The sequence below is a fragment of the Gordionus sp. m RMFG-2023 genome, chromosome 2 (assembly GCF_954871325.1).
Source record: "Gordionus sp. m RMFG-2023 chromosome 2, tfGorSpeb1-WG-v2, whole genome shotgun sequence".
NCBI lineage: Eukaryota > Metazoa > Nematomorpha > Gordioida > Chordodea > Parachordodidae > Gordionus > Gordionus sp. m RMFG-2023.
In genome coordinates, this window is record NC_088776.1 from 60,252,322 (window position 1) to 60,513,607 (window position 261,286).

Genomic DNA, 261,286 nt, shown 5'->3' on the forward strand with positions numbered 1-261,286 from the left:
GAAATAACATATGATTATAAAACTCACTTTTTAAAAAATTTTATGGGTAAGATCCAGAAGAAAAAAAATTTAGAAAAAATTATAATTATAATAAGTAATTATTGGTTATTAATTTCCTTTTTTTTAAACTAAATTTTAATGTATTTCCTCTTGTCCCCCAATTACTCTATCTTATTTAAATTTTATTAGTTTTTTTTTTGGAAGAAAGGTACTTTTTATATTCTTACATTCTATTACTCTTTCATTGCTATACACATTACTAAACATTCCACACTCATATACTTCATAATCTGGGACAAGGTTTGTTGGAATCCCTTGAGAAAAAAATGCACAATTATATGGAGGATGGGGCCTTCACCTTTGGGCTGGTCTATAACAAATGTGCTAATAAAGATAAAGGATAAACAATCATTTTCAATTTTATCATCTTTTTTTTGTTAAAGTAGATTTCTTTACATAAAATAAAACAGGTCAAAAACTATATGTAGTGAAAATATTTTTATTTGTTCAAAAAAAATCATTTATTATATCATAATATATTATATTACAATATATATTATATATATACGCATTCAATTTATTATTATTATATCCCTATTGCACGATTTTGTAGTTGATAAAGATGATGGCTAAAAATTTAATTTTACAATTCTGTTATAGGTTTTTTGATAATACGGGCACAACTGCTGGGAGGCCCTATGAAGACGCATAATTTTTCCCAAAATAAATGATCGTCATACATCACCACGGGTTGTGTCATAAAGCTTAGAGCGACATCGGAGTAGCTATACACTTGATGAGAAGTATTGTTGCGACGATTAGTAAGGTTCGAAGCCTTACCCGCCATATACTGAAAAGTGTGATCGGGCACAATAATAGTTATAACCGCGTTGTTATCGCGACGGGTCGACCCGAGACATAACTCATGATACAGATGTACTACTTCCCTCGACTCTGTTTTAACAATGATGTTCGTATTAATCGGTGTCTCATGTTGGTTAGCAGACATTCGCCTGATCCCCTCGTAAGTATCGTGCGTCAGGATGAAGGCTATCTTGCGGCTATCTTGGGCGCAGGCGTTGACTACTTCGGTGAGAAAGGTTTCGCGAGAAAATTCTAAGCAGAGCTTGTACTTGCGAGCTCGTTCCAACCCCGGTACGAGGACTGATCTGACAAAAGAGGTTTCCTTGTGGGCGTAGGATACGAAAACGTCATAATCGTATATGGATATTCGAGGCTCGCGTCGGAATCGGTTTAAAAGAGTGGAAACTTTCGACGAATAGCAGTTCGGTATATGGTCCGATTTATTTCCGATCATCGATTTGGTGTGGTTGTTGGAAGGTGCTACCATCTTTTGGTATTCCGACCAATAATATTTCGTGGACACATCGGATTCCATTTTGAGTCCGCTTTGGGCAGATTGATCATCGGATCCGCGAAGAAGAGGGTCAAAACAAGGAGGCGGTGGCCTGCTGATTCGTTGAACTATCTTATCCTTCAAAGAAAGTTCGCTGTTATTGCGAATAAAAGAGACGAACCCGAAAATACCGGTTAAAGCCAGTATGGCAACTAGTCCGATCAGGAGAACCCTAAAGATGGTCGTAGATGTCCAAGTTTTAAAATTATTCTCGACTGGGATTCCCTTTCCAGTTTTATTGATGACTCCTTCGATCACGTGCTTACTATCATAATTAGTGGCGTTAATTTTTTCCGATTGATAAATCGATTTTAGCCATCCCGAGGTGCCGTTAAACGTTAATAATGTTTCGTATTCTTCGGTGCTGTATTGTACCGAAGACGGTGTAGCTGATTCCGTGGAATACGGAGATAATTGAACCCTATGATGCACTATGTCAGATCGAGAAAGCTTGACCCGAACAATTGCTTTCAGTACCGTGTCCCCGAATTCGTAGTTAGGACAAACTGGCCATATTTCCCTCACATTAAGGTCTAAATAGGAATCGTTTAAATGTGCCGTAGAATAATTTCCGTCCGTGGCATAAGAGGTTACAGGGGCACCGTTGGTAAAAAATTTGATCAACAACTCGGATTCCATTTCAACCGGAAGAGTCAATTTGCAACTCAAATCATCCAAATCGGCTACGATGGATCGAGTCGTATTCGCGATGATTTGGAACAATTGACAGTCCTGGCAGCTCAAAGGGTTGTGAGAAAGATATATCGAACGATTATCAAGTGATTTCTGGTTATGATTCATTTCATCGTTCGACAAGATGCCGGCCACTAAAGAAGGCGATAAAGAATAGCCGGATAAAAATTTAGAATCTAAGCTGTGAAGTAAATTGTAACTCAGGTCTAACGTTTTAAGGTTTGACGAATAAATCGCGGCAAATTGTTTGTAATCTAAGACTGTCAAACGATTCCGACTCAAATTAAGAAACTTGATGGAGAACGTGCCTTCAAACATATCGGGAGCCAAATGAGTCAACAAATTATTGCTGAGATCCAGGAACTCCAGGCGGGTCAATCTCGCGAATGCCTTATTCTCCAGCTCCATTATTTTGCTAGAATTCAGGTAAAGTTCCTTTAGTTCAAAGAGGGCGAAAAATGTGGCTTTCCTAATTATAGTAAGGTTGTTTCCACCCATCTTAATCACTGTAGCGAACTTGGGGACTTGCTCGGGGACATGCGTCAACGCCAGTGAATCGCAAACAACGGCGTTAAAGTTCCAGGTTGCATCGCTGTAACAAGAACATCCCTTAGGACAGATCAACTTGCAATCGCAGTAAAAGAATTGGCAGCATCGGCACATCGGGAAACAATGGTCGGTGTACGGGCATACAAAGGGCAATTTCAGGTAAATGGCATCAACCACTAAAATTTGAAATTTTCGATATGGATCAAAACATCGTAATTCCCGGAGATCGTCCAATATTAGAACTCCACTAGGAATATTAGAAGTGTTAACGAGAAAGTATATGTCAGCAATCCAATCAAAGTGACAATCACAAAGTAGTTGGTTACCCTTTAAGGCGACTCGCACGTTAGGAGCTTCGTGGGATAAAAAAGGGTTCAAAAACAATTTGGAAGATAAATTGGAAATAAGGTTGAATTCTAAATTGAGCATTTTTAGGTTGGGTAAATTCGCGAAGAACAGCTGATGATTGTCTCCTAATTGAGTGATCCTATTTCCTACTAGAATAAGTTTGGATAAACTTCGAGGAAACGAATTTACGGTTAACCTGTCGATCCCGTTGTATGACAGGTCCAAAACGGTAATAGATGATCCATGATCCTCTGCGCAAATAGAATAGGTAACTATGGATATACTGTTTTGAGTGGCATTTAATAATTCAACGGAGGAAGATATATCGCAAAGGTTGAGGTTTTTAATATCGTTATTGCCTATATCCAGATCTTTCAAATTCCCCGTATACGTAAATAACCCCTTTAAATCGGAAAATATATTAAAACTCAAATTTAAATGTGTCAGGTAAGGGATATCCCTAAAATATTGAGGGGCATCTATCAAATCTAACGCATTATGCGACAGGTCTAATCGAGCTAATTCTCGCATCCCGCTAAAGGCTTCAACCGAGAGCGTCTCCATAAAGTTGTAGGAAACGTTTAAAATTTGAATGGAATTGACGTAGGTGGAGGGAATTGAATTCGTTTTCAGGAAAGATATTTGGTTGTGAGACAAGTCCAATTTTGTTATATTCGTTGCATTTAAAGTCAGAATAAGCTGAGCCGGAAAAGATGTCAATCTATTTCCCCCCAACATCAAATGCTTTAGGCTAGGAGAGGTATCGCATTTGATGGATGACTTTTTATAAAACGATGTTGGAGATTGGTTCTTACAATTGTTAGATAAATCTAGAGATTCGAGCTTAGGCGGCAAGCATTTGCTTAGTTCATTGTTCACTGGGTGCGTATGATTTACAGTTACAATGAGTCCTTCTTGGAATAGAGATGTTAGGTTATTAAAACCTAGGAATAACGCCCGCAATCCGAAGAAGTTAGGAATAACGCTCCATATTGCTTCCGTTACCTGGCATCCCTCTAGCCTCAGTTCTTCTATATTTTCATAGTAGTTGTTGTTTATAGATACGTTATACTTATCATCAATCAAAAAGTCTTTCACCCAGCCTTCGTATCCTACGTGCCCATCGACACTAAGTAAACGACTTCCAGATAGATCCACACTTCTAAGGCGATCTCCAATAACGGTAATCAATCTTTTTAGGATAGGTATCCGATGATGAGTATCCAATAAAAATTCATCGTCGATAAACCGTATACTGTTCAGCTTCTTCAAGGGGTCTCTCATAGATGAAAAATCGGGGTCGCTGTTGACGTCATTGGTATCGCTAAAGTCCTTCTCGAAAAACGATATAGCTGAATTCCTGACGGTAAACTTGTTGGGTATTATAATACGCGTATTCTGAACGGAACCTTGGGTTACTTCGAATGCAAATATCGCGATTAACGAGTTTCTCGAGGTGTTACTAAAGCGCGGATTGATATTTAAGTGACAACCTCGTATCTCCAGCTGATAAATTTTTTCCGGATCATCGTAAGAATCAATATTTTTAGTCGGTAATATTTTGAACCGCGTAGTTGAGCGGGTTATATTGGATTGTCGGCGAAATAATGTTTTGTCTTGATAACAATTTATCGAAATGGTTGGGTTCTCAAGATGAAGTGAGGCCGGGGTTATTTGGACCTTGTAGCGGGGGAGTGCCTCCCCAAAAAATATGAATTCGGCATTCGTAGTTACGAGAAAAATTTTGATTACGTGATCGTCTCCTTCGTGGGAATGAACGAGCGAATTTTTATTAACGATTAATTGGGCAGGTGTAGTAGAGGATGTTAGGTTACCGTTAGTTAGCCTCGCGATGGATTTATATGCCCCGGATAAAGGGATCGAACAAATGAATATTGGAATTAACCATATGTTCATGTGATTTGGTTGGATCATCCTTCATTTATTTCGTTTTCCCTATATATATTTTTTAAAAAAATGTTTAAGAAATAATATTATATATATAAAATAGCATAGCCTAGAACCCTAAGATTTGTTTAAAAAAAACTTCTAATAAAGTGGTTTTTTCTAAAAAAAAAATGTCCGTAATATTTGTACTTAACGTTAACAGTAATACATCTTATTCTAATCACATATTATCCCGTTTTCAAATATATAGCAGTCTTTTGCAATTTGATAATATCCTTTTTCAATATTAATTTATTTCTTTCATTTATTCTTTCTATCTGGTCAGGACAGTACATACTAATATCATTTTTTTTAAAAAAATGTTATAATATTCTTATATTGATCGAGGTGGTTTGCTAATTGATTAAACTAAGCAATTATGACTTTCATTTTTTTTAAAGGTTTTCGCGAGAGATTCATATAATAACATATTCACGTAAAATTTCGTACCTTTTTGTTTAAACACCATTATTTGAATAAAAAAATAAAACCATATTTTTTTTGCCTAAAATAAAAAATTCGTAACATTAATAATATACCAAGATTATTTATAATTCTAAATTTAAAGGCGAACTTTCACATATTTTATATTATCTCATCTCGCAATTTTAAAAATAAATTACCATATGTTTATGTTAAATTTACTATATAATATACTGATAGCTGCTCTCTTAAAACTTGTTACAAAATATTTCCATAGGTTTTTTAACAAATTTTTTTAAATATTGTATTCCATCAAATTTGTTAATTTTTATTTCATTTTCAATTGCACACACACGCACCACGCATCTTTTTCCATTTCTCTCGATGTTTAAATCTGAATGGCAGACAAAAATACCCCCTTTAAAAAAAATAAACATAAATAAATTATCAATTTTTAGGATCTAAGCCATATTATATTATCAAAAAACCTTAGTCCACAATGGGAACAAAGTCCCTTCCGCCCAACTAAAATCTTAAATATAAAAATCGCTTCCAAGCAAAAACAATCATTCAAAAAATATTATTTAGTAGGGATGTACCGATATTTAATGGCGGATCGGGCCGATATTTCGCCTTTTGTTGAATATCGGTTTGAAAATCCGGGCCGGGCCGTATATTATAAAACCATATATTTGAAACCCGAAAAATAAATATTATTTATTTTAAAAAAAATCCGGGTTGGGTCCTGATATTTTTTTTTAAAAAAAAAGCCGGATCGGGTAAAATATAAAACCCGGGCCGGGCCGGGTCGTAAAAAATTCGGGCCGGACCGACCCCTGCAAATGGTACCATTGCAGGTCTCTGCTATATAGATGTATTGTACACTATTAAACGCCTACGCCTCGAGATTTCACTAGTAGTGCTAAAATTTTGTGTCATCTAAAAGCAAAATCTCCAGGTTTGTGTAAGTGTCAGGAATAGCCGTTTTTAAAAATTGGATCGAATATAGCCATTTTGCAACACTAGAGATGCATGCGCGTTAAAAATTTAAAAGCGATTAATATGTTTACCAGAGTTATTAAAAGATACTTTTTAAATGTATCTAGATACAGGTACATCGTCTAAAATAATATTCTAGATACCGATATTTTAATCAAAAATCTATCTAGATACAGATACCACATTTTTATATCTAGATACTTGTATCTAGATCCTTTAACAACTCTGATGTTTGCAGAATACAAATTACGATAATGATATCGGATATGTAATCGGCCGATTTTAATATAATATCGGATCAGACCGGTCTCTAACCAGCGGTATTGTTACTCCCATATCTCGGTCCATAACGGGAACAAAGTCCCCTCCCCCCAACTAAAATCGATCAGATATTATTTATGACTAACTTCGAAATCATTAGTGGGGAACTTTACCTTTTAATTTATTAAATCTAGTGTTGTTAATCGGCTCGATTTTTGCCCAATACATTAGCCACAAAAATATAGCGCGGACCTCGATATTTCGTTAACAGATGTCCAAACCTTTCTGCCATCCATGAGGGGATTCTCCGAGCTTTGCGCTATATATTTTTTGACTAAACACACTTGGGTTAGTCGTTTTTAAAAATGTGGGGCCGTTTAAGGACACTACCAATAGGTACAGTTAGTATTGTTAAATAGCGCTAGGCGAGTGGCGAGTTTTTAAAGACAGCTAACTTAAATATTTTAGCCCATAAAAATATTGTACAAGTCTTTTAATTTCGATAAAATAGATGTCCACGTTTTGGTCATCTATGACCAAATTCATTCTGATTGAGTAATATTATTTTGACTAAACACACTTGGGTTAGTCGTTTTTAAAAATCTGGGGCGCCGTTTAACGACACTACCAATAGGTACAGTTAGTATTGTTAAATAGCGCTATTTGAATGGCGAGTTTTTAAAGACAGCTAACTTAAATATTTTAGCCCAAAAAAATATTGTACAAGTTTTTAAATTTCGATAAAATAGATGTCCACGTTTTGGTCATCTATGACCTAATTCATCCTGATTGAGTAATATTTTTCTTCGTTTTTTATAAAAAAAATCAACTAACATCAAGACTCATCTATTTAAATGATAATATTTTATAAATTATTATTCCTTTTTTTTTCTTCTAAATATTTTAAATAATATAAACTTTAAAAAAAAAAATAATTGGGTTCCTAAAATAGAACAATGGTTAAATTTGGGAATAGGAATTCTCTTGGTTCAGATCTTAGCGATTTGATTTTGTTAGCTAAATTTTTTTTTTTTAAAAAAGCTAAAAGTCAAAGAAGCGAGACTGCCCGTTGGTAGACGTAGCTATTGGTGTGAATTATAAAATTGCTAATGCTTTTGCATTTGTTAATTTTTGTTTTATTCTCTGCTTGAGTAAGCAGGTTGCTATTAATATTAGTGGCATTTTTTTAAAAACGGCACGATTAAGATTTTAGCCAAAAATAGTGATATGTAAGTTCAAACATTTTTAAATAGAAATCCAGACCTTTCTGCCGTCTATCAGCAAAATCTCCGGGTTTTACATATTATTATGTTTCCTAAAATCTTACACGGGTCTACGTGAGACACATGAGTTGTTAATCCTGTTTTTAGATATAAAAATGTGGTATCTGTATCTGTATCTAGATAGATTTTTGATTAAAATATCGGTATCTAGATATTATTTTAGACGATTATCTAGATCCATTTACAAAGTATCTTTTAACAACTCTGTGAGTCAGATGTATAATCCCAAATAAGGGATTTGCTCATGGCCCAGGGGATAGCGGTCAGATCGTCGGGTTTTGAACCGTCATCTGTTGAGAGGTTTCAGGGTTCTCTGGATGTTAAACATGCTTAAAATTAAGCACCCATCTATTTATATATATATTTATAAATTTTATCAAAACATTCTAAGGCCGTGTCCTAGGTCAGCTTAATCTGGATACTTAATTTGAATTTTAGTATAGGCTAAAAAATTATCTGATCGAGGTTACCCTGTTTATTTTAATTATTTGGCGGCATTTTCGTATTTTATTCACGTTTTATTTGTTTTCTTTCTTTTTAATTTGTTTTTTATTAAACCGATACTTAAAAGACGGCTAAATAGCCCGTTATTATAAACATTAAGCTGAGCTAGCAGAGTTGTTATAAGATACTTTTAAAATGTATCTAGATACAGGTACATCGTCTAAAATAATATTCTAGATACCGATATTTTAATCAAAAATCTATCTAGATACAGATATCACATTTTTATATCTAGATACTTGTATCTAGATCCTTTAACAACTCAGTGAGCTAGGATAGAGCCTAAATACTTATTTCAATCCTTTCACATTTTGACCAATTTTGAGAGAAATAATATGGTTAAATAAAAAGTTAAAGAGTGTTGACCTAGCCAATCAGCAAACATGGCCGTTTATTCCACCTATCCCTGACATAATTTTTATTCTATCTATTACTCTTTTGAATTTTGGACTGACCCTATCCAGAGAACTTTATGGGCCGGGCCGGCCTAAAGAAGAATTTGAAGGAAAACTTTGTAAAAGTTAATAACTTTTTAAAACAATGCACCAATTCAAAAATTTTCAGGAAAAAAAAGGCATTTTATTTAATAAAAAAAAATTATAAAAATATATTATAGCCAAAGGACCTTCAATAAGTGGACAAGATCTCCAATAAAATTTATGGGTGAAAACCGAAATAATAGTGCGATTCCCAGCTCCCACCCCCCTTAGTAAAAATCCTGGATGCCATGAATTCAATATTGAAAATATTAAATTGGATCGGCCTCCAACAGGTCTGCAATGGGCGCGATTTGAGAAAACGCCCGTAAATTTTCCTGGTGGAACTAAAATATTTTAAATATCGTGCGGGTGGCGGACTTGGGCTGATGAATTTTAATTATTTTTGGAGCGAAATGAACTGAAACAGACTTACTCCTATTTAGTAAAAAAAAATCATTTTATAAGAAAATCTTTAAAATAAATAAAAAGGACCCAAAGCCAGCATTAAAATAATTTTTAAACACCATTGGGCAATGTGGTGGGGTTAAACGCCTTGATTTGAGTCGATTTTTATAAACGGATAAATCAATATTTTAGCCATAAATATATTGCATAAGCTTAGAGATTTCCCTAATAGATGTCCAAATTTGAAACCTTTGTGTACCATCTTTGACCTATCGGTAAAAACCTCTTCAAATAAAAATGGGACTTTTATATTAATTACTAAAAACTGGTGTTGATAAACGGCTCGTGATTTGGACCGATTTTCAAAAAAGGGCAATATTTTAGCCGGAAAATTATTGCCTGAATCACAAGATTTCGCTAATAGATATCTAAACCTTTGAAGCCTTCTACGAGCAAAATCTTCAGGCTCGCATATGTTTTTTTTCAGGATAAAACATTTGAGTTAGCCATTTTTGGGCAAATTCGGCTCGAGCAGTTCAACAACACTAGGGTGGGCGTGTTAAATAAGAATTTTAAATAAATGAGCGGGCAAGGGGCGGATAAATTTTTAAAGAAAACCTAGGATCGGCGGTTGGGTTAAAAAAAAAATTTAAAACAAAGTGGACGGACATCTTGGCTTAAACCAGCCCCTATTTTTTTTATGAAAATAAAACTATATCCTTACCCTCCCCTCCCATAGATAAAAACGTAGTATCGGGGGAATATGGAATCCATGGGAGCCTCTAAGAACGATTTTTAAAAATTTACCAGATAGGTTAGTTTCGTCCAATATTTTAGAAATCAAAAAATATTAAGCAAGCCTAAAGATTTTGCTCGTATATGGTAAGAAGGTTTGGTCATCTATCAAGGAAATCTTGAGTAGTTTTGTTATACGGGCCATTTTGCCGATTCTTAAAAACAGCGAACTCGATATTTTAGGCAGAAAAAATATCATGCAACCCTTAAGATTTTATTTATAAGGTGGTACAGAAGTTTGAACATCTATTAACGATATCTCGAGTAGACAATATTTTTCTGCCTAAAATATTGAGTTAGCCGTTGAGCCCTATATATTACAGATAGATATTCCAGCCATGTGTAGAGTGCCTATCTTAATAAATTTTCAGAGATTTCACGGTTAAATCTTCTTCTTTTTTAAAAAATTATATTTAAAAATTAACATCTGTAAGTGGTTATAAAAGTTTCCAGGGGAAAAAAAATAAATTTTTGTTTGAAATTCAGTGTGGGTATTCTACACGTGGTTGGTAATCACTTCCTGTATAATCCTATTAATTTTTTTTTTTAGAGATATTTAAAAATCGAAGGATTCCGAATTATTCTTAATCACTTATAAACAATAATTTTGAACAGAAACCTGCAGAGATACGGCCCGGTTTTTTTCTAAAAAAATTATTCGGCCTTTCCCGAATTTTGTATTTTCAAGCCCGGTCAGGCTCCAGGCCCGGCTCGGATTTTTATTAACTGGGCGGGACTTCCGGGTATGCAGGTTTCCCAATTTGAAAAAGAAAATAAGTACTTAATGGAAATTTTTCAGAAGTAGAAAAAAAGGAAGAACAAAACGTATGAAATAAAAAGTTGAAAAAAAAAAACCCCGCGAAATTATTATCATTTTAAACAAAAAAAAACTTGCAATAAACGAGCCGCCCCCTCCCCTTAATGGTGCACACAAATTGAGCGTTTACGTTTGGCGGTAATTTTTTAATAATAAAAAAAACGTAACGCGCCCTTTGTTTGAATTGAGGTTTGTCTTTTATTTTATTAATATCCGTCGATTCAAAATTTTAAATAAGTTCTAAAAAGATTTTGAAAATTATATTATCGTCTGCCTTTCTTATTTCTTTTTAATTTCTAAAATATTCCTTTTTTTTTAGGATTATAAGTAAGTTATTTATATTACATTTTTATATAATATTACAGAGCGAAGAATTTTAAAAAAAAAGTAACTAAAGAGCAAACCTATTTATGTTTTTTTAAATGGTTGCTAACATCAAACAGTAATTTTACCAATTTGTACGTGGCCATTTTGAAATTCATTATTTGTGCACATGCGCATTGTAATGTCCTTCAATTAAAATTTATGATCAAAAAAAAAAGCAACATAAATAAGCTTTTCCCTTCATCCGGATATCCTGGCTAGACCCGATTCGGGACGATTAAGAATATTTTTAAATAACATTATGCAAGAAAGATTTCTGCCCATGGCTGGGCAGAAATGCTTGGACATTCTATTTGCCAAATCAATCTCGATGCTTAGATAATATTATTTTAAACTAAAAATTTTGATAGGGTAGTTTTGAAAAATCGACCCAACTCGGGCTTTTTAAACCGCTACTGGCTACTTACGCCTATTTTACTCACTTAAACGACTAAATTTTCGTAGAGGGAATGGGGGAAGAGTTGGGTATTTTTTTTAAAAATATAGGTGCGACCTTACTGATCGATATCGGGCGGTTACTCGCGATATCGGTTAAAATAATCCGGTGACATTTTTAGTCAACATTTTGCTATCGGTAATCAAGACACTTGTCTGATGACTCGGATAATTTTCTAGAGAAAAAAGGGCATCCATTGATAAAAATTTCCAAACATTAAAACTTTGTTTATAAAATTACAATCACGGGGGGGGGGGGGTTCAAAAATTATTTTTTAGCTGATATTTTTCAAAATGTTTTTTATGTTAATATTTCCAAATTGACCTCTTTCTAAGTTCTTTTTAAATAAATTCAAAACTTTCTGAGGCACCTGAAAATTTCCAGTGATTTCGAGCCCCCTTCCAATGACGCTAATGGATGGATATAATACACCCCTGCCATTCTCGGCATCTATTGAAGGAGTGTTTGGGTGCAGGAAAGACGTTGTTGAAGAAAAAGACACTTAAAAATAACCATTAAAATTGGTTTTTTTTAATTAAAATAAAATTTAGTTATTTAGATTTATAATAGCATTTAAATTCTGTTCTACTCATTTCATTAGTTTAGAATTTTTGGGATTCATAATAAATAATATTATTAGATTGATCAATATCTTTTTTTTCCCTAGTAACGCTACGATACTTTTTTTAAAAAAAAAGTAAAGTAACGTAAGTGTAGCGAAGTCAATTATGTATTTATTTTTTGGAAGTATAACGTTGATAGCATAGCACTATTTAATAAAAGAGTAAGAATCTGTTTATCTCTGGCTTATATCAAATTTTATTCATTTTTAAATCATATTTATGAAAACTAAAATGTTGTGAAGGGGGAAGGGGGGAGCTCGCCCCCCCCCCCTCATCCCCTATTTAATCAGGCTCTTTTTCAAATTATTTGTAATAATTCTTGCCTACATTTATCCGGCTAAAAATGTCGAGTTAACCGTTTTAAAAAATTGGCTCAAAACGAATCGTTTGAAACACTAATAATTACCAAGTTATAAGGAAATATGAAAAATTCTATAACGAACACAAAAAGGACAAATGGCCTAAACAAAAAAAGAAGTAAAGAATAATATTTATTTTTTTCGTGGAAAATTTTTTTAGTTTTTAAAAAACAGAGTTGATAAAGGATACTTTTTAAATGAATCTAGATACAGATACAACGTCTAAAATAATATCTAGATACAGATTATTTAATCAAAAATCTATCTAGATACAGATACCACATTTTTATATCTAGATACAGGATCTAGATACTTGTATCTAGATCATTTAACAACTCTGTTAAAAAATGATAGAACCAGCAGTGGTACCATTTGCAGAAGCCCGGCCCGACTCGGATTTTTTTAAAATATATTATATTTATTTTTAATTTTTTTAACTAATAATGGCGATTTCAATAATAATTTTCAGGCCAGGCCCGGGTATATTTAAAAAAATTAAAATACGGGCCCGGCCCTGGAATAAAATTATATTAAATTAATTTTACTTCTTTTTAAAAAAAAAATAACCTTTTTTAAGAATGCGTTTTTCTGTAAAATGCCCTTAGAATTATATCCAGAAAATAGTATAATTCGTGTCTCTACCAAATGATCGAATTTTAAAAAATGATTTTTGAATTAATTTTTATATTTCGAATACTACTTTCCGATAAAAATCAAAAATCAAATACTTTTTTTTTCTTCAAAAATATTTCAAATATTTTATAAAATTTTACAACTTTAAATATATTTTTTTTTTATTTATTTAAACTTTTATAAAATATTTTTATAAATTTTTTTCCCAAATTTTAATCAAAATTCTATTTTTTTTCTTATAAAAATATTCAATAAATTTTATAAAACAAAAATTACACTTTAAAAAGGTTTTAAAAATGTACAATAATTAAAACATTAGGGGAGAATGGGGGAAAAAATATTTTAAAAATGATGGTAAAATAAACACACATATATTAAATTATATTATATATACGATATCAAATGAAGAATTATAAAAATAAAATTTTATATTTTTTTATTTCCTTAATATAACTCGCTGACTTTGCGATATTCTTATGGGATATCTAAGAAATGTGTAATAAAGTAAACAAAAATACATATCAAAATTTTAAATTACATTGGCTATAACAAAAAATAAATACATTTAAAATTTAAGATTACATTGGCTAGACCTATCCAAAGCATTGGCAAATGGAAAAAACATATAAATAAATAAATTAATATAGCTGGAAAAACGGTGGAATAGAGAAATCATCTTGAAACCACTACGAATGGGTGATTTTGATTTCTGACAAAAAGGAAGTTTTAAAAAAAACAAAAATGCACCATAAATTCTAGTATTTATATTTTTTTATTAAATAAAATATAATTTATATAAGAAGAAAAAAATATAGTAATAAACAAGAGAGATACTATGTGTGAATTATCAATTGATATGTTATATATAACTTAAAACTTTAAAAAAAAACAAACCTTAACTTCGAAGAAAACACATTTTTTTTTCCCCTTTTTTTAAAAAAAATGTAAGAAAAACAAACCATAAAAATATAAAAGAGAAAAAGATTTTTAAAAGGCCATAATAATCAAATTGAAAATGATAAAAAAACAATAAAATATACACAGATGTGAATTTTTTTGCCGTAATTTTTCTTATTCTGCTTGTGTTATTTTATTTTAATTGTGAAATAGGAATCGAGAATTTATAATATTTATACACAAATTTAAATTTAAAAAATGATAATATAAGGAGTTTCTTGGATATTTTTATTTAATAAACATATCTTTCTAATATAATTACAATATAAGCCGTTTTAAAAATTTTCGAGGGCAATCTATTTTTCATTATTTTCATCATTTTTTAAAAAACTAAAAATAAGGTTTTGGAGAATTTTACTGATCTACAGCGGAAATAGAAATTCCAAAAATGTTTGTGCTTAATTGGTCCTCTTAAAATGGTTAGTAAAATCAGTTTTACTCTCAACTAAGAATCCTTGCTCATTAAAAATAAATGTAAATATTTTATAATAACAATGCTCCCTTCTTTCCTCCAGTGCCCTCACTTCGGAAGGTTTAAAGAAAGAAAGGGGTGGTGGGTAGCCCCACAAATTTTTTTTACAACTTCCGTTTCCTCCTAGAGCTTTGGTTAGGGTCAAAGTTTTTATACAACTTATGAGGAATACTCCTAATTTTACTAGGGTTCCCGCTAATAATTATGGATCCTGATGTCGACGCTTCTACATGGGCCTTAGGTAGGCAGAGATGAGAAATATAAACAGGAAGTTATACTTAGGAAGGCTAAGATACTAAGGATTATTGTCCCTGAACTTCTTTGAAAAAAAACATTTTAAATGGCTCCCCATATTTCCAAAATGATTTAGTGCAAATAAAATATCTTTAAACCAATGTTCTGTTTAAAAAATAAAATTTAGTCGACGTATGCGGAATATTCTTCCGCTTTACTTTATCGAACCATTTTTTTTTCCCATACCAATAAATTGCTAGAAGGTCAACTTCTTTTGTCGCTTACGCCCTTGATTTTCTTCGAGGATCTAGGGATCGATGAAAAACAGCTGGAGACGCCATTTTAGTTACCCATATCATTATTAAAAAAATTTTAAACGAGAGAACCAATTTATTCCTATGTCTGGCGCCATGTTTATTATAGAATTGCCTTATCATCGAAATGATATGGAAGCGAGTTATCAATTTAATAGAAGTTTTTTAACATGATAATGATTACTATATGGGTTACCAAAATGGCGGGTCCAGCTGATTTGCATTAAACGACGCTTTCAGATGCATTATTTATGAATGCATTGTCAGTCTAGTATTATTATATGTCATTGCTATTACCTTACATATAGAATAGCAATTAGTATAATTAGATTTAATTAACTTAATTACGTTTTAAATTCTATATGTGTCGTATTTGGATATGGAATTCATGGTGATTCCAACCCTCAATTTTATATCATTTATTGAAGGGATATTTTTAAATTGAAAAAAATGTTTGATTTGACCGGGAAAAGGTATTCCAGCTGATGTAGAGTATAACTACCTTATAACAAATTTTGGTGTTATATTTAGTCAATTTTTTATGAAAAATCTATAGTTAAAATAAAATAAATGAGAGTTAGGGTGCGGTTTCGAAAGTTTACGTCAAAAATTGTTTCAAATATTCGCAGTGGAGGCAGGGGAGGAGGGTGGGGACTCTATAACACTCTCAAATTTATTTACCGCGTAATTGGATTTCAAAAAATTGCAATTTTGTACATCTTATTAGCAAAATGTCGGGATTCGGCTAAAAGATTGAGTTATCCGATTTTAAAAATCCACTCAAATTCGAGTACCTTTGACGACACTAGTAAAAACTATTATAATATCTATAAAATAAAAATAAGATATTTTAAAATGTAAAAATATATATATTTAGATAAGGTTAAATTTGGAAGCAACATAAAAGAAAAATCGTATACCGGGTGAATCAAACTCCTTTCATATAAGATTTTGGGATTAATACATTCATATCAGAGCCAATTTTTAAGGCACTGTATTTTTTATATGATAAAAATATAAGCTAAACCATTTTAACATCCATTACGAATACGGTTTGTCAATTCAATTCGATTCGACTTTATCAGAATGAATAAAAATATATAATAATAAATTATGGCTACCTTTTTTAACTTATTGTTTCCTCCTTTCACTTCTTCATAAAAAAAATAAATTTCAAATTTTTTTAACTTAATTAAGATATTCATAAAAAATTCTCTATAGTGCGCAGCAAATTTTCAAAAAATGAAAGTTACGAAAGGGCCTAACAGAACAATGCTAAATGATATTTTTTTTTACCCACTGGTCGTTGAGATTTTAAGTCCATTGAATAAGAAAAATGAAGAAAATATACTAGGTATAGAATAATAGGCCTCTTCTTCTACTAACTAAAAAACTTATTCGCATATTAATTTGTATAGTAGTGGTGGCTAAGCTAAACCATTAATATCAATCTTATTATTATAACATGCATATTTGTGAAACTAGTAAAATAGGGCTGGCGTCAAAACTTGATCTAATTCTGACTACGAGAGACGACATATTGTAAAATGGCGATAGATCCCTCGACAAATACTGCCATGAAATCATCCCTATTTCCCAACCTCATAAGATTTTCCATCCTATGCAGCTTCATTCTATTTTTTAAATAGAAAGACAAGTATTCTAAATATTGGTAAAATTAAGATACCTATTGACCATAATGCATGTATATGGTATATTTTTATGTTAACATTTTTTTTTGTTTCTTTTTCACACACATTAATTTAAAAACTATTAAAAATACTACAAAAAAAATGATAAAATATTTAGCAAAGATTTTTTTTTTCCGATTCCTTAAAGAAATTTTTTTTTCAAATATAACTAAGACGCCAATTTATAGGATGATTATTTTTAAATTTCTTATTTGGTAAGGATATTATCACATATGAACAGAACACTTTACCTACGGTCACAACATACAAGAGGGGGAATGTTGGAAAAGATATAATCAACGCAGAAAAAATTTTTTTTTGACTAACATATTGAGGGCCAGTTAGAAAGAGAACAATACCCATCGTAACGGTACGAAGATTATATCTTGAACACATTCACGATAATTAATAACGACAAATTTATTTTTACAGAAGATAAATATCTAAAAATGGCATTAAGAGGCATCTTTAAAAAAAAGAAGAGATTGCCTTTTTGTATTGGGCAGCTCAATTTCATTTCTCATATTTCTATTAGATTCATTAATAATAGTGAATTCGCTACCAACTACTTTTTTGACTACCTAAATTATTGTTTTATCAAATTCTCCCAAAACCTTAGAAAATCAAATTATAATTATTAACTATTATTTTAATATACATTTTATATTGTCGTGTTGGGAATCTGATTATTTATAATAAATTCTATATCGTCTTCAATGCCAATAATATTGTTGAATCTTTTTAGCCTCTAATGCTTACCCTAAAAAAAATTAGCATAAATTACCTGAGAGCCGAGATATAATACTTGCATGAGGCACGACTAGAATTGTTAAAAACCCAGATTCGGGTATAACCTTAAACACGACCGGATTAGATTAATAATTTAGCCAAGATAATATTATTTCCCAAATCGAGGTCTAACCTTTTTTTGTCATCTATGAGCAAAATTTTCAGGCTTAAATAATATTACTTTAACTAAAATTTTAATCGGATTGAACTTAGACCGGGCTTTTTAACATCCCTAGACACGAACTACAATTTTTAAGAAAAAAATGATAATGGGAAATATCCATTAGGACAATGTCATTATAATGTAAGAGAAGAAGAAAAAAATTGGTTTAAGAGTTTTTATGACAGCTCAGCTCACCAATCAAAGGTAGTCGTGTATAGCGTTGAACGTAATTGATATCTTATCTGATTTTCTTAAAATAGGCATAGTAATTTTATTCTTTATATATATATATATATAACATTGTGCTTCCGAAGTAACGTAGTTCAGTTGCTTATAAACGTGGATTGAGGAATCATTTCATAAACTTCGAACACGGGTTCGAATCCAGCAAGGACCCAGTTTTTTTTTACCTACAAGCCAATTAGATGGTTTCGTGCTACGGGGTATGATATGTATGATATCAGAAACTACTACCAGATCCTGTTAATATATTAGAATAATAGTGGACCTTATTGTATTTAATAAAAAAATTTGATCGTTATTACAGGAATTTTAGATAGAGAGTTGTAAATTTTAAAATCAAGAAATAAAATAGATTAAGTATACGAATAGTTCAAATTGAATACATTAAAAATTAATTATGTGAATGTATGAAATAAAATTTAGCTGATAATATACTATTTAATGACCAAATATATAATTAAACAATATTTTAATTTTTTTTAAAAATATTTCTAGTATATAACCGTTGTTTAGCGAATTACTATACTAAGACCCCGATTCTATATATCATTAACGCCGTGGATTAAGGATTCTCCTATACTATCGTATCAGTTGCTGGACTCTTTAAGTTATACTTATCCTGATTGAATAGTGTAAACTAGAGATCCGGGCCGGGCCTTAAAAATTATACATCTAAATTTATCAATTTTATGTTCAATTTTTTATGTAAAATAAAAATATGTGATTTTATTTTATAGAAAGTAGATGTCTTATATAACATATATCGTATATTTTAAGTAATTATAAAAATTAATTTCTTATATTTAAATAAATTAGGGCCGGGCCGGCATAATTTTTTTAAAAATATTTCGGTTTCGGGCCGGGTTTAAAAATCCGGCCCGATGCAGATCGCTAGTGTAAACCCATTTTTTTTGTATTATTCTTCAAGTTTCCTATTTTCAAATTCATAAATTATTGATAAAGGCACGCAGATTGTTCATCGTCAATAATGACAGGCGAATCGAAATTTTCTTCTTTGTTTGATGATGATGGATGAATCAGAATAAAAAAAAAATTGTGTATCTCATATGTTTCCCAAAAACTGAGATAGAAGAAGATTTTTGAGAATTAGCTGTGGCATATGAGCCCCTATGAATTTCCTATTACCCGAATCAAATAGTTGTAGAACTTGAATTTATTTTATTGTTATGAAAGAGTGTACGTCGGGAATATTTATTGTATATCTATCCTATATTACATTATATTTATTACATCACTCTTACTCTACGCACGCCTTATAGTTTCCTCGTACGAAAAAATGGGACTATGACATGGCTTATATTATATAAGAGATTACAAAGAAAAATCATCATTTTCTGTCAGATACGGCTCTCAGAGAGTTTAGAGATGTGGATGATAGCGAAACGCAACAAATCTGTGATGGTTCTAATTTTATTTTTCTAAAGAGTTTAGTTACCGTTAACAGGATAGTCAATGATGTACTAGGGTTATAGTTTAGAAAAAGGTCTAATAAAATTTTAATAATAAGTATCTTATACCCTTTTATGCTACTCCAGATTTATATATATTAGTTCTGCGTCTATTTCTAAAATAAATCTTTGCTAAATGGTTAATATTTGATAAATATTATTTGACCTTTTAACGTTATACTTCATATTTTTTTATCGCAAAATAAATTAATCCTATACTCAATCAATATTATAACTCTTGAAAATGCCAATTCTCCAATTTTGATGTGTATAAATGTATATATATTCTTTATTTTTTCAAAGGATACAAAAATGTGATATAAATTAATTTTAGAGTAAGAATAAATATAAAAACAAACTCGGATATTTAGGCTTACTACTGCGAATGCATGTTGGCTCTTCATGATATATATATATATATATTAAATATTAAATGACTCAAATGTTAGCGAAATAATTGTTCTACGATACATAGTGTAGCTGTAGATATTAACATGTTGGAACACATGTAAAAGATCAGATTCTTGAATTTGAAAAAAAAAACGTGCTCAAAAAAGGATTTAAAGATTATATATTAATTTACATTAGAAAATAAAAATTACAAATGAGAAATTAAAATTAATCATTAGATTTAAACATTTCTTAGTTAGTAAAATTGGGTTATCTTGGTTTATAAATTCTGATTTAATCAACAGAGGCCCACTAACTACATAAATTAAAGGTTTTATTAAAAATTTATAATTTTTAAATTTTCTCATATAGTTTTTTTTTCACAGAGATTTAAACACATATCGCATCGAAAATACACATTTTTTTAAAAATCATTTTAAAATATATGAGAATATATTATATAATAATTGATAAAAATACAAAAAATCAGATGTGCGAAAAAATGAAAGTTTTCCGTTGCAACACTAGAAAACAATCCATTGACTGTATCTTTAAAGATCTAGAATTTTAAAATTTGGATTTATCCTTATAAATGAATGAAATTTATTATATAGGTTTTTTAATCATTTCGATTTTCCTCATATTTAGTTTTATATGATGTAAGTTCTGTTGCAATTCTATATTCATATCTGTTAATTTTATTCGAAAAAATAAATAAATTGATTACTATTATATTTAATGTAATTTACTAGGGGAAATGTGTCTTTTTAAGATAAAACATCATATATATTCAAGATTTAGATATATCCTAAATGAATAATATTTGCTATATATTAATTAACCTTTTCAAGTTTCCTGATATTTAGTAATAAGATATATGTTGCAATTCTCTATTCATATCTTTACGTTATAATTATATTTGAAATTTAATAAAGCAATGTATATATATATTTATTACTTCTTAATCGGGGCTATGTATCAGATTTTGATATATTCTAAATGAATAATATTTACTATATATTATTTAACCTTTTCAAGTTTTATCATATTTTGTTATAAGATATACTGGTGCAATTCTCTATTAATATCTATTCGCTTAATTTTATTTAAAAATTAATAAACTGATGTATGTATATTTATTACATCTTAATCGGGTTTTAAACAGAAAATATCATGTCCATTCAAGATTTTGATATATTCTAAATAAATAATATTTACTATATATTATTTAACCTTTTCAAGTTTTATCATATTTTGCTATAAGATATCTGGTGCAATTCTCTATTAAAATCTATTCGCTTAATTTTATTTGAAAATTAATAAACTGATGTATATATATTTATTACATCTTAATCGGGTTTTAAACAGAAAATATCATGTCCATTCAAGATTTTGATATATTCTAAATAAATAATATTTAGCTATATATTATTCAACCTTTTCAAGTTTTATCATATTGTGTTATAAGATGTCTGGTGCCAATTCTCTATTCATATCGATTCGGTTAAATTCATTTGAAAATTATGTTTTCCTTTAAAAACTAATTAACTGATGTATATATATTTATTAGCATCTTAATCGTAGCAATGCATCTTTTAAACAGAAAATATCATGTCCATTCATGATTTTGATATATTCTAAATAAATAATATTTACTATATATTATTTAACCTTTTCAAGTTTTATCATATTTTGCCATAAGAAATCTGGTGCAATTCTCTATTAAAATCTATTCGCTTAATTTTATTTGAAAATTAATAAACTGATGTATATATATTTATTACCTCTTAATCGGGTTTTAAACAGAAAATATCATGTCCATTCAAGATTTTGATATATTCTAAATAAATAATATTTACTATATATTATTTAACCTTTTCAAGTTTTATCATATTTTGTTATAAGATGTCTGGTGCAATTTTATATTCATATCTATTCGTTTAAATTCATTTGAAAATTATATTTTCATTTGAAAATTAATTAACTGATGTATATATATTTATTACATCTTAATCGGGTTTTAAACAGAAAATATCATGTCCATTCAAGATTTTGATATATTCTAAATAAATAATATTTACTATATATTATTTAACCTTTTCAAGTTTTATCATATTTTGCTATAAGATATCTGGTGCAATTCTCTATTAAAATCTATTCGCTTAATTTTATTTGAAAATTAATAAACTGATGTATATATATTTATTACATCTTAATCAGGTTTTAAACAGAAAATATCATGTCCATTCAAGATTTAGATATATCCTAAATGAATAATATTTGCTATATATTAATTAACCTTTTCAAGTTTCCTGATATTTAGTAATAAGATATCTGTTGCAATTCTCTATTCATATCTATTCGTTATAATTTTATTTGAAAATTAATAAACTGATGTATATATATATTTATTACTATCGTTTATACAGAAAATATCATGTCCATTCAAGATTTTGATATATTCTAAATAAATAATATTTACTATATATTATTTAACCTTTTCAAGTTTTATCATATTTTGCTATAAGATATCTGGTGCAATTCTCTATTAATATCTATTCGTTTAAATTCATTTAAAAATTATATTTTTATTTGAAAATTAATAAACTGATGTATATATATTTATTACATCTTAATCAGGTTTTAAACAGAAAATATCATGTCCATTCAAGATTTTGATATATTCTAAATAAATAATATTTACTATATATTATTTAACCTTTTCAAGTTTTATCATATTTTGCTATAAGATATCTGGTGCAATTCTCTATTAAAATCTATTCGCTTAATTTTATTTGAAAATTAATAAACTGATGTATATATATTTATTACCTCTTAATCGGGTTTTAAACAGAAAATATCATGTCCATTCAAGATTTTGATATATTCTAAATAAATAATATTTAGCTATATATTATTTAACCTTTTCAAGTTTTATCATATTGTGTTATAAGATGTCTGGTGCCAATTCTCTATTCATATCTATTCGGTTAAATTTTATATGAAAACTAATTAACTGATGTATATATTTATTAGCTCTTAATCGTAGCAATGCATCTTTTAAACAGAAAATATCATGTCCATTCAAGATTTTGATATATTCTAAATAAATGATATTTACTATATATTATTTAACCTTTTTAAGTTTTATCATATTTTGTCATAAGAAATCTGGTGCAATTCTCTATTAAAATCTATTCGCTTAATTTTATTTGAAAATTAATAAACTGATGTATATATATTTATTACCTCTTAATCGGGTTTTAAACAGAAAATATCATGTCCATTCAAGATTTTGATATATTCTAAATAAATAATATTTACTATTTATTAATATCTGGTGCAATTCTCTATTAAAATCTATTCGCTTAATTTTATTTGAAAATTAATAAACTGATGTATATATATTTATTACCTCTTAATCGGGTTTTAAACAGAAAATATCATGTCCATTCAAGATTTTGATATATTCTAAATAAATAATATTTACTATTTATTATTTAACCTTTTCAAGTTTTATCATATTTTGCTATAAGATATCTGGTGCAATTTTATATTCATATCTATTCGTTTAAATTCATTTGAAAATTATATTTTTATTTGAAAATTAATTAACTGATGTATATATATTTATTACATCTTAATCAGGTTTTAAACAGAAAATATCATCTCCATTCAAGATTTTGATATATTCTAAATAAATAATATTTACTATATATTATTTAACCTTTAGAAATTTTATCATTATAAGATGTCTGTTGCAATTCTCTATTCATATATATTCGCTTAATTTTATATGAAAATTAATAAACTGATGTATATATATTTATTACCTCTTAATCCAAGCAATTTATTTATTAAACAGTAAATATCATGTCCATTTAAGATTTTGTAATTACCTAAAAGAATAATATTTAATATATATTATTTAACTTTTACAAATTTTATCATATTTTATTATAAGATGTCTGGCGCATTTCTCTATTCATATCTAATAATTTTATTTGAAAATCAATAAACTGAAGTTTATATATTTATTACCTCTTAATCGGGGCAAAGTATCTTTTAAACAGAAAATATCATGTTCATTCAAGATTTTTATGTATCTTATATGAATATTATTTTCTATATAGAATTTAACCCTTACAAGTTTTATCATATTGTGTTATAAGATGTTTGGTGCAATTCTATATTAATATCTATTCGCTTAATTTTATTTGAAAATTAATAAACTAATGTATATATATATATATATATATATTACTTTTTATCGTAGCTATGTATCTTTTAAACATAAAATATCATGTCCATTCAAGATTTTGTAATTATGTAAAAGAAATATATTTACTATATATTATTCAACCTTTTCAAGTTTTATAATATTTTGTTATAAGATGTCTGGAGCAATTCTCTATTCATATCTTTTCGTTTAAATTTATTTGAAAATTAATAAACTGATGTATATATATTTATTACCTCTTAATCCAAGCAATTTATTTTTTAAACAGAATATTACATGTCCATACAAGATTTGATATATTCTAAATGAATAATATTTACTATATATTATTTAACCCTTACATATTTTATCATATTGTATTATAAGATATTTTGTGCAATTCTCTATTCATATCTATTCGTTTAATTTGAAAATTAATAAACTGATCTATATATATTTATTACCTCTTAATCGGGGCAAAGTATCTTTTAAACAGAAAATATCATGTCCATTCAAAATTTTTATGTATCCTAAATGAATAATATTTATTATATAAAATATATATTATTTAACTTTTATAAATTTTATCATATTTTGTTATAAGATGTCTTGTGCAATTCTCTATTTATATTTATTCGTTTAAATTCATTTGAAAATTAATAAACTGATGTATATATATTTATATCTATTCGTTTAAATTCATTTGAAAATTAATAAACTGATGTATATATATTTATTACCTATTAATCCAAGTTTGATATATCCTAAATGAATAACATTTACTATATATTATTTAACCCATAGTTTTATCATATTCTGTTATAAGATGTCTGATGCAATTCTCTATTCATATCTATTAGCTTTTGAAAATTAATAAACTGATGTATAAATATATTAATACTACCTATTAATCCAAGTTTAACTATTATAAATTTTATCATATTGTGTTATAAGATGTCTGGTGCAATCCTCTATTCATATATATTCGTTTAAATTCATTTGAAAATTAATAAACTGATGTATATATATAATTTTCTTTTAATACAAGCTTGATATATCCTAAATAAATAATATTTACTATATATTATTCAATTTTTACAAATTTAATCATATTTTGTTATTGGATGTCTGGGGCATTTCTCTATTTATATCTATTCGCTTAATTTTATTTGAAAATTAATAAACTAATATATATATATTTATTACCTATTAATCCAAGCAATGTATTTTTTAAACAGAAATAATCAGGTCCATACAAGATTTCGATATATCCTAAATGAAATTATATATTATTTAACCTTTTCAAGTTTCCTCATATTTAGTTATAAGAAGACTGTGCACCCCTTTCATATCTTTGCGCTTAATTTTATTTGAAAATTATTAATAAACTCATGTATATATATTTTTTACCTCTTAATAGGGGCAATGTATCGTTTAAACAGAAAATATCATGTCCTTTCAAGAATTTATAATATCCTAAATGAATTATTTATATTATTTAACCTTTAGAAGTTTTATCATTATAAGATGACTGGTGCAATTCCCCATTCATAACTATTCGCTTAATATTTGAAAATTATTAATAAACTCATGTATATATATTTTTTACTTCCTAATGGGCACAATGTATCTTTTAAACAGAAAATATCACATCCACTCAAGATTTTGATATATCCTAAATGAATAATAATTACTATATATTATTTAATCTTTACAAGTTTCCTCATATATAGCTCTAAGATGACTTGTGCAATTCTCCATTCATATCTATTCGCTTAATTATATTTTTAAAATTTATTAATTGATTATATATTTATTACCTATTAATATGAGCTAATTAATTTAAAAATTAAGACTCATTATTTTTAATTTATCTATTATATCTCAACATTAATTATTTATTATTATAAGATGTTAGTTCTTTTGCAAATCTACTCATATCTCTTAGTTTTACTTTCTTATTAAATAGGTATTATGATTAAACATACAGTGCCTATTAATATGAGCCAGATATCTTTAATTCAGAAACATCATGTCCAATTAAATTTGATTTTATTATTTTAATCGTTTCAAGTGTTTTCTCTTCGGTTATAATAGGATGTTAGTATTTTCTTCTCAAATCTCATTTATGCATATCTCCCTATTATCTTATTCGATAATTAATAAAGGAATTATGATTATAAATATATCACCTATTAATATGAGCCCTGTTTCTTTTCTGATGGTTTAGAAAACATTATGCCCATTCTTTCGATTTAACCTATATGAATAAATTTAAATATGTAATATTTAACCTTTTTTTAAAGTTTCAGGATGTTAATTCTACTCCAAATTGATAAATTCTCTATTTTTTTCTAAGAAAAATTACTAAAAAAATATGGATCACACATTAATCTAAACTTATGTTAGATATCCTATATATATAGGGGAGACCGGGGTAAAACGATAGGCATTTTGCATATTTACCATAAAAATTTTAAACAAGAGTCAAACACAACAAATTATAGATCAATGTGTAGCCCCATCTCTCTTCTACAAGATAAAAAAAAGTGTAGCCCTCTACCTATAATATTTTAGGAGCTATGATTAGTTATGTAAAACTACTCATTTTCGCCATTTTACCCTGGGTACAGGGTAAAATGGATAAGCACTAGGGAAAAGTGGTTAAAATAATATTTGACACATATTTATTGTTTTATTTAACAAATATTACAAATTTAAGATTTATTTATGATTTTTATTTAAAAACTAATCGATACAATAAGGACATGTAAAATAATTATCATAATTAGCACATTTAGAATGTGCCCATTCAAGGCACATTGTACATTTTAGCCATTCATCGTCCTCCCGACTATTTTTATAGTTTTTATTACAAATAACACATAAACAATTATTTTTTGATATCTTTTTTTTTCTCTGAATTAATAATTTTTTTTTATAAGGTGTAGATGTTAATATTTCTGAATTCTTTTTTTTAGATATTTTATCCGATGAAATATTGAATAATTTTGGAATAGGTATTATAGATGAAGGATTGAATACTTTATTATAATTTTTTGAGCATGATGGTAACATATCATGATAAGGTTCATCAATATCATCTGGAACATTTTCGTTCAATAATATAGATAAATCACTATCATTATTTTGAGTCACTGTAAGATTTTGAGTCACTGTAATATTTTCATCATTATTTTCAAATTCAATATTTGAGTTAGCATTTGAATTATTACAGCAGATATAATCTTGTTCTGTAAATATATTTGGGTTTAAAGGAAATATGCCACATGCTAAGAATCCATTTAATATATTATTTGATGTCACTGCCCTTGGTATTTCATTTTTTAACACTCCTGGAATATCATAAATCTGAAATTGTTGCCCCACATGATTTTTAGATTGAGCATTATTAAAATTATGAAATACAATATAATTTCAATTGAGCATTTTTATTAAAGTTACCAAATTAATAATATTTAGATTGAGCATTATTAAAATTATGAAATACAATATAATTTCAATTGAGCATTTTTATTAAAGTTACCAAATTAATATTGATATTTAGATTGAGCATTATTAAAATTATGAAATACAATATAATTTCAATTGAGCATTTTTATTAAAGTTACCAAATTAATATTGATATTTAAATTGAGTTATTAAAATTATGAAATACAATATAATACAAACAATATAATTTAATTACTTGTTTAGGCGTTAATCCCATAAATGACCTACTTGCTTCTAATATGTAGTCACACAATCTAGATTCTTCTTCATTTGTAAATATTTGTTTATGATGATCTGAACTTTTAATACCAATTTTACATCTCCTTCTCAACGTTGTATAAGGTATGTTAAATTTTTTAGCAGACAAATTTAATGAAGTATTATTTGTTATTTTATATTTTATGGCTTCATTTATTATATTTACATCTCTGTATATGGTTTTTCTTTTATAATTTCTCATTATTTGATTGATACAATAAAAATTATAATAAATGAATTAATGAAAAATTAATGTGAATAATTTTATATTTTAACCGTTTTACCCATAACAGCTTTACCCCTAGGTGACATATATTATAAATATCGTTATTGCGTGACTTCTAATATAGCTAAAGATGTCAGATAAATTTTATTTTATAGCTAATACATTAAGGAACATGTGTGCCAAATTTTGAATCCTGAGGATATGTAAATTTTACTAAAAGCAAAATATACTAGAGAATGATTTTTATATTTTTTGGGTAAAAAACAGTTTTTTTGACAAAATATATAAAACCAGGTAAGTTTTTAAAAGATGAACATAGGTAAGAAATTAGATATAAAAATACATCTTCACACCAAATTTAAGGTCTTTATACTCAATGGTTAAAAAGTTATTTGCGTTAACATTGTTACCCCGTCAATCGCTTTACCCCGGTCTCCCCTACCTTTAAAGATTTACAATCTATATATTATTTAATAGTTAACATTCTTTTGTATTTTCTATGTTAGTTCTTCTCCATATCAATCGCTGTCTTTTTGCATTAGGGTGAAAATTTATAAAGTATTTTAGATTATACATCTCATCCCATTCAAAATATCCATTACCTGAATATCCTTAAATGAATATAAAAAAATTTATATCATTGTGTAACTTTCTCTAGTTTCTTCATTTTGCCTCCCTCTAAAATCAATCTTTTCTTCATCCTTTTTCATAATCTTTTTCGTTTTTTCTTCTTCTCGAATTATCCTAAATGAATAATATTGTAAAATTAATATTCTCTAACCTGTTCTCGATATATGATAGCTTTCTGCCAAATTAATTCTGTATACATCAATTTTTATAAACATTTTCATCTTCTTTCGAAAAATATATTTATCAAAATTTTGTATAAATGATCGTGATTTTATCATGATGCGTATATTATAATATGCTATGATTGTTGGAGTTTGTTTTTATTAATCTTTTAGCGTTTTAAGTTTTTCTCCTCATCAACAATCGCGACAATTTAGCTCGGAAAGTTTTCACTATTTTACATAATCATTTATTCATACAACGTAGCTATATGAAGGGAGATATGAAAAAATTTGCCTATGCAAATTCCCTTCCCCCATCCCCCTTCACTTCTCAAAAAATATATACAATGTATATTACTATAAACAATTATTTAAAATAAGTTAAAAATTTTAATTAATGACTATCTAATTCAAAATTTTTTCTGAAAATACCATTTTATATATTAGAAAAAAAGGTGAGAACCGCGAAATCACTTTTATAGCAACATTGAACCTAAAAACCCACCTAAAGGATCTTCCCTCCATCCCTATAACAAAGTCTTGGCTCTGTCTCATGTATTTTATTAAACGTTATTCAATTTTTTCAAAAATTTGAGATTAGATTCGTGAACTTTAAGTAAGAAGAATAATGATTTGATGCCTGAATCCTATTTTAATCCCATTTGTGGCTTAACAATTCAACTAATCTTATTAATAAATTAATTATCCCTATACGTAAACGTTTCGATAAAATATACCAAACAATTTTTAAAATCTACAATATAACATGATTTTGTATTTAAGATGGTTAAAAAAAATATATTATATAGTTCTACAATAAGCATGAATTACAATTATCATGATTCGAATTTATGGCTTATGTTTCATAATATTTCTATACAGTAAAAATTTATACAATTTCAATTAAGCAACTTTTTCTATAATAAATTAGTAGTAATAAGTGGTTACAAATCCTGACCAAAAAGTTATGATTGTTAAATCCTTTATGAATATTTTTTTAAACTTTCTAACAGATATATATATATATATAATTTTATAGTTTAAAAAGAAAATAGTTTATATACTTACAATAATAATCCAATGTAATTTCTCATGTTGTGCCGATCGTTTTTAACACAATTTCAATATCTAAGGAAGTTGCTGGAAAAACTTATAATATATATATATCTTATTTCAGCAACACGTATTGCAAAAAAATTAGAGAATTATTATAGTAATACCTTATTTATATTTCTTGAAAATGAAAGATGCAATCATTTATCATATTTATATTTAATTTTATAAAAAAAAAATGTTTCGGCATCGGTATAACGTAATTTTACGTCAAGAATATCTCTCCATTTACTTGAAAAATATGGAAATTATAACGTCAAAAGCGGAATGATCTCAAATTTCCGAATATGAGAATGATATTTTTCGAAAGCTAATAAACGCGATACTTATGATATTACATTACGTATAATATATACTAAATACTTACATGACATCAAAAAAAAATTATCATTTTAAAATTATATATTTTTATAGCAAGATTTTAACAAAAATAATAAGCATTTTAATCGCCCAAAATTTTGAGCAAACATTTGTTGAAGATCAACATAATTAAAGTATTTTATTTTAGGAAAAATAAATCAAGACATTTTTTTTTCAAAAAAATTTGTGATTTTATCATCAAAAAAATGTTTATGAATAAATATCACAAAAGATTTACTTATAGAAGATTTATGTATTAAAAAAAAATTCTTTTGAACACAGTATAAAACCCTGATTTAAAGAATTTTAAAATTTACAATTATGGCCAATTATTGCCGAGAATATGAGATTGATAAGGAATAAAGCGTACCTCAAGTAGGTTTAATCATTAGAACTCTCAAGATACCAACGAGGGTTACTACCTAAGTCAGAGGATGACCCTAAGCATAGTAAAAAGTATTGATTTCTACGTTATCTAAACCAGACTCCTACAATGGAATATCCTATACACTTTGAATACGTTTTGAACTACTCAGCTCGGCAATAAATACATTCAAGAAGCCACCTTTATTCCTAATCGAATGAAAGGAAAACAACTATTTCTGCTTACTTCACATAACTGGAATAAAAAATTATTTATTTTTTCGATATTATATATATCTCAATATCTTGTAGTGCTTTTTTTGTAATATTGTGCTAATTCTTGTTTAGTGATTAATAAAAAAATATATAATTAATTTAGACATTTTTTTACACTAATATCGATATAAAAAATTTAAAAACATCAGGGGATAAAAGGTCATAATTTTGAATTTAAGTTTATGAGAAGTAGGCAGAAATATAGATCGGTTTCCTTTCATTCGATTTAGAATCAAGGAGGCTTCGTCGCTGTATCCATTACCGAGCTGAGTAGTTCAAAGAGTATCCCAAGTATAGGATTGGGTCTCGTTAATTGAAATATAAAGCTGAGATAGTTACCTTTTGCTTTAAAGGGTAACACTATTTAATTTTTACTTTAAAAGGAGCTTATCTTCGTAAATCAATAAATTTATTTATATTTTTTGATATTATAAGGACAGAGGCTAACCTAAATAATAATTAAAATAAACCGAATTATTTCTTCATTCCTATATAGTGTGTGCTTACAAATCGAAGCATTTGTAATTTATATGGCGATTCGAAAGAAAATATAAAAAAAACGCACAAAAGATCTAGCTTTAATTTGAGTTTATTCTCTTCACTTCTCTTCTCTTCTAAAAAAATGAACCGCAAATTATAAGAGATTTTTTTTAGAATATATTCGATGTTCCATAGATAAATTAGGATGAATTTTGAAAGATATCACTTGAAATTTGTTATTTGCGATTCGATATGCGTCCAAAATGGCTCAATTTTAAACGTAACTATTATAATTTCAATGATATATATGTTAGCGTCAATATTTTGAAATTATCGACAAATACGGCAGATAGAAATCCTGAAATCCCATTTCCCAAACCTCATAGAATTTTCCATCCTGTGCTTAACATTCTTTTCTGTGTTATTATTTTTTAAAATCTGATTTTATCGGAAATTTATTCAATCATGTTTTGGAATTACCTATCTTATGCATGGTAGACAATTTTGCCTATTAACCTTTGAGTCATTTAAAATTTAAAAATGAAAAATATGAGAAAATTTAATATAAATTATATAAAGTTTAAAAGTTCATATCAACAAGAAATAAAATCGCGAATCAAAATCTTCAATTAGTGATACCGATATTGTTAATATAATTATTTTTTTTAACTCGGATATTTAATAAAATTCAAAATTATGATATAACAATATTTTGCAGAAATAAACCTTTAACAAATGCTCTATAGATTTCTAAAAAATGCAACAGTTAATATGTATAAAACACTGGAAAAATAGTAAATTCTACAATAAAACCCATGTCCAAGTAGGTTTAAATTGATGGAATGAGGCATTTTATAGCCAAAATGTTATGTAGTAAAATGAAATATTGAAAGGATAGTAATCCTTTTCTTCAGAGGCTGAAATTCTACAATAAAACCCATGTCTAAGTAGGTTTAAATTGATGGAATGCGGCATTTTATAGCCAAAATTTTATGTAGTAAAATGAAATAGTAAAAGGATAGTAATCCTTTTCTTCAGAGGCTGTAATTTTTTTAAGCATCAAGATTTGGCTAATAGATCCGAACCTTTGTTCCATCTACCAGCAAAATCTTCAGGCGTGAGTAAATATTTTTTCTGGATAAAATTTTTAGCCGTTTTTGAAAATCGACTCAAACTGTGCCGTTTAGCTACCTATTTCAAAAAAAAAAGCTATGAATAATTTTTTTTTTACCCTAAATGTATCTATTAAGTTATTTCTTTTTTTTACAAAGGATGAGATAATTGGATGTTCTATCTATTTTGTAAGGACCATATAATTTCATTTTTTAATTTTCCTTCATTTTCGCGTTTTAATGTCCCTCTTCCCTCTAAACGTTATTTATCTCTAATAATTTCCCTCATAATTTTTATTATTTAAATAAACACAATGCATTATTGGAAGGTAAAAATCGTTAATAAAAGCTAAATAATATAAGCGCATTTTTAATCTATTTGTTCCGCTTTATAAATTATACTTATGTATTGTCCTTAATATGAAAGTTAAAAAAAAAAAATTTTTAAATCCAAATATAAAAAAAACTTTATAAAAATACACTAGGAAAACATAGAAATAAAAACAATAAGATAATGCTAGAAGGTGCCCAATGCTTATGGCACCACCGTAGATTGATACGGTGTATGATCTGCATAATTCCATCAATATCCTTTTAGGTGAAGGCAAAATTATGGGAATTGTAGATTCAAGTAAAAAAACGATGGTTTTTTCTTTTCGCAAAATTAAGTACAAAATTCTAGTGTTGTTAAATGGCTCGTTTTGAGTCGATTTTTAAAAACGGCTAACTCAATATTTTATCCAGAAAAATATTACGCAAACCCTGAAAATTTTGTTCCTAGAAGGTAACAAAGGTTCTAGACATATATTATCGAAATCTCGAGGCCTTAGGCAATATTTTTCTGGATAAAATATTGAGTTAGCCGTTTTAAAAATCGGCTCAAAACGAGCCGTTTAACAACACAATAAAATTCGTTCATTTCATTTCTCTTTCTTAGGGTGGATGGATGTGATATGTGATATTAATAAGGAGAAGGACAACGTAAAAAGCGTCAAAGTTAGAATTCTTTACTGTTGCTTACCATAGAGTAGATCTCTATGATAATCAAAATAAGTTGTTTTGAACGAGAATACCAGATTATAAATAAATAAGAAACTAGAATTTGTTTATAGAAGACTTTCACATAAAATTTTGAATTTTCGCTGGTAAATGGTGCTTTAGAATAATAAAATTTATTATAATAAAAATTAAAATAATTTATAATATATTTGATATATTAAAATTACAAAAACATATCCGGAAATAAATAACACTTGTTATCGAAATAATAATTGAAATATTTTTTTTTACAAATCGACAAAAACCAGGAATAATACTTTCCGTTGGAGTTTTTGTTTTTTTTAAGGTAAAAAGATTATTTGCGCTGATAAAAAATGGGGTACGGTTTTTTGGAGACATCGTTAAGATATCGCTTGAATCGCAAGATAGCGTGAATGGTCTCGTGTTTTGGTGGGAAACGTTTGGCGCCCTTTTTGCTAGTTTTAATGGGCATAGCTAATGCCTCCGGAAGGGAACCGGAAGTAATTCGAACGATCACTTTGCCACTTTGACCGAATGCCGACTCAATTTTTCCGACGCAAATGGGCATTAGCGAAGTATTGTTAGGATCGTTAGAGCCGGGCTGAATCTTGGTCATGATGCTGCCGGAATTGTCTTCGTGGTCAACATATGTAGCGGGATTTTCGCTGACGGATTCAATTTTAAGAGTCTCGATGGCATTTTCCAAGTTTTCCCGTTGTTCCTGAGTTTGGGGACTAGTTTCGCGTTTATCATTCGAAATATCGCCAATCGGGTGACTCGAACCCATATTGAAATTTTTCTTACAGAGATCTCTACCGCTTCTAAAAATGCAAAGTTATATTTTTTTTATTTAAGTCGATTTAGAAATTGCAGCGTGTAATATGAATCATTCTAAAGTAATTTATTTTTCATGAACACCTAGAGGAATGTTTAATAGCTACCCAGTGTATTTATTCCAACTTAATTACTTTTTATTTTGAATATTCTAAAGAAATAGTAGTTAAAAAAAAGTTATTGCCTAGATGCGTTGTTCCATATAACAATTTCTATCGAAAACTTTAAAAAAACGTCTATTACAAACGCGTTGAGACAACCCCTTCAATTAGAAAATCCGCAAATTAACGCCTACTCCCAAGAATTTTGGGTATTATAGAACGATACGATGATTCTAAAAAAAAATTGAAATTCCGGTGGTCGGAACATGGGGGATTTGCCATTTCCGCTTTCTTAATCAAACTGAAATTAATTCTGTTTTTTTTAGAATAAATCTCATGAAGATACGCAATTTTTTTTTATTACCGGGTAACAACTGTTTGGATGTATTATTGCGCTTTAAAAAAAAGGATAATATAAAAAACGGTATTTCCCTTTCCGGTGTAAGAAGATTAAACTTGAAACTAAGCAATTCGGTCTTATAAAATATTTTTACGTGCAAGCCTCCCGTTCCAACACCTTTTTCAGGATGTCATCTAATTTGAGATTGTGACCATTTTCAATGGCGGAGGAATAAAATTCGACGTCGAACCCGGCGAAGTGATCCCTAATTAAGCGTGCCGATTCTCGCCTAAACATGGCTGACACGATTAGTCGAGTTTCGTCTAACATTCGTTCCGCTAGACCTACGCGAGTAGCGAGTTTGAAGGTCCTACGGATCAGTTTTTCAGGTTCCAGGCTGTCCAAAGAAGAAATAAATTTCGTAAAATTATATTTAAAATTTCAATTTATTTGTTCTCACTTCAATATTCGTCCACAGAAGGCTATCCGGCAGTTTTTCTTGCCCTTCAAAATGGAGTCGTCAGAATCGAGTCGAGAAGCGATGTACAGAAAACCGGGAGCCGAAAGAACCGGGCCTTCGCTGAAGCTTAAAATCGCTATGACCTGTGTTAAATATATTCGCGCATTATAACTTACCTTTCAGCTATAACCCCTTTAAATTGGGTGACAATGGCAAAAATGTTCGCGCGTAATTTAAATAAAATCAATTATAAATATTTTTTTTTAAAAATAGGTCTTTACGAAACTTTTAATTTGCCGTTTTACCGATTTTTTGCCGACAACCCGATACTAGAGAATATCAGGCATTGTCGTCAAAAGGGAAGAGGATTATTATACATAAGGTTAAATATTTTATATTAATGTGATTTCCTTAAATCAGAGACGCGTAGGCCCGACCCGAATTTAAAAAATTATTTTCAAATCCGGCCGGGTCAGGCCGAGCCGTGCAAATGGTAACTCTGCAAGGTCTCCGCTTTATATATTTGATCACTATTATATATGTCAGATGATGTTGATAAAGATAAAGATAAAAGACGAGGCCTAGAATTTAAAAAAAAATAAAATTAATACAAAATAATCCATTACAATCTTAAAATAAAAATTATAACTGATTTTTAACGCAGTTTATCCCAATAATCTTTAAATTTGGTCAATAAATTATAGCAAGAATATCGATTTTTTAAAACTTAAAAAACTCCATTATCTCAGGTTCGAACAAAAGTATATTGTTTTCAATTAAAAATAAAATAAGATATGGATAATTAATCCCATAATATTTTTAACGCGAATATCTAATCTTGGGGTCAGCGGAAATTTTGCCTGCCGGACTGATTTACCGCAAAAATTTTGTCAGATGTGTACCCTTAATTAATGTTCTTTCCGTATGATTTAACTCAACCCTACCATCCGAAAAATCATAAACCATTTCTTTCTAAAATATAAATTATATGCAAGTTCATTTATTTTTTTTACATAATTTAGGAATTACTTACTAACCTAAAATATATATTTAACGATTTATGAAATGAAGGTTGGGGGAAGGGAGACAAAATTTCGAAAGATGATTTATAATTTACGACATATTTTGAAACCTGTCAAATCAAATGAAAATTCTGCCGTAAAGATTTTATGCACGTGTGCCTTAAAACATTGAAAAGCCATTTGAAAAAAAAGGATATTTAAATAACTTCGACGTTATCTCCATTTTCGTTATTCTCCAAGCCATCCAATCTCATATATTCGATCTCATCGTCATAATCGCTTTTATCGCAGCGCGGCCCAGCTATTTCGAGAAATCGCGCCTTAGCCAATCGTGTCACGTGCCCAATCGACACGTGATAAAGAGTATCGGAGTTGCATACACCCCGAAAGTGCCTTATACGTCTTGCGCTAACGCAAATGGTGGCTGAAGAGTTGAGATGGCGTAAAGGAATCTTTAATTATTTATTTTTAAAAAGATACATCAATAGCATATAGAAATTAAACTTAAAGGTAAGCAAAATTATAGCAAAATATTTTCGAGGAAAAACTTTTTATCCTTCCATTTTCTATCTTTCTTTCTCTCTTTCTTTCTTTCTTTCTTTCTTTCTTTCTTTCTTTCTTTCTTTCTTTCTTTCTCTCTTTCTTCTTTCTTTCTTCTTTCTTTCTTTCTTTCTTTCTTTCTTTCTTTCTTTCTTTCTTTCTTTCTTTCTTTCTTTTCTTTCCGAGTGCGTTATTAAGATTAAGTTTAACAAAACTCATATGGCACATCTCCAAAGTTTAATGGATATATATGGTTACAAAGCTAAGGCAATCTACCTCTGATCCAATATTAGCAACTGTTCCCAAAAATGATCCGGCAATAATAGCAGTTACTGGATCGCGTTTAAGCGAATAGGAGTATATCGAACTGGTAAAACATTTGCGATTATGTAAATCGTCCTACATAATAAATAAAAGACGAGGAAAAGGAGGGGGAGGGGATCAAATTTTATAAATTACTTGCGAATGTGATTTATGAGGGCGGAGCGGAGAACAAGCATAACCGCGTTCGAATGTAATGTCCAATCGGGGTAAACATACGCCTATTCGATCACCCTATATTTACATGTCAATATATATATATATAATGGTCGTAGTAAATTTATAGAGATTTTAATTTTAGTCGATTTACGTTATCATATTCTCACTCACTATATTTAAAAAAAATATATAATTCTTATAATCTCGTAATATTTTTTCAGATATCTTATATTTTGGTACAGAATAAGATACAAAATAAACTAGAATAAGATACAATACAAACTAGAATAAGATACAATAAAATTTCTAAAATCCTGCCTAAATTTTCTCCAAATATTTCTGCCAGCAGTCGATCACTAAACTATCTCTTTTTTTTGTAACTTTGTATGACTCATCCTTTTTCTTATTTTTTTATCTCTACTTAAATTGTTTCAACATTCGAATATTACAACACGGATTATCAGTTCTTTATTATCTTTACGATTTAAGCCATTGATTATTTCATTGTTTCTAAGGCCCCGTTTACCTTGAATTCGTAATGGCGCGATTGCGGTTTAACAGCTGACATTTTTTTAAATATGATCATGAGATCAATTTTTCTTTATCAAAATAATTATTTCTTAGATTATTAATTGTGAATTGAATTGATATTAATATTAATAAATAAAAATTGATCCCATAAACAGATTTTAAAAATCGATCAGCTGTTAAATCGCGATCGCGCCACTATGAATTCAGGGTGACCAAATGTAGCATGAAATTGAAATTGCACTAGCATAAAATTTAAAAAATTTTTTTTAAAAAAATGCGTTTAGTTAAATCATAAGGCTATGATAGACTGACGACGCCCTCGTAAATAATGCATTGGAAAGCGTCATCGAATGCGAATCAGCTGGATCCGCCATTTTGGTATTCCATAATATAGCAATTATTTTCATGTTAAAAACTACTATGTATTATCCTAATTTTTTTTTAAATTAAAATGACAAATATACATTATCCTAATTTTATGATCCCAGATTGATGTTATATTAAAAAAGAATGGACAACAAAAATGGCGTCCCCAGCTGTTTTTCGTTGATGTACACTTGAATGCATCGTCAGTCTATGTATTATTACATGTCATTGGGCTATTCTATAGTTTGGCCATGAACATTACATAGCTCCATCATGGTAGTTACTACAATGACATATATAATACCTAGACTGACGATTCATTCATTAAAATGCATTTTTAAGCGTCGTTAAAAGCAAATCAGCTGGGCCCGCCATTTTGGTAACACATATAGCAATTTTTCTCATGTTAAAAACTACTATTAAATTGATAACTTGCTTCCTTATTATCTTGATGAGCCGGTAATTTTTTAATAAAGTTTTCATCAGATATAGGAATAAATTAGGCGATAAATATACAACATCTAGATCATTTTAGAGCTCGTTTAAAATTTTAATAATGATTAGTGTAACCAAGATGGCGTCTCCAGCTGATTTGCATGTACACTTTTAATGAATGAATCGTCAGTCTAGGTATTATATATGATGTCATTGAGTTACTACGAAAAAAGACACCTAATAATTAAATGTTTTTTTTTTAAAAAAAAAGAAATTATTTGTCACTTTAAACAGCTTCACTTGGCTAAGACTATTTTAATGATTTGACAACCTGGATGGCATTTTTGACAGGTCTTTTGTACATCTGAATGGATTTTATCTTGCGGGTGATACTTAGGTCTGGTATTTCCAATTCCTATTTTAATTAAGTTTTTTTTTAATATAATTTCTAAAAATTAATAAAAAATTTTTTATAACTAATCAAATGCATTTAAAGTTATTTAATAATTCATCCAATTTTTAAGCCTGAGGTTAGGCACAAACCGAACTAAATTAATTTTTTAAAAAATGTGTGAAAATCATTTTTGAATTTGTGAATTCTAAATCAAACAATTTAACCAATAGGCCTTTTCCTATGAGAATATTTTTGAGTAGCATTCTCCCCTCTCCCATAAATTTTATCAGAGGTTTTTAGTCTTACTTTTTATGTCTTAGGTCAGGTTTACATTTATTTTTTAAAAATAATTTTGTTGGTCTTACACCATTTTCTTTTGTGAAATTAATTATAGCCATCATTTATTAAAAAAAACTATTAAATTATATATATTTCTTTTTTAAAATTATTTATGAGATCCTATATTAATTTTATGAATGAGGGGGGAGGGGAGTTTATTGGCTAAATGATTATAAATAAAATTTTACAATGCCATCCCTCCAACTATGCTTATGGGTCTATATATTACAGTGTTATAAATTACTAATTTTATATTCAAAAAAATCAAATATTATATATATGAGTGATAAGATAAATTAAATAATAAATGGGAAGAAATTATATGGAAAGTTTTTAAATCGCTATTTTTTTAAAAAAATATGATTTCGGTTATAAATTTATGTTCAGATTTTTTTAAATAAATGCTCAATTTTACAATTATTTCCAGTTTTTTTTAAATAAATGCTCAATTTTACAATTATTCCAGTTTTTTTTAAAATTGTTTTGCATTTTAAACAAATTCAAAGTTTTAAAATCGAGTTTGCAATTTTAATCTAAATTACAAATTAAATTACTTTATATTTATTATTTACTTATAAATTTATCAAATAGTTAAGATATCTATTATATTTTATATAGTTCAGGGTTATATAACAAAGATAAGGGTTAGTGTGATTAAGAGGAATACTAATTTTATTAGACACCTAACCCACTATATTTAAGAGTTATTACCAAATTATGCAGTTCAGGCTAAGCCATAATACCAAGCCCATGGACCAGGTTAACAGTTAGCTTAGCTATGCAACAAATATAAGGGTTAGTGTTTATATATGAAAAGAAATACTAATTTTATTCCAAACCAAATAAATTTGGTAAATTCTAACAGATACTTAAGTTTGCTGATGCAGCAAGGCAGCTAGTAAGTTTCTGTTAATTTATACCTAAGTGGACCAGGGTAAGTTGATGATAAAACTTTAATTAAAATTTAAATTTTTCATTTAAAAACTATGCTAATATTTAAAAAAAAACTAAAAAATAATTTTATTTAAAATGGTAAAAGCACAAATTAACTAGACAAATTATTTAAAAACCATGAAATTAATTATTTAATACTGTGAATTACAATTATTCTACTGTACAATCAAATGATACCCATTTTAAATAATCATTTAAATAATTTTTAACTTCATTCACAGCAATATGACCAGCTAACATAGTACCAGTTAAAATTGTTCCTTGACCTTTAATGTTGAAACAATGATCTACATTCATTATGAAAGGCCCTTCAGGATCTCTATAAGGAATAAATGATTCCATTTTTAATGTTTCAATTAAGTTATTGATACCATATTCACAGTTCTATAAAATAAAGATATTGATATAAAAATTAGTTGGATAAAAACTTTATCCTGAAGAGATTCAGTTATGGATAATGAAACTATAGGTGAATCTTTAAATTTTGTATTTTGAAATGTTTTTTGCAATTTTTTTACCATCTATATAAGATATAGATTATAAAATGAGAAATATTTATAAATAAAATGTATTTTAAAGGTATGATAAATTTTATCTATTAAATTAAGAAACAAATTTTTGAAAAGTTGTTATACATATATATGATAAACTTTTTGAATCAATATTTTACGCTGTTCAATAGGGTAGAGGTCTACTTTGTTTAAAATGACAATACCCTTTTGACAAGTTATTTCTCCTATCACAATACACTCAGCTGTTTGGGTTTGAATACCCTTTTGACAATCAATTACCAAAAGCATCATATCAATAATTTGAGATCCTTAATTATACTAAATTATATGAAGAAAATAAAAATTAAAACCTCCTATTATAGTTTTTATCAAAGATGCGTGCCCTGGACAATCTACAAATGTGAATTGAAGTTTATCATTAGTAGTATACGATTTTAAGTGAGATGGCATATCAACTTGAAGCGAAGAAAATCCTAAATCGATAGTAATACCTCTTTCCTGACTTTGTGTATTCTTATCAAAACACGCAGTGCTAGGTGTAGAGCTAATAATTTTAGCTAAGGAAGTTTTTCCAGAGTCTACATGCCCTAATATTCCTATATTTAAATTAGTAATCTTCGAGGAGTCAGAGTTTAGAAATTCGACCATATGGTTTTTTAGATGCAAATTAATAGTGCAAAGGGTAAAGTGTAGGATTGACAGGTAATTTTTGATTGGACAATTTTATTTTTAAAATGTAGAATGTCATTATCCGATATTTATGATTCGCTTAGTAATCTTTCTGTTTATTGACTGGAAAAATTAATATATGCAATACTCGGGTATTATAATTCTGCCAATTTTATTTGTTTTACCAATAATTTTATTATCTTTAAATTAGCTACGAAACGGGTGAAAGCAGGAAAATTTACCTAATAAGCTCTACTTATAGCTATAGTTTCAAATAAATACTTTCAATATTTATCCGACATGAGGATAAACGTACGGTATCAAATCATTATTTAGCATATAGTTAGCTTACTTTTTTGTTGTTGGCGAAGGTGAGTGTAGAATTATTAAGTAAGGCACATATTAGCGCAATTTAGATTAAAACCTCTAATTTCTCATCCTGGCTCCATGCAAATTGAGATTAATATTTTTTATTTTACAAATAATTTTTTTCCTTTAGATTTACCAAATAGATTTGAGAAATGATTTAGTAATTAATTATTACTCAAAGGTTTGCCTAGGTTTGATAATTTCAAAGATTTGGCTTACTTTACTCTTAAGGCGTGATGTCGTACGGTTTATTCTTTGTGGATCTTAATAAAATATAATTAGTTTTACATTATTAGTTTATTTTATTTTTTTTTAAATATAATATTTGTATTTATATTATTTATATTATTCAAAAGATATTCAAAACATTTTATTTTTATTATATAAAACTTACACGAAATATTTTATCATCTTAGAAAAATATATATTTTATTTTACTTAAAAACTTAAATTTTGTTTATGACAATAATAATATTTATATTATATTTAGGTTTTATATTTTTATATATTATATCTTAAAATGTAAATATACTTGGTTATATAAGGAGATAAATTTATTATATTTGATGAGAATAAATTGTTTTTATCCGCAGAAATTCTTACTTTAAAATTAGTCAGGCACTAAATATAAGCGCTATGATGCTAATTTTGAGAAATTTATTATTTTTTTTATAACATTTTTTCATTACTATGTCTACTAAAAATTAAATCATAAGCATTGATAAAATTGTTGTGCCTTACATTATTTATTTTGCCTTGTATTTGTAAAATATATTATTTATTACTTTTTTTTAATACAACAATTATCATTCGTAAACGCCAGATCCAAGATAGAATGAATAAAAGAATGTTTACGACTAAAGATATATATTTATACCTGGATAAAATTATATACATGATCTTTTTTATTTTGTATTCCATTTTTAATGTAGTCGAGGTATTGATTAAAAAATATTTGATATAAAAGTTTGAATGAATAATCCAAGCGCGTTTGAGTAAAGATAAGAAAATTAAAGATTAAAAATGGCTTATATAGATCGCATAAGAGGGGAAAATAAAGAAAATTAAAAATTTAAGATAAATTTGTTATTTCAATATTTTAAAAAATAACGATTTTTCTTTTTTGAATAGGAATTTTCCTTTTTTTTTGATCGATTCATTTACCTTTTTGATTTAATTGAACTTTATCCTTTTTTGTTTGACATTTTTACTTTTTTGATCAGACTTTTTCTTAAACCCTTGGTACTTTTACTTTTTTGATTAACATTTTTCCTTTCTTTGAACAGTCTTTCTTTTATGATTGGCGCTTTACTTTTTTTCTAATAGAATTTTTCCATATTTGAATGGAAAAATTTGTATATATATAATTACGAAAAAAGAAGATTTTTCTATCAGAGACGGTATCTAGTTACTTTAAATTGGTATTGTCAAAACCTATAATTTGGTCATTTTTTGAAAAAAGTTAGTCATAATTTTAGCCAAATAAATATTAAATAAGTATCGAGATTTCGCTAAGACAGCAAACATGTTTGACCTTTTAGCAAAATATCGAAAAATTTTTTGGGTAAAATTTGGGAAAATTTTTCATATAATAGTATAAAATAATAATATATTCCATTTAAATAGAAAATCCATCAATATTTATCATTTTTTTTTAAAAAAAGAATATAATTATCATTAAAAAATAAAAGTAAAAAAAATCAAAGAATCTTTATTTCTTATAGATGTGGAAATTCGTGAATGTAATTTTGTTTAAAAATAAATAATAACTAATAGTTTAACTGTAAGCTTAAAAAAAATTTAATTTATGAAGTTTAATTATTAATTTTTCTTTTTCTATTTTGTATCGGTTAGAATTCATTAAAAGTATTGATCGATACAGCGAGTAACGGCCTGATGTGTATTAAGGTCTTTCTGCGCGTATTTAATAAATTTATAATTTTAAATTTTCCAAAAATTTTTATTAAATTTTTAAAATAAATAAATAGTATTATTAATATATTAAATTAGTGTTGTTAATACGGCTCGCGGCTAATGCGTTATTTTATCCATTAAAATATTACGCTAGCTTAAACACTTTGCTCAGAGATGGCACAAGGGTTTAGACATCTGTTAGTGAAATCACGAAGATTAGGCAATATTTTTCTGGCTAAAATATTGAGTTAGCAATTTTAAAAAAATCGACTTCAAATCGACCCTTTTTAACAACACTATATAAAAGAATATTAAAAAATAACATATAAAAAAAGAAAAATCATGAATAGATATTTTTAATATTAAATAATAATAAAGTGTGAATATTGATCACATCTCACAATAAATAAACCTAATAAATGTGTTTGTTTGTTTATCATTTTTGCATTGATTTGAGCTTATATAATATTTATAATAAATAAATGTAATACTACAATGATAATAATTTCTGCATAAGATGATTGATAATGATTAGTTTAAGTTAGGGAATATAGAAAGATAAATCATGGTAATTCCAATTATAATTTTTTTTTTGTAACTTAAAAATTAAATATAGATATTAACTCACATCCTACATTAAGATAACTTATTAATCGAAAGAAATATATTAAAGTTGTTGATAATATTCTGATAATTAGTGATAATAACTAGTTTTAAAATTCGATCAATATTATGGATACAGATAGGTTACGTTATGTTCAAATTCTTCATATAACTCACTCAATGTAAGATGAGGTAAAGGTTTATAGAAAAAAAAAATATATATATATTAAAAAAATCACCAACGAAAATATGATGAATTTAGTCAGGTTAATTATAATATATTACGATATAAAAAAAAAATATTAATAAGATCCATTTTTTTAGGGTTGGGTGTTCATTTTAGAGTATCGAATAAAAAATTTTTCTAAAGTAGCGAATAGCAATAGCGACACATTTAAATAACCTCTTCACCAAAAATGACACCTTTCAATAACTATTTATTCGTATAATTTTAAATATATATAATTATCTATCAAAGTGTGCGTTTGGTTATACAGTATATATATAAATATATCATTGTGTTAGTTATTAGGAAAAAAAAAAATAAATTATTAATTATATTTCCAGCATGTTTGGGGAAGCCGAAATGATTTTTAGCAATAAACTTCCAATATATTCCTTTAATTCCTGAATTTTTAAATCCTTTTCCCTCAATTTTGAATCCAGATCCCGTATAACGTGAATTAATTTCTTGAAATAATATTTTGAAGAATGAAAAAAAAGGCAAAAGTGTTAAGAAATGAGGAAAAAAATTTATAATGAAGAAAAGGGTAGAGAAATCAATGGTGGGAGGTGGGGAGGGGGAGGTTGGTCTAATTTTATATGCCAATGATTCCTACATTCAACTCTTATGTTCAATTTCCTTTTTAATTTTAGGGGAGATCAATCTATGGAATCAATATGCTTTAAGAAAATTCTGTCTGTCGGGTTGTACTTACTTTCTTTCTTTCTTTCTTTCTTTCTTATTTAGCAAATTAAAAAAAATGGGAAGAAGCCAATTTCTTTAATAGATAAGAAGTTGATCTTAAAGTCGGTTATAACATTGTTATAGAGCCTAACTCCTTCCATAATATTTGGACCGGTAGTGGGGATGACTTGCAATAAATATATTCTAAAATAATCGGAGCGTAGAAATGATAATGAACCCCCCCCCCCCCCAAAAAAATAAAATAAATTACTCACTTCTTTGGGTAAGATCGTGAGGTATTCTTCTTCCTTGTAAAAAGGATTGTTGCCAGAGTCTGGTTTGATTATATGGCAGTTAGTTTTAGCGAATGGATTCTTGAAAACTGTCATTATTTTTTTTCAAATTATTTTTAATGTTCATGAGATCAAAGGATCAAAGAAATATTTCATTTTTTACTATTCTACCCGATAAACATTAATATCTAACATATTAGTGATGATTCATTCTTTTGTATCTTCATTTATTTTTATATTACTATTACCATCCTCGTGGAAAATATAATCTACCAATATTTTTTTTATCATGATAAGCATTTGTTTTACTAATGCTACAGCTGACTTCAATGTTAGTACACACTTTTAATTAGTGAATCATCAATAATAGCCGTTAGTTACTAAAATAACGTTGATTCTACCTCATTGGCTTGTCATTTCGCTATTTAATTATCATAAAAATGTAAGGTATTTGTGTCTAATACGAGGAATGACATTTGGCTACAACAGCTGACTTTAATGTCCGTACAATTTTAATAAATGAATCATCAGGGATAGACGCTACTACTAAAATGTAGTTGCCATTTATTTTAAAAATAATATTGTTTTTTCCCGTTATTCCTTTCTTATTTTCGTTCGTTCATTCTTATTTTCGTTCGTTCATTCTTTTTGATTTAAAATAAATATATATATATAAATGTTTTTTAAAAAAAATATAAACCATCATAATCTAAATCTAGTCCGACATCGCCGTTTGATAGGGTCTTGATGGGTTGCGTTATCTCTTCGTCACTAATCAAACTGTGAATCTGGAATATATAATGTGAAATTCGACGCAATATATATTTTTTTAAAAAACGTTTGCAAATTGTATTTTGTACCTTATCATTCATTTATTCATTCATTTATTCATTCATTTATTCATTCATACTTTCTTTCTCTTTTCTAAGTTTTATTTCTTTTTTTTTTAAACTTTTTTTCATTTAATTTATTTTACTCGGGGGGTTTCCAAATGTTTGTCGCTATCAGAAGAGGAAGGGAAAGTAAAACTCAAATTTTTCGCATTGCCATTCGACTTAACGCCGCCATCGTCGTTCGAATAACTCGTCAATGAGGTATCGCTCAAATGTTGACCAAAATATTTGGGTTTGAAGCTGATTGAGAAAGATGGAACCAAAATTTTTTCAGATGGCGTTTGAGGTGGCGATGGTGGGCTGAGAGGTACGCGGGGTGAGCTCAAGGGAGGAGTCGAAACCTTTGGGGGTGACGGACCTAAAATACGAGAAGGATTAAACGAATTGACCGACCCCTCAACATAAAAACCAAAACCTTCACAGGGGAGTTTAATGGATTAGGCTACTAAAATATAATAGAGGATCATTTCGTTCAGATTGTAAGTAGATTTTGGATCGGTTTATTTAACTGTCGTGTGCCCATCCGGAAATCAACCTCCCTGTAGGTGCTTTTACAACCTGTTTAGGAAAATGGTGATCATATTCTCTCACAGATTAGTGTTGTTAATTGCTTGGTCTTAAAATTTACGACCCGATTATGTGCTCAAGGATGCTCTGAGCACGAACCCAGGGTACAGACACGGGGTGACACGGGGTTCAGATAAATAAAATGAAAAGTAAGAAAAAACAAATCTCATTCATTAATCTTAAATTAAATCTTACTAATTAATAATTAATAATTAAAGCTTTGTTTATTATTTTATTATACACTAATTTAATCTCATTTTCTTACTTACCAATCAAACATTTTTTAAAATTGGGGTTTTGATTGGAAGTCAGAATAGGCAGGAGAAAAAGACGACGCTTTTTTATAATTTTTTTTAAAAATACTAGGCCCAAATCAGCCTGAATCCCAGGTCTCGGGGTTGGTTTGGTCGGTTTTTTTAGACCCAAACCCCAGGTCTATGTTTTACACAACCAATCGATTAACAACACTCCCCCAGACCACAGGGATCCTAGGCCAATTAGCCACTCCCGGGAGACGTTGCCACTCCCCCCCCCCCAGGTTAAGACAGAAGTTAGGATCCTGACCAAAATATTCTTCTTTGTCCAGAGACGATAAAGGTGAACAATTTTGTCAAATATTTTATTAAAAATTTTCTATTTTTTTTTCACATTTTATAGTAGGGATTAAAATATCTGGGGGAAGATGTGGAGACATAGGCATAATATTGATGTCCGATATGTAAGAGTCCTCAATGGGTATGACACACGGATCGGTAGGGGCTTTATCGAGCGAATTCTCGTAACGGCTATCGCTCGTCTCTTGAGGTTCTATCGTTTCCTGAAACAATTTATAAATAAATTTTTTAAAAAAATACTCATTCTTTTCAAGAACAAAACAAATCTTTAAATCAGACAATAATTTTTTTTTTTTTAAATTTCGGATAATTTTATTTTCAAATAAGAATAAGATACAATATAAAACTATCCCCCCCCCAAATCCTATCTTCAGCCTCATCGTGGCGGGGGAGTGGCAACGTCTTTTGGCAGATTCCCTGTGGTCTGGGGGTCGGGATTCCCGTCTCCTAGACGGGACGTAAAAACCACCTAAAAGGGGTTGATGTCAGGAAGGGCATCCGATTGTAAAAACCTTGCCACAAGACTTCCTGATGATTGAATCAGAGGGGAAACCTGGTCAGCCTGGGGTAAACCTAGAATTCGCCATTAAACGGCGAAGAAGAAGAAGATACAATATAAACTTTCTTTCTTTCTTTCTTTCTTTATTTATTTCTTTCTTTCTTTATATCAAAATGAAATATATATAAGAAAAAAAACAAATATGAATATATTTAAAAAATCATTGTGAAAAAAAAGTACATAAAATTTGATATGAAAAACATTGGAAAGATAACTTTTTTAAAAAAAAGGGAACATGTCACCTCAAGAGAAAAGCGAATGCTTAGGAAATCGGATAGGTCAGATTTCGAGAAATCAGCTGGCGAAGAATTGAATAGAAAAATGGGAAATTCTTTCCTCTTATTCGGGAAGAGTGTACTTATTATTTGATTGGGAAAAAAATCAGGGATGCAAACCGAACCAGAACCGTTAAATAATTTTCTAACCTAACACGCTAAAATGGCAGTGAGAGGTTCGAACCTCATGATTTTATGCTTATAAAAAAAATGTGAAATAGCTATAACTAGTATATTGATAAAAATATTAATTTATATCCGAATTGTTTTTTAAATATTTTTATCGACCATTGATTGATAGATAAGTGCCAGTCGCAATTTTATTATTAGGATTTATACAACATTTTTTTTTGAAACTATTTTTAAGCTTATGATGCATAGAGAAAAATTTGAATTTATTATTTATATATATATTATTTACATTTAGTATTATAAATGGCATATGAAAAATGTTAATATTAGTGATGGCGACACAACTATGAAGGGGCACCGTGGAGCAAACCTTGAGCGTCACATAAAAAGAAAACGCTGATCTAAGAACTCATCACAACAAATAAATAAAATATATAATTAGAATGTAGGTTTGTATACAAAAGTGTACAAACCGGTTTTTATAGGTTTGAACCCGCTATTTTTATTTTTCACTAACCGAGCCCGAAACTATAAATTTTATTGGAAACTAACCTGAACCGATATTCGTTTCGGTTCAGATCCCCGGAAAAAATTAATAATTAAAAATACAATCCGTCAATATTTATCGTATTTTTTAAAAGAATTTATTATATCATTAAAAATAATGAAAGTAAGAATTATAAATTTATTTTCCTTTATATAAAATCTTTCTTTCTTATCCGTATGGAAATTGGCAAATATAATTATTATTTTTTTTATGAAGTTTAATGATTCATTTTAGCCACTTGTATCGGTTAGAATTAAAAGTATCGATAGGCGAGTAAATAGCCTGAAATGTATCTGCTTATTTTGAACTTTAAGAAAAGTTTTCATTATTTTTTTTTATTTTAAGGTCTTAATCAGGCCACGTAATTCGATAATTTATTATTTTAAATTTCCAAATTATAATAAATAATAATATATACATATTATTTATAAGTAAAAAAAAATTAATTTAACGCCTTCCATAATAAAAAATAAACTGAAATAATTTCGTTTGTGATATTTTGTGTGTTTGAGCTCATGTATAAATATTTATAATAAATAAAATATAATATACGATAAATAATTTCTGCATAAGATGTGTTCGATAGATTAGGGAAACATAGATCTAGTTTTATAAGAAGAATATATTTGGGTAAATCCCAATTTTATAGATGATATTAAGTAACTGATTAAAATTGTGACTTATTAATCGAGCGAAATATTTTTTAAATGTCGATGATATGATATGATATATATATTCGTAATAATAACTAGTTATCGAAATTTGACACATTCCACTCTCGCATTCAAAAAAAAAATACAATCAATATCATGGAATTAGAGATCTCCGTTCCTGTCCTACTTGCAAAACTCAAGGGAAGATTTGGGGTTGAATCCACAATTATTCGAGGAAAGATTAGGTTTAAGAGGCTCACATAGAAATAAGAAGAAGAAAAAAAATTATATTTAAAAATTAACCAACGAAAATGAATGACGAAATTTCGTTAGGCTTAAAATATAATTTAATTATATTAATGCAAATTTATACACCTTTTTAATTTATTTTTAAATGTGATGAATGGTTATTACTTTGCTACTTTTTAATAAAAATAATTTCTTTGGTTTATATATTTATCATGTATTGTTAAGCGGCAATATGGCTATTTTTTTCCAACTCTAAAACCAGTTTAAATTTACATTTATCACCGGAAATGGATTCTGGTATGTTTAACAATACCTTTTTATACCTATGAATTGTTGAGAAAATTTTGCCGTTTTATAATTTATATTTAAAAAACAAATTGTGGAAAAAAAATGCGTATAAATTATATTTAAACTCAAAAGTTCACGACAAAATTGTCCGCAGGATTCATAGGTTTAGGTATATTCCGAACATGACGAAATTCCATTTCCGGTGAAATCAGATCCTTTAAAATTTAAAAAAAAAATAACATTGCCGCTAACATATAACCAGTGTATCCATAATGACTTGTTTGTTAAAACATTTCCATATATATCTGTAAAAACAATCTTTCTTATAAAAAATTGTTTAACTTTATTTAAAAATGTTATCAAATATAGTTATTTTTTAACAATAATTATTACCATAGTCAAACAATTTAATAAGAAAGTTATTACAACAAATAAATATAAGGAAATGTTTTACGACAAATTAATCATATACACACGGCCGGGTAATATAATATATTTAAAATAAATAAATATTTTTTTTAAAAAAAATTATTAAAGATCAAAGTTTTTTACATGGGTAAGTTCATTTTTAGAGTATCAAATATAAAACAAAAAATATGACGTTTCACTATAATTAACTCTTCTTAAATTATCTAAATCAAAGTGTGTGTGTGTGTGTTCCCTTACATATATATATATATTATTATGAAATGATAAGTAGAATCGAAAAAAATGTTGCGGGGTTTTAAGAGGAAGATAGAAGAAAAATAAAAATGATATTTAATTCATTTCCAATATATTTGGGGAAGCCGAAATGATTTTAAGCAGTAAATTTCCGATGTATTCCTTCAATTCGTAAATTTTCAAATCCTTCTCCTTCAATTTGGTATCCTGTTCCAATATAACGTGCGTTAATTCCTTGTTTTAAAAATTTTTTTTTTAAAAAAAAACAAATATTTTTTTGAAAGGAAAAAAATAGGTTAAAGATATAAGTGTAAGTAGGAAAAAGATTACAAAAAAACAAACAATGGAAGGTGAGAAGGATTTAATTTTATGTGTCATGGATTTGTAAATCGAATTTCTTATGTTCCGCCTTCCGGTTTTCGTAATTTTTTGGGGCGTAAATAATATGCCACAACCAATGGCATGTAATAATACCTAGACTTGGGGACGCCATTTTTAAAACCCGTATCATTATTAAAAATTTTAAAGGAAAAACCAATTTATTCCTAGGTCTGACGCAAACTATATTAAAGAATTGCCTGGTCATCGAGATAATAAGGAAGCAAAGTTATTAATTTAAATAGTAGTTTTTATACATGAGAATAATTACTTTTATAGGTTACCAAAATGGCGGGTCCAGCTGATTTGCATTCAACGAATCTAATGCATTATTCTACTAGGTATTATTATGTGTCATTGGCCACAACTCACAAATAAAACTACTTTATAGTGTATTATCACCGTATCAAAAATTCTGAGAAACACCGTGAAATGAATATATCGCGAAACGCGATACATTTATCGCGAACCCTTTATAGCGAATGTTTTTGCGCGAGCGGCATTACCGCAAAACTATAAATAGTATATTCATTTATTAAAGTTAAAAAAATACATTATAAAAATTTTACCCACATAAGTTCCTTAAAACATAAACGCAAGTGTTTTTAAGGATCTTTTGGTTAATCATTGTCTATCAAGTAATTATGGGACTTTTATCTGATGTGACAAGAAAAACAAAATCAATCAGCAATTTCTTTCGGGTCTCTCTCCCCCATGGTTGCAAGTATAGAGGGGGCATTTGGGTCCGTATCTTTTTACCCCAATAAATCTTCCTTCCTTCCAAACAAAAATTTTTTTTAAAAAAATGAACTCTAAGCAATTAAAAGTAAAAATTTTAAAAAAAATATTCACGAAATGCTAAGAGTTATCTTCATACTCAATCAAGATTTAAAATTATTTGAAGGGTAAAAAAATTTTTAAACCGATTTGCCCCGTTATTTTAAACCCTCGTTAGATTTAATAACACCTAGTCTGATGATGTATTCATTAATAATACATTTGAAGGCGTCGTTGAATGCAAATAAGCTGGACCCGCCATTTTGGTAACCTATATTTCATACTAAAAACTACCATTTAAATTGATAACTTGCCTCCATATTATCTCGATGATCGGGCAATAGCTTTTATAAAGTTTGCGTCAAGGACATAGGAATAAATTGGCATTTAGTTTAAATTTTTTTTTTATATAAAGATTTTGGCCAAAATGGCGTCCCCAGCTGTATTTTCATTGATGTATGACATTATTTAACGAATGCATCGTCAGATGTCATTGAGCAAACCTAAGACCAATTATTCGATTGAATTTATATTTTACGAATACGAAAAACAAGATTATTTGATTAGAGCAAATCGAATACAAGTAATGCAAATATTCGCTTCGTAATTTAGACATAACATTGCAGCTGGTATTGTTAAACGGCTGCCGGTTTTTAAAAACGGCTAACTCAATATTTTATCCATAATAATATTACGCAACCCTGAAGATTTTACTCGTAAAAATGGCATAAGTTCTATACATCAGTCAGCGAAATCTCGATGTTTAGGCAATATTTTTTAGGCTAAAATATTGAGTTATCCGTTTTTAAAAACCGGCTCAAAACTAACCGTTTAACAACACTAAGTCCAGCAAAGAACAAAAAAAAATAAAATAAATAATATATATTTTATAAATATTTTCTAAATCAAAATTTATCTTTTAATTTTAATATATATATATTTTTATAAAATAATAGATAAAAAAAAATAATCTTTGATTAAATATTTAGAGTTAATTTTTAGTAAATATTATTTTTTAAAAAAATGAAAAAATAGGTGTTCCCTTTCCGGAACACAGAGAACCCAAACATGTATAATCGTTTTCTGAAGGAAGAGAAGAATCGAGAAAATTATGGAAAATGTATCATTTTTAATTTCCAATTTATAATTGTCTTAATTTTTATATTTTTTTAAAATAATAACATCTTTTTAAGAAAAACGCATCACTTAAAAGCTTCCGCTAAATTTATGAGCATTTTTTATTTCTCCAACGCAATGGAGATAAATACAAATCCGATTTTTTTTTTTTGAAAATAAATATTTAAATCATGGACCTGGCAGATGTACAACCATTTACACGGCCGACACTGATAAATAAATTTAGGGCCCCGCCCGTAAAAAAATACGACCCGACCTGCGTAACCCAAGCGTGCACGCCTCTGATATAAATATGACGAGACATGACCAGCTAATAAATATGTCTAATAAAAAGGAGGAGTCAACCAAGAGAACAACTAAATTTAAATACCTTATGCAGTGTTTGCAAGCGGCAATAATGCATTTCAAAATGGCCTAGGGTAAAATTATCGTTTGGCGTTAGCAACCATTTTTAAAAAAACGCAAATAGGTTTGCCTTTTTATTACTTTTAATTTATTCTTCGCTTTGTAATATCATAATACAAAATGTAATATAAATAACTTACTTATAATCCTAAAAAAAAAAGGAATATTTTAGAAATTATAAAGAAATAAGAAAGGCAGACGATAATATAATTTTCAAAATCTTTTAGTACTTATTTAAAATTTTGTATCGACGGATATTAATAAAAAAAAGACAACCTCAATTTAAACAAGGGACGCGTTACGCAAACGCTCAATTTGTGCGCACTATTAAGAAATGTTCCTATTTTCAAAACTCGTAAGGAAGGAAGGAAGGAAGGAAGGAAGGAAGGAAGGAAGGAAGGAAGGAATGAAGGAATGAAGGAAAGGAAGGAAGGAAAGAATAAAAAGAATGAGAATGAAAAGAAAGAAAGACAAAAAATTCATTTTATTATTATGCAGCGATCATTCTTTTAATATATTATTACCGTAATTTAAAAAAGATTAAGAAAAATTGTTATATTTAGATTTATTTATATTATTAGTCAATTTATATTTATTTTGTAGTAGATATATAAAAGATTTTTTATATTAATAGTTGTATTCCTGCCAATTTTGTTTTTTTTAGAAAATTATATTTTTTAGGTCGCTAATATTTAGGAAGGAAAAATTAAAAAGAGAAATAAGGTTAAAAAAAAAATATGTAAAAAGGAAATAAAAATAAAGTGAACCCAATGCGATATAAAACAACAGATTCCCCTTAGTTATCTGCATCGGGCCTAATTTTTAAAGCCCGACTCTAACCCGAAATATTTTAAAGAAATTAATTTTTATAATTACTCAAAATAAATGATATATATTATATTATATGGCCTCTAGTTTCTATAAATGCAATCAAATATTTTTATTTTACATTAAATATTTGAGCATAAAATCGATAAATCTAAGATACATTTTTAAAATTCCAAAGTCCGACCCGATCCGGCCGAAATTTTTTTATAAATATTAACAGAACCCGATTGCCGGGCCGGGTTCGGGCCAGGCCTGCTTTTGCAGATCTCTAATTCTCCCTTTCTCTCTTTTATTTAATGACTACCAATATCCCTTAAAGCTTTTTGGTCAAGCAGATAAATATTGAATGAAGGCTATTTAAAAAAAAATTGAGAGCTAAATTATCATCTCTAGGCCCTCTCGGAAGGTTATAAGGAAACAGATGACATGGGTAGTATAAAAAGTTATATTCAAAATTTTATATAAACCAGTTCTAAGCTCAATTAGCATTATATAAATTTATTATGATTAAAAGAAAAATTAAAAACTCCATTGTGTAAATATAGATTATTTCAAACTAATTTATATATTTATTTTTTTTGGAATATAGGTTAATTTAATTTACATGGTCTTTAAAACTAAATGTTTCAAAATAGCGATATTTTTTGGGCGCGAAATAGTATTGTTGGCTATACTGTCTTTCGCGATAAGGGGTTTCGCTATAAATAATTATTCGCGATATAGTTTTTTAGCGGAATAAATTATTTGTTAATGTGAATTCGCAATAAAAGTTAGAATCCATCAGCCATAATAAACATCATTCGCGATAAATAGTTTCACCGAAATTGACATTGGAACCCATTATTATAATTATACATTTGGATAACCCGGTGAATACGTGAAAGATTAATTTTTGGCAGATAGAACATTCTGTTTGCCAGTCTGCGCTGTCCCTCTTTCTTTCTTTACTTACTCATCTTACTTACTTACTTACCTTCCATATTTTCTAAGAAAGGAGGAAAAAAAACTTCTTTTTTTTATATAAAAGAAGTCGATCTAAAAATCCCCCACCCCCAATCCTACCTCCAGCCTCATGGTGGCGGGGGAATGGCAAAGTCTTTTGGCGGCTAATGGAAATCTAAAAGGTTCCCTGTGGTCTGGGTCTAGAATGGGATTACCGTCTCCTCGATGGGGTATAAAAACCACTTAATGGGGTTGATGTCAGAAAGGGCATCCAATTATAAAAATCTTGCTACAAATTTTACTAACGATAAAATCAGAGGGAAAACTGGCCAACCTGGGTAAAACTGAAGATCGCCATTAAACAGAGAAGAAGAAGCCGATCTTAAAATCGGCTATAAGATTTTATCGAGCCTAATTCTTTCCACAATATTAGGACACCGGAAGTAGGGATAAAGTGCGATCCCTAAAATATATAAAATAAAAAAAAATACTCACCTCTTTGGGTAAGGTCGTGAGGTATTCCTTGTAAAATGGATTGTTACCAGTGTCCGATTTAGTCTTATGGCCATTGGTTTTCACGAATGGATTCTTGAAATCTGTTTTTATTTTTAGAAAAAGGTATTTTTATCCAATAAAATTAATAAAAATATAGGCCTGATGATTCATTCATTCATATGCACCCAAAAGGTATTATTATTAAAAAAAATTTAAACCATCATAATCAAAATCTCGTCTGATATCGCCGTTTGTTAGAGTATTGATAGGTTGCGTTATCTCTTCACTGATCAAGCTTTGAATCTGGAGTATATATTGTGAAAGACATTTTTTTTAAAGTTAATTAATTGTAAGTTGTATTTTAGATCTTTTCATTAATTGATTCATTCATTCTTTTTGTTCTATCTATCTATCTATCTATCTATCTATCTATCTATCTATCTATCTATCTATCTATCTATCAATCTATCTATCTATCTATCTATCTATCTATCTATCTATCTATCTATCTATCTATCTATCTATCTCTCTATCGATCAATCAATCTTTCTAAAATTTATTCCTTTCTCCAATCTTTTTTTTAATTTTAATTTTTACTCGAGGGGTTTTTAAATGCTTGTCCCGATCGGAAGAGGAACGGATATTAAAATTCGAATTTTTCGCGTTGCCATTCAATTTAACGCCGCCATCGTTTGGGTATCTAGTCAATGCGGAATCGCTCAAATTAGGAGGGAGAGAATGCTTTTTTTGCGAAGAATGTTCGCTATAATTTTTGGGCTTGAGCCCAAGCGAGAACGAAGGAATCGAATATTTTTTAGATGGCATTTGAGGTGGTGATTGTCGGGTGAGCGATAGCCGGGGTGAACTCAAGGGCGGAGTGGAAACCTTTGGGGGTGACGGACCTAAAAGAAGAGAAGGATTAAACGAATTGGCCGGCCTCATAACATGAAAATCTAAACATCCACACATAAGGGGATTTTGGAGGGGTTTTTTCGTCAAACCCCCTTAAGGTGACCATTACACCGTGTCGGGGAAAGCGGTGATCATATTTTATCCCAGATCGAAGGGAACCATATGAACCTTCATTAGCCTGTCGGAGACGACGTTATTACTCCCCACCACGTCGAAGCAGAAGTTAGTATTCTGACCAAAATGTTCCCCTAGAAGAACATTTTTTTTTCAGAAATTCTCATTCAAAATTTGTTTTTTTTAACCTTTAATGGTAGGGATTATAATATCTTGGGGAAGATGAGGAGGCATATGCATAATATTGATGCCCGATTTGTCAGCGTCTCTAACGGGGGAGACGTACGAATTGGTAGCGACTTTGTCGAACGAATTATCGTAACGGCGATTGTTTGGCTCTTGATGTTCTTCCGTTTCCTGGAACTATTTTTTATTGGGAGGAGAGGGGGTCAAAAAATGCAAACAATTCGAAACGAAAAAAAGGATTACAAAAGTGGTTACGTCGTTGATCTCCGGAACAGGGGGAAGGTCGGAAAAGCCGATAGAAACGGAGGAGAGGGAACCGAAGTCGGAAGAGTTTATCGACACGATCTCCGAGTTCGCTTCTTGCGTGGTATTCGAGGATTTGACGTGGCTGCCACGTTTGTGGGACGAGGAAAAGAAGGGTTGTTTGTTATTGAGGGAAATCTCGCTAGCGGAAAGTTCGTTCTTCAGTTTCGCGCCTATATAATATTTATATCATATGATAATTTCCAATTTTTTTTTTCGGTTTCCTATCTATATAAATATGCTGGTCGCCCTAACTTCAGCTACGATCTTTCCGGGCCGATATTCGTGAATTAATGTTATTTCTAAGGTTTAGCAACAGCCATTTTTATTTATTGGATAATATATCCTGAATTTGGCAGTGCGGCTAAACTAGGGGAGGAATAAATTATTATTTATCATCTTTCTCTACACTATTTACATTTGTTTTTTGCTTAACCCAAACTCAACTAACCCCCCCCCCCCACTTCTCTCCATCTCTCATTTTTTTTATTGCGATTTGTTAATTTTTACCCATCGATTTGGCCAAATTTTTTATGGAGGAACCTTTGTGCATCACCTTGGACATCGTCAAATCCATCATGCTCTGAGACGTGGCAGTTTTGTGGATGAAGCATATCTGAACTTGCAATTCTCCCCTGAGTCCGTCTATCTCTTGCTTCCCGGACTTGGATTTCAGATGAAACCATCTTTGTCATGTTTATTTTTATTTTTCATATTTAAATTTATTATTTATTAACGAGCCGTTTAACAACACTTAATTTCGAGTTATTGAATCTAATAATAAAGACCAAGCCAATAATTGATAATAATAAGGGGAAAACATCAATTATTAAATAATTATCTTTGGAAAATATTGGTCAACTTATATCTATTTCAAAATTTAGAATTAATATTTCGAATATATACCATGAGACTTTTATTGCCTATTATTCGATTTACTATTTTTTTTTTCTAATAATATCTCAATAACATAAATATTAAAAAATATAAAAATGTATATTTAAAAAAAGATTTGCGTTGGAGATATACAAGAGTAGGTCCGGCCCGTTAACCTACCCAAGGGGGCTTCGGTCGGGCCCGTTTAAAAATGATTCGGACCAGGAATGGTGGGGATTTAAATTTTGATATAAAATTGATATTTTAAAATATTTTAGCGAGAAACAAACCAATATTTTGTTTTATTTGTTCGTAAGAATGGATTAAAAACTCGATTATGTTTCATATATAAATTTGGGCTGGCCCAATCGAACAATTTTGGGACAGATCGGGCTGGACTGGTTTGAAAAATTAAGCCTGGCGCATATCACTAATTCGTATTGTTATATGGAGGCCCCATGGATATATATATATATATATCTAAGTAAATTGCTTTGGTAAATGTCCATCGTAATAGCTTGTTTTAGGTAGGAGGCTTCGTTTCGATTATCACTTTATATTACTTAATTTTCTACCAAATAATGTGATAAATTTTAAGAATTTCAGACCAAAAACACCGGGAGTATTGGTGGCAAATTGGAGAAATTATTACATTCGCAATGTCCATGTATTTACTGTGCTGAATCAATGCATGTAGAATCCCAAGCAACTGGAAAACCAGGAGACCAAGGTATTAAGCTGATACCATCGATCTTTAGATTTTTGCCTGATAATAAGTGATTTGGCTCAAGGGTATTTATTTGGGATATATTAGCCCTTTTTCATTCAAAATTGATTTTATTCCTATTGCCAGGATAAGTTTGGTCTAAAAAAGGTCCTTATTGCAGTGCCATCATCAATTGGAAAATTAAGAGAAGTTGGTCCTCAATGGGAGTACATTAGAATAGGATGGACATAAGATTATTAATGATGTCTGTACTGGTTGATTGAAGTCTCACCAACAATGAAAATACTATCAAAATACCAAATATTTATTTAATAAACAGTTTAAATCTTGAATAGAATCTATTACTTGAACATTTAAGCAAATTATGGTGGACTTAATTGGTCATCTTGTTACTATCACAAAGAAAGTAAAATTTTATCAAAGAAATATCAAATAAATTGGCTCAAAGTAACTATAATAATAAAATTAATATCTGGATAATTATTGTGTATATCTATATTCTAACTTGAAAAGACATTGATTTGAGTCTACTTAGACCCACCCCCATGGGCAAAATTCGGTTTCTTCTGGTGAAGGCTATATTTGGTGCCTTCTCATAAATGATTAAAGGGCCACTTAATCATCTCATTTAAAATATGGATAACAGTAATGTTTGATTTTGACTGTTATATATTTTAAAATCTTTTAAACCCATTTTTTTAAGCTACTATTTCTTTTAAAACAATTTAATTTTTTTACATTACAATAACAAATAAATTGAATTTTGATTTCTTTTATTCATTTTAAATAATTTTGTATAATATATAAAATATTATATATATAATGTGTATATAATCATAAAATAACCAATAACAATGAAAATATCAAATTGGATACTTTTTATTTTTGAAAATATCAGCCTGATCTTATTTTATTTTTTTTAAACAGCAAATTGACTTCAATTTAATCTGTTAGTTAATACCAAAATAGCCCTAAAATCATATTCTAAATATCATCATTGTACATTAATTCATTAATATTATAGCTTTTTTGAAATCCTTTAAAAATTAATAAGTATTTACCCAGTTTTTGTCTCTTCAAAATTTTCAAAATCACTCAAAGGAATCAAAACTTGACCAATAAAATCATCTGTTCCAAATTTTTGATGATGATACAAATTGAATACAATATTTGATCTCTTAGTAGGAATTTTACTTAAAATATTCATATAAGATATAGATAATATAATTTTTACAAATCACAGGATTCATTCCATTCAGGGACATTAGTATTTTCTATAACTGATGTTTTGTATTTTTCGGTCCCTAGACCGATAGTAACGTAAGGATCATTTATACCTATAATTAATTTGAATAGTTTTATTCAACTTTATAGATACCATTTTTCCCTTTAATTTTCTTAATATTTGCAGCAAGAACTAACAGAATTTTTTAATATTTATCAAATAAAAAATAAAATAATACCAACGACTTGAACGTAGTTTGGGGTTAACATCCTAGTTTTACATCTTTTTCTCAAACATCTGGATTTAAAGAAATTTTAATGAAGGGATGATTTGATAATACAATGCGTAAATTTTATTAACATAAGTGGTAAGTCCTAAACATTGCACAATTTCCAGTGAATAATGAGAGTGAGGCGTTATAAGAATTATCTTGGAGAGAATTTTTTTATAATTTCAATTTTCATGTATTAGTTTAGATAATTACTATCTGTATCAATTGATTTAAGCATGTATCATAAATGTAAAGGGAAAATCCCCTTTCCACATAAATGCTAAACATTTATATAAGAATAGTTTTTTAACAAATATTTTTTTATTGCAACGGTTTAAAAAAGTTACACCTTCAGTAAAGTTTTAGGAGGAAATATACTCAATAGCCTCCCCCTTCCCCCATTAAGAAAATTCTGCCTACAACACTCATAGGAAGTATTTAAAATAATAAAAAGATTTTTATATCTCTCTCACTTTATAAAATATATTGTTTACTAATAACCCAAAATTATATCTTGTTATTATTTAATAAAGATATGGATATACACTTATAAAATATTAGGATTATACATCACATGAATACAAGGAATCTTATGAAAATGATTTTAATCTATCTCCAACCCTAGAGATTATATAATTTTTGATTCAAAAGTGTCAAAGCGTTTGCGCCTACAATAGTTTTAAATCTTTTACGAATTATGATAATAAAATTATAGATAATTAATATATGATTTAAGTTGAAGCCTTTTATATGCTAAGTGTTGGCAGAAAACTCATTTTTTTGCATTTATGCAATATTTTTAATTTGTTGATGATTTTTTATATTTTCTTAAATTCGATTTGTAATATATATTCATACAAATCCTTTACCTATCATAAACTTCTATACTTTATATTTTATTCTTTCTTTATTAATTTGTAAATAATTGGGCTATAATAATTAAAAAGTAATAAATAAATCTCTCGATTTTCAATTAATCTATATTATTTGACTATATAAGAATATGAAAGGGGCTTAAAACCTCCGCTTTAATCAGATCATCACATTTGATAATGTTTAACATTTTTAAGCAATATTTTAAAATGACGTTTTTTTTTAATTTATGAATGTTGCACATCACCGATTTGCTTTTAATATAGAAATTTACTAAAATTTCAAAAAAGCAATCTAAAATAAATTCTCAATCTAATTCGACAAGTTGCTTAGCATTTTTTTTTATTTAAAACATAGAGAGACAATTTGTAAAATTGTCTATTTTTATGTTTCTTAATGTATAATTAATGATTAATAATTAACAATAAAATACATATTTGGGATTTGGGAAGCAAATTTATAACTTATTTTTAACAAAACAAGGGGAAACAGAGAAAAAATGATTACATAGATATACCCAGAGTTTTACTATGGGGGTGGTGGGGGCACTATCAGTGGGGTTTTCCACCTTAATTTTTATTGGAGGTCTTTTGGCCCACCTATTTATGTTATATTTTTGTGCTCTTTTTCTTATTTTTTATAAAAATGCAATTTTCTTAAAATTTTAAACTATGGTCGTTATTTTAAAAAATTAATCATTTTACTCAATTTTCAAACATATTTATATTAATAATGATATATTGTATACAACTTTGGAGATAGGGTAGTAGGAGGGTGTGTGGGGGAGGGGTTAGCCTAATATGATATTTACAAAAACGGGCAAATATTTGAATGGAGGGATTTCTTATTCCCTTCCCTTTCCTAGGATACATTTATGAGTGATTTGGATTATAAAATATATTTGGTGCAATTTATGTTTTAAAAAAAATTAACAATAGAGACGGAAATATAAAATTGCCTGTTAAACTTGTTTAATGCAAATAAAATAGTTCTGAAAGTTTTGGAGACATTTATATTTTATCCAAATTAAATTTTGATTTTTAAAAAAGAATTATAACTAAAATTGATGGTCAAATACGAAAGATTTATTTTTAAAATTAGCCATAAATAATCGGCAAAAATTTTAGCTAGAATATTACTTAAACCTCGAGATCTCGCTAATAGATGTTCAAAATTTTGGGCCAGAATAAAATATTCAGGCTTGCGTAATAATTTTCTGGATAGTAGTTAGCAGTTTAAATCGACTCAAAATATTATGAATAGTTTTGTTTTTTTTAAATATTATGAATAGCATCTAAATGTTACTAATAAATTTTTAAATACTATTTTTAATTTATTTTGAATAAATTTCGGATAATTTATAAATAATTATTTTAAAATTTTAAAATTAAATTTCGAATTTTTTCAAATACAAAAAATTTTGAATAATTTTATAGGATTATAAAAAAAAAGTTCTATATTCGACGAATAATTTTTCATTTCATAAGAATGTTAAATTTTTTTATTTTAATTTAATTTTTTTTTTAATGGAAAACATTTTCCTCTTTGTAAGGATTTAAAATATATTATAAATTTTCATAATTTAATTATGGGTTTTATCAAAATTATCAAATTTATATGTATATCTTATTTTCGCATTTTGGTATTTTATAATGATAAAGGGGGTAAACATAATAAAAAATTTTGTTGAGCCCTGCATAAAATTTTATAATCATATGTTAGCCCCTCTAAGAATTTCTCTTTTTTCTATTTTTTTTAAGATATATTGCGTATCCCTTTATGTCATATTATTTATTTAAAATTATTTCGTTTAATATTTATCATATTTATAAATAGTCGCCTGATTTTATATATCACGTGTAGAACTCATGATTTCTTTGTCCCAAAAAAGTATAAAAGGAACGAGATTTTAATTCTGACTCTTTTTTTTTGAAGTTATATATTTAGTTGGCGAATAAAATTTGGAGTAGAAAGAAAGAAAGAAAGAAACAAAGAAACAAAGAAAGAAAGAAAGAAAGAAAGAAAGAAAGAAAGAAAGAAAGAAAGAAAGAAAGAAAGAAAGAAAGAAAGAAAGAAAGAAAGAAAGAAAGAAAGAAAGAAAGAAAGAAAGAAAGAAAGAAAGAAAGAAAGAAAGAAAGAAAGAAAGAAATTGTAGTTTTAGAGTTGGGTTGGTGTGCTACTGGTAATTTTATAGTATATAATTTTCACACCTTTTTATAAAATTCTTTTGCAAATAAGAAAATAACTGCCCACGGCTGAAAAATAGGATTTACAAGTTAAGTAAAGAATATCTCATTATCTCACAATTAGGGCGTTAAAAAAACCAAATAAATATGGTAATTATTTGAGACTTTGATGATAATATCAAAAATAGGAAGGATGTTATAATTAAGACATATTAATCTAAATCGTAATGCAATCATTGATATAGCAATAAATCGAAAAATTGTTTTTAATTACCAAGAACATTCATTATATCCATTTAAATGAGATGATAATCTTTTTTATTATCATCAAAATTATATATAATATTTTTTAAGATTAATCTTTATAAAAAAAAAATAAGGTTTTATTTTATAACAGCATTTTAAAAATTTTTTTTAGGAGAAGTGCGTAATTAGAATTATAAAATATACACAATAAACATTATGAAGTACATTATAATGATAACTTTAAAATAAATTTTAGTATACAATATTTACAAAGAAATGAGAGTCTTTAATATTATTCGTTCGAAAATATTTTGAAAACATTTATAAAAATTCTTTTAAAAAAAAATAAATAATAAGAATAAGAAAAATATTCCATTAAAGACTAAATCATTGATTTTTAGAAAAATCTTGGCCGCGCGAACGACACCTTGAGAGTATACTTGTCGGCTAATATAGCATTATGTAATAGAGAAAGAGCTTCTACGCCGGCTTCTCTTGATTCCAGCTCTACTAGAGCCATTTTCTTGCTTCCCGGATCTTCGGAATTGCATGGTAAGAACCAAAATCGATGCATAGGATAACCAGCTTTTTCAAAAATCGGCCTAACGTCACATTCCCCGGCCCAATCAGGTATGTTGGAAACGTGGAGTGTAGCGGAAGGCGGATAAATATTTCTACAATTTTTGGAGCCCGCATTTCTGAATCGATGATAAGGACTATCAGTAAAGTCTTCCGTCAAACGAATCGTTTTACTTTTGGCTTTCGAGTCCGTAATTAAGTCGGTGGAGTTGGGAATGTTGTTGGATTTTAGGTTAGAAAGATTAGAATTGTATTTATTATGGTGATGGTTGGGTATGACAGAGTTTGGGTTTAGAGCAGTAGTTAAGCATCGTCGCAGAACCTCTATACTCTCTTCTTCCTCCATATCTATATCTTCAGCACTTTCATAAGCTTGTGACATGACTTGTGATAAGTTTTTAAAATGAATGAATTATATTATAATAAATTTTTTTTTAAAATGAATTTATATTTAGAGATAACTAATATAGGCATTTTTTTTAAAAAAAACAAACATATTTAAGCTCTTTCGAGAGTGTGTATAATTTTGTAATACGGAGTAAAATTACAATCTTACAAAAAGGAAGATCTAATGAAAATCGGACAGAACAGAAAAGATTTAATGATTGCATATCCACTTCCTAATTTCGTAATAAAAATTGATTTGGACATTTAGTCTTAAGTCATTTTTGATTATATAAAAAGTCATAAAGTGGCAAAAAGGAATCAGAGGAGAAAGTAGCTTACCCGGGTAAACCTGGAAAACTACCAATATACAAATAAACGATAAAGATTATATATAAACAAGATGATCATTTAATTGGTGTATAAGAGGGTCATATACATGAACCGATAACCAAGGACTAGGGTTTAATACGAGGTTTGTTTTGGTAAGATTGAAAAAGGCTGGAAATATATGGGCATAATAATTAATAATAATAATACTTTTAATATTAATACTTAATTTTCCAATATAATTCCGAGTTTTGTATAATCATATGGGAAAGTATAGCTACTATGAAATGGTGTGTTAAGTGTCATTAACCAACAAATATGTTTTAGGTTAAAAAAAACAATGATAGAAGAACAAAATATTAACGTTCAGAGTATTATAAACATATATTCCTTTCTATTATAATTCTGACAAAATTTAAACATATGAATATTTTTAAATCGGAATTGTATTTTCAAATTATATTTTATCAATTAATATGATTATTTTTAAAACAGAATCTATCTAGTGTTTATTAGCCGGGACAAGTTAATTGACCCTACTCGTTTGCGGGAGAAAATTTTTACTATTTGTTGTAATTGTTAAACCAAATTACAAAGCCGAAGGATATTCAAATCTACTCAAGAAAAAAGAATTTCGAATGCAAATGATTTAAAGAAAGAGGAATAAAAAAGAATGATTATTCAAATTAAAGAAAGTTCAAGATTTTTTCAGTTTGTTTGTAAAACATTATGTAAATGAAATATAGAAAAGTATATATATATTCGAGGATATTTGTATAAACACAGATCATGATTTTACGAACTTAATTATAATTTTTAATTTTAATTTTTTATTATTTTAATTTTTTTTTTAATTAATTTAGTTTGATTATATTTTTAACTTATTATTTAATAAAGAGTTAGTATCATTTTAGTTCTAACTTTTCTGATTTGACGAATATTATAGAAAAATATATATAATCGAGGATATTAGTCTGATTTAGTATCATTTTAGTTCTAACGAGGATATTAGTCTGATTTAGTATCATGTTATTTTAACCTTTCTTATTTGACAGCGATTTTAATCTCTCAATCCTTTCAAAACTTTCAAAATGTTACACTATTATCCACTAAATAATTCGGGCCGTTTAATTCGCCCTGGCTAATTTATAACACTAAATCCGTTCTGAATTTAAACTTACGGCTTTTGAGAATTAAATTGATGAATTTATATTATACAAATCACACTTTTAACTTACTTTCTTGTCTCCAAAATATTCTAAAACCTTCATGCTTTGACTTACTCGAGAACGATTTGTTTTTTAGTAATATTATATGGTTCCATCTTAGATACAGTTTTAAAATTCAATTAACTTTTATCTCTCGTTAGGATTCCACCGGTATATGTATCCGTTCCACGTGAAAGACTACGAGATAACTCAGCAGCTGTAGAAGGCCCTTCCACTTGAACAAATATAGATGGGGTTATACGCATGACCCTGCCAAAAGCAGTCACTTTATCGAGATGTCTTAGAGCCGTTTGAGCAGCTGCCCCTGACCTCATCTGGACTAGTGCTGCATCACGTTTGTTGAAGAGTACCTTGACCCTTTGGACATCGCCGAAGGCTCCAAAAAGGTTAAATAATCTTCTTGGAATGGTCAGTTCAGGTCCAAGATTACTTACTAGTAAAACGGGACTGCCTGTTTCGTATTCCTCGTTATTATGGGGCGAGCTTGTATGATACCGAGGTTCAGAAGCAAGCATTGGCTTTAAGCAGCTATCATCAAGTTTTGGAGTATAGGAACTATGCTGTTGGTGATAAAGATTTTCATCTTGGTAATATTCATCTACATAAGGTGGAAATGATGGATAATAGTTGCTAAGAGTATCGAGATAATGGACGGTATCATTGACTTTTACTGTAGTAACTGGCCTAATAGTAGTACCCCCACATCGCAAGTTCTTATTCACTGTGCCAGGGTTTACATAATCGTCATGATTATAACGTTTCCCATTGTCCCCGGAAGATTGATCAGCAGCCATTTTGGTGTCAAATTTAGGCCTATTTGAAAATTCGGACATTTCCGGCTGTCGGAAAGGATTGAATCGAGAAACATTTTCAAATTTAGTTGATCTATAATGACATTGCTTGCTATTTTCTCCTATATTAAAATCGGCATAATCTTCCTCGGCTTCTTCATTAGCCAATGCCCTATCAATATTTTCTCCCATTTCAAAGTTGTACACTTCCCTTACACGATGATTCCCAGTATATTTTTTATTCATATTTTGATTTATAGGTTTTTTCGCTTTCCTATCGAGACTTCCGGTCACTATAACCTTGGCTTGAGATTTGTCAATCATTATATTTGCTGTTCTTCCATCTTTATCCATTTCATTTAAAGTTATTTCAGGTTTGGTAGTTATGTCATCTATTTCCTCAAATTCTTCGCCTGCAGAACTCCCTCCTACCGATTTAGAATAAGTAGTTATGAAAGAGGAATCAGAGTCAGATTGAGAGTTATATGGATCTATCTTTAGTTGTCAATTATAAAAACATTAAACAAAATTAAAAGTATTCATTAGTAGTGTCAATATTTTAGAAACATAACTAAAAATAATTTTAATAAATATTTTATATCTTGAATTGAATAATATTCTCTGGATTTTAAAAATTTAGCAAATTAGAGATATTTATTTTATTAAATTTTTTTAAAATGGAATATAAGGTAGATCAGTGATATCGAAATCGTTTGCTATTAGATATTTTAATACCATTAATGTAAAAAATATCTAAAATATCTAAAATATCTAAAACATTTAAAAATAAATATATATTATCGATACATAATGTAAAAATATAAAGCTGTATTTAATTCTTTTAATTTTATACATTTTACCTGCTGATTTTTTTTTTGAGAAGCATAAAAAAATTCAAGCCTTTTTTAATAATTTTGCAACAATATTTAATAAAAATTTTAATTTAAAATAATATTAAATTTTGATCTAGCTCAGGCGAAATCAAACTTTTTAACTTATATTTTCTATTTTGCGCCAATATGGGTTATCGAGAGTTGGTTAATGAGAATTCAGCCTAATATTTATAATATTTTAAAAACTTTACTTTTTTTATGAAATACCGTATATTATTAGTGTGGGAGATGCGTGTGTTAGATAAAGTAACATTTTATAAAAGTTACTTCCAGGCAAAATTAATAGGTACATTTAAGAGGATTTGTTATTTAATTTTAAGGTTGGATTATAGGCGAGCCAGGCTTGCTAAGGGATAATTCTTACCCCCCCCCCCCCTTATAATTTTTGCTAAAGGTTTTTAGATCTACTCATTGTAGAGGCCTTAGCTATGTATATTTTTATAAAAATAATTTAGGGGTTTTTCTATAAACATATATTTGAAAGGAGGGGAGTGTGGTTTATTAGCATAAAGTGCCATTTAAGGAAAAGGCAAATTTCTAAAGGGGGGGATCCACCCTTATCTACTCATGGAAATTTATATATTGCAGTACCTTTAAAACTGCATAACCATTATAAACAGGGCATCCATCCAGTGAACCTCTAGCAGATCTAGCCCAATCGCATACTGTGCTAGTTTTGTCCGCATCTTCCAAAGCGCCATAATGAACGGTGGCAAACCGGAAACGTTTCTCGCTACTAGAAACTCCAGCACTGGTGTCATAATGAGTCACTATACGGCTCACACGACCGAATTCACCGAATACGCGTTTCAATGTATCGGGGCTGACTGGGTAGTAATAACCCCCATCTGTTAATCCTTTATCGTGACATATGCCACCACGTTTACACATGGTGACTTTTAAAACGGCTTCAGTCCATCGCCTTCTCCTTTTATCGTTGTCATAATAATGAATGTTGGTGTCATCTATCGTCATTATGGCTTCTTTCCTCATTTCATTCATTAAGATTGTATTTTCCATGGATTGCATTCCATTTCTTTCGAATCTTTTGTTTAGAATGTTCTCCGTCTTATATCTTCTATTGTATATCATATCATTACTGGTATGGCCCCCGCAATAATTAGTAGATAGTTGTTGACCAGGAATAGCGTTCATATAGTCAGACATAGTTCTGGGCTTATCCTCTAAAATAACATGACTCGCCGGATGCTTTGGATACGTTAGTTCATCGGGATTGGCTAGACTTGGTCTAATTTGGCGGTGAGTGGAATATTGGGCAGCCAATTTTCTACCTCGCATATTTACGTCAAAACGTGATAGATGATTGATTAAGGTCTTAGATGCCTCTATGCTCTCCATTTCAATAAGGGCTTGTTTTTTGCCTGATAATTATATTTATTTTGGGACTAAACTATATGGATAAGACAATGGCATAATAATACCTACGTAATACTCTGCTCACGATTCATTTATTTATTAAAATAAATCAGCTGACCAAAAAAGCCTTTTACGCTTTCGCACGAATATCTTTATTTATATCGGAAAGCAAAATGACGCATCGCGTGCTTATTTGTAATTATTTGCATTCAAATAGATGAATCGTCAATCTTGGTAGTATTACCTTGAATTCATAGTGGCGCGATTGCGATCGCGATTTAACAGCTGATTGATTTTTAAAATCTGTTTATGAGATCAAATATTCTTTATTAAAATCATTATTTCTTAGATTATTATTAAAATTTGAATTAAAGATAAAATTAATATTAATAAATAAAAATTGATCTCATAAACAGATTTTAAAAATCAATCAGCTGTTAAATCGCGATCGCAATCGCGCCACTATGAATTCAAGGTTATATGTAATTGGAGGTAATGTTGTTAAAACGGTTCGATTTGAGCTAATTTTCTTAAACAGCCCGATCAAGATTTTAGCTAAAATAACATGATGCAAGCCAGGAGATTTCGATCATAGAATGTTAAAAATTTTGGATTTCTATTTAACAAATTTTGAGGCTTATACAATATTATTTCGAATAAATTCTTAACGAGCCGTTCATAACAACACTAATCTGAGGAAACACGAATAGCATTGTTTAACAATAAAATTCTCGCATAGTAGTATTGAATGTTAGTTATTACAATCTAATCGAATATAAAAATATTAAATATTTAAAGTTTATGTCTTAGATTTATACATTAACCACGTAAATATTATTTATAAATTGCTAGTAGTTTTTTTATTCCCTCCACCAAAACATGAGGTAAACATAAAAACTTTACTTAAAATATATAAACTTTCTAAATTTAGAGTAGCTTTAATTATAAATATAAAATAAGATATTTTTTATTCTATGTATTTTGTTTTTATTTGAAATAATCACGTGACAAAAAGTGGAAGCCATTTTGATTATAAAAAAAATGTATAGGGACATTTAGAAAGAAATATTTATTATATTACTTTAATATGAAATTTTAATAACCTTTCAAAATCAAAACATTGCTAACGCGTCCAAAGGGTAGGGCTAAAAAAATGAGATCCGAATCGCAAGTAGAATCAGCCACATTCCTTAAATGAATAACTCTCGAGGGTTCGGCAATATGCCTATTTCCTCTCTTACCTTGATCAGCTTCTTCTAGAATTTTAGAATTACAAGAGGGCTCCATATCTAATTCAGCCCTATCGTTGACTATGTGACGATCGTCAATACTGCTTACAACATCTTGATGGGTAGGAAGGAAGTACACATTTTCGCTGTCATTTTTAAAAATAGGATATTCGTCCTTATTTATTAGACTAATTTCATTATGGCTGTTATTTTCATTAACCATCACAATACTCGAATCTTTTAAAACGAGACTGTCGGCTCTGCTGTATACTCCATCTAGTAGGTCCGTTTCTGGAACAGGAATCTCAGCTTTATTATTTTGTTGGCATTGACTTAATTTAAATATCGTGGCTTGCTTTTTAGCCGAAAACGGGCACTTGTACCATTTGATATCTTCCTCATCCTCGTTTAAATGTTTATTTTCTATGTTTACGTAATCGTATCTTTCATCATTAATTTTGGCGGCGCCTAATTTATCGGGGATCGCATTTTGATCTACTTCGCCATTCGATATCTTATCACTTCCAACAGAAATTTTCCCGCTAGGTTGCTCTTCCTTGGATGGTATAGGTAATGTTTTTTCCGAAATATCTTTTACTTCCAAATCCAACATCTTTTGATAAAAATTGAAGCGAATTCCTTTATATATTATATAGTTTACTTAGGAATCATTAATTATTTTGTTCCATTAAAGTGATATAGTGAAAGTATGTATAAATTTATCCTATGTTCGAAATATATGAAACAAGGAAAAAATGAACTATGAAACTCTCAAAGAAAATTTATTTTTTGTTTGGAAAGATGAATTATTTAAGAATGCGTTTATTGCATTTCAATACATTTTATTCATATTGTTCGTAACGACAATATTGCTGACGTATAATCCAAAAAAAAACAGCTTCTTAGATTTGCAATTCTGCGCCATCAAAATTATTAATATTTATATTACAATATATATAAGTGATTATAAGCTATAGTTTTTAGAATTCCAAGGGGAAATTTGATAGTTAAGCGGTAGTATATTTTTTGCTTTTCTAATATAATAATTCACTTCAGTCAGTGTAAGAGTGGACTCATGTATTTTCTTTCTTTAAAATAAACAATAGAATGTTACTTTATGTCGCTAATGACAAATATATTGTGTATTTTGCCTTTAGTTTTCTTTAAGATATAAGTTGTATCTAAAATTATGATGGTCCTAGTTACTTAAAAAAATATTTTTTAATTTTATTATGAACATCCATTTTAATTTTTAAACTCAGACGCGTCAATTATTATAGTCTTTCTTTTTAGGTTGAGCCAATTTTATTATTTTTTATAGTCAGTTAAAAATTTGTCTTGAATTTTTTGTCTCAGTCTAGTGTTTTTTTTTTATAAATTCAATTTTTAAGGAGGTATAAATATATTAATTTAGCTCCTCAATGTCATAGCAAATAATTTTTTATCGGTATGAGTCTGCAGATTAAGCCCAAAGGAAGTGGAATTTTAGTAACTGACCAACAATGGTCATATGAGATATAATAAAAATACAGCTCATCTTTTGAGCCTTTAATAAGACTAATCATAAGAAAACTATTATAGAATACTCTAATTTAGTCTCCAAATTTTATTTTTTGCCGATTTTTTAGCAATAGGCCAACAATGGTCATATGAGAAATTATAAAAATATCCCATTGAGCCTTAAATCTGATTAAATATATGAAAACTATTATAAAAACTCTCATTTCCCAAAAATTAATTTCTCGAGTTAGCCTATTCGTTGTGAGATTAAATATTTTGGTTATTTCAATCAAAACAAAATCACTTAAATGGTTGTTTATATTTATTGAATATATAAGTTGAATTATTAGGATAAATGAGAAAAAAAAGGATTATTAATTCTTAATTTTACACTAATATTATAAAGTAATAGAGAGATAAATAATTATACAAAATGACCTTTCTTAAATGCCATAATATAACTATTAAAATATAACTAAAAAAATTATGATTTTTTAATAGTTAATAAATTATTTTAATATAAAATGTAGGTTTTGAAAGGACAGAAGTAAAACCTGTTATTCAAATTTCCCCAAGTTTTCGCAATTGAAATTGAATTGTTATATTTTCAAGAGTTACGCCTTATTTATAGTAAAGCCCTATACACTCAAGCGTTGCGAAATTTTTTGCTGCGTAATTTGCAAAGGCAAGCAAATAATAGATATAATTTATATAGACGGAACAAGATGATGAACTCGCGACAGCTGTTGACGTATATATCAAAAAGTTATATAGCTGTGAATAATCAGCTGTGATTTCATAGGGCTTCTTACTACAAATACAGTCTGCATTTTTATTTCTATAAAACGCTTCTTAGTTTAAATTCGTGTGGCATAAAATATAACAAAATAGATTATCAATTTATTTTTACATCAAGGATAAATAAATTTCCTCTTTTTTTTATCATTTAAAGTGAACAATTATGTTATAATGAACTAATTCTCTGAGGTTCAATTTTCCAATAGTACGGGGGTGACAACTCTTTTCTAGCTGATAGCTGTAGGTTTTAAGTGTCACTCATTCATAAGTGAGGTAATAGATTGCTAAAATGAAAATTTTTAGTACACATTTCTTTGAAACTAATTAAATATATAATTTGTTACAAAGATTATTATTTAATAGCAATATGCGCGTAAGGAAAAAAAAATAAATAATTTATCAACCCCAGCGTTTCGATTAACATAGTTTATTATTCAAGGGAAATAAAAAAATTAAATTTAAAGGAAAAAAAAAATAACAAAAAATGAGCAAAAACAATAATTTCCGGTATAGGATAATACGCTTTTCAATTCGCTAGGTAAGAATTAAATATTATTACCTAATAAAAATCGAACACGTACAACATTTTGACAAAAATAGTGCGCATTCGCGTTTAAGGTTCACCTTTGAACGCGTTCACGTTTATTCTAAACTTTATGAATAATATTTTTTTATTTAGCCATATTAAAAAAATTATATTATCTTATTTTGATACATATATAAATGCAATAATATAATGTAGTAAAGAAAAATTTATTTTTAAAAAAAATTTAATAATATAAAAACTTTTATATATCATATATAAAATTTAATTATTTACAAAATATAACAAATTTATTGCACTTTAATGTGTTTTCAACAATTAAATTATAAAACTATTGATAAAAACTTAAAATTAAATAATTTTAAAAGATATTATGATTTTTTTACTTAACGTATCTATTAAAATAATCGTAATAATTTAATAATAAGTCTATTAAATACAACAATCTAAAATAAATTAATAACGGACTACTTAAAGTTATATTATTATTTTTCTTTTTAGCTTTCCTTTTCTGGTGGTAAGCTCCTTCAATATCTCTCTCTCCACTTTATGTTATTATCTAATTTATACTTCTTCATATTGGCTCTTAATTTATGGCCCCATTGAAGTTTTGGCCTTCCTTTTTTTACGTTTACCCATCACTTCCAAACTCTCAACCTTATTTCCTATATAGTTCATAGGCCTTTTCATTGTGTGCCCATACCACCTAGTTCTGTTTACCATTATGGGTCTTAATGGGCTACCTTTAAACTTCTCAGTATTCTTATACTTCGCACCTTATCCTTTCTTGTTACCCCAGCAATCATCCTCAGCTTTCTCATCTCCATAGTTTGCAGACTTCTCTCGTCTGATTCTTTGATTGGCAATGTTTCCCAACTATATAGAATAGCTGGTTGTACTATGGAACTGTAAATTTTCCCCTTCAATTTGTATGCGATTTTTTTGTCAAAGAGCACTCCAGATAAAGATCTCCACTATAAGCACCCTTGAATAATTTTACTCTTTATCTCTTTCTCTATTGTGCCGTTCGTTTGTATAGTGGAACCCAAATATTTGCAGCCTTCAATTGCCGATATCTGCCATTCATTTATATCAGTGCTCTCTGTTTCATCTCCTCCTATCACCATATATTCCTTCTTTTCCCTATTTTCTGTGTACGCTTTTCTAGGATATTTGTCCAACTCACTAACTTCTCTCTCATTTTATCCTTGAATTCGTCAAGTACACAATATCATTTGCAAATATCATATTCCCTGTGGGGTATAGACTGTGATAATACATATTACTGTTATATAGAGAAGTGGGATGAGAGTCGACCCTGGATAAACTCCCTTGGTTATTGTGAAGCCTGTTGAAGTAGCAGTGTATGACCAATATAAATATCCTTATTCTTATTTATTTTTCGGGAACCTTTTTCTGGCGTAGCGCCCACCAGATAAGTTTTCTTGAGATTCTATCGAAGGCTCTTTTTAGATCGAGAATGACCATGTGTAGCTTTTTGTTCTTTTCCCTGTATTTTTCGCTCATTTGCCTAATTGCGTGGATGGTATCAGTCGTTGATCTTCCAGGCATAAAGCCAAACTGAGTGTCTCCTATTTCGATTATGCCTCTTAACCTTTTTTATATTATTTTTTAGTAGAGTTTAAGACAGTGTGACGTTAGTTTTATACCCCTGTAATTTTGACAATTGTGTGAATTAGAGATTTGCATCGGGCCGTATTTTTCAAACCCGGCTAGGCCCAAAATTATTTTTAAAAAATTTTGCTCGCCCAGCCTGAACCCAATTTTTTTTAAAAGTTTTGTCGGTCTGGCCCGAACCTGAATTTTTTTTTGAGAAATTTACCGCCCCAGTCCGGCCCGAATTTATTTAAATATAGAAATTAATTTTTACAATTACTCAAAATAAAAGTTATATGTTATATGGCATATTTCTATAAATAAAATCAAATATTTTTATTTTACATAAAAAATTTAATATAAAATTGTAAAATTTAAAAATATTTTAAAAAATTTAAAAAAATTTCTAAAGCCCGGACCGACCCGGCTCAAATTTTTTTTAAAAATTTCGGTTTCCAGATTTCTAGTGTGGATTCACATTATTTTTAAAGATAGGAACTAGATAGCTCTGCCTCCATTTTTGAGGAATCTCTTCTTTTCCCAGTATTTTATTGTACAGATTTGGTAGGAAATGTATTCCGTCTTCTCCTAGAGCTTTAAGGCTTTCTATTGGAATATTATCTGGACCCCTAGCTTTGTTTATTTTTGTATGCTTGAGGCATGTGATAAGTTATATTATATAATAATAAATATCACGAACAAGCCTCTCTTTAAATTAGAAACTTGAAGATTTTGAAACTGTTGCACTCTGTCTTTGGTAGACATATCGTACATTTGATAAGGAAAAGAATTGGTCTTTTGATTTCCTGAATTTTGGCTGTGGTTTAATTCACCTCTGAATCAGATGATGAGGAATTAACAATGTCCATCCATGCTAATCTTATAAAATATAATTAATATTTAAATTAATAAACAATACTATAGGACAGTAATAGTGACAGGTTAAAGAAATCCAAACGTGATAACGAAAAACAATGATTGAAGAATAACCTTTATTTATTAAAAATTGTATAAACTCAAATGATATCTTTTATATTTAATGAAAATAAAAAATAAAAATATTAATACTCTCGAAGTCCAGGGGTTTAAAAATCATTTAAAAAGGTGAAATTAATCTTCTTGGTTCACCTTTAAGCAGTTTTTCCAACTGTGAGGTGTTCGTGGAAAAATTTTTCGAAGACTTATTATAATATTTTAAAAGAAATTCTTTCACACCATAGCTTTTTTCTTTTAAAAATTTTTTTATTTTTACCTAAGATTTTACATATTTTTAGATCTTCTTCCTTTTTTTTAATAATAAAATTATTAATCGTGTTCATAAATTTTTCAGAAGCATATTAGAAAATTTTTTAAATATCAAATTGGAAATTGGAGTTTCTCACAATTACTCTCGGAAATGGGTGGTTTAGATTTATATCCATTAAATCTTATATCTCTTTTATCATTTTGGGCATCGCGTTTGATGAATAACGCCATGATATCTTCTTTTATCACTCCTAAAGATAATTTATTAATTCGGCCTTGACAGCTTAGGTATCTTTAGCTCAACCTGAAGCTGCTTTACCCACAATCTTAACATACCAATTAATTTTCGTACCTTTAATTAAAAACATTTTTAAAATAATCTCATCAAACCCCCTTTTGGAGTATACTCAACTATTACAAAATACTGTCTGTACTAGTGGTTATGAATGGTTGGAAGTAGTGTTGTTAAATGGCTCAATTTTTAAAAACGGCTAACTCAATATTTTAGCCAGAAAAATATTGTCTAAGCCTCGAAATTTAATCAGTAGATGATGAAACCTTTGTGCCACCTATGAGCAAAATCTTAAGACTTGCACAATATTTTTCCTAATAAGATATCATGTTAGCCGTTTTTAAAAATCGGCTCAAAATGAGCTGTTTAACAACACTAGTTGGAAGCATTATCAAGTCGTAACCTAGGTAACCTCTTATCAGATGAACAATTAAGAGTTGCCATAGGCCATCGAATTGAATGTAACATAGTTCAACCACATACATGCATCAAATGTAAAATATTAGTTGACTCCAAAGGGAGACATGGTCTAAATTGTATATATAGTCAAGGCCGATATGCAAGGCATGCAGCAATTAATTTATCTATTAGCCGTTCTCTTAACAGGGCCCGAATACCCAACATCCTAGAGCCTACTAATTTATCATTAGATGATGGCCTAAGACCAGATGGCTTCACTTCCGTGCCTTGGTCTTTAGGGAAATCCTTAATTTAGGATTTCACATGCGTTTTTTTAAATTATTTGATTAGTTGGTTTGATTTTTTTTTATTTATTCTATTTTAATATATTTTTTTTTACCTAAGCTAATAAAATATTCAATATTATAAAATTTAAAAAAAAAAGATTTTTAATAAATATAAGCCAAATGTTTATTTTGCCCCAAAGTAATATTTCAAATTCCCTAGCCAGCCCAACGTTTAAAACTTTATAACCCGCCCTTCCACATCCACCCAAAGTTTGCATACTAAAATTCCGCCCATTGAGTACCTCCAGTTTGAGCATTTGGTTTTGAAGTATCATGAAAGGTGATCATGATCACTCAAAGCACTATCAAAACATATGAATTTGAGATATTGAAATCTATCGTATTTAAATCGTTATCCGTCAAGTGATGACTTTGGGACGTTCAAATCCAATCAGCGCATCCGCGGTCTATAGGATGTCATTAACATAAGATTCAATAGTACAGCTTGAAAGTTTTTATGCTCCTTACCAGGATTAAACCTGCGTCCTTCTTTGTCCTTCTGTTTTTAAGCATACATCTAACCCATTAGGCCACCCCGGTGATATAAAAATGATATACTTAAAAAAATTTGTTTAACACCTCTAGAGTGCTTACTCGCGTGACATATTGCAGCCTGTTTTCCAAATTTTAAAAAAGCTTATTGGGAAGATTTCTACAACTCGAAATATTTATTTTATTCTGCATTATTCCACTGTTACACATTGTATTTAAATAGATAGAATAAACTTTATAATTTAATTTCTCAATTACATTTTTAAATTCTTCTTACAATTGTGATATATAATTACATTACAAAAATTAAGAATATGAAAGTGATATAACTATATTTATCGGACCCTACCTCTCGTATTGTTGATAATATTTAGGCATCGGAGGACTTTAATGCTGATATCATTTTGATAATTGCTTCAGGTTATGAGGCAAAAAATAATTAGAAATAAGAAAGTAATAGACAAATTAGAAAAAGTATTTATAACTTAATCCGTGGACTCCCTACCGCTACCGCTACCTCTATACCCCTCCCCCAATGTAAAAAAAACCAAAATTCATAATTAGCAAAAAGAGTAAATCCATATAAAAATTAGCAAAGCATAAAAAGAAAAAGGAAATCAGAATTAAAATTAAAATTTACAAAGAAATTCAAAATATCCCTTTACTTTACTTCTTATCTCTTTTCCCTGAATATTTTTTTCTTTAGAACCTATAATCTTCTTACTACAAATCACTTTTATTCTAATGTATTGTTGTCATATTCACATACCCTAATATATTCATAACAGCCTTGTTATATTACCCCACATTCCCACCCTCTCCGTGGTAGCTGATAAAATCTTGTTCTTATTTTCCGGTGGAGGGAATTAGCGGGAAAGGAGCAAAAGAATAGATGAGAGTTGTGTTTAGAGGTAAGTCTAATTTTGCCTCCAAAATCTGTGAGTTTACAAATTATTATGTTATAAAGTTGAATTTGATAGAATATTAAATTGAATTATAATTCTCTACCATATTATGTAAAGTAGACTTCACTTAATATTGATAAAATATGAAATTTGAAAGACGATCTATCCCTTGCCCTCACCCCCACCCTCTCTTTAAAAATTTTATGGTTAAGGCTTTAATATCAATTGTGATTAAGGAGTATAATGTAAATTATAATAATCATTTCAAATACTGTATTATTTATTTTATACATGTTTTTTTTTGAAATACTGTCTCTTTAATAATTCATTTTTCTATCTTATATCTACAATATTTAACTTAACTTAATTTAATTTAATTTACATTTTGTTATTTTATTTATAATTATATTGAAAAAAAACTGCTATTTAAATATTCATATTTAAATATTACATAGCTTTCTAGTGTAATGAAACTAACAACAGCTTATTCATTAAATAATAAATAATAAAAAAAATAATAACGAAAAATTAATAACAAGTTGAATCAAATATAAATTAGAAACTTGGACGTTATCGATCATATCTCAAAAGTAAAAATAAATATATTTTGGTTAATTTTTTATATCTAATATTAAGAATAATGTCCTTGGTGACATCAAAGTCAGCTGATAATAAGCTGGAAGAAGAAACTTCTAAGAGTCAATGCCAGGGGATTGATCCTTTTATAGAACTTTACCCAGTTGTTGATGAAAATGAGACTCCTATACCTAGATGCTGGAGCTCTAAAGATAAATATAATTTTATTGGATTGTCACAAAATAAGTTACTAGTCCATTATAAAGGTTATGATCCCAAAAAAATTCATGTTTATAATGTTGATTTATAAAATAAGTTTATTTTGATACCTTAAGATGTTAATTTCCTGAATTTGTCTATTAGCAAAATGAAAATATTTATATTTTTAAATGTTTTAAAATCATTTATACCTTTTATTACTCGTAATAGTGATGGTTGACTTATAAATTTTTATTAACACAGGTATTGGTAAAACCCACAAAGATGCTGCGAGCATAAGGACAGCTCACCCCATTCCAGCCTCATGTGGAATTTATTATTTTGAAGTTAAAATTGTCAGTAAAGGGAGAGATGGGTAATTTTTAATTATAAAAATATATTTTGCATTCATTTATTTATAAAAAACACAATTAAAATAACTCCAACTAGTATGGTTGGGTAAAAGCTGAAGAATGTTGTCTCTGCAGGGGAAAATCGTTAACATTATGGCATTTTAATTTATCATAGTTTCTTCCAAATTTGAATTGCTATCATTTTAAGAAAAACCCTAAGGCCAATGATGTTTTTGGCTAAAAACATATTACCCAACTTTACAAACTAGTTATAACTCCTTTATACTTTATTTTTTTTTAAGTCTTGATTATTCATTTGTGCCAAAATTTAACAATTTTTAAAAAATATTTCCCCTTACAATTAACTATGCAATTTCAGGTTGCAGGGTTACCAGGCCTACTACATTAACTTATAATCTGCCACAATTTTATTTTAAAAGACAAAATCTACCATACTCAACTCATTTGAAATTTCTGAAAATATACCAACCAAGATTTATTTGCCGGAAAATCTCCAACCATTTTAAAATTTTATTTCAAAATAAAATTTGTTATTATTGGATTCTTAATTTAGAGGGCTAGAACTAATTTTATAAGTGGCTTAAAAAGATCCAATCTATGAGTTAGTTTTATAATATATAGTGTTTATAATTCTCCATCTATTTGATCGATGTTAATAGGATCTTTTAAGCTAAAATATTTTTTGATATTCACAAAATTCCTTAGCAATTTTTTTTGGGAGGGGGGAGGAAAGGGGTGTAATATAATTAAAAGTGTAGTTTGAAAGAAAAAAAAATCTTTGAAGATCATAAAATTGAAGTTTTTTTTTAAAATAACGCTGTAAAACCATTTTAATAAAATTCATAAAGTTTCAAAACTCTGGCCAATTTATAAAATTTATTTATAATGTTTTGGATATGTTTTTTATTTTTATATTCTCTCATTTATTTATTTTCATTCAAGTTTCCAAAGTTTGCAAATTTTTTTTGTATTTTTTGGATGTCTTGGACATAGAGCCTAAAGAAGATTCATCATAAAAATGCATAAAAAATCACGAAAATAAATTTATGAACGATTTTTTTTAAATAAGGCCGCATTCATAGTGGGATCGGATCCGACAAACTTTAACAGCTGATCGATTTTAAAATCGGTTTATGAGAATCAATTTTTCTTTATTAAAACCAATATTTCTTAGGTTATTATCATGTATAAAATTAAAGATAAAATTAATATTATTTTTAAAAAAATTGATTCTCATAAACCGATTTAAAAATCAATCAGCTGTTAAATTTTGTCGGATCCGATCTCACTATGAATTCGGCCTAAGAAAGATTTTATATAGGTGTTGCTGGATTCTCACTATTTCGCTTAGACACAAAATATTGTCCATGCTTTTAGGTTTCTCTAATAGATGACCAAACCTTTGTGCCAGCTTATCAGCAAAATCTTCAGGCTCTAGTAATATTTTTCTGGATAAACTCGTAAGATTTAGGCCGCATTCATAGTGGATCCGATCCGACACGATTTAACAGCTGATCGATTTTTAAAACCGGTTTATGAGTACCAATTTTTCTTTATTAAAACCAATATTCCATAAGTTTTTATCATGTATACTCATAAACAGATTTTAAAAATCGATCAGCTGTTAAATCGTGTCGGATCGGGTCCAGTATGAATGCGGCCCTAACCGTTTTTTAAAGATCGGCTCAAATCGAACCGTTTAACATCACTAGAAATATCTATAAAATAAATATAAAAAAAATTTTGATCGATTTTTTGGCGCGTAGTTAAACAACGCCTAATTTTTATCAAAAATGCGATAAAATATTCGAGAGGCGGAATCACGCTTTACGCTTCCGATATTTTTGACCTCGATTTCTCGCCTATTTTAAATATATAACTCTTGTCCCGTTTAAAAAAAAATATTTTGACCAATCGGGAGCCACTTTGAGACCCCATATCTTCCGGTCCAAGTAGAGTTATGGGGGCTAATATTTTGGATTCGTCAAATCGCAACACTTCTTCAATAACACTTATATACCAAATTTTAGCAAATTGTCCTGATGTAAAGGGTGATTGATACAATTTGATTTAAAAAAAAACTTTCGATGCAGCGGCCATCGCTACGTCCTGATATCCCTTCTAACTAGTACCGCTTAATCGCCCAACTTTGACCATCAACTATTATTAAATTGTAGTTTATAAACGAGCTTTTACGGGAAATTGGCTTAAAAAGGTCTAAGTTTGGTCTAGATTTGAGTACTGAGACCAATTTTTATTTTTTGTGTGTGTGTGATATAAAACTTTGCTAATATATATATTTTTTGGGGAGTTGTCTGAAGTTAGGTGATTTAACCACCACTACTTACTAGTGTTCTCAACCCGAACTCCATTTTTTGAGCCATAAAAGTATAACCTATAATACTCGAGATTTCGCTAATATATTTCCAAACCTTGATGCCATCTATGAGAAGAAAAAAAATCTTCAGACTCGCCTAATTTCTTTCTGGATAAAAATATTAAGTTAGCCGCTTTTAAAAATCGGCTCAAAACGAGCCGTTTAACAACACCACTACTTACCGCGCAAAATTCACGTGATAAATATATAGGAGCGAAAAGAAGGAAAAAGGCCCGGCAAATAAAAACAAACAATTAGTCCCAGTTTTCAGGAAAGAATATGCATGAAATGTCTTTCCAAGATTCTAATCCACGATAAACAATTTTGTTGACCTTCCTCTCCTTCCTTCCTTCCTTCCTTCCTTCCTTCCTTCCTTCCTTCCTTCCTTCCTTCCTTCCTTCCAACGCGCTGTTAGATTATGGGTCTCCAATGATCGGTTATTATAAAAAATAATGGTGTCAAAATCATGATCTTTATTAGGATCGGCACCGATATTTATCGTTTTCCAAAAATATCGGATAGGGCCGATATCTGTAAAAACCCGATACAATCTTTTTACTTTACTTTTTTTTGTTTGTTTTTTTATTTTACCTTATTACAATTTTTTCTAAATATTATATATTTTTTTAAAAAATAATGTAGATGCACAACACCCTCTAAATTTTATTTCTTTTTTAAAAAAAAATAGATTTATAGTATTTTTAGTAAGTTTTTTTGTAAAAATAGTTAGGAACACCCGAAGTTTTATTTATTTTAAATCTTTTTAAATAATAACGCCAATTTTATTAATTTATACTTTAAATAAAAGATTTTTTTTAATGGTATATCTGAATTTTGGAAATATTTTACAAAAGACAAAGATAATTTTTAAAAAATGCGTTATTTGCGGAATCATCTGAGTCTGTCTTCAGCACGTCAGGGGATATAGATAATCCAAATCCATATCGTAGAAGCATATTACCAGAAAATCTAGAGGCTCTCATATTTATTTAAAAAAAAATATAACATATTATAATTTTATATATGAAATATTACAATTTTATAATTCATACCAACATAAAATAGACATATTATTACTTATATATATTTTTTTAAAATTATAGTCTTGATTGTAGAAATAAAAAAAATTAAATTAAATGCATAAAAAATATTGATTTCTTAATTACAATTGGTTCAAAGGGGAGGTGGTGGTGAAAAATCAGTATAAATAATCCGATCGATATCGGATCGGTTTTGAAGCAATATCAGAAAATGTCGGATAGGATTGGATCGGCGAAAAATATGTGGATCGGCACAGTCCTAATCTTTATCATTGTCAAACTTAATCTCGATATTTCATATACACTTGTTGAAATTATATTTATTTATATAACCAATATCAAAGAATTCAAAAATAAAAACAAAGGAAAATCGTCTGATCTCGAATGATAATTAATTTCAATATCGATTCTTCTCGAAAGTATTAACAAAACGTTCATAAATGTCAATTACAAATTGAAATCAAAAACAAAGGAAAATCGTCTGATCTCGAATGATAATTAATTTCAATATCGATTCTTCTCGAAAGTATTGGCAAAACGTTCATAAATGTCAATTACAAATTGACAGATACAACAAATATAATATTCGAATTTGGGAGCGCCGAATTGTCTAGGTCGAAACATGTCATGGCGACCCCACTTTTTATCATTCTTTCATTCGATCGATATTTCGTTTGTTGCCTTGAAGAATTTTTTTTTAAAAATATTTTCTTCACGTTTTTTAAAAAAAAAAATATTTGATTTGTAAAAGTAATTATCGTTTGTTTAATAATATATTCCTCACGGATATCGCACATTCCTTCTCGGGATGATTTAAATCCTAAACAAATTGCAATCGTGCGATAAAAACATATTTTTCTTGATTTATACTTAATACTTGTTGAACTTTAAATACATTTCACGAGTAATCTTTAAATTCGAGTTCTGCCGTAAAAATCATCTTTATAGATGTCTGTCACTCTCTTCTATATCGTGATCAACGACATTATAAGAATAACTAGACTGATGATGATGCATTCATAATAATGTATTTCGATTCGAAAGCGTCGTTGAATGTAAATCAGCTGGATCCGCCATTTTGGTAACCCATATAGTGATTATTCTCACGTTAAAAACTGAATTGATAACCTGCTTCCTTATTATCTCGATGATCAGGCAATTCTTTAATAAAGTTGGCGTTAGATACAGGAATAACTCTCGTTTAAAATTTTTTAAATAATGATATGGGTAATCAAAATGGCGTCCCCAGCTGTTTTCATTGACGTACACTTTTAAATGAATGGATCGTCAGTCTAGGTATAATTATATGTCATTGATTTGATGTGAGCTCTAACCTTTTTTTTTTCCTCATTAATTCACTAAATATTTGCCATTTTTATTACAGGAGTATTTGAAAGATTATATATTCTTTTTAGAAGAAATCTGAAGTGAAATATTTAAAACTGACAGATATAATACATAGTAGTTATCTTTAAGCTTTCGTTAATACAGCTGATTCAGTTTTAAAATTTATCATATTCGCTATTATATCGTATCTCCTATTTTTTTTAATATCAACGCATGCGCAACATACGCTTTTCAAATTTTATCATAGCGTTATCATCGTAACGTTCCATATTTATAAATTACCTATTTATATTGGCTTTAAATTTTGTAGTAACGCCACGCTCGAACAAAACGCGTTTAAACGCGGCCTTACTCCTACTTCTTCTTTCTAGTAAAAATGACAAAAGTTAATCAAATCTTCGGATTTTACCAAAAAATTTTTTGCCTTTTTACGAGGCGCCATAAAAATTATCTATTTAAAAAAGATAACAATATAATGATCAAATAATATTTTTTTAAAATTTATTTAGATTGACAAATTGATCCACCTAAAATGTAAAAACTATCTTCTTCTTTTTTTTGGAAGAATAAATTGATAAATATTTTATTTGTTTTAACAATGCCGTGATGACTGGCCACATTTTTTTTTAAATGCTTGTTTTTTTAGTATTGTACGTACTTTAAAACGGCCATATTTGGGGCGATTTTTTAAAAACTGTCCGATTAAAATTTTTAGCCAAAATATTATTATTTAAACCTGGAGAATTTGCTCATGAGTGGCGGAAGGGTATTCGAAAAATATAGATTCGTAATTGGTGTATTTGGAATGGGGGGGGGGGGTGGCGAAATGTTTTGATTGGATGAAATGTACTAAAAATTTTTAAAAAAATGATAACTGAGAGTAAAATTAAAGGAAAGAGATAAGAGGGGGTCTGGTTAGTTGAAGGTGTTAATGTTTATGGGTTAGCATTAATTATTATATATTAAAAATATTCATTTTTTTTAAATATTAATACCCTGTTTTCTCAAATCAGCTGTTAAAACGGGATTTTTCCTAGAATTAGACCAAATTTATTATTTTGGCACCCTGCCGTCAGATTTATTGGCCGAATTTTTTGGAGTGACATTATTTTAAATATTTTTTTTCACAAAATTTAAAAGGTACATGGGAATTGGTTTATCATCTCAAGGAGTCAGCATGAACAGATTACCTGGTAACGTATTATGATTTATGATATTGTAATTAAAAACAAAGAAAAAAAACTTAAAAAGAAATTAAACGATAAAGAAAAAAAAGTAAGAAGGAAATGGAAAAAGAAAAGAAATAAAACGAAAAATTAAAGGTTGGATAATTTTTTTTTAAAAAAAAATAGGGTGGGACAAGCACTCCTATGGGTATCACGGAGACGACGGGCGTTCTTTTTGCTCGTCGGGCACGGGTCAGCCTTACGGACCCACCTTCACTACCAACGACATCATAGGCTGCGGCTTAGATTATGTTAAAAACACCTGTTTTTACACCAAGAATGGCGTTGATCTAGGTATTATATACTTATACATGTACATATTTACATGCAGTAAAACTTGTCTAATCTGAGCTCTCGATAATTCGGACGACTCCCTAATTTGTCCAAAATTTTGAGTGCCAATCAAATTCCCATTAACCTATACAATGTAGGTTAGAAAATACTTTGATAAATTGGGCCTAAGTTTGGCCAAAATTGGACAGGTTTAGCTATCTACCCGAGGAATGGGTGTGGAGAGGAGGAAGGATAGGGAATATTGATGGGTATTATAAACGGGAATTACTTCTTACCCTACATATTGAACCGTATAATTTGAGCATAGGGTTTTCTTATATAGCTGATTTATCATCAAGTATTTTATCTCCATCTATTATTTTTTCCCCATCTATTATTTTTTCCCCTTCTATTTCTATTGATAACTTTTCCCAGATCACGATTGGGGCTCGGTCAAAAAAAAACATATTTTTTAAAAAAAACAAATTTTCAAAAAAAAAAACAAAATATTTTTTCCAAAAAAACAAATTTTCGAAAATATTTTTTTTGATCCCATCTCTAATCATGATCTGCAATTATTTATAATAATTATCTCCCTATTTTTTTTTATATATGAAGGTACCGCCTTTCAGGATGTACCGGTGAGTCCGCATATTCATTCATTCATTCATTTTTTTTTACCTAAAAAATATGTCTTCGATTTGATTATTCGGGAAACGAGTTATGGGCGCCATTTTTTTTAAATGCCGAAAATTTTGAGTCATCTTATATGCATTTATCCCTGCTTTAGGTTTGTTGGAGATTTGAATTTTTAAATAAATATTTTTTTAAAAAAAAATAAAAAAAAATGGCGGAACGCGAGCGAGATAAAGGAAGGAAATGAATCATTATAATAATGAATGAATGTAAACTAAATTCTATAATAATTATACGCTATTTTCTCCTTAGCCTAATTTATATCCGACTGTTGGTCTTCAAACTCTCGGGGAAACCGTCGAAACTAATTTCGGCCAAAAACCATTCGTTTTCGATATTCGCGATAAACTGAGGGTACGAACGTTTAAAAAAAATGCGTAAAGTCTCGCCTCTTAATTTTTTTAGTTCTTAATTTCTGAATGGAAGCTTTTATTTTGTAGCAATTTGACCTAAAATGGATGATCCTTTTTTTCTAAAAAGTCGCATCCTATTTAGACCTATTTAGACAGCTATTTAGAATTCTAAATAGGAAAACAAATGATCTAGGGTGCGGTCTTTATTATTTATTTATTTTGGCTAAGGTTCTTAATTTATTTGAGATTCCATGATATTCTACTTAAACGCTACCAATTTTTTTTCCGCTTATCACGTTTTATATATTAGATTTATTTTTTATAGATTTCTTGATAGTTAAAATATTGTTTCGAAATAGTATACAGCAGAGACCTGCCGGCTCGGGTATTTGAGTCGAGCCTTATTATTTTAATATACCCAAGCTGGGCCGGAAAATATAAAACTCAGGCCGGGCCGGGCCGGGCCGAAAAAATCTGGGCCTGTCTGTGCGAATGATCTTTCCGCAGGTCTCTGGTATATAGATCATTTAGCGATATTAAGAATTGTCTTAGATGCTCTTGAATTGTCTAGTTAGCTATTCAGATATTTCCAATTTATTCTTTTTAACGAAGCAATACCGACTTCAAATTAAAAACGAAATCGCAAATTTTCCCGTAAAAAACGAAAAATTTGAGTGGGGCCAAACTATGCAAAAGTTAATTTTTAAATTTCATTTTTCAAAATTAAAATAAAAAAAAATCATGTGTTAATTATGCTTACTTATTCCTTATTAATTTTTATTTTTTTTTAAAAAAAAAATACATTAATACCCACTTCCGCTACGAAATGAATGAATGAACAGAATAATATTCGATTATCTGGTTCATCAGGGTTATTCGGAAACTGCCAAATGCTTTGCCAAGGAACGCAAAATCGAGACTACCCACATCGATTGGAAAAACGTGGAAAATAGACAAAGTTTCGTTTTATATATATATTATATATAATATCTGGGTATTTTTAAACCTTAAAAGAATCGCAAGTTTTTTTTAAGTCTCCTTTTATTTAGTTGTTTATTATTAGAGAGGCACGGATACCCTAACTTATAACGCGATACTCTTAACCAACTCTAAACCCGTTTAAACTGAGAAATTCAAAAATACACTTAGAAAACTTTGATAAATACTCCACTTATTCTCTTATAATCGGGCTTGTTAGATGATTCCTTTAGCCCTTCAATACTCAGGTGGGCTCTATGGGATCTCAAGTGTGCTATAATTGAATGGTTATTATTTTTATGATCTGGAATCTTTAGTAGCTTCTTTAAAAATATTTTAGAATATACATTCTAAATTTCATTTATTTTGGTGGATTAATCTTTATGATATAAGCATTTAGCGAGTGATTATGGTCTATGAGATCCCTACTAGAATAAATTCGTAATTTTAAAAAATAATTTTCATCTAAAATTATTATAATTGTAAATTTTTAAATTCAATTGTTTTTTATTATATTTTCAATTTCAAATATTTCATAACGTTTAAAAAAAATATATTAAAACTTTTTTAAATTATAAAAATTTATTAAATGGGGTGGACTTATTTTATCTTACTTCCTTCCCATTAACTGACTCTTTTTTTTAACTTCATCATTTTATTATGATTTTTTTGAGATTCTGAAAGTAATTATAAATTTATTTAAAAATTTAATATCATTTACCGTATATTTGAGATGAATATAATAATAAATTCAATATATGTATGATAGTGATCATGATGCACATTCTTAATTAAATGATGAAAAAGATAGGGAGGGGGGGGGGGGGTGGAAGGGTATAAATTCTCAAATTTTCATAAAAATCCCTACTATTTACACCTCCCCCCTCCAAAATTTTGTATACAATATATGGTTATAAGAAAGAATTTGATAGAAAGATTAGTAAAAATTAATAACTTTTTAAAATAACGACTTAATTTTTTATGAAAATCTAATATTGCCAAAGGCCTTACAATAAAGATCTCTGATAAAATTTATGGTGAGAAAAAAAATTCACCTATTTTATAGCATAATCATGGATAAATTGTATCAACCATGTGTCAAATATAAATCACTATTTCATACATGGTATTGCATTCGCGATAATAACTTTGTGTTAATACATTCGCGATAATGCATTCGCGGTAATGTCTTTGCTCTAATACATTCACTATCATTCGCGATAATGCATTTGCTGCAATACATTCACTGTAATGCATTCGCATGTAATAATCAATTCAATTTAGTGCCTAGCAACATTTTATCGCGCAGCACTTTATTATGCGACTCTTTATCATGCGACAGTTGAACACACGACACTTTATCATGATATACTTAAAACCAGGGATTCGAACCGAACCCGAACCCGGAGAAGTGAACCCGGGTTTTTAGAAAAAAACTCTGAACCCGAACCGAACCTGAACCCCATTTATAAAATTTTCAAAACCCCGAACCGAACCCAAGAATTTTATTTGAACCCGGGTTCAATCGGGTTCAGTGTATTATTTAAAATCATATATTAATATATGTAAATACAAATATTATTTTTTCAAATTTCCAATTAAATGAAGTCTTAATAAATTTTAAACAACTTAATTCATTTATGCCATTTTTAAATTTATTCTCGATAATTATTGGAGTGTTAAAAAATTTTAAACAATTGAATTAATTTACGCCATTTATTTTTAAATTTTTATCTTATTATTCTTAAAGATTATTAATTAGAAGAAAATGGTTAACAAATCAAAGTAAAAATTATTATATTGTTAATTTAAAAAATTCTAAACATCTAACTTAAAAATTGTTAAATGTAGGGCAGTTTTTGTGAACTTATTAAAATGATTTTAAAATTTATATATGCTAATCATTTATTTTTGGTTCAGTTTAATTTTTACAAGATATTAATGAAGTGCATATTATAAATGAAATTAAATTTATAAATATCTCTTTTTTAATTCTGAAATCATTGCTATTTAAAAAAATTGTTCTCTTTTTATAGATTTAAGATTAAAGATAAAGTCATATTTGATAAGCATTTTACCCTTAATACAATAGAAAAAAAATCAATATGTTCATATTAAAGTAAAAATGTCTGGTAATCACTTGTCAAATTTAGAAAGACACCTGGAAAAAAATCACAACAATGAATATTTAAATTATTTAAATGAAAAAACCAAATATCAGGAATTGTTATTGGCAAAAAAACCTAAAATTAATATAGAAACCTTTTTTCCAAAAAAGCATATAAGTATAAATATATCATCTAATGATTTGATGAGTTCTATACTAGAACTTGTTACTGTAAATGGCCGGCCTTTATCAATTATTGAAGATTCGGGATTTCAAAGAATTATAAATCCACTCCTATCTGGGCTCAATTTAGTTATAAACAAAGAAAATTTATCCAGAACTATTAATAAAACAGCCCAATCAATTAGAGACAAAATATCGAGAGAGGTAGAAGGAAAATTAATAAGTTTAAAAGTTGATGCAGTTCAACGACTAGATAGGTCAATTCTTGGTGTAAATATTCAATTAATATCAAAGTCCATTATAAATTTGAGGACTCTTGGAATTGTAGAGCTGAAAGAGAGATGTACAGGAGAATATATAAAAGAGAATATATTAAAAACTTTACTAAAATTTAAAATTAATATTCAACAAATATACACAATTACTTCTGATAATGGTTGTAATTTTTTAAGAGCTATAAAGCTCCTGCAACCTGAAACTGATTATGATATAAGGAGTGAATCAGCAGATGAGGAAAATATGGATGTAAATGTATATAAATATGATATTGATGATATACAAAATACTTTTTTATCAACTATTTATCCTATCCGATTTATAGTGTACGGTGTGCAGCTCACACACTTCAGCTGGCACTTCAAGATGCTATAAAATTATCACCTATTGTGGAAACCATTGCAAAAGCTAGGAGCCTAAATTGAAAATTAAGACATCCCACTTACCAAAAGTTATTAAAAAATATGAAACTCCCTAAGCCTGTGTTAGATTGCCACAGATGGCATTCAACCCATGATATGTTAGAAAGGCTGATTTTACTAAAACTCAATATCGAAGATTTTTTTACAGAGCAATCTGATTTGAAATTTTAAAACCGCTAAAAATCGCAACCAAACAATTCCAATCTGAACAGTTAACACTGACAGATTTTTATGCAGCATGGTTAAGATGCTGCATCGAACTGGAAAAAAATCCAAACCATTTTGCTCAATTACTATATTCTTGTCTTAAGAACAGAGAAGAAAGGTTTATAAAGAACGAAATTCTCTTAGCTGCCATATACCTGGACCCAAGATACAAGGTTAATTAAAAGCTTAGTAAATTAATTATTTTAGATTTATATTAAAATTGTTATTTTATGAAATATTTAAATATAAACAATATAAATCCTTAAATATTACAGGTATTACTTAGTGATGATGATAAGATTTGTGCGAAAAAACATCTTGTCAATTTATGGAGACGAATTAAAAGCTTAACAACGCCGATTTTATCTGATGATATTAGTTCCGATGAAGTTATTGAACAAGAAGATGATTTAGAGAAATTGATACAACTTAAAGAAAGGCAGGAGAAAATACTTAAAAGAGGGCCAACGATTGCTGAGAAAAGTATTGGAACAATAATTACTGGATTTAGCGATTATAAAAGATTAGATAAGAAGGAAAATATTTTGCATTTTTGGGAGTCTGCTAAGCTGGAACACCCTGAATTATATATTTTATCTAAAATCTTATTTGCTGTTCCTGCAACCCAAGTTAATTTTTCATATTTTCACATATAAATACATTTAACATAGGTTAGCGTTGAAAGATCTTTTTCACATTTGAAATTCATTCTTTCACCACATAGATCGAGGATGAGTGAACAACTCTTGGAAGATATTATGCTAATACGTCTAAATAAAATTTTTAAAATTGATACATGACTATATGCTTTGTATTTTTAACTATATTTGCCTATAAATAAAATAAAAAATTTATTTTTTATATCAAATTTATGTCTAGTTTTTTATTATGATTTAAATATAGAATTTTTTTTATCAACTCAAAAATTCTTGAACCCGAACCGAACCCGAACCAAACCCGGGTTCAAAAATATTTCCCTAAACCGAACCCGAACCGAACCCACCTTTTTTTTTATACCCCGAACCCGAACCGAACCCGGCAAAAATTTTGTCGGGTTCGCATCCCTGCTTAAAACTTAATTTAATATATTTGAAAAGTTAAATTTTAATAATATCTGATTTTTTTGGCTTTTCCGTTTAAATTTCGATATTTAAAAAATTTTATTTAATTTTTATAAGTATAATTTTTTTAACTTAATTATTATCTTATAGGTAACGGGAGACATAAGGAATAAGAATGATTTCAATTTATACTTTCAGTTGTCCCTTCGCAATAAATACAACACCTTTTCCTTATATTAAAAAATTTAATATACATGACTTTGTTATTTTGAATCTTTTATCTTCTATTTTAAAATTTAATTGGAAGATAAATTATATAATATAATATATAAAAAAATTATCGAGAACTAATTTCAAAGTCCTATATTTTTGTTTTTATGTTTGAATGTATTGAATGTTTTTTATTTTAATATGACTATTAATTAAGTAGCGATTCGTTTATTTGTGGTGTAAACCTGTAATTACTATTAAATTACTATATATAAATCTATATTCAATTATTGAGCATTATAAATTAAATAATTTCAGTTAATTTTATTAATACGTGGGTTAAATCTTATTATAATTAATATATTTGTTTAAAAAAAAGTAAAATATAAAAATATATAATTCAATAAAATTTAATCCGCAAGGTGGCGTTTATTGTTTTTAAATATCATTTGGAAATATAATAATAATAATATTTATTTATATTTCATTTGTATATTATATAAATATCAAAAATTATAATTTACTTAAAAAAATTAAATAAGTTTAGCCTACTAAGCGAGTATGATTTTATATATAAATACTTTTTCTAAAAAATTTAAAATTAATATAAATTTTTGTAAACCAGTTATAAAAATTAAATTATTAGATATAAATCTATATTCATTATCGTTGCAACTAATGATATGAGAATTAGAGGAAACAGTAAATTATTGTGACCACTGATATGAGGCCCAGATGAAACAGTTAACTAAACACAAATAATTACGCAAAACATTTTTTTAAATTCTTTTATTTTAAAATTTTCTTACAAATATAATAATAATCAAATCTTTTTATATATAAAAATATATGTAAAAAAAATATATATCTTTTTTTAAAAAATAATATAAAATAATAATATTTTCGACAACATTACATAAAAAATCAATAATCCCAAAAATAAACATAAAAAATATATAATGTAACAACAAGCCCCCTTTTTAAAATGAACAAAAACCCGGGGCAAAATTGATACATTTTCGAGCAATTATTTAAAAAAACAATCAGTGTATAAAAATTTAATGAATAACGCACATATATAAGAATCTTTCTATGTTTATTCTTTTTGCATGGTTTCATATACCCTTTTCTGGTCTTCAATGATAGCCGTCGCAGTATTGTTACAGTTGAATCAAAGAGTCGATTATAACGTTTCTGTCCTCTTTTTTTTCCACGCTCTTTGTAGTAACAGTCATAAATTAGTTGTTATCTCAATATTGCGTCGTTCATCTTTTACGTTTCGGACAGACGGTATTTGGTTTATGAGTCCTAGCTTGATTGATTCATTGCATCATTGGTCAGTTATGATCATATCATTCTATCTTAAGTTAGGTATCATCAATCTGGCATCATTGTTCAGAATCATTTTAGTTGATTGGAAGAAATATTACAAAGAGTCATTCGAGTATTTTTTTAAAAATTTTTTAATAAAAAATAATCACTTTCACTAAAAAATAAATTTTAATACATTATTTTCTTTCATATTTATTTTTCTTGTTTTTAATTCATGTAACATTCACTTCACATATTCCAGTTGCTTTCTAAAAAGCAATTTTATATTCTTTAATTTTCCAATTATTTTGATTACTTTAACCTACTATATAGTGTTTGCAACGTCGGTCCGGTCTTATCAGACTTTTCGGTCCTAGGGACGGTCCCGTCCAACAATACGGTCCCACGGTCCGGTCCGACCGAAGACCGATTTAAGAATATAAAAGTTTACTATAAATTGCTTTATAGTTAATGTGTATGTACATGAAGATGAACATATAAAATATGATTATTTAATGCCTAACACTTTATAATATCTAATTCATCGTTTACTTTTTATATTCTTCCGTTTCATTAAATTCAATATTCATAGTTTACTTTTTATATTCTCCCGTTTCATTCAATTAAATTCAATCGCCTTCAAGTATTTTAATTTAGTAGGGTAGGTAGTATTATATTTTATTTTTAGAAATGGATATTGAAATCATAGAAGTTGATATTGAAATGCCACACTCTTCAAGGGGTGAAAGAATGACTTTTATTGATGAAAATCAAAAAAATTCATCAAATTCTTTAAAAGATGTTAAAGAATTATACAATTATTTTAAAAAAGAGACTGGTCATAAGATTTGTAAAATCTGTTTACAATCATTTTCAAATACATCAAGCACAAGTAAATTAAGCATATATACTATTAGCTGGGAACCAATATTAAAATATACCAGTTATAAAAATTAAATTATTAGATATAAATCTATATTCAATTAATTATTTCATTTAATCTAATTAATACGTGGGTTAAATCTTATTATAATAAATAGTATATTTCAAAAAAAAGTTAATATTAAAAAATATAATTTTATAAAATTTAATCCGTAAGATGGCGTTTATTGATATTTTTTTTATCATTCTTATAAATCTAAACGATTCAATAAAGTAATATCTACCATATAAAATAATTAAATCCGTTGGTATAGTAAACTGTGAATTTTACATAATAAAATAAGGTTTATCGCTCAAAATTTTGGGTAAAAAATTTTTGAAGATAAAAAAAAAATTAAAAATCTTTTCATAAAAAAATTGGGCATGCACCAAGAAGATTTTTGACATGTTTTCGTAAAAAAATCCCTTTGATATATTTTTAAAAATAATAATTTTCCAGATATTTTTTTTTTAAATAATACGGCATAAAACCAAAAGGGAAAATCGTTATTTTGCTCAAATTTGATTTGAATTTTTTATTTTGAGCAAATATTAAACCCAGGTACTAAGTGAACATTCAATTACTATTTTTATTATTATTTGATCCTGATATATATATATATATATATAAAAGTAATATTACACTAAATTATTTATTCAAATTCATATAAATTTGATATTACATATTTATGTTAAAATATAATTTTTAATTTAGAAAGACATAATATTTTTTTAGATTTTTGGATGTTACAATTATATTGATTCTTGGCTAACTTTATGTAAATGATAATTCTCAATTTAAAACCTAATAATTATGTTAATTTTAAAATGGCATGTTATTTATCAGAGTTGTTAAAAGATACTTTTTAAATGGATCTAGATACAGATACATTGTCTAAAATAATATCTAGATACAGATATTTAAAAATCTATCTAGATACAGATACCGATACCACATTTTTATATCTATATCTAGATCCTTTAACAACTCTGTTATTTATTTATATAAAATATAAATTAACTTTGTATCGTTTTTTTTCATTAAAAAAAACTCCCCAAGGGAGATACTTTTAGAGTTTTTTTTTATTTGCCTGATTAACCGAAGGGTTAAAAAAATCATTAAATTCCATTTAGTGAATCGACCAATAGCAAAAAAAGATCTCTATTAAGATCCTCTCTTTATGGGTATCGATGATTCCGGTAATTTGCAAAAATTAGGATCGAACTTAAAATAACTCTTGCAGGGGGGGGGATCTTATAAAATAAAAATTTCTAAATAGGATAAACGGTATTTTAACACGTGACCATTTTTGACAAAATCAGCTGTTTTTTTTGTTCTTAAATGAAATTTTTTTTTTATAATCTTAAAAGCGCGCTAAATATTTCTTTTAAATTTGAGGATTATGATTTTGTCGAAAAAAATATATTCCCAGAATGTGTTTTAAAAATACTACAACATACCCTACAAATTTCGGACAATTTGTTAGCTTACTTTGGGTTATTTAGCCATTGCGTAAAAATTTCGTGGACCGAAATATCAAAATCGCCTCGCCTGTATCATATATGCGCAGCGTTGTTAAACGGCTAGATTTTTTAAAAACGACTAACTCAATATTTCATCCAGAAAAATATTACTTAAGCCTAAAGATTTTGCTCTTAGAAGGAACTAAGGTCTAGACATATATTATCGAAATCCTCGAGGCTTGTGCGATATTTTTCTGGCTAAAATATTGAGTTAGCCGTTTTGAAAAATCGACTCAAAACGAGCCTTTAAACAACACTATATAAACGTATTTTATAATATATACACTACCGGCCATGAATGACTGCCCACCCTACATTTGTACATAAAAAAATTAATAATTTAAAACTTACTTATTTGGGTAAAAGCGAAATGATTAATTGATTTAAGATGTCTATTTAGAAATAAAAAACTCGGAATTTTTATAAATTTTTCTATGAAATTTTAGCCTTTGAAAACAACATGTCAAAAATGACCAATTTGGTAAAATTGTGTTAATTAGTTTTTTTTTCAGCAACAATTTTAAGTTGCCCAATATTTTTTTGAAGAAAGTTATTAATCTTCTAATCTGCTTATTAATACCTATTTTTAATTTTAAAAAAATCCCTAGATTTATTTTTGGTTTTAAATCATTGTTTAAAGAAACTCTCAGTCTTTATAAATATTTTAACGAACATTCGACCAAAATGATTAAAAGAAAAGAAATTTCTACTCCAACTAAATGCAAAGTAATTAATTTACACATAAGTGGTAAAAGTAATCGCCGAATTGCCAGAGAATCAACCCTAGCTCGACGAACAGTCGATTGTATACTTAAAAGAATACGCAACAATAATACATTATCGAATTCAAAGAGGCCTGGAAGACCTCGCAAAACGACTTTAAGCGATGATAGGTATATAGCAAAGATAGGTAAAAGAAATTTCTACTCCAACTAAATGCAAAGTAATTAATTTACACATAAGTGGTAAAAGTAATCGCCGAATTGCCAGAGAATTAACCCTAGCTCGACGAACAGTCGATTGTATACTTAAAAGAATACGCAACAATAATACATTATCGAATTCAAAGAGGCTTGGAAGACCTCGCAAAACGACTTTAAGCGATGATAGGTATATAGCAATGATAGGTATATAGCAATGATAGGTATATAGCAATGATAGGTATATAGCAATGATAGGTATATAGCAATGATAGGTATATAGCAATGATAGGTATATAGCAATGATAGGTATATAGCAATGATAGGTATATAGCAATGATAGGTATATAGCAATGATAGGTATATAGCAATGATAGGTATATAGCAATGATAGGTATATAGCAATGATAGGTATATAGCAATGATAGGTATATAGCAATGATAGGTATATAGCAATGATAGGTATATAGCAATGATAGGTATATAGCAATGATAGGTATATAGCTATGATAGGTATATAGCAATGATAGGTATATAGCAATGATAGGTATATAGCAATGATAGGTATATAGCAATGATAGGTATATAGCAATGATAGGTATATAGCAATGATAGGTATATAGCAATGATAGGTAAACGCAATCGACCCCTTGTCGCCTCAGAGATAGCTGCGGAGATTAATCTGACTCGGGAAAACCCGCACAACTCTGAAAAGGCCCCTTAGGAGCTTTGAACTTTATGGTAGGGTAGTGGTCAAAAAGCCAATCTTGAACAAAAAAAATAAACTCAAGCGATTAGACTTGGCACCAAAATATTAATTTTGGGCATCTGCCAACTGGTACCATTATCGAGTGATGAGTCAAAATTCGAAATCTTCGGTACTAAAAGAAGGCAGTATATCCGCCGCTCAGCTGGAGAGAGAATGAGCGATCATTGCATAATTCCTACAGTCGATTTCGAGGGAGGGTCTGTTATGGTGTGGGGGTGCTTTGGTGCCGGGGCAACCGGCGACATTGTCAAAATTAAAGGAATCCTTAACAAGGAGGGATACCGGCAAATCATTTAGGACCATGTGATTTCATCAGGAAAGCATTTGACCGGAAATAACTTTTTATTTCAATAAGATAATGACCCAAGGCATACATCCAGGGAATGCAAGGATTATTTACAAATTATACAACACCACGGCATTTACGAGTGGATGACTTGGCTATCCCAGTCTTCCGATCTCAATCCAATCAAATTTTTATGGGATCACCTTGATCGACAAGCGCGAAAAAGCTCTCTAATTTCTCATTCGCATCTTTGGGAAGTATTACAGAGAGAATGGAACAACAATATCGCTTCCGAATATTTAAAAAATCTCATCGAAAGATTACCTAAAATGTGTGCAGAAATTATTAAGAATAAAGGTGGTCATATTGATGAGACCAAAATTTAATTTCTAATTAATTGCTATGTCTTTTATTTTTTGTAATTTTATGCGATAATATGGTAAACTTATAAATAAATTCGATAAACCCCATATTGTGTGTTATTTGTCTTATTTTAAGAAAAAATGCTAAGAAAATGCAGGGTGGGCAATCATTTATGTCCGGTAGCGTATATATTTTTGATACTAATCAGAATTTGAAGAGAACATTGTTTTTTCTAAGATTCTTATTTTGCCCAAAATTTTGGGATTCGTGAATTTTATCTTGAAAGGATTTTTTTTTATGGATAAAGATCAACTTGTTAAAAGATTTAGAATTTTTGATTTAAATTTGATCAACTCAAAAAATAGTCATTTTTTGAAATTTGTAAAATATCTTTATTTACCATCGAAGATTAAATTTTTTTTAAAGGCTGTGTGTCCAAAACATCAAAAAAAATAATGTGATTAAATTCACTATCTTTCGAAAAGCTATTTTAAATATGATAATGAAAAAAACATGTCCAAAACATATGTCTATAAAATTTTATAAAATTTCAAAAAAAAATATAACATATCGTTTAATTAAAATTTTTTAAAATTTACGAAAGTTTTGAAACTCGCTATAATCTATGAGTCTCAACAATATCGTGTCTCATATAAACATTTAAGAAATCCAAAAGCTTGTTCTTAGCGGCAAAATAGATCGGGCCCTTCAAACCACAGACCTTCTCTACCCCTCACTTTTCGATTTCCATCCGCAACAGTCCTCCAATAATTTAACCAACCGCATGCTCCATTTCAAACTAAAATGCAGACGATTCATAGAGACTATCGCAGGGGCAGACGATTCTTTTACGCAAAGCAACGATATGCAGACGATTAATAATACGGTGGGCAAAAAGCATGCGAAGGTTTGTTATGTTTGTATTTAATTATATCTTTATGATTTAAAATTAACGAGATTAATAAGAAATGAATTCATTAATTGAATTATTGGATTGCTTAAGATTATATGTCCAAATAAACCATTGGATTTCTATTCTAAAATAAGGTAATATAAAAAATCTCTTAAATATTAGAAGCACATAGAACATTCTAATAATCAAGCTAAATGTTATTATGTATAGTATAAAATTAATGCGTAATATAAGAAAAACTATACGAATACCAATACGGCGATAAATAACGAAATCACAATGGATTGTGAAAATGAAGAAAATAACGTGTTGCACAGGAATACAGTATCCCGCGGGCGTAAACTTAGTCGGAGGCGCAGGAACATGAGAGATGGCGGCCTAAGGATGCGATATCCCTTTACCATCGAAACAGACGAATGTCAGCAATGTTGCTTCCTTCAAGCCACGAAAAATATCGATTACATCGACAAGGATATTGACATTACAGATAATGATGTCATTAGGTTAATTAATTGATATTTACGATTTTATAGGGGGGGGGGGTCACATCTTAGGTCTCGTTTATAGTAAACGCGATATATTATTCAGCGATGATGCTTTATTCATTCCCTAAACTATAGCAAAGCTATATATTTTAACATGATTTATTTTGTGATTTACGCATCACTTGAAACTACATCGCAATATTTCACTATCATACTTTAAATTTTCTAATAAATTTACAAATCATTATATTTTTTCATTCATTCATTTCTTTCCTCCTCTTTTCTGCTAAAAAAAAGTAATAAAATACATATTACTAAGACTACGCTACCTAATACATTAATGTGTTGCATATCCTCAATCCCGTTTTTAGTTTTTTTTTCTTATATAATTTGTTTATGCCAATTAGCCAGTCAAAACAAATCTAAAGGGAGTTATAGAATTAAGATACATATATTATTGCAGATGTACGGAATATGCATTTTAAATAAATGATTATATGAAATGATTTTCAAAAAAAATAAATACAGTTACAGAAAAAATGGCGATATTCCTAATGAAATCAATACCAAAAAAAATGGCCACGCGCACGAACAAGGTAGGTATATATATATATATATAAATGCGTGAGAAATGTTAAAAAAAATTTCTATGGCAATAGTTACTAAATTTGTCGGCAGTGCCAATCTTATCGACATCTATGTTATGTGGGATTTCAGAATCCACGGGAAAATTCGGAATCTCAATTTTTAATTTACTGAGAGTGAATTTGTTGATTTATAAAAATGATTTTATACCGGAAGCATATTCCAACATGGGTAAATTATGAATTTTATGCAATGCATAAATTTTTGACTATTTTTAAATTTCATATATACATTAAAAATAGTTTGAAAGTTCGTAGGAAAAATAATGCTAAAATACATAACCGGTAAAATCAAAATTTTCATAAATCTCCTCTAGAAAATTAAAATTGAGAGAGATCAAAATTCTCATGCTAGTTTACCTTTTCCCTTAGAACTCTGGAAAATAGGTAAATGTCTCAAAATTAAACCAGTGATTAAATTTTTAAAGAGGCATATGAGTTTATTTGCTTGCACTATTTAACTGATGCTTAAGGAATGGAAAACGATGGAGCAGACGATAATTGCGATTGCGATTGTTGCGCCACCGAGCACGAATTTTGTTGCGGCGGAGGGATCCAAGGTAACCCGGCGTCCCTTAATCAAAATGGACATGACGGTGAAAATAAAGATTTATTATTCTTCCTTTTTTTTTCTTCCATAAAATAGCAATAACCAAATATAAAATTTGATTATATATTTTTTTTGTAGAAATCAAAAACGGGAATTTGAAAGCGCCCCTAGTCGAAGCTGATATCTGTTGCGGTGAATTTTGCGAAGAATGTTTTTGCGAGCAATGTTATTCGGATGCCAATCAACGATTTTGTTGCTGCTATACAGGTAATTTGTAGAAACAAAAAACTGTCAAAATATGATGAGCGTAAAAGGAATGGGGGAGGCGTAGGAAAAAAATTAGGACCGTATCCTAGTTCGGCTTTATACTTAATAGTCTATCATTTAACCGTCTTTTAAGTATCGGCTAAATACCCAAAAAAGTAAAAGAAAAAAAACGGAAAAAACATAACCAAAAATGCCACCAAATGCTTAAAATCGACCAATATAAGGTGTCCTCGATCAAATACTTTTTTTTTAATTTATACTAAAAAGCAATTAAGTATCCAAATTGAGCCAACCTATGACACAGCCTAGAGGTTTAATTTGGAAGAAAGATAAGATCCTTTTTTTTACTGTTTTTTTTCTCTCTTTAAGACCAAACCGACACGTTTATCGATTGCCCTGAAGAAGAAAACCGATATTCGATTTCGGATACTGGATCCTATACCGGTTCTCAATCTTCTTACTGCTCCTCCGATTACAGTTGCCCCGTCGACAACGATGATGATGTTGCAAATCGGGTTAGCCATTTTTAATATTATTTCTTTAAATGATTTTAATAATAAAGTTATAAGAAGATGTTCTTTTTAAAAAGTTTGTATTGTGTTAAAGTTACTTCGTTATATCATTGAAAAAATAAATGGTTCCTCTTTATTTTTCATAATTGTAATAAATTAAAAAAAATATATATTTATGAGCTACATTTAAAACACTTGAATGTAATTGGTTAGAGCTAAATTTTACCTGAAAATTAGCTAGCCATGACTGCTAAGTTATCTGTTTATATAGGGCTAAATAACTATATTAATAAAAACGAAATGATAATTTTTTTTTAAATACAATTTTGTTGAAGAATCAAATTAGTAATCAAATCGACTTAAACTCCACCATATCTCGCATACTAGAATACGGGAGGGAGTTGCATCTGCTGGCAGTGGATATCAAAAATAATTACCACCATATCTCCAACAAAGAAAATAACAGCAAAGAAAACAAGGACAAGGGTAAAGAAAAGAGCAAAGATAATTGCAAAAAGGGTGAGGAAGGGGGAGACGAAAGTGAGATCAGCGAGGAAAGTCGCAACAAGGCCCCGAACACCGGTAAAAATGTCGGTCTTAGCGCGAGAATAGAAGATGGCGGTTCCCGTAAAGAATCCCGCGAAGCTCTCGATAGGATCATAGATAGGAGTATACAGGTAGGTTTATACACTAAAAAAAATGTTCATCCTATTTAAAAGTTAGTTTATAGTTTGGAATGGTTCTTAGAGGTTATTTAAAAGGAAGCACTCAACAACCCTGATATTTTTAATAAAAGCCTCTGACCTTTTTTTTTTACAAATAATCAATGCTCGTGTTTCGATGCATCATTTCTTTCCGAAATTATACTTTTTAGTTATTTTAATCTAATTATTGTCTTGTTTTCTCTTAATTTAATTACATATATACCCTCCCTTTAAAAAAAAAGGATAAATAAAGGCGTTTATTATTGAGTTAAAACACGCTATCAGGAAATAGGACACTTTATTAACTTAAAAAAAATATTATATGGCACTATATAAAGAAGAAAAAAAAATAGAAAGCTAATTGGTTTTATATATTGTTTTTTAAACCAGGACGCTTTCAGTTTATTAGCGTATCCGGACCCATGGAATTCTCCTGTAAAAGGAATCCTCGACCCATTTAACAGGGAACCTTTGTGTTTGCGACTCAACGGAGCCATCTTAAGTATGCCCAACACCTTTATATTTTAATTCTCCTGTCCATTTAACGGGAAACCTTCGTGTTTGCGACTCAAGGTAGGGGTTTTAAGTACATGCTTAACCCTTATATTTAAATACCCTGTCCATTTTACTAAATATATTTGTGATTAAATGGAGAAGTTTTAAGTATACTTACATCTCTATATTTCAAACAACTTCTGCAGGAGTTGAGAATGATGGGTATTCCCCCAGGAACAGTCTCATATAATGGGCATAATAAAAAATTAGGCGGAAATTAAAAATATTTTTTATTTTGAAGTGTTGAACGGTAAACCTACCTACTCCACATTAGAACTCATACTCGGCCAAATTCAAAAATGCCTCAAACTCATGTCGAAATCCAATATGGGCCAATGCGCTTTCGTTGTTCTCAAAGATTTTGTTCACTAAAATTTTGTATCATCCATAATATTTATTTAATTTTTAAACATAATTTAAAGTTTTTAAAAGAAAGAAAAAGAAATTACCAAAATTTATTTAATATATATATAACAACCCTCACATGCGAAGACCCCCATTTTTCTCGAATAATGTTTAATTTTTCCCGATTTCCTTTGATTTCTCACTAAAGAATGATTGTACCTTCTCAAATTCTCGCAACTGCAAAAAAAAAGAGTTTTTGAATCCATTATTTATTGCGACTTAATTTCCTTTTTAAAAATATCTTTTCTTTCTAACTTTGTTTTTTTTTTAAAAAAAAAAATAGGAAGATATATTTAATAAATTCTGTAAAACGTTAAGCGACACAAATTATAATTAATTTAAAGATTTCTAAGGTGATTATTTTATTAAATTGTCATAAATTTTTTTATATCACGAATAATTTATCCTATTTTTCCTCCCTAACCCCCGTTTCCCTGAGAATTTAATTTTCGTGTTGTAGGAATATTTTTATTGTTTATAGTTAAATTTCCCATTTATTATACCCCCCCCCCTCATCTGCCCCTACCCGTCATTCACTTCTCAATAGGGGGGGGGGAATAAAAATCCCTCTCCCACGAGCCATTTCGAAAATCGAGAATCGTAAAACAAATTATTTTATAATCACAATTATATATATATTTCAAAAATTCTTTCATTTCGTGTTTTTTAGACCAAGCGCTTTGATTATACTATTATAGTGCTGTTAAACGGCTCGTTTTGAGCCGATTTTTAAAAACAGCTGACTCAATATTTTAGCCAGAAACAGTATTGCCTATGCCCCGAGGCTTCGCTAACAGATGTCCAAACAAAATCTTCAGGGGTTGGCGTAATACTATTCTTGATGAAATATTGAGTTAGCCATTTTTAAAAATTCGGGTAAACAAGCCGTTACGACACTATTTACTATATATTTATTTAATAAATTGTTCACGAAATTATCAACGTAAATTTTTTTTTTCTCCCCGATATGAAAGATTGACATTTTTGTATTATTTATTTTATTTTATTTTTTTAATCTTTAATCCAATTCTCTCAGCCCTCTTTTTTTTCCTCAAAATTATCCTAATTTTTATGTGACAACCTTTATATGTTCATATTTAATATAATGTATGAAAAAGTGAAATCCATCAATTTTAAAAATATAAATATATATATATATTTGTTAGAATTTTGATTAAGTTTTCGTAAAACAATTTCAAAATATAGTTCAAATATTATAAGAGAAGTAAATTGTGAAATGGAGTTTATCATTTCAGCCAGGTTATTAATTGGCGTTACATGTTTCTTACCCACTACTATATACATTATTTCTTGCAGTCATTTAGCGCTTTACGCGGCGGAGAGTAGGAAAATACAGCGTATTTTGTATAATTATTTTCGAATACTCGCTAACTATGAATTTATGGGTAATCCCTCAAAAACTAAAATGTTCAAAAAAAAAAACGCCCCCCCCCCCCCCCCACAAACGATCAGAATAAATACTTTAACGCTCAGAAGAAATATTGTACTCAGAATTATCTCTTTGCTCAGATTAAAAAATAAATCGATTAGAAAAACATTTCAGTTATTATTTTGAGCGATAGATTAAATATTAACTATTTTATAAGGATCAAGGACCTTAATTATTTAAAGGTAATTATTCAGTAATAATTGAAAAAATGAAGGTCATAGCTGGATTAGAGTCGTGAAAGGGTACTCTTAGTTCTTCAAAGAGTGGAGACAGCTGTTTTAGTAAACTTGCGATAATTCAAATGAAAAAAAAATCAGCATTTTTTTTAAAAATGAATAATCACGAATTGCTTGGTCTTGATCCCTGGAAAAATTTGTAGGGCCCTAAGATATAATATGATGAAACTAGGCGACAACAGCCAATGAAAAATAAGGACTTTTCAAATCCCATGACAGTAATGTTTTAGCGATGGAAGGGGAGGGGGGTGCAATCGTTGTGGTAAGCACTCACTTTTTAAAATAAGCATTTATTATTTCTCTTGCCACATATCTTCCTTCATCTCTAACATCTGATGCTTCCGAATCTGATTTCAAGAAATCCTACTTCTCAAAATTTCAACCCTCAAAACCTACCGCTCCCTTGTTATAATAAATAGCTGGATGCAGCACTAACACCAACACTTATTATTCACTCCCTGAGATTACTAGAATAAAGTGATCATATTTTAATCTATGTGAGCGATAAATATAATCCATGAGGAATCACCTTTAATTAAGTAATACGTTTTTCCATCTTCTTTTTTATCTCTATCAGGCATTGTGAAAATCGCAAATCTTGTAGACATAGAAATGGATTAGGTTTCAATTTCACCATGCCCTAAATAAACTTACTCCCAGACAAACCTTATAGGCAGCTCACCTTATCTGATCTAAACCAAAACTTGTTAGTTAGCCGTATACTATCCACTCCACATCACGTGAAAGATGGAAGAAGGATCATAACAATGATGATGCTTGGGGTTTTTATTGTAATTTTATTATACTAGAGGATATTCGCTCAGCTCTATGGGATTATTTGGAAAGGTTTCTCAGCCCAGCCCGAAAAAATATGCGCTGGTTGCCTGGCCCATTATTTTTTCAAAACCCGGCATCGTAATTATTTTTTGTGAAGGTAAAATAAAAAATTTAAAATAGTTTCTAGGTTTAAAAAAAAAATTCTGGGTAATTATGAAAAACACATTTTTAAAAATTTTTTTTTATTAAATTTATAAAATAGATATTTTGAAGAAAAAAAATAGTACAGTAAACGTATAAGTATAACTAATATCTGATTGACAAAAATAAAATATCAAATGGATCTATTATGTCATGGAGATAAAATTTTCGAGGTAGATACGGAAGATACCCTGGTTATCTGTGCAAGCCACCAATATATCACTCTCTAAAGCCATTCCATTGATTGAGCAACTATTGGAATCTTCGAGTAAATCAATCGTTTGGATATCGAGGTCGTTTGCAGAGCTAAACATGTCGGACGTGTCTATGGAGGAATTGGTGGGGAAAACAAAAATGAAAAAAGTTTTACAACTCAAGTTCAGTATATAAAAATCATTATAAAATGTAAGGTAAGGTAATGCAAGCCCTTCTACATCCCCTTAGGCCATGGCGATACTACCCCATTTCTATCTAATCAAAATTAACAAAAAAAGGCGAAAACCTCCTATCCCTCCTTCTTCAATTTCAATGGCGATCTAGAAAAAAAAATTCTACATTTGTAAATTTGCAATCGACGATATAAAACAATTTAATTCGAGTTATATAAAAAAATTCGTAACATTTTAATTATGAAATAATTCGCCAAGTACTTTATAAGTGTTCTCGCGTTTTTGAGAAATTAATCATTATAAAAAACAAATTATTATAATTATAAGTTAAACTGAGTAGTTTATCCGAAATTTTTCTAAAAAATACCGAGCCGAACCAAAAATTTTTTTTAGAAATATACCCGACCATGCGCGAAACTCGTTCTGGCTGGGCCGTGATTTGCAGATCTCTAATATGCTTTCTCTCTTTCTTACTTTCTTAAGGAAGGGAAAATGTAAACCCTAAATATCAATTTTTTTAATATTAGAAATTACATTTTGCAAGCGTTCAATTTTTGGGCCAGTTATCTTTTAACCACATTTGCTCGAACGCTCTGGCATGGCATTAAGCCTATTTTCAAACTTGATTAGTTATCTTTTAATTAAAAAAAAAAACTAACCAATAGCTATTTATTTTAATATCTATAAATTATTACTGGTGAAAAAATTTAGAAATAAAAAAACGGTAATCAAGTAAGGATTACTATTTTAATGCTTTAAGAGAGAAAAAAAAATTTTGATAGAAGAGATGCCAATTAATTTAGTGGGCTATCAATCACCTCCGTGTTTTGTTTAACGACAAAGAGATCAGACGGGGGATTTGAGATAAATTTTGGAGATGAGCCAATACTTTTAATTATTTTAAATGAAGGCATCCTTCATTAAATTTTAAAATTTTTTATAAAATCAGGCGCTGAACCGAAATATAAATTTTTTAATCCGATGCCAGGCCATGCACTTGGTACCTCCGTAACTCTCCGAAATTTCTAAATAGACATATCGAACCAAAAAAAAATATGGTATAAGAGGTGCATTTTTCCCATCACTTTATGTTTAAAAAAATTAATAACTTTGTTCGTTGTACCACGCTAAGAGTTTAGAATCGTGAGAACAGGAGAAGAGGCTTTTGTTGGGAAAATTTGGATGGAATTTGATGCCGGATACTTGTTTTTTTAAAAAAAAAAAATATGGAAATAATATAAATATTCGTTCGCATCGATTACCAACAAATAGCGTTTTAAATTTTTTTTTTTTAAAAACAGCCTTGAAATCTATTGTTCTATCTGCGAGGTAGAGATGTGAGTGGTTCGACCGGGTATAATCCTTAAAATCCATACAGGTTATATTTTGTCGTTCAGCAATTAGAAACACGATTTTAATTGCTTTGAGCCTGAACTGAATAGGTGTGGCCAGCCCTTTTCATGTTTGGGTCTATATTAATCTTTTTACTTCTATCCTTTCTCTAAAAAATGATATCTAATCTAAGTCTCAACAACTATCCAGCACGAGCGTTTTAATTATTTGAAGCAAATAAAGAGACAAATTTAATTAATAATACCATCAAAAATTGCCCATATTTCCCAATATTTAAAGAGATTAATGATAATACCACAATCAGATCCTTCAAAATATTAGACTGTGAACAGTCATAAATATCTCACTTTTTCTAAACTTTCTTATCAATATAAAGAACAAGTGTTTTTTTAGTTGAAGTTGGGTGATAATGAAGGTGCCTGATAAACTAACTTCTAATATTTCTGAAAAGAAACCCTCGATATATTAATTTAAAATTTTATATTCTATACTTTTACACATTTAAAAATTAAATATGTATAATAAAGAACACAATCATGTGATATTGGGATTAGGCCAATATACATTTACTATCCGTAATATCGATCGGTAAGTCTTAACTAAACCGCTTATACTAAACTATACATACACACGTATTCAATCTTTAATATCATTCATAAGGTTGTTAATCATATGGATTCGATTGCGGAAATTATAATTATAATTGATGCTATGGGTGTTAGGCACCTCACCCAATATTATATTAATCGTAAATATATATATAATCGTTATTAGACATATCTAATAGGGGAATATAATAATTTATATTGTAAAAATAGTATATTACAATATATTCCTACATTACTAAAAAGCCCACAATAAATTTGATCTACCTTAATTTCTACCTTTCAAAATTAATTTGTTTATCCTTTTTTAAATCTAAATATTGACACCAATACCTAAATAATTCATATCCCCTCTGTATTTAAATTTAAACTAGACCTAAATATATTTGTCTAATTCACGAAAAAGACAGTTTTGTGACTGATGAGGGTACCACTTTTACTCTAATTTTCTGGGGTCATAATTGTTTTAAAAGAAAGAGAGTAGATATATACTTATATTAGTTAGGACCAAATTGGTAATCAGAAAAAGGAAAAATTTAAGAGACCCTAAATAATACGTAATTTAACTTTAATTTAAAAAAAATGTCATAATAAAAAAAAAAAAATAATACCATATGATTTGTGTTTATTAAAAGAATTCTGAACAGGAAATGCTTGTTTCCTAAGATCCCAAAAAGTTAGCAGGCCTTGATCGTCACCGCAGACCACGAGGTTTGAATTGAAGGGGTGAACGTCGAGAGCGGATATGCCTCCATCTATATTTTGGCTTTTAAGGCAAAAATTTTAATCTATTTGAAATATATAGAAAATTAAAGGTATTTTATTTTATATGATTTTCGAATCTCTTCTACTAGTTTCTTACATTCTATAATCAGTTTCCTTAATCTCGTTTTCTTTCTTATTATAGGGGCTTGCAAAATTTCATGGGCAGCGTGGGTTTGGAAAAATATTACATATATACTTTCAAGACTGAATGAATTTTCAAAAGTTCGTTATTTTGAATCATTTTTGCAGTGTTTTGTAAGAGGCGGTATAAATGAATGATGAGATTATTTATAGAACTTCCCAACTTACTAATTTTTTTAAAGAAATCGAAATGATCAAAACCCGACCCGGTTTTTTCGGATATCGGTGCCAGATTCAGGGCCCAAAAGATTCTCCCATTCTACTAATAATTTACATTTATTAAGTGTAATTAAGAAAATTTGTAATAATTTTTACGAGTAAAAGCTTTTGTGATATAATTTTGTAAGTATCGTTTTCAAATCGACCAATTTAACGGTCCCACACAAATCACCGCACAACAAAGAGTTTGGTGGAATAAATTTCAGAGTACTTAGGTAAGTATTATGGAAATTGGCTAGAGTAGAAAATAAATATATAAGATTATAAATAATTCTTTTGTTCCCTTAATGATTTTTGCCATTTATTTTCATTCAAGTTATTATTAATCTATCTTATTACTATTTTAATTACTTAAATTTTTTTTAGTTATAATTTTAATAACACTCATCTCATATGCAGAAATTGGGAAAATTTTCCAAAAAGATATAAAATATTATAAATCTTTTTTTTAAAAAAAGGGAATAGGGGGAAACCCATGTGATATGAGGATGTTTTGCTTCTTCACAATAATTCTTGTTTAGAGTTTTGAGCAAGGCTACGAACTCTCCTTCTAAAAAAGAGTTCAGATTAGGGTTCAGTGAAAAATCTCTGGTCTAGGTTGGGGGATTTAGTTTAATAATTCAAAATCATGACATATTTTATTTCTTAAATGTTGAAATTAGAGTTTGAGAAAAAAAAATCTTTCAGAGTTTTCTCTTTTTCCTTAATAAAAGAGATTAAAAATTTTAGGGAACTCTTATTGAATTCAATAAAAATTATAAATAAAATAAATGTTTTTAAACACAAAATGATATATTAAAAATTTATCAATATCTTTTGAATGATAGAAGCAAAACAAAATTGATAAATCAAAGATAACGATAATAACAATATGTATAAATAAAAACTTGGAATAAAATTTATTTTAATATTTTAAGTTGATTAAGATACAAATAATTTTGAAAAATTTGTATATAAGTTTCAATAATGAAAAGGATACAAAATACTAGTTAGTATCTTAGATAAAAAATGTGAGCCCAACCTGAATATATGTGTTATAATATTGATTTTACATATTGTGTGAATAATTTTATCAGTTTGTAAATCCAAGATTTTCAAAGTGCCATCTATAAAGGAAATAATAAGATTATCATTGATAGTATCAACAGTCAGGGCTGTGCAAGAATCATTATGAAATCCATTGTTTATCAAACTATCATTCTTACCAAAGTCAAAATATTTGCTAAAAGAAATTTCCTAAAATAAAGTTTTATTTGATATTTAAAGGGAATAAATATATACACAAAATTTATTTATAAAAAAGATGTATAGGTTTCCTTTTGATGTGCTAATAAATATTGAATCTAAATGTCTTATCTAGAATATAAATATAATTAATAATAAAGTATAATATACAATGCAGGTAGGATCGCCTGCAATATCAAATTTCGAAATCAGATTTAAAGAATGGTCATTATCATCTGACTTTGTAGCATCATAAAACAACACTTTATTAATCTAATATATTTAATATTTTTTTAAAAGAAAGAAGCATTAACTTTTTGATCATAAGTGGCTGCTACAATTATAATTTTGTTTGCGAGTTTAATAATATCTAATTTGCTGATTTTATCATTTATGTAGTCCAACTTAATATTTAAATTTTCAAATTTCATGATCAATTTTCAAATTTCATGTGGTTTGAAAATGGATTGATGAGTTATATAAAATTTTTTAGGATAATGTAAAAAATGTTATAGGTCGATAAATGATATAGTTCGTATAGCTAAGGATATTTTTAAGGGTGTTGGGGGAGTGGGAGGGTGAGGGGTAAAATATTCAGTTTTTTCCTTTATAACTTATTAGATGTCTTTAAGTTCATATATTCCAAGCCTTTGGCTATGTGATAATTTAAATAATAATTTATGTTTTTCACTTTTGTTTATAAAAAGCTTCTTTTCCATAACTTTGAAATTATAGTTATTATTTGAAAAAAATTAATAACTTTTTATTATTTTTCTTTTGAATTATCGTTTATAATGATGTATTCTGTGCATTTTGGAGGAGAGGGAAGGTGGCTTTCTAAAGAGAATTTGTTTATTCAATTATATCCACAAAACCGGAATATTTTCTAACACAAATAGGAGCCCAGTTAAGGTAGATTTATTAAAACACCAGATTAAGATTTTAGAAAAAATAATATTATGGCAGCCTGGAGATTGCTTCTAGATGAAAAATGTTTGTACCTCTATTTGATTAATCTCGAGGCTTACATAATATTATTTTGGCCAAAATCTTAAACTAGCCTTTTAAAAAATCCTATTAAATAGGACAGTTGGCAACACTACAAATATAGGCTATTGATGTTTATAATAAAAATAAAAATGTTTTTATTATAATATTGCTATTTTATTTTCTGTCAATATATATCCTAGACACTTTTTTTTCTCTATTCTCTTTAAATATATTTATAAATTTTCACTAGGGCACCTAACTTATTCTTCACTTTATAGCGAATATCATTTTCACATCTCTAATAAAAAAAATTAAGTCATTCACGTCTACATAATAAAATATTCACAGGAAGAAGCAAGCCCTCCTCAAAAATCAAAACCTATCCCATTCAAAAAAAAATTGTGGTCGCCACATTATTAATTTTCAAAAATTTTAATCAAAATATTAATGTTATCCCTTAACATATTTAAAATAATATCCTAAATAATCAATATTATAAAATAAACAAAAAAATATGAATGTAAGAGTTGTTTTTTAGAATATGAATTAACTTAAAAACCTTCCCCTCACATACGATAGTTTCCTTATTATAGCATATTGTTTGGCATTAATATGAATATGTAGATAGAAAGTCAAACCTTTTAAAATTATAATTAAAAATAAAGGCAGAAGAAAATTTTCAATAAATTATTTTTATTCCAAAAAATATGACTATAGATTATAAACAATAATATAGATATGATAGATGTTAGCAATATATGTATATTATAATAGATCTATTATAAAAGTATTAATTTAATTTTTAGTAATTTATTTAACCCTATTTTATATAAAAATTCAATACCCCTCCCACTACCCGCCCCCCCAAAAAAAAAATTTACCCTACCCCGCTTAGATTCCTAACACTACCCCATAGATTCCTACCCTCCTTCAAAATGTCTGGAGGCAAAATTCTCCAACATCTCTATCCCGCTCATGTAAACACTGAAATCAGTGATCCTTAAAATTTTATGACTCGTACTCTAATGCGATCATCTATCTCGATTTTTATTTCTTCTATACCCAATTTACTACTAAATATGATTCCAGATTATTTATTGAGATACAGTTTTCCCTGAAATATTAATATTTTTGAAACTCTTAAAGTCTTCATGTTCCTATTTAGCCCATCAATTTTTTGAGAATAGCTTATAGAAAATTTTTAAATGTAAAGGTCAATTGGTCGCCCCCTTATTTCTAACTTTAAATGATTTTTTTTTTATCCAATAGACATTTATTCACAATTGACTCATACAATTTCAAATAAACGGTTCATGTGTGGTTCCACTTCTATCTCTATTACAAATTCTTTTGGTGTTTTAGAAGATCAATATAAAAGCAACCAAAGAAAATAAAAAAAATTCCTATCGGAGAATACCAAGTGAAGAAAGGTTTATAATCATAGAATCATTCATTTTAGAAATATGCCAAAGTAAAATTTCTCGGTATTCATGTTTATATATATATATATATAAATCTTATTATTTCATCTAAAATAAAATCAGTGTATATTAATCTAATATTTATAAAAAAATTTAAAATGCGCACAAGTAATGATGGAATGTGAAATAAAAATAATCTTCCAAAGATTCAAATTAAATGAGAGAAAGAAAGAAAGAAAGAAAGAAAGAAAGAAAGAAAGAAAGAAAGAAAGAAAGAAAGAAAGAAAGAAAGAAAGAAAGAAAGAAAGAAAGAAAGAAAGAAAGAAAGAAAGAAAGAAAGAAAGAAAGAAAGAAAGAAAGAAAGAAAGAAAGAAAGAAAGAAATAAAGAAATAAATAAAGCATAGAGGGGATAACTTTCTTATCAAAAATTATAAAAAAAATAAATTGTAAACTATATTATATATTAAATATCCTAGCAATACAGCTAAATATTAGAATATTCCATGTGGTATGAATTTTAAAATGATCGATTACATTAACTGAAATAACGAATTATTTGTTTCAATTTCTATTCCTGGTTCATGCATTAAAGAAAAAAGGTTGGATTCAAGATGCACATATAACCTTTTTACCGTTAAGCCCTTGTCCTCAAAACACTCTTAAACCCCCTAAATCAATGAGATGGGGATCCCCTGAAGACTAAAATATTCATTTAATTATAAAAAAAACTATGTGTGTTGACTATAGTGAACCCCTCCCCCCTCCGCCTGAAATTCTAAAATGCCACCATTTATAATGGAATAAACATTAAACAAAAATCAATAGGAATGAAAGGATCAATTATTAGTATTCGAAAATTTGAATGAATTGAATAATTTAATATTAGCTCAATCGGATTCGATTTGCTCCCAATTATTGGATACGAATAATTGATTCTTCGGTTCATGTTCGTTTTTGAATAAGCGTAAAATGGAAATAACGTCGAGAACTATCCGTCAAGAGATTATTAGCTCAACGTAATTATTCTACGAATGCAAAAATTCGCTGCTATCGATCAGCTGTTAATTTGCCCCAAATTCCGCGGCGCGTTCGTGTAGATAATTCGCGCCTATTACACCGAACAAATCCGTATTGACCGATATTTTTTACGAGATCATATTCATTTGTCTATTAAAAAACAAAATATCTTGCTTTTCTTTGAAACGTTTATCAATTTTGAAGTGATAGCATGGATACAACTTCTAAAAAAAAGTAAAATAATTATATTAAATGATACAATTTTTAGGCTTATATGGGATTATGATATTACAGAAAGATTTGCTATAGAATTTAGACTTTTCATGATTGAAAAAAAAAGAAAAAGTCAACGCTTCAATTTAAACATAGCTGCGTTTCCGTTTTTTTTGCGTTTTAACGCTGCATTTGAAAGGTTGAATTCGTAAAAAAAACCAACAAAACATTCAACGAATTTAGAAGAAAAAAAAATCATTTTAAAGCCAAAATTTACATTTTTTTACATTAAAAATGGCGTATATATTTTTTTGGTTAGGCCGCCATAGCCTTAAGCAAAATAAAAACAGATTTATTTTTTTAACTTAAATTTGTTTATTTCGTTTGTTTTTATTATCTCTCTTCTTTTTCTTATTAGAATCATCGTTTTATTTTAATTTGTTTATTTTATTTATTTGTTTAAATATAAATTATAATAAATTATCATCATATTTTGCGATTTTTAAGATGTTTATATTAACCACGAAAAAAAATTTCTTATAAAAAATATATATTAAAATTTTAAAATATATTTGTATAATTAAAAATGTTTGAAAAATATATAATAATACTATTAAAAAAAGAACGGAGATGGTGTGACGCAGAAAAACAAAAATGAAAAAGGGACGTAAGCGTTGTCTATGATAGCTCTTTGGCTAGAAGGCTACCATAGAAACTGATATAATTAGCTTTGTGAATCGCTATGGATAATCGTTGACGAAGAAAAAACCCTCTCGGGGTTCTTCTGAGAGTTTGCTGATTTGTGATCCTAATTTTTTGAAAAATGCTAAGGCGAGTTTGCCGAAGGTGCCAAGAGTGGTTGATATGATTGGGATGAAGCAATGATCGTTTATTATTTCTGTGTATTTAGAAATTTTAAGTTGTTCCTTCTGGTCAAGGATGTTGATGGCGTGGTTGGATGGGGCCAAGGGGTCAATACAGGAATAGTCCCATACCAAAAGTTGGCCTCTCCTCCATGGGATTTGAGAGATCCCATCAGGACGTTTACCGTCAGATCTAAAAAGACCATGTGGTTCTAACGTGGAAGGAATTTGGGCGGATTTCAGAGCATGTTGGATGATTGTATTACATTGCTTGTGTCTGATGAATCGTCCATTGCAGGAGCGACAATGTAAACTATGTCTACCCTTCGAGTCAACTGGCGAGTTGCACCCTGAGCAGATGTGGGGGTGAGTGATGGAACAATTTAGACGAATGCCGATGGCATGGGTAAATTCATTGTTGGATAGTTGAAGCTGAAGATTGGTAGATGGGATGGCCTCAAGAAACTCATGTCCCGTACCATTGAGCAAGGAAGAGAATAGGGTGCGGTCGGTAGATTGCATGCTAGATAAGAGAGTTTCAACGCATCGAGCAACCACTGGTGCATCCCAGTCTTTCTGTTTATGGGTTGTGGGGGGATGAGAATCAGCGTTGATCCTTGTTTTCCAAATATCCATAGCAACGATTAAGGAAAGGTCTTCTTTAGAATTATGGGCGGTGGTTATTGGCTTTGTCAAGAGACTACTCGATATGAAAGTAGTTGTTGCTAAGTCAAGTGGAGATCTGATGCCGAGACCACCAAATTTGGTTGGAAGAGTTGCTTGGGCCCAAGCAGTTTCGTTGAATCTGATATTTACTATTTTTTCGGTTAAGTCCTTTATTCCTTTTTCGTAAGTTTGGATAGGAATAGGATATTTAAAAATTGGAGTTGACCGAAGTGCGTAAAGAATCCTTGGTATAAAAAAGAAATTTTTTAGCAAAAAAAAGGACTTGTGTGATGGAAGAAGTGTAAAGATGTCCTCCAGTTTAAGGAGTATGTCAAGTGAGGAATGAAGAAAGGTGCTTATTGCCTCGTGTCCTCCAACAGGCGATCCTAGATGTGTTAATTCAACGCTTGATGTGAATTTGAAATCGTGAGTGTTGGGAGCATTAGAATTTAAAAGTGAGAATTCAGATTTGCTCTGGTTAAGCGAAAGTCCAATGGCTGTGCCCATTTCTTTAATTATGGTGACTGCTTTGGCAATTTCACTACTGGGACCACTCAAGATTCCATCATCAATATACCAAGCGTGGAGCGATAGAGTACATGAAGAGTTTATTGATTTTATCATGTCATTGATTCCAAGACTAAAGAGAAGGGATCCGAGAGGGTCACCTTGTTGGATACCCTCAACAGAAAGTATCTTTTCTTTGTTGAATTGTAAGATTGTTGGTGATTGGTAGCAAGAGAAAAGAAATTTGGTATAAGCTGGGAAATGGAAGCAAATTGAATGTAGGAACGTGTTGCGCGAAAGAGTGTTGTAGGCGTTAGAGAAGTCAATTTTTACTATGGATTCGTTTTTTGGGTTATTTTCAAGGTGAATTCTTGTTAAGTGCACAGCAGCTTCACACCCACCAGGTATCCCTACACCAAGTTGATAGGGGCTTAGAATGTGTGCGGCATCGTGTTTGATTCTAGATGCGATTAATTTAGCGACCAATCTACGGTAAGTTGAACCAATGGCGATGGGCTGAATGTCCTTGTTTGGTTTTTGGAGTGCGATGAGTCTGGCACCGAATAGTAAGGGGGTAATAAAGCTGGGTACGTCTCCATTTAGGATTTTGTTGACTAAGTTTGTGATTTTAGTGAGAATTGAAACCTGTGTACAGATCACAGGAGAGGTAATGTCCTGTAAAAAAATTGGTCTAATCCCATCTAGACCATGAGCCGAATCCCGATGAAAAGATAGGATTGCTTTCCTTACTTCTTCCTGTGTGAAATCTGCTGCACAATGGGAGTATTTTATTTTAATTTGTTTATTTCAATTGTTTTTTTTCCTCTCTTTTTTTTTCTTATTAGAATCATCGTATTTTATTTTAATTTGTTCATTTCATTTGTTTTTTTTCCTCTTTACTTTTTCTTATTAGAATCATCGTTATTATTATTTATTATTATATTGTTTATTTATGTTTATTTTTCTATATATATATAAATAAACAAAAAAGGAATAAATTTTTTTATTATTATTTCGTTTTTCTCCTTAATAAAATTCGTATACCGAATTATACGTAGTTTTAATTTTAATGTGTGAGTGACATGAAACAATGTTCGGAGGTTAAATATGATCGGGCATCTATCCTAGCCAGTTATTATACGAAAAGTAATGCGAAAAATTTAAACTTTATTTGTTTTTAATCAGCTGTTAAAAAAAACAACAAAAAAACGTTTCAATTTATATTAAATAGGAAAAAGAGTTCAAGAATCGGTATGCGTGTATGCCTTTTTTGTGCTCATAATTTACAATGCCTTCTGCCTCCTGGTGAAATTTCAATTCGTGTATTTACATAGAATCATCATTTCTATAAGTAAATAAAATAAAAAAATAATAATATATTGTTAATTGACGTGACAGGTTTCGCGGGGATTTTTTTAAACAGCGCGCGTTATTTTAATTTTAAAAATGGCTTCATATTTTATCGAATTCCACTAGGTATAGAGCAGTGATGTATAATAATGCCTAGACTGACGATGCATTCCGTACATCAAGGAAAAACAGCTGGTGACGCCATTTTGGTTGCCCAATCTTTTTTTAAAATAACATAAATCTGGATCATAAAATTGGGACATTGTTTTAATTAAAAAAAAAAAATTAGAAAAAAATATATAGTAGTTTTTTTAACATGAGAATAATTGCTATATGGGTTACCAAAATGGCGGGTCCAGCTGATTTGCATTCGACCACGCTTTCAATCGCTTTAGGTCCATGACCAACGTGCTAGATAAGATAAGATTATGAGTGGATCGTCAGTCTAGGTATCATTATATGTCATCGGTATAGAGTTACCAACCCTAGTATAATTTAACCAATTCTTAAACCATTTAATAAATTTATATTTATTTCTTTTTCTAAATACATATATTTATAAAGAAGCTGACAAATATTTATAAATAGTGTGAAGCACAAATTGAACGTTTTTAAAACGCAAAGTTTTCAAAACGCAAATAAATGATAAAAAAAACGTAAACGCAGCTATTGTTTAAATTTGAAGCGGTTAATTTTTATTTATTTATTTTTTTTTTAAATATGAAACGTCTAAAATTTAAAAGAAAACAAAAAACAAAGAATGTTGTCCAATTTTAAACGAATGCATTTAATACGCATTTATTTGCGTTTCGAAACGCTGCGTTAAAAACGCATTTATTTGCGTTTCGAAACGCTGCCTTGAAAAGTTTAATTTTGTGAGCGACCCAATGACATATATAATACCTAGACTGACGATTCATTCATTAAAAGTGTACATCATTGCAAATCAGCTGGAGGCGCCATCTTGGTTACACTAATCATTATTAAAATTTTAAACGAGAGCCTAATTTATTCCTATATCTGATGCAAACTTTATTAAAGAATTACCGGATCATCGAGATAATAAGGAAGCAAGTTACCAATTTAATAGTAGTTTTTAACATGAGAATAATTACTATATGTGTTACCAAAATGGCGGGCCCAGCTGATTTGCTTTTAACGACGCTTAAAGATGCATTTTAATGAATGAATCGTCAGTCTAGGTATTATATATGTCATTGGAGCGACCACTATAATGAAATTGCCAGAAATTCGAGAAATACGATAAGATATCAGGTCTTTAAAATTGAAAAAAAAAATGGTGAGTGTTAGATATGAAAATTTAGAGAATACCAATAAATAGCTATAAATAAATTAATTACTGATACTTTATTAATTAATAAAAATTGCAATTAAATAAATCAAAAATAAAACGCAAAATAAAATAATATAAAGAAAGATAAGATTAAAAGATTAAAAAAAAATTTTTTAGAGGGACGCTAGGGGAAGGGAATGAAATTTTTATCTTCTTCTTTTATTTTTTTGATCAGAAATTTGCATATATAGATCGGATTCCACCGGAAATTGTGTATATCGATCGGATTCGACCGGAAATTGCATATATCAATTGGATTCGACCGGAAATTGCATATATCTATCGGATTCGACCGGAAATTGTATATTTGGATCGCTTTCGAATATGATAGCAGATCGATAAAATAAAAGATGCAATATATCATCATTAGAAAGATATATAAATAATATAATATGTATAAATGAGTAAATTAAAAGTAATAATTAATCTCCGATAATTATCAATAATAATAATTTTAAAAAAATTATTCCCAACTAATTGTGAAATGTTTTTCACGAATTTAAAATTGAGATAATAAGGACTGAAATCTGCCTCTCTTTTCTAAACTCACAATCTGAAACGTTAACTCTAGTTGGAATCGGTTAAAACCATGATTTTAGCTGAAAAATATCACTTTTGACCTCTAGATTTTTCCTAAAAAAGATAACATCGCAAATTTGGAAGAAACTAGATTTTCTCATGGCAGGCGACTTAAGATTCAATTAGCCGGCATTTAGGCCATTACCCGATTATAGTGATTTCCCAATAGCTAGTCAGCTTAGTCTATTAGTTAATCCTATTTATTTATTCGTTAATTTTAAGGCTAAGCTTCGATCGACGTAATGGTTTCTTAAATTTAACATTTTTAATCGTATAGAAACGTTATCTCTTTCGCTTTTAGTGTTGTTAAACCTTAAGAAAAAAGGGCTGACCAAATGCTTTAGCTTCCAAAAAAATATTATGCAACCCTGGAGGAGGTTTTGGTCATGGATGGCAGAAATGTTTGGGGACATCTATTAACTTAATCTAGAAATTTGCGTAATATTTTTTTGGGGCTAAAATATTGGGTTAGCCATTTTTAAACATGGAGCCATTTGACAAACGCTATTCGCTTTACTTAAGATCTAAGCAGAGTTGTTAAAAGATACTTTTTAAATAGATCTAGATACAGATACATCGTCTAAGATATTATCAAGATACAGATATTTTAATCAAAAATCTATCTAGATACAGATACCACATTTTTATATCTATCTAGATCCTTTAACAACTCTGGATCTAAGTGAGTAATATTGCATTATTTATACAATGATTCACGATTTATGGCAGTTTTACATCGGAAGCTATCATTTCAAACTCGTAAAAATATCGTTATTTTAGAACTTTTTTTGTATCTTTATATTCACTATACTAGTGGAGTACAAAATGATGCTTTACACGAGGTAGAATGCTAATCTAACATAATATTACCGGCTGTTTTCCGTCCAAAAATGAATTTTATGGGTTCGAGTCATCGCAACTTTCGAAAGTCTAAATAAGGTCGTCTGAGAATTAGATTATTCCATCTCCACTTTTTTTTTGTAATTTTACCGGAGAGCAATTTTAATAATTAAGTTTTCTATTGTTTTCGATAGGATTGTTAACGCCATATTGGCTATAATTTGGACTTAATTTGTGAAATATTATGGATTTTATGTTTTTATATAAATAGGATTTTATAATTATGAAATAATTGATTTACGTGTTAAAAAAAAGCAGTCATTTTTGACAAAATGTTGGATATGGAATAACCTAATTCTCAGGATATAATGATCATACTTTAATTATTATAATCTAAAAGGCCCGTCGTTAAACCAGGACTCTATGCTTCAAAGCTGTGCTTATTTTACCTTTAATAGCACCATAACATTATACATAAGGAATTATGTCTTCTACTGTTTTGGAAATCTATTAGCCAAATCTCATGATTTAAGCATTCCTTTCCTGGCTAAAATATTGAGTTAGCCGTTTTCAAAAAATTGGGTCAAATGGGAAGATTTGCGCCGCTAATCATCTTTATACAAATGGTCAATAATTAACTTTGACAAAAAGAAAAGAAAATGATTATTTGGAAAATATATACCATGTGTCCAATATTTTTGTTCTAAGTTATTAGTTGTATTACATCTGAAATAACAATTGCCACCCCCCCCCCCACCCCACCCATCCATTATCTCCGAGGTTTAAATTATTTGTAAAGCCATTCGAAAACGAAAATTTGTATATATATTTGTTTTGGTTTATTTAATTTTTACCGTTTTACTTATGGAGTTTAATTGCAATTCAAAGTTCTAGCATCCTTACTTGCAGATTTCGGAAGCGGGATAATTCACTGGGCATTCGACACCTGGGGCAATATGGACTCAACTTTTGGGAAGGTTAATTCTTAAATTACACTTTATCAAAATAAAAATAAAAATAAAATATATATTCCTATTGCAGGCAAATTTGAATGCTGTTTACCGCGACTGGCCATCCTTCATTATTTAGTTCTAGTACCAATTTTTTTTTTATTTTTCATAGGGGTAATCTATCATAATAATCCACAAAAAAAAAATAAAAAATATTTTCATATAAAAAATTTCTCATCTATTTTGGTTAACATGTACATCTTAAAGCTTTTATTTTTGGTTTAAAATAAGAAGTCAGACCTATAACAAAGCCTTCTCGCCCATGTCTGATAAATGCGAACCACAATAAGTGCCATAATTATAGAGTCTATCGAATAATAATAATAAAAAAAAAAATTTCATAAGGGATTTTACCAGCAAGACGTTTTCCTAAATGCTGTTTGTTTGGAAAAGGGTCTAAACTGAAATCCGAATAGGTGTCAGAAAAACCCATTCAAGTGCAATCAAAACAAATTGTATAAATAATGTAGTTAATTACACTTTATCGCTTTTGTCTGATTACACAATTTTAAAAGATTAATTTTTTTTTTAGAACTAGGCATGACTTAACTGCAAATGCCCTAGATAAAAATGTTTTATATATATATATACTCAATTAATTGATACGAGATTCATTTTCTTATGATATAAAGCAAGTTTATAAAAACTAAATATTATGCTACATTATATTCAAATAATAAAGTTATTAATTAATAATTATATTTCGATATTGTTTAAAGTCGTATTATATAATCATATTTATACCCAAAAAGAAATCTAAACCATTTAATAAAGTAATAACAAATTAATAAGCGACGTTATATAAATGAATGAATGTTTTTATTGTTTCCGAACTATTTAAATAAATATGATTTCTATTGAATGACATATTTTATCAATATGTATAAAGAATTTGATTATAATACTTTTAGATATATCAAAATAGACGTAGCCAGAATTTTCCCTAAGAAGGGGGTGGGTTATACGCTCCCCAGACCCCCTTTTAGTGGGCCTTGGCCCGCTTTTGCCTGCCTCTCGGACAGGTTTCCTTAGCCCATAAAATAAGCTATGCCTTTATATATAAATTTTTTTTAAAAAAAATATGAAATAATATCATTAAATTATTAACTTTGTCATTCATTCTTTCAAATTATTGTTATATTATGCATACATTTTTGGGGGATAGGGATTGGGGAGGGGGGGCTAAGGAAGATATATTTTATTAGCTTAAAATGATATTTAAAGTGACATATTTCTGAAAAAAAGGGGATTTCCCCTTGTTACCTTACAGACTCATTTTGTTATTTCTTTTATTACATTATATTAACTTACTTAAGTAGTTTCTTAATATCTTGATCGCTTAAATGATTGATATTTTATATTAACCTTTAAGTAAATTGTTAAATTGAATTTTGTAACATATATATATATATGGATGTAAAATTTATTAGATTTAGTCGTTAAAATTTTTTAAACTAAATAAATTTATAATTAGCGTTAAACAATTTTCTAATTTTTGCTTTACTCCCTGCCTCTGCCTCAACACTTTTATAATTTTATAGATATTACTTTATTTAATCGTTTAAATTTTTTTTTTTTTAAACTATATTATTTTATTTAATTTACATAAAACCTAATTAAAAATACTATAATTTATAAATTTATAATTATATAATTAAAAATAAAATTCTATAATTGAGTCCCCAAAAAGGAACCATAATTGTGTCTAAAAATTTCTATTTGAATTTTTTGTCGAATAAAAAGGAATTCTCTTGGTTCATTTGTGAAAAGTCGTATTTTATTAGCAAGATTTTTTAAAAACAAAAATGTTGAAGGCGAAAAATGCCCGTTAGTAGAAGTCACTACTGGAGTGAATAAAAAGTTTTTAAAATTTTTGTATTTGTTTGTCTTTTTAATTTCTGCCTATGTTATTAAATTGAAATTTATGTTTGAAGGGAATGACGAGACACACGTGTAGTCCCATATGAGTGATTTGCCGAGGGCCCAAGGTATGGTTGTCATACCATCAGGTCTTAAACCATCTACTTGAGATAAATTTGATGGTTCAAGATTGTTTGGAATGTGTGCAGCTGTTAAGCTTCTATTTATTATATGGTTTACAGCTGAGTGGCGTTGATGTCGCCCTTGACTAAAAATGCAATTTAAGCCATGTCTACCCTTTGAATCAACGGGTGATTTGCATTTGATGCAGGCATGAGGCTGTACTATATCGCAACCTAGACGTAGACCAATGGTTACTCTCAGTTGTTCATCTGATAAGAGATTACCAAGGTTGCGATTAGGGAGTGATTCTAACCATTCATGACCACCAAGTCTGTCAGATAATTGGAGGAGTTGAATGCAATCTAAAGGTGGATTGACTGATATATCTGTCTGGTATTTAGAGATTAAAGGTGTGGAAAAATTTTTGTGTGTGATGATTGATGGTAATACGGTGTTAATGGGTGTGTTTGCCTTCCATTTGTCAATAGCGTCGTCTAATAAACGATCCGTAGGGCATATGAAGCCAGAAATCATAGAATTGTTAGATAATCTAGATGATACGAATGATGATAAGGATAAAAGATTGAGCGGAAAAAAATTTAAACCGCCTAGTTTAGAAGGTAGCTGAGCAAGTGACCAATTGAATGAGTTTAAATTTATGTTTAAAATTTTTTCCAGAAATATTTTAAATTTATCCTGAATTTTAGATATGAATTCATTGTTTTTGAAAAAAGATGATGATCGGAAAATATGCATAAATTTAGGTATGTACAGGCATTTGCGAATTAAAAATAAAGATTGATGAGCTGGTAGGAGACTAAGAATATGCTCCATACTGTAAAAGCTTTTAAAAATCTTGTTGAGAAAATCTTCCGACTTGGTCGCATTAGCTAATGGGGACCCAAGTAAGGTTAAGCTGTCAGGAGCAATGATTTTGTAGCCTTCCAACTTTTGTGGCTTATTGTTTAAGAAACATAATTCTGTTTTATTTATGTTGAGTACCGGGCCGATAGCTTGGGAATTGATTTCCAGGTGTTTTAAGGCGCTTAGTACATTAGCTGAAGGGCCACATATGGTCCCATCGTCTAAATACCATAGATTAAGATCTAGGTTAAAATTTTGTTTAATTTGGTAGATGAGATGATGGATTCCAAAACAAAAAAGAAGAGGTCCTAATGGATCCCCTTGTTGGATGCCCTCTTGGGATAAAATCTGATAAGATCCATATGTCAAAGGCGTCTGAAAACCATATGAGGATTCAATAAATTTAGAATAACAGGGAAAAGTTTCATAGAAGAATTTTAAAAATGAGGTACGATGTAGGCTATTGAAGGCATTTTTAAAATCTAGTTTACATATTACAGAATCAGGTGGTGGGTTTTCTAAGTAAATTCTTAATGAATGAGCCGCTATTTCACAGCCACCCTTGATCCCAAAACCTAGTTGATAAGAATTTAAAATGTTGACAGCATCATGTTTGATGTGTTCGATTATGATTTTGGCTATTAATCTTCTGAAAAAGGAGCCTACTGCAATGGGACGGGTACCACCATCTGGCTTAGATAAAGCAATTAGACGTGCACCAAAAAGGATTTGGTGAGTTTGTATTGGAATATCATTATTTATTATGTTATTACAAAAAGTTGTTAAAACCTTGATGACAGAACTATGGGAAGGATTTTTTGAATTAATTAAGTATTGAAAATAGGAGGGTCTGAAACCATCAAGACCACCTGCTGAGTTTTTATTGAAGATTGATAGCATTGACTATTTCATCACTGGTAAAAATTACAGTCTGGTGGATTGGAGAGATGGGTAGATTATCTGTAGAAGCTTCAGGATGTAGTTGTTTCAATAGTTGTAATGTTTCTTCCTTGATAGGAGAAAGATGGTTATCTGAGGATATGAGTTTAATTGCACCACCTATGTCACCTTGATCTATTTTATTTGATATAATTTTGCATTTGTGTGTTATATCATCTACTTGCTTTTTAACATTATGATTGTAGTTAATCATTTGAATATTGTCAAAATTATCAATGTTCGATTTTATTTGTTCATGTAATGGGGTCTCTTTGTTAGCAGGACGTATAAGACATTTGTGAGAGAAGGTTAATAAGTCTTCCCATGATTTTAAACAATTTAAGTTATCATTAACTTTTGTGATAAGTTTAATAACAAAATTTGAAATTAGGTTTCTAGATTTATTTGGTAGATGTTTTAAAGTGGGTCTTTTTTTCCATTCAAAAAATCTTTCAAGAAAATCTGTGTTGATAGGGGGAGGATGAGGCTGAATAATATTTAATAAGGGTTTGGGTATTGTTATAATTTCATTGGTTGGAGATTTTTGAGAGGAAGGACATGTTGACCCTTTGTAACTATGTTTGTATAAAAGATTATCCTTTGTCACTTTAATTAGTTTAGCACAGATGTTGCAAATTGTTGACATAGTTTTATATTATTTTTTAACATAAGAATATTTGCATTATAAAAATTAAAATTTCTTAGCAAAACTATGTATATAGGATTATGAATATTTAAATTGATGTTACAAAATTGCTTGTTACAAGTTTGAGGGTATGTTAGTAGAGATTGTAAAGTTGACAAAACCCAGTATTGTTTATAAAGAGTCAGGCTGAATGGCAATAATTATTACACACATTACTAATTATATCAATTTGATGTTTTGTTTATCATTGTTATACTTAAAATTTGATGTTTTGAATATCATTGTAATACTTAGAATATGATGTTTTGAATATCATTGTAATAATTAGAATTTGATAAGTAACTGAAAGATTTGGAATACTAAGATGATAATAATTTAGTAGTAGCTTTACAATACTTTTCTGAAAGTATACATTGGTTTTTGGAATTTTGATATTTAAATTGCACTTTTAATATTTCCTCGCTTCAGATATGGCGGCCATTAAAATGAAAAAATATATTTATATTATATCTAAATAAAAATATTATAATTTATAAATTATAATTATATAATTAAAAATAAAATTAACGCCACTCAGCTGTAAACCATATAATAAAATAGAAGCTTAACAGCTGCACATTCCTAACAATCTCGAACCATCAAATTTATCTCAAGTAGATGGTTTAAGACCTGATGGTATGACAACCATACCTTGGGCCCTCGGCAAATCACTCATATGGGACTACACGTGTGTTTCATCATTCCCTTCAAACATAAATTTCAATTTAATAACACAGGCTGAAATTAAAAAGATAAACAAATACAAAAATTTTAAAATCTTTTTATTCACTCCAGTAGTGACTTCTACTAACGGGCATTTTTCGCCTTCAACATTTTTGTTTTTAAAAAATCTTGCTAATAAAATACGACTTTTCACAAATGAACCAAGAGAATTCCTTTTTATTCGACAAAAAATTCAAATAGAAATTTTTAGACACAATTATGGTTCCTTTTTGGGGACTCAATTATAGAATTTTATTTTTAATTATATAATTATATCCAAATAAGATATTTAAAACAACAAACGCCCACATGCGGATCGAATATTATAGAATTATATATTTTAATTATTTATTTTTTAAAAAAAATATATAAATTTTACAACAATAAGATTTTAAAATGATAAAAAAATTTATATATTTAAATAAGCATTATTCCCTTTTATTACTTCATCGATGGTGTTTATGCTCAGATTTTTATTTATTTTTTCATAAATTTACACCCATATTAGTGTACTCGCTTGATTGTTAGGTTTGACGTGATAAGGAATTTTTTTAAAAATTACAAAAACTACTACAAGTATATTATAGATAAGGAAATGACCACTCGCGTTATCTATTTAAGTTAGAAAATTTTTAGAAAAATAATTTCTATAGTGTAAAAAAAAATCAAAATGAAAAATTAACAAATTGATTATTTATTAAAACTAAAAACCATGATGAAACGAGAAGTAATAAAGAAGGGGGGGAGGTGGAATTTCTTAAAAGAAAGGAAAGACTATAAGAAACAAAACTATAATAATCATAATCAAACATAAAACACGGGCTTGCTTAAAAAAAATAAAGATTTTGCCTATTCAACATAATGATAAATAAAGTCATAAAGGAAGCACTGGGTGCAGCGGATCTGGTAGATTTAGGATCTAATAATTCCATATCTTTTGTCAACAGAATAATATCATAAGCGGACGACACTGTTTTGTAATCTCCAAGAAGTATAGATGAAACCAAAAATTTGTTATACCTACTAGAGATCCTAAGTCAAAGAGTTGGACTTGAAATAAATTTCAAAAAAACTTTTATTCTCCCCTCCCCAAATGCTCCACCGCTGGATAATCTTACATTTGGAGGAAATACAATTAAGGTTGTGAACAAAATTAAGTACTTAGGTATAACACTAGATAACAAAGGCAGTGGAAAAGAGGAAATGATGATCAGAATACAAAAGGCGAGGGGTGCCTTCTATAAGTACACGAAAGTTTGGAAAACCAAAGAGATCTCGGTATTTACCAGATTGAGGTTATTCAACTTGACGATAGTTCCTATTCTATTATATGGAGGTGATATTTGGGAAGCAAATAAGGCAGAAATGAGACGACTACAATCATTTATAAATAATTGTCTACGTACAATAAATGGCATTTTTTATCCAAGAGTTATCTCAAACTCTAATCTTTGGAAAAAGTCAAATCACACGCCGATAAACATCACTATAAAAAAACGCCGGATCCAGTTCCCAGCCCACATAATAAGGAACTCCGATCATAATCTAGCCCATGATGCCATAGCATAGTTGTACACATATAAAGGAAAACAATATACAAAATACAAATCCTTATGGTACTATAAAACCATAAAAGATATAATGGATTTAAATATAAATATGAAACAATTCATAAAACTAAACAATAGCAAAAGGTCCATCAAAAAGCTTTTTCGCATCAAAGAAAGTTACCTCAAATGAATACGTACTTCGAATTTCTTTGCTCATGTATCATTATCTAAATGTTTCCTATCTCAACAATTATTCAACTCGTCATTATCTAATGTTTCCTTATCTCAACAATTATTCAACTCCTTTTGGAAGTGTTCTTTTGAATTTCCTTACTAAAACCAGTACTAATATAGTAAAAATTTTCAAATTAAAAATGATCCTACGCCCACCCTAAAGTAATTAAATTATATTGTAGTTCTCGGGTATAGGCTCTTTTTCTGTCCCACTCCTTTTCTAAATAAGCCTATAGAGGTTTATGCAACATTTTTCGAAATGTTGCCCCTACAAGTACGTGTGGCTTGCCCACACATATTTTTACTTTATACCCTAATTAAAATCTTAATTCCAATTTGATGGAATTGAGGGAAACCTAGTGAAACTCTGTTGAAACTTCAACGCCGGAGGGCAAAATCGCCATATATCACGTATCACGTATTTTAAAAAAATAACGTCAATTAACGCCAATTTGCGGATTGAATATTATCGAATTATATATATTTAGTCTTTTTTAAAAAAAATTTATATATATATTTAATAGATTAAATTTGAATACAATTTGCAAATTCGATCTAAAATACTTTGTCATTGTGAGGTGCATAATATGTTAAGTAAATGTACTTTCTTACATAATATAAAATTTTTCATTGATTATAAAAAAAAATCTTTTCATTGAAAATTGATGGAAATTGACAAGCTCAACAAATCAATGGGATGGTAAACTACATACGAAACAAAGTTTAGCAACGATCCATCGTCATTGAGCTAGAAGATGAAGTTCTTTCTTTCTTTCTTTCTTTCTTTCTTTCTTTCTTTCTTTCTTTCTTTCTTTCTTTCTTTCTTTCTTTCTTTCTTTCTTTCTTTCTTTCTTTACATTCTTTCTTTCTTTCTTTCTTTCTTTCTTTCTTTCTTTCTTTCTTTCTTTCTTTCTTTCTTTCTTTCTTTCTTTCTTTCTTTCTTTCTTTCTTTCTTTCTTTCTTTCAAACATGAAATCATATCTTGAGCACGTTTTTTATAAATTGAAGAGTCTGATTTTACTAAAAATGTACACCGTCCTGCTTGGAATACCTACTCTATGAATTTCAGATTACTGCCACAAACTTTTAAACTATACCTCTATGTAGATATGAAATTAATTTATTTTTCTGTATATTATTATATTAAATAAAGCATGATATTATATAATTTGATTTAATTTATTCTAATCAAGAAAGTCAAACTAAAAAAAATTATATCTTCTAAATTAAAAATGATTTTAATCATCAAAATAAATCATGTAATTTATTCTTTATTCATAAATAAAACGTTATTATTGCTTTTATGTTTCAAAATAGCGATTATTCTCCGAATTGGAGCATTTTTATATTTAAGTTTTACCAAAATCGATCAATAATCCAGTGATATTCCCGAGAGAATAAAGCGTGAATATACAAAATTTAAGCTACTAAAAAAAATTAGAATAAAATAATAGTTTAAATTGGAATTGTAATTTTAATGTATGGGCCATCATACAAAGTCCAGCCTAGGTAACATAGGGGTTAAGGCTCTACATACAAACTCAATTCTTTTTTTTTATCATCACGAATGCGTTAAAATACTATTTAAGTTTGAAAATCATTTTTAAAAAATTTATACCCGTAAAATTTTTAGACGTAATAGAAATAAGGATCTTACTTAGCACCCTCTCGGTATATAGATCTACACATAAGCCAATGCCTGATATTGGCTAGTGATGTTGAAGTTGATATATATTAGAAACAGGCGAAGGTCTGATTTTGGTTTAGGTTTTTTGCGTGATTGATTGCAACGCTAAATTCCACAATTTTTGAAAAAATCGCATTTAAAAAAAATTATATATATAATTAACTTTTCATCTGCTTGATTTTCTATAAAACACATGTATGAGGTTAGGGGTTTTCAATATTTTAGCCAGAAAAATATTGCCTAGAGATTTCGATAATACGTGTCTTGACCTTTGTTCCTTCTAAGAACAAAATCAGGCTTGCCTAATATATTTCTGGATGAAATAGTGAGTTTGCACTTTTCCTAAAAATCGGCCTAAAACAGGTCCTTTAAAAGCACTAGTTCGGGGGTTAGCTTTAATAAAAAACGAGACATAGAAAAAGATTTTGGTACGGGACTATTTACCGAACACCCGAGCTTCCATAACAATAATCATTAATTGTTAAACCCTTAAATTTTTCTTCTCCTTCTCCTTCTTCTTGGAACGTATAAAATAATATATGTATCATAGACAGGTACCATTTGCACGGTCCGACCCGGCTTTATTACTTTCAGGCCCAGTCCGGGTATATTAAAAAACCGGTCTGACTCTTGTACCCGGGCCGGGCTTAGTGCCGGGCTTGCGGGTCTCGGACATTTATTATTCTAATTAAACATCTTTTATTTACCTCCCGTAAAAGGCGTTCATTAGATCCTTCAGGCAACATCACATAGATCCGACATCGATAACCAAGCACGATTTTATAGAAACAAATGGGGACAATTGCGCCCTGACCATTCCCCTACTCTTTTATTTAGCCTTGAAAGTTTGTTTAAAAATTTTTTTTTTAAAACTAATTAACTTTTTAAAAGCAAAGGTTTAGGACCTGAATCTCTATTTAGCGGTAATTTTAATAAACGGGAACATAATCGAAAACCGATTTTCTAAAAAAAAAGAGGTCTAAACTAGCCCCAAGGTCTATATTACCCCGGGGGGTTATGGGTTGCCCATAAATAGGTCTCGGTTTGGTTCGCGAGTTTAAAATGAACTTTTTTGAAAGTCCCTATTTATGCCAGAATCGTTTACTAAACTTTAGTTAAACGGGCTCGAATTAAGCCATTCTCGTAAACGGCTAACACCCAATTTTAGCCCAAAGTAAAATCGAACCTTCTAGAATTTAGCCATTTAGCTCGCAGATGGCGGAAAAGTGTTTCGGGATCTAAATTTAAGAGGCTTGTTCACAAATATTATCGTCTAAAATCTTCGATTTAGCCCCCCCCCCCTTTTTTTAAAAAAATGGCGTAAAATCGAACCGTTTAAACAACATTACTACCACACGAATAAAGTATACTTATAATAACTATCGCTATGAATATCAAAATATATTTTACCGCGAAAAACAAAATGTCTTATTCAAATTTATGAGAATTATTACGATATTATTTAAATTTCATATTGTATAGACTATGCAAATGAGGATTTAAAGGAAAGATATATATATTTGAAATTTTGTGAATATTAAATCTTCTTTCTTTCTTTCTTTCTTTCTTTCTTTCTTTCTTTCTTTCTTTCTTTCTTTCTTTCTTTCTTTCTTTCTTTCTTTCTTTCTTTCTTTCTTTCTTTCTTTCTTTCTTTCTTTCTTTCTTTCTTTCTTTCTTTCTTTCTTTCTTTCTTTCTTTTCAATTTTTTATAAGTTCTTTTTTACTATAATTCTTTTGTAATGTTTAATTTAGTATATTTTTTTACTTTATAATTTATATAAATGAATGTAGAATTGAATAAAAGGGAAAACATAAATTTTGTTTGCCCTTCATTATTTAATCTATCATTTTTTTATAAAAGATTATTTTTGAGATTTCAAACCTAATGAGATCGCTAGTAGGTCGGTAGTAGTGAATGATAATTGGAAAAGCGGTGGTATTGATTGAGAATGCGTATTTTATTGTTAACTATTTATATTTATCCAATCAGAATATATTTTTATAAGATTCACTGAGAAGAGATGATGAAGCAGTTCGGCATGGAAAGGAAAACAAGCATGGTTTTAAGGCGAAACAACGACAATTTCAAAAAAAAACCTTATAATCTGAGGCCAAGAAATAAAGATTAATTTTATGAATGATTTTATTATTGACATGCAACTAAATAAATCTCAATTTTTCATTTATTGTAGATACTGGCTTTACAATTACTGACTTGACCAATGACTGTTATAGGAGAACCTTCATATGAGAACAAATTTCTCGAACAACTTTTCAATTCAACTTTTTCATAATTGGCAAGTTTTGATGGTCAAGATTGACATTATTTAGTTGCATGTCAATCATAAAATCATTAATGAAATTAATCCTATTTCTTGGCCTCAAGATTGTGAGGTGTTTGTATGATCTCTTGTTTTTTTGAAATTGTTGTTATTGTTCGCCCTAAAAATTATGTTTGTTTTCTTTCTATGTCGAACTGCCATGCTATTCCGTTCCATGACCTCTTCTCCACGAATCTTCATTATTAGTTATCTCCAATGATTGACAACAATATCCTCAAGAAATGTTAAGATCTGCCGTTATTTTCTCTAACAATCTTGCTTCGAGTTTTTCATTACGACGATTTATCGTGAATTGAACCGATATTAATTCCAAATTTATTCCCGAACCACAACCTTTAAGTCTATCCAGATATTCTCTTGGACGACTCAAGTCTATCAGGTTTTGTGTAATTTTGTTTTTTTCCCACTTTTTTTGTATCAAATTATCTTTCATCTGGTGGATAAGATAAACTATCTATATTGTCCATAATACTAACGGCCATGTCTTTATCAATTGTTTAGAAAAGTTTCTGTTTTTTTTGTTGCTTCGTCTACTATATTCTCCGCTACGAATTTTGGGTCCAACGTTTTTTAGGAGTACCTTGACACTAACTTTATATTTCAGCCAATAGTCATTTCAACTAACGGCAATTTTTTTTTAGTCTACGATATTTTTTTTAAAAACTTATTTTTATATGGTTGTTTTAATATTTTAGTATTTTATCAATTTTTTAATTATACTAATATCAATATTATCAAAATAAAATTTTAAATATATAATTTCTATCCTCCACCATAATGTGATCGCTAGTAATTGGTTGTAGTGATTGATAATATAAGAACTTGGAAAGCGGTAGTATTGATTGAGAATGCATATTTTATTGTTAACTATTTTAAATAATCAGAATTCTTTTATATAAAATTAACAATTTTTTTTTTTAAGGTAATATCATTTTTTAATCGAAATAAGTTCGTCGTTAATTATATAAAATGTTAGGTATACTTTATATATATATGCATATATAATCAAAATTAAATATCATTTAATATAACTATATGTCCAATTTACATATTATTACGATCTACAGATATTGCCTTAAACAGTAAACATTTAAATTGGACACGTAAAGTATTAAGGTTTAGACAATAATAAATAAAGAAATATATTATAATATAACACCAATAATGCCTTATAATAAACTTTAAACTTTAAATTGAAATAAAACATTATCATATATTACATGTTACCAACGTGTAACAAAACCTTTGATCAAAAATCTTTTGTTTGAGCCCATCTAACAATGAGCAGGGTTCTGAAAAAAAATTGTTTGGTTTGGGAATTTTTCGCGGACCAAACCAAGACCGATTTTTGGGCAACCCATATAACCTCCTGGGGGTAATATAGACCCGTGGCTAGGTTTAGACCTCTTTATTGGATAATCGGTTTTCGAATAAGCTCCCGCAATCAAAATTTCCCAAATAGAGTTTAAATTTTCCTTAACACGAATTCGGGTACAAAAGATCTCTTTTTTTAAAAAATAAAGCTTTTCAAAAACTTTTGCAAATGCTGGATCATGATTCCGGCAAAAAATGGAAAATCTTTTTAAAAAAAAATATTTATAAAATATTTCTTTAGTAAACTTTTTAGTGTAAATATAAGTGTCTGTTTTTCCTGCCTCTTTAGATTAGAGAATAGATGTGCATTTTTTTTTAAAAAAAAGGACATCATTTGAACCTTTAGAGAAGCTTTGCACGACATATTCAGTTCTTTTATATATATATGTTAGCGTCAATGTGTTTTTTTCCCAGAAATGTGTTAAATTATTTTGTTTTAGCGCTCTTCTAAAGATTTTAAAATCTGATTTTAACCAGAAATGTATTCCATCACCCTATGAATTTCATAAAATAAATTTTTTCATAAACATTTTTAATACTTTGTATAATTTATATTCGATTTTTTCCATATATATATTATTTTATATTATAATTTTATAAATGACTTAAAGGTTAACACGACAAAATTGTCTTACAATTCATTTAGATAGATAGAGGTATTCCAAAACATGATAGAATATATTTCTGGTTTAAAATCTAGGCTTATAAAACCGAGCTCGGAAAAGTGATTTAAAGTTGTATAACAATAACAACCTGCAGGAAAAAAAGAACATATTGACGCCAACACATATATATGTATATATTTAATTAATGATCAAAAAAGTATTTTAAATTTTATACCATTGTAAAGTTTATATTTTGTAGCCATACAAAAACTAGTATTATAATTAGACTGGGTTAGGGTTCACCATTTCGTATGAACATTTATGAAAAAAAGTAAAATGACCTAAAATGGCCACATATATATTTGAAGCGAGTATAATATTTGTATAATTTTGAAATGATGTAACAGATTAGACAAATATTTTAAATAAAATTAAGTATAAATATAAATTGCTAAATGGTAATTAATATAGATTATATACAATTAATATTATAATAATTGTATATAAAATATATGATCATATTTTATATTAATAATAGAAAAGAATATATTAAAAAATTTAATTAATTAAGATAATATATTATAAATTGCAGATAATTTACAATATTTTAGAAAACTCTTCTAGATCTATTAATATATAACAGACAGCACGATTATACTATAAATTTATCTTTGAATCAGTGACGAAGCAAAATAAAAAAATGCTTATTTTTTTATTATATTTTTTTTCCTTACTAAATTAATGTTTAATAATTGTAATTATGTTATTGAAAATTTATTATAATTTTTCTAAAAAAAATTAATTATTATATGCAAATTAAATAATATATACTTTAATTTCTAATTTTCTTAGTGTTGATAATTGTTGCGATATATCTTTAACCTCTTTAATTTTCATAATTTATCTTATCTTATCTATGACCAACTTCAAATACAATTTTGGGAATCTTCGAGATTTTTTTGGGAATCTTGGCAATACGACAAAACGCCTAATTCATAATCTTCATACGAATTGGAGGGACGATACCAAATTATCCACTAATTTAAATTATTAATTTAAAAAATATAAGATTCGAGTTTGACATTTTATTTGACCCCTTTTTTCAGTATCCTTTCATATTAATCTCATTAAATGTACTGGGATATATAGATTTTATTGTATATTATATTAGAGGAAATTAATAAACTTTATTATTATTATTATTATTATTATTATATTTAAATCTAATTTATATTACGTTGTGCCGTATAAGTCCGAATAGAAAGCAAAACTCCGAGTATAATAATTTTATTGAATTTCCCACACAAAGAAAATGAATAATTTTATTTCAAAATTTATATATATTATTACAACCAAAAAAAAAATATATTAAAAACAAAAATAAAATAGTTAATAATAATTATTTTTACAATATTTCGCTTCCCTTTTATAGGGAAGCTCATAAAATACAATTTCATCATGATTCAACAAAACTTAATTTCTATATCTAAAAATAAAATAAAACAAAATATTAAAATAAGGTTTAATAATGAACCGGCACAATTTATTTATTAATATTCACGCAATAAATATTTTCAAAATTATCAAATATGTCACTCATTTATGACAATTGTCTCAATAATTTTTACAGTAATCACTATGCTCATCCTGGGCTAAGAACGACTCACCTGATTCCTTTTGATTACATTCTACCAAAATCATTCTTATATATATATACATATATATATATGCGTTTCATAACGAATATTCTTATTTTAAAAGTCTTTTCCCGGTCAAAAATCGTCGGATTATCACTCTTACGGGCAAGATTTTTTCCTGTTGATTATATCGCTCTATGCCGCTTTGACAAACCAGGTTTTAAAATACCAATGATATTAAATATAATATATAGGTGTCAACTAGCCCCTGCCAAAAATTGAAATCCGTATTCATGTAAGATCTAAATAGGTGAGTGAAATTATTCGACCTCTCCCCCCCACCCCGAATTTTATCCCCGACTCCCCTCCAATCATCACCGGGTTCGGCCCTAATTTCTAAATTGGTCGCACGACATGGGTTTTAAAAAAATTGCTGGCTCTACCATTTTGTAAATGGTCTGAAATTACGAGACGCCATATTAATATAATATGATTTTTTTTTCCCACTTATTAATCGATCAGCTGCACTGTAAAGATTTTTTAAATAGCCCCTCTAGGGTTTATGAATTTTTTTTTTTTAAAAAAAATTTATTTTTAATCCAGGTCTGGCTCAAATTTTTTTTTTAAAAAAGATAAGATGATAGCGGAAACACCTATTTTATGAATTGTAGATAATTTTACCAATAGCCTTTTTTTTGTGTCTTTTATTTATAAAAAAATATCTAAAACTAATATAATTTATATTAAATTCAAAATTTATCATAAAATTATCTGAAATTCATAAATTCCAAACATGATGAAATACATTTCCAATCAGATTTTTAAATTTCAAAAACGCTCAAAAATTGAAGTTGAAAAAATAACACATTGCCAGAAAAAACAGATTGCCGCTAATATATATTATGAATTAATTTTTCTGACCCACTCCTATCCAATAAAGAAAAACTATTATTTTTTTACCCTATCCATACATATTTTCTTCAAGTTCCTTCGACTTTAAAGATCAAATAATGAATATATTAAAAATTTTCTCCAGGAATCTATTCTAAAAAAAAAACTTTCCTAAGAAAGTTCTTTAGTCTACTTATCATAGTTTTTCGTTCTTTATTCCTCCAAAGAATCTAATATGAATATTTTTCTAGGATTTTATTCTAAGCATGACATGACGTTGTAGTCATAAAAATCTAGAAGATAAATATTTAACTTTCGAAGAACTCTTGAATTATTCTAGCTATTCCAAAATTTTTTTGTTAGATTAAGTAGGGGTTTTAGATTAAGAGTTATAAAAGTAAATCTAAAATTATAGTCTACTTTTCATTAATGAAACCTTTCCTATGTGTACAATATAATTGTAAGCAAAAGTGTGGATTTATAATATGGGAAACGATATTAACAAAAATAACATTATTTTATTACAATTACGCCACTTAGCGGATACGGAATTATTTATATTTAAAAATAATATTTGGAAAATTACCAATTATCAAAAATTTATAAAAATATTAATGAAAGTTAAATTGTACCTACTGAAGTGATTGCTAATTTTCTTTGTTATATTTTAATGGCCTTTTTTTGTTAATTAGATTTTATGACTAAGTTAAATTAAATTAATTATGATTTGTGAGTATTAATAGTAAAGTAGTAAGTCAAATGTAAAAAAGAGAAGGATGAATCAAATATTTAAATTTGAACAAATTTAAAATCTAATAATAATTTTTATATTAAAATTTAGATTTAACAAATAAATTTAAATCATTTACTACCCCAAAATATGGTAGTAAATTTTTTTTGTCTCAACCACAATATGGGAGCTCTGCAAATAGTATAAAATACCTATTCAGTGTTGTTAAAGCGCGTTACTTTTTTCAGTAGCGGTAGCTATAGCGCGCTACTTTTTTTTAAATAATAGCGATAGCTCTAGCTCGCTACTTATATTTTACATAATAAATACATCTAAAAATTATTAGAATATATTTTTTATAAAATCTAAAATTATAATCCTTTTATTTAATTTAATTTAATTTAATTTAATTTTGAAATTTAAATTTATATTTAAAAATATACATTATTGTTATATATTAGATATAAACAGTTGTTAAATAGCAATCTGTATTTAATTTATATTTCGCGCATTCATTAAATTATATATTTTTGAAATTCCGTTGTTGGTATGTCCTTGCTTTTTATCTTATTTTATATTTCATTTTACATTTTATATTAAGCATTATAAATCTTGTTATGTGTGAGATTGTTGAAGATATTGAAATTTCTTTGAAAAATGAGCAAAATATAGATGATCCTTTCCCAAAATTCAAGAAATACTTTAACCTTGAAGAATAAATTAATACTGGATATCGGTTTCGGTGCAAGATCTGCCGCAAGATTATCTCTTCAAATCATACGATCAGCTTTAATTTGAAAAAACATTTAAAGGTAATATATTAAACAAATTTAATACCAATGTGTAGGCTAATCTTTAATTTTTAAAATAAATTAAAATCAAAAACCAATCATTTTTTTTATATATTCATAAATTTTATCTAAATTTATTTAAAACATTTTAAAATAGTTATTTCAATCATTTTTATGTACTTATCTCCTACATAATTTTTATTCTAAGTATTTTAAAATTTTAGACTGTGCACACTTCAAATTATAAAGAGATTGAAAAATATCTCAAAGGTTTTGGGGTAATGGAAGAAGATAAACCCACTTCCAAATCAAATTTAATACAAACAAAATTAACCAATTTGGATTCATCAACACCTGGTGTATCCCAAAAATTGGCTGACAAAGTCATTATAAACTTTATAATAGATACAGTTCAACCATTATCCTTGGTGGATAGATTCTTTTATAAATATGATAAATACTTTTTCTCCACGGACCAAGATATTTTGCCGGCAGACATTGATGGTAAGAATTTTGGAGAGCTTTAAGGAAATGAAAGAATCTTTGATATTAAATCTATCAGATGTCTCCTACGTCTGTACAACGGCAGATTGCTGACTCACAATAGAAGGTAAAAATGTTTATTTTCTGATTTATAATATGTCATATTTTTAGAGCTTATTTAGGAGTAACTGCACATTAGATTGATCCTAAAAATCTTAAACGAAAATCTGTAGCGTTAGCTCTAAAGAGAATAATTGGCTGTCAGATGACATTCTAGCCAATATTATTGCAGAAATCCATAGGTCTTACAAAATTCAAAACAAGGGTAAGATGATTACGGATAATGGGTATAATTTCCTGAAGGCCTTCAGGTTTTAAATTAATTATAATTTTTTTATAATATGATATAAATAATATTGAATATTTTGGGAAGATAATAATAATAACAATACTAGTAATATTCCTGACAAAAATATTGAAGATGGAGAACAAGAAGAGGATGATGAAATGGAGTTTGAGATAATTCATGTTCATGACATCCTTGGTTTTAAATTATTTTATATTTAATTTTTCACCAATATAAAATAAAATTTATAATATTAAGAATCTTCAATAAAGTCTTCTATGTTACCTAGCCATCATCGTTGTTCCTGCCACAACCTAAATTTAGTTGCGACAGTGGATGCTGAAGAAGCATTATTAAATGAGGATTTTAAAAGAGTATCAAGATCTACATTTTCTAAATGCCAAGCTCTTTGGAATAAACAAAATAAGTCATCAAAGACGTCTGATATTTTCAAAAAAAAATTAGGACGTTATTTATTGACACCAAACACTACAAGATGGAATAGTGGTTACAATGCTATGAAACTTTTAGCATTGTTTCTAGACGAGAAAAAAATGGAAATGAATTATATATTGGATCATTAGTTTTATGATTTGGATTGGTCGTTTATGCTCAAGTGCAATAATAAATTAATTATATATATATATGTAACAAATTATAGTCATGTTTTTATATCAATATTTTATTTGTGGAAATAAAGTTACGTAAAAAAAAATATTTAAAAAAAATCAAAGTAGCGTAAAAAGTAGCTAATAGCGCGCTACTCATTTGAAAACGATAGCGGTAGCGATAGCGCACTACTTTTTTTATAAAATAGCGGTAGCGATAGCGCGTTACTTTTAAAAGTAGCGTTTAACAACACTGCTATTTATCAATATCTTCTCATGCCAGAAAATTAACCTCCCTCACTAATCCTAAATACATATTATAATTTATATATAACGAATAAATTTTAAATTATATTTAGCCGATACATTTATCTCATATTACCACTCCAAAATATGCCAGTATAAAATTTTTATCTCAACAACAATATTTGAACTCTGGAAATGACATATAATACCAATTAATCAATATCTACACTACATTTTTGATACAATTTCATGTATTTTACGCTAGATTTAATAAAATGAATAAATAATCACTAAAATTTGTCATTTATTTTATATAAAAAAATGTATTTAAAAAAAAATTCATATAATAGTTCAAGATTTTATTATTCCCGTCATTCTTGCCGGGTTATCAACTAGTGAATCTATAAAATCAAAAATTTTTTATAGAATCCAAATAATATAAAAATTGATAAGAGTAACCAAAATCTGTCCTTTTATAGCCAATTCCTTATATATATATAAAAAATTCACATTCTAATGAATGTAGACATATTAATTTTATTATTCATATTTATACAAGTTCACATAAAATTTATTTACAAAATAATAATTCCAAATTAAATAATATAAAGGTGAAATATATAGTGAAAGAATGATTAGAATAAGGAATAAAAAAAATGAATCTAGTGAAAGTCCGTGGGGAGAAGACTACCATTGAAACTGATAACTCGCTTTAAGGATAACTATAGCCAGTCTCTGTCTGAGGAAGAAGCCTTCCCGAGGATAGCCAGTATGCTTGCGAATGTGTGATCCTAAATCCTCGAAGAAAGGTAAGGCAAGCTTACCAAAAGAGGTTAAGATAGTGGATATTTATTTGGATAAAGATGTGATGATCTTCTGATATTATCGAATATTTGGAAAATTTTGCCGAAAAAACGATAATTTTTTTTACAAAAATACAAATAACATGACCCATTCTGAGTCTTATAATCCAAAGTCAAAACAACGCGCCAATGTTAACGACCGAATTGTTGCGCGTGCGTGATAAAAAATACAATGAATTTACAAACAATTAAAATATACACCAATATAATAATAATAATAAAAAAAAACCCACTAATTATGAAAATATATATGATGTATTTCAGCATGTTTAGAATACCCATCTTATGAATCGTAGATAATTTTACATGAAAACCTTTGGATCGTTTACCTTGAATTCATAGTGGCGCTATCGCGATCGCGATTTAACAGCTGATTGATTTTTAAAAATCTGTTTATGAGATCAATTGTTCTTTATCAAAATCATTATTTCTTGGAATATTATTAAAATTTGAATTAAAGATAAAATTAATATTAAATAAATAAAAATTGATCTCGTAAACAGATTTTTTAAAAATCAATCAGCTGTTAAATCGCGATCGCACATCATAAAATTATCCGAAATTCATAGGGTAGATATTCCATACATGATGGAATACATTTCCGGTTAAAATCAGATTTTTAAATTTAAATAAACGCGCTCAAAAAAAAATCGATTCATTGTCAGAAAAAACATATTGTCGCCTTACATTATAGAAAAATTATCCATAGATATTTTCTTCTAGTTTCTTCACCTCTTAAAGAACAAATAATGAATGTATCAAAAATTTCCTCCGGGAATCTATTCTGAACATTACATTATCCATAAATATAGTTTAAAAAAAACTTTGTAAAGTTATTTAGTCTTTTACTTATCTCTGTTTTTCGTTCTTCGAGGAATCTAATATGAATAATTTTCTGGGAATTTATTCTAAGCATGGCATGGCTTTATATTCTTAAGAATCTAGAGGAAAAGTATTAAAATTTGAAGAACTCTTAAATTATTCTAGCTTTTCTAAATTTTTTTTTGTTGGATTAAGTAGTGGTTAAGTTAAAAGTTATAAAATAATCTAAATAATTTAGTCTACTTTTGTTAATTTAACTTTTCCTACATGTAATACAAAGTTATATTAGTGGTGATTTATAATATAAGAAATGATTACTTTTTTAAAATTACTATTACGCCACCTAGCGGATATTGAATTATTTGAATTTAAAAAATATTTTTTGGAAAAAGATAAATTATTGATTATTAAAAATTTATTATTCATAAAAATATTAATGAAAGCTAAATTATACCTACTGAAGTGATATGGTGATATTGTTTGTTTTCTGTATTATATTTCAATGGCCTTTTTTTGTTAATAAGATTATATGACTAATTATCTTAATTAAATTCTTAATATATGAAATGATAAACATATTATAACACATTTTAATATATAACATTATTCAAAAAGATATAATATAAAAATAATTAATAATTTTTTAAAAAATTGTAGAAATTTAAATACATATATATTGATATATTATTTTTATTATTCGTATTAATATAAGTCAACACAAATTATATATACGAAAAATTTATAAATTAAATAATATAAAGGTAAAATGATAAGCGAAAGTCTTTGGAGATAAAACTGCCATTGAAACTAATTATTTGATATAAGGATAGCTATAGGCAGTCTCTAAGAAGCCTTCCCGAGGATCGCCAATATGCTAGCGGATGTGTGATCATAAATCCTTGACTTAAGATAAAGCAAGCTTACTAAAGGAAGTTAAAATAGTGGGTATTATTTGGATAAAGATGTGATCTTCTGATATTTTTGGAAATTTTATGTTGTTCATTTGGGACAAGTAGGTTCGGAGTTTGGTTGAAAAGAGCTAATAGATTTATACAAGAATAGTCCCAAACCAGAAATTGACCCCGTTTCCATGGATTAGGGTAATTCTGTAAGGCCGCTTTCCATCGGATCTAATGAGTCTTGGTGGTTCAAGTATAGCGGGTATTTGGGCAGATTTTAATGCTCGCTGGATCAAGGAATTACATTAGGTGTACCTGAGGATTCGTCCTTTGCACGATCTGCAATGTAAGCGGTGTCTTCCATGGCTATCTATCGGGATTCGAAAGCCAGAGAAGAAGTGAGGAAAGGTTATTTTACAATTTAGGCGGATTCCTATTGTGTGGGTTAGCTCATTGTTGTTTAGTTGGAGTTGAAGATTTTTGGAAGGAATGACTTACAAAAATTCATGCTGGGATCTATTAAGTAAAAAGTGAAGAGAGAAAGGTCTATTTGGAGCTTGCTATATAATAGGGATTCAATGCAGCATGCTTCAATTTACCTGTCCCAATCCTTCTGTCTACTGGATTCGGGTGATGGGTCATCAACGCGTATCCTCCATAGTAGGATAGCATCATTTATGGAAAAGTTAGTTTGTGAAGTGTGGGACGTAATTATGGGTTTCGAAACTGCTCGAAATAAAGGCAGTGAGATCTAATATACCACAACTTTTGGTAGGTAATGAAGCTTGACCCCATCTGTTTCCATGAATTTTAGATTCAAGATATTTTCTGGTAGATCTTTTATTCCCTTTATATAAATACTGAGGGATAGGATATTTATAAATAGGCATTGAGCGCAGAGCATAAAGTATGCGAGGAATGTTAAAGAAGTTTTTATGAAGGATGAATTATTTATGCTAAGGTAGCAAGTCGTATTTTGTTTTCGTTTTTTTCCTTTAATTTTTATAAAATTTGGCTGTGTCCAAAATGTTTTTAATTTGTAAAAATTTATAAATTATGAGGTTTTTTTTTTCAAAAAATTTTGGACACAACCTTAAATATGTGAAAATTCTTAGATTTAAGCTAAGATCGGCTTAATTTGGATACATAAATGCCTTTAAGTATACGCTAAAAAACAGAGCCCAACCCGGGTTCAAGAATTTTAAATTTCATATAATGGAAATTTTGATAACAGGAACTTAATCGAAACCGATTTCCTAAGATGGATCCGAACCTGCCTCAGTTCCATTTCACCCCGGAGTTAATGAGTTGTCCTAAAATTGATCTCTGCTCTGTGGTTTCAAAATGCCCAACCAAACAATTTTAAATTTCCTGAACCTTGGTTAAGGTTCACATCCCTGCTAAAAAGATTTTGAACGAGGACACCCTATTTTGGTTTTTTTTTAAGTATTTGGTGGCAGTTATTTTTCATATTTTGTTTTCGTTTTTTTTCTCTATAACTAATTTGGTTATTTAGTATTAAGCTAACCTAGGAAAAGGGCCAGTGATTTTAACTCGAGTCATTTAGGAAAAAAAAAATTGTTTCCCATTTCATTCTGAACATAAGTGAAGAAAAAAAATATGACAGCTAATCCAAAAAATATTTGCACTGTGCTCCATTACCTACAAGGCTCATTTAAATTTTCTGGAAGTTTTCGCATTTTTATGGGAACCCCTTCTATTGGCTGCCCTGAAGCTGAAAATCGGTGACTAATCCCAGAATCCCGAATATCACAAGTGGAGGGTATACCGAATAAGAATACTCTCGAGGATTTTAGGCTCGTATCTAGTTAAATAAACAAATTCGAAAAATAAACACAGAGAGAATTTTATTTACAAAAATTAATATTTTTTTTATGAAATTAGATACACAAATGGTCCCATACTTATCACGGTTTACCGAAACTCGTTGTCATACTTCAGAGATTTAAAATTATTTTACCGCCTTCGCATCACAGGACTCATCATATTATGCCTCACGATTGTTATTATTGCATAACTACGGGTTGGCTCAATAGGCCACTGGAGTTTATGAAGTTTGATTATTAGCCTTCATTAAGAAAACGTTATTATTTATATTCAGCCGTCAAAATTTAATGTTTTAATAAGGGACGGAGTTGGGAGATGAATAAGAGTAAGGGAGGGATAAGAAATTAGGATGGAAAAGTAGAAAGGAAAACAAGGCCAATAAGGAAATATAAACATGTGTTTTATATAAATTTTATTTGTTTATCAACCTTACTACTAAAACCTCTAAAGGTTACAAATAAAACCAATCTATTTGAAAAAAACTATTGTAAAACGTTTTTTTTAAATATCCTATTTCGTTATTTTTCAAAAAAAAAAGTTTTTGGAGAACTTTAGAATCTGTTGTGACCAACCTGACAGGATATAGGGCCAGAATGGATGACGCCAAATGGTCGAAAAAAGTTCAGAATTAAAAATAGCTGAATTGTGTCATTTGACAAAAGAGAGAAAAAATAAAATGTAATTTTATTAATGGTTATTTTAGGGAAAGAATTATTCCCTTTAATGTTATATTTTAATTTTATGATTTGTTTCTTAATGTATTTTTTAAATATTAATGATAATTTCAATTCATAAATTATTTTCCTCTCATTTAGAAATTTAAATTATATTATTATAAATAAATAACTTTTCTTTTAAAAAAAAATAATGTTAAATAATAGAAAATTTCTCTATTATTTTAAAGATTTTCTCGCCAATCAACAATTCAAAAATGTTTAAATTCCTATAAGTTTTTTTCTCCTAATCTATCTTTCACTAAATTATTTTTTAAAACAAAATATATAAATTTTTCAAAATAATAAAATATATTTTATGTTCGCATTGCACATAACAATATAAATAGAAATGAAAGAAAACAAATTTTTACAAAAGTGAGAAATTTTCATTTAAAGAAAAAAATTGTCATCTCCTTGATCTCAATCCCGAAACCAAGAATGCCCTAGATTCGATGTCTGTTTTGGAGAAAGGAGAATCTCCCGCAAAATTGGTCCCCGATTCAACGTATTTCCTTTTCCGGTTTCTATCACGGGGAGCTTCGTTATGGGCCAATTTTTGGCCCTCTTTGAGGACAATCGAATGTTTGGGATGCTTTCCCGCAGCTGGGGCTGGCAAGGAAAACTATCGTATTTATAAATTAAATAATGTAAGATGGGTTTAAATAGGTTTAAAATATATCTATATAAGCATTTCGTAGTGTTTGTTCAAATTACTTTTCGTTATAATTACAAGATATGGCTATAAAAAAACTAGTTCCAGTTACTTGTTATAAAATGTAACTGGTTCCAGTAACATATAACCTAAAAATGTAATTGGTTAATTTAACAACATTAGTATTTTGCATTAATCAGTTTCCCCTTTAAATTTATTGCATCTTCCTTATAAAGTAAATTAATGTCCTTCGTGACTTATACTTTCTTGACATTTAAAGAAATCGATAGTCTTACAAAACTCCCAAGAGTGATCATACATAACTGGAATATAAGACCTCACCTACGGTTAATTCTCAAATCTATCCCCGAAAATTTTTAAAATATATGTATTTCACCAAATTATCATGTTTCCTACTGTCAAAATGTCTATTTGCTTCTTTCTTTCCTCCCAATAGCGCTAATATATTTTCTTACTTACCATCTTTCATTCCGTTGTAATCGTTTTCCAAATTTCTTATTTAATTTATCTCAAATAATTAAAATAATATATCATACCTTAGTTCTCCTTCTACCGACCATTTTTTGTGGATTTATACGAAGAGCTCTGTTTCCTTCCGCGTCAACAGAGTAAGCGACGCGCGTAAGAGACTTGTTACCGCAATGCTTACAAAATTTCTTATGTGTGTCCGTAGTCGTTCTTTGAAGGGGGGGGGGAGAAGTTAATTTATTTTATGAAACTGGGTTTGAACCCCATAAAAAAAAGAATAAAAAATGGTGGTTTGAATGCTTTTTTTTTACTTGTAGCAAGCCTTGCAGAATAAAACGTATTCTTTTATGGCTTGTATGATTCCGCCATTCCTCGATGATCTCACAGGGATTTTCAATTTGAACAAAACATTCTAGCAAATTATTTTATTTTAACAAAACGCGTTGTTTATTTTCAAATCATGTGTTTATTAATTAAGAATTTTTTTGGTAATAATCAAAAAATGCTCCGCTAAATTAATTAATCAATTGATGAATTTTAAATTAAGCTTTAGCCCGGAATGGATGGCATTGACCACTTTGATTCTCAATTGACCAAATTAGATAGGTGGTTGTTTCATTTGAATCGAAAAAAAAATGTCTAATCTAAAATTTAAAAAGTGAAACTTTTATGAGAGAAGAGAGAAAAAAAAACGAAAAACACGAAACCTGCATAGCGAAATCGTCCGTTAGGCACGCTACGTAATCGCTACTCGTATTATTCGCGTCACCTACTCGTTTCTTTTCTAAATCCTTTCCGTCCTCCTCGTCGTCGTCTGAGGATCGACCATTATTCAGATCACTTTCTTCCTGTAATTGGGTCCAATCACATTCCCCCGAATTCCTATGAAATGTTACATATGTTTATTTTTATGACCCTGGTGGGTAGGAAATGTTAAGTAATTTCTCTGGCAAACTAGGGTTATGGTCCCTCAAGAGAATTTATAATCAGGAGAATCACTAGTTTGATCATTAGATGTTTGTGCTTTGAAAAATCAATTCGGTGATCAAACCAAATCAATATACAGGGGGAAATGCGGATGGGGGGGGGGTTGATTTGATTATAGAATAAATACTTTATATGCACGGCTAAGTTTCCGGGGGTAATCCATCCTTCTTCTTCGTTTTCGTCTGCTCGCGATTGCGCTTAATATTTGTAAATTAAATTATAATAAAATTCTTGTAAATTCATTAAAGTAGTATTGTTAATTTAATATTTACCAATTAATCAATCCTAATATAAATAAAATCTTAACAATCTGGACTATTGTTCAGTGGAATCGAAACAGATGATTTTTTTTTGTAATTTTTATTTATCGTATAACAATGCATTTCAAAAATTTTCTATAAATTGATAATTATTGTCAAAAGATTTTAAAATATTACCTGTTTCCGAATTTATAGAATATGTATCGTCTGCGTCGCCCATTTCATCCGTATCAACCATCTCAATAACATCTGATTTTGAGGAAGTGTTTTCAACTGGTGAGTCTATGCACTGTAAAATATTATTAATTTTAAATAACAAAGCTAAATGATAACATTTCCACTGTGATCAAATTTAAAAGTTAGATTAAATATATTTCTGCATTATTTTTAAAAAATTTACACATAACTTTTCCCGTTTCAGTCATGCATTGTCGGTCACAGTACGAAACTTCGTAAGTGATCTTTTTAAAAAATTTGTGCAGGAGATTAAAATATTACAAATAATTTGCACCAATGTGATAAGACAACACAATTTGTATAATAGTTATTAAAATTCGGGCTTTTAGGTGATGATAGAATGGATCCAATTGTAAAAAAAAGAGTATTTTGCAAAAATGTCACGAGATTTCGCGATCTGAGTGTGACCCACAATATTATATTTGGTGGATTCGAACCCAGAACCATCGGATTGACAAACGAGGCTCTTATCGACTAGGCTAAAGATGCTTACCAGAAATAACGAATTTTTAAATATATATTATAGCTATCCAAATGGAAATTAAATTAAATAACAATACCAATGCCTTTGGCAGTCTCCATCATAAAGGTCAATGTGGTTTTAATTATACATATTGTCGTGATCGAGATTTTCGTATATATGAAACTGTCAATGTCAGTTAAAAAGATATGTCTAAATTAGACAAATATAATTCGCGATTGAATGTTTTAAATTATATATTTTGTTATCGACTATATACATTATTATTTTCTAAATATTCTTTAGATAGGATTTGATACTGATTGACATTACAATAAATTGATATATATATTTTTACTCGTCAATCAGAAACAATTCAACGCAAGAAGAGTTCTAAATAGTATTCCCCAATCTCGAAGACCCTTTTTAATAAATTAAAATTTGATGAGAACAACGATAATGTATTAAACCAAAACAGTTTTGAATATGGTGAACACAGATGTTCCTAATTTCAACGTAACTTATACAGGTGGTTTAGCAGCAGGGATGGAGGGTTAACTAATGACGAAAAGTTGGGTGTTGGGCACATAAAGAAGATTCAAAAGAGAAATCGCTAGCCCAATTCCTAGACTGAAAACCATAATAATTATGGGATATATAATATAATAAACAAAGGGAATTTTCTGAGTTTACTGAAATTGGAAAGATTTTGGTCGGCTCAGTCTTTGTCAACCGTGAACTCATTTGCTACGAACCTCCGAAGAAGGAACCTGATGATTGGAGTCGTAATCAAAGCCCCATAATTTAATATACCAAAGAGTAAAAGAGTTACCTAAGAATGCTACAACTAAAGAGGCCCTCAAGTTATGTTATCCTCATATATGAGGCAAATGTAAACTGGTTCAAAGAGAACCATCATACCGGCCAGGGACCAACCTCTGGATATATAAAGAAAGCGATAAGGGCAAAGTTCCTGAGTAAGACTGCAGGTTCATTAATGCAATCCATCAAGATGCACATTAAGCTTTCACAAGGACTGTAGTCAAACAGTTAGGATTAAAAGACGTTGCAAGTTCCGAAGGTATCATACCGGATCTAATAAATGGAGGGGCATTTTTTGAGTTTACTGATCTGAAAAGAATATTTTGGTCTTCTCAGTCTTGGTGTGATTCAAGTGCACTCATCTGCTACTTATCTTAAATGAGGAAACCTGGTCCTTCGGGTTATATGCGACCCATGGAAGATTATTCATTCAATATTTAACAAATGGTGCAGAATTGAGGCTAGTAATCAGGTGGCTCTTAGATCATCAGTCTAATTTCAAAAATAAAATATTCATGGATCAAACCAAATAGATTTTCGACAAAGAGGCAAGAATATTACAGTGTTGGAAGGTATAAAAAAAAAGGAATATACATGGAAAATTTATATAGGCGGTTTGTGCTAATGAAGTAGTTAAGTGAGAAAAATAATATTTTTAATGTTATGAACTTGGTTAAAGAAAGATAAATATAATAGGTTGATATGTATATAGTTTAAAGAAGTGTGTTGTTTTTATCGGAGATTAATTATTAAAATAAACTTGCATATAAATTTTAATTAGAAATATTTTTGTTGAACTTAGTAATTAAAATATCAGGTATATTGGTGTTAATGAATTTACATTAGGATTTGATTTTTAAAAGATGAAATGCAAAAAAAAAAGTAAAAAAAAAGTGAAGAAAAATAATATTAAAAAAAATTGAAAAGAAAAGAATGTAAAATAAAAGTAAGGGATTTCACAGAAGTAAAATACAAATTGAAACAAGTATACCTGGCAAGCGAATGATGAGGTGACAAAGAATCGATGCTAGTGGAAAGATGATTGCTTGGACATAGATGAAGAAAATATAATTGCACCGTCGTTAAGACAAAATGATGAACCATGAATAAAGAGATGCGATGATAGCCAATCAAATAGCAACGTTAGGAATCGATGAGAATAACTAGATGTGATATATGACAGGATGGAAAGCAAGGGAATAATATTAAAGATGATGCAAAAGGAGTTTTATATTTAAAGTATATTGCATTTGTATAACGTACGTATAGATATTAGTTTGGCATTAGAGATATTTTCGTTTGAGCAAAGCTTCTGCTACAAAGTGTCTAGCTGCACCTACTGGAATGCTATTTATTTTCAAGTCCAAATATGATACATTCGGAAATTGCAACGTTTGTTAACCTTAACTGCTTGAGTATAGTCCTTCCGGAAGATCAATAGGCAGATTAATGAACTACATTGATGAGCTTAGCATTGTCAACTGAGAACTTTGCCCGTATACCTTTCTTCGTATATCCAGAATAGTCATTGGCCAGCATAATGGTTCTCTTTGTCCTAATTTACCTTACCTTAGTCACGGATATGAGTACAACACATAACCTGGGCTTCTCTCTGTTCGTATCTTTCTAAATAAACTCTTTTTCGGCATATTTAACCCTAGGGGGCTCTTGTACTCTCCAATCACCATCAGGCCCCCTCTTAAGAGATTTGTAGCAGGTAAGTGCTTAGTTAAAGCACGCAAAGACTGAATCGACCAAAAATCTTCTTTTCAATTTCGGTAAACCGAGAAAATGTCCTTCCATTCATTAGAGCCTGCATCCCATAATTTATTAAGGTTTTACTATTTAAACTTATATAGATATTTTAAGTATGCTTAACCTATTAGCGACGCCACCATTTCTGCTGCTAGGTCACCATCATAAGTTTCGATGAAGTCAGGAACATAGTTGCACTTCATAACTGTCGATGTTGTATACATTATCGTTGTTTTCATAAATTTTAAATTAACAAATGGAGACTTTTGAGATTGGTATATCAAGAACGCGTCTTGGATTGACTTGTTTCTAATCGATGAGTAAGGATATATATATACCAATTTATTGTAGTAACCAAATCATATCAAAAGCTTAAATATTGTCGATCATTTGAAACAAATCTCCAAAGAGGGAAGATGGTGATTGGAGTTATATAAGCCCTGTTGTCCTCATATCCGAGGCAAAGATAAATTAGTTCAAAGAGAACCATCATTTCAAAAAAAATATGTCAAGCAATCATGTCAACTCCCACCTTGTTATGAGCTTATAGGCAAAGTAAAGGGGGAGGTGTGATCAAGCTTATCGTATAAACTGTCAATGTCAGTAAAAGATGTCAATAAATTAGATATTATATAATTCGTGGTTGGGTGTTAAAAATATATAACGATTTACTTGATATTCGCAATCGATAATATTAAATCGCAATCATTATACTATTATTTTCATTATTATGCTTTAGTTATAATTTGTTATTGATTGGTGTTACAATAAATTGATATATATTCTTACCCGCCAATCAGAAACAATGAGTTCTTGATATATATGAATAAAATAAAGATATTGATAGGCGCGTACTTGTTGTTCGATCATTATTTTTTCCATCATTTGTAAAGTCAAATCCCGGATAACATCGTCATCTTTTTTATTGAGAGCTGAGTGAGCCGGGGAATAAAAACCAAAGATTTTATCGTCTGCTTCTATAATTTTTCGTTTGTCAATTGTTTTGTTCGTGTTCCATACATTCGTAATAGTGGCACATGTGGTAGATAAATTATTCGTGGTATTTAAATGATTTGTGGTTAAAATTTGTTCTTTTGATGAAGGAGGAAGCAATTCGTTTGCCTAAAATCGCATTTTTTTTATAGAGCAAAATTAGGCCACAGATTTTTTAACACTTAAAAGTAATATAGAAAAAAAATGAAATAACTGATTAGTATTTGTTTGCTGTTACCAATACCCGAAGTATCGATCTGATGGTAGTAATATTAATTTGTTTTTCTGAAAATAATAATAGCCAGAGTTATTGTTGATAATATAACTCTCTACCCAGTATAAATCACACAATTTACCAACACAAATCAAATAAAATTGATAAATTTTAAACTACTAATTTTATTGGCCAACCAATACATCAAAATTATAAAAAAATAAAAATGATTATAAAATCTTGTCCCTTTTATACTTTTTTGGGACAAAGAAATCATACGTTCTACACGTGATATATAAAGTCAAGCGGCTATTTATAAATACGATAAATATTAAACAAAATAATGTTTAAAAAAATATATTACGGAAATGTAAGCAAATTAATGTTAAATAATAGGTATCACGTGGTGCTATAAAAGGTTAAGTCAATCTTTTTTTGTCTAATTTAAGATTTAGATAATTACCCAGGCTAAGAGATTAGTGCCAAAAGTTAGAAGTGAGGCTTGTTTTAGCAAAATCTGGAAGCTTAGCTAATATTTTTTGACTCAAATCTCATTAATGAACACACTTTATATTCCGTAATATTTTATGCAAATTAGTAGGGCTGTGCCGATATTAAATATCGGATCGGATCGTTACCGATATTTAGCGTTTTCCGAAAATATCCGATCGGGCCAATACCTGTAAAAAACGGATCTGATCTTTTTACTTTTCTTTTCTTTTTTTTGTTATTTTATTTTATGTTATTTATTTTTTATTATTATAATGTTTTCTAAATAATTTTTTTAAATTTAATTTATTTTTTAAAAATAGATTTATAGTATTTTATAAGTTTTTTTTTATAAAAATAGAAAGGAACACCCAAAGTTTTATTTATTTTAAATCTTTTAAAATAACGCCAATTTTTTTATTTATACTTTAAATAAAAGAATTTTTTTAAATAAGGTATCTGAATTATAAATATAAAGATAATATTGCAAAATGCGTTATCTGTGGAATCATCTGAGTCTGCCTTCAGCACGGCAGGAAATATAGATAGTCCATATCGTAGAAGCTTATTCCCAGAAAATCTGGAGGCTCTCATATTTATTAAAAAAATCTAATATATTATAATTCATACCAACTATTATTAAATACATAATTTTTTATTATAGTCTTAATTGTAGAAATAAAAAAATTAAATTCATAATTCGATTTTTTGCATAAAAAATATTGATTTTTTAATTACATTTGGTTCAAACGGGGGTGATTAAAAATCAGTATAAATATCGGATCGGTACTTGATATCGGTTATGAAGCATTATCGGAAAATATCGGATCGGTGAATATGTGGATCGGCACAGCCCTACAAATTAGATTGCAAAACATTTATTATTAACATACTTATTGATAAATTATCCCATAAATTAAATTATATATATATATTTATCAATTTTTTTTTGCCTGTACCAGACTAAAAAGCCAATTGCACAGTCCAGAGCTTAGAAAAATTTGTCTTAATCAGACTTTTTATAAATTTCAATATCTCTGACAGTAATAAACTTAAATTCTCATTTTTTTTATTTTATATGAAACATTAATAATCATTATTTTTTTTAATTATAATATCAAATTTAGGGTTTAAACCTTATCTCGAATCCCTTCCAGATAATATTCATAAGCAAGTGCAATCAATTTTATGTCGGTCAATGAGAGGACAGAGAAATCCCCAGTTGTTTTGGCAGCTTCAACCACTTTAAGAAAAAATATTTAACAATATTTAATCAATTATAAAGTATATCAAAAAATATAATACAAAACAACTCAAAATGTTGTATATAAATAAAAAATAAATAACTAATAGAATATATCTCCTTGTCTTTAAAAAAAAATTTAATAAATTAATTCTCACATTTTTGTACATTTATATCTAATAAACAGAGACCAACATGCCCAGAACCAAGCCCAAAAATGGTTTATAAATATCCGTGTTGGGTTTAAAAATCAGCCAGTCTAGGTCAAATATAATTATTATCCAAATACAATTGACAACAGGCAAAAATTTTTGGTGGACTACAATTTTTTTTATTGAAAATTCAATTTTTAATGTATTTCTTCAAGAAGACCAAAGTATAGCACATTAGGGTTAATTAATAGATATGCAAGAAATAATTTTTTTAACACAATGCATCCCCAATCCATAGAAAAAAAAAACTTCTTTCTGACTTAACCAAATCTACAATATAAAAATTTTTTAAACTCTTTTTTTATAATGTTATAAAATAATGTAAAATGAACAAATTAATATAAAATCATACCATAATTTATTATTATTATTTATTAGTTATAAATTGAAATAGCTTAAAAAAATATTTACAATCCCAACTCACTTAAAAATAGTTGAGACTCAGAGGGGAGTTAGAGAGTTTAATAAAATCACCATTAATCACAATTTTCTGACATGAGAGTTTTATAGACCAGTAAAAATTAATATATAAAAATCGGTAATATACATAATTCAGAAAAGACCAAATCATTAAAAATGTAATATTAGATGCTAGTCAATTCCAATAAATGTGCATAAAATAGATATTGTATACTGTATTAAAATATATTCATTAATTAGTTATTAATTTAAACAGTTGGTTATAAATAAAAAATTGTATTAATAATATTTTATACCAGCTTTAAAGTGTTCCTTTTGTGGTTCCTTAATGAGTAATTTATATGGTAAAACAGAGAGCCTTTGCCTAGTATTCTCATCTTTTATTTCATCAACAACTTCTTGAATTGTGTAAATGTTTTGTCCTAAAACCTAACATAAAAATTTAATAAAATCAATTTGTATAAATTGTTATTACATTTATTGGCGCATTTAATAAGAAGGCTGTCGAATCTACTACAAGATTTTGACACTTTTTAAATAGCATGATTTAAAGAATAGGTGGTAAAAGATAATAAAATAGTCGCTTAGGCAGTTAAGAAAAACGGTTAAGAAATAGTGCTACTTATCAACTTGATGAACATGGAAACGATAATTAAATGAACCATTTAAATTAAAATAATATGGTTTAAATAAATGTTCATAACTCCATTATAAAACATAACCAAAACTCTATCCACTATCCTATATAAGGTGAAATTGAAACAATATTTATTTTTTGAAATAAATTTGACTCAGTGACCTTAATATGTGATTATATGTGTTGCAGTTTGTTAAGTCAACATCATAAGAAAATTAAATACCAAGATCCAGTTTAAGAAATCGTAAGAGCCTATCTGAATATCTTAAATTTGGCTTTGTTATATTATATAGATTTGTTATTTAATTGTTTATTATGGTTTTTTTCTCTTTGTGAGTTATTATCGAGTATTACAAGCAAAAATTTTTATTGTAACTTAGTCATATGACTGAGATACTATATTTAGCATACATTCCTTTTTTTAATTTTTTCAATCGATATTCCGTAGTTCATTATGTCACTTAAAAACATAGTAGGACTAAGTAGATAATATTAATATTCTCTTTTTAATTTAAATATTAAATTTGTATTATATAGTTATTAATATTAAGCTAGTCATCTTAATGTCAAATTAATCTTTATAATCAAACCTATACCTAATTCAACAATCTTAAATTAATCAACCCATTTATTTTTAAAGTTATATGATATAAATTTTGTTTTAGAAATTATGAATGATGTCATTAGTGCCCAACATAAAAAAGGTGAATGGAAAGTATTAGTAGTTGATCATCTAAGTATGAGAATACTTTCTTCTTGTTGCAAAATGCAAGATATATCTGAAGAAGGAATCACAGGTTAATAATAAATTAAATTCATATCTGAATTGTAACTTTTTTTTGGTGGTCTAATAATTATTTTTATTATACAGATTAAAATTTTAAAGCAATTAATTTAGAATCTGCCCCTCTCCACTATTCCCAACTAAACAAATAACTTTTTATTCGCATACATTCTAATATTTATAATTTTTAATAAGTGAGAATTAGTAACTTATTAGAATATTTCTAAATAGTGTTATTAATTTTGTTTATTTTAAAAAAAACTCCAATTGGATGGCCTTAAGTATTTATTATAGTTGGGTAATTATTATACATTTAGCCATTAAAGCCAATTTTTTTTAGCTGTAAACTTAGTTTTTAGCTGAAACTCTGGCCCTGGTTTTTTTTCTTAAAAAGATAACAGCTCAAATCTTGTAGAAACTAATGCAAATTTAATGTTAACAAATTTCTAGCTAGTGCCTAGGGATTGAGCTGAATTAGCCAACATTTAGCCATTACTCAACTATAGTACTTATAAAATTATTGATTATTGAACATAGCCAAACCAACTTTTTTTATATGGCATGAAAGGTTTTATGGATGTCTCTTCTATGTTATACTATATCTAGTGCTTAATAGATTGTTATTTAGAGCTAAGTACATCACCCATTAACTATTTTTCTATATTCTATTAACTTGCACAATGGGAGGCAGTTAAAAAAAGGTTCATATACCTCTGGCATTTTTTTAATAAACTATTGCATCTTTTATAATGGGACGTAGCCATGATCCACTTATCTCATTGCCATAATTTATGAGGAAAGAATATAATTTTAAAAAGCTGAGACTTTACTGGAATAAATAAATTGATCTGAGGACCATATTTTCATAAATGATCGGTACCTAAATCCAGCCTTATTTAATTTACACACCAGATCTTGTTTAGTTTGTCCTTTCCTTTCAAGAATAACTCCCAAGTATTTTGTGCATGCAACCTCCTCGATACTTTATCCTTTATCCATAAATTATCACGAGGTGGCATAAAAGGCAGAGCAACACCTTTGTTTTTCTCGTTATTAATTTTCAAGCCATGAACGACGCTTGATTTATTGACCATTTTATTAACTAGGTATCGAAGTGCGGGCATGGGTGTCCCCATTGGACATGAGTCGTCCGATAAAAGCAAAAATATTTATGTCACCCACCACCAATTACACCGAACACGTGATTTTTACATATTTTATAGTATAATTAGTAACGAAGTTGAATAGCAATGGTGACACTACCCTTTTTCCAGCCCACCTATTTATTATCGGGATCTTTGGAAATTTGAACTGGTGTCCTTATCTTCTCCAGTGCTTCTCAAAAAACTTGTACGTAAAATAGAATCAAATGCCCTCTTGTAGTCAAACAATGAATAACTGGCTTTTTCATATCGCGACTCTCACAATTCAATTTTTTAAGTGCCATAATGGCTTCGAGCGCATTAGGACCCTCATTAACGAGGCCAGTGAACCTACATAGTTTGTTTCAGCTATTGGCTTTAGTCTGTTTAACATGATTATACCTAAACATCTTGTACACCCCCTAATTCAGGAGGATACCTCTGCTGTCTTTAAGATACCTGGGGATTTTCTTTTTACTTCAGGGAAATTTATTAGAATTGCCGTAAACTAATCTATCCAGCATGCTCCCTCCCCCCAAACTCTAATCATAAATCGAAAACGTATAATTCATTCGATTTATATTAGTTTTTGAATAGGCAAGTCCATCATAAAAACTTAATCGAGAACATTAGCAATAAATAAATAAATATCATGTAGAGCACCTTATTGGTCATGCCAGTGACAAATCAAATAAAAACATGAGATTTTTGACCATCGTAAAAACTTTTCTTATGATGGTTTATATAAAGTTAAACTTAAATAGTTATCAAAGTTTGAAAGCTCCAACTAAAATGGATCTGGAATTTGTGGGCTCTCAAAGTCTAATACAGATGTGCCATCTCGATCTCGATAATCAGAAATTAGTCGAAATTTATAAATTATATAACAATATGTAGCCCTTAAAAATTCTCCAATAAAGATGTATTTCCGGTAAAAATAAAAATGTGTGAGACACTTATTTCTTTCTTTCTTTCTTTCACTCTCCATAGATGTTTATTATCGATATATTTCGAAATACATATAATTAAGAGAAATTATAAATGAGAATTTCAAAAAATTTTTGGAATAAAAAATTAATAATCAATACCATCTTTTTTTAAAAATATTTTTTTCCGATTTATGATTCAGTGTATACAATAATAATACGGTTAAATATTAGCGGACACCTGCTGAGGTAGATATCTTAAGACCTGTTCGGTCTGGTTGTTAGGCCCAAGAGTTTCCGAATGATGAATAGTCATGGCTGTAAAACATATATCGGGGATGTAACATAGTAGTATAGATAGCTTCAGGAAATTTTTAAATATAGGTGTTTATTATAATTGAATTGGGATAATAAAAACGGGTATTTTAATTAAATGATTATAGGGTTAGTTTTATAATATAAAATGTCTATTTTTTATATTTTTGTAAAACAAAAAAAATTATGTTACAATCATTATTTTCTTAACAGGTAATCTTCTATATTTGTCCTTTTTATCCCAATAAATAACTGATGAGTTCAGTGTCAAATATATGGTTTATAGATTAACTCATTTTCGTCCAGAATATCAAAAAAAAATTAATTTCACAAACTTTTCTAAACTTTAATTTAATAAAAATATAAATAAATAAGCTATTTTAAATATAAAAAATTTAAAAAAAACGTTTCCTAAAACTTAATTGTAGAAAATAATATAAATTATCAAAAATTTAACGTATACGATTTCGTTAAAATTTTTAAAATTTGCCAAAGTTTTGAAACTTTTTTAAAAAAAGAGAGAGATTTTGGACATAATCTTAAAGAATATCAAGTAATTTGATATTTATTAAAAATCGAGATCGCATCCTTATTCGACTTTGAAAGCCCATAACTCCCGACTTATTATGAAGCTAGAAAGCTTTAAAAATTGATATTTGATTCGTCCAACGCGTAACCAATCACTAATTTTTTTGTTTAGAACAAAAAAAAATCATTGGTCTTTGACATGGTACACCCTAATTTTTCTTAAATCACTTGAACATATTTTCATTGTACGCTTTAATTTATAATACCCTTTTTTTAAAAAAAAATATAAAAATAGTTGTTGAAAGTATAGATAAGCAAAGGGAACCGTTACCAATGCTAGAAGCTATATACCTCATAACCCCGACTGAGAAGGTTTACATCTTGATCGACTATTTATTTATTTATTCATGATTTTATAATTATAATCCTTTTTTTTATATAGAGACCTGAAGGCCCGGACCATAGAGACCTGAAGGCCCGGACCATAGAGACCTGAAGGCCCGGACCGGGTACAGGGGCCAGGCGGGCCTGAAAATATAAAACCCGTGTCGGACCGACAAAGATTTTTTAAAGAATAAACCGGGCCGGGCCGTACATTGTAAAACAAACTATTTTTTTCCTTTCATAAACCCGCCGTGACACCCCCACCTTCGTCATTTCATTCGTTATTAATTTGGGCTTTGATGATGCCACTCTTAAATTCATTATTATAAATTTTCTAAAAAGTGATGGCTTACTATCATATTTGGTTTCGAAGATCGCGCAACTGAAAATGTCCTTTCTTATTTAAATTGTCCGCCGCAGCAATGAACAGGGCATTCCGACTTTTGCCAATTATGAGATTATTATTGCCTCCCAAAAATTGTACCTTTTTATTTCAAAAAATAAAAAACATTTCCCCAAAGCTGTTTTTTTATTTGTTTTTTTTTCTGTACGGTTGGCATCTTAAAATACATTATCGTTTTTACCAAAGTTTTTTATATATTAGGGCAACAAAGGAAATTTTTTTTTTAAAAAAAAGATAGCCTTAAAGATGCATTCTCAAAGTTTTCTCCTATATTAGGATCATATACTATTTTGGAATGACATTGATTTGAAGCGATTAAAAAAAAACGCACAATTTTCACGCCGATTTTGGGAGGCTATGTTACTAAAAAAAAATAAGAAGATGACTTTTATAGGTAGTTTTGTTAAACGGATCGATTTGAGCCCATTTTTAAAAACGGCTAACTCGATATTTTAGCCGGAAAAATACTGTCTGATCTTCTAGATTTCGTTGATAGATGTTCAAACCTCTGTGCCACCTACGTGCAAAATCATCTTAAGGCTTGCATAATATTTTTCCGGCTAAAATATTGAGTTAGCCTTTTTTTTAAAAATCGGCACAAAATGAACCGTTTAACAACACTAGTTATAGGCATATTATTAAGCTAATTTTAAATGATTAATTTATCCCTTTTTAAAATATTCCCCTTTTTAACGTTCTACCCTGTAAAAATTACTCGAAAATTTTCGATTTTATATAATTTTAAAAGGCTTTATATTTAAGGATTTTATGGAATAAAATTTTTTATACCAATCTTAGTGTGTTCACGATTTCACTCATTGCTAAACAGCCAGCTGAACATATTTTGACTTATACGTACGCTTTTATCATTTAGCGTGCTGCCAATGATTTCTCCATCCTAAAATAGGAATTTTTGTTGGCGATAAAGGGTTGTTTAAATAGCTAAGCAGAGTCGACTTAGCCGCGACCGGCTCACTTAAGTTGGCTCAGCTGATGATACATATTCCTAATCTGCAATCAGAACCTCTTTGTTGTGATAGACTTCTTTAAGCCTCTGTAGAAAAAAAATTGATTACTCTTTTGGCCTCCTAGTACAATGCCAAAATCAGAAAGAAGGCTTAGACCAGAAAAAGCTGGAGAAACAATTTTTTCATTTTAAATATTTTAATGATTAATCTATGTTATTTTATACATTTGAGTATTTGTTTGTTAGTGTTAAAATAAGAAATATAAAATCAAATTTAAATTGATTAAAAAAATTTTAAATTTTTTTTTAAAGCATAGGAAAAAGGGCCAAATAATTTTTACTTATTGAACTTTTAAAAAAATTAATTTAAATCATATTTAAAAAGATATTTGTAGTTTTAATCTTAAAACGATTTTTTGAGTGATCAATTTTCGATAAATTATTATGCTTAAGTTGGGATAAATATAAATTAAATAAACATTTGAATTGAGAATATTAAAGAATGTTTATTCAAACCTGGGGGTTATAGACCTGCCCGTTATAACTATATATCTTTATAATTTACTATAAAATAGATCATCTCTTCTTTCTTTCTTTCTTTCTTTCTTTCTTTCTTTCTTTCTTTCTTTCTTTCTTTCTTTCTTTCTTTCTTTCTTTCTTTCTTTCTTTCTTTCTTTCTTTCTTTCTTTCTTTCTTTCTTTCTTTAAACTTATTGAATACATATAAAATATATATATCTAATAGGTGTGTTTATTTTTCATTTGAATAAGTGCTGCCAAATTTATTTATAATATATATATTTGAAAAATCGTGATTTTTGGAAAACCGTCTGTGGTCTAGTCGGCAAGAGCGTCGCTTACCAATCTGAAGTTCTGGGTTCGAATACCAGCAAAGATCATGTTTTTTTTCTTAATTTAACTTGGTGGTTCCCTCCTTGGGGGATGACGTATAGGAGGTAGAACTCGACCACGTGATTCCGTGAGGAGGGTCTTATTCGCATTCTAATTTGGTCGGTATTTAGAAAACTTGGTAGTATCTATTAGAGGTCTGCTTTGGGCGGGGTTTCCGCCCGCCCACACTCACCCATCTATGTGGGTGGGCGGATGGACGGGTAAAAAATTTTTCGAGAATGGCGGGCGGGCGGGTTAAGGAAATTTCAAATTTTTGTTCAAAAACAAACTAAAACAAAATAATTGTTTAAATGATCTATAACAATATTTCTTTTTTTTTATTGTACCAATCGTTTTTTTTTAAGTGAAGAACATTTACCTAACTATATTATGTAATAAACACAACGATAAAACATTTTTCTTAGAATAAATAAACATTTTTGTCTATTAAAAATTTCCTTTTATGGGAATGTAATAAAACTTTTCTCTTAAAATTTCCTTTTTTTGGGTTTGCTTTCACTTTTATTTAAAGGTCTCACTTGAGGAAGAGGATATCCTACTTTGGTGGAAATGACAAGAAAGAGATTTGCCAAAGCTATCAAGATTAGCAAGAAAAATATTGGCAATTCTTGCAATTAGTGCTTCTTCCGAAAGCCGATTTAGCATTTCTGGAAGATTTTTAGAACAAAGAAGAACGTGTTTGATTGAATCCAGAAAATGTCGATTCATTATTATTTTTGCATTTATAATTACATTCAATATTAATTTTTACATTTATATTTTTTTTCATGAATGAATATTCAATTTGATCAAATAAGTTGTCCATAATTTACATTTGATTATTTTTTATACTTTATATTAATTTCCTAAATTATAAACTTTTTGCAGAGGTTGCAATGCTGAAATATTTTTATTAGATGCTTTAAAAAAAATGAAAGAATGACCATAATTAAATTTTACAAGCGGGCTTGGGTTAAAATTTTTTTTATAAATAATGAGCGGGCGGGTAAAAAATTTTAGACCAATGGGCGGACGGGCGGGCGGGTAAGGAATTGAGCGGGGCGGGCGTGTTAAATTTTTTTTTAAATATTGGATGGGCTGGTTTTTGTGCGAAATTATTTATTAAAAATATAAAATATACTATATTAATTCGGAAGAATGATTGAAAGGTTTATTTTACTTTCGTGGTATAGCGGCTAATAAAAACAAATTCATAGCCTTGACCTAACCCCGCATTTGCGGTTGGCGGTAATTTTTATATACTTCGCCGCGAATTCGCGCTAACTGGGAATTCAGGGTAAGGCGGATTAATCTCTTTTAAAATCTAAAATAAAATGGCAATTGAAAAAACTGCCATTTTTTATGTATTCTTATTCTTATTTTTTTTTATACACGTCATACTATATTTATAGTCTGTTTCCGTTCTCATCAGGGATTTCGATAATCCACTTCATTACATGTACAAAGGCGCCCATGTTTATTTTACTGAAGGTTTTTTTTTTTTTTTATTTACGCAAAATTTTTTTTAGCATGATTTTTTTTTTTTTGTTTATTTTACGAATGTGCCTGCCTTACCCGTTTAAGGTGTTCTGTATTGTATCGTTTTTTTTTAAAAAAAAAAAAATTGAATTCTATTCGACAACCAAAAAAATATTATTTTTTTTTCGCAAAAACGCTAACAAACCCTAACGATTTCCAAATTAAATGGTGGAATTTGAAGAAATATAACAATCTAGAGTTCGGTTTTTTCTTTTGAGTTTTTTTCAACATTCTAACCCCCCCCCCACCCATCCAAAATGCAAATTAGAATCTTCATAAATTTTATTTACATAAAATCATTCGCTTTCTTTCCTTTCTACCCGCGAAAGCTGTGAAACTTTTTGAATTTTTTTTTTACTTTTTTTTGATTAAATAATGCGCTGTTATTCAACTAATTCATCTTCCTCTTCTTCTCCGTTTAATAGCGATTTCCAGGTTGGCCACGTTTTCCCTCCGATTTAATCGCTAGGAAATTTTTTTAGCAAGGTTTTTACAATTCGGATTCCCTTCCTGACATCACCCCCCCCCCCCCTTTTAGGTGGTACCCCGGTCGAGGAGACGGTGATCCTATTCTAGACCCAGACCACAGGGAACCTTCTAGACCTCCATTAGTCGCCAAAAGACGTAGGCAGAGGCTTATTCATCTCATTGGAATCCCAAGAACCCTAATCTCATAGAGATAGGATTGTCCAAAGGGTGATATATTGTAATATTTCGTTATTAACCTCCTTTGTAAGAAAAATTTACCGCGCGATACTAGAAAATCAAAAATATATAAAGTGCATGACATGTCATTTTTTTTTTTGGTAGCATGCTTATTATTTAGAATCTGATATTTGCTTAATAGATAGACTAGATATTCTAAATTAATATACTAAAACGATAAAGGGGGGGGGTGGGTTTATAACTTTGTGATTAATTATATTCATATCGGTACTCAATTATTTCCGGAAACCTGCTGCTAATACTCTCCAAAACTGTAATAGAGTCAGATTTGAATCCGCATTTATAACGAAAACATGAGCGTGGGCACCTAAATTTAGCAGGCTCATTCTAAGCCGAAAGGTCAAATATGGTCAGTGAATTGTAGATTCCATCAGAATTTTATCTTCTTTTCCCCTTCATAATATTGCATTATACTTTTGTACGAAAAGATGACGAAAAAAACGTTTTTTTCCCCGGTTTTACCCTGTTTTTTATTTATTAAATGCGGATTTAATTTAATTTTTTTTTTTCCTTTGTTTTTTTTTTATATTTGAAAAAAAAAAAAAACTAAAGAATATTCGTATATTGATGCAAGAAAATAAAAAACGTAAAATGTACAAAGCCCAGCATGTCTATTTTATAGAAGGTTATATAATATATATATTTTTTGGGAGGAGTGTAAAGAGATATTATTTTTTTTAAAGCCCGCTTTGGTTCAATTTTCCCGAACAGCCCTATTAAGATTTTAGCGAGGCAAATAGATGTCCAAGCATTGCTGCCAGCCTATGGCTTGTTAAACGCGGCTCGTTTTGAGCCGATTTTTAAAATACGGCTGACTTCAATATTTTAGCCGCTAAAATATCGCCTAAACCTCGAGAGATTTCGATGGTATACGTCTAGATCTTCGTTCCTTCTACCAACAAAATCTTCAGAACTTTGATATTTTAGCCGCTAAAATATCGCCTAAACCTCGAGAGATTTCAATGGTATACGTCTAGATCTTCGTTCCTTCTACCAACAAAATCTTCAGAACTTTGATATTTTAGCCGGTAAAATATCGCCTAAACCTCGAGAGATTTCGATGGTATACGTCTAGATCTTCATTCCTTCTACCAACAAAATCTTCATAACTTTGATATTTTAGCAGGTAAAATATCGCCTAAACCTCGAGAGATTTCGATGGTATACGTCTAGATCTTCGTTCCTTCTACCAACAAAATCTTCAGAACTTTAATATTTTAGCCGGTAAAATATCGCCTAAACTTAGAGAGATTTCGATGGTATACGTCTAGATCTTCGTTCCTTCTACCAACAAAATCTTCAGAACTTTAATATTTTAGCCGGTAAAATATCGCCTAAACTTAGAGAGATTTCGATGGTATACGTCTAGATCTTCGTTCCTTCTACCAACAAAATCTTCAGAACTTTAATATTTTAGCCGGTAAAATATCGCCTCTAAACCTCGAGAGATTTCGATGGTATACGTCTAGATCTTCGTTCCTTCTACGAACAAAATCTTCAGAGCTTTCGTAAGATTTTTCTGGATGAAATAATGAGTCAGCCGTTTTTTAAAAATCCGAAACGAGCCGTTACACAACACTACTGCCAGCTGTGAACAAAATCTTTTGACTTACTACAATAAGATTATTTTGGTTACAATTCTAATCTGGCTTCTTAGCAACCCTACTTTGATGAGCATGCTCACTTTATTGAGTTCATGACATAGTTATATTACTTGTCAATTATTTTTTCGTTTAGCTTAATATGTGACTTGATATGATTGCCCCTTGCTACATGTATTAAAAAAAAAGAAGCATGCCATCTTTTTTTTACGCCAGTGAATGTATGAAATGTATGTAACCCAATTTAATTTAACCAATTATTTTTTAAGCCTGCCCAGACGAACTCTTCAATACCCTCTGCAAATCGGGCATAGGCAAAATGATTAAAACCCTCAAAGAGATCAATATAGCTTTCCTCCCTTACGAAGCTCAGGTATTGTTTAGAATTTTTTTTAAAATAAAAAAAAAATATAACCGAGATGAATGAATGTTTATTTTAACCTAATCAATAATTAACTATTCTAATTAGTATTTTTTTTTTTTTAAATTGTTTAGTTTCTTTTAAACCTTTTCGTAAAATAGTGAAGGGTCGGAAGGGAAAAAAGATCCGACATAAAAACGGATTAATGCGATGACCCCAGAATATTAGCACGGTTTTAGTCTAAGACCTATTGGACCGACCGAACCCATTACCCTTTCCTATTATTTAAAATGAATAGCTGTCACATTGGAGGGCACTATTTAACCGGGGGAAAAAATACATTCATTCATCCTTAACCCTTTATTTTAGGTTTATTCTTTGGATTGTCGAGAGGCCTTTCAATATTTTTACAACACTCATCGGAACGCAGGTCGACTCGCCCATTTGGAAAGGGTTGCCGAACAGCTGGCTACTTTGTGTTCGACCCTAGGAGAATACCCTATGCTCAGATATAGAAGGTTTTTTTATATATATAAATGGAGGGAACGGGAGAGGGAGAAGAAAAAAAAAATGAAATAAATAAACATTTTATTTATTTCATTTTTTAAGCGGGCTAGATCGCAACGTAGAACTGGTGCAGCTAATGCAACAAAAGTTGGACGCGTACAAAGCCGACGACCCTAGCATGGGTGAGGGTCCGGACAAGGCCCGGTCGCTTCTGCTTGTCCTGGACCGCGGGTTCGATCCCATTTCCCCCTTGCTACACGAGCTCACGTTCCAGGCCATGGCGGAAGACCTGCTCGACATCAAGAACGACGTTTACAAGTAAGTGGACATGGACAGTTTAATAATTTTTTAAATCGTCTTATGTTTTATAAAATTTACGTATTTTCCATGAGGATTGTAATAATATATAAAAAAATAAATTGATAAAAACAAACGCTTGCTTTTTCTCTCTTTCCCCCTATTATATATATATCATCCTGGGATTTGGAATTTATCGATTTCAAATCATATGATGTACCCAAAGGCAATTTTTAAATATTTAGAAACCTGATTTGAAGGGAAATTTACACATTGTTTAATTTCTAACAATTTTGCTTAATTTTTATTGTCGAATTTCTAACAATTTTGCATTATTTATATTGTCGAATTTTTAACAATTTTGCTTAGAACTTTGTAAGTATTCTTAATATTAATTTTATTTTTTAAATAGATTTTGCAAAGGTTTATTGCCAAAATTGATCAGAAATTTATAGGATATAGGTATTCTATACATGCTGCAATCAGTGAAGGGTATATTACTAGAAGTCTGCAATGGTCGGGTCTCTTAAAATATTTTCCACATTGAGCGGATGGCCGCCTAGTTGGGAAATTTTTTTATAAAGTATTGGGCGGGGCGTGGGCGGGTGAGTTTAATATTTTCTAGGTTAAGTGAGCAGAACACGGACCTCGATTTATTTTAAAAGAATAGTTTTATTTCATAATATTGCATATTTATTTTTAAATTAAAAAAATACATTAAAATAAATGAACAAGTAGCCAAACCAGCCAAACGGTTGCAGACCTCTAATATATATATCACTAACTTGATTTGATTGGCGCTATTCATTTTTTTAAATGCATAAAAATGTCCGTACATAGGAGTCAACTGTAAGCGCCATTTTGTGATTTGCATGCCGATTAAATGACCTTAATGTGCATTGCATTCATATGATGATAAGTAAAGGCAATTGGTCGAAGTTTGAAGCCACAAAATGACGCTACAGCTGACTCCAATGTATGGACGGACACTTTTAAATAATGAATCGCCAATTCAGTAGGATATACAAAGTTCATTTGCTGGAATACATTTCCGGTTCAAATAAAATTTCCTTAAAACAAATCTCCCTCAAGTAAAACGATATAAATTAAGAGATGCTAAATCCCTCCAGGGATTCCATATCCCAATAACGACTCTTTTAAAAAAATCTCCCTCAAGTAAAAACGATATAAATTAAGAGATTCTATATCCCTCCTCCAGGGATTCCATATCCCAATAACGACTCATACAATAATAAATACGAAACTAACTTTTTGCGATTATGTTTAAGCACGTATCCCCTCTTATCTCAAATCCCCTCTCATTTTTATTATCTATTTTTCTTTTTTAACACAAAAATTGTATTTTTTTTATTTATTATTTTATCTCCTAACCGTAAAGGATTCTCTTCTCCCTTTGACGTAATTCGTCCATTTCTAACTTGATTATAATTAGTGCGCCCTTTCGCTAGTTGCAGGTTAAAATTTAGGTGATAGTATATGTATATATATTAACGAGGATAGGCTGAAAACTTAGCCTATTAAAGTCAGATCCGATCAATGCAATCGTGAACGCGTTTTCTATCGATTTAATTCTAATTTTTTTTCCCCTTAAAAACGCTTAGGTACGAAACGGCTGGGACTGAGGGCCCTAAGGATAAAGAAGTTCTTCTAGACGAGAACGATGAGCTATGGGTCCAGCTGAGGCATCAGCACATCGCCATAGTTTCGCAGTGAGCATTCATTCCTTTATTTTTATTCTACAACAAAAAAAAATGTCTTCATTTATTATTTCCTAACTTTCTTACTTTCCCATTTTTTTTCATTTTAAACGGCTAACTCAATATTTTAGCCAAAAAAAATTCTGATTAAGGCTGTTCCAAACCTTTCTGTCATAGATGAGAAAAATCTTCAGGCTGGAATAATATTTTTCTAGATAAAATAGCCGTTTTTAAAAATCGACTCAAATAAGAGGGGTTCAATAACACTAAGTACAAGGATGAAAAAAAAAATTTGACGGCGTTCAATTTTTGGCTTTTTTCTATCATAATTTTAACAACACTAGCCCAAAGTTTAACATGATCTAGATAGCATTCGCCCCGTAGTTTTATTGATCGCTTTTTTTTTCCTTTCCATATTCCTCCTCTAGGGCCGTGACCAAACAACTAAAAAAATTCGCCGAAAATAAGAGGCTCACCAACTCTTCATCGTCCACTTCCGCCGGCGGGGCCAATGCCGGCGCATTAGCGCCTTCTAGCGACAAAGCCACCCTCCGCGATCTTACCCACATGCTTAAACGTATGCCCCAGTACCAGAAGGAACTCTCCAAATACGCGACGCAACTTCATTTAGCCGAAGATTGCATGAGGACTTACCAAGGGAGAACTGATAAGCTTTGCAGGGTCGAGCAGGTTTGATTATTTTTAATTTTTTTTTTTGTGAAGACATAATAATCTTAACTATTTTCATCTAATTTGCGAAAATGGTCATTTCCTGGTACCCAGGTTGGCCTCAAAAAAAAAACTATAATATATATATTTAAAATTTTTGGCTTATTTACTTTTATGATATATAATAATAGCTCTTTCGCCCGAAATAAAATTTATTTAAAATTAAAACATGTAACGTGTGTGAGAGATATGGGTGCAGGGATTTCTAGAGTTCTGCACCCTCATTTGCCAACAGTGATATCCAAATTCTAATTAGCCCTCTTCAATTTCAATGGCCATCTAAGCGTCTTAAACCCCTTTAATCACTTTTCCCGTAGTAAAAGTCCCTGTATGGATTAAGGTTAATATAATATTTAAAATGGTTCGTAATGTGATTTACTAATTTTTTTATTGATAACGTGACCAAAGATTATGGTACACGTGATTATTGTAGACATACTGATACAAATTTGAAATAAATCATCTTATGATTACAGCAATCTCTTCTTTTTTTTAAAAAAAAAGTGAATGCTCAGATACAACACTCCGATTCTCAACCAATGTTAAGAGTTATTACGTCAAAATTCCAAAAAAAATATCGTCCGGACTGAGCATGAGTTACATCCGATTGTAATCAGATAAGTCGCCTGACTCAAAATAAGCGAAATGGGCCTGATTTAGCCTGCTCAACACTTAACATAAAACATATGTTAATATCCTAACAATTACAATTTAAAATTCACAGTTATTGCCAAATATCATTTGGCAAAAATGGTGTGGTCATTTCACTTAGACTGAGTCAGACTTTGGAGTTATAAGAAAACGTGTTTTTTTATGTGGGTTCCAATTTTGAAAAAAAATGAAAATAAACAACAAAAAATTTAGGATTTAGCTATGGGAACGGATGCCGAAGGCGAAAAAATTAAAGATCACATGAAAAACATAGTGCCCATCTTGCTCGACCAAAACGTGGCTGTCAATGACAAAATTCGAATAATCTCCCTCTACATTATCAATAAAAACGGTAAATATATCTTCTTCTTTAGAAAAAAAAATTAAAATAAACTTGATTGACTTGCCATTTTTTTTAAAGTGAATGAGTCAACCCTCATTGACGTTGATAAGAGTACCCCCCTTTTAACCCTCTGCCAAATTTTTTTTATTATTATTCGTAAAGCCATAGTATATTGATATGCAAGTGTCCTAAATCTAATTTTTAAACATTGTAGCCTTGCAAAGGTATTTTTTTGGATTTTATGGTAGCAAAAAGAGTAACAATGATTTATGGTTTTTTTAGGAATATTTTTATCATTTATACCATGCAAATGCTTGAGAACAGGAGAGAAGGGATAGTAAGGAAAAGACATGAAATTTTTTTTAAAAGACCCTCCTCCCCCATCATCTGTAAAATATATTAACCAATCAACAAAAGGTATATCGGAAGAAAACTTAGCCAAATTGATCCAACACGCCCAAGTGCCCATTAGCGAGAAAAGCCTTATAGTCAACATGCAACTGCTCGGCGTTCCTATAATTCAAAATGTAAGTCGATTTTGATATACGGCTGTCAAATCAACCTATCATCCCCCCCTGCCAGTTCATATTGTTTAATTTTTTCATTACTATCGAAAGGAAGAAACTAACACTAATGAATAAATAGATGACTACCCGTGATAAAAATTTCATTTATGTATTTTTAATGGAGGTCTGCAAAATCCTCGAAAACCCACTCCTGTACCCCCCGGCTATACATTGCGATTCATTTTGGGGCCGGGACCATATTTTTCACTTGGGGTATCCGTCGGGTATAGAAATATTTTATGGTGCGCACAGATTGAGCATTTCAAACGCCGCGTTGCAAGCGCCAATAATACATTTCAAAATGTCCTAGCGCAAATTGGTAAAGTTACCGTTTGGCTTTAAAAACGCAATAAGGTTTTCTTTTTCATTACTTCTTTTTATTCTTCGCTTTGTGATATTAATATATAAAAATGTAATATAAAATAACTTACTTTTATCCATCCTAAAAAAAGGAATATTTTAGAAAATTAAAAGAAATAAGAAAAGGCAGACGATAATATAATTTTTCAAAAAACAAATCCTATTTTTTTTTATTTAGAAACTTATTTAAAATTTAGAATCGACGGATATTAAATAAAAAAAAAATACAACCTCAATTTAAACAATAGACGCGTTACGCCTTTTTTTTAAATTTAATAGTTACGGCAAAACGGAAACGCTCAATTTGTTCCCACTATTACAGTTTTGAATTTAATTAGCGATACCATATCTGGACCGGGGTGGGTTCGGGTCGCTAAAATATTTTTCATCTTTTAACATGTCGAGTTAGAATATATAATATAAATATGTATAAAAATGAACTGTTTCTACTTGCAGAACTCCCTAATTTGTGAAATATGTTGGATAATCGATTTAATTGACATTTTGATTTATTTTGTATAACTATGCGTTTTTTCTCGTTTTCCAGGGTACCAAGAAAAAAATGTGGACTTACCCAAGAAAGGAACGAATAAACGAAAACACCTATCAAATGTCCAGATGGACACCTATCGTTAAGGATATCATGGAAGTTTAATTTTATATATTTATTTAAATATATATTTCAAAAAAATGATTCAGGATTCTATAGAAGATAAATTGGACATGAAAACGTTCCCGTACTTCGGGATCAGAAATCCCACTTCGTACGGCAGAAGCGTTCCTACTAGGTATTTCTCCATGATCCTATCTTTTTTCTTAATTTTTTTCTTTCTTTCTCTCTCTCTCTCACAAAAAGCGCCAGATACGGGCATTGGCACAAGGAGAAAGGTATAGCCACTTTCAAATCCGTTCCGCGCCTCATCATATTCATAATGGGCGGAGTCACGTTCTCCGAAATGCGATCAGCGTACGAAGTTACCCAGTCCTACAAAAATTGGGAAGTCATCATAGGTTTCTTTATATTTTACGTTTTAGATTATAGGATACTGATTAAAAGTAAAGTAATCGTAGTTAATAAGAGCCCCCCCCCAATCCCCCCACCACCTCCATTAGAATCTTTTAGCAGGGAAGGGAGACATACTTCTTCGGATAAGGTTATTGTTTAGAACAAGTAATGGTTATTACGAACAAGAATTTAAGAGGACAGATTAATTTATTAAAATATAATATTAGTTAATCAAAAAAAAAATCAGTTATAAAACTAAAACTTAAAATTATAAAATGTAATATATGACGTAAAAAAAATTATAAAACTTTTTTCTTTTCATTACATTTTTAATCTATTTATACTACTAAAATTTACATACCATCAATTAATGATTTCACATACGATTGTCAATTTAATTTGCTCACAATTTTAAACCTTTCAATTATTGATCCTTACAAATTTTAGGTTCATGTAAACTCTTTCTTTTAAAATTTTAAATAACTTTTCACGTATTCGACAGTTATCAAAAAAAAATTACTTAGTTTATTACGTGGGAAGCACGTAGTTCTTCAGCCAAAATCCTAGGTTTTTTAGATATGTTTTAGCCATTGATCAAACTAAATATTTGTGCTCTCATACAAATGGTTTATTTATGGTATCTCTTTTTTTTTAACTTTTTCAAGGTTCGACCCACATCATAACGCCTGAAATGTTCCTGCAAGATCTCAAAGACTTGAGCAATTAACATCAATTATAGCCGTTTTCAAAACAACTCGAAATTAACAAAATTTATTACATTCCTTTTTATAAATAATTTTTGAAAATATTTTATTAATATAGATTGGTTTTCTTTTTTAAAAAAAAAGTTAAATATTTTCGACAGCCTATTTAAGTGTATTATAATAAGCAAGCTTCCATATTTTAAAATAAATAAATTATTTATTTCTTAAATTAATCAATTTAAATAGATATTAAAATACATTATACATAATAATATCATTAGAATATCATTGTGGGTCCATATGTTTTTGTATAATAACCTTAGGATCAAGTCTTAGTTTTGTAGCAATTTTTATTTTCCCCAATAAGTCAAATCACATATATTCTTTGTATATTTTTTTTTATTGTATACGTTATATTTAGCATCTTTAAAGTTTTGATTTTATAATTATTATGTTATTATACTAAAGTGAAAATTGTGTTTTTACTAAGTTCTATTTTAAAAATTAGATATAAATTGTTAGATTATTATTTTTAAAAATTCTTGTTTATATAAAAAAAAATAAAAATATTTTTATATAATGATCTTATTTTGAAACAAAAGAAAAATGTATTTAAATAATTTAAAAGCCATCAATATTTATTTATAAATGCATGAATATTTTTTTTAAATATTTATATTTAGCATTTTAAAGCTGTAAATTAATTATTCATATATATACCATAATATAATTATTATGTTAAAGTATTCAATAAAAATTGTAGATAGAAAGAAGGGAAAAAAAGTGTCAACGTTATAAAATTTTGAATTAGTCTTCTTTCATGTTTATCTAGCAATATATTACATAATAACTTATTAAAACGAAATTGATTATTAATTACATTTATTCCAATTTTTTGAAAATGTTTAACAATTACCAATTACTTTTATTAAAATATGAATTCATTTTTTTTTTATGAGTAATTAGATTTATAGTTACAAATTACAAAAATTGTAACTGTTTTGAATCCGATATAGGAATACCAGAAAAAAAAGATGGATAAATTTCGATGGAATAAATATAATTTTCAAGGGATTATACATAGATGTTTATGACTTTATTTTAAAAGTATATAATAACGTTAACGATGAATTAAACCCCCACTATCTATAAAAGAGCTAAAACTATTTAAGTGAAGTAGGCCATGTGCTAGTTAAATTTATTTTTTGATACTTTTAGGCTAGTCAGTCTTTCAAACTTGGACACCCAATTTTGGTTTGTTTTGAGTGTTTTGGTGAGCAAATGTTATTTTTTTATCTTACTTAGAAGGCTGTTTAGTACCAAGTCGAATCAGGAACACACCCATACGAACTTAATGATCCATGTATTCGGCATAATTAGTATAGTGATTGATTAGTGTTGTTAAAAAGCCCTATATTGTGCGAGCCAGCTGATTTTGTTCGTAGATGGCAGAAAGGTTCGGGCTTCTATTCGCCCAATCTTAAGGCTAGCACAATATTATTTTAGCTAAAATCCTCATCGAGAATGACCCAAATCGGGTCACCAGATGTGATTACACGAAGCTTTTGTCCTATATCCCTCTCCCCCCTCCCCCTTCAGTTAAAATTGTAAAATTATTTAAATATCAATTTCGCAATATAAAAATTAAAATTTCCTTTCCTAGTGATATAAAAAAACAAACTATAAATAGTGTACATTAACATTATTCAAAAATATTTAATAATAATGGATAAATTTTTTTAATGAAAGTAGATAGAAATAAAAAGGTGATTTATTTTGTGATTTGGATGGATTTCTAAAAAGTTATATCTATTGTAATTATTTTGATCAAATTTCAAAATTGTTAGCCAGTTAGGAATTAATAAGTATTTTATTTATATAATATTTTTAATTTTACTATAATTTTTGTATATATTTAAATATACAAAAGTTTAATAAGAACTGAGTATGAAAAATAATTGAACATATGTTCTAATTAAATGACAAACAGGTAATGAAAGGTAGGTGACATAATATGAAAATCGGGGATTAGGCATTTGTTATCTAAATTTTTAACTCTACAATACGATGCCTTAGATATATTTTTAAATGTTGTAAATATTCATATATTATTCAAAGTGTGATAATATTCAAACAAAAATAATGTTCTATTAAAATTATTGCCTTTATTATTTAAGTCTTAGACTATGCAATTGAGATGAAAACGCGTGATAATTGTAGATTTTTTATACTTTAAGAGTTTTAACAATTGGATTTATTCACTTTTTTATTTTTCCCATATAAATTTCTTATTTTTTAATCTTTTTCTATTTTATTTTTTGTTACTTTTTCCTTTTATGTTAATTTATAATCAATAGAGTTTAATAAGGGGATTAGAATTTATATTATGGTTTAATTTGACTTCTATTTTATTTCTAGGCACTTAATAACCAACTATCACATTGACCATTATATTTATATCCCAAATTATTGATTTTTATTTCAAATATCCATAAGCGGTCAGATGTTTAAAATCGAACTAAATTAATAAACGAACCAGAAAAGCCATCATCAGAAATTTTTCAAATAAAATGTGCTCTACAACTGTTATATAATAGGAATTAATATATTAAAATATTATACATTTGGTTATTAAATAGTAATATATGTTAAAATTTTATATAACACGCATTCATTAAATTAATTCCGACTTATTCAAATTGTACAAATTATACTTTTATTTATAGTTTTGCTTTTCGTTTTATAACTTAACCTTTTGATTTTATATTCTAATTTTAGTTTTGTAAAAATATATAAATACAACAAAATTAAAAAAGTAATAAAAGAAGATAAATTATATTTAGAAAAACCATTATTAATTTCCTATCTTTTCAACATTGATGGGTTTTACATCATGCTTCAGTTTCGGCACCTATAGAACTGGAAGAGATTGATCAGAATATCTTTACACGAATTTACTAAAATAGATCAGATGCGAAATTATTATTATCAAATTCAATAGATCAATCAGAATTCATATTTTGCTGCTAGTAGCATTAATAAATTATTTTCCTATAGCTCACTTACTTACTTTGTAGAAATCTACGAGAAACCAACAAATTTAAATTTGGTTCAGGTGATTTAATTTGATTTTGGCGGAAAATATATGCGAAGAGAATTAAAATACGCTAAGGAATGAATGTCGATGAATATTTTCATCTTACATTCATCTAGACGTGGAATCGAAAGCATAAATCTTATATGATACAGCATTAATTGAAGCCCTGGCACCTAGGCGATTATCGAGACGCGATATTAATGTTGATTCAACTGAAGGTGTTATAAAATATCAATCCTCATCCCATTTTTTGGACATCTCCAAATTTTATTACCTAAGGACCCCTTTCTACGTTTCCCTGATCCTACTATCATCCTTTAATTAAAACTATTGAAGAGGCAACCAAGCTATGAAATACTTATCTTTTAAGAATCAAACATTTTATAACTCCATGAAATGTGTATCATTTCACACTGAAGTGTAATATTCTGCAAATTCTTTTTATACGTAATATTTTCCAACACTTTTATAATATTAAATTAATGACCTTTTAAGCGTATATCGTGCAACAAACAACTTAACCTTTTAGTATGTTGTCCGTTCTCTTTAACCAAACTCTTAAGATATATATAGAGGTAGCTACACTTTAAGTAGTTTTTTCAACAACAAATTAATAAATGTAAAAGATAGTATTGTTAAACTAACTTTGACCATCTCTATTGTGGTTTCAGTCAAGCTTTTAGCCTAAAAAAATTGAATTAAGCCTCTAACTTGAGTAGTCTCAAAACTTGAAGATTTATTCGAATATTTTTGGATAGCTGTTTTATATTTGGCTAAAGTTAGGTAATTTAACTACACTATTATTAACTACGGCATTAGCGATAGATATTAGTCATGAAAATGGATGGATGGAATCCCCCGTGAGAGGGAGATCGGTAAAATGAAGCGTTGAAAAATAAAACGGGAATTCGTTTAAAAATGCAAAGTGTTGTGGATAATGTTGTTAAAAAACCCGATTTGGGTAGATTTTCGAATAATATTATGCCAACCTGAAGATTTTGCTCACGGATGGTATAAAGATTCTGACACGTATGGCACGATACAATATTTTTGACCAATGACATATAAATAACACCTAGACCGACGATGCCTTCATTAAAACCGCGCATCAATAAATAAAACAGCTGGGGACGCCATTTTGATTACCCGTATCGTTACTTAAAAATTTTAAACGAGTGGCGCCAATTTATTCCCATGTCTTCGCGCAAACTTTATCAAAGAAACGCCCGATGGTCGAAATAATAAGGAAGCGAGTTTTCAATTTGATAGTTAGTTTTTAACCCGAGAATAATTACTATATGGGTTACCAAAATGGCGGATCCAGCTGATTTGCATTCTACAACTCAGTCTAGGTACCATTCTTTGAGCTGTTTAACAAACGCTAACTTCTTCGAAAGAAATTAGTTCCATATTCATAAAAAAAAAAGTAGCCAATTTCAAAAAGTTATTTTTTTTTATTTTTATGCGGCTAAACGATTAAAAAATTCATGAAAAATATCGATCAGATGAAACGCCGTATAAATCATAAATCGATCCACTAGATGTTCACGCAAACATTGTTTAAAATCATAGAAAATTTCGTAACGCGGTAAATTTAAAACTATTAATACGATATTATACTATAGTAAGAGAACATTTTTTTTCTTTCTTTCTTGCTTTCAATATTTAAATTTATATATCCTCCTTGGAGACATTCGACGTTTTTTGAAATTACTGTTCCTATTTTTTTCCGTTAAACGCCGTTTCCCGTTCAATCTTCCGTATTCCCTTAAATTCTTCCCGATCGATCCTATATTTTGAGCTATCTTTCTTTCCCTTTTCCCGAATGTATTGTCCGCCAAACGTCCGGTTATATCAAGTTTAGCAACCTTGTTTCCGCCCAGACCTTGAACATTATCTGAAAAATAATTAACACATATTTTTTTTAAGGTTGTGTCCTAAATATCAAAAATAAAATTACGAAAATTTAACGAAAAAAAAGAAAGAAGGAAATAATCTATTTTTAATTATAAAAATGAAAAACATGTCCCTTAAACATAATTCTAGAAAATGTTAAAAAAACTTCTGGAAGTATTTTTTTATTTCTATAACTTTTCAAGCCGGATTTAGGACACACAGCCTAAAATAACAAAAATTCAGAGGTTGAAAACCCAAACCTAATATCCTCTGAACCCAGGAGACTTTATCTGGGAATCAAAACCTGACCCCTCTTATTTGAGCATATTAATTCTTGGGAATGTTTCTGGAATCGGAAGTGCAAGTAATATTATATAGTAAAGTTGTTTTTAAAAATACTGCGCAATTCATTTTAGAGGGGTTTTTATTTGAAACCGGAAACAGAACCTGCAAGTAGAGGTTTGCAATTGACAGGTTTTTTTACTCCAAGACACCAGTCAGTTAATTGCTTAAAAAATTTAATCTCCTGACCAGCCCGCCCATAATTTTTCTTAGTTGTCTCCCACCATCTCTCCTGCCTATTTATCAAAAACATATGTTGTAACCCGACCGCCCACTCTAATGCTTAGAAAATTATATGATTGATCGCATTGGCTTTTCTGTTCAGCTTATTTCGGCCCGACCTATTGTTTAACTCACCTGCTAGCTCGATGTTTAAATATTTTTAACCCCTCCCCCCACCCCCCATTGCGGACCTCTGGAACCGTATGACAATAAAGAACTGGAATCAGAAACCACTTTTTAACATTTTTAGGAACAATCTAGAAAATATATTCTGTCCCCAGGTTCCGGAATACCAAAGGATCTGATTTAAATAATAAGTAGAAATAAACAAAACATTTCCCCAAAAATTGTCAAATTTTTAGATCGATAATCTGCGAGGATTTGTAAATTAACAAATTGCAAATTTAATTAGCCCCAAAAACATGGCAAAATATGATTAAACTCATAGCAAAATGTAATTAAAAGCATATCAAATTTTAATCAAAGGCATATCAAAATACAATTTAAAAAAAACGGCAAGTTAATTAAATGGGTAATGATAATGAATATTAAACTGTATGAATATAATAGTTATAATTATAATACGACTCCTTTAATATACCCTCTTTTCTAAATAGTAGCCTTAATAATATCGCGAATCCCAAAGGCATAGAATGCTATACCTTCTTTATCAATAGTGTCATCTTCTCCGTCTCGAATGTCAGGAGTCTCTTCCTCATCCGGCGGAACAATTTGAGAGTTATCGTAACCCAAACCAGGATCCTCTATCGGTGGATAATCATCTGGGTTGCCTGGGCTTATTCCTTCATCAATGTCGGCCGTAGATATAGATATTTTATCGGGTTGGTGAACCTGTGTAATATTTTCACCCGCGCGTAAAAGTCAATTTTATTTAATAACCTAAACTTAATTCGCCTCCATTTCATCTTAATACGAGATTTAAAAAGTTTAAAATTTTTGGGAATTGAATAATTGATCCCGAATAAGATTTAAAAGTGAGAAGTGGAATGGGAAGAGCCAAGTGGGAATCAAGCCAATAAAAATTAAAAATCGTTGAATCTTTTATGCCACACTACGATTTATTTTCACAATCTATATTTTAAAAATAAAACGAATATTTAACACGTTTTATAGGAATCATCTTTTGGAATTTCTATAATCTTTTATATACCCTTTTTTTCACCCATCAAAGTTACTTTGTACAAAATCTGTTATCATTAATTATATATTTAGCATTGTTCTTTCTTTCTTTCTTTCTTTCTTTCTTTACAATATTTTTTGGCCATAAATGATTTCCTATTCGTTAACACAAGTAAAATATATTTATGCCATTACTTTGGGTAATAGAAAATATGATAATAAACCACGAAAGTTATACCTAATCAACGACATATAATAATAATACCTTTTAGACCGACGATGCATTCATTAATAGTGTACATTAGAGGTCTGCGAAGTTAGGGCCGGCCCGTACCTCAGTCCGAGTCCGACCCGGCCCGAACGGGTTTCGGGCCGGTATCGGGCCGGGTCGGGTCTAATATTTTTTTTTAAAAAATCAGGCTGGGTTTGGTCATCAATTTTATATTGAATTGTACAATAAAAATATGAATTTCTTTACCGAAATTAAACGACATATAACACACGTGTCTTTTAAATTAATTTCTATAATTCGGGCCAGGCCGGCAAAACTTAAAATTTCGGGCCGGGCCGGACTTGAAAAATCGGACCCGATGCAGATCACTAATGCGCATTAATGAAAAACAGCTGTGGGCGCCATTTTGATTACCCGTATATCATTATTTAAAAATTTTTAACGAGGAGGGCCCCAATTTATTCCCATGTCTTGACGCAAATTTTATTAAAGAATCGCCTCATCATTGAAACGATAAGGAAAGTAGGTTATGAATTTGATAGTAGTTTTTTTAAACATGAGAATATTTGCTATATGGGTTACAAAAATGGCGGGTCCAGCTGATTTGCATTCAACGAGGCTTTCAAATGCATTATTATGAATGTATGGTCATTATACGTCATTGAGCTTAATCTATCAAAAATGGTCGGTAATCATAAAATATAAATAAGTATTACGACAATTTATTATATACAATAATTCAAAACATAATTATTTTAAATAAATAAAATTATATTTCGCAAATTATATATTTAATATTTCTTTTAAGATAAAAATTATTAAATATTATTTTTTTTTTAAACCTTCTCATGCTTTTAAAAGAAGTATTGTATAAACTTTGTCCATTAAATTCGATGGGACATATCCCCAAAGTGAATATGGGAGAGAAGAACTAGGCAAAACTGACCATGATTTCGTTATTCTTTTGTCAAGAAAAGGGGGTTAAAAAAATGAAAGAGAAGAGAAGAGAAGAGAAGAGAAGAGAAGAGAAGAGAAGAGAAGAGAAGAGAAGAGAAGAGAAGAGAAGAGAAGAGAAGAGAGAGAAGAGAAGAGAAGAGAAGAGAAGAGAAGAGAAGAGAGAGAGGAAGAGAAGAGAAGAGAAGAGAAGAGAAGAGAAGAGTTTTAAATCTTTTTTTTAAAAAAATATTGAATTAATTTTATTAAAAGAAAGTGTTTTATCATCGACTTGTATAAAAAACTTCGAATTCTGAATATAATTGATAAAATATATTTCGGGTCTACCTCCGATTTCAGATCTCTCTTTGCATTAAGGGAATTCTTTTATCATTATTGGAAAATATTATGTATTTTTTAATATGAGGATTATGCATCCTATACTCGTTGGGACAAAGCTTTCAACTATCCCATTAGCTTTTCTTTCTTTCTTTCTTTCTTTCTTTCTTTCTTTCTTTCTTTCTTTCTTTCTTTCTTTCTTTCTTTCTTTCTTTCTTTCTTTCTTCTTTCTTTCTTTCTTTCTTTGTTAAAAAAAATGTATTTTTAAGCGATATACGAAAATTGGATATGAAATTGCAAGCGCCAATATATTCTAAAACCAAAATATATACGTTTTATTACACAAATAAACCATCTGGCAAGTAAAAATCGATTCTTATAAGTAAATTTATATACGCGAATAACGTGGACAATTCAAAATGGATTGTTTCCCGATAATTATAATTATATATATCTAAAGAACTATTGCCGATCTGACCTTTCTCCCTCTTCCTCCCTAACATGATCAGCAGTAAATCCCAATAGCTTCCTCGACTCAGATGTTATGTTTCCCAAATCTAAAGTAAATTTTTGTTCGCAAATAACGTGGACAATTCAAAATGGATTGTTTCCCAATAATTAGAATTATATATATCTAAAGAACTATTTCCGATCTGACCTTTCTCCCTCTTCCTCCCTAACATGATCGCAAGTAAATCCCAATAGCTTCCTCGACTCAGATGTTATGTTTCCCAAATAAAAAGCTTATTCTAGGGTTAAAACTGAGAACCAGAACAAAAAAAGTATACATAGTATAAATTTCTGCCCGAATATTTTTTAAAAAAAAAAAAGAAGAAAAAAAACACTTTGATATGCCCGTGACCACCGAACCCATAATGGCTAACCTCGCTAGGAGCGTTCGGTAATCTGTAGTAATCTTCGCCGAGATAAGAAGGCACATTTCCGTCGGGTATCCCTGGCCCGATGGGGCTATATGGCCCATCTTCGGGTGGTTGAAGATTCGCCCCAGAGCAAGTGCAGACCAGACAACCCATCTCGTTTCGGGTATAAATGAGGCGATGATCGTTGCACGTCGGGCAACCTCGCTCTTTGCATTCCGGCGGTTGGTCCACTTTAAAAAAAAATTTTTTTAAATAAAAATATATAATTTTTCTTTCAATCAAATATAATGTTTATTTCCATCATCATAATTGATCGATTTAAAATAAAAATAATATTAAATTAGAATATTTTTTGAATTATTCCTTTAAATTATTTATATATATATATATATACCTTTCCTTTCCTTTCCTCTCCTTTCCTTTCCTTTCCTTTCCTTTCCTTTCCTTTCATATATATATATGTGTTAGATGTGTATCATTTTTTGAGCACATTTTTAAAAAATTTTAAAAATCTGATTTTACCGGAAGTGTATGTCGTCATGTTTTGGAATAACCTGCCCTATGAATTTCAGAAAATCTTTTCCACCAACATTTACAACTCATTCATGCCATCTGGAAACTCTAAAATTAATAAATACACTTCCCTAACCAATTGCAATCTCATACCAATCGTGTCCGACACAACCGGTTTTTTTGGCAATCATGCCCTAACCTTGTTCAAATCCCTTGGTAAAAAAAATTCGCGCCATCACTGGTGACCCACGGGAAGGCTTCTATCTCAGACAGCGCATATCTATTGATATATGCAGATCTAACTACATTGCCATCCACGGCTCTCTTTCTTGACCTCCTCCCGCCCAACATACAATTTACTATACTAATTTTTTTTTATTATTATTATACAGCTTTTTATATAGATTTTAATTTACAAATAGTTTACATGATATTTTTAATATATATTTTTAAGTTACGTATATCATAAATGACTCAAAAGGTTCACAGCAAAATTGTCTACAATTCATAAGATAGGTTATTCTTCCCAACCATGACAGAATATCTTTCCGGTAAAGACCCAGATTTTTTTAAATTTTTGAAAAACGCGCTCCAAAAACGATTTAAGGTTGTAGGAATAAACACATTGACGCTAATGTAATATATTAATAAACCCCAATGACGTCCCAATTTACCCCCCACGGAAATTTCTCTCACAAATAGCGTAAGGTAATTCATATATATATATTAATAAACCGCAATGACATCCCAATATGCACCCTTGGAAATTTCTCTCGTAAATGGCGTAAGGGCAATCGTGGCATCGCACTGGCTCCTCCGCCTCTAGAACGCACACTAAAGGACCATCCCTGATCTTTCGCAATTTCAATCGAACTAAATTAAAAGGGTAAAAAAAAATGTGTATAAATAAAATGTCGTTGCTTAGGGCTAGGTTTATAGTATATACGTAAGCGATATCGCCCATGCGATACGCGTTTCGTAATTAAATGATAGCATTGCTGTATAATTTAATAATAACGCATTTTTATAAATTACGCATGTGAACGAGATCGCGGCAATTATCGCGTTTACTATTGAACTATGCCCCCCCCCTCACCCCCGGTATTAAAAAATATAATATATTATTGAATTTATTTTATATATAATATAATATTATTGGTTGGCTTACTTAAGTCGTTAGATCCCACATTATTTATGCTCAAGATCTCGGCGCAGTTTCTTAGATGCACTAGAAGCGATAAGATCGCAGATACGATCAGGAGATTAACTCCAAATGTCATTTAAAGTTATGATAATAAATGTCTTATCGTTCAGTTAAATTTCCTTCCATTTTATTTTAGTTCAAAGCCGAAAACGAAAAAATCTATTTTTTTTATTATAAATAAATGTAAAAACAACATCTAATATTAAAATAGATATCAGATGTAATTATAAATATTTTTCAAATTATTTTAGAACTGTACGAATTTTCTAGAAATATACCGAATTTGAATTTATACAAATTAATTTTAAAAAAAAAATTAAATTTCTCTATTAGTTCAGTTTTTGTGGTTTAAATTTTGTAAAAGTTTTTGATCCAACTCACTTGAAGCGATGTTAAATTATTTTCTCTTTATAAAAACAGTTTAAAATTTAAATTTTTCACCCGATTTCAGCAATATTAATATTTGTAATGGATATTTTCTCATTTGTGCATTGATATTTACAATGCGATTGATATCATACCATCCTCAACCCCCCCCCCCCTTATTACCATTTCTAATTACAATTTTGGAAATTTCATAGGCCATTCAATTGCATTTTTTCTTTCTCACAAGCGATATTAGCATTAGTAATCGTGTTCTCTTCTTTATAATCGGATTGCATTTCTATATATTTACTCGATTATATTTTTTGGAAGTAATTACAATGTTTAATTTTGTTCAAATCGTCTTGATTTTATTATGAGGAAAGTAGAATTATAAGCGAGATTATAAATTAATGTTTCATTCCTCATAAAAATAAATAAAATTTTGTTTGTAGCTAAATAACCAATTTGAAATCATTATATCTATGCGTCTTTTAAACGATTCGTATTATCCTAATATAACTCTACTTAACATGAGTAAATGTGCTTGATTGAACCCTAACTCTATAAATATATAATTCAGCAAAGATTTTTATTGATGATTTCTATTCAACACGACTTTTTAATAAATGTAAATTACAAAGGAACCTTTCTAAAGAACCAATTTGAAATCATTATATCTATGCGCCTTTTAAATGATTCGTATGATTCTAGTATAACTCTACTTAACAATGAGTAAATGTGCCATATTTGGATAATACTTTGAACCCTAACTCTATAAATATATAATTCAGCAAAGATTTTAGCGTATAAAAAGGAGTATCCACCTTTCAACGCCTACTGTTAGTCATTAGTATAGTTGGGCAATAATTTATTTTGGCTAAGGATAGCCGATTAATTTTTGTTAAGGCTAAACCTGGACCTATTTCAATTGGCTAAGGTTAGGCTTAAGACTATTTTAATTGGCTAAAGGCTGGATATTCTTCGCTAAAGCGGAGCTTAAGTCGGTTTCAATTAGCTAGCTAAGCTTAAGCCGATTTATTTTGGCTAAGGTTAATCCTGAGCCGATTTTTTTTTTGCTAAGAATTAGCTTAGGCCTATTACAATTGTCTAAGACTGATTTTAAGCCAATTTTAATTAGCTAAGGCTAAGTTTAAGAAGATTTTAATTTGCTAAAGCTAAGCTTACGCCAATTTTAATTGGCTAAGGTTAAGTTTAAGTCAATTTTTGATTGGCTAAGGCTAAGCTTAAAGCTATTTTGATTGGCCTAGCTTAACATATTTTAATGGTTAAAGTTGAGCTATTTTGACTGGCTACAAATGCTCTATTTTAATGTAAATTTAATAATGATATAATTCAGAATAGTGACAATTGTCATTGGTCATCTTAAAACCCTTTCAATGTTTTTTAATGAAATCAGGTATAAATGAATATATTAAATCTTCCTAGTGAAAATTCAATGATAATGAAATTCATAAGGATAAAAATTTCCCCACAACTGCCACAAAAGCATAATATTCGTGTGAAAATTACCATCAAGACAAAATCTTTAAAAGCATTTATATCTTAAGAGATGTTACTAATTTGGAATTGGGTATAATTATTAAATAAATCTTTCACAGTGCCTGAGTCTTGTTTCAATTAGTTTCATTTTGCTCATGGGGACATGTGATAGAAATAATTAATAAATTTTTATATATTAGGAAAGGAAGATAACTGTTTTGCCAATATTAGGATGATTATTTATTATATGACAAAACAGATGAAAAAATACACGTAGAAATTGACACCCTAACTCTACCTACCGAGAAGGTTTAACTCTATTAGCGGCTTCGCAGCTAGTATTGGAGGTTAGGCCATCTTTATCTTTTAAATAACCCTTTATTTTGGCTGCTATTTTTTTTAAAAGCTGCTTCATTTACTACACCATCTGATATTGCTTGTATATCATTTATGCTGTTATAGATACTATTTAATGCACAAAGAAAAAAAATATCCTCCATATTTTATTGATTATCCCTTTGAATTATCGGAGATAAATAATTCTTTAATTTCATTAAATACTTAAATAATATTCTTCTCCAGCTGATATTTCTTAATTTTCGAATAACCTAAAATGAAATATAATTAGATATAAAAAGATAATTTTTCTTTAGCATACCTAATTTGTTTTTTTTATAAATACAGGAACATTTAATGTTGGGTAATCGGCTAGAAACTACGCTTAAGCCCTATAAAATCGGTTAAACCTAATCGGCTTAGCCGTTTTGTGCTCGGCTAAAATTATCCGATTAAGCAACACTAAAAATCAAGGCTTAGACGTTTGGTGCTCGGCAAAAATTATCCGATTAGGCAACACTAAAAACCTCGGCTTAGCCGTTTTGTGCGCGACTATAATATCCAATCTAAAAATCTCGTCTTAGCCGTTTTGTGCTCAGCTAAAATTATCCGATTATGCAACACAAAAATCTCGGCTTAGCCGTTTTGTGCTCGACTATAATATCCAATCTAAAAATCTCGTCTTAGCCGTTTTGTGCTCAGCTAAAATTATCCGATTATGCAACACAAAAATCTCGGCTTAGCCGTTTTGTGCTCGACTATAATATCCAATCTAAAAATCTCGTCTTAGCCGTTTTGTGCTCAGCTAAAATTATCCGATTATGCAACACAAAAATCTCGGCTTAGCCGTTTTGTGCTCGACTATAATATCCAATCTAAAAATCTCGTCTTAGCCGTTTTGTGCTCAGCTAAAATTATCCGATTATGCAACACTAAAAATCTCGGCTTAGCCATTTTGTGCTCGGCTAAAATTATCCGATTATGCAACACTAAAAACCTCGGCTTAGCCATTTTGTGCTCAGCTAAAATTATCCGATTATGCAACACTAAAAATCTCGGCTTAGCCATTTTGTGCTCGGCTAAAATTATCCGATTATGCAACACTAAAAACCTCGGCTTAGCCATTTTGTGCTCAGCTAAAATTATCCGATTATGCAACACTAAAAATCTCGGCTTAGCCATTTTGTGCTCGGCTAAAATTATCCTATTACGCAACACTTATTATGATATATCTTCATTCATTTATTTTAACAAAAATATTTTTCATTTTTTTAAAAAAAATAAATGAATAATGGATTTAAAATATTAAGAATATCTTCAATCATCCTAACAAAAAAATAAAATAAAACTTTCATAAATTAATTTTTAAACAGTATATTCTTCTGAATACTGGAAAAAAAAGTCGTAATTTTAGATCCATATTTTCAAATAAATTTATTATTTTGGGATTGCGATGGAATAATTTTAGATTGTGTCTGTCAATTTGAAATTGACAGATATGGACATTTTTCAATATGTTTCGAGAAGATATGAGATAACATTTATTAATCTTTGTTTTGTATCACGTGAGTTTAATATTTACAATTATTAACCTTTGCTTTGTAATATATTTTTTTATTATTGTGTATCATATGGATATAAATTTATGGACATGAAATAGTGATTTGGGGTTGTATTTTAAACAATTTACATTTATTAATATATATATCTATATATATATATATATGAAATAAAAATTATTTAAAAAAAAAAAATATTTAATGTTTTGCTCTCCACTTCAAATAAAAATTTATAGATTTAATAAGATAGAGAATAAGTTAACATCCTTCTGAATTACATTATTGAATTTTCAACTAAAAAAACCGATCTAAAATATTGATTATTCTCTATTTTTTTATTTTAAAAATTGGAAAGTTCCTAAAATTATGAAAATTATATTGTGAATTTCCAAACAGATTTTAAAATATTCATTTTTTTAACATTTTTTTATTTTTTAAAATGACGAATATGACAATTGTCATCCTTGTTAATTTATTCATATTGAGTTTACTCTAAAAAAATATACTAATGAAATGACTATTATGACAATTTTTACCTATTGATAATTGTTAAAGATAAAATTATTCAAATTATAATTTTTTTTGTTAAATATTACTTAATTTATTTTTTATTGAATTGTGAAAGGTTATTCAAGTTATATATTTTTTAATTAATTAATTTCATTTTTTTTAACTAAAATAATGCTCATAAAATTTATATAAAAACTATATTAAATAAAATAATAATTAAACATTTAATTAGGTATGATCAACGGGGCTTATAGACCCATGTATGGATATGCAGTTAGAACGGCATATTTCAATTGATATTCTCTGTCGAAGGTAGGAGCCTTCTTTTGGGTCATCTGTGATTAAGCGTAACCTTTGCCCTATTGTTTTGAATAATTTTAGGGCTTGGGGTCCAAATGATCCACAGTATCTGAAACTACCGGACATGGTGTCTGGGTAATCTGCCTTTTGAGAAACGACAGTGAAGGGGGTGGTGTCCAAGACTATCGATGTGGGTTTCACATAGGACGCATGATGTAGGTATTACGATTTCACATCCTAAGCGAAGGCCTATGCCTATTCTGAGTTCTTCGTTAATAACAAGCCTAGATTAGAACTAGGTACAGTTTCTAACCATTTATATCCTAGATGGCATATGGGTGAAGTTGGAATTATTGGATCTGGCAGAGGGGTAATATTATTGTCATTATGTATAATTAATAATAGAATCATTAAATTTTAAAAAGGTGGGTAGGTTGTAACATGCAGCGATGTATGTTGTATAATCTGGGAAAGTTTCACAAAAGGAGGGTATAAAATGTTCCCTTCTATATGTAGGTCGATTTTGAGAATGCATTGATCATGTGTATTATGGAGAATGACACGTGTCGAGTGGGATGCAGCCTCACATCCTCCAGCAACATTAAAACCAAACTGGTTTGGTTGTAGTAGATTGGATGGTTAGATTTTATACGGGAGCAAATTATTTTGGAAATGATTCGCTGGAAGAGTGACCCTATTGCAATAGGCCTGATGTCCCCATTGGTTTTATTTAAGGATATTAAGCGGGCTCCAAAAATGATGGGCTGAATGAGATTAGGTATATTATTATGAAAGATATGATTAAGCAATATGGTGAATTGTGTAAGTATGTTTTGATATAGGGGTATAGTTGGTTTAATTATATCTTGGAGATAAATGGCTCGAAAGCCATCGATGACTCCTGAAGAATCTTTTTTGAATGTCTTTATTACTTCCAATATTTCCATTTCGGATAGTGGAATAGGATTATTAGATAGTGGAAGGATGATTTGTGAAAAATCTTGAGGATGTTTAGATTGCATGCATGAGAGTTATATCATTATTGGGGGCCATAGTATCACTTGAACAGGCTATGATGATAGCTGAATTTACATTGCATAGGTTTATTTTATTTTCAATAAACTTGGCCTTTTTTTATCTGCCAAAAGCTTATTGAAAGAATGTGGAGGTTGTTTGGAAATATAAAAATAACTAATATCATTTGAATTTAGTGTTTTTTTATGCTTTGTGTTAAGTTTGATTTTGATGTTGGAAGATGTAGATTTAAATATATAAATGATAATAATTTCATCCAATTATCTAAGCTTTCAATATTTTTATTTAGGGTGGTTAAAATAGCTTTAAAAAAATTGTGAAAATATAATTCTGGCACCTTTTACGAGCTATTGTGGGGGGGGGGAGACTCTTTCATAAATTTTTCCACCCATTCTTGTGCCACAGCAATAAAGGTTGAATTAATGTTATTATCTGGGCATGAAGATATAGTTAAAGGGATTGTTTCTATGTTGAAGGTATTGTTGGAGCTTGAAGTTGTAGGTATAGGTTAAAATTAATATTATTAATAAGAGCAGGATAAGAAGAAGGAAGCATAACAGATTCATTGTTGTTAAAGAAAGTACCTGATGAAGGGCATCTGTTAGCTCGTTTACCATGACATATAATTTTATTTCCTTTTGTTAAGGAAACATTCTTAAGGCATGTGGGACATATCACCATGGTTCATATTATTGTTATGTATGATTATGTTTAAAGGTTACTTTATATTGAAAGATTCTTGATATACAAAACAAAACTTATCTAAGATTTAATCATGGACAGCTGGTGGTTTAGTCTTTATACCTTAAAGTTATCCTTATCTCTTCATTTGTTTAATAAAGAGAATAGATTTATATATTTTTTGAATATATTCATATTAATAATTAATTATAAAATAAGCCTGGAACAAATATGAAATATATTTTTATCAGTTTATATAAAATAAAATATAATAAATTACTTGTATTGTATAAACCTTAATATAAAAGCATGGTAATAATTTATTCCAAACAATTATAAGAAATTTATTTATAATAAGTAAGTAGACATATAGTTGATTTTAACCTATTATATAGAATTAGTTATAAAATACTAGGTAAAATTCCAATTTTACAGACATATTTGACAGTTACAGAATATATTACAGTTAATAATCTGACAAAATTTACTAATCAATGCTCTTAATATTAAATATAGCAACAATATGCATACAATTATTTAACGCCATCTATTTTATTTAAGTATATATAAATTTAATCTTCATATTATTCATCCCACAATGTCTTTAAAAGATATTTTCTGATGTCCTTATCAATATTTTATAGTTTTCTGTAAAATATATAATTCGCTATATTGGTAAAAATACTTGATTGTCATTTGATAATTAGATATATTGTAAATCGACGACATATAATATTCCACTGTTTATATTGTGCTTTAATATTTTTTTAATTTATGATTTAATTTTATCAATAGTTTTATAATTATATTTTACTTTTATTGAGATAAATAAATTGAAATTACTCACTTTATAAAAAATTATATTTGATATATTATATTATTTAGTAATTTTATAGATCTATTATTAATAATTATAATACATTTCACTTCTGTCTTAAGACTTATCCTTGGCCTATATTCCATTTATTAAAAAACATTTTTGGTTCATTTTATATATTTATAAATTTATTTTCTCAAAAATCTATAAATTATGATGAATAGTTTTATAAAAAAATATCAACTTTTACATTCTTTCTTTTAAATTATTATTTAAGATATATGCATACATATATGAGGGTCAGGGAGTGGGGAGAGGACTAAGGGAGATATTTTTTATTAGCTATAAATGATATTTACAAAAAGTGATAAATTTCTGAAGGGGGGTGGGGAATTTCCCCTTGTCCCCCCCCTGGCTACGCCTATGTTATATTAGGTTTATACTAAAAAATATATAAGATATTTTTGTACCTATTTTCATTAAAAAAAATATTGTTTGAAAATGGCGAATATGACAATTGTTTTCTGAATTGCATTATTATAGAATTCCCACTAAAACAAATTTAAAATATTTACCAATACCTATTTTCATTTAAAAAAAACATTGGAAAAGTTATAAAATGACGAATATGACAATTATCACCCTTCTAAATTAAATTATTATTAAATTTACACCAATAAAAATCAGCTTAAGTTCAACCATAGCCAAAAATGAATTGGCTCAGAAATAGCCATTGCCAAAAAACAATTGTCTAAGTTAAGCCGATTACCAAACTATAGTTATTAGAGACCAGAAGAATATACGAATTATGAAAAAGTTTAGATAATATTATTTAGGTAATATTATAGAAGCAAATAACTTTAATTATCCTAAAAAGAGATAGGTTTGTAATACGATTATTTTAATTTATAATGGCTGTTTTTTCATTTATAAATATTGTATCATCCCTTACTACCTCCTAATATTATTCAATTGGCATGCGAAAACATATTTGCATAGGTTTTTATATGCGTAGAAAATAATAATATGAGATTATAATGTCCCTAAAAGCTCATTTTTTACAAAAGAATATTAACGCTACTGTATAATTTATAAACTAAATTATAATGTTGCAGGAAAAAATTAAAGTATTTGTTTTTTTTTATTGAAGCGGAGTAATTAGTATAGATTATTTAACATAATATTTCTCTTCAATAATAATTTTTATAATTTTAAGGGGAAAAAATTTATATACTAGAATTTCTACATATATGTTTTTTTGGCAATTTTTTAAATATAATTTTCATTTTCTATCTTTTTTATATGTTGGGCATAATCAAGATAATTTTTTTATGATAGATTGCTTTAGTATTAAATTGAAATCTGCTAATTTTTGATAATGCTCTCCTAGAATATTGGAACAAAATTTTAGGCGATTATATTTAGATATATTTTTATTAAATTAAATTAGAAAGCAAAAAAAATATTTAAAAAAATGTAAAGTTATTTTTTTATTTTTAGGAGGTTCATTGTAAAAAATAATTTCTTTCAGAAAATATGGTATATTAATTTTATAACATCATAAATGAATAAAAGATAATTATGACAAACATTTTATTAGTGACTTAAAAATATTAATTATTTTATTAAATTAAAAGGTATTTAGATATTAGGTATAGACTAAAATGAAATTTACAAAATGTAGTACATTCTTTAAAAATAAAACAACCAATCTTTAATACCTGTCAAATTTTGAAACGTTGTTCCATTCCAGGTCTCTGATTTGAGCGGAACTATATCAGAATTTTTCCCTAAAAAAATGGGAACGGAATTATCCCTGATAGAAGGTTTGCCGTTGTTTTCGAACAGAAACACATATTATAAGAGCAAAAAATAAGTTTAAAAATAGTTCTTATATTAGGTTTAAATTCAATTCTAACATCATAGAAAATAAATAATAAAATGTCTATATCCCTATTAACCATTCTTTCGAATGAATTCTTGTTTAATAAATAGTACAATTTTTTAAATGAGACATTATTTTTCATTAAACAATTTTGTGAATAATTGGCAAGATATAATCATATGGTATACCTGGAAACTTCCCTTTTTATATGAAGAGAATCATGATAAACGTGCGAAGTAAAAATTATCTACTTTTTCTCTTTTTACACATACTATATATATATTATCTAAAAATATAAATTAGAATATATATGATTAAACAAAAAAACAAAAGCTAAGGTTACGAAAAATAAAAAGTAATAATAGGTAAGGTTATCAATTTTGAATATGTAACATTCTCCTCCTTCTAAAAAGCCTTCCCATAATTTCATCTATGAAGTCCTGGAGAGTTTGTTGTCCAAGTAGTTTATCGTTTTGGTCATCAAGTTGTTTCACAAGTTATCATATCGTTGGCTTGTCCCAATCGTTTACTGTGTTTGTACGTTGGTTTGTTTAAATCGTAATCTTGATATCCTTATCGTAAGTTGTCCTTATAAATCGTGACTTTGTCATATAGCTTGCTTGGTTGTACTCAGTTGCTATTATTATCATTTTCAAAATTGTTAATATCATCAGTAAGTTGCGAATAATACGAAATAATAGTTCATCATATTGGTTGGATATAAAAATAAACGAAGAATGATAAATCAATAAGAATGTTATATAATATTTTCAGCGTTTTAATTTTTTTGCGTTTTAGTATAAGCGTTTTAATATTTAATTTACTTTATGCAATTTACTATTTATTTAATATTTTAAGTTATGTAGTCTTTTAAATACACAGGTTTTTGTTTAATTCGCACAGGTCTAGAAATAGGTGTTATATCGTTATTAACAGTAATTTTTATATTTTTGTCCACACTTCCCTCCTTAAAAGAATCCTTAGAGTCATAGTTAACAATTGTGTTAAAACAGTTTCCAATTCTTATTTGATCTAAATGTCTCCTCAAAATACCTTTCTCTGTCTTAATTTGGAACATCATGTCACTTTCTTTATGTGTGATCATACCTTTGCACCATTTATCATCACCTTGTACTTTGTACCAAACAAAATCTCCTACGTTAAAGGTTCTATTACGTGGTAAAGTAACGTTTATTTTATTCTCCTTCTCCTCCAACGGTTTTAATAAGTCCCATTTAATTCTAATATCTCGATTAAACATTCTCTGAGGTGGTGTAACTCCTGTAGTATCATTACGCGTATTTCTGTAATTAAATAAAAATTTGCCAAGCGCGATGTCTAGGTCAATTTTAATATTCCTTTTCATATGTGTTTTGAACGTTCTGACCATACGTTCTACCTGGCCATTGGATTGCTGGTGATAAGCAGATGTGAGCACATGTTTAATACCAAAATTGTTGCAAAATTTTTCAAAATCGTTACTCGTAAAGTTAGTACCATTATCAGTAACTATAGTTTCAGGTATTCCGTATAGCGAAATAGTTTTAAAGATTTCTTTTAAAGTCACATCAGTCGTAATATTTTTAACAGGAATAATAATTGGAAATTTGCTGTAGGCATCGACTATTATCAACCAATTTTTTGTGAAAAACGGACCCACATAATCTATGTGTATCCTTTCAAACGGTTTGGTTGCCGAAACCCATGGTTTTTGTATCTTTATAGGATTATCATAATATATGTTACAATCGTCACAACTTTTCACTTCCATAACTATGTCATTATTTATACCAGGCCACCACATGTAATCTTTGGCTAAGGATTTGATTTTTCCTGCCCCCAAGTGACCTTCATGTAATGACTGTAGTATATTTTTTCTCATAGAAGACGGAATTATGATTCTGTTGCTTTTGTAAAGACAATCCTTAATTATACTTAATTCCAATTCAATGTTTTTATAAATATTATTCATTATAGGTCTGTTGTTTTTAATATCATTTATGACTTGTTTTATTTCCATATCTTTCAAAGTTTCATCACGAATTTGATTAAAATTAATAGGTAAATCCCCATATTCATTTATTATAGTGATATTTTCAATAGTTTCATCATGACATTCTTGTGGTAATCTCGAGAGACAATCAGGAACAACATTATATTTACCGGCTTTATACTTTATATTAAAATCATATCCTCCTAATGTAATATTCCACTTCTGGAGTCTTAAGGACATGGTGCTATTATCCTTAAGACCCTTGGTAAGACCCTTGGTAAAGATGTGAACTAGAGGTTTATGGTCAGTAATAATTGTAAATTTTGTGCCGATTAAGTATTCCTGGAACCTTCTTATAGCGAACACAATGGCGAGAGCCTCACGCTCAATATTGGTATAATTCATTTCGGATTTTAATAAAGTTCTCGACGCGAAAGCTATAGGTTTTTCTTTACCATCTTTTTCAATATGAAATAGTACAGCTCCTAAACCACATTTCGATGCGTCAGTAGCTATCCCTATAGGTAATTCAGAGTTAAAATATGTCAAAGCAGGTGGAAGACTAATCAACTTCTTAAGATCATTAAAACTTTTAGAGTGTTCAAGGTTCCAAGCCCATTTTTCTTTGTTGACAATCTTATATAGAGGATCGGCAATATCTGCAAAATTGTTCAAAAATTTTCTATAGTAGCCAGCCATTCCCAGAAATGTTGATAATTCAGCAGCTGATTTTGGTTCTGGCATGTTAATTATTGCTTCAATTTTGTCGTGATTAGCATGAATCCCCTTAGCGTCAATATCATGACCCAGGAACCTCACTTTGTTTTTAAAGAACACACTTTTATTAAAGTTAGGTATTAGCCCAAACGATGATATTCTATCAAACACTTTTTTTATGTTGTTTAGGTGGGCTTCATCGTTTTTTCCAGTTATAAGTAAATCATCAATATAAAATATAACGTCATCCATGTCACCGAAGATTTGATCCATAATCTGTTGAAAAAAAAACAGATGAGGTCTTAAGCCCAAAAGGAAGTCTAGTAAATTGGTAATATCCCTTATGCGTAGATATGGTTAAAATATTTCTGCAACTTTTATCAATTGGTATCTGTAAGAAAGCATTTTTAAAGTCAATCTTCGTAAATTTCTTTCCTTCCGAAAGTTTAGCAATTAGATCATTAATTCGTGATAGAGGGTATCTAAAGTCTTCTAGAGCTGGGTTTACAGTGTCCTTAAAATCAGCGCAAAGCCTAATGCTCCCATCATCTTTGTAGACAGCGGTAACAGGACTTGCCCATCGGACATCATTCACCGGCTCAATAATTTTATCATGTATCCATTTCTTAAGTTCATTGCTAACAAGATCAATTTTTGAATAAGGAATACGTCTAGACGGTATTATTTTAGGTTGGGAATCTCTTCTTAAATGTAACTTGACACTTGCTTTGTTGATTGGCCCATTAGTCAATTTGGATTCACACTCTATAATCAATTTTTTTATTTCATCTTCGTAATTAGTGTCAACATTTGCTATAAATTTATTTAAAATATTTTTGAAAGCATTGATCCATGTACGTCCCAACAAGACATTTTTACTTGATTCAACGACTAGCGCTTGTAAATATTTTGAGATACCATCATAAGTCACTTTAACTTGAGTGGTGCCGATGATCTTGATTAAATTACCGTCATAAGCGGTAAGTTGTAGCTCGGATTTCTTAACATCTCTAATACCAAGTTTTTTAGCCAGACCATGAGGTATAATAGTATGTTTGGAGCCTGTATCAACTTGCATACATGTAACAATATCGTTCACTTTTAAAGTAGTCATAAATGCATTATCTTTGTCATTGAGCATGTCACCAGATAAGTTGTTAACATTGAAATCATTATCATCTTTGTTCTTTGTAGAGTCAACTTTCTCTTCAATAATTTCTTCAATATTCATATTATAATCATTGTTGTATTGTATTTGCTTACTATTATTGTTGTCGCTACCTCTATAATTATTTGAGTTATTGTTGTATTGTATTTGTTTTCTCTGATTATTGTCACTACCTCTATAATTATTTGAATTGTTTTAATAGGATTGGTAATTGTTACGATTTCCATCACCGTATTGGATCTGTTTTCTTTGATTATTATCATGCCATGTATTATTTCTACCATAATTAGATTGATTATTATTGTTATAGCGATAGTTATTGTAGTTATAGTTGTTATAATTATCGTGGTATCTCGAATTATTATTACCGTAATTCCTATCATTGTATCTAAAATTATTATTCCCATTTCTATTTATATTATCATAATTATTTCTAAAATTATTATCAGGTCTAAAATAATTATTGTTGTCGTTTCTATTTTTATTGTAAAAGTTTTTATCTTTATCGGACTTTTTATCGTTATTCATATAATTTATATTATCAACATCTGACTTATCGCTGATGCTGTCTAACTTAATCCCTAACTCAACCATCTCATTTAAAGTTAAATTAATATTTTTACAAAATTTATATTTTAAGGTAGATGTACGTAGTTTTTCTTTTAATCTACTGTCGTCCGAAAAATTACATTTTTTATGTAGTTTCGGATACTCTTATGTACCATTGCATGAAATTCTCACTAGTGCTGTAATAAGTTAAATTCATTTATTAAAATGTTTTTATCTTGCACAGGTAAAAGGTAAGTTAACTTTTTAGTCACAATTTTAAGATCTAGTATGTCGGTATCAGAACAAATTGATTTAATATTGTCAAAAACCTCGTCTGATAAATTATTAAGCAAAGTATTTATTTTAATAGAGTCCGATAATGTGCTGGTCGAAAAATAACTTAATATTCTGTCTAAGTAAATCTCAGTAAGGGGTCCAACTAATTTAGGAATTTTGTGTATAAACTCTGGTTTTATTTCCATGTTTTATTAGTAAATCATATGTATTGGAAATTATAACATTTTATATTTTAACATTTTATATTTTGACAAACATACAATTTAATTGTATAAATTCTGACACATTATACACATAATATTTGCCATTCAAAGATTCAAAACAATTTATTATATCTTTGAGGTTCGCGAACTCAAACAAAACATCCTCAGTACCCAGTATTCTAGAGTGGTGTACATCACAGTTATAAGTCAAATCGAACAATATATCGTAAATGGAAATTTCATAAGGAATGTTGATGAGTTTAAAAGCAAACATGATGGAAATAATATCAAAATGATTTTACCTTATTTTTTCCTTCTTTATATAGAAATTATTTGTATCGTTTTATGATTTTTTATTATTCATATTTACAGAGAGAAAAAAAAATTTTATTTTTAAAAAAAATTTCCATAAGGCGAGTTTTTTTTGCCAAACATGGAGCACCATGAAGAGAATCATGATAAACGTGCGAGTAAGTAAAAATATATATTATTATTATTATCTACTTTTTCTCTTTTTACACATACTTTATATATATTATCTAAAAATATAAATTAGAATATATATGATTAAACAAAAAAACAAAAAGTAAGGTTACGAAAAATAAAAGTAATAATAGGTAAGGTTATCAATTTAATATGTAACATTATAAAAATAAATTTATTCATTATTTAAGATAACCAATTTTATTTATAACCTTCAAGTTGCACATTCAAATCAAATAATGGAAATATCACCACCAACCAAACAATGACGATGAAAAATAATATTATCATACTTTTATATAATGATTTTATACAATATAATTATAAGTATCCTGTTAATAGTTTATTTTAGATTATTGTATTTTATAGGCCTATTAAATAATTATAACTATGTACAAAATGTAAAAAGAATTAAATATAATATACATAGATATAAAAGAGTTAATATCTTGAATACAATTAAAAAATATTATAAATTTATTCATTTTATAAATAATTAAATTTTATACAATATAATAAAGTTTTATATATTTAAAATTAATGAGAATTTTTTTAAAATAAATAAAAATATAAACCATTAATTTTAATGGCTAGTATATTGTTATAAAATATATAGTATTTATTTATATTAATATAAATATAAATAGTGTATTCATTTAATGAACGCGTTCCTTTTTTTATGCGAACTTTAAACGTAAATGCGTTCGATTTTTATCTATGAATTAACGCTTTAGATTTTTATATAAATACTTACAGCACTATTCCGTGTGTTTGATTAGATATGGTTTCCAAAATATAAATAGAAATCTCTGGGTCTTAAGAAGTTATTATTTTGATCATGAGGTAACGTCTAGTAAGCCTTTTTTTTGTAAAATAATTAAAATTCAACATTCATTCACCAAATTTGCAATTTTTTTTTTAAAAATACATCTAATCACAATTGGTCTATTATATAGATTTAATGGATGATGAAGCTCTGAAGAGGAGATCTAAACGAAATATTAAACCCCCATCTTATCTTGGATACGAATATATGTTAACTGACGGTTCAAAAATGATTTGTCCATTACCTGAGGATGATGATATTACTATAATTTATTCTCAGCCATCATCCTTCAATAAAACTAATAAAGTACTTTCTTTATATGGAATAAGTTTATTATGATAGTATTTGAGATTATATTTGGGTGATTTATCGCTGTTTTTTGAAATGGTTACAGAATATTACTCAGCACTTTCAGACTATAGACTTTATTTTTTAGGTTCTTATGATATTAATTAAACCACGTGTATTGTATTACCCATTAAATTGTCGTGAACTCTATTTATTTTGGGATATGATATATACCTATTGTTATTATAGTAAAATATTTTAAAATTATAAATAAAATTGGAAAATTGTGTCTATTATAAAAATATTACCTTTACTTTAAGAGGTTTAATATATCAACAAAAGTTTCTTCACTATTAATATACATGTTTACTATTTCTTTACTTTTGTCATAACCACGTAGTTATCTTATGGATGTGTAACTTAAAAAAAAATGATATAAGATGGATGAATACATTATAAATAATTTGGCAAAATTCATATTTGTAACTATCAGAGACCTGCAGAGGCACCATTTGCATGGCCCGGCCCGTATTTAAATTTTTTAGGCCTGGCCCGGATATTTTTTAAAAAATTTTTTTACGGCCTGGCCTGGCCCGGATTTAAAGATTTAAGGCCCGGCCCGGATAAATTTAAAAAAAAATTTTTACGGCCCGGCCCGGATTTAAAAATTTAACCCGGCCCGGATATTTTTTTAAAAAAAATTTCAGGCCCGGCTCGGAATTTTTTAAAATTATATTTGACCTGGTATATACAAAAATTCACCTATGAGGTATTTTACCATATTTTTCAGCAAGTATTATCGCTTATTATTTAAAAAATACATGAAAAAAGCTAATATTTTGAGAATATTATATTGAATTTATAAAAATTATAAAACTGTTATTTATAAAAATGGATATTTTGAGCATATACTATATTTTTTGCATTTATAAAAATAAAACTAATATTCATAAAAATGGTAATAATATTTTGAGCATATACTATATTTTATATTGCATTTTAAAAAAATAAAACTAATATTTAATTTATAAAAATAGAAAATATATTTTGAGAATATAATATATTGTATTTAATTTACTATTTAATTTATAAAATAAAAATAAATCACTATTTAAAAAAATGCATGTATAATAAATAGTATTTTGAAAATATAATCTAATTGCACAATATTAATATAATTTATTTTATAATTTTTAAATATTTTATATTACATTTATAGGTTGGTTTTTCAGGTGTAAAAAAATTATTAATTTTCATGGATTTACCATCACATTTATGTTTTTTTTAGATGTGATGTACCATGTTTATAATTATAAGATAATATACTTGAACAATTCTTACATTGTACGTAGCCAATGTTTTTTTATTTTCATCTATGATGATGTTAAATTTAGCCCATATTTCAGATTTTAAATTATTATTTGTATTTCTAAAAGAATAAATATTATTTTTAATTTTATTAATTATATCATTAGTATTTTGTGCCATGATATTCCTTTATTTGATTGTTTTGGTAAATATTCTAAAAATTTAGATATGAATTATAAAAAATATATTATTAATACTTGAATATTGGGGCTTATTTAAGGTATTCCTTTATTTGATTGTTTTGGTAAAATATGTTGTAAAAATTTAGATATGAATTATAAAAAAATATATTAATACTTTGAATAAATTTGCAGGAAATTAATAATTAGATCGATCTGTGGGTGTTAGGTGTGTTAACCATTACCCAATATTATATTAATCATAACTATAATATAATATAATCTTATAACCATTAACTCATAATGTAAAAATTTTTATAAAAAATATTAAGGCCCGGCCCGGCCCAGGTTTAACAATCTTAGGCCCGGCCCGGATATATTTAAAAAAAAATTTTTAGGCCCGACCCGGGCCGGGCTTAGGGCCGGGCCTGCAGGTCTCTGATATCTGATTATTTTAAAAATATATGCTATAAAATTTTGTTTTTGCCAAAATTATTATTTTATAGATTAATACCCTATAATTACAATAATTATAGAAAGTGGAATAATGAAAGTAAGTACTGTGGTTAAATGGCTCTATTTTAAAAAATGGTTAACCCAATATTTTAGCCAAAAAATATTATGCAAACCTCAAAATTTTGCCCATAGATGGTAGAAAGGTTTGGACATCTATCGAAATCTTGAGGCTTGTGTAATATTTTGTTGATAATCATAATTTAAGATTGCAAAATCAAGCTGTTTAACAACAGTAGAAATAAGCATATTAAAGAAAATAAGTGTGGGTTAAACTTGTAAAACACTTCCTGTGTTCAAAAGGACCTCATCAAAATTTTTGCAAATACAGGGGGGGTCCCAATATATATGCGAAATGATCTCATAATTTTTTTTTATGTAGAGGGGGGGATTAAGATTTTGTGTTGTTATATTTCTAAGTTATATGTAGGGCCCAACCCTATGTAAATTGGCCCCGTTCATAATTATTTTAATCGCCTGTAAAATATATTTTGTACAAGCTATCTGGTCCATAATAATTTTTTATGAAGGTATATACGACATAAATTTGCCTATTTATCGGCTTTAACAACATTCTCATAATTTTGGCCAGGCCCATGAAAATATTTTGCATATAATTTGTCTGTTCTACCTTGATAATCCTTTTTGGTTAAGTCAGATTGTACTGACTTAAAATATTTACAAAAAAACATATAATTATTTAATGGTATAAAATTTATATATAAGTTTTAATGATATTTTTATAAATAAATAATAATTTTTATATTAAATAATCTAATTTTAACAAATATTTTTATTTTTATTTTTTAAAAAATGATGATGAACATAGATAAACAATGTTTTCAAATCACCTAATTTTCGTTCAATGCACTAGATTTACCATTCGTTCATTAATTACACTTAAAATTGGCCATACATAAGAGTCAGCTGTAGCACCATTTTGTGGTTTTTAATTTGCATTGAGATTCAAACCACAAAATGGCGCTACAGTTGGCTCTAATTTATGTAGTGCTTGTTGTTAAACGGCTCGTTTTGAGCCGATTTTTAAAAACGGCTAACTCAATATTTCATCCGGAAAAATATCACGCAAGCCTGAAGAATTTGCTCATATAAAAAAACAAAGGTCCAGACATATATAATCGAAATATCGAGGCTTAGGCAATATTTTTTTCTGGCTAAAATATTGAATTAACCGTTTTTAAATCAGCCGTTTAACAACATTATATGTGTGGACACTTAATTTAACGTTTTGCCAATATAGTTTTTAAAAGGTATCATCTCATCAATAATTTTACCAGGTCAGATAAATAGGGTTATCGTTTTATTACATCCTTTAATTTAAAAAAAAAAAAATTTTTTTTCCATTTTATTTCTAAACTTTCTTCTTCTTTTGTTTTTGTTTTTATTTCTTATTTTTTTTTTACAAAAAAAAGGGATAATAAAACGGAAGCTATGATGCATATACGATGTATAAATGTAATAATTACCTAATAAAAATTGAAGGACCACTGGCGTAACCAAGATGGCGTGAGAGGCTGGAAATCCCCCTTCACCCCCCCCCCCCCCAGAAAATTTGCTATGTTTCATAAATATCATTTTAATCCCGATAGAAATTTTTGGCGGGAAATGAGCAGCCAAACGTTAATTAAGGTACTCCACTGAAGGAGTTTTTTTTTAAAAATAATATATCATTCCCGGCATACTAATGCCTGGATTCACATATAAACGGTTTTGTTAAACGGCCCGATTTCAGGTCGATTTTTAAAAAACGGCGCTAATAAGATTTTAGCCGCCAACATGATATTGCCTGAGCCTGGAGATTTTGCTCACAGATGGGCAAAAAAGTTTGGAGGATCTTTATTTGCCAAACCTAACAACACTACGATACGAAAAGTTAAAATTGATTAGCAATTTCGTTCCTACGCATTTAACACTCGTCACTCACCCTTTATAACCACGACAACCTTTCATTCAAGAGTTTTCGTTCATTTTTTTTGCCTTTCTCCCTTTTTTCCTTCTCTTTCATTTAGCTCCTATTTCCGCATCTACCGCCCCCCCCCCGCCTTTTTATTAAAACGTAATCTATTTGTTTATTTATTTTTTATTTACGCGCGAACTTGAGTGCGTGTACCTTATCGCTTATCTCATTTTCATTTCCTCGTTCAATAAAATAAATTTGACCTTTTTTTTTAAAAAAAATGCCTTTCTTTATATGTTACGTTGCGCAAAAAAAATAATTATATTTTTTATTATTTTTCTAAAACGGTTCATAATTTTCCTTTATATATATATATATTTATTTTTTTCCCTCAAATGTCATCCTAGTACTTTGACTTTATATATATATTTTTTTTCTATATATTTCCTCGAAAAATAACTTTTGTAAATTAATTTACGGTTTTTCGCCCCCCCCCCCGATCTTCCCTATTCATTGCACTCAAAAAGTGTATACTATAAACTAAAGTTGTCCTTGGGACGTGTACTGCTACTGTGTACCCAAGGGGCCAATACGATACCAATCGCGTAATATTAAAATTAAAATGGGTCTTCTTATTGCATTTCGACAAAAATTTGATGGGGGTTTTTTTTTAGCAAATTGCTATATTATAACCGACGCAGATCGTTACCCTTTTAAATCAGAGTCTGATACCCTGGGGGAGGTTTCTGCTTTCGGGTTTTTTTTAAATTTTGAAAAAAATCGCTTGTTCTCCCTTTCTTGGATTTAACGCCTTCGAGATGTTTCTTGGTTCTAGCTATTTCCGGTTCATAACTTCTGATTACGATAACGATATATTTTTTTTCTTCTGTTTAAACCATTGGCCGGGCCGTGCTTAAATAATTTGCGATTTTCTATCTTGTATTTGGGGGGTAGCCCCAAAATAGTATCGGTAAACCTATGATTCCCTGTAATTCGTTACATTTCGAGTTACATTTGGCGAGATACTAGTTGCTGGTTTTTTGTTCTATCAGAGAACACCGAGAAAAAAGTGAAAGGAAGAAACGAGAAGAACGATCCGCGAAAATAAATATATATATAAAAAAAGAAGAGAATTTAAAATTAATGCAAAGAAGAAATATGAGTGAAAAGAATAAATAGAAAAATTAAAGGAATAGATGATATAAGAGGATATATATTGTGATTCATTTCATTTATTCATTACCCTCGTGGAGTTAAAAGGTGGATAAACTTGTTCTCTTTATTCAAATATATAATACATAATATTATGTATTTTGTTTTTGTTCGTTTGAACTGGTAGACGAGGGGGGGGGGTACATTGTCATAATTTTTTTTTTGACTCGACAAATAAAATATTATTTTTTTTATTTATTTTATTTTTTTTGTCAAAAATAAGGAAGCGATCTTTTGTCGTTTGTCGTTAACCTGTAATTCTGTAATGTCGATATATATATATAATGAACAATTTTACAGCTACTTCTAACTTGAGCGTTACGTATTGTTCGGAACTCGCTAATTTGAGCTTTTTTTTTAAATTTTCTAAAATATAAATATTTATTTATTTTTTTAAAAAAAAATATAAAAAAATAATTTAATTTTTTAATTTAAATTAAAATAATTTTTTTTTAAAAAAAAAAAAATATATGATTTTTAAAAATTTCGTAAAATAAAAAAAAAATGTCGATATTCCAAGAATTTATTCTGATTTCGAATCTCGAATCCGAGCGAAAATACCGCGAAGATGCCGTTCTTTTCCCCTTGGATTCGTCTGATTGGGACCAAACCGTAAGGCTACCATTTGTTACCGATTCGATTGAATTCATATGATAGTTATAATATTTATTTGATTCACCGTCAAGTGTTGTTGAACGGCTATATTTTGAGCCGATTTGAAAAGCGGTTAACTCGGTATTTTATTAGGGAGAAATGTTACGCAAGCCTTAAGATTTTGCTCATAGGGATGGCACAAAAGGTTTGAACATCTGTTAACGAAATCTCGAGGCTTAGCCAATCGTTTTTTTCTAGCTAAGATATTGGGTGACCCGTTTTTTAAAAACCTGCTCAAATCGAGCCGTTTAACAACACTTAAAACCGTTAACTTTTGACGCGATAATTCTATCAGGATTTTGGGCCCACTTTAAAAGTCATAGTCCGATGTGCCCCGGTGCGTTAATTCCTTAATCTTCGAACAAATATTCGAACCGCGCCCTCTTAACACGGCCACCCCCCCCCCCCCCCTTGAAAAATGTTTTTTTTAATGGCGCGAAGATTTTGAACAAAGATCCTAATAAATAAATTTTTTATTTGTTTAATGGAGTTATATGGCTTTAATAAGATTTTATTTTTCCTCCCCCCTTTTTTCCTGATAATATTAAAATTTATCTATTTTTTTTTAAAAAAAAAAAATAAATAAAATCGATATTCCTTACTTTCGGTTTGAATAATTTTTTTTATGACAGAACATTCTCTCTTCCCAATTTTTAAGGTTCGGGTAACCGGCCGCTCACTCGTTACGCCGAGTTTATTTTTCTAGAGGAACTTTAAATGTTAATTTTATTCCGTTATCCGGTATTCGTGTTTTATCGATATGATTATAACGAATAATGATGGTGGGGCTAAAAAGCAGCCTATTCTTTTCTTATTTTAAGACCGGATCATTTTATTTTTTTTGGAATATTATTCGTTTAAATATTCGAAATTTATTCGTTTGAATATTCGGAATTATTCGTTTAAATATTCGATATTATTCGTTTAAATATTCGAAATTTATTCGGTGAAATATTCTATTCGTTTGAATGTTCGGAATTATTTGGTGAGTTCTAATTTAACGATTTCATTGGCGCTAGGCCAAAATCTAAACCCCCACCTTAAAGTTTTTTTTGGCACCTTCCTCCAAGTATAATTTTTCTATTAACACTATTAACAAGTAGTATAACAGAATCAGGGAATCAGGCTGTGCCACTGGCTGAACCCTTTATCCACCTTTGTCTGTTATCAATCGTACTCCAGCTTTAAAAAAATTTTTTTTTTCTTGTGCATGAAAGCGATTAAATGAACCCTTTATAATTTTCGGGTTGAATATCGGATGCGTATAACAAATAATTCGATTCGTAATTTTGTAGGTCCGATATGTTTTTTCCAACTTTAAGTTCTATATCTTGGTTGGAATTATATTTATGGGAACATTTTGTTGTGGTAACATTCCTCAAATTGAGGTTAAGGGGATGTAAAAAATTGTTAAGAGAATTTTGTCTAATTTTTGTTTTCTTTTTGATTAATCGAATTGAGCCGACTTAAATCCCGAATATCAGCTGTTCCCGATGTACTATTATCGCGCGATTTGGAAGCGTACCCCACCATTATTGGCGTCATCGAAAAACCTCGATTTAGCCGATTAATCAAGGTTTTAGCATAAAAAATAAAATAAAGAATAATATCACTCGGGCCTGAAATCTGCTGCGCCAATCCTTTCCGCCATCTATATTCTAAATCTCTATCCATTTTCTAAAAAAAAATCATCATAAAAATCCCTTCTTTATTCTTTTTCCTAATCGAAGGTTCTTTACCGGTAAAATTTTTTTAGAAAAAAAAAATCAATAAAATAAAATATTCTTCCAAACAATTTTAGTTTGAAGTTCCGGTCATTTTTTTAACCGCTTCATTATTTTCGAGGACTTCTGAGGAAATATAGGAATTTAATATGCGCGCGATGCTAATTAATTATTAGCCAATCAACTCGCGACACGTTTAACCCGTAATCCCGAATCGAACCCAGACAAAGACCGCCCGTCTTAAATTGACTATTATTTATTAGTTTAACCCCACTCTTTTATACATATAAATCTAGAATCTTTGTTACGAAACCGTTTTAACCGGTTATTTAATAAATATTCGTTACGGTTAGGACCGAATCAATATTCGTCAGGTTCGAGCCGAATAAATATTCACGGTTAGGACCGAATCAATATTTGTTACGGCTAAAACCGATTCAATATTCGTTACGAAAATTCCAGCTATAGCCATCTATTTTTTTTTATAAAAAAACACGCTTATTCAGAAACCTTGTAGAGGTCAACTTTTAGTATTTTTGCCTTAGACCTTCCTCCATCTCCCCTTATTTTTGGAAGATTTCACTAAGCTAGTAGGCTACTACTTTTCTGTTAGCACACCTTCTCCCGCCAAAAGAAAAGAAAAGAATTTATAATAAAATGATTCGTATATGAGTAAGGAAATTTTTCTCGGAGACCCACTAATTCCGATCCTTAATATCGGGTCAATTCTCTCGGTCAATTTTAGCCGATACACCGAATACTTTCAATTTTAACCGATAGCGATATACTTTCAATTTTAACCGATAATCGATACTTTTAATTTTAACCGATGTCGAATCCTTTCAATTTTAACTTATAACGAATACTTCCAATTATAACCGATATCACTATCCGACCAAAATGGTACTGGGGGGGGGGGGTTACATATTTTCATTTTTTTTCTTTCTTTTCTTCTTCTCACATTTCTTTTGTTCGAATTGATGTTTTTTTAAATATTATTTGAAATTATAAATACCTTTTTTTAAAAATTTTTATTTATCAGAATTTTAATAACAGATTAGTGAAATGCTTAAAATTTAATTTTAACGAAATAGGATTGAGGAAGAATGGTTAGCTAAATAGAATATTATTTTTTTTTCCTAAACAATACGTCTATACACTTGACATAGTTTTTCACAGCTCCCCCCCCCTCCTCTCTCCCTTAAAAAATAAAATAGAATTAAATAGATTAATAATGTAAAGAATAAAACAAATATTTGAGCTTTACAAAGAACCAAAATAAATAAATAGAATGCGATAATGAATACCACAAATCTAAGAGTAAATAATTCGAATAATCTTATTCAAGGGAAAATTAAATATCAAATATTGTTGAGATATTGTTAACGGGCACATATAACAAGAACAGTTTGTAATAATTGTGATTTGCGCCATTAAAAATATTCCCAAATGTAATTTTTTCCCAATTCTTATGAATGAAAACAGATTTGAAGCGGGGTTAACTGGATCAAGGTTTTGTTGATACATAAAAACGTCTCGACACATTGCCCCTACACCTTTGGATATCAAAAATTTAAGATTAAGTTTACGGTTGGTAGATATAAGTCGTCGACTGCATCTTTTTTTTCTTCTTTTTTCCTCCAACTGATTCTATCAAAAGATCCGATCCCAACCTGGAGACCCACTCCTAATTATAATTTTATATAAATAATATCTAGAGTGACGATGCATTCATTAAAAGGGGACATCAACGAAAAACAGCTGGGGACGCCATTTCGATTACCCATGTCATTATTTAAAAATTTTAAACGAGAGGCCAATCTATTCCTATATCTGACGCTAACTTTATTAAAGATGTGTCCGATAAATCGAGAAAATGAGAGAAAGCAAGTCAATCAATTTTAATGATAGTTTTTAACATGAAAATAATTTACTATATGGGTTACCAAAATGGCGGGTCCAGCTGATTTGCATTCAACGACGCTTTCAAGTGCATTATTAATGAACCCATCGTCAGTCTAGGTATTACTATATGTCATAAGAAAATTGCGGAAAGTAAAGAAAGAGTATTTAAATAAGTTTATGTTTATATTTTATCCCATTTTTTATACTTAGGAAAATATGACCCAAACAATTTAAGTAAATATATAAATTGTTGACCAATAAATTTTACGAAATATATTTAAAATAAAATTTATAAAAGAAGGAAAGAAAGAAATTGTTAAAAGGAATAAAAGACAAATAGTCAAGGATGCCAATCAATTATCATCATATTTTATAATTAATATGCAATAATTTAAAAAAACAACCTATTTTACCCTTCTCCAAAGGATTTTCACTTGCCCAACTTGAGCGACGAAGACCTAGAGATACTTGATCTTCCCCCGTCAATTAATTCAACACATCCGCTGACGTCTAACTACCACTCAACTAATAATATGTCCAATATATTCGACATTTTCTCTTCGACAGCACCGGTCGCTATTGACGGCTCGAATTTCGGTATATAATTTTTTTTTTGATGCCGCGGAGTTATTTTTAACCTATATGCTAATGTAAATGACATATATCACCTAAACTGACTATTCAGTCTTAAAGGCCAAATCAATACAAAACAGCTGATGGCACGCCATTTTGGTTTACCCATATACATAATTTGTATTAAAATTTTGAGCAGTTATATTTTATACGAGAAAACAAAATGGCGTGTTATCAGCTGATTTGTATTCAAACGACGCTTAAAAACGCATTTTAATTTAATGAAATCGTCTGTCTAGATAAATATGTATGCAAATTCAAACCATTACACTTAATACTAACTCTGTAAAATTAATAATATTATTAGAAGTTATTAAAATAGAAAATCATATGGTCGAATACGACACTTTTATCGCAAAAATTAATTCGATCATATCGTTATACATATTTTAAATTTGGAACCTTTACCTACGGAAACCGGTTAAATCTTAAAACCGGAAACCGGATATCTTTATATATATTCTGAACCAAAACTCTTTTTAGTTCAAGACTCCACCAAACTCTAATTTATATATTATATGACGTCATATATATTTTTTTTATATAAGCATCGGGGATCAACGTAACATCACTTAATCCCGTCTTCTTGCACAGCAACGACCACCTGGAAGCTATGATGCGCATGACGTACCCTTCCACCATAATGTCTTTGATGACGCCATCGAAAGACGATAATTATCGACCGGACGTAACCGGTATTCCTCCGTCGCCCCTTTCTTCCGATTACGCAAGGTAAATACATTTAATTGGATTTTATGCGATTAAACAGCTGACTGATAGTCAACGAAATCGCACTTAGTACCAAGCGATTTTTAACATTTTTGATATAGTTTCAATAATGAACTGCAATATTATTACTTCATTCAAATTTAATTATTTTTAACAATTAGTTTTCAATCATTCTACAGACTTTACTAGATTCTAAGGCAAAATTTCTAGTTTTAGATATTAGACATCATTGATAAGTTAATGTGATGTAAAATGTTTTTCGAACTCCCATCCTTATAAAAATAAAATAAAATTGCCAATTCCACCCATTTAACTCAAGCTCAAGTATATATTCTTCCACATGTTTTTTGGTGACAAATTATGTATATGTCATATGGGGATTCTGAATCCGTGGGGATTCGGAATCTCTCAATTTAAAATCCTTTACAGAGGGCGATTTAAAAAAATTTTAAAATCTTAAACCGGAAATGGATTCTAGTATGTGCAGAGTAACCCCATAAATTTCAGCCATACACATTTTAGTATTTTTTTAAATTTATATGAAAAATTCACGTAAAATTAATATAAATTAGAAGTAGTTTCTAAAGTTCTTGGCAAGGGTAAATACTCTACACATGCTAGAATACATTTCCGGTTAATTCATATCCGGTTAATCATTTCCGGTTAATACATTTCCGGTTAAATAGGAATTTAAAATTTTTTTAAATCGCCCTCGGTAAAGGATTTAAAATCCTTTCTTTCTTTCTTTTATTTCTTTCTATCTTTCTTTCTATCTTTCTTTCTTTCTTTGATTCCGAATCCCCATACGACATATATATATTGCCTACATTTTTTTTTATAATTATGGAACCTTATAAATGTAGGGATACATTTATTTCAAGAATTTTATCCATCTTTTATTTTCTTAATACGTAAGTCTCGTCATTCCCTAAAGCAATATATTATTAGCAATCATTTATTCCGAACTGGCAGAATTGTTGAATGCACCTTTAGAATATTTTTGATGGAATGGCGCATTTTAGGTCGGCTTTATGGATACCGATCTCATGAATTCTGAAACTGTGACGAAAATATTGCACATTTCTTCATAACAAGTACTATTATTATTATTATTATATCAGATCCTACGCGCCTTCGATAGCTGCACCATCGGTAACAGTCAACATTTACGATGGAAACCTTTTGCCCCTGCATCAAGAACAGACGATGTTACAACACTTTCAGCCTCCTTCCGCTGTCATGTCGATGGGAGCGGACGGTATTATACATCATCATTCTGAGTGCAATGCCTTGCCGACGGAATCATTGAACACGTCTCCTTATTCCCTATATCCTGTGACGTCTTCTGTGATCTCAGCAGTAGCGGATAACCTAAAAAAGTATAATCAAACGGATATTCCACCACCGCCTCCCGACATCAGGCAAATGCAACAACTGCAATCTTTTTCGGAACCGGAAACACCATCATCTATGAGCTACTTCCGATCCCCCACGGCCTTAACAAGCGAAACCAATATATACCGATTTCCGTCTCAGCAGACAATATATAATTCCGTATCACACCCAATTTACAACCATATTTCCCAGCCCATGATTAACAGCTTTCCATACCCTCATACGGCTAATAATCAATTTTCCTTTCCGCAGACGATGCATACGATAAACGATAATATTCGATATCAACCGACCATAATAAATCAACTTCCCTTCCAGCACATGGTTCGACAAACGCAACAGGTGATGGGTAGTAACATGACCTATTTTCGGTCAGCCGGTCCTCCGCTCATTTCGTCTGGTAGCTACAGCATGGATAGCGCCAATATAACCAACAATGGCGACGTAGCAGCGGAAAGCGAAACGTCCTCCCTAGGCTCCAACGGATTCGCCTCTCCCGAGGAGGAAAACGACGTTTGTTACATTCATTAATTTATTTTATTTGATAAAAAAAATTTTTTTTACAACCTTCAAAGAAGGAATATTTCTTATTTTTCCATTTTTATAAATGAATTGTTTAATCTTTCAGCTGATACTAGGAATAGTGGAAATTAAACAAAAAATATCGAAAATTATTTTATTCCCTTTTAAATACCGTATTATTTTGCTTTGCCCCATGGAGATTGTATTTTGTTCACATTATGGAAATGGGCAGGAAGAGTTTAAATTAGGCAATTTTTAACCTGGTCGTCCATTTTTTTTTATGAAATGGTAATAAACGAGCCCCTCTTCGTGTAATCGCGTTGCTATGAAGTTGTTATTTTTTAAAGTTTTTTTTAAAAATCCCTCAGTATTAAGACTGACACCTTGTCCAATATATTTTTCTAAGGTTTGTGTGAAATTCAAAATATAAAAGCTTTTTTTTAAAAAAAAAAATCGGTTAAATCCAACCGGTTAACAACGTTAGCCGGATGTGGCTCATTAGATATTTTAAAATCCTCATCCTTATTCCAGATAAATATAAACAAAAAGGGTAAACTTCAAATTTTTTTTCTTTCTTAAACATTTCAAACAAATAAAAATTTGTATTTCAGTTCCTTTCATGTAATTTATTATTACGAAATTATGATGAAATAACCCCCAAAACAATAAAAAAAATAGGATTATCGGATCGAATTGATTTTTTTAAATAATTGATTTTTTTAAATAACCGATTTTTTTTATTAAAATCGCTAAATTACAAAAAAAAATAATATAAGAGGTCGGAATCTCTTCTTTTTTTTAAGGTTCTCTTCCCACTCTATGTAGTTATTAACTATTTAATTATTTTCTCGAAATATTCCCTTTTTAAGTCTACCCTCAAAGAGGCGTCCAAAAAAGTTAATCGTAGCCAGCCGCCCCGTCAACGACCACGCCAATCGTTGACCCCCTTGCGTTCGACCCGGAATAGTGGCGTTCCGGCAACTTACTCTTCCCCATCGAAGACCGGTCCGATTAAGACTTCGGTTTCTTCTTCCACACCTTCGGTTAGCCCCAACCCTAGCAAGAAAAAGAAAAAGAAAGATCCCAATGAACCTCAAAAGTAATCTTCATTAAAATTTTTTTTATATTTTTACGCTATTATATTTTGTTACACTTCGTTTCGCGTCGCGTATTTCCGCTTTTGTTAATTAGGAAAAACGACTCGGATGTTCACGATTCAAAATTTGTTCTGAAATTAATGGGGATAACTGATAAATTTGTGATTTTACAAATTTTATTCAAATAAAAAAGATCGCGTTATTTACCAACTTTAAATCATTTATATATCCCCGGTGTTAGAAATACCGATTCCTATAAATTTCAGACGACAGTTTTCGCGAGATATTATGCTAATTGTCCGATTTACGCGGTGAAAATTAGTATACGCGAAGCTAATTTTTGAATGTTAATTTCGCGGGATTTTAACTCTATCAATTTACAGTTTAAAAACTCCTTACATTATATATTGTGATCTATATTTTAACCCTAATAATTTATTATTTTTTAAAAATAAACTAATTGGTAAATTCGGTTTAAAATTCTATGTGGTACGTTTAATCTGCGAACGAAAATATGTTGGTTTAGAAAGAAAGTTATAACGGGGATGGGGGTCGTGGGCTAAGATCGTTAAGCTGCCCTACCATTACTATTCTTCGTTTTGCGAATTGATGTTTGACTTTATGGGCAAAGGTCGAGCATTACATTTTTTTTTAATGTCAACATTAAAGTAGATGGAACAATTATATACGCTTCTTAAGACTGTTTTAAAAAGTTTCTAACTAATAACTAGGGCTCTGCCGATCCGCAATTTATTATTAAATTTTTGGGCGATCAGATATTTTCAAGTATTTAGCCCGAAATCGATCCTCTGACCGGATATCGGAAATATCGGAGCAAATTGATATTGGCAGTCGGCACAGCGCTAACTTCTTCTACATAAAAATTATGGTCAAATTTAATATGATATCATTTTTAAAAAAAAATCTATTAGGCCCGTTTCCGCTTACGCCCTATTTTTCAGGGACACTCAAGCCGCCATCAAGGGGCAAAACCCGACCGCAACCTTTGGCGAAGTTAGCAAGATCGTCGCTTCCATGTGGGACACCCTGGAACTCGAAAGAAAAGATGTAACGGAAGATGGAGATGGGGAGTGGGGGTTATCCCTTATCTTTCTAACCCTTATCCCTCATTCATAGGTAGCGCGAATTTGCGCCACGAATTCGCGTTAACTTCGAATGCCGGGTTAGATAGTTGCTCACATAAGTTGATTTTTTTTTAAAAAAAATAAACTGCGCATTATCCATTAGCCTTTAAAAATGGCGGTATAATCGACTTTGCGTTATTCGGCATAAAAAATAACCGCGATAGTTAACCATTCAATCTTTATTTTGATTTTTTTTATAGGTTTACAAAAAGAAAACGGATTTAGCCAAAAAGGAATATATCAAAAAATTAGCCGAATACAGAAACAAAATGGCATCCAAAGTAATATATTTGGCAAATTAAATAATTTCCTCATGTACATAAAGATTGTCTTGGACCATAAAAGTATCTTACTTTCTTTCTTTCTTTTATTTTTCTTATTAATTTATACATAGTATTATTATTTCATAGAGGGTATACTGGAATTATTTAACATTTAAATCGGGGTTCTGGATTCAAATTCGGGTTTTTGAAATTGTTTAGATGGGCATTTTGAAACCACAGACCACCCATCAAACCAGAGGCAATATGGACCTCGGGCTGGTTCCAACCTCTTTCAGAAGATCAGTTTTCGATTACTTTATTAAAATTTCCGCTTAAAATATCCCTAACCCTGATTTAAATCACTTAAGGGGGCGCATTTTCTTTATTAACCGAGTCTCGATTTTGCTGGAACAGGCCGGGTCGGTTAAACATAATTACGGACCGGGTCGTAAAGCCGACGAGAAATATTTCAGCGCGGAACCCGACATATATAATATACGCTAAGGCATCTCGAATTATGATTCTGGTAAAATCAAATCTTTAAAAATACGCTCCGTAAATCAGAGACCTGCAGAGGTACCATTTGCGGGGTCCGGCTCGGATTTTTATCAAAAACTTTTTTCAGCCCGGCCCGGGTTTTATGTTTTCGGGTCCGGCCCGGATTTTCAAAAAAAAATTTCAGACCCGGATATCCTATGACTTTATTATGAGACTTTAATAATCATTTATAAAGATATAATCAAGTATGACCTCTACTTTGTGAGATATCAATCAGTTTTAAAGGATCTTCAATAGGTTAAAAAAGGTTTATTAGCATACGCATTGTATAATATTTAATTTTTTTTTAAAAAAAAAAATATATAAGAATAAATCGAATTCTTCCAATTCCTTGTCCACTTCCTCCATTTTGTATTCGTCGACAGCGATTTCCAATTCTCCCGCCCTTCCCGACTTCGCCCCCTTTCCGCCTTCCTCTACTGCTACTTTGACAGACGCGGATAAAGAAAAGGCCTATATCCAAAAATTCACCTCCATCGATGACAAAGAACCAAATAGTTAATAAAATTGTTGACAATATAAATTATAAAATAAGAATAGAAATCGAAATAAAATAAAGAAAAGAAAAAGGAAATAATTAATATTTTTTGAAATTGGTAAAAATGATATAAGGTTAAGGAATATGAATCCATTTTGATTTCCATAGATTTAAAAAAAATTTTTTGTATTTTTATAAAGGTCGTGAAACGCAAGCCAAATGCCTTAAAGGTGGGTGCGAAAACGCGCCAATATCGAACCCTCAATGGGACAGTGAGTATTGCGGGGAAAGTTGCGTAGTAGCTCATTGCAAGTAAATGTGTTTATATAGTTTACGCTGCTAAGGGAAAATAAAAGAAGATCGCGCAATCTTCTATTTTAGCCAATGACAACTGACGATGCATTTTTATTAAAAGTGTACATCAATGAAAAACAGCTGGGGACGCCATTTTGGTGACCCGTATCATTATTAATTTTAAACGTGAGGCCAATTTATTCCTATGTCTGACGCAAACTTTATTAAAGAATCGCCTCAAGTTATCGATTTGATGGTAGTTTTTAACATGAGAATAATTTACTATATGGGTTACCAAAATGGCGGGTCCAGATGATTTGCATTCAACGACGCTTTAAAATTTCTTATTATGAACGCATCGCAGTCTAGGTATTATTATATTTCATTGATTTTACCCCTTTTTGTTCAATTAACCCATTTTTCCCGCTCGGATATCGGGTGCCAGTTCAAAATCTGCGACGTTTTACGCTTTTAACTTTTCTTTTATAAATATATTATCGAGAATTGTTAAGGTTTTGCAAAGGCCTGGCCCTTTATGAATTTTGCGCAAGTTTTCCGGTTCGGTCCGTTACAATCTTTTGCCCAAAAACACCATAAATTTTGATTGATTTAAACAAAATGAATGACGTTTTTATTTTTCATAAATTACATTTGGTTCAAACGAATGAAAGAATAATATATTGATTTTTAAATATATTTTTTATTATACAGGGAAATGTTTTCCAAGTGGGTCTACAAACGACAAAATCTCGCGGTTGATAATAACACTTTACAACTACAAAGTGCATGAAGAAGAAGGAAGATTAGATGAAAAAATTTGTTTAATCAAATTTCTTCTCTATTATTTTAATTTTATTTTTTTAAATCAAAAATACTTGTTTTTTATGCAAAATCAAAGTTTGATAAGAAAAGAATATATTTTTCTAAATTAATATAATCGCGAGAATGCAATCAATCCATCCTTTTCTTCCCTCCTTTGACTACTACTTTTTTTTATCTTGGGACCTATATTCTATAAGCAAATGATTTTTTTTAAATACAGATGATCGCATAATATTTTATTTGTAAATAAATAATATAAAAAACATCAAATTTTATCACCTTATCGAGTCTCCTAGAGGATAGAAATATTAGTTAAATCAGTAGGTTTACCATAAAGGGCATCACTAATAAATATGCCAATTATCCAAAACATGTAATAATATTTCATCTTATTTGAATATTTTAACAAAATTTGCGATATTGTAAGCTGAATTGTCCGTTCCAATTTCTGATTTAATCGATAATTTATCATTTAATATGGGTTAACCTTAGTGTTGCTAAACGGCAAGATTCGAGCCGATTATTAAAAAATGACCAACTATATTTATACTCAGAAAAATATTGAGCACGTCCCGAAGATTTTGGTCATAAGATGGCATAAAAGTTTGAAACATAATCTCGAGGCTTAGGCGGTAATTTTCTGTCATTGTGGATCCGATCCGACACGATTTAACAGCTGATCGATTTTTAAAATCGGTTTATGAGAATCAATTTTTCTTTATTAAAACCAATATTTCTTAAGTTATTATCGTGTATAGAATTATTAAAGACAAAATTAATATTATAACAAAAAAACTGATCTCATAAACAGATTTTAAAAATCGATCAGCTGTTAAATCGTGTCGGATCGGATTCGCTATGAATGCTGCCTTAAGCCTGTTTTTAAATCGGCTCAAATCGAGCCTTTTAACAACACTGGTTAACTTTATTAAGTTGTGACGTTGATTGACTTGAAAAATTTTACCAAATTAAATATATAAATAATAACTTTGATTAAGTTAAAAAAATTTATACTAAAAAGTAATAATAGTAATAATTGAGTTTAAAAATGATATAAAATCACGATGAATATAACCTTAGATTATACATGCATATTATATAAATTTATGTAAATAAAAAGGCTTTTCTCCCTTACAATAAAGGTATTATATAATATTTATTTTTTTGTTTATTTATTAGAATTTTATTTTATTTTTATTTTATTATTATATTTTTTGATTTCCATAGATTTTCTTTTTGTAATTTATTGTTTAAATATTATTTTTTTGTAGATCTACTATTTTTTATACGACTTATTATGACTCCCCCCCCCTCTTCGATTCATTATTATATAACGCATTTCAGATTTGATTTTATATTTTCATTACCGGTGTTGTTGTTTTTTTTTAAAAATACAGAGTTTTATTAATAATAATCATATTAAATTCATAAAGAAGTTACTTAGACATTTTACAAAGAAAAAATAAAGAAAATTGAGAATGATATCTATTAGAATACCGGTTATATTTTTTTAGGTATATCTTTGTTTGGAACTAATTAGTGATAAAATGTAAAACTTATTTATTAAATTATTACAAAATTAATTGAGAGGTCGTGCAAAAAGGTGCCGAATAATATTTTTAAAAAATTTCCGCAGGCCGCCCATGCTGACTTATATAAACGCGATTAGAGTTATCAGGATAAGGTGAGGTGCGTACTATATTTTAGATTGAATAACTTTTATCCTATAACTTACTAGAGAATAATATCATATATTTATTTGGGGGGGGGGGGGGGATATATCAAGTTTTTTAAAAAAAATATTGATTAAAACATCCAAAAGGGACAATTTTTTATTATTATTATCCCATTTGTTGTCATTTATTACTCATATAGAAAAGAAAATGAAGAATAAAACAGATTCTAAATCCGTAACGAATATAGGTTCAGGTTCCAAATTAGTTAAAGATGATCATATCGGTTCGGTTTTAATTATTGAAACCCGCTTCTAACTAGTATGAGCCGATTAACAAAAACGGCTAACTCAGTATTTTATCAGGAAGAAAACCTTAAGATTTTGCTCGTAGGTGGCGAAAAGGTTTGAACATCTTTTAACGAATCTTAATGCTGACATTATTTTTTTGGCTAAAATCCACTCAAATCGAGCCGTTTAACAAAGCGATTTTAAATATCTTGCGTAATTTTAAGTGTAACGGCTCTCTCTTTCCAATTCAATATTGTAATTTTGCACTTACTAAATTTATATGGGTTAATATTACAAACCAGACAACAAGACTCGCCAAAAATGAATTGTTTTAATTCTTTAGCCAATAAACAGGTTTCTGTGCAGCATTTTGAGATCATTCGTTTTTTCGGATACGTCTCTATTAGTAGGGGAGCATGCGAGGCTTTAAAAGGCAAACATCAATTAAAATTAAAACTACTTGTTAATTAATAAATAATGTATCGGTTTATTCCACTTATTTACTTTTATTCTATTTTTATAAAAATAATATTTAAAAAAAATTATACTTTTATTTAACAATATTGATTTTTCAGAAAAAATATGTTTAGGAAAGGATGAGCTACACCGGGGGAAGGGTGAGCTTTCCTGTGATGCTCCTTTTAGCCGCTAATATTTATAAAAATGATGTGTATTATTGCAACTACTTTATTGATAAAAGTAATGGAAAAAATGAGTGAACAATTTAAACAAATAAAGAATGGATTAAAATTGCAATAAAATCCATGGGCTCAAAAAGCACATTTACGAGGGACAAAGATCCATTAACATTTTGGGTCTCCACTTATTAGATAATTCTAATATAGTTTCTTTCATGAATATTTGTCTCGATTTGATGCATACAATTTAAATTCTTGTTGTTTCTTTAATCTTGATTTACATCTGTTTACTGTTGCATGACCTAAATTTGTTTTTATTTTAACGGAATTTTACAGGGATGCGAACCCGGCACTTGCCCGGGTTCGGTTTAAGGTTAAAAAAACTAGGTTGGTTCGGTTCAGATAAATATTTTTGAACCCGGTTTTGGTCCCGGGTTCAGCTCGAGTTTAAGAATTTTTGTATTGATAAAAAAAATATATTCTATATTTAAATCATAATTAACAAACTACATAAATTTTGTAGAAAAAAAATTAATTTATTATTTTATTTATAGGCAAAATATAGTTTAAGAATACAAAGTATAGTCATGTGTAGATTTAAAAAATTTTTATTTAGACGTATTTCTTTAAATTAACAATATCTAATGTAAATTTTTTGACTTGTTCACTTTCATTTTCCTCTAATTAATAATCTTTGAGAATAAGTTAAAAATTAAAAATAAATAGCGCAAATTTAATTGTTTAAAATTTATTAATAATCCAATAGGAATCTTTGAGAATTAATTTAAAAATAGAGTAAATGAATTAAATTGTTTAAAATTTATTAACACTTCACTTATTGGAAATTTGAAAATATTATTAAAAGTCATGTAAATTTAATATATGTATTTACAATTATACTAATATCTTATATTAATTTAAACAATACACCAAACCCGGGTTCAAAGATTCCCAGATTCGGTTCGGAGTTTTGAAAATTTTATAAACGAGGTTCAGGTTCGGTTCGGGCTCAAAATTTTCTTCCAAAAACCCGGGTTTTCTTCTTCGGGTTCGGTTAGAACCCCTAGTTGGTGGTTTATATTTGGTGCGCAGTCTAATATTATGGGAAAAAATGAGTTTTTAATAGTATCAACAATTTTTTTTTCTACGATTTTGTCCCCTATAAAGTTAATAAATTTCATTTTGAATTTGATTTCCAAGGTAATGATTATGAACTTCACTACTCTTAATTTAACTAATGTGGCCGAATAATATTATATCAAATTTCGATAAAAAAAATTAAATTTCTTTACTAAAAAATAAATGAACTAAAATATAAATTAAATTTTTTGTTCCTTATAAGACATATCATATGGCTAGATATGTCAACCAATTTTTTCAAAATTCATTTTTACAATAAAAGATTAATCCTTGCTTAAGTTTTATGTAGTTTATAAAATTTTTTTATTTTTCAATAGCTAATAAAAATAAAGTAAAATTATAAAATTTGGAAACTCTTAAATTATAGATTTTCTGCGGGCCGGAGCGGATGACCAGCTGCCCCTTCCTCTACACAGCCGTGCTCAGCCCTTTCGAAGCCCAGATATAGTATATTATAATTTATTTTTAAATAGTATTATTCTAAATATTAGCTTGAAATTCAAAAATGTATTAAAATTAATACCCTTACAGGCCTATTAAAATTTTAGGAAAATCTAGAGATTAGCGAGGTCCTGCCTAAATATTTCATACATAAATTGTCCGGTCTTGCCTGAAAATTTATTATGCACAAATTTTCCAGCCCGCGTTAAATTAAGAAAGATATTTGACCTGATCACGATCAGGACTTTTCTAATTTTTCGAAAAAAATCAGCACAGCTGGTAGGCGGATTGGGTTAACAGACTGGCCGAGTATATCTTAGCACAATTTTTAATATGTATAACTTCGTTGAAAAATATTTTTCACACATCTCTCAAACGATAAAATATAATTTCCTATTAGGTTATGGAATAAAAAGTATTTCAAGCTAAGGATTAATCTAGACGTGTTGTCCCCTTTTATTTTTTTCAGTAAGATCTTGATTTCCCCTTTAGCCAAAATATTGAGTAAGTGCAAATTACCATTTTAGAAATTACATTTGTTATTTATCATAGAATTACACATCGCATCAAGATTAGGTAAAGCACTTGCATATAATTTAAATAAATCACCTATCACAAATGTGATTTTTATTTTTTTTGAAAAAATGCTGAAGAGATTTATCCAAGTTATAACACCTTATCGCAGTTATTGCATGCCGCCTAAACATATTCTCCAAATCCACCCTTTAGAACTACCTACGTTAAAAGAAAAATTAAAAGGTTTAATATTTAAAATGATTATGATCCTTATAAATTCTTAAATGCTACATTATAAAATTTTGCATGTAAACCTTTATATTAGACGAAGCCACAAATTTGCACCATTGCTCACCTTATATTGATTTATTTTATTAAATCCTAAAAAAATATTTAATTTCTTATTTCGAGATTTAATATGTTCATCTTTACTTTATCAAAATATTTTAGCTCAGGAAATTCATGATGAATTATATGATAAAGTCAATATTGGATTGAAATATACTACAAAAATTAGCAAAGATGTTGCCATAAAAAGATCTAACATGGTCAGGTCAATTAAAAAAGATCCTAAAATGGAAGAACAGGCCAGGCTAAGGACTTGTAATATTTTGATAAATTTTACTTTTTCTTGATAAAGGTATGATATATTTATCTAATATTATAATATTTTAAGCACATAAAAAAATAATTTTATATGTGTTTTTAGGATATAAATTAGATTAATTTTTATTTGTTATATGCCATAGTAAGCCTAATAACTCTTATATAAAATAGCATAGCTTTACTTTCAAATCCCATCTAATAGGTAAGAAATTAGGGGTAACCAAAGTGAGAAGCTTGTCCACAATTTTTATGCAGGCTTTCATTACCTACATGCATGAGGCAAAGCAACTAAAAAAAAATAAAAGCCCATCCCTGACTAAATAAAAATAATGGTTATGGAAAAGTATTTCCAAGGTTAAAATTGGCTTTTTTTATCATTGTGACTATTGAAAGAAGAAACTTGAATTCTAAATATAAATATTCATAATAATACCACCCAAACCCATATCCATTTTTATTTTATGTAGGCATTAGATAGATGCTTTGGTGCAGCAGAGGAACTATTCTAATGGATCAAATATACATTTTAAAATTTTATTTATTTGATAAAAATAATTACAATAAGATGATATATTTTAGCTTTTTTTTATTATTTGAAGAAAAACATTGTAATATTATATCTCTTTAATAGAATCTGGAAAGTAAATATCATAAACCTCAAAAAAATGTTGATTAACTTATGAAATAAATATTAAGCAAATATATTATAAATTCTATCGTCAATTGACCAGAATTAATATTTATTCTTATATTTTCACCTTATTGGCTATAAATCTTTTTGCTTGTTTAAAAACCTGTTATTTTGTTGGAGAAGACCTTAAATAAAATGTATGGTTTATAGGATTCACAAATATGACTCTGCTTATGTCCATTAGGATAAAGATTCCACATTTAAAGGATATTCTTTTTGTAGACTTAAGATTTTTATGCCTTTAGATTTGAACAACTTTTTTGAGGCCATATTTACACATATAAAATATTTTTTTATAATTGTATTTGGTCATCATTAAGTCAATTGAGTGGCCCAAAGGTTAGATTTAAATATAACTATATTAAAGAATTTTTCATAGAGGGATATTGATGTATAATTCATCTTTGGAAATTAAATTTTTGGCATTGAGATATAGCCATTATCTATGAATATATCTGCTGAAGAAATTAACATTATTTCAATTTTCTTAAATAATTCTCATAACTGGGGGAAAAAAACTTAGTAATCAGAGCCATATGATGAAACATGAGCACCAACTTTATGGTGACAGTAGGGCTCTCACCCCACATTCGAATATTCTACAAATTGATACATTAATTTAATATTTTAAACATTAAATTTTCTTTAAAAAAATTTACAACCCCCCCCCCTTCCCCCTCTTTACCCTTCATAGAAATTTTTACATCTGGGTCGAAACCCTCTTAAAATTTATAGAACCTGTAATATTTAGAACCCGTCCAATTTAGAAAACGAGATCCAGAACTCACACTTTTCAAAATTTTAGAAAACTGGGAGCCGCCATTTTTCTAGAAATATTTGGAACCGGAACTAGATTCCTAATTTTTTTTATATCCAGGTTGCTAAACTCTGATTATAATATATAGATAGAATGAATGTGAAAGAGGCTGAGGATGAATGGCATAAGACAATCGGTCCAGAACAGCTGCTAAATTTGGCTAACCATTACAACATAATGTCTGACCTCTATGATCTGGCATATTTTTACCCCGTGAAGCCATTGAAGATAACCCACAATCTTCAAGACACTTGTGTACCGGTGTACAGAGGAAACATTCTCACCTCCTTAGAGGTCAATATTATTATTTTTTCCAAAAACAATTACGGGTCATTCCATATCAAATCAATCACTTTACAACCCGAACATCTCAGATTTTGCTAAAATTTGGTGTGTAAGTTAATAAAGTGGTTGTAATTGACGAATCAAACATATTAGCCCCCCCTCTAACTCTACTGGAACCGAAGATATAGGGTCTCAAAGTGGCTCTGCTTCGTCATTTTTCGAAAAAATTGATATTTAATAGGCCTATAAGTCATTTAGGTTAAACAGCTATATAAAAATATAAAGAAACAAGCGTATCGTAAATTTAGTTTCAAATAGGAATAATTACAAATATATTAGACTTGAAATTCAAGAAAAAAATATCTACATTAAAATTTTAATTTTCCAAGGGAAATGTTATCTACAATTTCTAAAAGATTAGGATCTTATTTTATTTTATTGCTTTGGAAATTATATTTTTTGTCTCTTTTTTTGAGGGGAGGCATTAATAACTGGCCATCCCTGGGGGAAATACCCATCCCATTTTTTGAAACACCCCTTTTAAACACTATTATTTTATCGATAAGAGGGATTTCTATCACGTGAGCCCATCACTCATTTTGTTTTCCGTAAAAAAGTTGAGTTCCGTATTACGAGAATCCCTGTCTTAGCATTTTTAGGCATAAATTTTCCGACCCAGCCCTAAAAAGATTTTTCATGCTTGAATTGTCAAGCCCCTTAAATTTTTGCAAGAGGTTTATTTTGGCTTGGTAACGATAATTTGTACAATATTTACTAAGGGATGTACTGATACCACTTATTGGAGGCCGATCCGATATTCCCGATATTCAATTAATATCGGCCGATTACCGATCCGGTATTATGTCTAGTTTAGTATACTGTAAAGATATATCAATGGCTTAATATGCTTTTTATTAGTATAATATTTATAATTTAACTATAATATAACATATGTCATTTAAATATATAATAAATGGATTTCGATCGATTTTATTTTATTTTATAAAAATAAATGATATTTTAGATTTAATTTTCTTTTTATAAACATTTTATTTTTTTTGTTAAAAAAACGCCATTTTTTTATCGGATCGGATCGGAAAATTTTAACCGATAACCGATATTTTAAAATGGGTGAAATATCGATCCGATTATAAAATATCGGTACATCCCTAATATTTATCTAATGTACATAGTTAAAGGTATCCCCAGTTTAAAATCTGTTAAGCCTGAGCTAGGCAACGGCGAACCTTAAAAAATGTCAACACGTATTCCCTATTTTTTTTAAAAAATTATTTAACATTTATTGCTCAATACTCTTTAAAGGTCTATAACCTTTTTATCATTACAATTCGCTTTCTATTTAATTGGGCGTGACGTGATTATATCACGTGTTTCCGGCCCTAATCTTATATTGGCGGGATTTGTTTTACCTTGAAAAATGAACACTCAGCTTATTTTATTTATATTTCTATAAAAGTATTATAAGACGTTTTGTCGCTCAAAATTTACTTGTAAAAAATGGCCAAATTTTTTTTATCTTCGTTGCTTTGTGGCATTTATTTCGATGTTATTCTTTTTACTAACCTTTTACTCCTCAATTCACATTTACAGCCATTTTTTGACGAAAAATAAAAATACAATATATTTTGTACGGCAAATTCGCGCTAAATCTGAATGAGTAGTTAACCTTAACCCCATGATATTAACGCAAATCTAAACTGTTGCTTTATCCATTAAAATGTGACTAAGGGGGTATGCATATATTGAAATACCGTCATCGGGAATTTAAACTAAAATGTAGATACTTTAAACCTTAAATATCACATTAATAGCGTCTAACTACGGCAATTTTCATTCTAGGTCTAACTTAGTAGTCGCCTAGCATACATTAAATATGTCTATTTCTCATAATTCATTTTTTATAAGAAATAAGTTCGGTTTGAGCACCACTCGAAGAAAATAGGGGACCAAAGGTTTGTTAAAACCTCACTTATAGATTTATTATTTCGATGATGTATATGTTGGCTGTTTTTAAATATTACAGGCAGCCGATGCACCTGATGTTACATTCGCATCAGAACCCGACGAATACTACACCCTGATTCTCACCAGTTTAGATGCTCATATGACGATTTCAAAGGCCGAATATCTGCATTGGCATATGTAAGCTTTGATTTGATTTTTTTATTTATTTCATATAGTTTAGGGTAGCTTTCCTCGGATATTATACCACCAACTCATAATAAAAAATTTATATCATCCAAATACATTATGAATACTGATACTACAAGAAACTTCAATGGGCCTTAGTGTTGTTAAATCGCCTCTCTTTAGCAAACTTTAAAACGGCTTAGCCAAAAAATTTTGTCTCAATCTTTACTTTGAGTCTCAAACTTAGAGATTTAAGTCTATTTATTTTTAGGCTATAGGTTTGGCTAAGTCGCATCGGAGCTGACCCAAGTTAAGCAATTTCACAACCATCTGAATAAGATAAGGAAGAATACTTTGAAATAGATATTTCTAAATTACAGTTTTTTTATATACATTTTAATCTTATCTTTACTAATCATTAATAAATGAATACTTAATAAAAGTACAATTTGAAATCAATAAATATCTTTTAACCTTCGATGATAAATTTTTAAAGTTTAATACAAAAATTTTTTAAAATAAATCATTATTTTATAAATATAATTAGTTTTTCAAATAATTTATCGTTTAATCTAGTCTGCGAGCTAAATATGGCGTGTCTATCTTATACATTATTTTTAAAATTTACCTTAATCATGGTAAAAATGTCTTGAAGTCTAAAAATTAATTATTTTATGGAATAGTCAAGTTTAAATATATACCTCTAAACAATAATCATATTATATAATTTCATATTTAGGATACAAGGACATGTCCATTTATTTTTATTTTGTAGAGATAATTTTAGATTTATGCAAATTTTAATGAACTAATATCCATTAGATGGCGTAATAGTATTTTTTTTTCTTTCTAAATGCAAGTTTTTCAGAATTTATAAATATTTTCATGTGATAAGTAAATATACTATTCATCGCGGTTATCAATGTCGGTATTAGTACAATTATTTAAATCGTTATGACGTATAACGCGTTTTGCTTAATATATTATAAATGTTTTTTTTCATTGGTCTTATGAAAGAAAATATGGCAATATATATAGCATCGATTGCTAATTAAAAGATCTATAACCCATTTGAAAGTCAACATCTCTCCCTTTGGCGAATCTAGGGCTGAGTTGGGGAGAGGGTGGTGTTGAATAGTTTTATCAACGAAAAAAAATTCTATAATATCACGTGAAAGCTAATTAAAATATTCTTTGACTATATAATGATTGTCTTGATACTCTTGGTCTTATGGTCTTAACTGGCGAGATTAGTCCAGGGGGAGAGGGTCATAAATGTTTTTTATTAAAACTTTTTTATCGAATGAAAGCTGAATTTTTAATTATATAGATAAAAAATTTATAGATACTTACTGTTGGCTCGTTGGCCAGGAAAAGAGTTGAAAGAATCGGATAGGGTAGGGTATTTGTTAAATGGACAGAGCGTGATAAATAAGGGGGAGTTATATATACAGATACCAGGGGTGAATAATTTTATTGAGTTTTGTGTAGTTCAGGGGTTAGACGAAATAATACTGGGTTGGGATAATTTATGCTGGGTGGGGCCATTGTATAGATGGTGGGGTAAATTTAAGGATATGGGGGTTGTAAGGGGAGAGGAATTTATAAAAGTAGTTGGTGAGGATTCAGTGCAGGGGGTGAAGGGTAGGGAGGAAGTGATGACAGAGAAAAGTGAGTTGGAGGAAAATGAGAAAGGAGAAATTAAGGGAATGTTGGAGAAATATAGGGTGATATTTTAAGAGAGGTTGGGGACGTTGAAGGATTTTGAGGTTAGTATGAAAGTAAAGAAGGATTACATGCCAAGGTTCTTAGTGTCGAGGAGGATACCTTTCCAATGGCGTGAGGAGATTAGTAAGGAGTTAGATAGGTGGAAGGAAGAGGGAATAATAATACCGGTGGTGCATAGTGAGTGGGCTACTCCTTTGGTACCTGTTCGTAAGGCGGATGGCAAGTTACGCTTGTGTGCGGATTTTAGAATAACTCTGAATCCGGGGTTAGTAGAGGTGAAGTATCCATTGCTAAGGGTGGAGGAGATATTGGCTAGTTTGGGAGGGGCTAGATGATTTTCAAAGATAGATTTTAGCAACGCGTATTTACAGTTAAGGGTGAATAAGGAGATGAGTAATATGTTGACAATAAATATGCCGAAAGGTTTGTTCAATTTTTTAAGGTTACCGTTCGGGTTAATTTTGTCAGCACCGGTGTTTCAAAAAGCCATGTCAGAGGTGTTTGCAGGGATTAAGGGAGTGTTTTATTATTTGGATGATGTGTTAATAGTGGGTAGGACAAGGGATGAACATAATAAAAGATTGGAGAGGGTGTTAGCAAGAATTGTAGAGAGAGGATTGAGGGCAAATGTTAAGAAAAGCATATTTGGGGTCCAGGAGATTGAATATTTAGGGCATATGATAAAGGGATCTGAGATTATGCCGGTTAATAAAAATGTTGACAGTATCCTTAGAATGCGTGAGCCAAAGAATAAGGTTGAGTTACAATCTTTTTTAGGGATGGTGAATTATCATCATCGATTTATTAAGGATTTTGCGGGAATAGCAGGACCGTTGTATGAATTACTTAAGAAAAATAGTAGGTTTGAATGGGCGGAAAGGCAGGAGAAAAGTTTTCAGGAATTAAAAGGGGAGATAGGTAAGAATCCTATTTTGGTAGGTTTTAATGAAGAGTATGAGGTGGTTTTGGCAGTGGATGCGTCGAAAGAGGGAATAGGGGGTGGATTATTACATATAATAGAAGGTAGAGAGCGTCCAATATTATACTTTTCAAGTGCATTAAGTGAAGCTGAGAGGAATTATTCAGTGATTGAGAAGGAGGCGTTAGCGATAAAGTGGGGTTAGTAAAATGTAGAGAATATTTGATAGGTAGACGTTTTGTAGCATATACAGATCATAAGCCGTTGGTGGGTTTAGTGAGGAAAGATAATCAAGAATTAATGTTATCAGATAGGTTACAACAATGGTTATTATTGGTGGGATCATTCAATATTGACTTGAGGTATAGGAAGGGGAAAGAGAATTGGATGCCTGACGTTAAGTCCAGATTATGTGTGGTGGAACAAATTAAGCGGGAGGAGAGGAGTAAAGTAAGTAGGAATACGGGAGAGAGTGGGGATGAAAGTAGTCTACAAGGACGAGTCAATGAGGTGAGAGCAAAGGGGGTAAAAGATTGTGTGAGTTGGGAAGAAATTGTTAGGGCAACAAGTCAGGATGAGGAATTGGGTAGAGTGATGAGCAGTTTAAGGGGAGAAAGTGAGTGGGATATAAGGGATAAAAGGTATGAATTATTAAAAGAAGAGTTAAGCCTGCTAGAGGGTAATGTAGTTCGGGGATATAGATTGGTAATATCTGAAAATAATTATATTTTACTATTATAAACTCTAATATTATCACCAATCCCTTCTGCAGTCATGACTCTCATTTCTCATGACTACCAGGACAATCTTTAATCAAGTGATTCTCCTTCCCACATCTAAAACATCTTCTAAACTCTTCTATATTCCTCATCTCCATCCCACTCCTACAAAACCTACTTACATGCCCCTCTTGCCCACACCGAAAACATCTTAATCCTCTTACCACTCCTCGATTACTACCTTTACCTTCTATCTCAACATTTCTTTCCATCCTAAATCCAATATTACATCCACCTTCACAAACTTTTTTCATACCTAACTTTCCTGCCCAAAACCCTATATAGTATACTATCAACAGCACTAATACTACCACTCGTGCTAAAATATGCAATTGATTAATAGTATAATAAATAAATTTTGACATGATTATCCCTACTCTTATAATAATGAGATCAAAAACTTAATTAAATAAATTCTAAACCCCTGATTTGAAAATAATAAAATTGCTGTTAAAATTAATAAGGTGTGTAAATTAAATAACACATTAATATAATCTGAATAAACCAGGTATGAAATTTTCCCGGGTTTCGAGCACCAAATGTACCGTTTTAACCCAAACGCTCTAATTACTGTGATGTCTGTAATTGTAACACTTGTAAATCCCAATTTTATTGAATATGTATGAGTATTGAATATTAATAAGTTGATCGTATCGTATCGTATCATACACTGTGGAGACATCCCACAATTAAGTGGGCACTCCACCACCCTATAGAGGGCGTCTCCAGTGCAGTGAATTTGCATTCACTGTTTGGCAGTAATTTACCCTACTGTCAGGGTCCCGTTTAATTTGAGTGGGATGACGGGTACCACTCGTGGATAAGCCAGGATCCACATTGTAAATAATGTTTATTTATTATAAAAGATAAGATAGGAATATGTATTAGAAAAGAAGGGGGGGGGTGATTAAGGAGTAAAGAGGAAGAAGAATTAGTTTTTGTAATTTATTTATTTTTTTTTTGTTTTGTTTTCTCTTTTTTTTAATAATGTTTTTCGATGTTATTTGTATAATGAGGTGAAAAAATTATAAGTGAAAAAAAGAAAAAGGAAAAAAATATAATTCATAGTTAATCAAGAATGGCTTGATTAAGCCAAGATTTGAGGTCTAATTTATTTTGGGAAATATTTATTAAAAATAAATTGCTAACATTATTTATTCTTAGAATTTTGATGGCATGGCCAAACCATGATTTTTGATATGTGTGATATTTTTTTTTATTTTTTTGGTTTGTAGGTTTGTGTTTAAGAGCGAAAGATATGGTGCTTTGATGGGAGTGTCTAAAGGAATGGCAGAAAATTTCCAATTTGCGGTAGGTTAGAAGTCTATGTAGAGGAAGAATATTGCAGAAATTCCAAAGACTAAAGTTAGAGATAATTAAAGGATATTTAATGTTGAGAATATTTTTTAGAGATTTATTGATAAAAACTTGAGTTTTTTTTAAGTTTGAATTTGAATTGTAATGTTAGCAATTTATTTTTAATAAATATTTCCCAAAATAAATTAGACCTCAAATCTTGGCTTAATCAAGCCATTCTTGATTAACTATGAATTATATTTTTTTTCTTTTTTCATTTATAATTTTTTTCACCTCATTATACAAATAACATCAAAAAACATTATAAAAAAAAGAGAAAACAAAACAAAAAAAAATAAATTACAAATTACAAAAACTAATTCTTCTTCCTCTTTACTCCTTAATCACCCCCCCCCCCTCCGAATATATAAAATACAGACTCTATCTCATAATATATATATTATCATGATTGACAGTTTAGAATATATAACATAATATATAAAAATACAATGATTGACAGTTTTATAATATAAATATTACAACACCTCCCCCCTTTTGCAAACATCTTTCTATCTCACACCTAACACATTTATCATCCATCCCCATTATAACCATTCGCACCCCATACATCTAAACATTCCCCAATACATCCCATAATCATTTGCACATCTTCCCAAACCATCAGTTAACCCATAATCGATCACATCATCTCTTGAACATTCCAAATCCCATCTGTTATATTATCATTCCCTAATCTTTATCAGCTTCCCATTTGACCATTCCAATATCATACGTCATTATACCATTACTATTCATCCCTTCAATTCCATCTTGCATCCCTTCTTGATTCTCAGTAATCTTCATGCATTCAATCTTCAACATACCTCCATAACCATCTGATTATGACCAATCTCCATCCTAAATTCCATAACCATCTGATACCATAACATTCCATAACCATCTGATACCCTAATCATTTGACCAATTCCCAAAACAAATACCTCCATAACCATCTGAATATGACCAATCTCCATCCTAAATTCCATAACCATCTGAATATATAATTCCCAAAATATCTTTTTTTTCTTCTTTTTTTATTATTTTTTATTCCTTTCTTTTTTTAAAATATTTTTTTCTATTTTTTTTTAACATCTTTCATTTTCTTTTATTCTATTCTTTTCTTTTTTTTATTATATCTTTTCTTCTTTTTCTTTATTAATTTATCTTTTCTTTTTCTTTCTTTTTTTTTAAAATACTTTTTCTATTTTTTTTATCTTCTAATTTCTTTTTTTTAAATATTTTTTTAATTTCTTCTTTTTTTTTAAATTTCTTTCTTTCCACTAACAATTACATCCTATTAACAGAGTGAATATTTAATATACATAATATAATCGCCAAAACTAAACTAAATATATATCTATTTATATCTAATGCTACATTCATCCCAAACATATTTATAAACCATTCCCTAATTGGACACCGCCATCTAAGTTGTATATAATGACATACATATTTACAATCTCACATTAAATATTAATTTAAATTACATCTATCAAATATAAATCATACATATACAAATCATATATTAAAACATACATTCCCTTCCATTCTTCTTCATCACCATAAATAATTACAACAACCAATTAAATTTCAAAATCTTTCCCAAATTTTTCAATCCCACCTAAATAAACCACAGAATTTCTTTAAAATAAAACATTCGACCAATTATTATTACAATTAACTTTTTAAATTACAATCACCAATAAATAACCACAAAAATAATATATTAACATTAAAAACAATCTAAAAATTATTCATACCATTTAAACATTTCCCAAATTTCCCATGAACTCTAATTATTAATTACAAAAAAAAACAAATAAATCCCTTTCTAATATTCGTATATATTTTAAACTTATTCACCAATAATTACCACTTACAAATAGCATGTAACATATTTGATTTTCCATTTCGTTAAACATAAAATAATCCTACTCAAAATTATCAAAAAAAAACAACTTATCAAGAATAATTAATTTTCTATTCCCCCACATTTTCCTTTTAAAATAATACTATTCCCCCACCTTTTCCTTTTAAAATACTACACCACTTATAATATCTCCCTTTAAAAATTTATCTCGAAATTTAGGTTATACACAAAAACAAAATACAAACAGCTGCCTTTCTCCTTACTATTCCTTAACTTTTTATAACAAGAAAAACTATTAACTATAATCTTTAAACCACTAATTATCAATTTAAAATAACATAAAAATGTCTTCAATCTATCTAATGATAATTATAAGCTTCCCTTATGAGAGATTACAATAATTTTCCTATCTTCTCTTCTTATACGATTACTAATAATCTTTTAATTCTCTTTTCGATTAAAACCTTAAAAATTGATTTTTATTATACTCAATCAGAAATCTAATAAAATCAGTATTACTTACCCCACATCATCAACCTAATTTCCTTTAATTAACTTTCTATACCCCCCCCCCCCCACCTTTTCCTTTTAAAATATTACACCACCTATAATATTAATTTACTTCAAATTAAGACTTCAAAATATATATTACCATACCCTTATACCAAAATAAAATCGTCTCAATTTCAATCAACTCAATTTTACCACCTTCCTCACAATCCCCTTTGTTCCCATATCCCTTCTATATTATTTCCCTTTTTTATACCCGCATTCTTAATTGTTTAATGTGACGCATCACCTTATCTCCCCTTTCTTCTAACCTTACTTCCACTTTTTTTTACATCCAATATTTTTTATAATTACCCCTTTCACCCACTTGTGAGGACCATTCCATGCATTCCAACGGTCTTCTTGTCACCCTTCCTAAAAATAATTCGGCCGGCGCCCCGTTTATACCTACTGAATTATTATAAAATAATTGCGATAACCATGCCTTTCCCTCCCCATATTTTTCTTTTCTCAACCCTTTACTATTCCCACCATTCGTTCCGCCCGTCCATTTGACCGTGGATAATTCGGCGGAGACATATGATGTATTATCCCCACTTTGGCACAGAATTCTTTGAACCCCTTACCCTGAAAAGCTGGACCCCCATCCGAAGCAATGGTCTCAATTATTCCATAACGCCCACAAAAATCCTTAATCTTTTTTACTACTATTTTTGCCGTCAATCCCGTCACCCCACTAAATTCTATCCATTTGCTATACGCATCCACTATCAAAAAATAATATCTCCTATCCAACTCAAAGAAATCCACATGCACTCGCTCCCCCAGCCTTTGTGTTGGCTCCCATCTATCATCCTTATCCCTACCCGGTACATTCCTCCACTCGTTACACGTATCACAATGTTGAACTATTCTCACAATATCTGTATTTATACTTGGCCACCATATATATCTTCTTGCATCACTCTTCATCTTACTTCCTCCCTGATGACCCGCTTGTAACATATTCAGCACTAGCCCCCTTAAAGCTTCAGGTATTACCAATCTATATCCCCGAACTACATTACCCTCTAGCAGGCTTAACTCTTCTTTATATATTCTAAACTGTCAATCATGATAATATATATATTATGAGATAGAGTCTGTATTTTATATATTCGATCAACTTATTAATATTCAATACTCATACATATTCAATAAAATTGGGATTTACAAGTGTTACAATTACAGACATCACAGTAATTAGAGCGTTTGGGTTAAAACGGTACATTTGGTGCTTGAAATCCTGGACAATTTCATACCTGGTTTATTCAGGTTATATTAATGTGTTATTTAATTTACACCTTAGGGGGAGGGAGTTTATCGGGAAAGGGAGTCCAAAGTCTTTGTGGTATGTAGTTGTCCTATAGGCAAAGTCCAAAGTATTGAGTCCATAGGAAATATCCGAATAAAGGATTTTATATTTTATCATGATTGACAGTTTAGAATATATAACATAATATATAAAACAATGATTGACAGTTTAATAATATAAATATTACAACACTTACATACTTTTTCTTGTGGCGCAGTGCAAAAAATACCTATAATTAGTTTTATATTCAAAAGCTATATAATTTCCGTACCAAAAAAACTATTTGTAATCCTTAGAAAAAAAAAGTTCTTTTTTAATTTTTTTTTATTATCAAATAACCATTTTGATCTTTATCTAAACCCTCCAAATTACTTATATAAATTTAATTTATTCAAAAAAGCAAGAAGATAATATTTAAAAAAAAACATAATAACGCGGGAAACAAACAGTTGAATGAAGGAATAAAAGAAAAAGTATTACAAATGCGAACATACGCAGTCAAAAAATATTCAAAAAAAAATTGGAATTTACGAAAACAACATGATAAATCAAAAAAATATTCTGTGGGGTGTTTACAAGTTTAAACCCCTCTTATGTCACCTATCTTGATGACATTCCATAATTTTCTTAAATTTTGTCATAGAAGGATCGTTTATCCTTACAATGACTCCTGTCTCTTTGATAGAAAGATGCTATCAGTTGCTGCCGCTATCAACAAAAGTATATTATGATGCATAATACCATACATGATATGGAAGAGTTATAATACTCGCTACCCTCGGGTCTAAATATAAAGGAAATAAAATTATTTGTATCAATTAACAAAATCTTTATTTTTTTATAACTCTTTAAGACAATCCCCCCAAAACCTATTGTTTGTATCACTGAGAGATATGTTATGATGTTGGTATCTAATTTTAATTTAAAGCATTTGCTCTCTCTCAATAAGCGATAAAGTTTTCACTTTCCATTTAAAAAGACGTCATCGACATTATCTTAATCGTTTTGCCAGAAAGCATATGTGTTATTACTAGTGTCATATTTGTCATATTATTATTTAAAATTATTTATTTTTTTAAAAAAAAATTATTTTGTTTAATATTTATCATATTTATATAGTCGCCTGATTTTAATATATCACGTGTGTAGAACTCGTGATTTCTTTTATAATGGGATTTCAAAAATTTTGACTGGAAAAATAAATATTTTTATATAAAAAAAAAATATTGTAGAGGAGGAAGTGGCAGGGCATAAAAAAATAAGATTCCGACCTTATAAAAATCTCAGATTGGCATTTAATACATAATTAATCTTAAACATCATTATAGTCCCGTACGATGCTTTTTTAGTATGCGTGACGTAAATTTTTTATTATTATAAAGCTGCAATATTCCCGGGAACGATATATCAGCTGGAGAAACCCTGTGCCATTATTTGCGGCCTTTTTACCCCCATGGAACGGGTTACCATAGGATGGTCTTCGTTTTGTATGCTCAGGATGGTAGGATGGATATGACTACCGAGAAATTGTCAAATCCTTGGTAAATGAAAAAGAGTATTAGTTTAAAAAAAAAAGAAATAAATAGAAACAAGAATAGATTTAAAACATTTTCTTTTATTTTAAATTAAAAGGATAGATGAAAGATAAAAAAAATTGAATCGAAATGTGTTTTAATTTATCCAATTTGATTATTTTGGAGTAACCTCACCGAGAGGCTGCGAATATTTATCATCTATTCGAAATCGATCATATATCATTTTTTATATGTTGGTTTTCACACCTGGGGTTTATTAAAAGCTTATAAGTGACATTATAATATACAGGGATCCGAAACGAATATCGGTTCAGGTTCGGATAAAAATAACGGTTGAAGGTTCAGGTTCGGTTCGCAAAAAATAAAAATATCGGTTCGGTTCTAACCTCTAAAAACCGGTTATAACACTTTTGTAATCTAACCTACATTAGGATTATGTATAAGGAAATTTTTTTTTATTTCATAATTAAAATAAAACCTTCATTTTTATTATTTGCACATTATAAAATAATATTTAATTTATAAATATGTCAATGATTAATTTTAATATGAACAATTACTTAAATTTTTTTTATTAAGCCGCACAATTAATATATTTTCAAAATTCGTTTCACACAAATTACATCTATAAGGAGATAATATAAATTTAATTGTTGAAAAACATTTTTCCACACTAACTTGGGCAGCTGGCATTGCCAGTATGATATCAGATTTGATGTGTTACTTATAATACTATATGTAAATAATTTATAATATTAGATATAATTTTTTTCTAGGCATTATAATTTATAAGCTTAAAATATATAAAAAATGTTGTAAAATGGCAATATACTAAAGTTTATAAAAATTATGATTGATGTTTATCAATCATTTGTGATTGATAATAATTTTTAAAACAATTTGAATATAAATAAAAATTTTTGCAATATACTACTAGTAATAACTTACACATTATTTTATAATCAAAAAATTATGAGACTCGAACCGGTTCAGAGGCATTTTAGCGGTTCGGTTCAGGTTCGGCTATAAATTTTTTTAAAGGTTTAGGTTCAATAAAAAATAGCGGTTTAACGGTTCGGTTCAAGTTCGGTTTGGATCCATGAAAGGAATTATAAGGCTCTAATTAATTTTAAAAATGGCGGTATCGAGCAACATGGGATATGTCATAGGGTCGGCTTAATTTTGGATACTCAATTGCTTTTTATTAATATAGGCTATAAAGTTTTTGAACGAGGAACATCCTATTTATTTTTTTTGGTTTTGTTTTTAAGTATTTTAGTGGAATTGCTATTTTTATTACTTTATTCTTTTCTTTTTATTTTATTTTTGCTTTTTTTGTATAAAGTCGACCTAGGACACGACCATCACACTTTTATTTATACATTTACATAGAGAAAGCAAATTAGAGAATAGCCCAGCAAGATTCAGACCTGCCCCCTTTTTTAACCCCGGCCTTTAATATCTTATATATTTTTTTCGTAAGTAAAAGAAAGTCATATTCGCACTTATTTTTTTAGGGGGTGGGGGGGGGGGAGAAAAAATGATTATAAAAAATTCGGGGAAACCCGTCCCGTAAAACCCGACTCTGGGACGGGTAATAACGGATATTTAAGGCGAATAACCATTTTGTAAACGTTTTATTTTTAAAATATAAAATTTACAAAATCAAACAAACTAACAAAAAATAAAACGAAAGCTATTCTCTAAAAGATAGGACCTTTTCGACGCTCGAATTTTACAGGAGATTTCAGGATCATATTACCCCGGTCGGTTTGAATTTTTATCAGTCAATATGGGACGACTCCTTGCCGATATTTTTTCGCGAAACATTAAGTTATTTAATATTAGTTTTTGTTTGTTTTTTTATACCATAAATGTTTTATAAACAAAAAAAAACAGGCCTAAAAATTCAGAAAAGGAGCTGATTTTTGCGATATTTTTAAAAAAAATCAATTGGTAAATTGAAATGGGTAGAATTACGGTGTTGTTAAACCGCTCTATTGCTTAAAACGCCATCCCACTATTTTGGCCAAAAAAACATTAGCAAGCCTGATGATTTTTGATCATAGATGGGAGAAAGGTTTGGACATCTATTAACGTAATCTCGAGACCTCTAACCATTCTTAAAAAATCGAGCTGTTTAACAACACAAGGTAGATAATATTTTTTTTTACCCTAACCCTAACCCTAGAGGATTTTAGTAAAGAATATATATTGATTTAAATTTAACAAAAATGAGAAAGGTACAATTAATTGGGATATTTTTAAAAAAAAATTGGTAAATTTAAATGAGTGGATAATAATTATTTTGCGTGAGGATTTTAGTAATAAATGATAAAAAAAGGTTAATGATGCTTACTACCTTAAGGTACTACCTATCAAATTTGAATTTTGTTTATTTTTCATTTGGATAGGCACTACCAAATATATTTATAATATATATTTGAAAAATCGTGATTTTTGGAAAGCCTCTATTGGCCTAGTAGGCAAGAGCTTGGCTTACTTATCCCATGGTCCCGGGTTCAAATCCCGGGAATGGTCATGTTTTTTTTCTTATTCTAACTTGGTGGTTCCATCCTTGGGGGGATAATATATAGGAGGCCGGACTTGACCACGTGATTCCATATTAATATATTAAATAATAAGTCTTATTACATTTTAATAAATTTTGGTCGGTATTTAGCAAATTAGATTGGTATTTAGAATATTTCCATACATTCACTTGGTAGTAAGCATCATTAACCTAAAAAAACGAGGGGGTTTGTTTAATCCCTATGTTGATCTCATCATTCAACGAGATGTCTTTTCAATTTACGAAATGCCACTCTAGAATAGTTGTTCTAAATATGTAGTGTTGTTTTAGCGGCTCGATTTGAGCAGATTTTTTTAAAAATGGCTAACTCGCTATTTTGGTCAGATAAATATTGCCCAAAGCCTCGAGGTTTCGCGAATAGATTTTTCAGACCTTTGTGCCCAACCTGTGATATAAATTTTCAGGCTCGCCTAATATTTTTTCTGGATAAAATATCGTTTTAACCGTTTTTTAAAAACCGGCTCAAATCGAGCCGGTTATCAACACTAGTAATATGGAATTATCATATATAAAAAAATATTATAAAATTTTATATGAAATGTTATTTTATTTTTCTTAAAAAAACAATGTATTTCCGCAGAAATGAGGGTCCCTTATTTCCAATACGACATGGAAGCTAATATTCGAAAATCGAGGCAAAAAACATACCCCTCAGGCAAAAGATTCGATAAGTACATTATTTAAGGATGTGGAAAAAAAACATGTTTTTTAAAAATAACAACAAAATAAAGGTTATTTTTACCAAAAAAAAACACGTTTTTTTTTTCATTTTTATAAATAAAATTAAATAAATACCCTCTCTTATAAAATTGAAGATGGGGTAATTAATATAGTAAGATATTGAAAATTTTCCGCCACACTTCGGGGAAGATCTGTGAAAAAAGATATGTTGAAAACACTACTATTACTATTTAACGATATCATTCAGTTATTTAGACTATCACCAAGATCCCTACATAAAAAATAAAGATGTCCTGACTCTCAAATTGCGACAATTTGACGTTTCCCCTTTTGAGAAAAGGTCATCTCCTGTTTATCCTAATTTCGCTTTACTCGACTCTAAAATGACCAATTGGCAAAAAGATGACTGCGTGAAGCAAAGATTGGGCCAGGGCCGATACAAGAATATGAATGATATAGATTAATTTAATTTTTATATAAATTTACTTCCCCTCACACTATACATTTAATACATTATTATAATTCATTGTGATATATGTAATTCAATAAAATTTTCATTTAATGCTAACACCAATAGTTTAGAACTACTTTACAATATCATGATAATGGTCTCAAAACATAAATTAAATTTTTTTATATATTTCTACATTTTAAGCGTGGTGTTAAAAAAATTATGGAATTATAAATTTCTTTATGAACCTGAATGTTTTAGAACATTTTTTCAATATCGAAAATATTTAACAAGACTTTAAAACAAGTTTTTAAATTTTTCAATAATTTTTTATTCCATTGTGGAGTACACTATAATGTCATTGCCAATTTATTACTATATCCAAAGGCTTTAGAACAATTAATATTAAAAAACTTAAAACTTTTTAAAAAAATTTCGTATTTTTTTCTCCATGGATTACAATATAATGGCAATGCCAATTTTTTTACTAAACCCAACCGTCTTAGAGGATATTTCTAGCATCAAAACTTTTTACTAAGCTTAAAACAAATTTAAAAAATTTTTTTATATTTCATTTTCCTCGTGGAATGAAATATAATAGCAGTGTTAATTTAATACTAACCCCAATGGTTTTAGAACTTCTTTCCAATATCAAGAACCTTTTTATTGGGCTCAAAAAATAAATTATAATTTTTTAATATTTCTACATTTTAAGCGTGGGTTAAAAAATAATGGCACTAGAAATTTATTTATGAATTCAAATATTTTAAGAACATCTTTACAATATAAAAACTTTTAATTAAACCTAAAACAAAATTTTAAAAATTTTACTTGTGGAATAAAATATAAGAGCAGCGCCAATTTCCTACTATACCCAAGTTTTATTTTTAGCATCAAAAACTTTTAACTAAACTTAAAGCAAATTTTTGAATAATTTTCTTATTTATTTTTTTATTGTGGAGTAAAATATAATGCAGTGCTAATTTTAAAATGATTTTAGAACTTTTTTCTAATATCAGCCATTCTAAACCCGGAACTTGTTGACACAGCCAACCGAGGCTAGGTTCATGAGGCCCATTGGGTTGGGTCTGATCTATGGCTAAATAGGTTGACTCGGGTTTCGTTTTTTCCCCTTAAACCTTCCTGGGTTTTTATTCAAGCCTACTCGACCCACCAATTTAACTAAGCTTCTTACAATAATTACTAAAGAAACATTACGCACCTGGATTTTGCTCATATATTTTAGAAAGTGGACATCTATTACCGAAACGAGGCGTACTTGTCTTTAATTTTAAATTGGCTAAATCGAGCCGTTTAACAACACTAATGATAACTCACATAAGTTTTTGGTTTTAGCCAAGTAGTTTTGTAAAATCAAATAGGTAAGCAGCACATCAGATATTTGGTTTTATAACATAAGTAAATACATAAATATTCCTAATTTTTAACTCTTAAGAATGATTATTAATATTAAGTTTTTGATCATTGGTTTTTGTAATCTTTATTATATTTATTAAAAATATTACATCATATATTTTACATAAATTGTGTAAAAAATATAAATTTTCCTTAAAATTTTGGAATAAATTATAATATGTTGTTGAATAATATTCCTGAAATATTAATGATTATTTATTTCATTTTCTTCAGTCTAAAATCTTAACTTGTTAATAAAGCTAACCTTAAAATTTAACAAATCATAAATAATTTAAGCAATAGATATTAAAATACATAAGTTGAATAATAAATTATAATTATTTTTTGAACCATATTCCTGAAATTAATAATTATTTATTTTATTCACACTAGAAATCTTAACTTGAGAATAATTATAACCGATCCTAAAATTAAACATGAAATAATTTAAGCAAAAGATTTTAAAAATATTTTTTACATAAAGTGAAGAATAAATTAAATATTTTGTTATAGTCCTGAAATTATAACTATTTGTTTTTTAGGTTTGATTCTAGAAAATCTTATTTTTACTCAATCAAACAAATCATAAATAATTTATGCAAAGATCTAAAAATATTTAGTCATATCTTAGAAAAAAATCAAATTTATTTTAAGCTTAATTTGTAATGTGCTTTTTTGACGATGATTTACTAAATCATTTTGTTAAAATTTTCGATGTTAACCAGGTTTACCTTTGGTAATTAGTTAGGTCTAACATGTTTTAAAAATTAATACCTTTTTGTGTTCGGTATTTGATGATCAAATTTTTAAAAAATACGATATTTAATAGTTATAGATATTATATAAATTCTCTCATAAGATCCTCTTTATTTCAAAGAATTAATACCGTTTCATCAATTCAAACATCTTTAACAGAAGGTGAAAAGAAGATTTATGACAGACTGAAAGATAAATTTCCCAATGCTACTTTTATAGAAGTGATAGATATATCTGGTTATATTTTATTAATTACAATTTGGTTTTGTACTAAATTCCCAATTTATATGTTTAAAAAAAATTTGATATTCTGAATTTATATTTAATAAGTTAAATATAATTGTTAATTAAATTTTAAAATATCAATACAAGGTGGTTGTGGTGGTATGTATAATCTTGTTGTGTGTTCACCAGATTTTAAAGGTTTAAAATCAGTCAAGCAACATCAATTAGTTAATGAGGTATAATAATTTATTGATAAAGAGATGCATATTATTAATAAGAAGAAAAAAAATACCATTTGCAATGCATTTAACAAGATATCAAATTTAAGATATTTTAATTTGTTTTAAAATTTTTTTGTAAATTGATAATAATAATATATTATTTTTTAGTGTGTTAATAAATATCATTTAATCCTAACCTTAGCAGCCTACCCCAAAATAATTTTCCCATATTGTTGAAAAATTACATTTTCAAACTCCCTTATATTTTTATCAATTTGAAATAACTTATAAGGAAGGACTCTATTTAATTTATTTAACACTTATTATCTATATTTAAGTATTAATTATTTTTGCAATATAGTAATATTTTTACCATAATTAAAATATATATTATTATAGGCATTGAAAGAAGAAACATCAGATTTGCATGGTTGGAGAATACATACTAGCCATGAAACAGAACCTTAAATCAATTTATAATGATTGCAATAAATCTCAATTTTTTATAAAGAAAAAGAATTTTTTTAAAATATATTCAAATAATACCACAAATCTATATATTAATTAATTTTAAAATCAACCAAATTGAGAGAAATGTTCTTGACAGAAAATACCACAATAATTACTTGATTAATTTTAAAAAAATGCATTCTTGATTAGATAAACTATAATATAGACACATTTTGATTAAGAAAAATTTAATGATGTATAGAGGGTTGTGTGTTCATATTCAGTAGCAAATATTATATATTTTTAACTTGGTATGCAAGATTTCTAGAGTGTATACTAAAATTTTATATATTCTGATATCTTTATAGTATATAAATCTATTATAATACAATGGCACAATAGTCGTAAATTCATAGAAGTTTCATCTCATTATAATTTAAAAAAAAAATTAAATATATGAAACGAATCTATTATAGTTTATGACTAAGTTGATTGAGAATTTTTCATTTTATATAATTAACCTTTTAATAAAAACAGGCTCAATATTTTTAGACTTACTGAATATTTTTTTTGATAAATTAAAGCCAATTTGATTAATTTCCTTCATAAAAAATCATAGCATATGATAAGGGGTTAAGGGTGGGATGGGTAGTATATTGGATCTCTATTATATAAATTTTTTACCCAAACTCGGTAAAGGTTAAGGTCTTATTTGAGGTTCTCCATAAGTTTTGCATACAGTTCATTTTCTATTGAAATATATAAATATTTCTTATTTCTGATAAGAAAAAATTCCAAATTATTGTTCAAATATATATTTTTTAAAATATATATAGATAATACACTCATTAAAATGCATATTGAATGATGATTTCAAATATATAAATATTTTTGACAAAAAATTAACTCCAAAATCATTTCTCAAATATATATTTATTTTTTTTAAAATAAGAAATATGGTTTTGTCAATTTTTTCCCAAAAACTAAATATAATATATCGATATACAACATCTTTAAAATGCAAATTTAATGTTGATTTCAAGTATATAAATATTTCTGATATATAAAAAAAATTTTAATTCTTTATTATTGCGCTCAAATGTCACAGGTTTTTTTTTTTACTAACTAACAATTTTTTTTTAAATTTATAAAAAAAATTAAAGTTTTATTTTTATGCGTATGTTTAGTCAACATAAATAAAAATAATTAAAAAAATAAAATTTATACCAGTGTAGGTTAGAACCAATTTAAATAGTATCATAACAAATTGATAGACTTCGAACTAGTGCTGTTAAACGGGCGGACTTGCGTAGTATTACTCTGGATAAAATATTGAGTTAGCCGTTTTCAAAAATCGTCTCAAAACGAGCCTTTTAACAACACTAATTAACGATATTTTACAACTAATTGGGACATTATTGTATAAAATAGAAATTAAATAATTCAGAGTATCCAAGAAAGACTGGTGGGGGTGAAAAAAAAACGATTGGTGGTATTATATTTTAACTATAAAAATTTTAAAACAAAAGCAATGTGACAAAATCTAGAAGGTTAAACGAGAAGTTGGAACTTTTGGAAACTGACAATTTTCCAAGAAGATCCACATGCTAATATAATCATAAATAAAAAAAGCTGCAAGATTTGATGAAACTAACTCTAAAAGTTAATTAATATATATGTAGCCCAATCCCTTTACCTACAACATAAGAAGAAGAAAAAAGGGTGTAGCTCTCTGTCAAAAATACTTTAGGAGAGCTCTCACTTTTAACATTTTACCTTTAGGGTAAAATTTAAATTATACATAACTTCATTGTTTATTAGACAAACTATTAGCAATTTTGTCATCTATATTATCTTTTTAAGTATAAACTGATTATAATATAAGATTTTCATAAATGCCACATTCCAAATGTGTCCTATTTAGTCACGTGGTACATTCCGATTATTCTTTCTCCTTTGCCGATTTCGTTCCACATAACAAACTTAATTTTCTGTTATATCCTTTTTTTAATGGCCTATAATGCGAATATTGAGTGTTTCAAAGGCTGCTTTTGTAAACGCAAATAATGCGTTTCAATTAGCATCGTGCCAATTGGTAAAATTACCGTGTCGCGTTAGCAACCATTTTAAAAAACGAGAAGATTTGCCTTTTTTCAAATACTTTTTTATTCATAATTTTAGCAATATTATAAAAAATTAATGAAATAACTTGTATCCAAAAAAATAAAATATTTATAAATTAAAGAAAGGCAGAGCGATAATATAATTTTCAGGGTTCTGGGCACGAATTTCGGGGTCAGGGATTTTTATATTCTATTTAGAAGAAATCTTGATAACGGGAACTTAACCGAAAACCGATTTCAAAAAGAGGTTCGAGATTACTCCAGATCTATATAACCCCGAGTTCGATGGGTTACTTCAAAATCGGTCTCTGATCTGTGATTTCAAAATGCCTAACAAAACAATTTTAAATTCCTGAATGCAAAATCAGGGTCCAAAACCCTGAAATTTTCAAAGATCAATCCTTTTTTAGATAAAGGATAATATTAATAAAAAGGCAACCTCAATTTAAACAAGACGTTACTTTTTTTATTATTAAAAAAATTGGAGCAAAACTCCAACGCTCGCTCATCAGATGAGACATTATAACTGTTGTACCCATACAAGCTTCACTCCAAAGTGATATATATGATATAAATCGTTATTACGTGACTTCTAATTAAGCTATAAACTTTTGATAATTTTATTTTATAGCCAAGACTAAGGCTACAGTGAATATCGGAACGGGTCGGCACCGATATTTAGCGTTTTCCATAAATATCGGATTTGACCAATACCTGTAAAATACCCGATTCGATTACTTTTTTTTTGTTATTTTATGTATCTTTATTTTATATTAATAATATTTTCTAAAAGATTTTTGTTTTAAACAATGCAAATGCACAATCACTCCTTAAATTTTTTAATTTTTTATAGTTTTTTATAAAAATATAAAGGAACACCCAAAGTTTTATTTATTTTAAATCTTTTTTAAATATAATAGCGCAATTTTATCATTTATATACTTTAAATAAAAGTATTTTTTTTAAAATATGGTATCTGAAGTAGAGATCTACAATAGTAGGCCCGACCCGAACCCGGCCCGAACTAATATTATTTAATAAAATTCTGAACTGGTCGGGTCGGTCCTTGGAAATTTTTTAAAATATATCTAAATTTGTCAATTTTATGTTGAATTTTTTATGTAAAATAGAAACATGTGATTTTATCCAGAGAGTGTAGACGCCAAATAACATACATCCTTTATTTTGAGTAATTATAATAACTAATTTCTATATTTAATTAAATTTGGTCCGGGCCAGGCTGGGCTTGAAAAATTAGGCCCAATGCAGATCACTCATCTGAATTATGGATATATTTAACAAAAGACAAAGATAATTTTGCTAAATGCGTTATCTGCAGAATTCTAATTTCGCGGGGGGGGGGAAATGGAAAAATTTATTTTATACTACCAATATTCGTCAACATTTTTTAATTAATGTAGAAATAAAAAAATTAAATTAAATGCATCATTCGATTTGCATAAAAGTATTGATTTCTTAATTACATTTGGTTCAAAGGGGGGGGGGTGAAAAATCAATCTAAATATAGGATCGGTATCGGATCGGTATCGAACCAATATCGGATCGGTATCGAACCAATATCGGATCGGTTTCGAACCAATATCGGATCGGATCGGTGAAAAATATATGGATCGGAACAGCCCTAGCCAAGACTTTAAGGAACATCTAAGCAACTAAATCTTGAGAATAAAATACTCTAGAGGACTATTTTTATAATATTTTGGTAAAAAAAACAGTTTCTTGTAAAAATATGCTTAACCAAGAAGATTTGCCAGAAGATGAACGATAAGGAATTATATATAAAAATACATCCTTACACCAAATTTAAGGTCCTTATGGTCAAGGGTTAAAATGTTATTTTATTATCAAACGTTTTGCCTCGGTTTCCCTTACTAAGTAATTTGACCCACGGGGTGATTACTTTCCCCCTACTAAATAATTTGACCCACGCGAAGATAACTTTGAATAAAACGCAATTTTTTTTTTGCTCAGCTATATGCACCAGAGACCTAAACGCCCTAAAAAAATCCCAAAATCGGCTATAAAAACGTGATTTTAAAAATCATTACGGCTAAAATTATTTTTTTTGACTAAAATATTTTAACATAAATTAAAATTATATTAATATACTAGATGGAAAATGATTTTGGAAGTTGGGATTGGTTGGGCTTGAACAAAATTTCTTCAGCATAATGTATCTATAACAAAGTTGGGCCATTCTTAAAGCTTAACAAAAAAATAATAGAAAACAAATTTTTGTCTACTTTTATTGAATTAAAACGAAGGTCGGAAGGGAAAATACATCTAATATTTAATAAAAAAAACATTCGAGGCTAGACTGGACGTAGGCCTAATAATATTGAATAAAGATTAAATCTGGCATATTTTGCTTATAATATATACACTTTTTTTCAACATTAATAAATGAAATATTTGTATCACACCATAGTTATATGATCATACAAATATAAAAATATTTTATTTTATATTATTCATATAAATAATAGCAAGTTATAAGGATATGTATGTTTTCGAATAACATCCAGAAGCATGGCTGAGCTGGTAATAACTTCACCTATATAAAATAAGCCTACCATGTCGAGCCAAAATATTAATTCTATATATATATATAATTTTCTTCTTTCTAAAATTTTTTTTTAGCGTGTTTAAATATCACGATTATAAAATGAATGTAATTAAATAAGAAAACTTTTGAATCAGAGAAAATTTTTACTATTCATTTTATAAAAAACATTATAAATTTTCAAAGTTATTTGTTAAAATAAAAATTATTGCATAACATTGATGATGCAAGTGGGCAGGCTTGTTAATCGATCCTTTTAAAAAGATCGAATCCCGATCATGATCCTTTTCTTATTTAAATTTCTGATTGATGCAAAATTAACTAATATAAAAATTAAATAAATATGGTATAAATTTATTGTAATTGAATAATATAATATATAATAACAATTAGAATATATTTATTTACAATTAAAATTAGCCTTTAATAATAAAATTTTTTCAAAATTATCATCATTTAAACATCCCCGTTTTTCATTAAGTACATGTTTAGCTTTACTAAACAAGCGCTCTACAGGAGCGCTTGATAGCAAGGGTGTGTTTTATTCAATAAAAACAATTTTAAATTAACATAATTATTAAAAATATTCACTGAATCATCATTAGAATAAAAAAAAATTATTAATTTGAAAGAGCATTTTGTGATGAATTTTTCCCCAAAAAAGTATCGATTTCATCCATGCATTCATTTGAAGGATCTGCATATGGTTGATCCTGTATATTTTCTAAATGAGCAATTATTCATATTTTTAATATTAATTTTTTTTGCATTGTAGTATGACACCGGTGGAAAATTTGAAGTGAGAACGGTAAATATTATTTTATTTTAATCATATTTATTTACAGATTATATGAATATTATAGTTACTCCTAAGACTTAAATTGTAACATTGCCAATATGACCCTTCCATAATCAATTAATCGGGCATGGGCTTTTATCTGTCCCTTTTACTTCCCATGAGCGTTTAAGTGAGTGGCTTTGCCACTTACGCGCACAGTAACTGCGGCCTGCCCAAAAATCGTGGATGGTCCTCTTAATTATTTTCCCATTTTTTATCCCAGTTTGATGGGGTTTTTTTCATAAGAGAACCAAGCGTTGCTCTGTTGTATATATAACTTTTGCTATATGTACGACGTTTAGGGGTAGTGCGCTTAATATCACGTATCACGTAATTATCTTTCTTTTGGCAACAAATTTTGTGGCAGATTAATAAAAGGCCAATTGAGCTTAAACTTTGGGTGAATTATTGATGCTAATATATTACTGTCATCATATAGTGAAGGAAATCTATATTAATAAATGCTAATTAATTTATTATTAAAAAGTGTTCATTCTTATAAATCAGGTATCTGCAAAAGTTAGCCCTTTAGATTTTACAGTCAGGCCTGACCAATTGTATAATATTGAATAAATTTATTAATTTTTAATGTCTATTAGGCTCATTAAAATTTTACCATATATCAGAGGCTTAGTAGACCAGACCTGTTAAAAATATTTTACTAATTTTTTTAATAAATTTTGCGGATATCTGATATCTAATAATATAAAAAAATTGCATAAAAATTTATTACCTTTTATCAATACCACTAAGCACACACTCTACAAGGGGCTGACAATATCGCAGGCGACTAAATTTCTTTAACCTATCTATAAGTATGGTTAAAACCGGGGTTAGATATCCCTGCTCCATGTTATCCTCCCGTTCCAAGATCTTTAATGAGGTAGCCAAGGGTTCCATAACCTTTAATATTTAAATTTTAGTTATAATAAAAATATAATTGTATTACTAAAGCATATTCATTGAAAAGTATCATTCTTGTCTAAACATTGTGAACCCTATTTGATCACAAACATCTTCAACTTCTGAAAACTTTTCAGAAAGCATCTTGTCCACTAATTTCATGGACTGAAAATAATAGTTCCACCTAGTTTTGTTAGGAGCTATTAAATACTTTCCCAATTTCTGCAATAGAATATCTGCCATTTTGGGGCCATATTCTGTTTATTAATTAAGGCTAAACATTTAGCAAATGTTGTTCTAGATATTCGCTTATAATTATTATAATTTTCTACCTTCTCAGCATCTTTGGTTGCAATCAGGTTTAGATTATAGCAACAACAACGTTGATGCTTCGGAAGGCAGATAGGATTATTTGAGTCATCAACAGATAATATGTCATCCAAATTTATTAATTCCATATCCTCACTATCTTCTTCATTTTCTCGAAATAACTCTAGAAAAAATAAAAAATTTATTTTAAATAATTTTTTTTGTTAAATATAAATATTACTCAAATGCCTTGACAAATTGGTTCCATTATCGGTAACCATCTTCACCACCTTATTATGAATTTTATAAGTCTTGTGGATATCCATAATTTCCTTAGCCAAAACATCATATGTTTGCTTTCCTATTATACACCTCAGTGCCAAAGCTGCTGATCTTCTCTTGAGGGTTAATGGGTCCATCCAAAGGACAGTAACTCCAATAAAAGCCCTAAAAAAATAATATAAAATTCATATAAAAGGAGACTTTTGACAAATCTCTTATAAGCTTTGTTGTCATATCAGTAAATGCTGTAGAGATTTTATTGCCTAGAGTCTGACGACAAATAACTTTTGTCGTCGAAGAAAATGTTTTAATCATTTTCTGGAATGAAGGATCATCAACCAGTGAAAGTGGTTTAAAGGTGTCAATAATAAACTCCATGATTACTTTGTCAGCTGTTTTTTGTGATATTGAAGGCATGTTAAGATTATGAAAATTTATTTTAGTTTGTTTCGATCTGCAACAAGGAACAATTTGCTTTTGTAGAGAATTATGTGTTGTAGAGAATTCATTGAGGTGTTTGGCAATCTCATTTTTGAATTCACTATGCTTTTTCTTTATAAAAGAAAAATATATTATGTAACAGATTTGGATGAAAATAACTTCCCCTAAATCAAATCATATTTTTTAAATTTTAGATTGGAAATTTTTTTAAAATATAAGTTAAAAAAACAATGTGTATAAACAAAAAAAATGATAAAGGGTTCGAAACAAATTTGTTATATAAATATATGATATATTATTTATATGTGGTTAAAAAGGTCATATAAATTATCTTAAAAATAAGTTTACAATATTTTCTTCTAATATATAATTATTATAATTAAGATTAACATATCAATAAATATATTAATTATTGTAAATAATCCTTATTATATGCATATTGTATACTCTTCATAAATAATTTTCCTATGATATGAATATAGTGAGGCTTTTTTGGCATTTTAGAACTCATGAATAAAGGGTTCAACACAAATTTTGTTAAACATATTAAGGTATATTCAGAGTTGTTAAAGGATCGAATCAAATCGCCGATCCTGGATTCGATCCTAAATTTGTTAATTTTCCTGGATTCGGAATTCTGACCTCAAATTGAGGATTGTGATCTAGATCTTTTTCTTAAATATTCGATCCCGATCCTTTTAAAAATTAATTTTTTACTTAAAAAAGCAACAAATAAAATAAAAATTTTGAAAATTAAATTAAAATATTATTTAAAAAAAAATATCTATCTACATCATATTTTATCAATCACCATTGCACCATATTTCAAAAATGTGATTTAAAGCTTACAAATACAAGTTTTATTTATTTATTTTATTTAATTATATTATAATATAAATAAATCTAGGTTTTACTAATGTCCTCCATTATAAATTTAGAAGATGATACATCTACTAGTACTACTATTGATATGACAGTAGATACAGGTGAGAATGAGAATCTTTTACCATTTCATAATTTACGTAAGTATTTTACTCTATGTGCAACGGATGGAAGTAGCCAGACAATGATCTATGCAAAATGTTCTTTATGCAAAAACAAGAATTCCTCCTCTAGTAGTTCAAATTTAAAGAGACATCTAAAAGTTTATTTTAAAAATATAATTTTTATTATTTGTGAAAAGTATAACAATATGCATGTAATAAGGATTACTTACAATAATTAATATATTTATCTATGTGTTAATCATAATCTTAATTATACTAATCATATATTAGAAGAAAATATTGTAAATTTGGTATTTTAAGATAATTTATATATGATATTTTTAACCACTTATATATAATAATATAAATTCATATAAGGATTTGTAACAATATTAAAATAAGTATAACTTTAATTCAAAATTACAATTCTTTTTTGTAATCGTTTTTATTCAAATATATTCCGTCGAAAAGTATATCAAGTGCCAAGTTTTTTTTAAAAGTAAAAACTCATTCTTAATTCTCAAACAAAGAACTACAATCTTTTTATCCATTCGCGATATTTATCAATATCAATAAACATTCAATATCTATATTATTTTTCTCCTTATCAACTATAAATTGATTGACATATATTTATAATGTTAAATAAATGTATTATTATTTGATAATATATATCAAGGTACATATCATCTTAGAGAAGAGTGAATACTTCTGCTGATGAAAGTAAAATACTTAATTGGAATTATCTGATATATGTATCATTTTTTTAAATATTAATATAAAGCTATGTGAGCCAAAAGAATATCACTAAATTTGATTTAAATCGAATTTTCGTGAAATGTACACTTGTGGGGACAAACAGAAAATAAATATAAGGGAATATTTTTATGTTATTTTAAAAGAAAAGAGGATAAAATTAAATAACATGTTTTATGCGTTTCTTTTAGGGAAGGAAAAGTGAAGAGTAAAATATTTTTTAAAAGAAAATAACACGAGTGGTGTTTTTGAAAAAATTGCTTCTCTTTTATTTGAATTGCATAGTGGTAATATGTAAATAATTTATGTGATAAAAAAGAAAAAAATTATTAAATTTGTTTTAAAAAAAGAAATATTAAAGTGTATTCCATGTTAACAGAATATTGTATATATGTCAGAGAACTGCAAGCTCGGCCCTGTATTTTAAATTTTTTAAATATACCTGGGCAGGGCCAGGCCTAAAATTTTTTTTAAACATATCCGGTCGGGCCGGGCCTAAAATTTTTTATAAAAAATTTTACATTATGAGTTATTGGTTATAAGATTATATTATATTATAGTTATGATTAATATAATATTGGGTGATGGTTAACACTACCTAACACCCACAGATCGATCTAATTATTAATTTCCTGAAAGATACCGGAAAACTCCATTTTAAAAAATAAATACAGGTTCATATTAATATATTTTACACTATAATTTTTATTTTATTTTAGAAAATAAAAGAAGCTAAAGATTTATTTGAGCATTTAAGAAGCTAAAGTAAAAATTAATAATATATATAAATCTTATAATTTTATATATTTATTTTTAGATTGAACATTAAAGAACCTTAAAATTTCTAATTAATCAAAATTAAACAACATGTTTTGTGTATGGTTGATTTAGAGAAAGAAAAATATGATAATAGTGTATGTTATAAAAAGGGAAGAAAATTATTTTTGGCAGTATATACTTAGATGAAAATTTTATTCTGTTAGTATGATTATGCATTAAAAACTCTGCTCCCTGAGAAAAAATTAAATAATTAAATTTTAAAAAATTAAAAAAAATGAAATCTCATCCGCAAGATGTCGTCTTTAAAATATTTAAATTTCTCTGTTTTTTTCTATTAGCAATTTTTCTAAAAACAAATTAAAGAGAATAATACGTTTCATTTAATGCACAATTAACAATAATCATTTTTTTCTTAAATACCATATCACAAAAGAATAAATATTTATCACACAATTTCTTCCCGATTATAAATAAAATTTATTTCTTTTTTATAAAATCAGAAATTTTACATAATGAAGATCTTTTTTTATCAGAAATAAAATAACAAATAAAATGATTGATCCTCCTTATAATACACTGTTTATTTAAATTATTTAATTGTCATTTTGAACAACTGCGACAAGCCCACCCCTCATAAACTCAGTGTCCATCTCCCCTGTGAAGTAGAAATTTATCGATCTTCAGATTCGTTCCAAATATCGTATTTCTGGTATTGGCTATTTCTTTTATTGTCAAATCGTCCCTTTGAGATTGTATCGACTTTTTACCTGTTTTATCGTCAATGGTATTTATCAAATCGTATCTTTGAGATTGTATCGACTTTTGACTTGGTTCAGCGTCCATGATATTTATAGAATCGTACAGTTGAAATTTACTGATTTATAATATGCACTTTTCGAATTGATTATAAATATGTGAAAAATGAATCAATAATTTCACATTTGAAATAAAACCTATTTAAAATTTAAACAATTGAATGAACAAAATAATTACGATTTTGTTCTTAAAAAATGAATTAATCTTTTGCATATATCCATATTAAAAAAAATAAATATATACGGGTTTATATAATATTATTTTACAATAGTTTATCTCATATTTAAAATAGTATTTTTTTACACTTCATATTTAAAATAAGATTATATATAATAGAACTATTTTAATCAATTTAAATTTTAGGTTTATAATAATTGATTAGAATATAATTTGGGTTTTAAAATGATTTCGTTCTGAAGGTACATTCTCTTCTCTTCTCTTCTCTTCTTCTCTTCTCTTCTTCTCTTCTCTTCTCTTCTTCTCTTCTTCTTCTCTTCTCTCTCTCTTCTCTTCTCTCTCTTCTCTCCTTCTCTCTCTTCTCTCTCTCTCTCCTTCTCTTCTCTCTTCTCTTCTCTCTCTCTCTTCTCTTCTCATATAAGGTAAATTCAAAAAAAAATAATAATCAGAAATAAGTGAAATTTTATAGGCAGGGCAGGGATTTAAATAAAATTAGAAAAGGTTGGACCAGGCTAAGATAATTATTTTTTTAAACAATTAATGAACCAAGTCAGTCCTGGCCCGTCAAAGTTGTTTTTTTAAATATCTATATCTAATTTATCCCCATTGCCAATTAAGACTCTTATAATTCTCCTTTATATATTAAAAATCGATGTTTATATTAGTGATCTACATCGGGCTTAATTTTTTATGCCGGCCTGGCCGAACCCGAAATTTTTTCTAAAAAGTTTAGCCGGCCCGACCCGAATCCGAAATTTTTTTTAAGAAAATTTACCAGGCTCGAACATTATTTAAATATAGAAATTAATTTTTATAATTACTCAAAATAAAAGGCATATGTTATATGGGGTCTAGTTCTATAAATAATATAAAATATTTTTATTTTACACAAAAAATTCAAAATAAAATTGATAAATTTAAATATATTTTAAAAAATTTCTAAGATCCGACCCGACCCGACCTGGCCCAAATTTTATTTTAAATTAGGCTCGTGTCCGGCCCGTAACCATTTCGGGCCGGGTACGGGCCGGGCCTATTTTTGCAGATATCTAGTTTATATCTCAATTACGTAATTGTTTATTAACAATAAAAATATATATTATATACAAAGTTATATAAATAAGGGATAAAAAAACTTTAAGTACCGATTTATAAATATGATAATATAAAAATGATGGACAAATGCCAATCACGGCATTTAGCAAAAAATAATTTTTTGTTTCTTATTAATAAATTTTGGTATTGGTGTTGAATTAGAGAAGAGAAGAGAAGAGAAGAGAAGAGAAGAGAAGAGAAGAGAAGAGAAGAGAAGAGAAGAGAAGAGAAGAGAAGAAGAGAAGAGAAGAGAAGAGAAGAGAAGAGAAGAGAAGAGAAGAGAATGTACCTTCAGAACGAAATCATTTTAAAACCCAAATTATATTCTAATCAATTATTATAAACCTAAAATTTAAATTGATTAAAATAGTTCTATTATATATATATATAATCTTATTTTAAATATGAAGTGTAAAAAAATACTATTTTAAATATGAGATAAACTATTGTAAAATAATATTATATAAACCGGTCTTATACTATACTTATAAGATGTCTTTAAATAATAAAGATAATTAATTGTATTGTGAATGATAATATATATATTTTTTTAAAATATGGATATATGCAAAAGATTAATTCATTTTTTAAGAACAAAATCGTAATTATTTTGTTCATTCATTGTTTGAATTTTAAATAGGTTTTATTTAAAATGTGAAATTATTGATTCATTTTTCAAATATTTATAATCAATTCGAAAAGTGCATATTATAAATCAGTAAATTTCAACTGTACGATTCTATAAATATCATGGACGCTGAACCAAGTCAAAAGTCGATACAATCTCAAAGATACGATTTGATAAATACCATTGACGATAAAACAGGTAAAAAGTCGATACAATCTCAAAGGGACGATTCCAAAAATACGATATTTGGAACGAATCTGAAGATCGATAAATTTATACTTCAGAGGGGAGATGGACACTGGGTTTATTAGGGGTGGGCTTGTCGCAGTTGTTCAAAATGACAATTAAATAATTTAAATAAACAGTGTATTATAAGGAGGATCAATCATTTTATTTGTTATTTTATTTCTGATAAAAAAAGATCTTCATTATGTAAAATTTCTGATTTTATAAAAAAGAAATAAATTTTATTTATAATCGGGAAGAAATTGTGTGATAAATATTTATTCTATTTAAGAAAAAAATGATTATTGTTAATTGTGCATTAAATGAAACGTATTATTCTCTTTAATTTGTTTTTAGAAAAATTGCTAATAGAAAAAAACAGAGAAATTTAAATATTTTAAAGACGACATCTTGCGGATGAGATTTCATTTTTTTTAATTTTTTAAAATTAAATTATTTAATTTTTTTTTTAGGGAGCAGAGTTTTTAATGCATAATCATACTATCAGAATAAAATTTTCATCTAAGTATATACTGTCACGACCCTATATATTAAAAAAATAGATATAAATATAAATTTCAAGAAATAAATTACTATAAGGAATATATCTTAAAGGTATGCATTGGCGGGATATTTGTCATTTTCAAATTAAGATCTATATAAAAATATTTCAAGAAACATAACTAATATTTTTAATTTAAAAAATTTTTTCCAATAAAAAAATTTTCAATTTATATAAAATCGAGTTGGGCGGAAAGATTATTTATATTTCGGGTCGGACTTTTCGAAATAAATTAAAAAACTCATTCCGTATAGGATATATTTTTAAAAAAATGGGCCGAGCTTGGCTTATTATCATTAAGTTGTGTCAAATTAAGATCTATATTTTAAAAATATTTCAAGAAACAAAGCACTAATATTTTTCATTTAATAAATTTTTTCCAATAAAAAAATTTTCAATTTATATAAAATCGGGCTGGGCGGAAAAAATATTTATATATTGGGTCGGACTTTTCTGAACAAATTAGTTTTACAAATTAACCAAAAATAATAAAAATTAATTATATTATTAGGAATTAAATAGAAATAAATGAGCCATCATTAATAAAGAAACCATTGAACAAGGATAAATTAAACCTTTTAATCTAGCGACAAAAACTAAAACTGATATTTATATTCCTCAAAATTTAACAAAAAATTAAATTCACTAATCGGATGCTGAGCCAATTAGCATATTGCCATAAACCTAAATTAAATTGAATTGCTATGATTTAATAAATAATATGCAGATTCAAATATACTTCTCTTAATGAAATCAAAATTATTTTAATTAACCAAAGACTATGTATCTCGTTTAAGATTACAAATTTTAACAAAATTATGTAACTCTAACTACTTTTAAAGAAAAACTAAAAAATAAGCATATATTATATAATTGACCTTACCTCTATCCCTGTAAGTGAGGAATCGTCAAATGATGAATAATCCATATCTCCTACTTTTTTTAAAAAATAAATGAATTTATTTACTTTTTTTTACATAAACTAAAAAAGCATGGATTTTATTTTATAATAATATTAAATAATAATTATAAAAAATTTAATATTATTATATTATAATAAATAAAAAAATATAAAAAATATAACTTTATTTCAATTCAAACAAATAAAATTAATGATTTAAAATTTCCGGATGCTGCCAATCTCGTCTCGGGTGGTATATTATTTTTTTATGTTATTTATTTTTTTTAAAATAAATATAAAATTTTTTTAAATAAATACTTGTGTATGATTAAATTTGTGAATGAGTTTTGTCTAAATTAACATTTAATATCATCAGGAATTAGAATATAGTTTAGTGATCTGCATCCGGCCTTATTTTTGAAACCCGGCCTAGCCCTAATTTTTTTTAATAAAATTTGGCCGACCTGGCACGAACCCTAAATTATTTAATAAAAAATTTACCAGCTTGGCCTGATTTATTATAAATAGAGTGTTGTTAAACGGCTCGTTTTGAGCCGATTTATAAAAAACTCAATATTTTAGCCGGAAAAATATTTGCTAAGCCTCATGATTTCGCTAATAGATGTCCAAACCTTTGTTCCTTCTAGAAACAAAATCCCATAAAATTGATAAATTTAGATAAAAAAATTTATCAGGCCTGACTGAGCACCACCAGGCCCGAATTTTTAAAAAAATATTATGCCTGTCCCAGCCCGAATCTGATTTTTTTTTAAATATAAGCCCGAAGCCCGTTCGGACCAGGTACTGGCCGGGCCTACTCTTGCAGATCTTTAATATACTTCGTGCAATATCATATTTTATACTTCGGTAGAAAAAAAACAAAAGTTTGCTATACCGATGAAATAAGTGTCGTAGACCTTTTTTAATTGTTATTATGATCTTCATTTTGGCTCAAGCCGAAATTTATTTAAGATTAATATTGGTAAACGGCTGAAAACTCATCTAGTTTTCGAGACTAAAATTGACTTAAGCCGGCCTTTTGAGTCAAATTTAGCTCGAGTGAGCTCATGACTTAGCTCAAGCTTCGAAATTTATTTATTTGTTAGCGTTGTTAAACGGCTAGCCGGATTAGCCTTGAATCGGTTTGAGCCATCGGCTATAGCTATCGGCTTGAGCCTGAGCCGAATTTTTGGCTCAGAAACTGGCTGAGTTTTGGGCTAAGCCGGCTTGGCTAAGCCATTTAACAACACTACCATACATATTTGTTATGTTCTACCTCCCCCCCCCCCTCTTGTCCCGTATTACTTATATCTTTAAGTTTTGCTCCACTTGTTTCTTTTGTTTTCCCATCATCCTTTTTTTTATATTGATATTATACCTTATTTTTATATTGTATATGATTTTATCGCGATATTATATAACAACATGTTATTTATTTTTCTTTGTTTGATAATTTATAAAAGATTGCAAAAATACCTTTATTATTCATTCTTATAATTATTTTACTGAATGTTTTTTTTGTGTTAAATAAAATTCTGAAAGTTTTATTCTTTGTTAAAACTCAACGTCAACCTACCAGAAAATCCCGGTCCCTCGAATTCTACCGATCCCTCTCCCTATCCCCCGGTAGAACAGCCCGCGGTCGCGGCCGCGAACCTATCAATATTGTTACAAATCCTTATATGAATTTATATTATTATATATAAGTGTTTAAAAAGGTCATATATAAATTATCTTAAAATACCAAATTTACAATATTTTCTTCTAATATATGATTATTATAATTAAGATTATGATTAACACATAGATAAATATATTAATTATTATAAATATTCCTTATTATATGCATATTATTAAAATCATATTTTTAAAATAAACTTTTAGATGTCTCTTTAAATTTGAGCAACTAATCTTTGAGGAGGAAATCTTGTTTTTGCATAAAGAACATTTTGCATAGATCATTGTCTGGCTTCTTCCATCCGTTTCACATAGAGTAAAATACTTACGTAAATTATGAAATGGTAAAAGATTCTCATTCTCACCTATATCTACTGTCATATCAATGGTAGTACTAGTAGATGTATCATCTTCTAAATTTATAATTTAGGACATTATTAAAACCTAGATTTATTTATATTATAATATAATTAAATTAAATAAATAAAACTTTTATTTGTAGGCTTATCACTTCCAAAAAATGAAGAAATGAAATTTTTGAAATATGGTGGAATGGTGGTTGATAAAATATGATGTAGATAGATATTTTTTTTAAAAGAATATTTTAATTTAATTTTCAAAATTTTTGTTTTATTTGTTGTAGTGTTGTTAAACGGCTCGTTTTGAGCCGATTTTTGAAAACGGCTAACTCATTATTTCATCCAGAATAGTATTAGGCAAGCCTTGAATATTTTATTTTAGAAGGAACAAAGGTTTGGACATCTATTAGCGAAATCTCGAGGCTTAACTAATATTTTTCTGGCTAAAATATTGAGTTAACCATTTTTAAAAATCGGCTCAAAACGAGCCGTTTAACAACACTAATATGTTGCTTTTTAAGTAAAAAATTAATTTTTAAAATGATCGGGATCGAATATTTAAGAAAAAGATCTCGATCACGATCCTCAATTTGAGGTCAGGATTCCGAATCCAGAAAAATTGACAAATTTAAGATCGAATCCAGGATCGGCGATCTTTTGATTCGATCCTTTAACAACTCTGCAAGTGGGGTAGTTCTTGCACTGAGATTTGGTCTAAATAATAATTTGAGAGTGGTTTAGAATTTACGATGATACAAATAAAGTCTATTTGGGAGAATTTAAAAAACTAAAATAAATTATTTGTTTATGTATAAAGTTTATTTATCTTTAAGAAAAAAAGAAAAAGTTTTTTTTATTCTATCTAGTTTATTTAAAATACGTATTTATATTTGTCTCAATATTAAACCTAATTTAATATAAATAAATGTCCAATTTTACATATGACGATCTATTATTATTGCCTTAAACAGTAAAAATGTACATGTATTAACGCTTAAGACAAAATTTAAATAAAGAAATATATTATAGTAAGACACTAACGCCTTTAAAACATTGAATTTTAAATTGAAATAAAACATTATTATATATTTCATGTTACCAACATTTAAACAATTGAGATATGAAAGAAAAAAAAAATTAATATTTTGATTTTCAAATTTCTTTTTCAAAAGCTTTTTTTAAAATTGGCCCATGAGTTGCAATTAGAGATTTGCAAATCATGGTCATTCCTGGCTGGCCATGATCGCGTTTATGGCCAGGTCTATTTTTAAAAAGAAAATTTCTATCAGGCTAGGTTGGGCGTAATATTTTTTAAAAAGTTTTGAGCCAGATTTGGGGTTAAATTTTTTTATAATGTGATTGCATTTTGTCAAATAAATTGATACATTTTAAAACTCTCGCAAAGAAACTAAGTGAGAGGAAGGCACTAATAATGTTTATTTGTAGAATATTTATTTTTACAATCAAAAAAAAAATATTAAAATTTTATATATTTAAATAAATTCTGGCTGTGCTGGGTGGGGAAATAATTTTTATTTCAGGTTGGGCTTTTCGTGACAAA

At 28.8% G+C, this 261,286-nt stretch overlaps 16 protein-coding genes and 1 long non-coding RNA gene across 30 annotated transcripts; 6 read left to right on the forward strand and 11 right to left on the reverse strand.

The window, feature by feature from the left end:
* Positions 1–583: 583 nt before the first annotated feature.
* LOC135923603 (uncharacterized) lies at positions 584–18,402 on the reverse strand. 4 transcript variants are annotated; one of them, XM_065458445.1, is made up of 2 exons: positions 18,275–18,402; positions 584–4,963 (listed from the first exon to the last, which is right to left on the reverse strand). In XM_065458445.1, exon 2 carries the CDS (start codon positions 4,940–4,942, stop codon positions 644–646), a length of 4,299 nt encoding a protein of 1,432 aa, XP_065314517.1. In that variant the 5' UTR covers positions 4,943–4,963; positions 18,275–18,402; the 3' UTR covers positions 584–643. The 4 variants fall into 4 exon arrangements, with proteins under 4 accessions (XP_065314517.1, XP_065314518.1, XP_065314519.1 ...); XM_065458446.1 differs by lacking the exon at positions 18,275–18,402 and adding an exon at positions 13,938–14,073; XM_065458447.1 differs by lacking the exon at positions 18,275–18,402 and adding an exon at positions 13,290–13,419.
* Positions 18,403–34,094: 15,692 nt separating this feature from the next.
* Positions 34,095–41,764, reverse strand: LOC135924525 (selenocysteine-specific elongation factor-like). Its single transcript, XM_065459583.1, has 11 exons — positions 41,467–41,764; positions 41,255–41,424; positions 41,033–41,125; positions 40,815–40,988; positions 39,249–39,332; positions 37,565–37,660; positions 37,382–37,504; positions 36,772–37,017; positions 35,544–35,686; positions 35,238–35,480; positions 34,095–34,629 (listed from the first exon to the last, which is right to left on the reverse strand). The coding sequence occupies exons 1-11, from the start codon at positions 41,762–41,764 to the stop codon at positions 34,143–34,145; spliced, it is 2,157 nt and encodes a 718-aa protein (XP_065315655.1). The 3' UTR covers positions 34,095–34,142.
* A 3,462-nt stretch (positions 41,765–45,226) lies between these two features.
* LOC135924526 (rab11 family-interacting protein 2-like) lies at positions 45,227–60,943 on the reverse strand. The gene is made up of 15 exons (XM_065459584.1): positions 60,855–60,943; positions 60,770–60,808; positions 60,626–60,728; positions 60,453–60,584; positions 58,299–58,474; positions 57,741–57,961; positions 57,488–57,662; positions 56,871–57,175; positions 56,492–56,576; positions 56,274–56,374; positions 47,980–48,148; positions 46,848–47,122; positions 46,572–46,659; positions 45,854–45,960; positions 45,227–45,361 (listed from the first exon to the last, which is right to left on the reverse strand). The coding sequence occupies exons 1-15, from the start codon at positions 60,883–60,885 to the stop codon at positions 45,227–45,229; spliced, it is 2,142 nt and encodes a 713-aa protein (XP_065315656.1). The 5' UTR covers positions 60,886–60,943.
* Positions 60,944–64,575: 3,632 nt separating this feature from the next.
* LOC135924527 (uncharacterized) lies at positions 64,576–71,617 on the reverse strand. Its single transcript, XM_065459585.1, has 4 exons — positions 70,879–71,617; positions 68,990–69,780; positions 66,839–68,000; positions 64,576–65,155 (listed from the first exon to the last, which is right to left on the reverse strand). The coding sequence occupies exons 1-4, from the start codon at positions 71,615–71,617 to the stop codon at positions 64,590–64,592; spliced, it is 3,258 nt and encodes a 1,085-aa protein (XP_065315657.1). The 3' UTR covers positions 64,576–64,589.
* A 3,624-nt stretch (positions 71,618–75,241) lies between these two features.
* LOC135924529 (uncharacterized) lies at positions 75,242–76,228 on the reverse strand. The gene is made up of 3 exons (XM_065459587.1): positions 76,187–76,228; positions 76,021–76,115; positions 75,242–75,461 (listed from the first exon to the last, which is right to left on the reverse strand). The coding sequence occupies exons 1-3, from the start codon at positions 76,226–76,228 to the stop codon at positions 75,242–75,244; spliced, it is 357 nt and encodes a 118-aa protein (XP_065315659.1).
* A 3,422-nt stretch (positions 76,229–79,650) lies between these two features.
* On the forward strand, positions 79,651–105,290 carry LOC135925440 (ran-binding protein 9-like). Its single transcript, XM_065460758.1, has 18 exons — positions 79,651–79,733; positions 79,780–79,985; positions 80,182–80,293; positions 86,196–86,248; positions 86,408–86,575; positions 87,173–87,195; positions 87,503–87,604; positions 88,216–88,298; positions 88,446–88,561; positions 99,807–100,048; positions 100,289–100,557; positions 101,068–101,135; positions 101,657–101,779; positions 101,872–102,000; positions 102,370–102,515; positions 102,848–103,189; positions 103,607–103,718; positions 104,013–105,290. Exons 2-18 carry the CDS (start codon positions 79,784–79,786, stop codon positions 104,141–104,143), a joined length of 2,421 nt encoding a protein of 806 aa, XP_065316830.1. The 5' UTR covers positions 79,651–79,733; positions 79,780–79,783; the 3' UTR covers positions 104,144–105,290.
* Positions 105,291–106,931: 1,641 nt separating this feature from the next.
* On the reverse strand, positions 106,932–111,967 carry LOC135924530 (uncharacterized). Its single transcript, XM_065459588.1, has 8 exons — positions 111,851–111,967; positions 111,708–111,809; positions 111,594–111,668; positions 111,365–111,548; positions 110,409–110,547; positions 109,799–109,953; positions 108,339–108,431; positions 106,932–107,165 (listed from the first exon to the last, which is right to left on the reverse strand). Exons 1-8 carry the CDS (start codon positions 111,965–111,967, stop codon positions 106,987–106,989), a joined length of 1,044 nt encoding a protein of 347 aa, XP_065315660.1. The 3' UTR covers positions 106,932–106,986.
* A 3,951-nt stretch (positions 111,968–115,918) lies between these two features.
* On the reverse strand, positions 115,919–117,813 carry LOC135924531 (uncharacterized). Its single transcript, XM_065459589.1, has 2 exons — positions 117,806–117,813; positions 115,919–117,767 (listed from the first exon to the last, which is right to left on the reverse strand). Exons 1-2 carry the CDS (start codon positions 117,811–117,813, stop codon positions 115,919–115,921), a joined length of 1,857 nt encoding a protein of 618 aa, XP_065315661.1.
* A 431-nt stretch (positions 117,814–118,244) lies between these two features.
* Positions 118,245–146,194, forward strand: LOC135923454 (plasmanylethanolamine desaturase 1-like). The gene is made up of 7 exons (XM_065458205.1): positions 118,245–118,360; positions 118,446–118,565; positions 122,226–122,314; positions 131,732–131,857; positions 137,095–137,187; positions 145,555–145,724; positions 146,036–146,194. The coding sequence occupies exons 1-7, from the start codon at positions 118,297–118,299 to the stop codon at positions 146,127–146,129; spliced, it is 756 nt and encodes a 251-aa protein (XP_065314277.1). The 5' UTR covers positions 118,245–118,296; the 3' UTR covers positions 146,130–146,194.
* Positions 118,538–122,293, reverse strand: LOC135923455 (uncharacterized). Its single transcript, XR_010571218.1, has 3 exons — positions 122,192–122,293; positions 120,122–120,233; positions 118,538–118,559 (listed from the first exon to the last, which is right to left on the reverse strand). It is a non-coding gene; the product is annotated as an uncharacterized LOC135923455 (long non-coding RNA).
* Positions 146,195–146,517: 323 nt separating the features above from the next.
* On the reverse strand, positions 146,518–156,004 carry LOC135925139 (RNA-binding protein NOB1-like). The gene is made up of 10 exons (XM_065460340.1): positions 155,922–156,004; positions 155,743–155,875; positions 154,708–154,814; positions 152,731–152,997; positions 148,779–148,890; positions 148,469–148,538; positions 148,062–148,236; positions 147,666–147,766; positions 147,423–147,564; positions 146,518–146,835 (listed from the first exon to the last, which is right to left on the reverse strand). The coding sequence occupies exons 1-10, from the start codon at positions 155,988–155,990 to the stop codon at positions 146,620–146,622; spliced, it is 1,392 nt and encodes a 463-aa protein (XP_065316412.1). The 5' UTR covers positions 155,991–156,004; the 3' UTR covers positions 146,518–146,619.
* A 502-nt stretch (positions 156,005–156,506) lies between these two features.
* LOC135925138 (syntaxin-binding protein 1-like) lies at positions 156,507–174,017 on the forward strand. Of its 4 annotated transcripts, none has more exons than XM_065460336.1 (15): positions 156,507–156,565; positions 156,749–156,880; positions 160,074–160,150; positions 163,835–163,913; positions 166,558–166,661; positions 167,019–167,167; positions 167,259–167,474; positions 169,076–169,183; positions 169,600–169,861; positions 170,765–170,903; positions 171,312–171,421; positions 172,368–172,469; positions 172,520–172,608; positions 172,677–172,831; positions 173,492–173,794. In XM_065460336.1, exons 1-15 carry the CDS (start codon positions 156,538–156,540, stop codon positions 173,551–173,553), a joined length of 1,812 nt encoding a protein of 603 aa, XP_065316408.1. In that variant the 5' UTR covers positions 156,507–156,537; the 3' UTR covers positions 173,554–173,794. The 4 variants fall into 4 exon arrangements, with proteins under 4 accessions (XP_065316408.1, XP_065316409.1, XP_065316411.1 ...); XM_065460337.1 differs by lacking the exon at positions 163,835–163,913 and adding an exon at positions 165,240–165,312 and having other exon boundaries at positions 173,492–173,791; XM_065460338.1 differs by having other exon boundaries at positions 156,538–156,555; positions 173,492–173,792.
* A 4,107-nt stretch (positions 174,018–178,124) lies between these two features.
* LOC135923904 (uncharacterized) lies at positions 178,125–189,729 on the reverse strand. Of its 2 annotated transcripts, none has more exons than XM_065458904.1 (6): positions 188,823–189,729; positions 184,294–184,488; positions 183,861–183,998; positions 182,616–182,842; positions 179,750–179,939; positions 178,125–178,524 (listed from the first exon to the last, which is right to left on the reverse strand). In XM_065458904.1, the coding sequence occupies exons 2-6, from the start codon at positions 184,403–184,405 to the stop codon at positions 178,286–178,288; spliced, it is 906 nt and encodes a 301-aa protein (XP_065314976.1). In that variant the 5' UTR covers positions 184,406–184,488; positions 188,823–189,729; the 3' UTR covers positions 178,125–178,285. The 2 variants fall into 2 exon arrangements, with proteins under 2 accessions (XP_065314976.1, XP_065314975.1); XM_065458903.1 differs by having other exon boundaries at positions 182,577–182,842.
* Positions 189,730–199,626: 9,897 nt separating this feature from the next.
* On the forward strand, positions 199,627–218,671 carry LOC135923376 (uncharacterized). 2 transcript variants are annotated; one of them, XM_065458077.1, is made up of 10 exons: positions 199,627–199,860; positions 209,681–209,852; positions 210,437–210,620; positions 211,739–212,525; positions 213,404–213,633; positions 214,564–214,699; positions 214,977–215,057; positions 215,905–216,094; positions 216,276–216,387; positions 217,081–218,671. In XM_065458077.1, exons 1-10 carry the CDS (start codon positions 199,690–199,692, stop codon positions 217,157–217,159), a joined length of 2,142 nt encoding a protein of 713 aa, XP_065314149.1. In that variant the 5' UTR covers positions 199,627–199,689; the 3' UTR covers positions 217,160–218,671. The 2 variants fall into 2 exon arrangements, with proteins under 2 accessions (XP_065314149.1, XP_065314150.1); XM_065458078.1 differs by lacking the exon at positions 199,627–199,860 and adding an exon at positions 200,033–200,090.
* Positions 218,672–221,274: 2,603 nt separating this feature from the next.
* Positions 221,275–240,326, forward strand: LOC135923919 (large ribosomal subunit protein mL38-like). 4 transcript variants are annotated; one of them, XM_065458929.1, is made up of 9 exons: positions 221,275–221,379; positions 222,027–222,132; positions 222,340–222,492; positions 224,092–224,297; positions 226,333–226,451; positions 236,338–236,496; positions 238,187–238,323; positions 239,664–239,754; positions 240,012–240,326. In XM_065458929.1, the coding sequence occupies exons 2-9, from the start codon at positions 222,066–222,068 to the stop codon at positions 240,226–240,228; spliced, it is 1,149 nt and encodes a 382-aa protein (XP_065315001.1). In that variant the 5' UTR covers positions 221,275–221,379; positions 222,027–222,065; the 3' UTR covers positions 240,229–240,326. The 4 variants fall into 4 exon arrangements, with proteins under 4 accessions (XP_065315001.1, XP_065315000.1, XP_065315002.1 ...); XM_065458928.1 differs by lacking the exon at positions 221,275–221,379 and having other exon boundaries at positions 221,958–222,132; XM_065458930.1 differs by lacking the exon at positions 221,275–221,379 and having other exon boundaries at positions 221,958–222,132; positions 240,053–240,218.
* A 1,970-nt stretch (positions 240,327–242,296) lies between these two features.
* On the forward strand, positions 242,297–243,385 carry LOC135924532 (bolA-like protein 3). The gene is made up of 4 exons (XM_065459590.1): positions 242,297–242,367; positions 242,461–242,624; positions 242,760–242,848; positions 243,233–243,385. The coding sequence occupies exons 1-4, from the start codon at positions 242,297–242,299 to the stop codon at positions 243,299–243,301; spliced, it is 393 nt and encodes a 130-aa protein (XP_065315662.1). The 3' UTR covers positions 243,302–243,385.
* Positions 243,386–247,547: 4,162 nt separating this feature from the next.
* Positions 247,548–250,849, reverse strand: LOC135924678 (uncharacterized). 3 transcript variants are annotated; one of them, XM_065459773.1, is made up of 5 exons: positions 250,531–250,849; positions 250,282–250,487; positions 250,064–250,224; positions 249,562–249,731; positions 247,548–247,632 (listed from the first exon to the last, which is right to left on the reverse strand). In XM_065459773.1, exons 1-5 carry the CDS (start codon positions 250,737–250,739, stop codon positions 247,605–247,607), a joined length of 774 nt encoding a protein of 257 aa, XP_065315845.1. In that variant the 5' UTR covers positions 250,740–250,849; the 3' UTR covers positions 247,548–247,604. The 3 variants fall into 3 exon arrangements, with proteins under 3 accessions (XP_065315845.1, XP_065315846.1, XP_065315844.1); XM_065459774.1 differs by lacking the exon at positions 247,548–247,632 and adding an exon at positions 248,229–248,311 and having other exon boundaries at positions 250,531–250,847; XM_065459772.1 differs by lacking the exon at positions 247,548–247,632 and adding an exon at positions 248,419–249,277 and having other exon boundaries at positions 250,531–250,848.
* Positions 250,850–261,286: the final 10,437 nt, after the last annotated feature.

Coding starts and splice junctions, on each gene's coding strand:
- LOC135923603 (XM_065458445.1), bottom strand. CDS start 4,942: ATGATCCAACCAAATCACATGAACATATGGTTAATTCCAATATTCATT.
- LOC135924525 (XM_065459583.1), bottom strand. CDS start 41,764: ATGGTCGAATTTCTAAACTCTGACTCCTCGAAGATTACTAATTTAAAT. Junction 40,989..41,032: donor CTGAATCTCTTCAGGATAAA/GTTTTTATCCAA, acceptor TTTATTTTATAG/AACTGTGAATATGGTATCAA. Junction 37,505..37,564: donor CTCATAAATCACATTCGCAA/GTAATTTATAAA, acceptor TTTATTATGTAG/GACGATTTACATAATCGCAA.
- LOC135924526 (XM_065459584.1), bottom strand. CDS start 60,885: ATGTTAACCCCAAACTACGTTCAAGTCGTTG. Junction 56,577..56,870: donor AGCATTTAAAAACCCCTCGA/GTAAAAATTAAA, acceptor TATATACTCCAG/ATTCAAAGCTTGATCAGTGA. Junction 45,362..45,853: donor TCACGATCTTACCCAAAGAA/GTGAGTAATTTA, acceptor TATTATTTCAAG/AAATTAATTCACGTTATACG.
- LOC135924527 (XM_065459585.1), bottom strand. CDS start 71,617: ATGTTGGATTTGGAAGTAAAAGATATTTCGGAAAAAACATTACCTATA. Junction 68,001..68,989: donor ATGGTTATGCAGTTTTAAAG/GTACTGCAATAT, acceptor TGACAACTAAAG/ATAGATCCATATAACTCTCA. Junction 65,156..66,838: donor AATCCTAACGAGAGATAAAA/GTTAATTGAATT, acceptor ACTTATCACAAG/TCATGTCACAAGCTTATGAA.
- LOC135924529 (XM_065459587.1), bottom strand. CDS start 76,228: ATGTCTACCAAAGACAGAGTGCAACAGTTTCAAAATCTTCAA. Junction 76,116..76,186: donor AACAGTTTCAAAATCTTCAA/GTTTCTAATTTA, acceptor ACATGCCTCAAG/CATACAAAAATAAACAAAGC. Junction 75,462..76,020: donor ATACATTTCCTACCAAATCT/GTACAATAAAAT, acceptor AATATAAAAAAG/GTTAAGAGGCATAATCGAAA.
- LOC135925440 (XM_065460758.1), top strand. CDS start 79,784: ATGTCCTTGGTGACATCAAAGTCAGCTGATAATAAGCTGGAAGAAGAA. Junction 86,576..87,172: donor CAAGAATGGCGTTGATCTAG/GTATTATATACT, acceptor TTATATATGAAG/GTACCGCCTTTCAGGATGTA. Junction 101,780..101,871: donor TAATCAAAATGGACATGACG/GTGAAAATAAAG, acceptor TTTTTTTTGTAG/AAATCAAAAACGGGAATTTG.
- LOC135924530 (XM_065459588.1), bottom strand. CDS start 111,967: ATGAAATTTGAAAATTTAAATATTAAGTTGGACTACATAAATGATAAA. Junction 108,432..109,798: donor TAATAAACACAAATCATATG/GTATTATTTTTT, acceptor TAAAAAAACAAG/TATCCGGCATCAAATTCCAT. Junction 107,166..108,338: donor AGCGTGGTACAACGAACAAA/GTTATTAATTTT, acceptor ATTCCTCCATAG/ACACGTCCGACATGTTTAGC.
- LOC135923454 (XM_065458205.1), top strand. CDS start 118,297: ATGAAACAATGTTCGGAGGTTAAATATGATCGGGCATCTATCCTAGCC. Junction 137,188..145,554: donor ATGCCGCTTTGACAAACCAG/GTTTTAAAATAC, acceptor TTATGAAATTAG/ATACACAAATGGTCCCATAC. Junction 145,725..146,035: donor AGGCCACTGGAGTTTATGAA/GTTTGATTATTA, acceptor CAAAAAAAAAAG/TTTTTGGAGAACTTTAGAAT.
- LOC135925139 (XM_065460340.1), bottom strand. CDS start 155,990: ATGCTATTTAAAAAGTGTCAAAATCTTGTAGTAGATTCGACAGCCTTC. Junction 154,815..155,742: donor AAAGGAACACTTTAAAGCTG/GTATAAAATATT, acceptor TTTTTCTTAAAG/TGGTTGAAGCTGCCAAAACA. Junction 147,565..147,665: donor TTCTGCAAGGCTTGCTACAA/GTAAAAAAAAAG, acceptor CCCCCTTCAAAG/AACGACTACGGACACACATA.
- LOC135925138 (XM_065460336.1), top strand. CDS start 156,538: ATGTCACTTAAAAACATAGTAGGACTAA. Junction 156,566..156,748: donor TAAAAACATAGTAGGACTAA/GTAGATAATATT, acceptor ATTTTGTTTTAG/AAATTATGAATGATGTCATT. Junction 163,914..166,557: donor CCATGTTTATTTTACTGAAG/GTTTTTTTTTTT, acceptor TTATTTTTTAAG/CCTGCCCAGACGAACTCTTC.
- LOC135923904 (XM_065458903.1), bottom strand. CDS start 184,405: ATGACATTTGGAGTTAATCTCCTGATCGTATCTGCGATCTTATCGCTT. Junction 183,999..184,293: donor TGTGGGATCTAACGACTTAA/GTAAGCCAACCA, acceptor CTTTTAATTTAG/TTCGATTGAAATTGCGAAAG. Junction 182,843..183,860: donor CATATTGGGATGTCATTGCG/GTTTATTAATAT, acceptor TTTTTTTTAAAG/TGGACCAACCGCCGGAATGC.
- LOC135923376 (XM_065458077.1), top strand. CDS start 199,690: ATGGATGATGAAGCTCTGAAGAGGAGATCTAAACGAAATATTAAACCC. Junction 209,853..210,436: donor TATTGACGGCTCGAATTTCG/GTATATAATTTT, acceptor TTTTTATATAAG/CATCGGGGATCAACGTAACA. Junction 215,058..215,904: donor GAAACAAAATGGCATCCAAA/GTAATATATTTG, acceptor AAAATATATAAG/AATAAATCGAATTCTTCCAA.
- LOC135923919 (XM_065458928.1), top strand. CDS start 222,018: ATGCTGAAGAGATTTATCCAAGTTATAACACCTTATCGCAGTTATTGC. Junction 226,452..236,337: donor GAATATCTGCATTGGCATAT/GTAAGCTTTGAT, acceptor ATTATTATAAAG/CTGCAATATTCCCGGGAACG. Junction 236,497..238,186: donor GAGAAATTGTCAAATCCTTG/GTAAATGAAAAA, acceptor ATAAAACGAAAG/CTATTCTCTAAAAGATAGGA.
- LOC135924532 (XM_065459590.1), top strand. CDS start 242,297: ATGTGCTTTTTTGACGATGATTTACTAAATCATTTTGTTAAAATTTTC. Junction 242,625..242,759: donor AGAAGTGATAGATATATCTG/GTTATATTTTAT, acceptor TATCAATACAAG/GTGGTTGTGGTGGTATGTAT. Junction 242,849..243,232: donor AACATCAATTAGTTAATGAG/GTATAATAATTT, acceptor ATATTATTATAG/GCATTGAAAGAAGAAACATC.
- LOC135924678 (XM_065459772.1), bottom strand. CDS start 250,739: ATGCCTTCAATATCACAAAAAACAGCTGACAAAGTAATCATGGAGTTT. Junction 250,488..250,530: donor ACAAAGCTTATAAGAGATTT/GTCAAAAGTCTC, acceptor TTATTTTTTTAG/GGCTTTTATTGGAGTTACTG. Junction 250,225..250,281: donor CAATTTGTCAAGGCATTTGA/GTAATATTTATA, acceptor TATTTTTTCTAG/AGTTATTTCGAGAAAATGAA.